The sequence below is a fragment of the Hemitrygon akajei genome, chromosome 6 (assembly GCF_048418815.1).
Source record: "Hemitrygon akajei chromosome 6, sHemAka1.3, whole genome shotgun sequence".
Classification (NCBI taxonomy): domain Eukaryota; kingdom Metazoa; phylum Chordata; class Chondrichthyes; order Myliobatiformes; family Dasyatidae; genus Hemitrygon; species Hemitrygon akajei.
The window spans coordinates 178492793-178781150 of NC_133129.1; the positions used below are offsets into that span (position 1 = coordinate 178492793).

The 288358-nt window shown below is 43.5% G+C and overlaps 1 protein-coding gene across 4 annotated transcripts; it reads left to right on the forward strand.

Moving 5' to 3' along the window:
• The first annotated feature begins 93399 nt into the window (after window positions 1-93399).
• On the forward strand, window positions 93400-238817 carry LOC140729722 (Wilms tumor protein homolog). Of its 4 annotated transcripts, none has more exons than XM_073049833.1 (8): window positions 93400-94056; window positions 123857-123979; window positions 139133-139235; window positions 182208-182310; window positions 192852-193002; window positions 220746-220835; window positions 230028-230120; window positions 237630-238817. In XM_073049833.1, the coding sequence occupies exons 1-8, from the start codon at window positions 93660-93662 to the stop codon at window positions 237749-237751; spliced, it is 1182 nt and encodes a 393-aa protein (XP_072905934.1). In that variant the 5' UTR covers window positions 93400-93659; the 3' UTR covers window positions 237752-238817. The 4 variants fall into 4 exon arrangements, with proteins under 4 accessions (XP_072905934.1, XP_072905935.1, XP_072905936.1 ...); XM_073049834.1 differs by having other exon boundaries at window positions 230028-230111; XM_073049835.1 differs by lacking the exon at window positions 237630-238817 and adding an exon at window positions 230345-237621.
• Window positions 238818-288358: the final 49541 nt, after the last annotated feature.

The following is a 288358-nucleotide window of genomic DNA, read 5'->3' on the forward strand; positions in this document are numbered from 1 at the left end:
TGGAGCACCCGGAGGAAACCCACACACTCACGGGGAGAACGTACAAACATACCACAGGCAGCAGCAGGAATTGAACCTGGGCCACCTGAGCTGCAAAGTGTTATGCTAGCCACTACACCACCGTGACACCCCTGATACTGTGCTTGATATCAGGTAAAGCCTCAGTCACAGGTGGAATCAGCTTGTATTTTGCCTTGCTCTGTGCAGTTCAAAAGTCAGGAGATCACTGAAGTTCACCTGAGAAATAGCCCTCAGCCAGATCATCACTGCTCACAGAGCACCTTCCATCTCAGCAACCCCATACACATTCTCTATTATTTTGGTAATGGAGCATTTGGTGTAGTTTTTCATTGATTCTATTGTACTTCTTTGTTCTACTGTGAATGCCTGTGATAAAATGAATCTCAGGGTGATATTCAATATATACACTTTGACAATAAATTTACTTTGACTTTGACATGGATCGAATGCTGAGAAGCAACTATGGTTCTTCATTGATGCCTTTTTTGGGCAGTTTGTATAAAACAAAACAACATTGCATAGTAGAATTCCATCAATGTTGTATAACACAAAGTTTGAGAGGAACTGTGCCTTTACAAGTAATTTAATAGAGGAATGAGAAAAACTAAGCCCGTTCATGCAAAGCAACTTATTACATTAGAATTCACCAAGCTGCCAAACTTTAGGCAAATTGCAACCATTCTTTAAGAGAAAGTGTGATAGTAATTTTCTAAATTTAATGCCATGCTGAGGTAAACAACACATAAATTTAAAAGCATGATAGATTGGAGAGCTGGTACATTGTTTGATAATCCTTTTTTAAAAAAAATGTGTTGTGACCCATCAAAAGCCATAACTGAGATATAAATCATGGATTAGTCTTTAAAAGTAGTGTCTTGTTTCATCTGTCCAAACAGCTTTTATGGATTTTGCACTTAATAGTTGTGTGAGCTCCAAAGAGAATATTAATATTTTAAGCTATTTTGCAAAGACACCTGCATTACTTCACAAATCAAAGCACAGTTGGGCAAGTGCTGCCAAGTCCAATCTAGATAACAGGGATGAGTCCATTATATCAATAGGTGCTTAGTGGCCACTTTATTAGGCACAGGAAGTGCTGAATAAAGTGGCCACTGATTTCTCTGTGTTTGTGGTCTTCTGCTGCTGTCGCCCATCCCTTTCAAAGTTCAATGTGTTGTGTGTTTGGAGATGCTCTTCTGCACACCATAGATGTAATATGTGAATATTTGAGTTACTGTTATCTGTCTTCAGTTTGAACCAGTCCGGTCATTTGCCTCTGACCTCACTTAGCAATAAAGCATTTTTGCCCAAAAGCCTGCTGTTCACCGGATTTTACTTTGATTCTGGCAGCAATGGTCAAAGTCACTTAGATCACATTTCTTCCCCGTTCTAATATTTGTTCTGAATAACAACTGAACGTCTTGACCATGTCTGCATGCTTTTATGCATTGAGTTGCTGCCACATGATTGGCTTATTATATATTTGCATTAATTAGCAGGTGTACAGGGGTAGTAGACCCTCTGCTGATCAGGGACAAAAATGGAAGTTGCGGCCTAGCTGTCTACACAAGCCAGGGCAGTATGATATGGAGAGCCAGCTGTTGCCCATGCATCTGGCTCTCCCTTCCATGAATCCAAAAGACAGGCAAACACTGATACAGTTTGGCAACAGCAGCATCGAAGAAGTTGCCAGTCTGCATTGAACTCAACATAGGACGACCTTAGGGAATCCAACTCTGGATTCTTCCTCAGGGTTTACTCCCTTAGCCTTCCCCATGAGTGGGTATAGCCAGAAGGCAGCGGAAGTTTGAGATCAGAGTTCTCCTAGAGGAGCTGCCAACCACGATAGTGGGAGCTTGTCCCGTGACCACCCCTGGCTATTATAACCTTAAGGAACCTGTACAAGTGTCCCAAAAAAAATGTCCACTCACTATATTCATATTAACAGAGGACCAGGCAGGAAGCCACTCACCCATCAGAGCTGTTACAATACTAGTTTGGTCCAATCATAAAACAGTATCATTGAATTGTAAAAGTACAAATAAAAGTTGCTTAGGGTGACACTGTAGCGTAACACTGTACAGCGCCAGTAACCCGGGCTCGATTCCCGTCACTGTCTCTAAGGCGTTTGAACATGCTCCCCCTGACTGCGTGGGTTTACCCTGGGTGATCTGGTTTCCTCACACATTTCGAAGACGTTCGGGTTAGTTGTGACACTGTGCTGGAGCCAGAATCACAGCAACACTTCCAGGCTGCCCCCTGCATTTCCTCGGACTCTGTTGGTAAATGATGCAAGCAAAGAATTTCACTGCATCTTTTGGTGCTTTGATGTCGATGTGACAAACAAGGCTAATCTTTATCTTATATTTACTCCATCTATTCTGCTCTGACTCCCATTGGAGCGAGCTAGGGCTTCTCTCTTTGGAGCAAAGGAGGATGAGAGGTGACGCGATAGAGGTGTAAAAGATGATCGGAGGCACAGATCGAGTGGATAGCCTGAGACTTCTTCCCAGGGTGGAAACGGCTATTCCATTTGAAATTCCATTCCAAATGAAAGGGCACCATTTTAAGGTGATTGGAGGAAAGTGTGTGTGTGGGGGGTGTGGGGGTATCAGAGGAAAGTTTTTTACACAGAGAATGGTGGGTGTATGGAACGCCCTGCCCAGGGGTGGTGGTAGAGGCAGATACATTAGGTACCTTTAAGTGACTCTTTAATAGGCACATGGATGATCGAAAAATGAAGGGCTATATGGGACGGAAGGGTTAGATTGATCTCAGAATAGCTTAAAAGATGGTCTGTAGGGCTGGAAATTCTTTTCAGTGTTGTAGTCTTCCATGTTCTCCATTCTACATATTTTCTATGTAAGCACAAGGAATGGCAGCTCAGATTCATCGTGGGTATATTGATGCCTTCGGTACAATTTAATTATTTCAGGTAACCACACTGTTTTGTTTTCTCCACAGATGTAGCTGTAGCTCACCGTTGCACTTTATTTATTTTTAAAATTCTTGTCTCAGAATGTTGCTTTTAGAAATAATATGTAAAGTAGTGAATACAGCCCAGTCTATGACAGGCAAAGCCCTCCCCACCATTCAACGCATTTGCAGGGAGTGATGCCACACAAAAGCAGCATTCATCGTCAAGGGCCCCCACCATCCTGGCCATGTTCTCTTCTCACTGCTGCCATCGGGCAGGAGGTACACGAGCCTTCAGTCCCACCACCAGGTTCAGGAACAGTTATTACCCTTCAACCATCAGGCTCCTGAACCAGTGTTGATAACATCACTCACCTCAACTCTGAACTGATTCCGCAACATCACTTTTTTACAACTCATGTGCTCAGTATTATTTATTCTCATCCGCACAATTTGTCATCTTTTGCACATTGGTTGTTTGTCAGTCTTTGTTTATGTATAGTTTTTCATAAATTCTATTGTACTTTGTTATTTTCCTGTAAATGCTTGCAAGAAAATGAAACTCAAGGTAGGTATATAGGTACATATAATAACTTTGATAATAAACTTACTTCGACTTTGACATTGTAATTGTTACTTTGACAACTTCAGTCTGTACTCTAGAATTGATATACCCCCTATTTTTTCCACCCCTCTCCCTCTCTGCAACTTAAAACAATGGTTTTCTCACTTTCTGGTCCCTGATCCGAAACATTGACGTCCACTGATTCGTTTCCCACTGATGGTGCTTGACCTTCTGGGAGCTTTCAGCTCTTCCAGCTTTTCCTTTGAAATTCCAGCACCTGCAGATGTCTGCTCCAATTCCTCTTTGGAAGGTTGTGCACAGATCCAAAAGCTTGAATGATCTCCTGATTCTATGTAAACTCAAGGAACAAAAGTATAATCACAAATAAGAGACATCTGCAGGTGCTGGAAATTCAAGCAAAACACACTAAGTGCTGGAGGAAATTCCTCCAGCATTTTGTGTGTGTGTTGAACAAAAGTACAATGAGATTTTTTGTTTAGAATGTCCAACTATAAACTTTGTGACCACACGACAACATTTTAGGACTTCTTCCTCTGCTGTCCGTGTACCAGATTTAGCATCGGGGAAAGTGAATAACATTGGGGGGGGGGGCTCTGATAGGTTCTCCTTCTGAGATTTGATTGGTAAGAATTTACTTAGTAAGTTTCCCTACTCTGTCTCAATTTTGTGTTTGAACATCTGCTTTCACTAATGGTGGGAAATGCAAACTATGGTCAGTGTTATGTTCAAATCTGGATGATGGGAATCTGAAATAAAATAAAGAAAACTTAGGAAATATTCAGTAGGTCAGGCAGCTTCTGTGGAGAAAGAAGAAGAGCTAAATGACTGGAATGTGTGGACTTTTGCCAGAAGAACTACTGACACCGAAATAAGTTCCAGTGTCCTGTCCGGCAACATCATTGTGTGGCACAGAAGCTGCAAGGCTTCAGACTACAAGACCCTTCAGAGAATAGTAAAAACTGCTGAGATGATCACCGGGGCCTCCCACCCCCTATTTGTGACATTTACTGGGAGAGTTGTATTCAAAGGATCTGAAGCATTATTGAGGATCTCTCAACAACCATTCCATGATCTCCTTGACCCATTACCTTTAGGAAGGAGGTACAGGAGCATCAGGACTAGAACTCCCAGAAAGCTCTTCCCTCAGACCATATATGTCAAACTCAAGGCCCGCGGTGGAATTATCTTTGGCCCGCGAGATAATATTAAATTACTATTAAATCTGGCCCCAGTAATCGAAGCGCCTATGGCGTATGATATGGCTAATGCTGAGTTTATTCAGGTACCAGGTCTTCAGGGTTTTTAGTGTTTATTCGGCAGTCTTGCTCGGCAGTCTTCTTCATAAGAAACGGAATTTGTAAAGTGAAACACTTTGTAGTTATAGCAGAGACTGAGACACATGAGAGCAGGCTGAAAAAACGGAGGCAACGAAAGCTGCGTTCGCACGCGTCCGACTGATCCGGCCCACATGAAGCTGCATTTTGCTCAATCCGGCCCGTGACCTAAAATGAGTTTGACACCCCTGCCTCAGACTGTGAGACTAATGAATACCCTGCCACCACCAAGGTCCCGTCACTAGGACACTAGGTTTGCTGTTTACCTGTGCTGTGCGCTACATGCACTTTGAATTATATTTTATCAACTCATTTGTGGTAAAACTTTGATTTATGTGCTGCGTGTGATAGACCTTTTGTGGGTGCACCGCGGCCTGGAAGAATGTTATTTTGTTTGGTTGTATATATGTACAGTCAGAGGACAATAAACTTAACCTTGAATTTCAATACGTGAACACCAAAGGGTGAGAATCTGGAAATGGCTAACAAATTTGGAAGGCCAAATGGAATATTCCCATTTCTTCCGCAGCTGGAAATGACATGGAGACCAGTAGTCGATTTCTGTATCTGGAATTCCCTGGAATCACAAGACCCAAAGCATTCAATGGGAATTGTAAGACCAAGATGTGTGAGGCAAATAGGAGGGCAAGGTTCTTTAATACAATTTATTTGTTTTAATTTAACATCTTTTAATTATTTTTGACTTTGTGTTATTTTACTTTATATTTCCTCATTTAAAAAGAACTAAAGAATATTTGCTTTAATTCTTTCAGTATTTGAATATGTCAGAATGCAGATTTCAGGACATTGACCAATTGGGCACCTCAGTCTTTCATTGTAGTTCAGGTTGCTGAATCAGCTTTGCAAACCTCAGTTTTAATCCCCTCCTTACACTGCAGCTAAAACATCCACTGTATCACAGCTCTAAATTCTTCATGTTCCCAACCCTACATCTGGCTTCTCTTATCTTATCATGAAGCATTGATTGCATCCCTCTTGCAACTCAGAAATATGTCAGGCTGTAGTCTGAATAAATCTATTTTTTTTCTTCTCTTTCCCTGTACAGTGTGGCTGTTTATTCTATATAATCAACATTCCTCTGTGAGAAGTCTTGGCTGAACTCCTTGATAGCTTGCTTGTTCCAAGCTTTGAGATTGTGGGAAAACAGGTCTTTACTTTGCTGGGATGTTGCAGTAACAATTATTGAGCTGTTCTATATTGCTGCATTGGATGAGTGAGTTAAGGTCCCAGAATCAATTGATTCTGACAGTTCCAGAGGAATGGAAAATTGCAAATGTCACTTCACTCTACAAGAAGGGAGAGAGGCAGGATAAAGAAAATTATAGGCCAGTTAGTCTGACCTCAGTGGTTGGGAAGATATTGGAGTTGGTTGTTAAGGATGTGGTTTCAGGATACTTGGAAGCTCATGATAAAATAGGCTGTAGTCAGCATGGTTTCCTCAAAGGAGAATCTTGTCTGATAAATCAGTTGGAATTCTTTGAAGAAATAGGATAGACACAGGAGAATTGGTGGATGTTGTGCACTTGGATTTTCAGAAAGCCTTTGACAAGGTGCCAAGCATAAGGCTGCTTAACAAGTTAAGAGCCCTTGGTATTACAGGAAAGATTCTCGCATGGATAAAGCAGTGGCTGATTGGCATGAGGCAAAGAGTGGGAATAAAAGGAGTCTTTTCTGGTTGGTTGCTGGTGACTAGTGGAGTTCCACAGGGGGCTATGTTAGGACTGCTTCTTTTTAAGTTATATGTCAATGATTTGGATGACGGAATTGATTGTTTTTGGCCAAGTTTGTGGATGATACGAAGATAGATGGAGGGGCAGGTAGTTCTGAGGAAGTGGAGAGGCTATGGAAGGACTTGGCCAAAGAAGTGGCAGATGGAATACAGTGTCGGGAAATGTATGGTCATGCACTTTGGTAGAAGAAATAAAAGTGCAGACTATTTTTTGAATAGAGAGAAAATTCAAAACTGTGAGGTGCAAAGGGATTTGAAAGTCCTTGTGCAGGATTCCCTAAAGGATAACTTGCAGATTGAGTTGGTGGTGAGGAAGGCAAATACAATGTTCACATCCACTTCCTGAAGACTAGAGTATATAAGCAAGGATTCAATGTTGAGTCTTTATAAAGCACTGGTGAGGCCTCACTTGGAGTACTGTCAGCAGTTTTTGGCCTTTATCTAAAAAAAAGGTTGTGCTGACACTGGAGAGGATTCAAAGGAGGTTTACAAGAATGTTTCCGGGATTGAAAGGCTTGTCATATGAAGAGCTTTGATGGCTCTGGGTCTGTACTCACTGGAATTCAGAAGAATGAGGGGTGACCTCATTGAAACCTATTGAACATTGAAAGGCCTAGATGGAGTGGATATGGAGAGGATGTTTCCTGTGGTGGGAGAGTTTAAGACCAGAGGATACAGACAGACATCCTTTCAGAACAGAGATGAGAAGGAATTTATTTAGCCAGAGAATGGTGAATCTAGTGAATTTATTGCTACAGGTGGCTGTGGAGGCAAAGTTATTAGTATATTTAAGGCAGAGGTAGACAGATTATTGACTAGTCAGGGTATGAAGGGATACGGGGAGAAGGTAGGAAATTGGGGCCGAGAGGAAACATGGACAGCTATTATGGAATGGTGGAGCAGACTTGATGGGCCAAATGGCCTAATTCTCCTCCTATATCTTATGGTCTAATGCTCCCACTACCTATTAAATGCTCCCAGTGGTGTGTGTCTCAAATTGCCTCTGACAACCAAGTCCAGTTCCTGGCCTTCATATGTGGCTTAGCTACTAAGCCCAGCAGAACCGTTTCTACTGACAGGAGAAGGGGCAAAGGTGGGTTACTGGTGCCTTAAAACTCTGGACAGTTGGGGTACATCAGCCATGGATGTCAAGTCATCTAGGAGAAGGAAACCTCTGATCTCAAACCTCGGCTGCCTTGCAGCTATACCTGCTCATGGGGAAGGCTTCAGGAGTAAACCCCAAGGGAAAATCTGGAGCTGAAGTCACTTAGGCAGTCCTAATTGAGTTCAGTGCTGACTGGCAACTCCTGTGACACCGCTGGTGCCAAACTGTATTGGTCCCTGTCATTCCTTTGGATTCATCAGCTGTAAGGAGGGGAGCCGGCAGCGGTTTGCTCTCCATGTCGTACTGTCCTGGCTTGTGTACAGATAGGGTGCAACATCCATGGTCAACTCCAACAATGGAGTCCTTGGAGGATGAGTGAATCATGATCCATGCATTTAATATTCTGTGGATCCTTAAATACACAACTGCCGGACTTTAGTAGTGGATACAGCCTAGCTCATCACAGGAATATCCCTTCCCACCACTGAGCTCATCTGCAAGTAGCACTGCCATTCATCATCAAGGACCCCCACCATCCAGGGCATAGACTCTTCTTGCTGGTGCCATCGGGAAGGAGCCACAGGAGTCTGAGGTCCCACACTGCAAGACTGAGGAACAATTATTACCTTTCAACTATCATGCACCTGAACCAGCGCAGATAACAGCATGCGAGGCCATGGCCTCCTCTATTGCCACCATGAGGCCACTCTCAAGTTGTAGGATTGACACCTCATGTTCTCTATTGGTAGCCTCCAAACTGATGGCATGAAAATCGATTTCCCTAACTTCTGGTAATTTTCCCCCCTCCTCTCTTCTTGAATTCCCCACTCTGTCCCCTCTCCTCTTCTCCTCACCTACCTATCGCCTCCTTCCCTTTCTCCCATTGTCCACTCTCCTCTCCAATCAGCTTCCTTCATCTCCAGCCCTTTACCTTTTCTTACTTCATCCCCCTCCCCCACCCACCTGGCTTCACCTACCACTTTTTAGCTTGTGCTCCTTCCCCTCCCCCATCTTCTTAACCTGGCTTCTTCCCCCTTCCTTTTCATAGATGTTGCTGCGCAGGCCTAATTATTTAATACTATTGTGTAGTGACTTTGCAATGACACCAGTTGTCAACATTATTATTGGGACAATGTGTATCCTGTTCATGTTCCAGTCTTTCAATTTCCTCTTTTAATTCAGCACATTTCTGGTATTTTTCACTTACTGATTTCTGTCTTCTGTGTGTGTTTGTAATGGCTATATCTATTATGTAAGTTGCTCTTGCTTGGTTATCCTATATTTATATAGGATATAAATATAAATATAAATCCTATATCTATCCGGATTATTATGAACTGTCCTATCTGTAATAACTGATCAATCGTAATATAACTTGTGGGCCTCTGACTCTAAAACTGGATCAGGCTTGTACTTATCGTAAGGAATGGTTTCTCTTAGGAGTTTGTATTTTAAAGCAAGATTTTGGTGAATGATGTTTGCCACTTGATTGTGCCTGTGTAAGTAATCAGATTGAGTTAAACTGCCGCAGGATCCTGTAATATGTTGGATTGTTTCTGGTTTCTCTTGGTATTTTCTACATTTATTGTCTTGAATTTGTTATTCTCTTATTATGTATTTTTGATTTTTTTTCTGTGTGTGTGTGTGTGTTAACCACCTGGCCACACAAAACCTTTCTGTCTCTGGGAAGAGGTCTCCAACCCTGAGCTAGATATTTGACGCTTCCTTGTCAACATCTAGTCTGCTCAGATTGTGGTGAAGTCTTCCATGGAGGGTCATGATCTTCTGTTGGTTAACTTTTTCTTCTATAGTGATAATTTCTTCATTTTTCTTGTTTGTACTTTCATTTAAGTTTAGTGGTGTATACTTCTTATCAGAATTGCTTACGCTCACGAGCCCACAGATTAGAAAAGCTGACCTGTAAATTGTACTTCGGGGGAGATTGCTTAAATTTAAGAGACCGGTAGAAGAAGACCTGAGAGCTCGAGCAGGATCATAAAATGAATGCGATTCTGTGATGAATTCCAGTCCTAGACCATTAAGAGCTTTAAAAACAAGGAAGAGAACTTTAAAATCAATTCTAAAGATACAAGAAGCCAATGCAGAGTAGTTAGAATGAGAATGATATGCTCCGTCGTCCTGAATGAAGCAGGAGAGTGGAGTTGAGTTACAAATATAACTGATAGTTTTTAAAGTATCTCTGAATGTCACTGTAGTTTTTTTTAAGGCTCTAATATGCTGTGTGTATATTGTATTCCCCATTCTAAGAAAAATTGGCGGCTCCACTGTGTGTCAGGTTGCTGAGTTAGCATTGAAAGCATCAATTTTAATCCTGCACTCACACCCCCACTGAGAACTGAATAAAAATTGCCTCACCAGGTCACGGAAATGAATTGGAATTGGAATTGGTTTATTAGTACCGAACACGATACAGAAATAAAGCAACTGTAGTTGAGGATTAGTGTAACCTCTTCCTTATCCAAATGAGCTGACTCCGGCACCATAGCCATACATCCAAAGCCTGTCGCTATTCCCCTATATCTTCTATATCCTTCATATCCAGAGCCAAGCTGAGTTGTAATACCAGCTGGATCAAACAGGACCTACGGTCAGCCACCTGGCCCTTCAAACCTACCGGTGTTCAATGTGCTCATGTTTAATCTGTGCTGGCTTCGACTCTCTCCTGTGCGTTTGCACTTGTGTCTTTTAATTCAGTTCTATGCATTTGGTGATCAGAATAAGAATCAGGTTTAATATCACCGGCATATGTTGTAAAATCTGTTAACTTTATGGCAGCAGTCCAATGATAAATAAATATAGGGAAAAAGGCTGAATTACAGGAAGTTTACATATATGTCTATTAAATAGTTAAGTTAAAATAAGTAATGTTTAAAAATAAAAAGGAAAAGGTTGAGAGGTAGTGTTCACAGATTCAATGTCCATTCAGAAATCTGATGGCAGAGGGAAAGAAGTTGTTCCTGAAACACTCACTGTGTGCATTCAGGCTTCTGTACCTCCTTCCTGATGGTAACGATGAGAAGAGGGCATCTGGCTGTGATCTCTCTGCACTGGAGAAACCAATTGCAAAACAAGATACGGCCTTGTGGAAGACCTCCTTTCAGATATCTAGAGTGACCCACGTCTTTCAGTTGCCTGTCACATTCATTCTTCATACCACTCTCGTAACTGAGGAGGAATTTCTTTAGGCAGAGGCTGGTGAATCTGTGGAGTTCATCGCCATAGGCGGCTGTGGTGGCCAAGTCATTGGGTATACAGGTCTCCCCCGCTATCCAAAGGTAGAGTGTTCCTATGAAACCATTTGTAAGCTGAAATATTGTAAAGTGAAGAAGCAATTACTGTTTATTTATATGGGAAAAATTTTTGAGCGTTCCCAGACCCAAAAAATAACCTACCAAATCATACCAAATAATACATAAAACCTAAAATAACACAAACATATAGTAAAAGCAGGAATGATAAGATAAATATACAGCCTATATAAAGTAGAAATATTGTATGTACAGTGTAGTTTTACTTATCAGAATCAGGAGACAGCGAGCCAAAATTGATTTGGGGAAAAAAAATGGGCACGTACACGCATGCACACACAACTGCCTGCACAAGGCTTCACGGTCATGGTAGTCTTTCTCGGGGTAAACACACGTATAAAGCGGGCGTCTTTTATTCGTAAAAGTGAAAATCCTCTTTGGTTACCGAAAACAGGTACTAATGTAGGTCTTTCATAACAGCGAGCCGTCGTAAAGCGAACGTTCGAAAAACGGGGGCCACCTGTATTGAAAGCAGAGTTGATAAGTTCTTGTTTGTGATTGCGAGGCCCTGTTCGATATTAATAGTACAAAATACTGTTAAGTCCGGTTCATTAGCGAGACCAAATGCAAAGGAGCTGTGTAGTCTTGAGTTATTGCATGGACTGGGCCCTCCAGGCCCTTATACCACAGCGTCACTTGTTACAAGCACCCAGTGGAGGAGTGGTGTGATAGAGCATGCTGGAATCCATGCGAGGTTAAAACACTAATCCCCGAAGGCCAGTTCTCCCATCGGTTCCGTTCTCCAATGTTTGTTCCTTGGAAAACAAACTGGATTACCTTCATCTGCAACTAACCCAGCATGAGATGAGGAACTGCTGTATTCCTATTCTTACAGAAACATGGCTGCAGGACTACATCTCATGCACCATCAGTCTTCAGGCCATGCCACTCAGGGACTTGTGCTAATATTATTTTGTGCCTATATTGTGGTCAGTGTTACGATATGTGCTGTGTGTGGCTCTATGCACTGTGTTTTGCACCCTGTCCCAGAGGAATAATGTTTCCTTTCGCTGTATACATGAGTATTATTGAATAACAATAAACTTGAACTTGATCAGTTCAGTTTCAGTTTATTGTCATTTAGAAACCACAAATGCAATGCAGTTAAAAAAATGAGACAACGTTCCTCCAGAATGCTATCACACAAGCACATGACAAAACAGACTACACCAGAAAATCCACATAACATTTGGCAACCCCCAATCCAGAGTCCGGAGAGGCTGCTGTGTATTAATATCGCGCTACCATCTTAGCGCATTTCCCGGAAAGGAGCTCCAAATCCACCAGACAAAACAAGACCAAAAACTAAAGCTACAAAACCTGCACAAAACCACATAGTTACAACAGTGCAAACAATAGCATAATTGATAAAAAAACAGACCATTGACACAGTAAAAATAGTGCAAAGATGTTAAAAGACTATAAGTTCGAAAGAAATCACCACACAGTTTCCACAAGTCCTCAGGGTCCCCGATTGACTCGTCATCCCACGCCGGCGGCAGAAGGGAATACCCCCGCTATGGACTTCCATGTCACTGCCAGACTCAGCCTCGCAGACACAGCACACAGTGAAAGCGCCCCGACCGCAGCGGACTCCGAGTCCGTCGAACCTACAAGCCGACGACCATCCCCTCCGGCACAGCTTCTCTGAGCACCATCCTCTGCCGAGCGTATTAAGACGCCCCCGCCAATGGCCATCGGCAACGCGACCCCGAGGACTTGGGGGCCTGTTCTTCTCAGCAGAGACCCGGACCTCACAGCAGCAGCAGCGATGAAGAGGGCCTTCCTGGAGATTTCCAGATGTTCCTCCGTGCTCCCACGTCTGTTTTTCATCAGATTAGGATTGTGCACGGCACCCTGCTTAACAAATAACAGATATCAGCTCCGGAGTGGCTGCTGCAAGCTGCGTTGCACCGCCATCTTGGCTGAGTGGCCAAGGAAGAACAGTAGGGACGTCAAAGATTATGGGGAGAAGGTAGGAAAATGGGGTTGAGAAGGATAATAAATCAGACATGATGGAATGGTGGAGCAGACTCAATGGGCCGAATGGCCTAATTCTGCTCTTCTGTCTTATGGGCCTTCTCCAACCTTGGAAGGTTTTTTGAGTGTGGAGGCTGGTGAGATGCAAGTCAAGGACAAGTGGAACATTTGCAGTTGTGTAACAGAGAGATGGATGAGTGGGAAATGGAGTGGACATTATCAGGGCTCTGCCAGCTACAGTGGAGGGAGAAGAAGGCAGATATGATGGAGGAATTGGGAAAAATTGAACAGATTTACAACAAACAGGATGGGGGGTGGTAGCATCACAGTAATGTTAGTTCGTGGATTGGTAACCGGTAATTGGGTTATCATTGTCACATGTAATGAGGCAGAGTTGAAAACTTTGGTTTGAATACACCTCATTTCACCACATCAGTACTTTGAAGTCGTACAAGGGAAAAGCAACAGCAGGATGCAGAATATAGTGAGAGTTACAGAGAAAGTATTGTGCAGGTAGACAATAGGATGCAAGGCCTTGACGAGGTAGATTGGGAGGTCAAGAAGTCTTAGAACAGTGAGACAGAAGATGTCCTCGAGCCTGATGACACGTGCTTTCAATCCCTTCTATCTTCTGCCTGATGGGGGGACAAAAGAGAGTATGGGGTGGGGGAGTCTGGTTTCCATGATGTGCTAAGATGTATTCACAGCTCTTGAAGTCACAGGCAGAGTAGTTGCCTTACCAAGGTGTGACATATCTGGAGAGATGGTTTCTGGAGTGTATCTATAACGGTTTGTGATGGTCCATGGAAACATCTCCTTAGCCTCTTGAGGGAGTAGAAGCACTGGTGTACTTACTTGGTCTAGGAGAGCCTACTGGTTCTCCTTCAACCATCAGGCTCCTGAAGCAGAGTGGATAACTTCACAACCTGTGGACTCACTTTCAAAGACTTCATATCTCAAGTTTATTTATTGATTTTTTTTTTCATTTGCTCAGTTTGTCTTCTTTTGCACGTTGGTTGCAGGTCAGGATGCACAGCAGAGAGTATCCTGACTGGTGTCATCACCACCCAGGAATGAAAAAGCCTATGAATACTGATGCATTGAGCCCAGTCCAGGAATTTACAGGAATGAAAGAAATACAATAGACTTTATGAAAAACTATACCAAAGCAAAAACCAATAAACAACCAATGTGTAAAAGAAGACAAACTGTGCAAATAAATAAATAATACTGAGAAAAAGCCTATAAAGATTTGTGGATACAGCCCACTCTATCACAGAAGAAGCCCTCCCCACCACTACAAGGGGCGCTGCACTAAGATAGTATCCATTACCAAAGACCCCCACCATTCAGATCATGCTTCTTCTTGCTGCTGCCTTTGGAAAGAGGCACAGGAGCCTTAAGACCCACACCACCAGGTTCAGAAACAGTTATTACCCTTCAACAATCAGGCTCCTGAACCAATGTGGGTAGCTTCACTCACCTCAACTCTGAACAGATTCTGCAACATCTCGACTCACTTTCAAGGACTCTACAACTCATGTTCTCAGTATTATTCATTTACTATTTAGTCATTACTTTTCTTTCGCAGCTCAAGCTGGTAAAACCTGAGGCACGGGCATCGCCGAGCACACTCATTTCTCAATCGCTAGGAACTTTCAGATTATTCTAATGGTGTTCAGTATTGTGGCTTTCTGAATATTTACATAGATATTTCTGTGTAGGCTTAATTGTTTAATGCTATTGTGTAGTGACTTTGGGATAACACCAGTTGTAGGTATTACAATTGGGACAATGTATACTCTGTTTGTGTTCCATAGTCTTTCAATTTCCTCTTTTAATTCAGCATATTTCTGGTGTTTTTGGCTTATTGGTTTATGCATGGTATGTCTGTTTGGAATGGCTCTATCTATTAAATAAATTCTTCTTGCTTGTTTATCCTGTATTATTATATCTAGACAGTTATTATAGATTGTCCTCTCTCTAATAATTGATCAATCATAATATAATCTGTGGTATTCTGATTCTAAAACTGGATCAGACTTGTATTTATAGTAGAGTGTTATTATTACTACTGTCATTACTTTTTTTCTCAGCTCAAGCTGGTAAAACCTGAGGTACAGGCATAGTCAAACACGCTCATTTGTCAATTACTAGGGACTTTCGGACTATTCTCATGGTGTTTAGTACTGTGGCTTTCTGAAGGTTTACATAGATCTGACTGTTTAGCCCTAATTGTTTAATGTTAGTGACTTTGGGATGACACCAGTTGTAGATATTACCATCGGGGCAATGTATATCCCACTCATGTTCCACAGTCTTTCAATTTTGTTTATCAGTGTTTGTGTGTAGATTTTCATCAAATCTATTTTATATGTTTGTTGGACTGTGAATGCCTGCAAGAAAATGAATCTCAGGGTTGTATACGGTGAGATATACATACTTTGATAATAAATTTACTTTAAATTTTGCTTAGTTGTAAAGAGTCCTTGAAACTGAGCCTCTAGGTCATAGAATCAATTCAGATTTGGTAGTAGCAATGTCTGTGATTCAATTCTTCGTGAACTTACACATCTAAAGGTACATCTGCAGAAATCTGGGAATCACAACTGAACAAAGCTCGGCTGTTTTTGTTTTGGTTCGGGTGGATCTTTAAACTGAATGTCAGCTGGGGGAGCATTCACTGATGTTGGAATAAAAGAGTATGTTAGAATTTTACAATTCCAACCTCTGTTGGTTTTACATTTTAAAATTGGAAATACTTAACAAAATAAAGGAAACTGATTCCTGAAGCCTGGCATTTTTAGTAAAGACGGATGCATCCATTAAACTTTATAGACAAGATGCAATAAGTTAAAGTTCAGAGGTCAAAACATTAGTAACTCCCACTATTTATCTTTTGGAAAAAGTTAGAGAAACAGGGTTGTAGTGAAAAGATACCAAGACTGAGACCTCTGCCTTAAAGCTGCTCAAACCTCTGCTTTAAACCATCCCAGACATTCTGTCTGGGGCCCGGGCCACTTGTGATAATGCATCTCCAGCTTGATAATCTGAGGCTGTTCCAAAGAAAGATGGAAACACAGGAAAGCCTTTTCCGCTGTGGACCTCAGGGGCAAGATAGACCCAATAGTATCTATTTTGAGAACCATTCTCCATCTTCTTTCATTTTTGAAGATAAATTCAATGTACTTCCAAGGGAGCAATTACTTTTGTATGCTATTATGGTTAACGTCTACATGGATAATTAAGAAAAATCTTTCTATCCTTTGGGGACTTTTGTGGGATCACTTTGGGGACTCAGAGCTTTGACGCACATGCCATTCTTGTTTGCTAAAGTTGTCTAAAAGTGGCTTAAATAAATAACCGGTAATAAAACAAAAAAACAATAATTCATGTATTTGTGTTCTTGAGTGAGATATATCAAATATTTTTCTGGGGAAGGTCAGACAGATGGAAGATTGAAAGAGGGAACTTCATCTGCAGGCCGGTACTGCAAAAGGTGAATAAGTTAAAGGAAGAGGAAGAAAAAAGATTTAAAAAAAAATAAGGAAGAAGAACAAATAAATCAAAGATGGGCATATGAAAGGAAGGAAAAAAGAACAAAAGAAAATAGAAAGAAAGTATGGAAGAAAGAAAAGAGAATAAAGGAAAGGAAAAGGAATGAAAGACAGTGAAAAAGAGATGGAAAGAAAGTGAAAAGATGAAAAGAAAAGGATGGAGAAACAGAATAAAAAGAAAAAGGAAATGAAAGTAGAAAATTAGATTAAAAATAGAAAAAAGGAAAAGATAAAGAAGCAGAAAAGATTTGCCAATTATGCTACACTTTTTACTACCTTAGAACATCCTAAAATACTTTACAGTCAACAAAAATCCATTTTAGAATCTAATTACTGTCATAGGAAACAAAACATTGAATTTGCATATAGAGCAGTTCCCCAAAAGTTAATTGATGATACCTATGAACTTGTGTACTTAAAATCCTTGTGTGTGCCAAAGGGGAAGCTATTAAAAAGCGAGAAGGATGTTTCTCCTTATGAGCAGGAAAGATGAAAAATTAGCTTTACTTGTCACATGTACATTGAAACACACAGTGAGTCAACAACCAGCACTGACTGAGGATGTGCTGGGTCAGCCCACAAGTGTCGCCATGCTTCCGGTGCTAACATAGGATGCCCCCAACTTACTAACCCTAGCAATAACCTGAATGCCTTTGGAATGTAGGAGGAAACCAGAGCACCTGGAGGAAACTCACACGGTCATGAGAAAAACATATAAACTTGCCGAATTTGCTACGATTGAACCCGGTCTCTGGCCCTGCAAAATGTTATGCACCGTGATGAATTTTAGAGCAAGGAAATTCTAGCAAACCTTTATAAGGCTCTGAAAAGTATCGGAGAGAAGTGGTGGCTCCATTGAAGACGGACAGAACTTTTTCACGGTAGGCATTCTTGCAAGTGAAGTGGCAAAGAGTATAACACTAATCAAAAAGTGAGAGCTGCATTAACAGAAAATTTGAAACAACAGAAAACGATGGAGCTACACAGCATCTGTGGAGAGAGAACCACTAAGTTTACATTTTATCTTTTCCTCACTCCCCCCCTCCCATGGCTTCTCCTTCCCTTCTTGCTTCTGATAGGGTGTTAGCCACCATCGTGGACATCGTCATAAGGCACCATCCATCTTTAAGGACCCCAACACCGAGGAGATGTCCTCTTCTCATACCGCCATTGGGGAGGAGGTAGAGGGGCCTAGAGGCACACACTCATCATTTTAGGAACAGCTTCTTCCCCTCTGCCATCAGATTTCTGAACAGTACCTCACTATTTTATCCCCCTTTGGCGCCTCTAATTTATTTATTTTCAATATTTCTTATTGTAACTTGCAGATTTTGTATTATGGGCATACTTTTATTATGTACAACACTGTGCTGCTGCCATGAAACAACGAAGTGATAATAAAACTGATTCTGACTGTATCTTGCTTTCTCAGCCATTGATCTTCCCTTGTGAAGTGTGTCCAGCCCACAGTCGCCTGGACAGGTCAAGCAGTCCTCATCACCCTCCCTCAATCAGCATCGACAACACTGGAGTCACCCTGATTCCCTAACCTCCATTCAATCACAAACATTTCTTGTACTTTCAGACATAAACTCATGGAGATATGTAACATGGAAACAGGTTCTTCAGTCCCAGAGTCAGTACTGAGTGCTAATTACAGTAATCCTACATTAATCTCATTTTCCTCACATTCACCTCAGCTCCTCCATTGTGGCCAATTAACCGACCAACCTCCACTTCTTTGGGATGTGAGAGGAAGCTAAAGATGGCTTCGATAAGTGGCCACTATTTCTGATCTCCAAAAGGCAATGCCTCAAAAAGGTGGCATCTGTCATTATGGGTCCCTATCACCCAGGTCATGCCCTCTTCTCATTGCTACCATCAGGGAGGAGGTACAGGAGGCTGAAGACACACACTCCATGTTTCAGGAACAGCTTCTCCCCCTCCACCATCAGATTTCTGAATGGACAATGAACTCATGAACACTAACTCAGTATTTTTTTCTTTCTTTTTCTTTGTTCTCTTTTTGCACTACTTACTTAATGTTCTATGTATATATTTCTTATTGTAATTTATAGTTTTTATTATTATGTATTGCAATGCACTGCTGAAGCAAAACAACATATTTCACAACATATGCCAGTGATGCTAAATCTGATTCTGATTCTGAATGATCTGAATTAGAGGTGACGTTGACTGATGACCAAGTATTGACCTGGTCACTTCGGAGAACACACACACTCTTCTTCAGTATAGTGACAGAGCATCTTTTACATCTGTTTGCAATTGATGCAATAATTCAAGGTAAACTTTATTTTTGACAAAGATATGCCAAAGATAGAGGAATATTACCAGTTTGCTGCCTAGATTAAAGAGCATGTCTTATAAGTATTGTTTGAGTGAGCAAGGGCTCAATATTTGGAAAAACACTACCTCACTATTGTTTTTCTCTTGCTCACTTTTGCACTACTTATTTTAATTATAAATATATATATATATAGTAGAGGTTACTTGAATACTAACCAAAAGTGCTGAGAGACGAAGCCAGGGTAATCAGCACTGTAGGAAATGCTTCCAAATAACGAATTTCCAGATCGAGAAAGGTATGTTTAATCCTTTATTACGAAACCAGCAAAGACAAAAGATCTTGCAGTGATTTAAAAAAAAAGTAAAGAAACTAAATTAGTGATATAACTGTCTAACTTGTGGTCTAATAGTGATATTAGCATTTGGTTAGCATAACTAAGCATTCTAAAAGTGTTCTAATTAGCGATCTAGTTAGCAAAATAACCAAGTTCACATAACTAATTAACGTACTTAAGTGTTCAACAAAAGAATTCAGAATTCAGGATCTGATTAATATCACTGACATATGTTGTGAAATTTGTCAACTGTATGGTGAAAGCACAATGAAATACATGATAAATAAATAGAGAAAAGTGAGTTATATTAAGTATACATATGTCTATTAAATAGTTAAGTTAAAATAAAAATATCATTCCCTGTGGCTCAGCCACTCTCCACTAGACTAAACTAAGCAACTAACTGAGACAAAGCGTGAATACGTAACTACTCGTTTGTTTCTACCACGTGACAAATTACCCATAATAAATGTGCAATACAAAATACAATACAGACAGAAAATAGATATGTGGCTCCTACACACACACACACACACACACACACACACACACGTGTGTATGTGTGTATTTTTTAAAATTATAAATAAATTGAAAAATGTATATATATTTCTTATTGTCATTTATAGCTTTCTTAATTATGTATTGCTATGTACTGCTGCCATAAAGCAACATATTTCAAGACATATGCCAGAGATATTAAACCCGATTCTGAAACTGAAGCAGCCACTTGAAAACCAGACCGTCACAGGGAAAGCATGCAAACTCCTCACAGACAGCAACCAGGATCTCTGACCACAGATTTGATGCCCTGCGGGCTATAAACTCCGGAGGCCCCAGCTCCGGGTCCGGCTCAGACCGGGATCCTATGGCCAGGACCGTCGGTGCTGCCGCGGGGTCCTGCTGCCCATCCTGTTCCCCTGCTACCTCCTATTCTCGTTGTGACTCCCAGCCTTCCCTTCATCCCTTATCCCCTCTCCATCCCTCCGATCCCTCATCCTCCCCTCTGCCCGCTCTCCCTGAACATCCCAACACCCCTCCTCCCCCTGAGACTTCCCACTCCTTACCCTCCCTTAACCCCAGTCCCAACCCTTGCCGTGTCTTCACCATCCCCCCTGACCTTCCCCTATCTGAGGCAGGACAGAGTGTTCTTTTGTCCCCCTCCGCCCCCACCTCAGCGAGTTCCGTGCCCGCCATGATGCTGAACTCTTCTTCTGCCGCCTACGTCTCCGAGCCTACTACTTCAACAAGGATTCCCCCTCCCCCAGTGATGATCCATTCTCCCGTCTTCTACGCTCGTCCTCCTCCTGGACACCCCCATCGGGCCTTCTACCTGCTCTCAACCTTTTCAACTCTAACTGTCACCGAGACATCAACCGTCTCAACTTCACCACCCCTCTCTCCTATTCTAACCTCACTCTCTCTGAACGCACTGCCCTCCACTCTCTCCGCACTAACCCCAACCTCACCATCAAACCTGCAGACAAAGGTGGTGCTGTAGTAGTCTGGTGGATGGACCTCTACCTCACTGAGGCCAAATGGCAGCTCTCCGACACCTCCTCGTACTTACCCCTGCCACAGGACCCCACCAAAAAACATCAATCCACTGTCTCCCGCACCATCTTCACCCTCATCAACTCCGGACACCTTCCTCCCTCAGCCAAAAAACTCATAATTCCCACACCCCGCACAGCTCGGTTTTACCTCCTCCCCAAGATCCACAAGCCTGACTGTCCCGGCAGACCCATAGTTTCAGCCTGCTCCCGCCCCACCAAACTTGTGTCTGCCTACCTGGGCTCCATTTTATCCCCCATAGTTCAGACTCTCCCCACCTACATCCAGGATACATCCCATGCCCTTCACCTCTTTAATAACTTCCAATTCCCCGGCCCTGACCGCTTCATTTTTACCATGGATGTTCAATCCTTATACACCTCCATCCCCCATCAAGAAGGCCTCAAAGCCCTCCGCTACTTTTTGGGTAACAGACCTCACCAGTTCCCCAGCACCACCACACTCCTCCGGTTGGCGGAGCTTGTTCTAACTCTCAATAACTTCTCCTTTGGTTCTTCCCACTTTCTCCAGATCAAGGGTGTAGCCATGGGCACTCGCATGGGCCCCAGCTATGCCTGCCTCTTTGTGGGTTATGTGGAACAGTCTATGCTCCAAATCTATACTGGCACCACTCCCCAACTTTTCCTCCGCTACATCGATGACTACATTGGTGCTGCTTCCTGCACCCATGCTGAGCTCGTCAATTTCATCAACTTTGCTTCTAACTTTCACCCAGCCCTTAAATTCACTTGGTCCATCTCGGACACTTCTCTCCCCTTTCTTGATCTCTCGGTCTCCATCTCCGGAGACAGACTATCCACTGACATCTTCTACAAACCCACTGACTCCCATAACTATCTTGACTATACCTCTTCCCACCCTACCCAATGCAAAAATGCCATTCCCTATTCCCAGTTCCTCCGTCTCTGCCGCATCTGCTCCCAGGATGAGGCTTTCCGTTCCAGGACTTCTTAAATGTCCTCTTTCTTTCAGGATCATGGTTTCCCTTCTGGTGTCATCAAAGATGCCCTCACCCGCATCTCCTCCACCACCCGCACTCCAGCCCTTAACACAACCTCCCGTCACCACAACAGGGACAGGGTTCCCCTTGTCTTCACCTACCACCCCACCAGCCTCCGGATCCAGCACATTATCCTCCGCAACTTCCGCCACCTTCAACAGGACCCCAACACCCAGCACATCTTTCCCTCCCTACCCCTCTCAGCTTTTCGCAGGGATCGTTCCCTCTGCGACTACCTGGTCCACACGTCCCTCCCCACAGAACTCCCACCCGGCACTTAACCCTGTAAGCGCAAATGCTACACCTGTCCCCACACCTCCCCCCTTACCACCATTCCAGGCCCCAGACAGTCCTTCCAGGTGAGGCAACACTTCATCTGCAAGTCTGCTGGAGTTGTCTATTGTATCCGGTGCGGCCTCCTCTACATCGGCGAGACCTGACGCAGATTGGGGGACCGCTTTGTCGAGCACCTCTGCTCCGTCCGTCACAATAGACAGGACCTCCCGGTTGCCACCCACTTCAACTCTGCCTCTCATTCCCATTTGGATATGTACATACGTGGCCTCCTCTACTGCCATGATGAGGCCAAACTCAGGTTGGAGGAGCAACACCTCATATACCGTCTGGGTAGTCTCCAGACTGATGGTATGAACATTGAATTCTCCAATTTCCGGTAATTCCCTCCCCCTCCCCCTTCCCCTATCCTAGGCCCCTCTCTACCTCTCTCCCCTTTCAACTTTTTGCTCCTTTACCTCTACAGTTCTTTCATTCTTATCCCCTCCCCCCTTTATCGTTCCTCTGATTGGTTCTCCACCTGGTGCCTCTAGCCCTTCCCCCTCCCCATCTCTCTTACTGGGCTTCGGCCCTCTCTTCCCCTCCCCCATTCCTGATGAAGGGTCTCGGCCCGAAACGTTGGCTACTCTTTTCTCACGGATGCTGCCTGACCTGCTGAGTTCTTCCAGCGTCGAGTACGTATTCTTTGATCCACAGCATCTGCAGTTGTATTTTTGTGTGAGGAGTGAACCGAGGTCCCTATCTGTGCAAAGCACCTGCTCTACCAGCTGCGTGACTCTACTGCACCATTGGCCCACTTTTGCACATTGTCCGGGGCATAAGAGATTCTGCAAATACTGGGACCGTGAGCTGTTTACTGTTTATCTGTGCTGCACTTTGAATTATATTTTATTAACTTATTCATGGTGATATTTTGTTTTATGTGCTGTGTGTATGTGATATCTGCTTTGTGTGGGCACTGTGATCCAGAGGAATGTGGTTTTATTTGGTTGTGTATGTGTTCAGTCAGACGACAATAAACTTGATCTTGAACTTGATTTGGTTTTCAATTGAGGAATCACAGTGTTTTAATGAATTCTGAGCATCATCGTTGATACTGAGATCGGGGGCTCAGCAAGAATGTGGCAAAGATTTCTAGAGGTTACTGGGAATGGGATTCAGCTGCAGTATGTGGGAAAAGCCAGAGAGGAGATGAGGGGATTGTTTTTTTTTAAAACCATGAGATAAGTGCCACCTGAAAGGACTGTGGAAGCAGATTAGTTTTGATTTTCTAATATCCTGAGTAAACACTTGAAAGGGACGAACGCTCAGATGATTGTGTCGACTGTACCATGAAACTGGTGACATAGCATTAATTAAAAAACACGAAATACTGGCAGAACTCAGCAGGCCAGACAACATCAATGGGAGGAGGTAGTGACGACGTTTCGGGCCAAAACCCTTCATCGGGAGTGAAGTAACATGGGATGGTCGAGGGGGGATAAGAAGTGGGGGGAGGGATAAAGTAGAGAGCAGGGAAGTGATAGGCTGGAGGGAAATGGGCTAGGGGGAAGGTGGAGAATTATGGGAAATAAAAGAGAAAGAAAGGTAGGGCTGGAGGGAGAGATTATAGTGAGGGGGGGAAAAGAGAGAGAAAGAGAACCAGACTAAAATAATAGATAGGGATGGGGGTAAGGGTGGGGGGCAGGGGTATCAACGGAGGTCAGTGAGTTGGATGTTCATTCCTGATGAAGGGTTTCGGCCCAAAACGTCATTATTACCTCCTCCCATAGATGCTGTCTAGCCTGCTGAGTTCTGCCAGCATTTTGTGTTTTTTATTTATTTCTAGCATCTGCAGATTCACTCGTGTTGACATAGCATTAATTATCCATTCTATCTGCAGAGAATGAAGCACAATATTATTAAATTGATTTATTATTGCCACTTGTACCAAAGTACGGTGAAAAACGAATTTGCGTACCATCCATACAGATCATACCGTGGGGGTTACGCCATGGTAACACGCAGCTAGTGCGACACTATTACAGCATGGGGCACTGGAGTTCAGAGTTGAATTCCGATGTAATCTGTACGTCCTCCTCGTGGAGTGCATGGGTTTTCTCCCAAAGACGTGCTGATTAGGAGGTTAATTGGTCATTGTACGTTGTCCCGTGATTAGGTTAGTGATGAATCAGAGGCTGCCGGGCGCTGCGGGTCGAAGGGCCAGGAGAGCTTGTTCCATGCTGTATCTCAATAAAACAAGAACGCAATAAGTCATTTCATTAAATCAGTACGTCGAGGTAGTACAAGGGAAAACAATAGAACAATGTAGAATAAAGTGTTTTGGTTACAGAGAACATGCATTGCTGGCAAACAAGAAGGTGCAGGACAGATTATGAGACAAAACTTCATCCTGTTGTACTAGGGGACCATTCAATAGTCTTATAACAGTGAAATAGAAGCTGTTCTTAATCCTGGTGATACATACTTTCAGGCTTTTCTAGAGAGAAACGGACTATTGAATGGATCCCTAGTACAATAAGATGGACTCTTGACCTCACAGTCTAACTTGTTATGATATTACACCCTACTGTCTACCTGCACTGCACTCTCTCTGTAGCTGTTACACTTTATTCTGCATCCTGTTAGTGTTTTACTTTGTACTAGCTCAGTGCACTGTGTAACGAATTGATCTGCGTGAATAGTGTGCAAGACAAGCTTTTCACTGTATCTTGGTGCATCTGGAGCCCTGCAATACCCATCCCAATCAATGATCTTCTGTCAGCCTGCTGTGGGGTCCAGCAATGAAGCAAATTGCCAGATTCTTCTTGTGCAGAGAAAGCACACGCATGGAAGAATTGTTACCAAGCCTACAGACATGGGTTCAACTCCCGCTGCTTCCTGTGAGGAGTTTGTACTTTCTCCCCTGACCGTGTGGGTTTCCTCCAGGTGCTCTGGTTTCCTCCCACATTCCAAAGCCATACCAGTTGTTAGGTTAATTGGTCATTGCAAATTGTCCTGTGATTAGTCTAGGATTAAACTGAGGGATCGCTGAGTGGCGCAGCTCAACAGGAGGGCCGGAAGGTCCTACTCTATACTGTATCTCAAAAGTAAATAAATTATGTTTAAACACTCCTTCTTTTCACCTGTTTCAGCACTTTTGGCATTTTAATATAATCAATAGGTGAGGTACGATGAGAACATAATACAGCCCATGGCCATATTCCACCTTGAACCTGTTGCATCATTCAAAATGTTCACAGCTCTTCCTCTGCGTCTCACTCAGACAAACTGTTGATGTGGCTTGTGACCCTACAGTATATCCATCACTGGCAGAGCCTTCTCCAGCACTCAGCACATGAACATGCCACAAGAAAGCAGCATCCATCATCAGGGACCCCTACCGATTGGGCTGTGCTCTCTAGGCAGGAGGTACAGAGGGCTTTGGTCCCACACCACCAGGGTGAGGAACAGTGTTTCCCTTTAACCACCAGGCTCCCGAACTACTGTCGATAACTTCACTCACCTCAGCTCTATACTGATTCTACAAACTATGGACTCAGTTTCAAGGACTCTGCAACTCATGTTTTCAGCTTTACTTATTTTATTTATTATTATTATTTGTATTTGCACAGTTTGTCTTGCACGTTGGTTGTTTGCCTATCTCTGTGCGCAGTTTTTCATTGAAACTATTCTATTTCTTTGTTCTACTGTGAATGCCCACAAGAAGATGAATCTCGGGGTAGTATTTGGTGGCATAAACATACTTTGGTAATAAATTTACTTTGAACTTTGAACTCAAGAGGGACAGAAGCACCTGTGAGAATGCCTCTGTTAAATAAAGAGAGGTTTTGAAAGTTAGTTCAATTCCTTGCAGAGAGTTGTAAAAAATCCACTATGTTAATAATGGCCTTGTGAAGAAATGAAGCACGTAGCTATCAGCAGGCACATAGCTTATATTGCCTATCTATGTTTATCCAATTTTATTGCTGGTAACTAAATAAATCATAAGAATTTGGACTACAATCAAGAAATAATAACATTTTTGCATCATGTCACATAATTCTTTGCACAGTACAGTGGGTTAAATCTCTAGCAGATTGATATCAAGTTAAAAAATTATGTTTAATTGATTAAAATAACAGTTTGTATTATTTGTACAGAAATAGAGATCAGGAAGCTAATGGTTTTGGTCAGTAAGACAAATAGTTTTGACGTGAAAATGCTGTGTTTTGTAACTTTGAGACGATTCTCACCACTGTCAGACAGGCAGAAAAAGCACTTATATTTATTTTAATGAATCATACTGACTTTCCAGCTAACCTCCATCTTCCTGATTTTAATGTGAGGGGAGATATATGTCCAATAATCTTTCAACCCCCGAACCTATAAATGGCTCCAGGGAGTTCCAATCTTCCTCGATTGCCCATTTTTGTTTGAAATTATAAGGTTGCATTCTGTCATACAGATACATTCTAACATTAGTAAATCTGTTCTTGTAACATTAAAGTTAAACAGCTAAGGTAAATATCAACAAATAATCTCAATACAGCTAGAAGACACTTCTTGACATATGCCCTAGAACCCTACACACTCCAATCCCAGGATCTTCAATCCCATGGCTTCTAATTTCTGGAGTCTAATCCTATCCCCTCCAACCCCACAGCTTCAATCCCCATGCCTCAGTTTCCCTGTTAGACTATTAGACATTGGAGCAGTATTAATGCCATTCAGCTAGTGAGGCTGCTCTGCCTTTTGATCTTGTCTTATTTACAATTCCTCTCAACCACATTCTCCTTCCTTCTCCCTGTAACCTTTGACACTGTTTGTTCGTTATGTGCCATGTTATCTTTCCAGGACCATGATTGTTCTTGGTAAATTTTTCTACAGAAATGATTTGCCATTGCCTTCTTCCAGGCAGTGTCTTTACAAGATGGGTAACACCGGCCATTATCAATACTCCTCAGAGATTGTCTACCTGGTGTCAGTGATCGTGTAACCAGGATTTATGATTTGCATCAGCTGCTCATTCGACCATCCACCAGCTGCTCCCATGGCTTCACGTGACCCTGAAGGTGGGGGGCTAAGCAGATGCTACACCTTGCCCAGGAGTGACCTACAGGCTAGCGGGCGAGTGGAGGGAAAGAGTTTCTTACACCTCCTTTGGTAGAGACATATCTCCACCCCGCCACTCTTTGACACCATTACTCATCAATAAACTATCAGTCTCCACTTTAAGTATACCCAGTGACTTGAACTCCATTTGCTGTCTGTGGCAAAGATTTGCCACTTCCGTCTAAAGGAATTCCTCCTCATCTTGGTTCTGGATTCTGGTCCTGGAATCTCCCACTATGGGAAACCTCCTCTCCATGTCAATATTTGGTACATTCTCCATTCTTATATTGTCCATCTCCACATGTTCTCCAATTACATTCCCTCTAGTCTCTTGTCCTCCATCCCCATTCCCTTTATTCCCATGCCCTCAGTTCCACTGATTCCCAAGCTTATTCCATCCCATTCCATGGCCTTAGATACTTTTAACCTGTAACATGATGTTTACAGGTCCAGCTGCCGTATAAACTGTGTGACAGATGTCAACAAATAACCGTATAAAATTAAATTATGCTCCCATAATATGTCTTTGCAGTAATCTTTAATAAATCAATTTAAAACAGCCAGAAAGTAAGTGGTTCTCAAACTGCAGACATTTTGACAGTCAGTGTTTGAACTAATAAGTGAATGTATAGGCATGTTTGAGTACAAGAGTATGTAAACGTGTGTTTCCCTGTCACAAGTGCATAAATTAATGCGTAAATATATGGTGTGCACGTTTCCTTTGCTTTGAGTTTTCTGTGTGCTTGGAGACTGTGGCTCTTTGAGCTCTGACTGAACTGTGCATGATGCGTGTGTTTTGAATAATATGCATGGTTTGTCACTCAGTGTGTTCTGTGTAGTCCCTGTGCATTTCCAGGTAAATTTGTTATCAAAGTACGTATATGTCACCATATACAACCTGGGAAATCACAGTAAGTACAAGAATCTGAGCAAATACAAAAACAGAGAAGACAAAGAAGATAATAATAATAATAATAATAATAATAATCAATAAATATTGAGAATCCTTGAAAATGAGTCCATAGTTTGAGGGACCAGATCAGTGATGAGGTGAGTGAGGTTTAGCGAAGTTATCCCCTTTATTTCAAGAAACTGACATTTGAGGGTAACAACTGTTCCTGAACCTGATGATGCAGGTCTTGAGGCTCGTGTACCTCCTTCCTGATGACAGCGTGAGAAGAAAGCATGTCCTGGGTGGTGGGGGTCCCTGATGATGGATGCTGCTTTCTTGTGACTAATCTCCGTGTAGATGTGCTCAATGGTGGGGTGGGCTTTTCCTGCGATGGACTGGGCCATATCCACTATTTGTACAAGGGCATTGCGATTTCCATACCAAGCCATGAGGCAGCCAGTCAATATACTCTCCACCACTCATCTATACAAGTTTGTCAATGTTTCAGACAACATGTCGAATCTTCATAAACATCTAAGAAAGTAGAGGTGCTATCATGCTTTCTTCGTAATGGCACTTACATGCTGGACCCAAGAAATATCCTCTGAAATGGTAACACAGAGCAGTTGAAAGTTGCCGACCCTCTCCCCCTGTGATCTCCAAAGAGGATCGGTTCATGGAGTCTGGTTCTCTCCTTCCGAAGTCAATAATAATCTCCTTGGTCTTGCTGACATTGAGTGAGAGTGTGTATGTTCTTGCAGAATGATTCTAATTTACCCAAGGTGTGTGTGTGTGTGTGTGTGAGAGAGAGAGAGAGAGCTTTTGTGTCCAGTGTATGTTTTAAGAAGTGTATGTCCTGTGTACGACATTAATGCTTTAAGCAGTGTGTGTACATATTTTGTACAGTATGTGTGTTTGTGCATATTGTGTGGTGTGTATGTTTTGTACAATGTATTTTGCTAGTTCTTATGCCACATGTGCATCTGTGTGTTTTAAGCAGTGTGTGTGTTTTTATAACCATGAATGGAGTGTAACATCTAAAGGGGTCTATTGTGTTTGCAAGAGTTGAATCTTGGGTCAAAAGCCCTTGTCTGTAACCTCAGACTGGAACTCCAGATGGGGAAGTCAGGAATAGTGGTAGTTCTCAGTTCATCAATTTCACGTGCTTGCGATCTCCTCACTGGGTACAGGGGCTGCCTCACTAGCCAATGTGGCATTAATGGAGAACAAATTGAGACATATCCTCTATTTAATTGGTTCCAGAATCATGAAGATTTAACGAGAACGAGTGCTCAGTGGACTGTGCAGAACTGTTTCACCGTCCACCAGCTGTAAGTTTCAAAATACTGAACTCCAGTCTACCGAGCTTGATAAAGTGTGGGGCAATAAAGATTTTAATGACACCTCGCAAATGGTGTTTACTGAGTGTGTTTTCAATAGGTCTGAAAGGATTAAGTGTCCCTCACAGGAGAAAGATTAGTTCAATCAAAGTCATATCACGGCATGCTGATGGAGGAATCTGTGGTCACATAGTTTGCTTCTGTCTTTATAATACTCTTATTTTCACTTTATGAAAAGTGTGTTTGTTGGGTATGATTGTAGACTGAAGTTGATTGGAACTACAAATATTTATCAGGTCTCCCACCATCCCCCTCACTAACTTTTAAACTTAGCGAGTTTATGATATGCTGCTCAGGACCGGAACCTGCTGAAAATTGAAGGGCCCAGATAGAGTGGATATGGAGAGGTGGGACGGGAGACTCTAAGGCCAGGTGGCACATCCTCAGAATACAAGGATGCCCTTTAGGGCAGAGGTGAGGAGGAATTTCTTTAGCAAGGAGGTGGTGAATCTGTGGAATTCATTGCCCCAGATGGGTATATTCAAGAAAGAAGTTGATAGGTTCTTGGTAGGTAGGGGTGTCAAAAGTTACAGAGAGAAGGCAGGAGAAGGGGGTTGAGAGGGTTAATAAATCAGCCATGATGGAACGGTGAAGCAGATTCAATGGGCCAAATGGCCTAATCCTGCCCTTATACATTATTGTGTTATGGTCTTACTAAAGGAGTAGGTTGTATTGTAGTTCTGGTAAGATAGCAGCATGCTTGGACGCAGTGGCTCGTACGGGGTCAACCAAAGTTGCTTTCGTCTTTTTTAAATGCATTTTTTTATAATCAAAGACCTAGCTGAACGTTAAGAACTTAAATTACTGCAGATCTACCCCATTTTAGTCTCTTTTCTTGTGATCGCAAGATCCTGTTGGACACCGGTGCAAGTCTAATTCAGCAGGGAGCTGCGTGGCCTCTGTCATGGGAAGGACTAGGCCTCAGGCTGTGGGGTTACCTGGTTACAGCCGCCCAGGGGAGGCATTGGAATTGGGTGCTCTATCAGAGTGCCGGAGGAGGTGTAGCGTGGCAACTGGGCTGGAGTCAGTGCTGCTGCCCCCTAGTGTTCACTTGGCAGAAGACAATCTGTATTGTGTTTGGCTGCAGACGATATATTTTTTGTGTGACTAGACTTTATTGTCATATATATACGTTTGTACTTGCTATTTTATATGTGCTATGTGTGTCTTGTGCTGTGTATGACTGTTGGTACTGTGTTTTAACATAGAAACGTAGAAACATAGAAAACCTACAGCACAATACAGGCCCTTCGGCCCACAAAGTAGTGCCAAACATGTCCCTATCTTATACATCTCTATCAGGTCACCTCTCATCCTCCGTCGCTCCAAGGAGAAAAAGGCGGAGTTCACTCAACCTGTTTTCATAAGGCATGCTCCCCAATCCAAGAAGCATCCTTGTAACTCTCCTCTGCACCCTTTCTATGGTTTCCACATCCTTCCTGTAGTGAGCGATGCACCATCAATAACTCTCTCTGAGACGTGAAGTCGAGATATCGGCTTTTATTGACTGGAAGAAAGAACAAGCAGTAGTTGACCACCATACTACATCCTGGAGAATGAGGGTCGGGCTCAGGCCTCAATCGCCTTTATACCGTGGTCTGTGGGTGGAGCCACAGGAGCAGTCAGCAGGGGGCGTGTCCAGACAGGTATATGTAGTTCACCACATTCACCCCCCCTTGTTTTAAAAGAGAGTCCCCACGGGGTGAAGTTTCTTACAAGTATATTTACAGGTTAAGTCTATCAGGTGGTGGAATCTGTCGCTGCGATCTACGTAGCACTGGCTGTGATTGCACAGGTACCGGTGGTGGTGTCAGCACAGATGCCGGTGGTGGTGATTGCACAGGTGCCGGTGGTGGTGATTGCACAGATGCCGGTGGTGGTGATTGCACAGGTGCTGGTGGTGGTGATTGCACAGGTGCCAGTGGTGGTGATTGCACAGGTGCCAGTGGTGATTGCACAGGTGCCGGTGGTGGTGATTGCACAGATGCCGGTGGTGATTGCACAGGTGCTGGTGGTGGTGATTGCACAGGTGCCAGTGGTGATTGCACAGGTGCCGGTGGTGGTGATTGCACAGATGCCGGTGGTGATTGCACAGGTGCTGGTGGTGGTGATTGCACAGGTGCCGGTGGTGATTGCACAGATGCCGGTGGTGGTGATTGCACAGGTGCCAGTGGTGATTGCACAGGTGCTGGTGGTGGTGATTGCACAGGTGCTGGTGGTGGTGATTGCACAGGTGCCAGTGGTGATTGCACAGGTGCTGGTGGTGGTGATTGCACAGGTGCCGGTGGTGATTGCACAGATGCCGGTGGTGGTGATTGCACAGGTGCCGGTGGTGGTGATTGCACAGGTGCCGGTGGTGGTGATTGCACAGGTGCCGGTGGAGGTGATTGCACAGGTGCCGGAGGAGGTGATTGCACAGGCGCCGGTGGTGGTGATTGCACAGGTGCCGGTGGTGGTGATTGCCCAGGTGCCGGTGGTGGTGATTGCACAGGTGCCGGTGGTGATTGCACAGGTGCCAGTGGTGATTGCACAGGTGCCAGTGGTGATTGCACAGGTGCTGGTGGTGGTGATTGCACAGGTGCCAGTGGTGATTGCACAGGTGCTGGTGGTGGTGATTGCACAGGTGCTGGTGGTGGTGATTGCACAGGTGCCAGTGGTGATTGCACAGGTGCCGGTGGTGGTGATTGCACAGGTGCCGGTGGTGGTGATTGCACAGGTGCTGGTGGTGGTGATTGCACAGGTGCCAGTGGTGATTGCACAGGTGCCGGTGGTGGTGATTGCACAGGTGCCGGTGGTGGTGATTGCACAGGTGCTGGTGGTGATTGCACAGATGCTGGTGGTGGTGATTGCACAGGTGCCAGTGGTGATTGCACAGGTGCTGGTGGTGGTGATTGCACAGGTGCCAGTGGTGATTGCACAGGTGCCGGTGGTGGTGATTGCACAGATGCCGGTGGTGGTGATTGCACAGATGCCGGTGGTGATTGCACAGGTGCCGTTGGTGGTGATTGCACAGGTGCTGGTGGTGATTGCACAGGTGCCGGTGGTGGTGATTGCACAGGTGCTGGTGGTGAATGCACAGATGCCGGTGGTGGTGATTGCACAGGTGCTGGTGGTGATTGCACAGGTGCCGGTGGTGGTGATTGCACAGGTGCCGGTGGTGATTGCACAGATGCCGGTGGTGGTGATTGCACAGGTGCTGGTGGTGGTGATTGCACAGGTGCCGGTGGTGGTGATTGCACAGGTGCCGGAGGAGGTGATTGCACAGGTGCTGGTGGTGGTGATTGCACAGGCGCCGGTGGTGGTGATTGCACAGGTGCCGGTGGTGGTGATTGCACAGGTGCCGGTGGTGGTGATTGCACAGGTGCTGGTGGTGATTGCACAGGTACCGGTGGTGGTGATTGCACAGGTGCTGGTGGTGATTGCACAGATGCCGGTGGTGGTGATTGCACAGGTACCGGTGGTGATTGCACAGATGCCGGTGGTGGTGATTGCACAGATGCCGGTGGTGATTGCACAGGTGCCGGTGGTGATTGCACAGATGCCGGTGGTGATTGCACAGATGCCGGTGGTGGTGATTGCACAGGTACCGGTGGTGGTGATTGCACAGGTGCCAGTGGTGATTGCACAGATGCCGGTGGTGATTGCACAGATGCCGGTCGTGGTGATTGCACAGGTGCCGGTGGTGGTGATTGCACAGGTGCCGGTGGTGGTGATTGCACAGGTGCTGGTGGTGATTGCACAGATGCTGGTGGTGATTGCACAGATGCCGGTGGTGGTGATTGCACAGGTGCCAGTGGTGATTGCACAGATGCCGGTGGTGATTGCACAGATGCCGCTGGTGGTGATTGCACAGGTGCCGGTGGTGATTGCACAGGTGCTGGTGGTGATTGCACAGGTGCCAGTGGTGATTGCACAGGTGCCAGTGGTGGTGATTGCACAGGTGCCAGTGGTGATTGCACAGATGCCGGTGGTGGTGATTGCACAGGTACCGGTGGTGGTGATTGCACAGATGCCGGTGGTGGTGATTGCACAGGTACCGGTGGTGGTGATTGCACAGATGCCGGTGGTGGTGATTGCACAGGTGCCGGTGGTGGTGATTGCACAGGTACCGGTGGTGGTGATTGCACAGGTGCCAGTGGTGATTGCACAGATGCCGGTGGTGATTGCACAGATGCCGGTGGTGGTGATTGCACAGGTACCGGTGGTGGTGATTGCACAGGTGCCGGTGGTGATTGCACAGATGCCGGTGGTGATTGCACAGGTGCCGGTGGTGGTGATTGCACAGGTGCTGGTGGTGGTGATTGCACAGGTGCCGGTGGTGGTGATTGCACAGATGCCGGTGGTGGTGATTGCACAGGTACCGGTGGTGGTGATTGCACAGATGCCGGTGGTGGTGATTGCACAGGTGCCGGTGGTGGTGATTGCACAGATGCCGGTGGTGGTGATTGCACAGGTGCCGGTGGTGGTGATTGCACAGATGCCGGTGGTGGTGATTGCACAGGTGCCAGTGGTGATTGCACAGATGCCGGTGGTGATTGCACAGATGCCGGTGGTGATTGCACAGGTGCCGGTGGTGGTGATTGCACAGGTGCTGGTGGTGGTGATTGCACAGGTGCCGGTGGTGATTGCACAGATGCCGGTGGTGGTGATTGCACAGGTACCGGTGGTGATTGCACAGGTGCTGGTGGTGGTGATTGCACAGGTGCCGGTGGTGATTGCACAGATGCCGGTGGTGATTGCACAGGTGCTGGTGGTGGTGATTGCACAGGTGCTGGTGGTGGTGATTGCACAGGTGCTGGTGGTGGTGATTGCACAGGTGCCGGTGGTGATTGCACAGATGCCGGTGGTGGTGATTGCACAGGTACCGGTGGTGATTGCACAGGTGCTGGTGGTGGTGATTGCACAGGTGCCAGTGGTGATTGCACAGGTGCCGGTGATTGCACAGGTGCTGGCAGTGGTGATGGCACAGGTGCTGGTGGTGGTGATTGCACAGGTGCCGGTGGTGGTGATTGCACAGGTGCTGGTGGTGGTGATGGCACAGGTGCCGGTGGTGGTGATTGCACAGGTGCCGGTGGTGGTGATGGCACAGGTGCTGGTGGTGGTGATTGCACAGGTGCCGGTGGTGGTGATTGCACAGGTGCTGGTGGTGGTGATTGCACAGGTGCTGGTGGTGGTGATTGCACAGGTGCCAGTGGTGATTGCACAGGTGCCGGTGGTGGTGATTGCACAGGTGCCGGTGGTGGTGATTGCACAGGTGCCAGTGGTGATTGCACTGGAGACGGAGGTTGTGCTGGTTCCGGCCTAACTGGAGGTGTCAGCCCACTAGGTGTCAGTGATCCCTCACACGTGTGCGAGGTGCCTGGTATATGCGCGTACGAGACTCCCGGTATATGAGTGTTGTGAGGAGTCTGTGTAGGGCTTGGTGTGCGCGGTGTCACCTCGGGTACAGGGTTCATAGTTACCGTGGAGTGTTCGGGGTAGTGGTCTGTTGCTCCTGCGGGCGCCAGATCGCGGACCGAGACCGTGTCCTCCCGCCCATCAGGTAAGACCACGTAAGCATACTGGGGGTTCGCATGTAGAAGGTGAACCCTCTCGACCAGCGGGGAGTATTTATTGCTCCTCACATGTTTCCGGAGCAGCACTGGCCCTGGGGATGTCAGCCAAGCTGGTAGGGTGGTCCCAGTGGCAGACTTCCTGGGAAAAGAGAATAGGCGCTCGTGAGGGGTGGCATTGGTGGACGTACATAACAGGGAGCGGATAGAGTGGAGTGCCTCGGGGAGGACTTCCTGCCATCGAGAGACCGGTAACCCTTTTGACTTAAGGGCTAAAAGTATGGCCTTCCACACTGTGGCATTCTCCCTCTCCACCCGTCCATTTCCCCGGGGATTATAACTCGTGGTCCGACTAGTAGCAATGCCTCTAGCTAGCAGCTACCGGTGCAGCTCGTCACTCATAAAGGAGGACCCTCTATCACTGTGGATATAGCAGGGATATCCAAACAGAGTGAAGAGCTGGCGCAGGGCTTTTATGACGGACGTGGCAGTGGTGTCAGGGCAAGGGATGGCAAAGGGGAACCGCGAGTACTCGTCGATAATATTGAGAAAGTAGACATTGCGATCGGTGGAGGGAAGGGGGCCCTTAAAGTCAACACTCAGTCGCTCAAAGGGGCGGGTGGCCTTGACAAGCTGTGCCGTGTCAGGACGGTAGAAGTGCGGTTTGCACTCAGCGCAGACTTGGCAGTCCCTGGTCATCGTCCTGATGTCCTCAAGGGAGTAAGGCAGGTTCCGGGCTTTTACGAAATGGTAAAATCGGGTGACCCCCGGGTGGCAAAGATCTGCATGGAGGGCGTATAGCTGGTCGAGCTGCGCGCTAGCACACGCTCCCCGGGATAGGGCATCAGGGGGCTCATTGAGCCTTCCAGGCCAGTACAGGATATCATAGTTGTAGGTGGAGAGTTCTATTCTCCACTGCGAAATTTTATCATTTTTGATTTTGCCCCGCTGTTGGTTGCTGAACATGAATGCAACTGAGCGTTGGTCGGTCAGCAAGGTGAACCTTTTGCCGGCGAGATAGTGCCTCCAGTGCCTAATAGCTTCCACTATGGCCTGGGCTTCTTTCTCCACCGCGGAGTGCCGAATTTCAGACCCTTGAAGGGTATGAGAAAAGAATGCTACCGGCCTTCCTGCCTGATTGAGGGTAGCGGCAAGCGCGAAATCGGAGGCGTCACTCTCTACTTGGAAGGGAATGGTCTCGCCCACCGCATGCATCGTTGCTTTCGCAATGTCCCCTTTAATGCGGCTGAAGGCCGCGCAGGCCTCGGCAGAGAGGGGAAAAGTGGTAGACTTGACCAGGGGGTGGGCCTTGTCTGCGTAATGAGGGACCCATTGGGCGTAATAGGAAAAGAAGCCCAGGCACCGTCTGAGGGCTTTGAGGGTGGTGGAAAGAGGGAGTTCTAACAGGGGGTGCATACGGTCGGGATCAGGGCCAATGACCCTGTTTTCCATGACATACCCAAGGATAGCGAGTTGGGTGGTTCCAAACACACACTTGTCCCTATTATAAGTCAGGTTCAGGGCTTTGGCCACTTGGAAAAATCGTTGGAGGTTGGCGTTGTGATCCGGCCAGTCGTGACCATAGATGGTGATGTTATCCAAATAGGGAAATGAGGCCTTCAGTTGGCACTGGTCCACCATCCGGTCCATTTCCCTCTGGAAGACCGAGACACCATTCGTGACACCAAATGGGATGCGCAGGAAGTGATAGAGCCTGCCGCCCGCCTCGAAGGCGGTGTAGGGGCGGTCCTCTGGGCGGATGGGGAGCTGGTGATAAGCGGATTTCAGATCTATTGTTGAGTACACCTTGTACTGAGCTATTTGGTTGATCATATCCGCGATGCGGGGTAGGGGGTACGCGTCAAGCTGCGTGAATCTATTGATGGTTTGACTATAGTACACGACCATCCTATTTTTCTGCCCGGTCTGAACAACAACCACCTGGGCCCTCCAAGGGCTTGTGCTTGGCTCAATGATCCCCTCCCCGAGCAGCTGCTGCACCTCTGACTGAATGAAGGCCCTGTCCCCCGCACTGTACCTCCTGCTTTTAGTTGCCACAGGTTTACAGTCGGGGGTCAGGTTGGCGAACAGCGGTGGGGGAGGGATCTTGAGGGTGGAGAAGCTGCAAGTGGTGTCAGTAGCGCAGCGGTTGGCATGGTGCTGGGTTGGATGTGCGGGTCGGTGTGTGTGTGTGGTCAGTAGCGGGGTATATGGTGAAGTCCCACAAAACTGAGGATTTCTGACAGTGATTGGTGGGAGGGGCCCATCATACTCCATTGTCACACTTTTCAGGCGGCTCTGGAAGTCCAGCCCCAATAGCACAGGCGTGCACAGCCGAGGCATGACCAGTAGCGCAAAGTCCCGATATTCTGTGCCCTGCACCACCAATGTCGCTACACAACCCACCCGGATGTCTGTGGAATGCGACCCAGAAGCCATGGTGACCCTCTGACTTACTGGCTGTGTCACGAGTCCGCAGCGTTGCACTGTGTCCGGGTGAATAAAACTCTCAGTGCTGCCCGTGTCAAACAGGCAGCTAGTCCTGTGCCCTTCCACCAGGATGTCCATCATTGACCTTGCAAGCTGGTGTGGGGCGCTTTGGTCGAGGGTTACGGTGGCCAGAGTTGAACTGCCGTCTTGGTGCCCGGTAAGCACCGGTGGGTCGGGGGCGGGGCATGTTGGCGCTGACAAAGATGGCCGCCCCCATCCGGGCATGCAAGATGGCGGCCCCCATGCCTCGCACGAGGCGGGCAGGCAAGATGGCGGCCCCCATGCCTCACACGCAGTGCTGCCCGACCCCGCTCGTGGTTTAGACTTACAGACCTTGCGAAATGGCCCTTCTTCCCGCAGCTGGAGCAGGTCGCTTCTCGGGCCTGGCAGCGTTTTCGGGGGTGCTTTTCGAGTCCGCAGAAGTAACACTGCGCGGGCTTGCGACTGGCAGCAGCTGTGGTTGGGTTCGGGAAGTTCGTGGAATCACGACTGGCAGTGGTGTTGGCGAATTCGCTCGCGAGAACCGGCGGCAGCGGGGTCTGAGGTGTCCACGGAACCGGCGGGGAATCGCGCGGCTGGACAGCGTCAGCGTTGTGCAGAGCAGCCTCCAGCATGTCGGCCGTCTCGATCGCCGAGCGTAAGGTAAGTTCGGCATTTTCCAGCAGCTACTGGTGCACATACACTGACCTGATCCCCGTAACGAAGGCGTCTCGTACCAAGAGTTCCGCATGCTGTTCCGCCGTGAGTGTTTTGCAGTCGCGAGTGTCTGTAGGGCTCGAAGAAACTGGGCGCTCGATTCTCCAGGCCGCTGTCGTCGCGTAGCTAAGCGATGTCTTGCGTAGACGGTGTTCACCGGCCGCAGGTACTGTCTTTTGAGGGCGTCCAGTGTCCCTTCGTAGGTCGGCAGGCCTCTGATAAGTGAGTAAACTTTCGGGGTGACCCTCGAGAGGAGAATTCGGTGCATAACAGCGGGGTCAGTTGCACGAACATCCTCCAAGTATGATTGGAAGCATGCAAGCCAGAGTTCAAAGGCAAGAGCTGCTTCAGGGTCTTGGGGGTCCAAATCCAATCTTTCCGGATGTAAAACGCTTTCCATGTTTTAAAACTTCCAGTCAATAAAATTGATGCACCATCAATAACTCTCACTGAGACGTGAAGTCGAGATATCGGCTTTTATTGACTGGAAGAAAGAACAAGCAGTAGTTGACCACCATACTACATCCTGGAGAATGAGGGCCGGGCTCAGGCCTCAATTGCCTTTATACCGGGGGTCTGTGGGAGGAGCCACAGGAGCAGTCATCAGGGGCGTGTCCAGACAGGTATATGTAGTTCACCACAGTGAGGCAACCAGAACTGAGCACAGTACTCCAAGTGGGGTCTGACCAGGGTCCTATATAGCTCCAACATTACCTCTCGGCTCCTAAACTCAATCCCATGATTAATGAAGGCCAATACACTATATGCCTTCTTAACCACAGAGTCAACCTGCGCAGCAGCTTTGAGTGTCCTATGGACTCAGACCCCAAGATCCCTCTGATCCTCCACACTGCCAAGAGTCTTATCATTAATACTATTTCCTGCCATCATATTTTGCACCAGAGTAACACTGTTTCATTTTATTTATTTATTGAGATTCAACATGGGATAGGCCCTTCTGGTTGTTCGAGCTGTACCACTCAGCAGTCCCCCGATTTAACCCTAGCCTAATCGTGGGGCAATTTACAATGACCAGTTAACTTGCCAACCGGTACGTCTTTGGACTGTGGGAGGAAACTGGAGCACCCGGAGGAAACCCACGCAGTCACAGTGAGAGCATACAAACTCCACTCAGGCATCGGTGGGTCTGGCTGTATCCATGTGTATTCAGGTATTGGTTGAATGACAATTAAACTTGAACTTTCTCCCAAAATATAGATACCTAAGAATAATGCTCCAATAACCCATTTGTGGTTATAGTCCGATTAGCCTGAACCACAACTGCATCCACTACTCTTTGAAGAATTCCAAAGACTCATAACTTTCTGAGAGAAGTAAACACACTTTAAAAGAAAAGCACTTATTAATGGTATTTCAAAGTCTAAAGTACATTTATTATCAAAGTATGTATACTATATACAACCTTGAGATTTGTCTCCTTACAGGCAGCCACCAAACAAAGAAATCCGAAAGACCCCATATAAAAAAAGACCATCGAACACCCAATGTGCAGAGAGAAAAAAACATAAATCATGCAAAACAATAACCACAAACAAATAGTGTTCTGAACTGGAGTCCGCAAACAGTTCCATAGTTCAGCACAGAACCGAGTAAAGTCGCTGAGTAGCGAGCTGAACCTCAAGCCCCAAAACCCTGACCTTTTCAATCTGGCCTGTCACCTAAATCAATGTCCAAGCATCAGGTTCAATTAGTTTGATACATTCTGGGACGAGGATTCCACCATCTTGAATGGGCCCTCTGCTTGCGTCTCGGTCTAGACATCAAGTTCAGTCGCTTCAGTACGTTCTGGAACCCAGACCTCGCTGCCACGCTTTGGCCGGTAACATGACGCTTAATTTGATCAAACCTTGGGTCTTCCTCACTCCCAGTAACAGGCCTGCTGCCTCGCCTCGCCTCGGTTCTGCCACGTCAAATTGCCCTCAGGTCCAAAGGGAAGCTACAGACTATTTCTCGCGATGATTGTTTGCCTGGAAAAGTGTGATTACCAAAGTATTTAGTTGTTTCCCTTGTTTCATTAGCCACCAGCCCAAAGTCATTGAGATTCACCAGCATCATCTTAAATCAGAAGTTAACAATGGTATTTATTATTTATTCATAGGGTCTACAAAGCAGAATGAAACAACACAGCAGAAACTGAGCAGAATTATTGGAAGCTATGTCAGCTTGGGGATTTTGGATATATTTGGGGTATTCAAATTAGTGATCTTTATCTGAACAGTTGAAGGCTGGTTTCTTTTGTTGTCTAGGAAGCAAGGCAGGCAATTCGTGTACAGCAAAACCTTTGTGACTTCGATCAGATAACAATTTTTTCATGATGGTCATTGATGAAATAATCATCATTACTTTTTTTCCTCCTCCATAAAAAAGTTGGGAAAAAGAGATAAGGGGGTGGAGAGGTCAAGACCAGGGGAGAACTCCAGCATGAGTGCCTGGGTAGGTCAGATTAGAGTGGTACAGTAATGTCGAGAGTGGCACACTAGAGTAGGGTGCTGGGGTTTCCTCCCACAGTCCAAAGACACACGAGTTAGGGTTAGTGAGTTGTGGGCATCCTAGGTTGGCTCTGGAAGCATGGCAACACTTGCGGGCTGCCCCCAACTCGTCTCGAACTGCGTTGGTTGTTGATGCAAGCAATGTATTAAATGCATGACAAATAAAGCTAACACTTATTTTAACCTTTAGGTTGGTAGGTATGGCTGTTAAAGATGGAGCAAAGGAAATTAGAGACTGCAAGATGGGCAAGAGAATGGAAAAGAACTTGGGATGTAGAGGGGTGGGTGAAATTACCGAGACAAGAAGAGATAAGATGATGGAGAAATTTGAAAAGAGTGATAAGAATCCTGTCCTGTCTCCCTTTCTCTTCACCATCTACACCTCAGACTTCAACTACTGTACAGAGTCTTGTCATCTTCAGAAGTTTTCTGATGACTCTGTCATAGTTGGATGCATCAGCAAGGGAGATGAGGCTGAGTACAGGGCTACGGTGGGAAACTTTGTCACATGGTGTGAGCAGAATCATCTGCAGCTTAATGTGAAAAAGACTAAGGAGCTGGTGGTGGACCTGTGGAGGGCTAAGGCACCGGTGTTCCCTGTTTCCATCCAAAGGGTCAATGTGGACATGGTAGAGGATTACAAGTACCTGGGGATACAAATTGACAATAAACTGGACTGGTCAAAGAACACTGAGGCTGTCTACAAGAAGGGTCAGAGCTGTTTCTATTTCCTGAGGAGACTGAGGTCCTTTAACGTCTGCCGGACAATGCTGAGGATGTTCTATGAGTCTGTGGTGGCCAGTCCTATCATGTTTGCTGTTGTGTGCTGGGGCAGCAGGCTGAGGGTAGCAGACACCAACAGAATCAACAAACTCATTCACAAGGCCAGTGATGTTGTGGGGGCGGAACTGGACTCTCTGATGGTGGTGTCTGAAAAGAGGATGCTGTCCAAGTTGTATGCCATCTTGGACAATGTCTCCCATCTACTCCATAATGTACTGGTTAGGCACAGGAGTACATTCAGCCAGAGACTCATTCCACCGAGATGCAACACTGAGCGTCATAGAAAGTCATTCCTGCCTGTGGCCATCAAACTTTACAACTCCTCCCTCAGAGTGTCAGACACCCTGAGCCAATAGGCTAGTCCTGGACTTATTTCCACTTGGCATAATTTACTTATCATCATTTAATTATTTCTGGTTTTATTTTACTATATTTCTACTCTATTCTTGGTTGGTGCAACTGTAACAAAACCCAATTTCCCTTGGGATCAATGAAATATGTCTGTCTGTCTGTCTGAATGAGAACAATTGTTACAGCTGGCTAAGTAACAGAGGAGCAGGCCACCTCTGAGAGCCATAATACACGTTACTCACGTAGAGTCGTAATGTTATACAGCATAGAAACAGGCCTTTGGGCCCAATCCAGTTGCTCATGCGGACCAAGTTGTCCATTTGACTGTTTTTTTACTTTACGCAGTTGTTGCTACAACTTGAGGACCAGAGTAATGGGGAGAGGCTGAATGCATTAGGACTTTATTACCTGGAGTGTGGGAGAATGAGGGGATATTTGATAGAGGTATACAACATTATGAGGGGTATAGATAGGGTAAATGCAAGCAGGCTTTTTCCAGTGAGGCTGAGTGAAGCTAGAATTATAGGTTAAGGGTGAAATCTGAAATGTTTATAGGGAACCTGAGGGGGAACTTCTTCACTTGGAGAATGTTGAAAGTGTGGAACGAGCTGCCAGTGGAAGTGGTTGATGCCAGTTCAATTGTAATATTTAAGAGATATTTGTGTAAGTACGTGGATGGAAGGGTTATGGAGGAGTATGGTCCAGTTGTGGATAGGACTAGACAGAATAACAGTTTGGCACAGACTAGATGGGCCAAAGGACCTGTTCTTGTGCTGCAGTGCTCTATGACTTTATAACTCTACGGTTCACAGCTCAGCAACTGTTCTGAGTAGAAGATTTACTTACTGACCATTATGCTGCTGGCATTTAGGACAGCAATGAGGGTCCTCCATCCCAGGCAGCGTTCAGGGCTTCCTTCATCATATCCAGAGCTTCATCCTGGTCTTCACTGCTGTCAGTCATGCAAGTCCCAGCTGGAGACTCGGGAATACCACAACACTTGGATGTAGAAGGATTCTTCATTGCCATTTCCGTAACAATTTTGTTTTAGCAGTCAGGGTTGTTAGCACAGAGCTGAACCCCCGTGTGATGTGTTTGGCACGGGTGGCCCTACAAAGAGGCAAAGCATGAAGCCCTGACTCCAGCCAACATAGCTCTCTGGATCTCTGAGGCACGCAAGCCTCCAAACCCTACAGCAAGATCTGGTCCTCATGGAGGTTTGGGTAGAAGAATACTGAGCTAATTCCTATGTTTATCTTACTACACAATACTGTACAGTGTAATAGCAACTGTGGACTCTTCACTGCAAACTTCAGTGATACGTGAAAGAACAGGAGGCTGTAGAATCTGAGCCACCATTCATCCCTCAACAAATAAAAAGTTAACATAATAATCTGCCTGGCTTGTTTGATCACTTTATGACCATCAGCATCGTCATCATTAAGGGCCGTTACTGAATGACATGGGTGATCATGGTCTACATGACCATGATTATTCAACGTTCTGTAAAGAGGTGGTTTGCCATTGCCTTCTTCAGGGCAGTGTCTTTCCAATACTGGTGGCCCCAATCATTATCGATACTCTTCAGAGATTGTCTGCCTGGTGTCAGTGATCGCATAACCAGGACTTGTGATTTGCACCAGCTGCTCATACGACCATCCACCACCCGCTCCCATGGTTTCACTTGACCCTGATCGAGGGGCGAAGCAGGTGCTACACCGTGCCCGAGGGTGACTTGCAGACTAGCGGAGGGAAGGAGCACCTTACACACCGCTTTTGGTAGAGCCGTACCTCCACCCTGCCACCCACTTATGACTATACCTCAAGAGAAACTCATCAATATATGATTATCTTCCCCCATTACCTCCTCAATACCCAAGTGAAATTAAGAGGAGTCACATCAATCACCCGGTTAGAGGAAGGTGAGAATGTTGATAAATTTTATTTGCTTGCAATCTCTAGCTGGTGTCGAAATTTCCCCGTAACATTAACAAAACAGCTTCACAGAGGTGAGGAGGAAGCGTATTATCATTAATAGTCAGAAACTGAGTACTTCAGGTGCAAGAGGAGTCCCTACAAGAATAAGTCCTTCTCAACTTGCTTTGTTCTCAAAAGGGATTCCTCATGGAGTAATGTTTTATGATCCTGGGAACGTAAAGCCTTTTAACCCAGGTTTCTTGCACATAATCTTGCATGTATGGCAGCACAGTAGTGTAGTGGTTATTGCAATGCTATTACAATACTAGGGACTCAACTTCAACTCTGCTGCTACCTGTTTGTACATGGATTTCTCCAGGTGCTCCGGTTTCCTTCCACATCCCAAAGACGTAGGAGTTAGCAGGTTATTTTGCCTCATGGGTATAATTGGGTATCATGAGCTCGTTGGGCCAGAAGGATTGATAAACTGCTGTTTCTCTAAGTAGAAAATAAATAATTTCACAGTTTTTATTCAAACCAGGGCAAGGTGACATAAGTAGCAAGTTTAAAGCCCGTGTTAGGAATTTCGATGAGGAATTGGCTAGCCTTCCCAGCATCGAGGATATCTTCAAAATGTAATACCTCAGAAAGGTAGCATCCAACATTAAGGACCCCCATGACTGAGGACACACCTTCTTCTCATTGCTGCTCTCAGGGAGGAGGTACAGGAGCCTGAAGAAACACGCTCACCATTTTAGCTTCTTTCCTTGATTTCTGAATGGACAATGAACCCATCCATGTGACACTACCTCACTATCTTTGTTTGTTTCGCTTTCTTTTCGCAGTACTTGTTTAATTTATTTTTAATATATATATATTTCTTACTGTAATTTTTTTATTATTATTATGTATGCTACAACAAGTGTATGGGACATTGGAAAAAAATGTTGAATTTCCCCATGGGGATGAATAAAGTATCTATCTATCTATCTATCTATCTATTGCAATGTACTGCTCCTGCAAAACAACAAATTTCACAGCATGTGCCAGTGATATTAAACTGAACTTTCATTCTGACTCTGAGAGGAGGAAACATCGAACTTCTGGTTCTGCTAGAAGCCTAGAGTAGGGGGTCCACGGACCCCAGGTTAACGGTAGGAGTTCATGTCACAAGAAAGGTTGGGAACCTCTAGACTAGAGGGAAGCCAGGAAACTAGAACTACGTCTACAGTGGCAATTAGCTTCATCACCTTGTCTTCCCTCGCCACCCTCCATCCTTCTATAGTCAAGGGACCCTGCTCTCTAGATAGATGGATCAAAGTTCTCTTCAGAGGGCAGATCGCTTCTGGAATCCACAGACAGGAGTAACTTTCCTCAACTTCTTGCCATTCCTGAGCCACTGTCTTCAGGAATTTAAATAATTTTCTGTCCTTATTGGATCTTATGGGGAAGTTAAGCTGTCCAGCCAGTTTATTTGTCTTATTCATGGAACTGGGATTAGAATCTTGCGTGTGAATCAGAATCAGAATTAAGTTTATTATCACTGACAAATGTTTTGTGGCAGAAGTACTGTGCAATACATAAAACTACTGTAAGTTACAATAAGAATATATAAAAAAACTAAGTCGCTCAAAAAAGCGTAAAATAGTGAGCTCAAAAGCTTCTGCAGATCCTGCAAGTCCAGAATAACACACACAAAGTAACACACTCAGGACGCTGGAGGAACTCAGCAGGCCAACCAGCATCTATGGAAAAGGGCAAATAGTCGATGTTTCAACCCGAAATACTTCATCAGAATTTTGTGTATTACTTTGATTTCCAGCATCTACAGATTTTCTGTTGTTTGTAATACACACAAAATGTTGAAGGAACTCGGCAGATCAGGCAGCATCTATGGAGAGGAATAAAGAGTCGACAGTTGGAGTCGAGACCTTTCATCAGTGAGGTAGTGTTCATGGGTTCATGGACCATTCAGAAATCTGATGGTGGGGGGAAAGAAGCTGTTCCTAAAATGTGTTTTCTTCTGCTAAACCTCTGCAGGAGTATTCATTGTACAACAGCTCTTGATGCTTGGCTCTGTTGACCATGGTGTAATGCAAGAATTTCAAAGGATGGGAGAGGAGAGTGAGGATGTGAGGGGAGAGTGAGGATGGGGGTAAAGCAGATCAAGATACAAGTGTCCATTTAGTCACTTGGATTATTAAAGCAGAACAGGAAGCCATTCAGCCTCTCAATTCAATACTAGCCTGTCTGCCCTCTAAGTCCACAGTCTTGTGCTTTATAGGTCTTAATGTGCACTGCTTATCTTCTCCGAGGATCATCACCTTGTTGTGATGGAGAAGCTTGTGAGTTCCTGAGATTGCTAGATCAATGCCATCTGGCATTTAACTTCTGGTGGAGACACTCATGCAGCTGGGACAAAGGGGGAAGTTCCAGACGAAGAACGGTCCAACCAAGAACTCAACGGTGGAGCTGGCGGAAGATAATGATACATCACAGCGGCAGTGAAGATGGAGGAAGGCTGCAGCAGTCATCTTGCTCTCCGTGCCACTGGACCCTGTCCCTGATCTGTCAAGGATCGTGTGGGGGTTGCCTGTGCATCAGCCTCCCCACATTAATCAAAGTCCCACACAGGCATTCTCCATGACGAAAATCCACCCTAATATCCCAGTTTCAGTTTGGTGGCGACCAGCGAGTGGTGAAGGGGGCAGGACTGTGAATCTGGAAGCTCCTAGTCATGAGCTGGCACCAGTATATGTGGATCCTCGATCGGTGTCTACAGCCATCCGAGGACCCACCAACAGACAACTCCTTAGGAGAACATCATAGTTTGCTTGAGTGATCGTGCTACTATCAGAATCAGGTTGATAATCACTGGCATATGTCGTGAAATTTGTTGTTATACAGCAGAGTACAATGCGAAGGTTGAACTGTATTGTACATTGAACAACGTGGAGGAACCAAAGAAAGCCCCTACACTTAGATTAAAGGGCCTAAGGACACACAGTCTCTTACGCAACATAGTAACCCCCTGCAAAGCAAGCAAGCAAGATGTTTGATTAAATTGGTAGTAGCTGAGATATCTAGATTTTATAAAAGGAACCACTCAAAAGATGAAAGCCTTTCTGAATACTTTGCAGAACTGCGCAAACTTTCCCAGTACTGTGACTTTAGAGATGGACCTTCTGATGCAGTAAGAAACAGGTTTGTATGTGGCATGCATAGTTAAAGCACTCAAAATAGGCTACTGTCAGACAGAGACCTAACCTTAGAATGGGCATTGACCACTTCAATACCGATACAGCAGAACTACAGAAAAGGAGGTTAGAATGTTCCTGAAGGGTGCAAAAAGCCAAAGATGTTATCAATGTGGCAAATCCTCCCATGATGCAAATGACTTTTGGTTCAAAGATAAAGTCTGCCGAAAGTGTCAGACAAGGTCACACAGAGAGAGTGTGCAAGGCAGATAAAAAACACAACCAAGTGACAAGTCTAAAACACAGAACTAAGCAAATGCATAAAGTTACCAAATGTAAAACAGGATCAGACAACATCGAGTCTGACAAAGGTGAACTGTCATGCCTAGAACTGCATAGTGTAACTGAAGCAGATCACAATAGACGTGTCTGGTGTAAAACTGAAAATGAAGCTGGATACAGCTGAATTCCAAATGTTCATGAAGAAAAATGGCATCAGACATTTCAAGTCAGCCCAGCCCAAACCGTCAATAAGTCCATTAAAGTGATGGACAAGGAGGCCATTTTGCTACAGCACATGGTACAGCCTCCCTTTTGGGTATCGGAACTCAGTTCATACACTAACAAATCAAACACTTGCAAGGCTGTTCATGAACAGGAATCTGAGATCTCGCATAGACCTGCTGAACCCAGATCTACAGAGTGAAGTGCAGAATAAGCACAGAATAAGTGAAGCAGCAAAGAGATTGGATAGGACGTCCTAGGGCATGATTACTGAGAAGACAAGAGGACACCCGGTAGGACAGCTACAAGAACTGGACCACTGGTGTACACAGAGGATGTTGGAGATCAGACGTGGAGATGTCATGTGGACCAGGTACCAGAAGCTCAACCGAAGAACACATCTGAGTCGTCTGCATCCAACAAGACAGACCCATTACAGTCGCTGGACTTACCTCTTGTGATGATGATTACTGACAGCAGCATGACACCGGAAACCGAGAACGCTGTCTTAGACAAGGCACCTACCAAACCCAATGCCGCTCCACAGGTCCAGAGGCGCGACAAGAATGTTATCATTGACAAGACACTTGCCAAACCTGATGCCATTCCACAGTTCCAGAGGTGCTATCCTGAAAGGAACAGAGCACCACCCAAAAGACTAACTGTGAAGTTAGTTATGCACTGTTACTGTGAAAGAATGCTTATTTGGAATACGGATTTGTGAAGGGAAAGTTAAATGTTTTGTACATATACAGTTTATGTTGCATTAATCTAAAGGGGAGGAAGTGTAATGTATGGAGTTATTTCTTTTAGATCAATGACCCACCCCCCATCCCCGGTACTATATCTTGATCTGTTGTCTGCGCATGCACGTTGTTCTGTCTCTCTGTCTCTCTGTCTGTCTGTCTGTCTCTCTCTCTCTCTCTCTCCACCTCTCTCTCACTGCAACGTGAATACACCAGTTAATGCCATCACCCGTGTGTGTGCTGTTTAAATGTGATGAGAGTTTTTACCTGTACCTGCCCTTCAGGCACATTTCCAGAGGAAAACTGAGTGAAAATGCTCTTTCTTATCTCTTCGCTAATTCTTCTACCAATTACAGTATTGAAATTACAACCTTCTTGAAATCCCAGCCCGGGTATGTGGCAAATTAGTTTAAACCTGTGTCCTCAGTCTCTCAGCCCGCCTGTCGCTGCCGAAGGGAGATCAGAGCAAACGCAGAGAACCAGGGGCAGCAAGCGAGCTGTTGAAGTAACTGGTAACTGAGGGTCAAGCAGTGTCTGTGGGGAAAAGGGACTGTTAGAACTCGATGCAGGGGTTCCACCCAAAACGTCAGCAGTTCCTCTTCTTGACTCAGAGTTCCTCCCGCAGTGAGATTGTCAAAACCCTTGATGATTTTGAACCCCTCAGTTAAACCACCCTTTGACTTGAAAAGAATCTCATTTTCAATTACCTGCGAGTCCGTTGGGACTGTCTACAATATCCGGTGCTCCCAGTGCGGGATCCTCTACATCGGTGAAACCCAATGTAGATTTGGGGACTGCTTTGTCGAGCAGTTTGCTCTCTCTGCTACAAAAGTGGGGTTTTCACAGATGCCTCCAACCTGATGGCATGAACATCAATTTCTCCAACTTCCAATAGTCTCTGTCCTCTCGACCTTCTTTTGTTTTCCATCCTCCCATCTTCTTATTCTAGTTTCCACTTTTACAAGCAAGAGAAAAACTGCAGATGCTGGAAATCTAAAGCAACACACTTAAAATGCTGGAGGAACTCAGCAGGCCAGGCAGCATTTACGGAAAAGAGTAAACAGTCAACATTTCAGGCTGATCAGGACTGGAAAAAAAGATGGGAAGTTAGAGCAGAAAGGGTGTGGGGGGGGGGGGAGCAACAAGCTTCTACCCTGTTCTATTTCAGTCCTGATGAAGGGTCATAGGTCAAACGATCAACTGTTTATTCCCCTCCATAGATGCTGCCTGGCTTGCCGTGTTCCTCCAGCATTTTGTGTGTGATGCTCTTTGGCTGTCTGTTAATGAATGATGCCCATTTTTTGAACTAGGCGTTTGGAAGATTATCTTGGCTCAGAGGGAAATGCACTGTCTTTGTACCAGCCTTTCTGTTGCCTGAACGCAGTGAGAGAATCAGTCAAGTCTTGCATGAAAGCAACATAAAAGATAGTCCTTGTTAAATCAATTTCAGCAAATATTCGAGCCACTCTCTCCTGTCTAAATAAAGGAATGGCAACTTGACATAGCTCCCATGTATACATCTATAGGACGAGTTACTGGCAGCTGTTATTCCGACTTGGGCCAAAAGAGGGTCATGTTCACTATCCATCTGCTGTTTGTGGTGGCTCTGCTCTCTGAGGCTGTTGGTTATATGTTTTGACAGATATCTGGTTGGTTGCTTGTTTTTACAGTTGGACTCTGAACTTACAAAGGAAATAGTAAAGGGGCTGTCTAGAAATACTTGTGATTCCCTTCAGAGATTGACTACCTTGGATGCTTGAAAGAAGAGGCCAGAGTTCAAAGGAAGAGTCAAGGGACCAGGAGAATTCCCTTTTTCATTGAGCTCATCGCTATTGATCGCAGGAGTGAAAATAGTGTTCTCTCTCCACCTCAGTTCTGTTTGCCTCCCAAACAACTCTGTTCAATATTTGGGAAATGTCTGGACCCTCTGTTAGTCAGGGTTGAGCGTGGGTATTCCTAGCTGTCTACATGGTATGCAAGCCAGGGCAGTACGATATGTTGCCGATGCAGCAGGCTCTCCCTCTTCACAGCGCTGGTGAATGCAAAGGAAAGGCAGAGGCTGAGTTGTCAGTCAACGTTGAACTCAACGTAGGGCTGCCTTAAGGACTCCAGCTCCGGATTTTTTCTACAGTGGGTATAGCCAGAAGGCAGCGGAGGTTTGAGATCAGAGTTTTCCTTCTCCTGGGTGAGTTGCCAACCATGGCCGATGTATCCCATCAGTCCAGAGTTTTAAGGAACCAGTATCCTCCTGTCAGCAGAAACAGGCTTAGTAGCATGAAGGCCAGCGGTTGGACTTGGTTGTCAGAGGTTATTTGAGACACATGCTATTGGGAGTGGTTAATAGATAGTGGGAGCTCATTCCCACTATTTTCCAGCCCCATTGTTTACTGGCTCCATCCTACTCAGATTATCTACTGAACATACTTCGACAATAAATTTACTTTGAATTTGGAACCCATGTCAATGATCATTAGTTATTGTTGGTCCCTAGACTAAACTAAATTTGAGAGCTAAAGGAGTGGAGTATTGAAGATGCGATGAATTGTGCCTGAAGAAAATTATACTGCAGCCAAGAAACAGAATTCCATCTTACACTCTTACAAACAAGAGAAAATCTGCAGACGCTGGAGATCAAAGTAACAGATGCAAAATGCTGGAGGAACTCAGCAGGCCAGGCAGCATCTCTTGAAATGAATAAACAGTCAATGTTTCAAGCCCAGAAGAAGGGTTTTGGCCTGAAACATTGACTGTTTACTCTTTCCCATAGATGATGCCTGGCCTGCTGAGTTCCTGCAGCATTTTGTATGTGTTACCTCCATCCTACACTCTCACACTAGACCCATTGGCGGTCAAAACTAGACACCAGGATCATTTGAATTTAAGTTTATTTATTCTTATTGGTAGAGTTGGCATAGTAGCGTAGCGATTAGCACAATCACCCTACAGCGCTAGTGATCACCAAATGGGATTCGATTCCTGATGCTTCCTGTAAGGAGTTTGCATGCTCTCCCCATGACTGAGTGGGTTCCTCCGGGCACTCCAGTTTCCTCTCGCATCCCAAAGGCATACGAGCTAGGGGTAGTGGGTTGTGGGCATGCTATACTGGTGGCGACACTTACAGGCTGCCCCCAGCACACCCTCATTGATCTGATTTGACGCAACTGACACACTCCACTGTATGTTTTAATGTTTTGATGTACATGTGACAATCAAAGTTCATCTTCAGTTATTTTTCAGGCGTTACCTATGTGTCAGAAGATTACACTCTTGCCTTTGAAGCAGAAGGTCGTGCATTAGAGTGTTAGCTCTGTACAAAATCTACAAATGTTTGTACATTGCTACTCAATTGCATTTTGAGGGAATGTCGCACTATCAGGAGGGATACGTTTGGGATGAGACACCGAAATCTAAGTTCATCTTGCCTTATGAACAAATTAAAACATCTTATTCCACTGTTCCGAAAAATGTAAGCATTCTGATGTCCTGAGAAGTAATAATATTTCAACCAGCGTCAAGAGTCCAGATTTTCTGGCCAGTTTCACAAAGTTGTTTGAGAGAGGTTTCTGCATCAACACTGGGTTCAACAGTGACTTTACTTCAAAATTATTATTCATATATTATTAACATTCAATATTTTATCGGTTTTTCTGTTTCCTGTAGTTGACAACATCTGGGCCTTTTGCTGTATTCTCAGTGCTTTTTGATTTTTGTGCAGATTTTCCACACCCTTTAGTAACTTGTTCCAGATTCTAAAGACTCAGAAACAGAAATGCATCAAACTTATCATTTTCCCATGATACAGTCATGTCCCTAATTTATTGTCTCTTTGTGATGAACCCAGCCCATTGCTTGGAATTACCTCTTCCTGCTCAGTTGATTTCATTGACCCTCCACACCCTTACATCCAGTTCTAAGCTCTCACTGGCTTTTGCCTCCACCAGGTGGTGTGATTTACAGACCCCGTCCCAAAATGCTGCCGATGGGATTTGACAGCTGGCAAAACTGGGTGGTGATGGTTTGCCTTCTGTCAAAGCTGTCATTGAACTTGACATAATTTAAATGTCTCTGACATACAGAGAGATTTAAAAACTATTGAAAGTGAAAAATATTACATTTTTCTTGTACTAACAAACATAGCTTTAATTCACTTATACTAGGAACATTAAGAAAAGAAACTCAGCTAAACTTGAAACATGGTCAGTATAATATAGTGTGTATCACTGTTCGGTAAAGTAGTAAGAAAATAAGACCATAAGACATAGAAGCAGAATTAGACCATTCAGCCCATCGAGTCTGCTCTCCCTTTCCATCATGGCTGATTTGTTTTTCCCCTCAATCTCATTCTCCTGCCTTCTCCCTGGAACCTTTGACAACTTTAAAACTTTACAAACTTGAACATATCAAAGTTTAAAGTACTTTTATTATATCAGATGCATATATACAAAAGCCACACACCACTGTACCTTTACCACAAATAGTAAATAAAGAAATAAAAAATATTAATCTAATTTATAAAAGTAAAAATCTTATTTTAAAAATTCAATGAATTAAAAACTTAAAGCTAAATGATTAAAATGTAATTGATCTCTTCTCTTGCCTCTAAATCTTCAGGCCTCAAGCCCCCATTGAAATCTATGAAGTCTGAGATCCTGCCCCAGATCTGAGCTGGAGCAAGATTGTATTGTGAACTGACAGCATAATGCAGTAGAATCCCAGTAAAGCTACACACCCCTACTGGTCTTCACCTGAAGCCCAGCAGAAGAACACAATGACAGACTGGGCTCCTCTAAATCACTATACTGTAGAAATCTGTCACTGGCCTGACATACTGTGTGTATATAAGTTAATCTTATGTATATACAGCCACACTCGAACAGTTACTTGTACATTGTGTATTATAGGATTGCTCTCATGTTTATATTTATTGTCTTTTATAATTGCGTTTTAATGCTGTATCGTAATCAGAGTAACAAACATTTTGTTCTCCTTTACATTAATGCACTGAAGATTACAATAAACAATCTGGAATTTTGAATTGACCATCGAGCTCTTTGCACATCCTGTGGAAATATAAATCTTATTAATTTTTATCTATATAGTGTCACCATTATACACTTTACAGCCAACAATATCATTTTGAAACCTGTTCACTGCTGTAATGCTAGAAAATGAATCAGCCAATTTAAATGCTGCAAAGTCACACAGAAATACGATTAGCAATGTAATAACAATCAAATAAATTCCTTAATATTGAGGATTGAAGGGTAAGTATTGGTTAGGTCAGCAGGTATAACTGCCCTTCGCTTCTTTGCCACGGGGATTTGCAGGTCCACTTAATGGATCAATAGGTTCTTGGGATAATTTTTCATCGCATAGACTAGAGCTAGAGGTCATGGGTTAAGGGTTAAAGGTGAAAGGTGACTTTTTAAGGAGAACATGAGAGGGGGAGGTTCTTCATTCAGTGGGTGGTGAGAGTGTGGAACGAGCTCCCAGTGGAATTGGTGGACGTGGGTTCAATTTCAACACTTAAGAGCAATTTGAATAGGTACATGGATGGGTGGGGTATGGAGGGTAGTGGTCCGGATGCAGGTCAATGGGACTAGGCAGAATTATAGCTCATCATCGACTACATGGGCCAAATATATTTGTTTTTTTGTGTGTGAATACGTTTTTTTTGCTCTCTTTTTTGAAGGTGCTGTGTATGTTTTGCATCTTGGCCCCAGGAGAATGCTGCTTCATTTGGCTGAATTCATGTATGGTCCAATGATAATTAAACTTGAATTTGACTTGAATTTGAAGGGCCTGTTTCTGTGATTTAGTGTTCTATGACTCACGTCACACTGCACTAGATTATAGATTCACAGCACTAAAAATAAGAGCATCCTCAACAGACCCATGTCTGACACATCTTTAAGACAAATAAAAGAACAGTTAGTTATGTCACAGAGGCTCAGGAAATAACCTATTAATTGGCGATGGAAACAACAGTACGGGTCCTTGACATAAACGATTTGAAATGTTCTTATGTTATGATTAAGATAAAGCTTCCTTTGGAAGCTAATGTGGGGAATGCGGATCAAGGTTATACAAATGTACAGTATTATTGGAACTATTTGAACAGGATACTCTATAAATGCATGTTTGTTATCCTGAATCCCAGTCAGGATAACTGACAGACAAACAGATAACATACATTAAGGTAACACGGCACCATACACAAAGCAAAGTCACACTGCACACATTGTTCTAACAACCAGCATCACTGAGGTGCCCCCACACATTTGGCTAACAGCCATTCTTTAGAACACATTTTGGACAGAAACCTTCCAGATATTAATTAGAAGCATGTGGTATGAAAAATTTAGAAGCATGAATTCATACAGTAAAGAGGAAGGTCATTTTGGCATATTATCATAGACCATAGAACAGGACAGCACAGGAGTAGGCGTTTCAGCCCATCGTGTTTGTGCCAACAATTTAAACTATTTCCATCTACCTGCACATGGTACATATCCCTCCATTCCCCACCTGTTCATGTGCTTGTCTAAAGTCCTCTTTCATATTGTTATTGTATGTTTCCACTGCCTCCCCTTCAAAGGGCTACCACGGTGATAAAAGAGATTTGCAAAGCAAGTTTTTTATGTAGCAATTGGCAGTGCTTTCGATACCCTCTGTCCTCCAAGAGGAGCACAACCTTACAATAGTTTAGAGGCTTGTGTGCCTCAATGACCCAGAGAGCTACGTTGGCTGCAGTCAAGACATTATGTTTTGGGTCTTGGTAGGGTAGAGGCCAGACTAAGAGTGGTCCACCGGTCCTCCAGGTTTGGTGGTCCAGCTCAGGGCTAACAACCCTGCCTAATAAAACAAAACTGTTACAGAAACAGCAATGAAGAATCCTTCTACATCTGAGTGCAACGACATTCCTGAGTCTCCACCTGGGACTTGTATGACTGACAGTAATGAAAACTGAGAGGAAGATATTGGCATGATGAAAGAAGCCCTGAACGCCACCAGAGATGGGGGACCTTCATTGATGTCTTAAACACCAGTGGTGTAAAGGGCAGTAACATAACGACAACTCTCTGTGTAAAAAACTTGCTTTTCAACTCTCCTTTATTCCTGTAGTAGCCCTTTGAAGGACCTTTCCTCAATAACCTCAACTCCCTTTGAGCAGAGGAGGCTGGCTGGTTTTATTTGGTAGTATTCATGTTGACAATAAACTGAACTTAAACTTGAGAGATGACTTGATCGACGCGTATGAGATGAAAAGAGGCATTGATTGAATGCACAGAGGCTTTTTCCCAGGGCAGAATTGGCTAACATGAGGGGCATAACTTTAAGGAGATTGGAGAAAAGTTTAGGGATGATTTCAGAAGTGTTTTTTTATACAGAGAGCATGGTTGTCCTGCCAGAGATGGGGTAGAGGCAGATATATTAGAAGCATTTAAGAAAATCTTAGATAAGCACATGATGAAAGAAAAATGGAGGGGAATAAACAGTCAGCACTTCGGGCAGAGACCCTTCTTCAGGACTGAGAAGAGAGGAGAAAATGGTGATGTTCATGTCTTCATGGTCCATTCAGAAATCTGTCCTTTCAGCAGTTCGTACAGTCCTTAGTTCAGAGATTTTCAGAGTATTATGAACGTTTTGGGAACAATGGGAGAGAGCCTGACTTTTTGGGCTGTTCCAGCCCCTAGTCTCCAAATATTTATTTATTTGTTTGTTTGTTTGTAAACCTGTGGAGGCCACATTGCCAGAAAGTTCATGTTCCAGTGGCCATGTAAGATGAAGGGCATCTTATGTAATGGATCTTGGGTCAGATGATGAGTTGGGGAAAGTGACGCCAGTTCCACTAAACCTACTGGCAGATTTTAAGGACGTCTACCTTAAATGTCTTTAATACTTAAGAGAACAAGTATTACTCTCTTCTTCTTAAGCTGCCAGCTAACAGCTGTGCTACCATGCTGCCCTTTTAATGAGACCAATTCTTTTTACATTATATATGAATGATAGAGTTGATGGCTTTGTTGCAAGGTTTTCAGATGATGTGAAGATAGGTGGAGGGGCGTTTAGTTTTGAGGAAGTAGAGAGGCTACAGAAGGACTAAGACAGTTTAGGAGAATGTGCAAATAAATGATGGACTACAGTATCAGGAAATGTATGATTATGCACTTTGATAGAAGAAGTGAAAGGGATGACTATTTTCTAAATGGGGAGAAAATACAAAAAACTGAGGTGCAAAGGGACTTGGGAGTCCCTGTGCAGAATTAGAATATAAAAGCAAGGATGGTAACGTTGAGACTTTATAAAGCACAAGTGAGGCCTCACTTGGAGTACTGTGAGCAGTTTTGGGCCCCCTATCTTACAAAGGATGTGCTGAAACTGCAGATAATTCAAAGGAGGTTCACAAAAATGATTCCAGGATTGGAAGGCTTGTCACATAAAGAATGTTTGCTGGCTCTGGGTCTGTATTCACTAGAATTCAGAAGATTGAGGGGTGGCCTCATTGAAACCTATCGCATGGTGGAAGGCCTTCATAATGTGGATGTAGAGAGGATGTTTCCTGTGGCGGGAGAGTCTAAGAACCCAGGGGACACAGCCTCAGAATAGAGGGGTGTCCTTTTAGAATGGAGACCAGGCCAAGTCCTTATGTATATTTAAAGCAGAAGTTAATAGATTCTTGATTGGTCAGGGTATGGAAGGATGTGGGGAGAAGGCAGGAGACTGGGGCTGAGAGGAAAAATGCATCAGCCATGATGAAATGGCGGAGCAGACTCGATGGGCCGAATTACCTATTTCTGCACCTATGTCTTATGGTCTTAATGGCATTCATCTTGGTGGCATCTTTCCTATAGCAGGGTGACAAAACTAAACACAATATTTCAAATGCATCCTCACCAACGGCCTGTAGAATTGCAACATAACATCCTGAATTCTATATATTCTTAAAATTTTTATTTAGAGATACAGCACGGTGACAAGGGCTTCTGGCCCAACGAGTCTGCACTGCCCAATTACGCCCATGTGAACTATCAACCTACTAATCTCTGTGTTTTTGGACTGTGGGAGGAAACTGGAGCACCCAGATGAATCCCACTCGGTCACAGCGAGAACGTACAAACTCCTCACGGACAGTGGCGTGGGAATTGAACCTGGGTCGCTGTTACGTTACCGTGCTGACCGGTTCTCTGATGAAAGCCAGCATGTCCTCAGTGACACAAATTTCCATATCTATGATTCTGTGATTAAATGGCTGAAGAGGTGAGCTAATGAGCAAATTAGATGTAACCAGCCAAGTAAAGAAACAAAATATGGGTTGACAGGAGGGTGTAAATGACAGTTGCAGAAATCCCACTCATTTTATTGGAGAGGCTGATGTATATCTGGTCTCTGGGACTGCTCACAAGTCCACTTCAAAAATGTTGACCTAAATAGGTTTTCAAGCTCCCGATAAAGGATGTATCTTTCAACACCCTGCACTGCACGAGGGAATTAAGCTAGATTACATTTCCTGAACTCTGAAGCACGGCTTGTCGTTGTTCATAGACGAGAGTGCTGTCAGCTGAATCAAGTGTAATGCCCATAGCTAATAAGGGTGGGCACAGTGGCATCGTGGCAGGGTAGTACTATTACAAAGCCAGCTGTAAGATCAGGGTACAACTCCTGCTGCTCTCTGTGGGGAGCTTGTACATTCTCCCCATGACTGCATCGTTTCCCCTGGGTGCGCTGTTCCCTCCCACATTCCAAAGACGTACAGTTAGACTTGGAGAGTCGCGGGCATGCTGACACTTGGGGGCTGCCCCCAGTACATTCTCACTGATTTGATTTAGAGCCATAGAGAAGTACAGCACAGAAATAGGCCATTCGGCCCATCTAGTCCATGCTGAAACCATTTCAACTGCCTGCCCTGGGATCATAGCCCTCCATACCCCTACTATCCATGTACCTATCCAAACTTCTCTTAAGCATTGAAATTGAGCTTGCAGTCACCACTTTATGCTGGCAGTTCGATCCACACTCTCACGACCCTCTGAGTGAAGAAGTTTCCCCTCATGTTCCCCTTAGCCTATCACCTTTCACCCTTAACACATGACCTCTGGTTGAGGTCTCACCCAAATTCAGTGGAAAAAGTCTGCTTGCATTTACCCTGTCTAAACCTCTCATAATTTTGTATACCTCTATCTAACCTCCTCTTAATCGTCTATGTTCTAAAGAATGCAGTCCTAAACTATTTGATGTAAACAATGCATTGTACTGCATGTTTCACTGTATATGTGACAAATAATAAAACTACTCCTTAGTCTTTTATGTACAATGGAAGATCATTTGAATATTGTTCTGATTTTCCCCATGACCAAAGTTATGGAAAGCAACATCCATCATCAAGGAGCCCCACCACCCGTGCCATGCTCTCTTCTCACCGCTGCCATCAGGCAGGAGGCATAGGACCCTTAGGTTCCATGCCACCAGGTTCAGGAACTGTTATTACTCTTTAACCATCAGGCTTCTGAAACAGTGTGGAAAACTTCACTCATCTCAATGCTGGGCAGCCTATGAACTCACTTTCATGGACCCTACAACTCATGTTCTCAGTATTATTTATTTATTATTATTATTATTGTTGTTGGCATTTATTTGTACTTGCACATGTTCTGCATAGCCTACAATATAATAAGGGACTACTTTATGTTTTAGTAACACGTCATTGAATGCGCTATTAGGCGTATATTGATCTGTACGTGTGTGCCAAGTTTGGTTTCTGCTGTTATGCCCGCAGCCCCCTCCTTTGTGAGAATCGCAAGAGCACTGGGGGGGGGGGGGGGGTGGGTCAGTGGACTCAGGAAATGGGAGAGAGATGTGCCGGATGCCTCGTTCCCCGGCGATGCAAAATAACGCGACATTGGCCATTGTCTCTTGGAGACACATTTGTGGATTGGGGACTAGGATACGTGCAAGCCCTCGGGCAAAGTGGGCTGGTTGAGAGAGAGATTGCATCACCCCCAACCTGATTGACATCTACTACCCTGCGAGTCAAGATAAAAGAGGGGCTGTAGAGACGGCCCCTCAGACGCACCAGAAGACACGCTAGCGATCCCGTAATAGCGGGCAGCCATTTGAAGGAAGCCACGTGCGTTCGGTTCCCTTGCCTGGGAGCCAGTGGCGGGTACCACAGAAACGATTTTCTTGAACTAACAACGGGGAACCAACTCCCCTGACTCAACGGTTTGGCCTCATCAAAAGACCCGGGCAAGTTTCTTTTCTCATAAATCTCTCTCTCTCCAACAAGTGAAAACCCAGCGGTCCCCAAAGGCTGAAGCCTGCAGGAACTGAGTGACTTTTATATTTCCATCGGACAATATACTATCCCCTAGACAAACGATAGAGCTATTTCTTATTGATGATAAGAAATAGAAATAATAAGAAATAAGTGACATTGCTGTGCTTTGCTCAAGTCTCGAAAAGTGCTACAATGAAAAGAAAGGAGTTAAATGTTGTCATAATAAAACAGTGATTAGCTGACAATTCACGAGCACAATTGCCAAATCTGTTGCGCAGTCCGCCTGTGTGGACTATACCCGCGCTTTTAGATTGAGTATTGACGACGTATATTATCTGAATGTTTGTATTAACCTTATTTTTTGCCCCTTTATAAATAAAGACTTTTAAAAATAGTACCATCAGACTTCAACGGACCCCTCTATCTTTGCTGGAAAGTGACCTAGTTACGGGGTACGTAACACTGCCAATAAAGAACCATGAACCTTAGCTCCCGTCTCCTATTAATAGCATTGTTGTGTAACCAGGCCACATACACAACAAATTGGCGATGAGGGTAACGAACGTACATCGTATTGGAATGCCGTGTTTTAATTGATAACGGCGCTCGGAAGATGAGCACAAGGAATGAGCCAAGGAGCGGGAGAAGGAGGCAGAGCAAGGCCGCGAGTCTGAAAGGAAGCAGGAGTACAGCTGAGGTCGGGAACGTCGGGAGACCAAGAGACACGGTCGGAGCCGCAGCACGTCCAGGCGAGACCACAGCCAGCGCTGACCCCCAGGGTCTGAGGGTCTGCCTGCCCCTGAAGGGAGATAAAAAAGAGCGACACACGCACCTAGATGGAGTGCACTGATGGAGCTAGCAAGAAGGACATGTGAGTCAAAAAGGAAAATAAGGGGAGAACGGGGCTAAATTAACATAACAAAGATGGTGATGATTGGAACCATTACAGCATTTGATAATGGCATTGAAGACTGGGCAACTTACATTGAGAGAGTGGAGTTATATTGTGAGGCTAACGGTGTTAAGGATGAAACGAAAGCCAGCGTCTTAGTTACTCAGTATTATGGGAGCAAAAACATACAGGTTGCTACGGAGCTTGTTAACCCCTGAAAAGCCAGCTGACAAAACGTTCAAGCATATAGTAGACACTCTCCAACAGCATTTAAACCCCAAACCTCTGGTCATTGCTGAAAGATTTAAATTTCACAATCAGAATCAGAGCAAAAATGAAAGCACTTCTGAATATTGTGCTGAATTGAGCAAGTTATCTGAACGTTGTTAATTTGGAGCTGGTCTATCGGACGCATTGAGGGACAGGTTAGTGTGTGGGATGCACTGTGAAACCACACAGAAGAAGCTCCTGGGTGAAAAAGACCTTACATTGGAGAAGGCGCTGAACATTGCAACATCAACGGAAACATCAGCACGGGCTGCTTCAGAGATACAACAAAAACCTCTGGAATATGCTACGAATAAAATGTCGCTGAGTAGAAATAAAGGAAATGATGCCTGTTGGTTTAAAGACAAAGAATGCAGAAATTGTGGCAAACAGGGCCACACTGGCAGAGTATGCAAAGCTAGCAAACAACAGAAAAAAGGACAACATGCAGAGAAACAAGAAACCCCAGAAAGGAAAATACAACAAGGTACACAAAATGGAAGAAAGCAGTTCTGAAGAAAACGATGCAGATGAAAGTGAAGTGTCTAGTCAGCAACTTCACAGCGTGAAAGAGACAGATGATCAAAGAGTAATATGGATCACTCCACAAGTGATGGGTGTGAGACTGAAAATGGAGTTGGACACAGGCTCAGCTTTAACAGTGATCTCTGTACATGACTACAAACGACTGTTTTCGCACATACCTCTGAAACGAACTAAACTTCTACTAAAGACTTAAACAGGACAGAAAGTGCGTCCCAGAGGTAAAATTAAAGTGACAGCGACCTACAGAGACAAAACACAGCAGCTGAACCTCTATGTACTGAAAAATGGAGGACCACCGTTGCTGGGATGTAAATGGCTCAGGAAAATCCAGTTGGATTGGCGCACCATCAAGGCACTAGATGTGTCAACACAGGAGGACAGCTCGGCGGGGAAGATGTTTGCAGCTCTCCTCTCACCCATTGTTGACTTTTACAATGATGAGGAGGAGCTAGACCGCGTTGATGATGAGGATGAACACAGTATCCGTGGCCATGACTCGGATGAAGATACAGAGGATGCAAGTGAGACAGATATTGCCAATAAGCAGGATGATGAAGACTACCTGGAAGTTAAAGAGCAGATGCACCAGGAGAAATTGACATCTCTCAAGAAACAGCTACAGCAGTTACAGGAAGGCACCTTGCAGGAGTATCAGAAAAAGATGAAGAAACTAGATCAACTATACAATTAAGGAATATGAAACACAGAGCTTTTTCTGCAACTGGAGATAGAACAAGTGGAAAGGAATTATATTAAAGAGAAGGAAGCAGCAGTGAAGGAATTTGAAGATAAAAAAGATTGAGTTAGAAGAAAAAGAAGATGATTGAGAATGAGAGGCTAACAATGGAACTCACAGGAGATTCTATGGAGGAAAAGCCATTACTGATGAGGAAACTAAGGAGGAGACCTAATGACCCTGTTCCAATTACAGACAAAAGACGAAAACCTGCACCTGAGCAGTTTAAATTACTTGTTAACAGATGAACAGATAATGGAAGATTTGCGAACTCTCAATAAGCTTAAATCTGAGAAAATACCAGCATCTCCGTCTTCTCCTGAGCATCTTCCCAGCACTCCTGCTGAATCACCAGCACAAAGATATGAAGCACGAATAGAAGATGGAAAGTTATATAACAATAAGAGATGGTATCGTAAAGCTCAGGCTATCTATTTGGAATCTAAGGAGAATACGAAGATTGGCTGTGTAATTAGCTCAGCTGGAACAAATAAGATATGGGTAAGGAAGGTGAGTGATAGCACAAAGATGTGTATAGATCTAGGACAGCTGCACAGAGGAGTCTTCATTATATGGAGGTGATCTGCTGCCTAGAACTTTTAGCAAGTTGGAGGCACACATCTTCTTAACTCCCTATGCTCAGAGGTCAACTTTTCATGACTTTTATATGGAAATCTGTATTAAAACAAACAAGTTTATTGACAGACATTACCCGGAGAGGAGACCTCCCCAGAGACTTGAGTTATAAATGAGTCATAGACCAAAAGTAACAAAAAATTTAAAAAGGCTTCTTATAATTTGATATTATTACGTTACTTTGTTATAATATGATATTATTAAGCTACTAAGTAAACAAATGGTAGGCATTTGTATGTTAAGGGTAAGCATTTTTGTTTAGCATAGTGCCCCAGTTAAAAAAACAGTTGATGCATGATTAAAATAAAAGGGGAGGGGTGTACCGTATAGCGTACAGTATAATAAGGGACTACTTTATGTTTTAGTAACACGTCATTGAATGCCCTATTAGACATATATTGGGCATGCACAATTAGGCGCATATTGATCTGTACGTGTGTGCTGAGTTCAGTTTCTGCCAGTAAAGAACCATGAACCTTAGCTCCAGTCTCCAGCGATTTTATTAATAGTGTTGTTGTGTAGCCAGGCCACATACACAACAGCACAGTTTGTCCTTTGCACATTGGTCACTTGTCAGTCTTTGTTTATGTGCAGTTTTTCATCAATTCTATTGTATTTCTTTGTTTTACTATGAATGCCTGCAAGAAAATAAAATTCAGGGACATATATGGTGACATATACTGTACACACTTTAATAATAAATTTACTTTGAGGTTTTGAAATTCAGGGCTATCAACATTAATTCAATGGAAATATAATAATGTTTTGGGATAAGACCAACACAAGTGCTGTATGTTTGTTCTGTTATGTGCATCTTTCACAAAAGTCACATAAAAGTTATTGAATAAAAACTATAATGTGTTTGGAAAACAAACCTCAGGATGTACTCCCTAAGTCTATCAAGGTACTTTTACAGTTGCCAATTGTGCTTTGATGTAGTATCATTCCACTCACTGGAAATGTTTCATAAATGGTTAAGTCATGTAAAACGGCCAAGCGGAGGTGGCTCTCTCTTATCACTAGTTTTTTACCACTCTGTGACTAAATATTACAGAAGTCCTTTTATAGCTATCCAGTATGAGGTACAATCCTTCCTAATAAATAACCTGTCTAATTCACAAGGCAAGGAACAGTATACCAAAATCTCTGTAGGTAAGTGCAGTAGATGTTTTCATTTATAAATGTTTTGTTTGGAAAGTGTGTAAGATTGTGTCTGAACAATTAATCCACAAACTGCTCAGGGAGGTTTGCGTCTCAGCTTGACACTGCTATCATACCAGCACTCACAGGTTGTGATTCATGGTCCAGTGAGTCTTCACTCAATCTGGAGACAGATATCCTTTGGCTTTGATGTTCAAACCAAAGTCCTATCTGGAGATGCTTGAAAATCTCTTCAGCAGGAAGTTCTCCTCACAACCTGGCCATCATCCTTCCATTAATCAAAACACAGAACAGTTTAACCTGCCACTTGTTTCATTGCTGGTAGTGCGATCTTGCAGTGTGGAAGACAGCTGCCACATTTGGCTACAACAGAGGACTGCGTGATGGAATTACTGATTCATGTGAAGGACTTTAATCCTCCTCAGAGATATAATCAGGTGCTATAAAAAATACAAATCTTCACCAAATCATTTGACAGCCATTAAGTTTATTTTGATACAATTTATTGGGCCTTGGAGTTTATAACTGTGAAAGTGTATTTAGTTTCCTGTAAACATGAGTTTAATACATTATTTCAACAGTTTTGTTTATTGAGAATAAATTAAGCATTTAAGAAACTCTTGGATGGGCACATGGGCAAAAGGAGGGAAGGGTTACATTGAGTAGGTTAAAACGTTGGCACAACATTGTGGGCTGAAGGGCCTGTCCCATGCTGTAATGTTCTGTGTTCTATAAGGTGAGAGGGGGATGTGAGGGGTAAGGATTTTACTCAGAGAGTTGTGAATGCCAGGAATGTGCTGCCTGGTAGAGGCAAATACATTAGAGGCTTTTAAAAGACGTTTGGATAGGCACATAGATATAAGAAGGATGGAAGGAGATGGATGTGGTGTTATTAGGAGAGATTAGTGTTTGGGTGTTTTTGATTTGTTTTTTTAGCATAGTTTGGTACGACATTGTGGGCTGAATGGCCTGTTCCTCAGCTGTACTGTTCTATGTTTTATGTTTTTTTCTCATTTTAATGTTGAGCATTGTAGTGGAGGAACTATCAGATATTACGTTTAATACTCATTATTATTGAGCAGTTGACTCCCAATTACTGAAAGACTTCAGACTCTGAGCCTTTCTCCCCAGGCCTATCATCCCTGTGAAAAGGCCGTCCAATTGGTCCCGTTCCTCTCCCCTTTCTCCAAAGCTCTGCAATTTTTTCCTTTCCAATATCTTTCTCGTTCCTTTGGGAAGACACCGCTGAGCCGGCTTTCATCAGCCTTTTAGGCAGGCTTCATTCCAGATCCCGGCAACACACTGCACATTAAACTTTCGCCTCTTCACTACTGCTTCTGCCAATTCCCTTAAATCTAAGTCTGCGTCGTCTGGTTACAGAACCTGCTGGCAGGGAAAGCAGTTTAACTTAATCTACTCTATCAAGTATTATGAACCCTTCCATTAAGTGTCCTCTTAGCTGTGTTTATTCTAAGGGGAGCAATCTCATATCCTCCAGAAACCTCCTTTCCTCTGAATCTTTCCAGTAAATCTCCCAAAGCCCTTCATATCTTTGCAGAACTGAGCTCAGGGGTTCCAGGCAAAGCCTGACAAGTGATTTATGAAACTGCTGCATCAGTTCTTCCCATGTAACCTGTAGGGGATTATTACTCACATAATACTTAAAAAAAACCTAGATGAACACAAAAACAGAGCGGAGAATTTTATAAAGCTGAGGCTTTATAAGGAATTGGTCAGATTGCACTTGGAATATCGTGAGCAGTTTTGGGCCCCTTATCTATGAAAGGATATGCTGAAACTGGAGAGAGTTCAAGAGAATGATTCCAGGAATGAAAGGGTTAATGATGAGCGTATTTGATGGCTCTGGGCCTGAACTCACTGGAATTCAGAAGAATGATAGGCTGAGGATTTCATTGAAACCTATCAAATATTGAAAGGCCTAGATAGAGTGGATGTGGAGAGGATGTTCCTTATAGTGAGGAAGTCTATCGCCAGACAACATGGCCTCAGAATATAAAGATGTCCCTTTATAACAGAGATGAGGAGAAATTTCTTTAGCCAGAAGGCGGGGAATGTGTGGAATTCCTTGCCACAGATGGCAATGGCGACCAAATCACTGGGTATATTCATTATGGAGGATGATAGTTTCTTGATTAGTAAGGGTGTGGAAGGTTACAGGGAGAAGGCAGCAGAATGGGGTTGAGGAGATAATAATTCGATTGGCTGAATGGTCTAATTCTGACCTCGGTTTAACTTAAAGGCTGTATGTCCTCCTTGGCCCTATAAATTTGTATAATCCCAAATTCAGTTCCGAGTCCTTTGCTACTCAGATGCTTAAGACACAACTAGAAAATAGCCCACACCTAGAAAATAACAGTGTTACTGATACTCCATCTTCCTGTGAGATATTGGTGCTTGATGAAAAGTTCTGGTGTTGAAGCATTTTCCCAAATGATTTTCACAGTCATCACCCCTCCCTCACCAACGTTCAGGGCCCAAACAGTCCATCCAGGTGAGGCAGCTCTTCACCTGGGGTCATCTATTGCATCCCATGCTCCCAGGGCAGCCCCCTTCACATTGGCGAGACCTGATGTAGACTGGGGGCCTGCTTGCTCGAGCATCTTCGCTCTGTCCACAAAAAAGGTGAGGTTTCCCAGTGGTCATCCGTTTCAATTTGACTTCCCATTCCCATTTAACATGTCAGTCCATGGCCTCCTCTACTGTTGTGATGAGGCCACACTCGGGTTGGAGGAGCAACACCTCATATTCCGTCTGAGTAGCCCCCAACCTGAACATCGATTTCTCTAGCTTCTGGTAAATCCTGGCAATTATGAGGTAAAAGCAAAGCAGACTTTTTCAACTGAGAGTGGGTGAAACTAGAATTAGAGGTTATAGGTTGAAGATGAAAGGTAAAATATTTAAGGGGAACCTGAGTGTTCACCATCTTCACTCAAGTGGTGGTGAGAGTGTGAAATGAGCTGCCAGTGGAAGTAGTGAACGTGGGTTTGGTTTCAATACTTAAGAGAAATTTGAATCGGTACATTACATGGATTGGAAGTGTATGGTGGGCAATGGTCCCGATATGGGTAAAGGGGACTAGGCAGAATAACAACTCAGTATGGACTAGATGGATCGAATGGCCTGTGCTGCAGTGCTCTATGACCCTCTGACTAAATGGAATGTATGAGGCAAAGTGGTGAGACCTGTCTTCACAACACTTAGGAGAGACACAACTCCAGTGTGTAGCAGCTCTTGGTGATCATTCAGTGGTCATTAAGTGTTAATATGGTTTTATCTACTGTGCTGGAATGAGGAGGTGGCTGTGTGGGGGACGATGCTTATTGGTGACTTCCTACATGAGGATGGAGGATGAAAGCACTTAGCCTGAAGTGTTTGTACACTTGCCTTTATTGCAGTCTATATTCAAAGTTATTATTAAAGTACTCATATGTCACCATATGCTATCCTAAGATTCATTTTCTTGTGGGCATTTACATGATCATACAGAAATACAATAGAATTAATGAAAAACCATACACAAAGACTGGCAAACCACCAATGTGAATAAGAAGACAAACTGTACAAATACAACAATAATAATAATGATAAATAAATACCAAAAACATGAGTTGTAGATCTTACATTTTATATCAAAGTTGCAAAGTAAACTTACTATCAAAGTACATATATGTCACCATATACAACCCTGAGATTCATTTTCTGGTGGGGGATTCACAGGAAATAAAGAAATACAGCAGAATTTACAAAGAAGACAAACAAGACTGATGATCATCTAACTTGTAAAAGAAGAAAAAAAAACGCAAATGAAATAAATAATATTGAGTTGTAGAGGCCTCGAAAGTTGAAAGTTTGTGGAATCCGTTCAGTGCTGAGGTGAGTGAAGTTGCCCACACTGGTTGAGAAGCCTAGTGTTTGAAGACTAGTAACTATTCCTGAGCCTAGTGCTGTGGGACCAAAGTCTCCTGTTCCTCCTTCCCAATGGCAGTAGTGTGAGGAAAACATGACCTGGGTGGTGGGGACCCTTGATGATACTACTTTCCAGAACTTCTTTCATGGGGAGAATGGAAAGAATATGCAAATGACCTTCCATTGTACATAAATGATTAAAGATTTTCTTTATTTTGTCACATGTACATTGAAATATGAAGTGAAATGCATAATACATGTCACGTCAAATTAAATCAGCCAGGTTGTTCTGGGGGAGGGGGGCAGCCCGCAAGTGTTGCCCGTGCAAGTTGAGTCTTGTTGATCAACCGCAAGGTGTTTGCCTTTCCAGGTGAAGTGGATTGTCAGCATTTGGAGGAAGGTGCCAGATAGTCAGGATTACATTGACATACTGTTACTAACTGTTCGAAAATCCCTTCCCCTGCTGCAAGGAGAGCTAGATGCTAGCTAGAGGATCAACATCAATCATTTCCTCCACCATCCCGCCTCACATCTCATCAAACTGCCTCCAAAACCTGGAGAGAATTGTGTAAATTGGTTCGAGATGTCCAGTTAAAGGCAAGTGCAGAGATAATGGTTTTTTTTCTAAGAGAAGAAAAGGCAGAATTGCAGAATATTGGTTGCCAGAGGTAAATTATATCAGGCTGTAATTCATTTGAGATCCTGATGATAGTGTAGACTGTGAGAGCATCATTCAAGTGCTTCACAAATGTCACAAGAGCCTTCTGAATGATAAACTGAAGGTAAAATTAACTACATTTCATTTCATTATTCATTCCTGTCTATCTGTTTGTGCAGCATGTGCTATGGCATCTCTGCCTTCGCCCGGCATCATGTTCCAGCATCATCTGTGGAGAGGCCATTGGCTAGTTTGCAGACAAGAAATAAGGGTGGTCTTGAATTTTGGTGTTTTGACAGGTAAATCTGCCTCTGGTTTTATTCACTTGCATGGAGGCATTACGGAGGAGATGGCCCAGTAGGTGTATTTGTACTCACTAAAACCCAGCGTATTTCTGACCTTTTAAGTCTTCTTGTAGTTGGTTACTGTTTCCAGTGCAGGCACAGTTGTATATTGGGCATCTGGCTCATGCACAGCATGATCCCAGAGGGGCTGAATAAACCCTTTTGTCGGTGTATCAATTGTAATATATGATACTGTAACATGTTCATTCGTTCGTTCATTATTGGCCATACTGTATGACGTGGGTGATCACGGTCTTCCATTATTGTTCTTGTCAACTTTTTCTACAGAAGTAGTATGCCATTGCCTTCTTCTGGGCAGTGTCTTTCTTCTGAAGATCCCAGCCATTGTCAATACTCTTCATTATGTGCTGTGTCCGGATGACATGGGCGATCATGTTCACGTGGCCATGATTATTCAAATTTTTCTGCAGAAGTGGTTTGTCTTTGCCTTCTCCCAGGCAGTGTCTTTACAAGCCATTATAAATACTCTTCAGAGGTTGTCTGCCTGGCGTCAGTGGTTGCATAATCTGGACTTGTGATATGCACCAGCTGCTCATACGACCATCCACCACCTGCCCCCATGGCTTCACGTGCACTGGTCAGGGGGCTAAGCAGTTTCTACGCCTTGTCCAAGGGTGACCTTCAGGCTAGTGGAGGAGAACCACCCCACCATCCAATTACAATTATAATATGAGGGTCAAAATTTCATGGTGATTGCATGGAGGAAATTATAGGGGCCATGTCAGAAGTCAGTTTTGTTACCTTGGACTGGTGAGTGTGCCAGGCGTGGTGGTAGTGTCAAATACATTAGGGGCATTTAGATAGGCACATGGATGAGAGAAAGAAATGAAAGTTTATGTAGGAGGGAAGGGTTAGATTGATTTTAGAGTAGGTTAAAAGGATGGCACAAAATTGTGGGCTGAAGAGCTTGTACTGTGTTGTAAATTCTATGTTCTTTGTTCTATAATAAACAATCACTTAAGCTTTTTGGACTGGGGGCCAAGTGTAAGTCAGGATACTGCTTGTTAATAAGTACCACTTGATCTTTTGTTCCTATCATATAAATAATATGGTGAATATTTAATATCATCTCTGTGATGTGATATTAATGGTAAAATACTGGGTTAGTATTCATTAAATCAGAGCCATTATTTAAGTTCCACTATGGCAGACAGTAAACTTAAAGTTCTCTCTCCTTCTCTCTCTTGTGCATACACCTTCTCTCCCTCCTAACTTGCTCACTCTCACTTTCTCTCTCCCACCTGTTCACTCCTCACCTGTGTCTCTATCTCCCTCAAAAATGTCATCAATCCCTTACGTGTCTCGATTTCTTTTTCCTTTCTCCCTCTTTTCTCTCTCTTTTTTATTTCACTCAACTCCTGTTTCTTTCTCTCTCTCTTCTCTCTCTCTCACTCTCTTGCTCCCCTCATCTTTCCCTCTCTCTCTCTCTCTGTCTCCCTCTCTCTATCATCATGGCTTTACATGTCTCGTCTTTTTTCTTTCTCATTCTTTTCTCTCTCCCTCTCACTCTTTCTTTCTTTATTTCCCTCTCCCCCTCAAGCTCTCTCTTTTCCTCTCTCCTCTCTGTCTCCCATGTTCACTACACTCTGCCTCTCCCTCTCTTTGTCATTATTTTATCATTGTCTTACATGTCTCTTGCATTATTTTTTCTCACTCTTTTCTCTCTCTCTCCCTCTTCCTTTATCTTTCCCTTCCCCCTCATATTGGTTCATCGTCCCAAAAATCCCCTGTCCATTCAGCACACCTCACAAAGGTGAGAGCCTTGTTCAGATTCCACCCATTTCTCTGGAATTGCTGCCATTTCCTTGCTCGTTTTAATGTCAGCTGTCACTTGTGATCAACTCAAACTACAAAACCTAATTGTAAATGTGCACTGTGCACATTCACAATTACTGGTGAGCTCTTCTGTGTTTTAAGTCTATAGGCTGAGAAGATGCACATAAATGTAAACAAATATATATAGAGTGAATCTGATGGGCTCAAGTTTGTGTATTGATAGTGAAAAGAGTGGAGGGAATATTTACGAGGATGCTGCCAGAACCTGAGGAATTGAGATACGGGAAGAGGTTGGACTCTATTCCTTGGAACATAAGAGATTGTAAAGGTGTGTAAAATCATAAGGAGTGTAGTGAGGTTACGTGCATAATCTTTTTATCCCGGGTAGGGGAAATAAAAAATTAGGGGCCATAGGTTTAAGGTAGGAGGTGAAAGATTGTAAAGGGACCTGAGAGATAAGATCAAAACATGGTGGATGACAGATATGAAATTGTGCTGCCAGTGGAGGGGGTTGAAGTAGATAGAATAATAAAATTTAAGAAACATTTGAATAAACTCTCGGTATGTATGAATGCATTTTTTTTTGTATTTTCACAGATTGTCTTCTTTTCCATATTGGACTCTTGTTAGTCTTCAGTTGTGTGTAGTTTTGCAATGATCCTATTGCACTTCTATGTATCTACTGTGAATGCCCACAAGAAAATGAATCTTAGGGTAGTATACAGTGAGATATACAAACTTTGACAATAGATTTACTTTGGACGATTAAACTTTGAAGCACATGGTGAGGAGGGGTTCAGAAGGATATGAACAAAACACGGACAAGTGGGACGAGTATGGTGGGCACACGGTTGGCGTGGACGTGTTGAGCTGAGGAGCCTGTTTTCATGCCGTATTATTCTATGACTCTATGCCTCAAGTACTTAAATAAAGAAAGAATTCAGAAGCCAGCATCAAAAATGTCTTAGAAACCATCTATTTATTGGGGAAGGAAGTGTACCATTGTTAGCTGTAAGGGTTATACATCACCTGGTCTACTGTTGGGATTGAATATTAACTGCTCAAAGGATGATCAATGGACAGTCAATTCTATCTTAGCCCCTGGTCACCATCCATGACTAAATAAATCTGAAAAACAGTACCTTAATATTTATATCCTTCTGAGCTGGTTAGCACAACGTTTTACAGTACAGGTATCTCAGGTTCAATTTTCATTGCTGTCTGTAAGGAGTTTGAACGTTCTCCCTGTGACCATGTGGGTTTCCCCCAGGTGCTCCAGTTTCCTCCCACAATCTAAAGATGTACTGGTTGGTAGGTTAGTTGGTCATTGTAAATTGTCCAGTGATTCGGTTAAAGTCGAGGGATTTCTGGGTGTCGCAGCTCAAAGGCCTGGAAGGGTTAAATTGGGGGATTGATGGTGGCGCAGCTCAAAGGCCTGGAAGGGTTAAATTGGGGGATTGATGGTGGCACAGCTCAAAGGCCTGGAAGGGTTAAATTGGGGGATTGATGGTGGCGCAGCTCAAAGGCCTGGAAGGGTTAAATTGGGGGATTGATGGTGGCACAGCTCAAAGGCCTGGAAGGGTTAAATTGGGGGATTGATGGTGGCACAGCTCAAAGGCCTGGAAGGGTTAAATTGGGGGATTGATGGTGGCGCAGCTCAAAGGCCTGGAAGGGTTAAATTGGGGGATTGATGGTGGCACAGCTCAAAGGCCTGGAAGGGCCTATTCCATGCTGTATCACAATAAGAAGTAAAAATAATAGGACTTCAGCACCAGAGTTAAAATTAAACCTTTAATCCCTGTAACTCAGATCTGAGAGTCATAGAACACTACAGCACTGAATCTGTCCCTTTGGCCCATCTAGTCTGTGCTGAACGGTTACTCAGCCTGGTCCTGTTGACCCGCAACCTGGACTATACCCCTTCATACCCCTCCATCCACATACTTATCCAAACTTCTCTTAAATGTTGCAATCCACCACTTCTGCTGGCAGCTCGTTCCACACTTTCACCACAATCGGACTGAAGAAGATCCCAACCCCAGGTTCCCCATAAATATTTCACCTTTCACCCTTAACCTGTGACCTCTGGTTCCTGTCTCACCCAACCTCGCTGGGGGGGGGGAAGCATACTTGCGTTTATCCTATCGGTACCCCTCATAATTTGTTTACCCTTGGAATAGACTAAACCCCTGCTAGAGCAAAATGCCCAACTAGAGGCTGCAAAAAGACTAAAGTTTTGACACTAATTAATTGGAGAAAACCTTTGAAAGGACAATCTTTTTTTCCTTACTGCAACTGACCTCCATCTTCAAGATGAGACACTAACCATGAATATTAAACTCATATACGGGGTGCTCTGCAGAAGGTGATACAGTGAAACAAGGAGCAGGTTGGCACAGCTGGGTCTGCTCCTGCTGAAAGCAGAACTCTATGCAAGCCTAATGGGGAATGGAAGCAATCTGTTTTACTGTAGTCAACAGATTTATTATGCTGTTAAAATATCACATATCTGGTACTCGGAGATCTGACTAAACTGAGAGGTGCAAGTTTTTGGCTTCTTTGCCGTTTCTTAAATCTGGCATAAAATGCTTTTTCAAATCCATGATCCAGAACTTTCAAGATAATCTGCCCCTGAATGTTAAAAGGAGAATTAATTCCTCATTGTCATTTAGCCGTCATTTCAAAGGGAAAACCAGTCAGTAGGTAAGGGGCTGAATGTCACGGAACATTTGACATATATCTATGATTTTCTATGTATATATACTGAAAGATGCTGGAAAAAGGCCAGCAATATCGTAAAGGATCCTACTCTCCCTGCTTATGGACCATTTGTCTCCCTCACTCCAGGGAAAAGACTACAAAGCATCCATGCTAGGACCACTTACGCTCAAAAACAGTTACTTCTCCTCAAACTGTTAGGCTCCTCAACACCTCTATCCGCTCCCCACCACCACTACACACACATCAATCACTCCTTCCCACAGCCCCTCTGCACCCTTCATCCCCCCAGGCACTGCTGTTTTAAGCTTACACTCTACACCTGATACCCACACTGACACAGTCACTGACCTGTTATCCTAACCTTCATAAGTTATCATGTTATGTGTTTTTTGTGTACTATTGTGCTTTTATTGTTCGAAGAAACATTGTCTCGTTTCTGAATACATTATATGCTTATATATGTTATATACATGTATATAATGAAATTGACAATAAACTTGACTATTGCGTTTTCAGAAGCCCAGCTGCTACCTAGAAGAGTTCCTCTTGCCAAGACTCACTTTGTCACTTAACCATTTCCTGTCTGAGTCACCTCGTGTTCAGGTACTCCTGCACCTGGTGTCACCGTATGTACGTGATGCACCATCAACAACTCACTCTGAGACGTAAGAAGCGAGATATCGGCTTTTATTGACTGGAAGAATGAACAACACTACATCCTGGAGAATGAGGCCGGGCTCAGGCCTCAATCGCCTTTATACAGGGGTCTGTGGGAGGAGCCACAGGAGCAGTCCAGACAGGTATATGTAGTTCACCACAGTATGTACAATCAGTCTATGTCTATGCTACCTATGGCCACACTCAGTTAATTATATATGGTGTTTTATAGGATTGCTTCAATATTGATTGTGTTTTCTTTGCATTTTCTTTATTGTGCTCTTTATGCTTATTGCGTTTTTGATCAGATCTGGAGTAACAAACATTCTCCTTGCACTTGTGTACTGAAGAATGACAATCAACGATCTTGAGTCTTGAAAGCCTGGACAGAACCTAATGAAATCTTAGTTTAGTAACATTTCTTCATTTTAATGTAGGACTCATTGCATTTCTTCGCATTCTTATTTCGTTCCTAGGATCGTTCATGCTTCTCCAGCTTTCCCTTCTCCTTATCATGAAAGGTCTTGTATCTCCATTGTAATATGAGTAATATAATGGCAAATTTGCACACAGCAAGATCCCACAGGTGCCAATGGGTTAACGGCCAAATGGTGTAACAGTGGTAAATACTGTCCACAGTAGCATAGATGATATTAGATTCATTTATTAGTCACACGTACAGTGAAATGTGCAATTTCTGTTAACAACCAGCACAATCTGAGGATGTGCTGGGGGCAGCCTGCTGCTGGGAATTGTGGGGAAAAATTGTGGGGCTACTGCACAGGATTGACATAAGCTGCAGAGAGTGTAAATTTAGTCAGTTCCATCATGGGCACTAGCCTCCATAGGATCCCACAGAAAGGCAGAGTCCATCATTAAGGACCCCCATCACCCAGGCCAAGCCCTCTTCTCATTGTTTGCATTGGGAAAGAGGTACAGGAGCCTAATGGGACACACTCAGTGATTCAGGAACAACTTTTACCTCTCTGCCATCCGATTTCTGAATGGACATTGAACCCACGAACACTACCTCACTACTTTTTTATTTTTTTTTTGCACTACTTATTTAATTTAACTATTTTATATATATATATATGTATATATATTTGCTGGGATTCAGTTTTTTTCTCTATTAATATGTATTGCATTGGACTGCTACCACAAATTTAACAACTTTCCACGACATATGCCACTGATATTAAACCTGATTCTGGTTCTGAATTCTACCATAATTCTTCAAAATAGGGCCATGGGATATTTTATATCCAGCTGGGGGAGTGGCTGGATATTAATTTAAAATTCTAGAATTTGAGATCTCTGACAAGGCATTTCTCCCACAGTACTCTTCTGAAATATCAACGTGAGTATGGTGCTCAAACTTATGGAGAGATACTCTCTGGGGTTTCGATAGTGTCCAGCACTTTAAGATCTGGAAGTTTCTCATTGACATGTAGGGGAACAGTTTACAGAAGTGGTTTGCCATTGCCTTGTCTGGCCAGTGTGTTTACAATACAGGTGACCCCAGCCATTATCGATACTCTTCAGAGATTCACAAACATCAGATGGAAAAGAATAAAGAGTTAACTTGGGGGCTGAGCTGAGACCCTTCATGATTGAGAAAGAAGGGGGGAAATGCCAGAATAAAAAGGTGAGGGAGGGGAAAGAGGTCAGCTGGAAGGTGATAGGTGAAGCCAGATGGGTGGGAAAGGTCAAGAGAAGAAAGAATCTCTACCAAAGGAGATGTAAGGCGCTCCTTCCCTCTGCTAGACCACTGAGGACAGTGGGCCATAGGGGAGAGGGAAGGGTGAGGGGACTCAGGGGGAAGTAGCAGGAATAGAGGAAGGTGTGGGGTTGGGGGGGGAGGAATCGCTTCAGAGATTGTCAGCCAGGACTTGATATATGGACCAGCTGCTCATAAGACCATCCATCTCCTGCTTGCATGGCTTCACGTTACCTTGATCAGGGGGCTAAGCAGGTGCTACACCATTCCCAAGGGCGGCCAGCAGGCTCGCGGAGGGAAGGACTAGCTTACACTTCCTTTGGTAGAGACCCTGCCACCCTATAGGGATGTAGAATTCCATTTTTCTTTAACTATTCCCTTTCATTCGAAAGAGACATGACCAGAACTTAAAACAGCATCTTCATTCGGTTTCACTCTGTTAATGTATCCCAGCAGGACTGTTGATAAGGGTGTATGCAGCTCACTTCTAGATATTTTTATCCTTTAGTGAATAAGTTCCCACATTAGAATATGGGTGAAAACAAAATTCTTTTGTTGCTCATAGGATTGATAGCTGGCTTGCTGAAGAAGGACGATGCGAGGGTGACTGCAGTGTAGGACAAGGTACTACACACTCAGAGGCCTCTCCATTCACTGCAGGAGTGCACTTAATCAAGTTGGATGGTGGAATGGAGATACCGATCAGGGACACGCGAGACTGTGAGAGCAGGTGGTGGATGGTCGTATGAGCAGCTGATGCTTACCACAAGTCCTGGTCACGCGACCACCGCCACTAGGCAGAACACCTCTGAAGAGTATTGATAATGGCTGGGATCGCCCGTCTTGCAGACACTGCTCAGCAACGGCAAACTACTTCTGTAGAAAAAATTTGCCAGGAACAAGCATAGTCATTGGAAAGACCATGATCGCCCATGTCATACGAACATAACGAATGAGCAAGCTTGATAAAGTGACCACTGGAATAGAACCTGGTGAGGACTTCTGCTACCGTAGACCATCCTCGTCATGGGTCCACGTGCTGTGCATTCAGAAGCGTTCTTCTGCACACTATTGTTGTAACATGTGGTCATTGAAGTTAATATCGCCTTCCTGGTAGCTTGAACCAGTCGGGCCATTCTCCTCTAACCTCTCTCACGGGCATTTTCTCCCACAGAACTGCCGCTTTTTCTCGCACCATTCTCTGTAAACGATTGTTGTGCATGAAAATCCCAGGAGATCAGCTCTTTCTGAGATACTCAAACCATCATGTCAGGCACCAGCAATTATTCCACGGTTAATGTTGCTGAGATCACATTTCTTCCCTGAACGATATCTGAACCTCTTGGCCATGTCTGCATGCTTTCATGCATTGAGTTGCTGCTCCATGATTGGCTGATTAGATATTTGCATTAGCAACCTTGTGTACCTAATAAAGTGGCCACAGAGTGTCTGTGGCAAGCAAGAATCAGCTCCCAATAATGTTAGATCACAAGCACTGATTCTAAACCGAAAGCTAGAGGGCATGAGTGTGCTTTTGTCAGAAGAGTCAATGTTTAAAAAAGAACTCAAGAAGACCATCATTCAGAGTATTGCAGGATATATGCAGAAACAACCGGAAGTTGCTGGAGGTTTTATAAAGTTATGTATTCGATTAACACAACTGCAGACATTTCTGATATCAACTGAATCCTTGGATTGCCCATCTGTCCTCTGACTCACATAGCCACTCATTGTTGCATATATTCAAATTAGACTCATTTGTAAACTTATGTTGCATATGTCAGTTTAATTCAGCAAGCAGCCCAGAAACGGTGCCTTTGTTCACTGCAGAGGTATACTCCCTTCGATTTTGTCTGCCAGTGGCTTTAAGCAAATAAAGCTGCAGTTCAACGACAAAGGAGTCAAGTGTCAAAGGTTCAACAGCCCTCTCCCTTGAGCCAGAGGATTCAAACCTCCATCTAGTGATTTAAGCACATCATTGGATTTCTCTGAAAAAGAGCTGCAGTGTAGGAGGTTCTGTGGTCGTCAAGATTTGGGTTCAGGCTTTCTTGCAAAGACATATTGCCACATCTCCAACCGCTCTTTAGGTTTACCTCAGCTGAATCAAAAGGTCGAAGCTTTCAGCCCAAAGCATCCCAGAGTTCCAGACACAAGGCTCCAAATAACAGGACAGTAAACTGTGATTGCAAATCTCTTCTGGAAGTCTTTGATAGACTACAAAACCATGCTCCTGCTTTGCACTTTGACAAAGTGACCCATAACTTAAATGTTTCTGAATGCCCATTGTATCTCATTTAAAACATGAGACCGGAAAACATAGGAGCAGAATTAGGCCATTCGGCCCATTGAGTCTGCTCCACCATTCCATCACTTATTATCCCTCTCAAACCGATTCTCCTGCTTTCTCACCTTAACTTTTGATGCCCTTACTAGTCAAGAATCTTTCAACCTCCACTTTAAATATACCCAAAAACATGGCCTCCACAGGCACCTATGGCAGTGAATTCCACAGATTCACCACCCTCTGGCTGAAGAAATTCCTCCTCATCTCCATTTTAAAGGGGCATCCTTGTATTCTGAGGCTGTGCCCTCTTGTCTTAGACTCCTCCACTATAGAAAACATCCTCTCCACATCCACTCTATCTACGCCTTTCAATATTCAGTAGGTTTCAACAAGCTCACCCTCATTCTTCTCAACTCCATTGAGTACAAACCCAGTGCCGTCAAACATCTCCAACAATGTCCATATAAGTCACTGGATAAACCTGGGACAGGATCTGAGAGCCTATCCCCAGCTGACAAATGCCATTGGCATAAAGCCACACCACCCCACTGCATTCTCTCCAGGTGAGTGGACCATGGCCTTGTCTGCCTACTCACGCAGAATAAATTAATTTAAACCAATTAACTGATCATCTTCTTTGTTTGTGGGATCTCAAAGTGTACAAATTTCCTGCCTTTTTTACAGTAGTGAGTATGATTCAGAGGTTATTAGTTGGTGCTTTGAGACGCCCTGAGGTTGTAGCAGGTGCTAGGTAAATGTTATGATCCCCTGGCAGGTGGAGTACCATTGTTAAAAAGTTGTCTACTGTCAACAGATTTGGTGGGATAGCTATTCTGAATCTAATAAACATTTTCTAGGCAAAATTTAAGTGATCTTTTCCCTGTGTTTCTCTTACCCCTCCTCCCACCTTTTAAATCTACTCCTCAGCTTTTGTTCTCCAGACCTGCCGAAGGGTTTTGGCCTGATACGTCGACTGTACTTTTTTCCATAGATACTACCTGGCCTGCTGAGTTCCTCCAGCATTTTCTGTGTGTTACTCATTTTCTCCGTATTGTTAGTTTTTAAAATTTCAACTAAAGATTAAAGAGATCTTTATAACATTGGCTTCATTTGTCACATGTGCTGTACATCAAAACACACAGAGAAATACATCGTTCTGTGTCAACAGCCAACACCGTCCGAGGATGCGCAGGGGGCAGCCCGCAAATATCGCCTTGCTTCTGGCGCCGACAGATCATGCCCACACGCTACCAACCCTGGCCATACATGCTGGAATGCGGGAGGGAGAAACCCACAGTGGTCAGAATCAAACCCCAATCTGTGATCGTGAGGCGAATGCACTAACCATCACACTACCATGCCCCTTTATCAAACTGCCAGCTTCAGAACAAATGGGCATGTACTACACAATATTCAAAATAAAACAGGTTTATGAGATCACCTTTTCCATGAACTCCTGAGCAAGTGACCCCCGTTGCACTATTCATTTATTTTTGTGACTTAGAGCAATTTTTATGTCTTGTACTGTACCTCTGCAGCCAAACAACACATTTCATTACACACTGTATGTCAGTGATAATAAACCTGATTCCGATTCTCCTGCAATGGGTCACGCTGACGTGGACCTTCACCATTGGTAGTCAGAGTTTGTTGTTCAGGTGGGCTGAGGCAGGGAAAGCTTCATTCTCCTAAAGTCACAAAGCCCATTACAGGTGATTTAGTCCCTCAATCTGGAGCTGCTTCAACTGGTGTGAACACAGAGCTTTGTATTGGCAATGGCTAATACGAGAAAACATACATTTAAGGAGATAGGAGGAAAGTGTTGGATAGTGTCAGAGGGAGGTTTTTTTGACACAGAGTAGGAAGTACATGGTGTGGTAAAGGCAGATACATTTTGAAAGAACAATGAACCAGCCCATGAACACTACCTCGCTATTACTGCTCTCTATCTGTACACTGATTTAATTTTTCAAAATATATATAATATGCACTAAACAAACAATAAATTACAATAAGAAATATCTTGTATTTGAGGTACAGGAGCCTGAAGACACACGCTCTATATTTTAGGAACAACGTCTTTCCCTCCTCCTTTGGATTTATGAATGGACAATAAACCCATGTACACTACTGTGATATTTTTTTTCTTTTTTCTCTCTATGTTTGCACTATCTGTTTAATTTAATTTTGAAATATATTTCTTATTGTAATTTATAGTTTGATTTTTATTATGTATTGCAATGCACTGCTGCTGCAAAACAACGAATGTCACGACATATGCCAGAGATATTGAACCTGGTTCTGATTCGGACATGTACTGCAGTACAGAGCAATCAGGATCAGAATCAGGCTCAGTATCATTGGCATAGCTCATGAAATGTGTAGTTCTGTGACAGCAATACATAATAATTTAAAAACTGTACATTATAATAAGAAAATTAAACTCAATAAGTAGTGTAAAAAAAGAGCAAAAAAAAAAGTGAGGTAGTGTTCTTGGGTTCATTGTCCATTCAGAAATCTGACAGCAGAAGTGAGGAAGCTTCTCCTGAAATGTTGAGTGTTTATCTTCAGGCTCCTGTACCTCCTCCTTGATGGTAGCAATGAGAAGAGGACATGTTCTGGGTGATGGGGGTCCTTAATGATGGATGCCACGTTTTTTGCGGCATCGCCTTTTGAAGGTGTCCTTGATACTGGGGAGACAAGTGCTCATGACGAGGAGTTGTCTGAACATTCATTGATACGTTCATTTGAAACGAAGAAAAAATTACCAGTGATCTAATAGACATGTTTAGGATGATTTGAGGATTTGATAAGATTGATAACGTGAAAGCATTTCGTTAAGTTGCAGAGTTCAGAATTAGGAAGCATAACCTTAAAATTAGCTCTAAACTTTTCAACTTTTAAGCTCACCTAGCACCTAGACTCCTTCCCCTCCCCACCTTCTTATTCTGACTTCTTCCCTCCTCCTTTCCAGTCCTGATGAAGACTCAAAATATCAATGATTTCTTCCTCTCCGTAGATGCTGCTTGACCTGCTGAGTTCCTCCAGCATTTTGTGTGTGTTACTTCTTTGTACTAAGGGTAGTGGAAGTGTAGGGCTCTCTTCCCAAAAAGCTGCCAAGGCTGTTTTTTTTCCCATGCTTTTTTTGAGAGTGAGGAGGAATCAAAGGGCCACACAGTTCTGAAACAGGCAGCACAGATCACCAAGCACCTGCTTCTACTAATCCTTTACAAAAGCCAAGCCCATTTAGTAGGTGGAATGTTCATTTAAACGTTTCAGAACAGGTGGATGTTTTTTTTTTGTTAAGTAGAATAAACATTTGTGAAGTAAATACATGGAGTTAAGATACAGACCATAGTAGTCTTATTGAATGATGGAATGGGTTTGACAACCTGAATGGCCTACTTCTGTTTCATTATTCCTAAGAAACTTAACAAGTCCAGTACATTGTTTTGCAATTGTATAGTATGAAATCGCCATCCATCACGAAAAACTGGCAGAACACCAAATACGCATTCCACTTTGTTTGTTAAAAAGGCCTGTGTAACTAAATCACTACTTAAATGTTTAATAAAATAGCTGTATTTTTAACTGCCATCCTGCAGAAACAGAGGAACCATCTTATCTACTCTTCCTTAGTTTATAGAACATACAAGAAGGTTAAATACACTCAGTGGTCACTTTATTAGATACACCAGTACACCTGCTTGTTAATGAAAATATCTAATCAGCCAATCATGTGGCAGCAACTCAATGCATAAAAGCATGCAGACATGGTCAAGAGATTCAGACCAAACATCAGAATGGGAAACGAGTGTGATCTAAGTGACTTTGATCGTGGAATGATTGTTGGAGCCAGATGGGATGGCTTGAGTATCCCAGAAACTGCTGATCTCTTGGGATTTTCACGCACAACAGTCTCTAGAATTTACAGAGAATGATGGAAAAAACAAAAAACATCCAGTGAGTATCAACTCTGTGGATGAAAACACCTTGTTAATGAGGAAGGTCAGAGGAGAATGGCCAGACCGGTTCAAACTGACAGGAAGGCAATAGTGCAGAGCCAACAACTTGTCTCTGAATGTGAACAAAACAAAAGAGATGGTTGTTGACTTCAGGAGGGCACAGAGCGACCACTCCCCGCTGAACATCGACGGCTCCTTGGTAGAGATCGTTAAGAGCACCAAATTTCTTGGTGTTCACCTGGCGGAGAGTCTCACCTGGTCCCTCAACACAAGCTCTATAGCAAAGAAAGCCCAGCAGCGTCTCTACTTTTTGTGAAGGCTGAGGAAAGTCCATCTCCCACCCCCCATCCTCATCACATTCTACAGGGGTTGTATTGAGAGCATCCTGAGCAGCTGCATCACTGTCTGGTTCAGAAATTGCACCATCTCTGATCGCAAGACCCTGCAACGAATAGTGAGGTCAGCTGAGAAGATCATCGGGGTCTCTCTTCCCGCTATCATGGACATTTACACTACACGCTGCGTCCGCAAAGGAAACAGCATTATGAAGGACCCCACACACCTCTCATACAATCTCTTCTCCCTCCTGCCATCTGGGAAAAGGCTCCGAAGCATTCGGGCTCTCATGACCAGACTATGTAACAGTTTCTTCCCCCAAGCTATCAGACTCCTCAATACCCGAAGCCTGGACTGAGACCTTGCCCTACTGTCCTGTTTATTATTTATTGTAATGCCTGCACTGTTTTGTGCACTTTATGCAGTCTAGTGTAGGTCTGTGGTCTAATGTAGCTTTCTCTGTGTTTTTTTTTATTACGTAGTTCGGTCTAGTTTTTTCTACTGTGTCATGTAACACCATGGTCCTGAAAAACTTTGTCTCATTTTTACTATGCACTGTACCAGCAGTTATGGTCAAAATGACAATAAAAGTTGACTTGACTTGACTTGACTAGTAACTCAGATAACCAGACATTACAACAGCAGTGTACAGAAGAGCATATCTGAATGCATGACTCATCGAACCTTGAAGTGGATGGGTTTCAGCAACAGAAGACCACACTAATTTCCACTCTTGTACCTAATAAAGTGGCCAGTGAGTGTATTTAATTTCAGTTAGTTTCCAAATAGGACACGGTAAATTGTAACTGTGACTTTCACTGGCAAGTACACTGAGCTGGAATCAGCTGGCAAACATTTGAAATTCAGTTCACCAGGCTGTTTGACTAGCATAAAGGTAAAGTGATTTAACTTGCATTTTTCAAAGTAGAATGTAGACCACATCACTTTTATGTCAAGTAAAAACAAAATACTGGAAATCCACAGCTGTTCATTTGGCATTGGTTGAAAGAAAAATATTTTAATGTATTAGCTTTATTCAGGAATCAAGATTCAAGTTGATCTGCCACGTAGACATCGAAGCGCCCTGTGAAATGCACACAACCCAAGGATGAGCTGAGGAGCAGCCCACAAATGCCACCACACATTCCAGCACCAACATAGTATGCCCACAATGCTCAGCAAAACAACACCAATCTTGTCAAAAAAGAACTCTGTTTGTATCCATCCTTGTAAGAACATTATCAGTCTGTGGAATCTTGCTGTGATTGAATTGGTCTCCATGTTTTCTAGCTCACCACAAGTTTCAAAAATTCAGTTGTGCTGTCTTTTGTGAATTCTTAATGTTGTTGAAGGCCATATGCAAATGCAAGTTTTATATTATTTAATGGTCAAGGCAGAGATGTTTATATTTGCTCACTGTTTTGACACTTACATGGAAAAGACTCCATTGTGATAAAAATACCTTTTGATAAAAGGTGCCTGGACAGAGTGGTGGCTTATGGGATTTTATTCTGTCCTCCCTAGCACCTGAGTTTGATTCTTTTGCAGAATGAGGCTTTGTGCTTCTTGCAGTGACTCCCTTTCTCTCTTGACTTCCTTCTTAATTTATTGCACTTATCTTAGTGAAACTTGGTCTTATTTCACTGAGTATCTCCATAAACACCTTTCTCTGTGATGCACCATCAATAACTCTCTCTGAGACGTGAAGTCGAGATATCGGCTTTTATTGACTGGAAGAAAGAACAAGCAGTAGTTGACCACCATACTACATCCTGGAGACTGAGGACCGGGCTCAGGCCTCAATCGTCTTTATACCGGGGTCTGTGGGAGTAGCCACAGGAGCAGTCAGCAGAGGGGCGTGTCCAGACAGGTATATGTAGTTCACCACACTCTGGAAGGAATCCACCTACAGGAAACATTTTGACCAGACCAGACCTGAGGCAACAGTAGGATGATGTGATAGCACGTGCTAGAACTGTGGAAGTGATGGTGCAGGAAGCTAGCACAGACATTTTCAAACTCACTGAATTTTTAAGCAAAATAAACTTTATTCATATTTAAATATTATTAACTTGAATAAACCGTTCAATGCCTTTTCATTCTTTACATTCATAGTCAATGCATTTTGTACTGTTCTCTTTCATTCCTATACATTGTGGATATGGAGAAGATGTATCCTATAGTGGGGGTAGTCTAGGATCAGAGGGCACAGTCTCAGAATAGAGGGATATCCATTTAGAACAGAGATGAGGAGAAAGTTCTTTAGCTAGAGTATAGTGAATCTGTGGAATTCATTGCCACAGATGGCTATGCAGGCCAAGTCATTAGGTATATTGTTACGTACTCATAGTTTGAACAGGGGACAGTGGGATGATGTAATGGTCTTGTGAGTGGGATGATGTAATTGTCTCATGACTGTGGGGTGATGTTATGTCACGTGATGGCATGTTCCAAACGGTATTAAAACCAAGCCCGCGATCTGTGATGCAGTTCTCATTTTTATTTTTGTGCAAATTTATTGTTGCCGGTCGGAGGTGTGGAGGCTCCACCGGTTTTGTTTGTTGCACATTTATTTTTTCCTTACAGTCCAGTATCAGAGAGTGATGGCATTACCGGAGTTATCCAAGTTCAAAGGATTGGGTAAAGTTAATGTTGTTCAGTATTTTGGGGAATGATAGACCTTTGTGACTTTGTTCAGGAATTGTGGCATGCACATTTGAGTTAAACCCCTGCAAGATCAGGAAGGTTTGTGCAATGACCACCCTCCAGTCAAAAAGTCAGTTCCTTTTATTTCCTCATGATTTCTGCGAACAAGGCATCTCCTGGCTGTGGGATCGGCAGATTCGTTGTTACTTTGAAGGAATCATTGTTTCAGGGAAGTCTCTCCTTAATGACTGTATAAATCACATGGGCTTCTGAATTTATCACTTTAAGTCTGTGCTTGGATGAGAACTTGTTGAGAACAGTTTCTAAGTTTGACTGTTTGTTAGATATTGCCACCTAACTGTTAACTTTTGGTTAAGTTAGTCGTTGGTTTATTTTTCTAAGTTTTGAGCAAAGGTTAATAAATCTCAGGATTTGTTTTAAACCCTGTCTCAGTTTCATATTCATTGCTGCTGCACATACGTAACAGTATTTAAAATGGACATAATAGATCCTTTATTAGTAAGGATGTCAAAGGTTATGGGGAGAAGCAGGATAAATGGGGTTGGGAGAGATAATGAATCAGCCATTCAGGAATGATGGAACAGACTCAAAGGGCAGAATGGCCTCATGCTGCCCCTATACCTTATGGTCTGATAGTCTGCCACTCATATGGCCCCGTCAGGTGGTACACCACTATAATTGAGGGGCTTCCTCAATCAACCGTGCCCCTCCCTCTCCAGTAGCAGTAAAACTCTGCACTGTGGTGCTTCCCCACCAAGCCCTTGCAATGGCTGCAAGAAGCTTCAGTGTGTCCCTCAGCCCGTACTCGTGCAGCCTGGAATGTGCCAGTCGGCAGCATGTTCAAAGTCATTGTATGTGAGCAGAGATTACAGAATGATGTATTAATACTGAGAACTTTTCATTTTAGAGTAAACTGCAATCTATCAGGCCACTTTTTAACTTTTGGCTGCTTCTGTCTCCCTTATTAGGTCTTAGAATTATATTCCTTTAGCTAAGTTTACACTCAGTCCATCCCTTCCTTAACATTCCTGGCTTTATCTGTTCCAGAAATGAATAAAGGAGTTACAACGAGTTGGTCTAGTAATCAAGTGAGACCATGAGAAAAGCAAATTAATGATTTCAAACCTTCCTTGGATTAAATACAGGAGATTCTGCAGATGCTAGAAATCCAGAGCAACGGGGTCTCATCCATGGAAATGAATAAACAGTTGATGTTGTGGGCTGAGGCCCTTCATCGGGATCAGAAAGGAAGGGGGAAGAAGCTGGAATAAGAAAGTGGGGGGGGGGGAGGGAAAGGAATACAAGCTGGCAAGTGATAGGTGAGGGGGAAGATGAGTGGGTGGGTGAGGATGGTTGAAGAAGTTGGGTGGGGATTGGTGGAAGAGGTAAAGGACTGAAAAAAGAAGAATCTGATAAGAGAGTGGATTACATTTTTGATATGAAATCAATTAATTTTTAGGTCAGAGTTTTTGATATCACAGCTGCCTTGCAACAGGATTACAGAATATGAAAGCATATCAATTTGGGTTAAAGATATTCAAACAAGCCGTAATTTTAAATGGTTTGTTCTATGTGGATTAGCACAGTAGCAGAGTGGTTAGTGTAATGCTATTACAGCACCAGAAGCCCAGGTTCAATTCCCACCACTTTCTGCGAGCAGTTTCTACCTTCTCCCTGTCTCTGTGTGAGCTTCTTCCGGGTGCTCCGGTTTCCTCCCACATACATTTCAAAGACGTACAGGTTAGCAAGTTGTGGGCTTGCTATGTTGGTACCGGGAACACGGCGACACTTGTGGGCCAGCCACAACACGTCGGAATGTGCTGGCCATTCACACAAACAACACATCTCACAGTATGTTTTGATGGACATGTGACAAATAAAGCCAATCTTTAGTCCTCAAAACAATCTTTAAAGCAAGCAGACAACAATAAGCTAATTGAAATTTGAAGAACTTTGGTAAGTTTGCATGGTTCATCTGTAAGTGAACAATAAGCATTTCATAAGCAATGCAATTCCAACTTTTACTTATGCATTTGTATACAAATTATTCCTGTGCAATGGAGAGACAATAGTCAGTTACTGCAAGGTTTTTAATGTATTGCACTGTACTGCTGCTGCAAAACAACAAATTTCATGACATATGTCAGTGATAATAAACATGACTCTCATTGCACGTTATCCCATCTCTGATACAGTATGTTATCAAAGATTTTGTCTTTCCAGGTAAAAAAATTAAACTGCCCACGGTTGCAAGTAAACATTAAAGTGGCCTCTCTGCTAACACCCCTGAAATTAGATTATCGAAATATTACTATTTTGCTTTTGGGTGACCATACCATGCGACAAATCAACAATTATATTCCTATAGTGTCCAACAGTGGGCCATTCGACCCATTTGGTATGGGCTGTACGGAAGTCTCCTCCCACTCTTAGTACTCCAACGCACAGTGGTGATGTCACCAAGCAAAAGTAACTCATTTGGAATACACACAGTGAGACATAATAGCCCTGATCTCAAATAAAATCTTTCTTTTTAAGAAGATGGAGTTATTTTCCACATTTGTCAATTGTCTAAACAAATGAGGAATAAATGAAAACAGATAGTGTTGCAGACACTCTGTGGTTCAGGCAGCATCAGTGATTGTTACACATCGGATGTACTGTATCAGCTGTAACACAGTTTGGAATATCCTTAAGTTGTGAAAACAAATAAAATATTATATGTAGTAAATACTGAATATTTACTTACAAAGCAAGTAATACTACCTGCAGTATCAAGGCAGCAATGGAATTTACCCATGAAGCCATCCCTGTGAAGATGAGGTCAACTACCTGCTTTAGACGGACCCATTATCAACATTAGATGCACAATTTCCCAGTTGTTGGAGTTAGACCAAGACTAACAAGTCCTAGGGTTTGGCATCAGCCACACTATATATCCAAGCTCAAGCTTCTCCTGCTAGTAGTTAGACCAAAGAGATGCCTCCATCAACACCAGCTTTGATGTCAATTAAAAATACTGCATTTGTTGGAAACCTGAAATTTAAAATAGAGGGAAATGGAAAGACACAGCATGTTAGGTGGCAATTGTGCAGAGTCACACACACACAAAAATGCTGGAGGAACTCAGCAGATCTGGCAGCATCTCAGCATCTAATGAGGGGAATCAACGGCCGACATTTCGGCTGAAATCCATCATGTCTTTATCAGGAGTTCCAGCGTCTGCAGAGTCTCAAATACGAGGAAGTCGGCAGATTCTGGAAATCTAAAGCAACATGCGCAAAATGCTGAAGGAACTCAGTAGGTCGGGTAACATTTATGGAAAAGGGTAAACAGTCGACGTTTCGGGCCGAGCCCATTCTTCAGGACTCTATTTTCTTTAATATTTGTGCAGTTGACTTTCCAGGTTCAAGATTTTTTGCATTAACTTTTTGCTCTTCTCCACTGATGTCCCTGACCAACTGAGTATTTTCTCGTTTTATCCCAGTTTCCAAGTGCAAGGTGCAGTTGAACTATAACGTAGAAACACAGGAATCCAACAGCACAATACAGGCCCTTCGGCCCACAAAGTTGTGCCGAGCATGTCCCTACCTTAGAAATTACTAGGCTTACCGATAGCCCTCTATTTTACTAAGCTCCATGTACCTATCTAAAAGCCTCTTAAAAGACCCTATCGTATCCGCCTTCACCACCGTTGCCGGCGGCCCATTCCACGCACTCACCACTCTCTGAGTAAAAAACTTACCCCTGACATCTCCTCTGTACCTACTCCCCAGCAACTTAAACCTGTGTCCTCTTGTGGCAACCATTTCAGCCCTGGGGGAAAAAGAAATGAAATTGACAAGAGGAGATGTCAGATATCCTGGGAAAGGTCTCCCGCTGCTACAAACGTTGCAGATAACTTTCCTTCACCACCTGAGGTATAGAACCAGTGGATGATTTTCTACCACCGTCTCTTAGTGATAAGAACGGGACGTTCTCGGAAAGAAACCCACGCGGGTGTACCATCCACGCATTCTGGACGTTTGAAGTTTAGCCACTGGGCTCCGCACATTCCCAAGACACTCGAGCTGGGAATTCGGAATTCTAACCAATTCCAAAATGTGGCTGCGACCAGTGCTCGCCGTTTCTTGGCGGTGGCGGGCGGGGTAAATTCCTGCAACCCCTCCCCATCATTTGTTTTATCCAAGTTTTGTTTCATTCAGTTTTGAAGGAACCGTGAGCTTGCGCTAACGCTCCGATCACATCGTGAATTGGCGCAACGTCGCTCTTTAGAGAACTGCAATTTTTCCCTGGAACGTCGCAAACAAATCTGCAATTTTCCGACAGAGCAAAGTGCAAAGTTTGGTCCAAGCATCTAAGCGTCTGTTCTTTGACATTGCACGGGGGGACCCTGCTTGACAATTCCCCCATCCAGACTAAGACTTCGCTTTACAACTTTAATGCTATGTAAAATGTACACAGCTCCACAATCTCACTCACACACCCCCTTAGCATCAGAGGAATTTCGCCTGAGAAGAGTTAAGAGATTTCTCTTGATGCTCCCATGAGCTCCACAAATGGCCAGATACTGGATCCTAGCCCATTCGTCGACTCGCTTCATCTTTTGCTCATCCCGACAGACCCTTAAATGAAAGGCCCGGAACGGTGGCGTGACACAGTTGTCGATTTCCTTTGGTTCTGAACATTGTAGAAATGAATAGGTGATGAGTAGTGTGTTCAAATTTCAAAGTAAATTGATTATCAACGTACGTATGTGTCACGATATATAATCCCGAGATTCATTTTGTTGCATGCATTTACATTCGAACAAAGAAATACAATCGAATCAATGAAAACTACACACAAAGACGGACTGTGTGTAGAAAAGAAGACAAACTGTGCAGATACTAAATATTACTAATTTATAAATAGATAGATAAATAATACTGAGAACATGAGTCGTAGAGTCCTTGAAATTGTGTTCATAGGTTGTGTTCACTGATAGTGTAGGAATTGATTTAACCATGCGGATTGGCTCCGTCGTTAAAAACATGCTTAATTCTGTTAAAATTTGAGATTTTATAAAGTCACTCGTAGTGAATTATTTACAAAAAAGACTCGGGTTTTGTGCAATAACTTGAAAGGTGAGCTGATTGCCTTCTGGAGAACATAGAAACACGGCGCAGTGTCCCGCCGCCTAAGGAGAAGGGCGAGCATCATCTCGGGCGCGCAGCCGTGCGCTCGAAGGTTACTTCGATCGGGGAGATGGAATATGATTTAAAGAGATGGGGCGAAGGGGTCCTTAACGCTCTTTGCAATGAGTTCAGAACCGGGGCGGGGTGGGGTGGGGGAACTGAACAAAAAGAGGTTCGCTGAACGAAGAGTTTCAGTCGCAAACTTCGATTTGTGCCGTAGAGTTACGAGTTCTGAAAATCGACTAGCGGCAATGAAAACAAAATGTCAAATTGCGCTAAGGATGTGGGTTACAGGCGGGGGAGGAGGTCCCGAGAAGACGATGCAAGTTGCAAATGCCTCTCCGAATAACATATTGAGACAGCAGCGTGTTTAGCGATTCTGGGATAAGCTAGGTGCTACCCAATTCCCCCTTCCCGCACTGGGCGCCTCAGACAGTACGTATATACAGGTTTTAGTGTTCCCAATGCACGCGAAAATGAATTTGCTTTCGGACAGTGCCCCAGCTCTCTGCCACTCTCGCTCTACCAACAACACTGCCATTTTAAGGTGTTTATTTTTGTGTGATTAATTCTGAACTTGCAAACATATCAACTCAGCTTTCTACACACTCTCTCTAGCCAAAGGATCATTTCGAATTCATCACCCCGCCATTCCTCAACCTGCAAGATTCGTTCTTAATCTAGCTTGTATTCGCTTTAAACGAAGAAACAAAACTCAAATCATTCGAAGTTTTAAGTTGCAATCTTATGCTTCACTATTGAATCTGGATTTTTGATTACATTAATACTTCCCTTTTCCAATTTTCTCTTCGTATTTTTTTCTTAACTAGTCATTTAAAAAACAATCAACCGCTTAAAATGTTTTAAAATAATTTTGAAGTGTTTTACTTTCTTTGGGGAATTATACCTACCCCCCCCCTCCCCCGGCCCCCAGATAATCCGACGCGTTCACATTTGGTTAGGTTTGTGAGTTACAAAATCCGTCGTACACCTGGCAGGTCCGTCTTCCCATTCAAACCCCTCTTCCAGCTGCGATGCCAGTCACAAGTCGGGGCAATTTATCGAAGGATCGTGTGGTTTAATTAGCTGTAAGCAAAATAGTAGTAGTAATAGTAATAATAATTAAAGTGAATTTATTATCAAAGTACGAATATGTCACCACATACTACCCCCAGATTCCTTGCAGGCATTCACAATAGAACAAAGAAATACAATAGAATCAATGGAAAATGACAGACAAACTCTGACCGTCAATGCGTATTATAGTTTATTACAGCAATTACAATAATAATTTCAATAAAACACGCAATTATCTGCCATATTATGCCTAAAGTTTAACTCGATTTAAAGATATAACAGAAATCAGCAGGTAGTGACAGAAAGAATCTCATTTTTCTTCCTCTTAATCGTATATCAAAATTAAAAATGACGCCCATTTTAAAATAAAACGCCAACACTTAATAGACCCAAGCAACACACACTTAATACAACCTCCTGCTCTTAATGTGAGGCGCCGTAGCACTTTGAAAGGCAAAGAAATGATTGTGGTCTTTCGGTAGCTTCTTCTCGTGGATATTGATTAATGCGTCCTTCCCCAAACCTTCAGAAAACTATTTTGAACTTTTGATGCGATTATTGTTTTTAGGCCGTAGCAATAAAACCACGGTGCCATTTTGTAACTTCACCGGCACAAGCCCTCATCAGTGTGTCTAAGTTCTAGCACTGCGTTTGTATGTGGGTGCTCCAGGGAATATTATTTAAAAACGGAACATTCTTCTATCAGCTATTACTGTAAAAATTCATAAATATGTATTCTAACGGGTAAAGTTGAACATCGCCTTTGCCCGACGATTCGAAAATATTATTTTATATCTTGGTTATAGGTTATAACTTACGAAGGGGGGAAATGTCTGATTTTTACAAATTGATCTGAAGTAACCTGTGCACAGCAACGTCGCTTTGCTCTTCAAACATTGTGGCCGTGAAGTTTATGAATGCATGCAGTAAGATATGAATGAATATAATTTCCAGCTTAGTGTATTTCATTTGTGCGTAATACACATTAACGGAATGCAGGTTCATTTACTGAATTACTCTGTACAATCTTACACTGCTCCGTTAAACATGCTCCACTACAGTTTTGGTTATATGTTAGCAAATTAACGCCGCATTAATAAAAAACATAGAAGTGTTTGACATATCTACGCATCTCACGCGTTTCCCTCAACCCCTGGCACTAGCTGTCCGCTGGTGTGGATTTCGCGTGTCTACTGACTCCAATCCCTATTAACCTGAACCACTTTTTTTTTTTGAAAAGACAACAAATTTAACGAGCTCTGTTTAACTGACCGTCGGATTCCTGGACCGTGTGAAAATTAAAAGGAAAACACGTCAGGCAACAAGTAATCGCCTGCCAGTGGAGACTTCATTAACGTTTTAAATGCCGTTTATACACTGCCCGCTTCTTTAATGGATTGAGGTCTGTCACTTGGAACTGATGCCTCTCTCCTGTTCCATAGATCTCTCTCTCTCTCTCTCCTCACCCCCCCCCCCCCCCCGCTCTCTCTCTCTCTCTCTCTCTCTCTCTCTCTCTCTCTCTCTCTCTCTCTCTCTCTCTCTCTCACACACACACACATACACACACTATAAAGCTAATGATTCATTCATTTTTACATCAGCCCCTCGTTCCAAATTTCCAGCACGCCGGTCAATAACCCCGTCGTGTGCAGACTAAGATTAGACAATGTTCTAGTCAAGTTTTAGCTCCATGTGTCACGATTTGCAATTAACTCAGTTTACAGCAAATTGTAACACACTGCTTCATAACTGACAGGGACACCAGAACCCATCTCCGAGGTGTTACTGGGATTGTGAATTAAGTGATAAAGGACTTTTTCTTTTAAAATAAATTATTCTTTGGAATATCATCCACAGGGTTTAAACCTCCAACAAATACCCTGATGCGAAGACATAACTTCTTGCAGAGATTATAAACTGCCCGGTTTCGATTTGATACATCTCGCTTCCAGTTCAAAAAGAAATGTTTAAGTAGGTTTTGCGGCCGAACGGGCAAGCCCACTTACTCGTCTGATGCGCGGGTTCCGTTTCTGGAAGAAGCTCTTCAGAAATCAAGGGGCAACTTTGATAGAATTCGACTTGGCGTTTCTGACGTGAATGGCCGACTCATTCAATGTTAGGGCTAAATCCCACCCACCCACCCCACCACCGCCGCTCCTACAACCCCCACCCTTCCTCCTTTTCTCCCCCTCTCCGTTTACATGTATCCTCTTCGCCCAAACCAGCTCAGGAAGGGAGGGGGAGTTGGTGGGGGGTGTTCTACCACTCAACTAGGGAGGAGGTCTCTAGTCAGAAGTTGCAGACTCCACCTCCTCCAGTATTTCAGGCCGGGAGTCTCCAATCCGATCCGACACATGTGGCCGTAGAGTGGCTGGTGTTCCAACACCCATACCTCGCCATCCCATCAGTGACGCCGCTGTATGCCTCAAAACAATAACCCTTCCATTGTTGAGGAGTGTGGAATTTCTGGACACCGAGCAGCTGGTGCTGGGATTGTTGGAGGGAGGGGGGACAGAAATTTGGCTCATTTAAAGAAAGAGGGAGAAAAATAAATAAACGATTGATTCGACTTGGTTTAAAGAGGCGGTGGATACCATGGGCTCCGACGTGCGAGACCTGAACTCTTTGCTACCCGCGGTCTCCACGCTGACTCCGGGTAACGGCAGTTGCGCGATGCCGGGGAGCGGCGCGCCTCAGTGGACCCCCGTGCTGGACTTCCACCCGGGCGCTTCTTATAGCGCTCCGATCGGACACCCTTCCTTCATCAAGCAGGAGCCGAGCTGGAGCTCCACGGAACCGCACGATGACCACTGCCTTAGCGCATTTACCGTGCACTTCTCCGGCCAGTTCACCGGCACGGCCGGGGCTTGTCGCTACGGAGCGTTCGGGGCCCCCGCTCCGAGTCAAGCGCCACCCAGCCAGGCGAGGATGTTCACCAACGGTGGCTACCTTAACCATTGCGTTGACACGCAGACAGCAAGCAGGAATCAAGGTAAGGGGGTATAATAAACAGAAACAATTTTTTAAAAGTTTTGATTATTAGCCAAGCAGCACACTCACAATAAAAGGACGCCAGTCAACAAGAAAGGGTTCCTATTCTGCATTGTTAGGACGATTTTAATTGTAGAAATAGGTTTTGTCTTCACGTGAATGTCACAAAACTGACGTGAAACCAGTCTCCAAGAGCGTTTACTCCGGCGGCGGGCTGTGCCGCGTCAGAGCAGCTTCAGTTTGCAGTAAGTCAGCTCGCGAAGAATCGAAAAGGAGCAAGTTGGGTGGGCGTCTGTTGAGGAGAGGAGGGGGTTCAGAGCGAAACAAAGTGAGAGCGCGAATCCGACTTTCCCGACAGCGTTTTCCCAGGTCGGCATTGGGCTGAGCTCTTCCCCACTGAAGTCGGGCGAAGTTTGCCGGAAGATGTCGGGCAAAGTTCGAAAACAAAATCTGAACGCTTTTATTTAAAGAATAACAAAGTTTCTCATCTGATATCTAATGGTGTGCCTGCTTTGTCCCGGAATATTTCCGGACATAAACTTCACAATCCGGTTAAAGAACCAATTAAACTAAAAATAATACCGGAGACAGTCGGATGCCGCCTGATCTGCGGAGTGCTCCTAACCTTTTCCATTCTTCTTTTCCCGATTTCCAACCCGTTTTAATTCACAATTTAAATGGTTCTCCGATTGTCAGGCGCAGCTCAAGTTACTTGAACGCGCACGGAAAATTTGACAGAACTCTTATTGCAAACTCCCTGCTGTCGCTCACCTGGATATAGATGCGTTTGTTCCAAAGAGCGAAAACTAGGTCCAGGGTTCATGAATGACCCCTTTAGAGACCTGGCAATATGCGGTACAAAATCAAATGCATAGTGAAGGAAACATAACGTGTTGCAGATTAATTTTCCTCGTCTCGTTCCCACTGTGCCAGTTTTGTACAAATTATCTTGTGTTTGTTTTGATTTCATTCTCGTGATATTTTGGGTTTCCAAATAACGGAGGGAGAAAGAGGGTGGTGGGAGTGGAACTTGTTTCTTGTTTCTTTAACTGACTGTACCGAGGTTGAGCTGAAATACTAAGCGCTTTTCGATATTTATAAGACACACAAATCTCTAACATTACCGCCAATGGGTCGTAGTTCATTTTGTTTTAAACGAGTCATATAACCTGGCTTTAAAAGAGTAATTTACGGGGTCAGTGCGTGACATGAACCCAAGTGATTGGAATCTGCGGCCAAATAAAGGTGAAATGGCGCGCGATCTTAAAACGTCCATAACCCCCGTCCCCTCCACAAAAGAAGACAGTAGTTTTACCACGCGGGGTCCACTCAGGTTTTGTACAGAGAGGACATTGGTGAAAGTTGCGGCGCCATAACCAGAGTTTATTTAAGAGATGCAAGTTATATCGCGGTTGTGAAAGTTGTGATGTGGGAAGGGAGCTGAGCGAGTTAAATTTAAACTTATAATTCTCATCTCGAAGCTTATAAACACAAAAGGGATTCTGCAGACGCTAGAAATCCAGAGTCAGACGCACAAAATGCTGGAGGAATTCACCAGGTCAGGCAGCATCTATGGAGGTAAATAAAGAGACGACATTTCGGGCCGAGACCTTTCATTGAGTCCGGATGGAGTATCTTGATCCGAAACGTTGGCTTTTTATTCCTCTCCACGGGAGTTTATAAAATGCGTTGCATTGACATTTACTTTAGCGGACCTCTAGCGAATGGTTTGATTATTTCGTTTATTATATTTCACTTTTCCTTGGAAAAGTTTCATTTTTAAAAAAAACCTAGGCGATCATATTGTTCCACTCGTGGTTTTAAAAATAACAATGTTGTGTTAAATTCCTCCTCACTATTCCGAGATAAATAGGATTTTCAATAGCATCTGACATTTAACAACAGGCATGAAGTGAACGGGCAACCAGAATGTCTGATCAAGGAAACACTGTTACTGCAGAGTAAAGTGTTGGCAATTGAATCATTTATGTATGAACTTTAGTCTGCAATTGCGGACACTGGTAATCTGAAATACAAATAGAAAAATATTGAAAACACTCGCAGGTGCCGCCTCACCTGTGAAATATCCCCGGTATTTTCTGCTTTTATTTACTCTGAAACCGTTTGAATTGGCCAATTGGGAAAAGCTTTAGAAAGAAACATTTTGTTTGAGGTGAAGGCTGTTGTGACTAGCGGTGAGCCCTCCGAGTTGCTGATGAGGTCGCCGCTGAACGCTGTACTGCTAAGGGCGGGAGGAAGTTCCCGCCCAGACTGTACCAGGTGGGCTGAGCGGCCTTCGTATTCTGCCACGGACGTAGATCTGACGGAAAGCATCTCAAGGTTCATTGTCTGGCTGGAAAGCTGGCCGTGGGAAAGACGTTACCTTGGTGTGAAGATTATACCTTCTGCCAAGTCTGGCCAACGAGTGGTGTTGAAACGGGACGCCTCCCTCTCTCAGGACCCAGCTGCGCTCCCTTCCTGAATAACAAGGGTCTCAAAAATCTGGGGAAGATCAGCGGTTTTTCAGCACATTCTAATCAATTCCCTTCTTGACATCTCCGATAAGACCTTTTAATTAAAAAGGGACCTGGTTATCAAGCAATTTGTTCGGGACTAAAGGTGGGGGCGGGGAAGTATTGAGGGCAACCCCCCAAAATTGAGAGACCAACGAAAACCGGAAGGACAAAGAATCTAATCTTGTTGCTCGGAGCAACTTTGAAGGTCAATGCTTGGGTTGCTTTGCTTTTCAAAAAAAGACGGGCTTCATTGTAACCTCTGTGGTATTTCCCAATGTGCTGGTCTGTCAAAGGCTGCCGTTATTCCTCCGAAATACCGACAAGATAAAGAAATTCGTGAAATAAAATACAGCCACTAAACAGACGTGTGTTGTCTATGTAAATTTCTATTTACTGGCAGACTGGGGAATAAAAATGTAAAAACACCAAAGATTCACTCAGCTGAATTCCATAAGGCTTCATTTTATGGAATCTGAAAACTACAACAGGAGCGACAATAACGTTGCGGGTTCACGTGTTACACTGGGTTGTAGAATGACTGATTTATCTTAAGGGTTAATTGGGAACAGACTTCCAAGCTCCGGATCTGTGTTACGTTTTGTTTACCTGTGTTAATTTTCGAATTCTCGTTTCTCATTGAAGTTGAAGCCCGCCTCGTTTAGGCCCATTAGTTGCTTGATGGGGATGTTTTAAACTACGATAAAGTGACTTTATTTGTATTAACGCCCCCGTTTCGGATCGAAACAAAACAACCTATCGATTATTATCGCCAACGTAATGTGATAAATGAACAATATGATGTAGCCCGTAATTCCGAAGGATTCTCCCATTAAGATTTTACAATGCCAACACAAACTACTGGCTATGAAGGATTGTGTTTGACAACCGAATTCAACTCTGTCATCATTTGGTGCTATTCCGCCGATATTGTCAACTGTTAGTCGGTGGGTTCGCCGTAGTTTTACCTCCTTAAATTTGAGGTATATTTAGTTTCGTAATATACCGAACCCCAGAAACAGTGACACAGACTACCAGCTGCGGAGAATTGAAGATCCGCTATTCATTTCAAAATATTTCACATTTTAGATATTTGTTCTATATTTCGTCCCAATGCAATTGGGCCTGGGAGGATTGTATCCGAAACAACTATATCCCATAGTAACGAATCGTTCACGACATTTAAAAGCAGGATCCTCTTAAATCAACTTCGGCATAAATTTAAATTTTTGACACGTGTGCATATTTCGGGAATCGGAATAATTTCCCTACTACTTTATATATATTTTTTGTTCCGTTGCCACATTTACGAGAAAAAATGAGGGACGGTGTGGGGAGCTGGTTGCTCAGTGGATATCAGTGAATCACTGGATCGAGGACAGGTAAAACGGCCCGAAACTGTGCTCAGGAATATTAACGGGTGCGCTTATCTGTTGTTGGCCTGTGGACTTAACCCCGAAACTAGAGGCGCGCAGCAAGTCCGAATAACCACTCCGTGCGTAGACGTGCTTGTTGGGTGTTACAGGGAAACCCGAATATTGCTTTCGATTCTGTTGTTGACCCGGGTAGAAAAAAAATTATAACCTGTGTGATTGCACGAATGGGACGTGTTTGTGATAACTCACAGAAAAATGAAGCGCACAATTTTCATCCTTATTGAATCATGAGTCAAATGGCCCTGAAAGAAGCTTTGCCCGCAGTTCCGGACGAGTTTATGAACGAAAAGGACTCTTTAAAAACACATACACCACTCGCATACACATGCTGCGCACAATTTTAATTAGATCGGGAATCTGGCGCTATCTTAAAAAAACAGACGAGATAATTGAAAGTCTGTGTTAATTGGGGGCGAGGGGTCATACTCAACTTTCTCCGCCACTTCCGCTTTGGAAAGTGAAGGTTTTTTTTGGACCGTGAGCCAGTGTGGTTGAGCTGGCCGCAGGCAGTTCATTTCTTCTATACAAAACGGTGGAGCGGCGGAGGCTTCTCTTTGCCACTCGGTAAAAGGTGGTGTCCGGCGTAAACTTGGGCACGATCTGGAGCACGTCCCCATGTCCTGAAGCCCGCACCGCGCCTTGCACATTGTCGGCGCGGAGATGAAGACTGCGGGAATAACAAACGCGAAGACAACCACTCTCGAGAGAAGCCCCCTTGTTATCAATTTATTTAGAATCATCGTTCCTTTTATATTTGAATTCGGACACCAAAAAAAAGGCTCGGTCTACATTATATTGAACGCAGTTCGACGGTTTTCCGAGAAGGAACTTGTACCAATACAACAGCGTTCTGTGCATTCGCATTACAAGTAATACTGCGCACATTTACAAATTAAACCCTGCAAACGCCATCAAACCAAGTCATTGTAAAGAATGATCCTAAATGCTAAACTCCCTTTTTGCACTAATTTAATTATTTTATATATTTGTTTATTGTAACTTATGGTATATTTTATGTCTTACTGCTACCGCAAAACCCGATTCTGATTTTCTTGATCTCCCAATGTACCTGGACATGAACCTCCCTCTTTATTTGTCTACCTGCCTTGCGCTTCGGCGGTAACTGTAACACTTCATTTTGCATTCTGTTATTATTCTTCCTCCAGTATGGAGTGGACTGTCTGGATGACAGGCGAACAAAAAACGACCCGCAGTATCTCGGTACATGTGGCAAATTAATACACCAATTACGAATAATCAAGACGTTGCAACTTTAAGGCGCAGGTGTTATTTCCGCGGCCACAGCACTGGCTCAGAGCGAAGATTTCACAGATAATAGACATCGGTAGTTACACCTGAAGAGACAAGCGTTGAATAAATGTTGTTGGAACAGAAGATCCAACAGCTTTCACTAATTAAGGATATTGGCTTTAAAACTATTCTTGCAGTGGAACCTGTTTTGCTCTGAAATTTGGGGGCATTGTCCTTTTCTAGTTGCAATTATTTAAAGTCTTAGCTTTAATGATTCCGACTTATGATTGACAATAAACAAGATTCCGATATTCGTTCTCTTTCCGCAGTTTCACAAATAAACCCGCCCCAGAATATTCAGCTTTGACATTCAGTTTCCGCCTCGCTTTAAGGATGTTTCCAAATGCACTATTTACTAGAAGAGTAATCTCGCCATTTTAAATGCCTTTTCGTTTTATTTTAAACCGAGTTCCTCTAAAGAAACACTCTACGTCTTTATTTTAGGATAACTCGTCCTTACATGGCGCAGAATGAAAATTCGCATCCTGTTTTCACCTCAGCACGGACTCGAATAGACGCGGGACTCTGAAATAGCTTCACCGATATTTTATTACTTATTAGAAATAAACCGTAACGACTTAAAGAATTTTGGTAGTTAATAAAGTAATCGCAATTGGCGAACTATTCAAAACTGCGAGAAGAGAACAAGTACCAATCCAAGACCGCCATCTTGTTTGTCACGATTAGAAGTCGGAATAATTGAAGTTGAGGCTTTTTAAAATAATTGCAAATTAACTGCAAAATTGTCCCAGCTGCGACACTTAATTCATCGACCTGCACACAATTGTGACACTGTTTTTGCATGCCTCAATTGCCCACCGATGTTAGTTGGGTAGCAATGGATTTTGGATATTCGATAGGAACCAATGCATTAATTCAGTGGAGAGATTGTATTGAATAGCCCGCGGAATTTAACCAACTGCGACGAAACATCACGATTTGTTTTTTTTTTACTAAAACCATTGCAACGGCGTGATTATGGTCAAAACTTTGTAAAAAATCTGCATTTTTGTGTGTATGTGTATGTGTGTGTGTGTGTGCGTGCGCGCGCGCCCTTTATTTGAGGGTTCGTTTTGATTCCAAAACCGCTCTTTTTATTAAAGCCTAACAAATTTCAGAGCCGTGCAGTAAGAAGGTGCAAAATTAGAGAGTAGTATTTCCACAGTGTTTCTTACCCTTAATTTCAACAGTGCAAGAACGAATTCTGTAGAAAGATACGAATATATGGACTGAGGGATCATAAACATTTAAAAGTTCGCGATTTACCCGAACGGATCTGTTTGATCTACCGGCTACCGTTGTGAAAAACATGGACCCTAAAACTCCATTGTTCTACAGGGAAGTCATTCTGTGATTAAAATAATACCGCGCAGAACAAAATCATTGGTGAATAAAGAGACGCTGAAGAAAAGATAGCTGGTGGTGTTTTCCCCTCGGTTTAAAACCCCTATTGTAACTCCTACGTGATTATTTACTCAAAGAATTTTGAAAGCCGTGTAATTGAAAATCAAAGGATATTAATGGGGCAGCATGAACTCCCTGGTTGTAAGGTCAAGGGACTTACTGGCGGATCAGGTTTATTGTTGAAATGAGATTTCTAACTTTGATAAGTTAGGCCCTTACGCATTGACGCTGCAAAGGTATCCGAGATTGGTCAAAGACTGCTTTAAAGAGCCAGTTGTTTCCACAATTTTCGAGAACATTTTGTGAATGGCTGGAGTAACAGATACAATATTATCTTGTCTTCGCTTATCCCGAGCTCTCCAAAGAATTTCTTCCAATATGGGGTTATCTCCTGACTTGTCGCTGAACGCCAAACCACGATATTATTCCCGCCATTTTCTTGCGGGAAGAATGTACAAGTTTGCGGAATCTAATTTTATTTTGATCTTATTAAGCGCGGTGAGAATTTACCCGAAGTTGAGACATAGCCTGAAGGCACTTTGCCTTGGCGCGCTTTGCGAGCTCCTCATTTTCTCTCCAAATTTGGAGATCTTCGTTGGGTTCCTACACAACTGCTGGACGGTCTTACCAGCTTCAAGATTGTCACCATCACCCGCAAGTGCTTGCATTATGTCTCATTTCAAATAAAAAGAAAAATGTCGCTGACAACTTGCTTTCATAACACCGGGGTTCAGGACAAACAACCATTATAAGACCGTAAGACAGAGGAGCCATTCGATCCATCGAATCTGCTCCGCCATTCCGTCATGACTGATTTATCCCCCTCAAGCTCATTCTCCGGCCGTTTCCTGGTAACCTTTAACGCCTTATAATTACATTCCCCAGCACCTCTTTGAGGCGTTTTTCTTTCCAAAACAGTAATCTAATGACAATACTTTGGAATATTAACCAGTGTTTCTAACCAAGCACTGCATCATTAAGTTTCTATTATTAATTGCCCTACTATAATGTCTTCTCCTTCTTCTTAAGCCTATCGCCCCTGTTGGAGTATACACTGCCAACAGCAGCTGGCCAAACTCCTCTGTCCCGAGCCAGTCTTTAAAGTCGTCCCCAGGTGTAGCCCATCCTCGAAGATCCTTCCTCTCCCTCTTTGGAGCTTCTCATGGCTCTGGGTTTTTACGGAATGGGGTTGCAAGCCCCATGCCCAAACCTCCTTTCGAGGCGGGGCTTGGCGGAGTCCTGCTGTAATGCGGGGAAGGTTTAAGTGAGCGAGTCACCCACCATTCCTAAATTATTTTCCTTCAATGTGGCTTTTGCAAAGATTTGCCTCGTGCAAGGCAATGCCTGTCAGAATGGAGCAAAATGACATTCCGGCTTAACCCCATGTATGATTTTATCAGTTTGCTCCCTTCTCGCCCAATGCTTGGAGATGAAACTGGATTTTGTCGTGCAAAGGAAAGTGATGTATATGCTGCCTAATGAGCCAGTGGGGTCTGACTGCGTAAGGGAGAGGAACAGAGAACTGTCTCATAACTGAATGCTTCTGACTACACCCGTGAAGGCTAGAGTTCACTGTAACCAACAATGGATTATAAAGTCATCAAAATCAAAGATTTGATTCCATTCTGTAGCCTGGTCCCATTGTCTGATGCACTTACTGGTAGTAGAAGTACTGATCTCCTGGAAAGCAGTCTTTGTAGAACTGGAACATGAGGTCACGGGCGGGAGGTTCTTCAGACACAAGGACAATCTGAGCAGAACTGCTCATGTAGACAATGCACAAACTAAATGGCGCTTTGATTTACAATACACATACTATAAATTAGTGTAGGATTAGTGAGTTTCAAATATTATTCCCATTATGTGATCCTGTCACCTCTAGATAGCAGTTCTCCAGAATTAATTTTATGCAGTATTAATAGGTAACTCATAATCTGGAATAAAGCCACTTTATTCACCCTTCCTCAATTTGGAAGTTATTTTTATTTTATTTTAGGCCCTTCTGGCCCTTCAAGCCACGCCGCCCCAGCAACCCCCGATAAATCCGGTTAACCCTAACCTAATCACGGGACAATATACAATGACCGATTAACCTATCCGATACATATTTGGACTGCGGGAAGAAACCGGAGCGCCTGAGGGAGAACCACACGTTTCACAGTGAGGACGTACAGAGATTTCTTACAGAAATTGAACCCTGAACTCCGGAACGCCCCGAGCACCATAGTGTCGCACTAACCGCTACCATAACCGCGTTATTCGTCTTTATACAATTCTGACTTCGAAAGTCAATATAAATTTATTAACGAGGTACATATATGTCACCAATAGAAATCAGCACCCATCATCAAGGACCCTCACCATCCGAGCCATTCTTTCTCCTCGCTGCTGCCATCGGGAAGGAGGTGCCACCCCACCAGGTTCAGGAACAGTTATTACCCCTCAACCATCAGGCTCCTGAACCAGTGTGGATAACTTCACTCACCCCATCACTGAAATGGTCACTGAACGCAGTTTTGGACTGAACTTCAAGGATTCTACTACTCATGTTCTCAGTATTACTAATTTATTATTATTAATTACTTTTTTATATTTTCACAGTTTGCCTTCTTTTGCACATTGGTTATTTGTCAGTCTTCGTCTGTAGTTTTCCCCTGGTTCTATTGTAGTTTTTTATTCTCCTGTGAATGCATTTCAAGGTAGTATAACAAAGTTCAAAGTAAATTTATTATTAAAGTACATATATGTCACCATATACAACCCTGGGATTCATTTTCTTGCAAACATTTAAGGGAAGACAAGGACATACAATAACATTTATGAAAAGCTATAAATAATAAAGACTGACTTTTAACCAAGGAGCAAAAGAAGACAAACTGCGCTAATAATTAAAATAAATAATTTTACTGAGAACTAAATAATACTGCAGAGTCGTTGAAAGTGAGTTCAGAGGTTGTGGAATCGGTTCAGTATTGAGGTGAGTGAAGTTATCCACGCCGGTTCAGGAGCCTGATGGTTGAAGGGTTATAACCGTTACTGAACAGTTATTGTCATTTAAAGTAAAATTGGATAGGTATATGGACAGGAAAGGAATGGAGGGTTATGGGCTGAGTGCAGGTCGGTGGGACCAGGTGAGAGTAAGCGTTCGGCACGGACTAGAAGGGCCGAGATGGCCTGTTTCCGTGCTGTAATTGTTATGTGGTTATATATGAACCTGATGGTCTGGCAGTCTTCCTTGTGAAGGGGCTCAATGGTGGGGAGGGCTTTTCCTGTGATGAATTGGGCTGTATCCAACACTTTTTGTAGGTTTTTCTGTGCTTGGGCGTTGGTGCTTCCATGCCAGGCTGTGATGCAAGCAGTCAGGATCCGTCCCGCTGCGCATCTATAGAAGTTTGTCAAAGGTCTTTACGACATGGCAAGTCTGCCGTGCTGTCTTAGCAATGGCCCTGACTTACTCAGAGTTGAAGTGAGTGAAGTTATCCAGGCCGGTTCTTGATTAATATATTCTATTTCTCCCACTGAACACTCTCATACAGCTTCTCCTTAGTCTCCGACACTGCCACCGTCATATCATATGTGTTCTTGGCAAAGCTGAGACCAAGTTTGCTGATGGAGTTCTTATTTCTACTTTTATTGCCACTTGATGTATTCTTGTGTTCTGCTTCCAAGGCCAAGTTATTTTTAACAGGATGAAAAATTGAAACAAGAACTGCGACACGGATTATCAAAGGGGTTGGAGAATGCAGTATAAAAACGAACATGGTTTATTTGGGAGGGGAATGCCGAGGGGATGCTGCACTATCAGTAACTGAGTTTCACTGTTCCCTCCAAGCTGCTTTCCCGCGCAGTATTAAAATGCTCCGACGCACGTCGCCTGTGTTGCCCGCGCAGCTGGAATTGTCTTTTATATAATATTTTATTAAAGTGTTGCGCAGTTTTCAGGCTGTGTAAAAAGTTTCTTCTCGGAGCAATGGTTGGTCCGCGCAGCTGTGAAAGCTGGCAAGTGGACATATTCAAAGAAACAGAGATCTATATATGGGGTGGTGGCAGAGACAGATACATTAGGGACTGTTCAGAGATGTTTAGATAGGTAATGAATGTTAGGAACATAGAAGGATATGGACATTGTGTAGGCATAAGAGATTAGTTTAGTTGGCTGGTTAATTGCTAATTTACCATTGTGGGACAAAGGGCCTGTTCCTGTGATAGTCTATTCCATGCTCTAAGTACTATACAGCACAGTACAGAAAGAGGTCATTTGTTCTGTCATCGCTTGTTTGTCTGTATTTTGAAATAATAAGCATCATGTTCCTTTTACTTATCCCAACAGTAATGCATTTATTTACCCCTTTTCAAACACATATTCAGATCCCCTTTATCAAAACACTTTCTATTGCACATTCAGTTGGTTTATTCCAGACTATAGCATCTCTGTCGGTTAAAAGCAACCCCATTCCCCACAACCCCCCCCCCCCTCCACAACACTTTCCCTCTGGTTCTTCCACCGTAAACATCTTGCAATAAATTGCTTGGATTTTTGCAATCTCATTGACATGGATATTTGTGCTCCAAATGTTCGTCACATACACTCACTGGCTGCTTTGTTAGCTACCTGATAAAATGGCCACTGAGTGCACGTCCGCTGCCTTTTGCCCCTGTAGCCCATCCACTTCAAAGTTTGTTGTGTTGTTCATTCAGAAATGCTCTTCTGCATACCACTGTTGTAATGCATGTTTATTTGAGTTACTGTCACCTTCCTGTCAACTTGAACCAGCCTGGCCATTCTCCCCTGACCTCTCATTAACAAGGCATTATTGCCCTCAAAACTGCCACTCACTGGATGTTTTTTTGGTTTTTTTTTTGCACTATTCTAGTGACTCTAGTCATGTGTGAAAACCCCAAGAAATCAGCAATTTTTGAGATTCTCAATCCATCCGGTATGGCAGTAACAATCATTCCATGGTCAACATCACTTAGATCTCATTTCTTCCCCGTTCTGATGTTTGGTCTGAACAATAACAGAACCTCCTGAACATGGACGCATGCTTTTATGCATTGAATTACTACAACAGGATTGGCTAATTAGATATTTGCATTAGTGAGCAGGTGCACCTAATAAAGTGGCCACAGAGTCTACATGCAGAAGGTGGCACTGTGAATAAAAGATTATTTGGCACTCATTAAAGTGCTATGATTTTCTATATATCCTGTGTAATGTTATCCTTTATAAATGCAAAACATAAAATGGCTGGGAATATATTTGTTTGAAGAATGACAATTTGCAAATTATGAAGTCTATTTTGTTGATTAAGACCAAGGAGCAATATATAGATGATTGTTTGAAGAGTTCCATTAATTAAGTTTGTGGTGTGAAATCCTGTAGTTCTATGTTCTGAAAATGTAAAGACAAACGGGAAATTTTAAGCACATATCTCACAAACATTATATATGCATATTCTCTTCTCATTTTCCACAAGTAACCATCTTCTCTATGTCTCCATGTTGAGTGCAAGCAACCAATCACAGTACCTTCAGTTAGCAGACTGCAATTAACTCCTAAACCTTGTGCAGAGTTCAAGCATGAGGGAATTCTGTTCATGGACGTTAGACAGACGCATAAAGCCTCTTTCCCCAGGTGGTGCTTTCTTTTAATGATACAAGGGAATGAGGAGAAGCCTCTCATTTGTCATAACATTGGCAAAAGTCAAGGCTACACTTATAAAATTCCCAAGAGGTCCAATAGATTGACTAGAACCATTCAAAATAAAGCTTAACATGAAGTCTCCTGTGAGGGACCTCACCAGGTATGTTATGAGAGTAATAATAATGGGATACATAATATTCCCCATGTTGTCTTTCTCTAGTGATGCTTTTATGGTCACAGAACAATATGTTTTTTTTCAAAGTTCAAAGTAAATTTATTATCGAAGTACATATATGTCACCATATCCTACCCTGAGATTCATTTTCCTTGCAGGCATTCACAGTATAACAAAGAAATACAACAGAATCAAAGAAAAACTACACACAAAGATTGATAAATAATGTGCAAAGGACAAACTGCAAATACAAAATCAATAAATAAATAAATAAATACTGAGAACATGAGCTATAGAGTCCGTAGATTGTGGAATCAGTTCAGAGTTGAGGTGAGTGAAGTTATCCATGCCGGTTCAGGAGCGTGATGGTTGAACGGTAATAACTGTTCCTGAACTTTGTGGTGTGGGACCTAATGCTTCAGTACCTCCTTCCTGACGGCAGTAGTGAGAAGAGAGCATTCACTGGGTGATGGGGGTCCTTGATTGACAGATGCTGCTTTCTTCTGTTAGTGCTCCTTGTAGATGTGCTCAATGGTGGGGAAGACTTTTCATTGGATGGACTGGGCTGCAGCCACCACTTTTTTAGGCTTTTCTATTCTTGGTCATTAGTGTTTTTGAGCCATGGATTATTTCTTGGAAATCCACACTGGCACATTCACTGTCAATGTTGTGAGGCTCAGACATTTATTGCCGCAGTCTGCTTACTTCTTGACTTTCCTCTTCTGAAAGTAGTGACTCACCCTGAAATAATCTTGAATTCTCTCTGACTTTAATCAAGTGAAGTTTTTCATTTCTGCGCCCTGAGTCTCTGCCATGAAACAACAGAGCATAGCTCATTCCAAGTTTAAATCAATATCACAAACGTATTCTAATAGCCAAAAGACAGAGATCAGGAGAATTGCTTATATCAGTCTTTCCTTTCCGTTCTTTATTAAGATACTTGGTTGGATTTTCAAAAGGCAATGCCTCAGAAAGGCTGTATCCTCATTATCCAGGACATGCCCTCTTCTCATTGCCACCATCAGGCACACACTCAACGATTCAGGAACAGTGTCTTCCCCTCTACCATCAGATTTCTGAATGGACATTGAACCCGTGTACACTACTTCACTATAGTTTGCTTCTTTTTGGTATCTTTTTTCAATACTTTTTTTTATATTCAGTGGATTCCAGTTAATTGGGTCATCAGTTAATTGCAGTAGCTGCTTTTTTGGGACAACTCATAAAGAACAAAACTGATCAAGAAAATATCTGGGCTTCCCTTCATTTATCTGGGACACTACACTACTTAATTGGGACAGGAGAGTGTTGCTGACCAGTTTCTGACTAGCGGAAGTTACGTAAAATTGTGTGTGGCTGTTAGGCACCGCACTGTGCTTAGGACAGTTTTTAAATCACATCAGTTGTGTGTGTTTGTGCTCAAAACACAGTGATTTTTGTCACTGATAGTTGCAGAGAAATAAGCAGTAAGACAATTCAGAACTGTTTTTCTCACTGTGGCTTCAAGTATTCAGGCTTTGAGATGCCAGAAACGGCTGGGAGTGAAAATGAAACGATTTCACTATTTCAACAAGTTAGGAACTATAAAGAATTTGAAGGTATTGACAATTGTCTTGAACGTTACAATGAAAATGAAGATTTGGAGGATGCAATTATCGATAGCATTGTATGAAGGCAGTCCATTATCTGCACTAGGTGTCTGCACTGATTTTGTTCATTTGCAGTCAATCAAAAGAACGCGATATCCTCTGTCGAGAACTATTAAGAACTAATACACAGTTTTATAGTACTGTGGTTGTATTAATAATGTTCTAAGTTGTTCTGTATTTCATTTAAATACATGCTTTGTTACTCAGTTACACAGTAGTTTGTCTTTTTTATACTTTTTTAACTATTTCTTTGAAATTTTGGCTAATGGGGCAATGCTTAATTGGGACAAAATGAACTGGTCTTGATGTCTCCTAATTAACTGGAATCCACTGAATATACATTTCTTAATGTAATTTATAATTTTTACATTATATTTTGCAATGTACTACTGCCACAACAAAACGTATGCCGGTGATATTAAACTTGCTTCTGATTCTGGTTCTGATAGTGTCCCAGATAAGACCAGCTAATATACTGGTCCAAAAGTTAAGCATACATGTCTCCTGACTGTTGAGGAATTGTAATTTACTCATAGACCGCCGAAGAAGCTATATGATAAATTTTCATACATTGCTTCCCATAGTGGGTGAGTCTAGGACCAGAGATCACAGCCTCAAAATAAAAGCATGTCCCTGTAGAACAGAGATGAGCAGGAATTTCTTTAGCTAGAGGGTGGTGAATCTGTGGAATTCATTGCCACAGATGACTATGGAGGCCAAGTCATTATGTATTTTCAAAGCGGAGGTTGATAACTTCTTGATTGGTAAGGATGTCAGTTGTTACGGTGAGATGGCGGGAGAATGGGGTAGAGAGAGAAAGTAACTCAGACATGATGGAATGGCAGGTAAGATTTGATGGGCAGAATGGCCTAATTCTGCTCCTATGTCTTATAATAAATGCAGAAAATGCTGCAAATATCCAACCAAAAAGAATTGAGGCTTCAGATATACTGGATTGACGCAATTAGTTCGACTAGGGTTCACAGCCTGGGCTGCTTTCATCTGGGTCACTTTCCAATTCTCTGATATTTTTCCTGTTTGTAATGATATAGACAGGAGCTTTACCAAAGTTCCATTCATTCCCCATCTTTCAGGAAAGTGGTGTTAGGTAAATTGAAGGGATTAAAGGCAGATAAATCCCCAGGGCCAGATGATCTGCATCCCAGAGTGCTTAAAGAAGTAGCCCAAGAAATAGTGGATGTATTAGTGATAATTTTTCAAAACTCCTTAGATTCTGGATTAGTTCCTGAGGATTGAAGGGTGGCTAATGTAACCCCACTTTTTAAAAAGGAGGGAGAGAGAAACCGGGGAATTATAGACCGGTTAGTCTGACATTGGTGGTGGGGAAAATGCTAGAGTCGGTTATCAAAGATGTGATAACAGCACATTTGGAAAGAGGTGAAATCATCGGACAAAGTCAGCATGGATTTGTGAAAGGAAAATCATGTCTGACGAATCTTATAGAATTTTTTGAAGATGTAACTAGTAGAGTGGATGGGGGAGAGCCAGTGGATGTGGTATATTTAGATTTTCAAAAGGCTTTTGACAAGGTCCCACACAGGAGATTAGTGTGCAAACTTAAAGCACATGGTATTGGGGGTATGGTATTGATGTGGATAGAGAATTGGTTGGCAGACAGGAAGCAAAGAGTGGGAGTAAACGGGACCTTTTCAAAATGGCAGGTAGTGACTAGTGGGGTACCGCAAGGCTCAGTGCTGGGACCCCAGTTGTTTACAATATATATTAATGATTTAGACGAGGGAATTAAATGCAGCATCTCCAAGTTTGCGGATGACACAAAGCTGGGCGGCGGTGTTAGCTGTGAGGAGGGTGCTAAGAGGATGCAGGGTGACTTAGATAGGTTAAGTGAGTGGGCAAATTCATGGCAGATGCAATTTAATGTGGATAGATGTGAGGTTATCCACTTTGGTTGCAAGAACAGGAAAACAGATTATTATCTGAACGATGGCCGATTAGGAAAAGGGGAGATGCAATGAGACCTGGGTGTCATTGTACACCAGTCATTGAAGGTGGGCATGCAGGTACAGCAGGCGGTGAAAAAGGCAAATAGTATGTTGGCATTCATAGCAAAAGGATTCGAGTACAGGAGCAGGGAGGTTCTACTGCAGTTGTACAAGGCCTTGGTGAGACCGCACCTAGAATATTGTGTGCAATTTTGGTCCCCTAATCTGAGGAAAGACATTCTTGCCATAGAGGGAGTACAGAAAAGGTTCACCAGATTGATTCCTGGGATGGCAGGACTTTCATATGAAGAAAGACTGGATCGACTAGGCTTATACTCACTGGAATTTAGAAGATTGAGGGGGGATCTTATTGAAACGTATAAAATTCTAAAGGGATTGGACAGACTAGATGCAGGAAGATTGTTTCCGATGTTGGGGAAGTCCAGAATGAGGGGTCACAGTTTAAGGATAAAGGGGAAGCCTTTTAGGACCGAGATGAGAAAAATTTCTTCACACAGAGAGTGGTGAATCTGTGGAATTCTCTGCCACAGGAAACAGTTGAGGCCGATTCATTGGCTATATTTAAGAGGAAGTTAGATATGGCCCTTGTGGCTAAAGGGATCAGGGGGTATGGAGAGAAAGCAGGTACAGGGTTCTGAGTTGGATGATCAGCCATGATCATACTGAATGGCGGTGCAGGCTCGAAGGGCCAAATGGCCTACTCCTGCACCTATTTTCTATGTTTCTATGTTTCATTTTTGTGCAATGTCCTTGACAACTGTTCCAGGCTTAATACTATGGATATCTGGAAACATTTTTAAAGCACATTTCTACTTCCAACAAACAATGCCCCTGAGATGCTGATGGTAGAAGTGGAATTACAGTTAAAAATGTTCTGTCTAAACAGTCAGAGAATAGGAATCTACTAGGAGCTTGGCCTGCCCATCATAGAGCACAATCGTTTTAAAGATTAGCTTTATTTGTCACATGTACGTTGAAACATACAGTGAAGTGAGTCATTTGTCAATAACTCATATTAAAGATGTACCCAGAGGAAATCCACACAGTCACTGGGAGAGCGTACAAACTCTTTACAGACAGTGGTGGGGATTGAACCCCAATCTTCTGATTACTGGCGGCGTAAAGCATTACACTAACCACTATGCTACAGTTACCTCACTAAGTGATAATACCACATTGGGAAGATCCAGTTGCTAGAGAGAACAATTGCATTAATGTACTACTGAACTTCCTGAATGAGCATGCAATTAATAAATATATCTAACTTTAATAAATTAACGTGCAGGATTGTACAAATAGGATGATTAAGATGATCATTCTGGTTGGTATTAGAATGGAGTTTGGTTTATTATTGCAATATAAAGCTTTTGTTTTACATGCCATCATGACAGATCGTGCCATACATAATCATATCAAGCTACTAAAAAAGAAAAGAGAGTGTTGATTAAAGTGATACAGTTACAGAGGAAAATGCAGAGACGGCAGACAATAAGGGGCAAGGACCTTGACAAAGTAGATAGGGAGATTGAGGGCTTGGTTCTTCCTTTGCTGTAAGACTTGCTAGAACATAGAACGCATTGCAGTACCTGCCCTTCAGCCCTTGATTTTGTGCTGACCTTTTAACCCACTCTACAATCAATATAACCATTCCCTCCCACATAGTCCTTCATTTTTCCTTCATCCATGTGCCTGTCTAAGAGCCTCTTAAATGTCCCTAATGCATCTGCCTGTTCCCACCACCCCCAGGAGCATGTTCCATGCACCCACCAACCTCTGTGTAAATAACTTTAGTCTGGCCTCTCTCCTATACTTTTCTCCAATCACTTTAAAATTATATCCCCTTGTTTTAGCCATTTCTGCTCTGGGGAAAAGTTTCTGACTGTCCGCTTGGTCTATGCCTTTTATCATCTTTTACCCCACTTCTATTGTCTCCTCTCATCCTCCTTTGCTCCAGGAAGAAAAGTCGTAGCTTGTTCAACCTTTCCTAGTAAGACATGCTCTCTAATCCAGGCAGCATCCTGGTAAATCTCCTCTCTACCCTCTCTAAAGCTTCCACAACCTTTCTGTAATGAGGCAACCAAAACTGAACACAATATTCCATGTGTGGTCTGACCAGAGTTTCGCAGAGCTGCAACATGACCTCACAGCTCTCGAACTCAATCCCCCACTAATGAAGGCCATACACCTTCTTAACAACCCAATCAATTTGTGTGTTAGCTTTGAGGATCTATGGACTTGGACTCCAAGATAACCTCTGATCTTCCTCACTGCTAAGAGTCCTGCCATTAACCCCATATTATTCTATGGTTGATTAATAAGGACTGTAACTTTTTGTTAGCTTAGTCATATCTTTGGGTTTTTTTCTCTCTAGTTGTACCTTTGTATTGCAACAGAGAGGATGACAAAGGTACTCTTTTAGTTGTGAAGTACCTTGATACGTTCTGAAGTCATGAAAGGCTCTATATAAATGCACATTTGTTAATTCATCTGATCCAATTCCAGTCTTTCTCCCTCCCTTCTTGTCGACAAAATATTTAATCACTCTCAATTCATCATTGTAAACCATTTCTTTGGGTGATGTCAGCTCTACTCCAAAGCCAAAAGGGAAACCTCGCCAATTATTTGTGTGTTTTGTCTTCCTATTGTAGCTGTGACTTCCACTCCTCCGTCCTTCATTAACAAGCCTCTACAGGGCTGTGTATGACAGTTGGTCCCAGCAATTGTTTCTTATCTGATGAGATAGTCAGCCATTCAGCCTGATCTGCTGTTTGCCTCATTTGGGAGAGCAGTTTCTTCACAGCTAGGGAACTTTGGTGATGTCAGCCGCAAAGGACTGACCTGAACTGAGTTCTGTGAGGAAAGGGAAATGTTGCGTCATTTAAATTATAATAGAAATGAGAAAGATAATTATCTGTACTGTGCACTAATCTTTAACTACTGCTTTGAGCACTTGCACACAGATCTTGGCTTTATTTTCTGGTCAAATTACATCTATCCTCTCCTAAGTAAAGCTAAATCCATTTTTTTTGTTTTATTTCTAAAGTTATGAATTCTGATGTTATGCGTTATTTTATTTTATGTGGGGATACTACACGGAACAGACCTTCCCGGCTCAACAAGCCACATCATCCAGCAACCCACCTATTTAACCCTAGACTAATCATGCAACAATTTACAATGACCAATTAACCTTCCAACTGCTCCTTGGACTGTGGGAGGAAACCGGAGCACCTGGAGGAAACGCATGTGGTTTAGCGGGAGAACGTGCAAACTTCTTACAGACAGTGCTGGAATTGAACTCTGAACCTGGGCTGTAATAGCGTTGAGCTAGTGATTCCGCAATTGTGGCACCCAATATTAGGACCATGACCATTGTATAACTAACAATGCACAATCAATTATAGAGTAAACTACCCGTGTTATCATCTAAGACATCATCCCAACCGAATGCATGATTTAACAGATATATTAACTATTTTTCCTGTACATTATTACCTTCATTATTACATTTTTTCTCATAAATTTCACAAAACCTTCCCTTTTTTCTTAATATGTTATACTGTGCAAAAGTCTTAGGCACATATATGTAGCTAAGGTGCCTAAGATTTTTGCACTCTGCTCTAGTAATTTTATGTATTGCACTGTACTGCTGCCGCAAGGAAACAAACCCAGATTTCATGACATATGTGAATGCTGATATGGGTCTCTATTGTGGACTGAAAATGGGAAGGGAGCAGGGGGAGGGGAATCATAGTTGGGAAAAGGGGAAGGAAGAGGAGAGGGAGCGAGAAGCACCAGAGAGACATTCTGTAATGATTAATATAACCATATATAACTATATAACAATTACAGCATGGAAACAGGCCATCTCGGCCCTTCTAGTCCGTGCTGAACGCTTACTCTTACCTAGTCCCACCGACCTGCACTCAGCCCATAACCCTCCATTCCTTTCCTGTCCATATACCTATCCATTTTTTTTAAATGACAAAATCGAACCTGCCTCTACCACTTCTACTGGAAGCTCATTCCACACAGCTACCACTCTCTGAGTAAAGAAGTTCCCCCTCGTGTTACCCCTAACCTTTTGCCCCTTAACTCTCAACTCATGTCCTCTTGTTTGAATCTTCCCTACTCTCAATGGAAAAAGCCTATCCACGTCAACTCTATCTATCTCCCTCATAATTTTAAATACCTCGATCAAGTCCCCCCCCCCAACCTTCTATGCTCCAAAGAATAAAGACCTAACTTGTTCAACCTTTCTCTGTAACTTAGGTGCTGAAACCCAGGTAACATTCTAGTAAATCTCCTCTGTAATGAACCAATTGTTTGGGATCAAATGACCTTGCCTGTTATCTCAGGACTGGGAGTATTTGTACCCACGTCACCCTCACGTCCGGGCCACTCCTTCTCTGGCACCTCTCCCATACCCATCCTGTGGCACTCCATCCTTGGCATTCCCAGCATCCTTTGCTCCTGCCAGATTTACCAACTTGTTCTCCACTCCATATTGACAAATACAGTACTGTGCAAAAGTCTTAGGCTCCTGGCTATATTCATATATGTCTCCAAGACTTTTGCACAGTACTGTATATACCTGGTTAACTTTGCATAACAACTATCACCAGTGTAAACAATTGCTTTTATCATATTGTTAATCAGAAGTAATTTTGTCCATTAACTTCAAAGTTCAAAGTAAATATGTCAGCATATGCTACCTTAAGATTCATTTTCTTGTGGGCATATAGAAGAAAATAAAGAAATACAATAGAATTTATGAAAAACTATAAACAACAAAGACTGACAAACAACAAATATGCAAAAGAATTAAAACTGTGCAAATATTAAATAAAAATAAATAAATAATATTGAGTTGTAGAGTCCTTGGAAGTTGTGGAATCAGGTCAGTATTGAGGTGAGTGAAGTTATTCACACTGGTTTAGGAGTCTGATGGTTTCTGAACCTGTGGTGTAGGACTGAAGGCTCCTTATCTCCTTCCTGATAATGATAGCAAGTAGAGAGCATGGCCTGGACGGTGGGCTCCTTGATGAGGGGACTAAGAAGATGTTCAATTTTTAAACTTAGTGATGGTTCTCCTGCAAGCCACATATTCTACTGACCAGGGAATACATCCCTCTTCTTTCATCATCATTGGGTTTAAAACCTGTAACTCTATTCCCCAGAAAGAGTGTGGTAGGGACACCAGCAAAAATTCTGCAATGATTCAGTTAGATCACTCACCAGCACTATCTTGGAGACAGCTGGCATTTAACGTCCTGCCGGTAATGTTAAACTAAATCTTTAAATTCTACATTAACCTGTGTCCCATTCCCCATTCTTGTTTGGATATATCAAACTTGGAAGCAAAGCAACGTTAGCATTAATTTTGAGAGGACAAGAACATTCATTATCAAAGTGCCTATATGTCACCATATACTACCCTGAGATTCATTTTCTTGTGGGCATTTACAGTAAATATAAAGAAACACAAGAGAATCAATGAAAAACTGCGCACAACAAGAACTAACAATCAATATGCAAAAGACAACAAATTATGCAAATACAAAAAAGAGAAAATAAATAAATACATTATATATAATTTATTTATTCCCTGGGATATATATATATATATATTGGGAACATGATTTGTAAAGCTCTTGAAATTGAGTCCATAGGTTGTGGAATCAGTATTGTGTTGGGGGGAGTGAAGTTATCCACTCTGACTCAATAGCCTATAAGTCTGAGGCCTGATCCTCCTGTACCTCCTGGCTACAACATGACCTGGATGGTGAGGGTCCTTAATGATAGATGCTGTTTTCCTGTGAAAGTGCTCTCAATACAGGAGCCCTTTAGGGCTGTGTACTGAGTCCCCTCCTTTACTCCCCGTACACCCATGACTGTATCGCTACCCACAGCTCCAATCTGCTGATTAAATTTGCCGACAACACTACATTGATTGGCCTTATCTCAAACAATAACGAGCTGGCCTACAGGAAGAAGTCATCACCCTGACACAGTGGTGTCAAGAAAACAACCTCTCCCTCAATGCTGCAAAAGCAAAGGAGCTGGTTGTGGATTACGGGAGGAATGGAGAAGGGCTAACCCCTATTGACATCAATGGGTCTGGAGTGAGAGGGTAAACAGCTTCAAGTTCCTTGGCATCCACATCACTGAGGACCTCACGTGGTCTGTACACACCAGCCGTGTGGTGAAAAAGGACGACAGTGCCTCTTTCACCTCAGACGATTGAGGAAGTTTGGTATTAACTTTCTACAGGGACACAATTGAAAGCATCCTGACCGGCTGCATCACTGTCTGGTACGGGAACTGTACCTCCCTTAATCGCAGGACTCTGCAGAGAGTGGTGCGGACAGCCCGGCGCATCTGTAGTCGTGAACTTCCCGTGATTCAGGACATTTACAAGGACAGGTGTGTGAAAAGGGCCCGTAGGCTCATTGGGGACCCAAGCCACACCATCCACAATCTATTCCAGCTGCTACCATCCAGGAAATGGTACTGCAGCATAAAAGCCAGGACCAACAGGCTCCAGGACAGCTTCTTCCACCAGGCCATCAGAGTGATGAACTCACGCTGATTTGGGTGTACTCTATATTACATTGAGTGTTCTATTTATTATAAATTACTATGACTGCACATTGCACATTTAGATGGAGACGTAATGTAAAGCTTATTACTCCTCATGTATGTGAAGGATGTAAGAAATAAAGTCAGTTCAATAGCTGTGCTCAATATGGAGAGGGCTTTACCTGTGATAATGGGCTACATCCACTACTTTTTTAGGCTTTTCTATTCAAGGGCATTGGTTTATCCATACCAAGCTATAATGCAACCAGTAATTATCTGTCCACTGCACATCTACAGAAGTTTGTCAAAGTTTTGGGTGACATGCTGAATCTTTGCACTGGTCAGATTGTGTTTGGAGCATCGTCAGCAGTTTTGGGCTCCTTATCTAAGAAAGCTTTGAAGAGGGTCCAGAGAAGGTTCATGAGAATGATTCTGGGAATGCAAGTGTTAATGTATGATGTACATGTCTTGGCTTTGGGTCTGTACTCGCTGGAGTTTATAAGAATGCAGAGGGAATCTTAATGAAACCTATCAAATATTGGAAAGCCTGGATAGAGTGGATGTAGAGAGGATGTTTACAGTAGTGGAGGGGGTCTGCAACAAAACAGCACAGCCTCAGAATTCAAGGCCATCCCTTTAGAACAGAGATGAGTGGGAATTTCTTTAGCCAAAGGGTGGTGATGCTGTGGAATTCATTGCTACGCATCTGTGAAGGTCAAGCCATTGGGTGTATATAAAGCAGAGGTTGGCAGGGTCTTGATTAGTAAGGACATCAAAGGTTATGGAGAGAAGGCAGGAAAATGGGGTTGAGAGGGTTAATAAATTATCCTTGATGGAACGGTAGCGCAGTCTTAATGGGCCGAATGGTCTAGTTCTGTTTCACAGCTTTTGGTCGTATGGTCTGTAACTTTATTTAACTTGACTCACAATGCATGTATCTTTTATGGGCACTTTCTACATTTTTAAGCTTATTTTGGAGCACAAATGGTGTAACCGGACAGCATTTCTATTCCTTAGGAACTTTATCCACTATTTTCTTTCCTTGTACCTCATTGCTATTCTGTTTTGTTTCCGTTTCCTTCCCCCTTTTATCTTTGCTTTTACTGCTTGAGGTTTCCTCTCAATGACTCACATGTTCCATATTTAGCAGCGTCCCACCGTTGGTCCTAGGCCCAGAGTCAGACCATGTTGACCATTGCTCCCCGCACCTTCCTCGACTTCCTCTTTCAAAATCTCCATTGTTTTCCTTTGGATGGCGGAATGGGTCAGTGATTTTTCGTTACAATGCAGTGTGGAGTATTGACCAGCAACACGCCAGCAAGCTATATGGAACAACCCTCTTTCCTCACCGCAGTGGGGAATCTCTTGACGTAGGTGATGGTGAAATGCGAAATTGCCACGGTACGCCTTATGTAATAAAGTCATATGATTTTGGAATACAAAACCAGAGATGGTTTTGTTCAACCGTAAACAAACACAGAGTGGTCGCAGATGCAGAACTTGTGATATACACCGGCTGTTCATATGACCATCCACCAACTGCTCCCATGGCTTCATATGACCCTGAATGGGAGCCAGGAACTTTTTCCCAGGGAAGAAATTGCTTAACAAGGGAGTATAATCTTAATAATAAATGTGAGGTTATCCACTTTGGTGGCAAGAACAGGAAGGCAGTTTACTATCTAAATGGAGTCAAGTTAGGAAAAGGGGAAGTACCACAAGATCTAGGTGTTCTTGTACATCAGTCAGTGAAAGCAAGCATGCAGGTACAGCAGGCAGTGAAGAAAGCTAATGGCATGCTGGCTTTTATAACAAGAGGAACTGAGTATAGGAGTAAAGAGGTCCTTCTGCAGCTGTACAGGGTCCTGGTGAGACCCCACCTGGAGTATTGTGTGCAGTTTTGGTCTCCAAATTTGAGGAAGGACATTCTTGCTATTGAGGGAGTGCAGCGTAGGTTCACAAGGTTAATTCCCGGAATGGCGGGACTGTCATATGTTGAAAGATTGGAGCGACTGGGCTTGTATACACTGGAATTTAGAAGGATGAGAGGGGATCTGATTGAAACATATAAGATTATTAAGGGATTGGACACACTGGAGGCAGGAAGCATGTTCCCGCTGATGGGTGAGTCCAGAACTAGAGGCCACAGTTTAAGAATAAGGGGTAGGCCATTTAGAACAGAGATGCAGAAAAACTTTTTCACCCAGAAAGTGGTGGATATGTGGAATGCTCTGCCCCAGAAGGCAGTGGAGGCCAAGTCTCTGGATGCATTCAAGAGAGAGTTAGATAGAGCTCTTATAGATAGCAGGGTCAAGGGATATGGGGAGAGGGCAGGAATGGGGTACTGATTGTGTATGATCAGCCATGATCACAGTGAATGGCGGTGCTAGCTAGAAGGGCCGAATGGCCTACTCCTGCACCTGCTGTCTATTGTCTATTAAGGTGATGGGAGGAAAGTATAGTGGGGGGATACATCAGAGGTAGTTTCTTTACACAGGGATGTAGAGACAGAATCAGTACATCAGGGGCATTTAAAAACACCTGGATAGGCACAGGGATAAAAGAAAAATAGACAGCTATGTAGGAGGGAAGTGTTAGATTGATTGTGATGTAGGTTGAAATATTGTGGGCCAAAGGGCCTGTCCTATGTTCTTACAACAATAGAGTGACTGCTTGAAGTCATTGAGGGCTCAGACAAAGTCAGCAATAGGAAAATGTTTCCTTTGAATCAGGAACCCAGGAATCCAGATTTCTGCTGAAGGAAGGCGAGCCAATTGTGATAAGAGGAAAGTGTTTGGCACTCAGCGAGGAACTGTGATCAGAAATTCAGTGAGAGGGCTGTGGAAATGGATTCAGTCAGAGCTTTTAAAGGGGAATTGGTGAAATATACTCAGTGGTCGCTTTAATAGACACCTCCCGTGCCTAATAAAGTGTTCACTGAGGGTATCACGAGTGAATCTGCAGATGCTGGAAATGAATAAAAACACAAAATGTCGGCAGAATTCAGCAGGCCGGACAGCATCTATGGGAGGAGGTAGTGACGACGTTTCGGGCCGAAACCCTTCATCAGGACTGAGGGTATGTTTGTGGTCTTCTGCTGCTATAGCCCATTCACTTCAAAGTTCGAGGTGTTTCAAAGATGACCTTCTGCACACTATTAATAATAATAATAATTAGTACTTTATTGATCCAGAGTGGGAAATTATTTCATTACGTTTAAAAACACACTTAGCAGTGTGCAGACTTAATTAATAATGACGTACAGAATAATAATGTACACAATGATAAACTACTGTGTTGTAATGCGTGGTTACTTGAGTTACTATCGCCTTCCTGTCAGCTTGAAGCAGTCTGGCTGTTCTCTGCTGACGTCTCTCATTTTCACCCACAGAACTGCCGCTCACTGGATGTTTTCCATTCTCACACCATTCTCTGTAAACTCCAGAGACTGCTGTGTGTGAAAATCCCAGGTGATCAGCAGTGTCTGAGATACTCAAACCACCCTGTCTGGCACCAACAATCATTCCATGATCAAAGTCACTTATATCACATTTCTTCCCCATTCTGATGTTTGGTCTGAACAACAACTGAACTTCTTGACCATGTCTGCATGCTTTTATGCATTGAGTTGCTGCCACCTGATTGGCTGATTACTTACTTTCATTAAAAAGAAGTTGTACAAGTGTACCTAATAAAATGGCCACTTGAGTGCATGTACAGATTCAAGATTCAAAGTGCATTTATTATCAATGAATGTATAAACATACAACCTTGAGAGTTGTTTGCTTAACAGGCAGTTGCAAAGCAGGGAACCTGAAAGAACCCAATTAAATAAAAAAGATCAATCCCGGTGCTCACAGAGGAAGAGGAAAAAACACAAACCATGCAAACAACAGAAGCAAGTAACAGAAACAGCATTTTGAACCAAATTATGTCCTTAGATCCGAATCTCCGGAGTAGGCCCAAAGCCTCAGTATTGTGTTAGTCATATTAGCGGGGCTAGTCGCTGCAAAATTGGCAGAAACCAAGCCCAGCAGCTGGAGGCAGTCTCATAGCCTTAGCATCGTGGAGAGAGGAGCCCCCAGACTATCAGGGCCAGCGTTTACATTGCTCGAACAGTGGATCGTACTTTGCACTAGGAACTGGTCCCAGCCACTACGAATCACTCCCGGCCTAGATTCTGCTCTCCAAGTCGGCTCAGCGCTTACAGGACGAAGGAATTGCAGGATGGTGGGGGATCGGCAGTGAGAGGACTGATAACAATGAGAACTCTTGCTGACTCAACGGGCCAATGGCCTTCTATGTGTCTATGTGACTCCTTTCCACATCTTTCAGAAACAATCCACGGCCTTCTGGGAACAACCTGCTGTGAAATGCAATGGCAATTATTTTATAGGCAAGAATTTAATCTTTAAATTAATTCTGTGTGGAGTGTAAACGTAAAGAGGCATGCACTGCCTAATTCTGCTTACACTCCACACCTCCGACCTACACGGACAGAGTCACTGTCCTATTGTGTTTCCAGAAGACCTGTTGCTGCCTTGAAGAGTTCCTCTTTTCAAGAGTCACTTCGTCACTTTATCACCTCCTGTCTGAGTCACCTTATGTTCAGATACTCCTGCCCCTCGTGCTACTCTATGTATATGCAGTCAGTCTTTATATTTAAACTAATCTGATGTAAATACAGCCATAGCCAAATAGTTACCTAAACATTGTATTAATAAGTAAAAGAGATATCCTAATAGCACAATGTTTAAGTAGCTATGTTTATTGCATTCTTTATACTGAATGTGTTTTAATTGTGCATCAGATCCAGAGTAATAATAATCACTTTGTCCTACTTTACTGAAGAATGACAATAAACTATCTTGAATCTTGAATCTTAAGTTTAGCACATAGGTTGAATAGTTGTTTTATCTAAGTGAGGTGTTGATTTCTGTGTAATAATGAAGACCACTGCATAGGTGGAGGAGTCCTGTTTTGGGGATAGATCTGACACAATGTGTAGCAACTGATAAGGAGTCTCAATGATTTTTAGTTCTCCCATCTCTAATAGGAACAATGTAAGTCAGGTTTCTGATTCGTTGTCCCCCACTTTACACTGCTGCACTTTCACGTTCCAGCCCACGGGATCTGCGATCCTCTCCACCACAACAAGGTGATGATTCTTCTCTGAGGCTCATCACCTTGTCGTGGTGGAGAGGCTTATGAGTTTCTGAGATCCCAAAAGCAATGCTGTCTGGAATTTAGTTCCCAGTAGGGTCACCCATGGTGGTAAGGTCAAGTGGGAAGTTCCTGGCAAAGAGTGAACCAACCAAAATTTCAACAGTGGATCTGGTGGAAGGTGATGACACATTACATTAGCAGTGAAGACAGAGGAAGGCTGCAGCAGTGAAGAGTTCCCAGTCATCTTGCTCTCCATGCCACCGGACCCTGACCCCGATCTGCCAATGACCATGTGGTGGCTGCCCGTGTAATGGCTCCTCATGTTAAACAAAGTCACGCAAGATGGCACCATTAACCAACTTGACTAACGGTGATGTCCTGCAGACAGTTCACAAAACTACTTCTTTTAAATGTACTTGTGATTGGAGCCTGTAATTTACATTTTGATATTGTGTTTCTGGCCAGCTGAGCAATCCGGTGCTTTTGCTCTCTTCGAGGCAAGTCAACATGGTTGAGAGTGAGGTTGAGAATGGAGTGTGACTAATGGCAGAACGCAAACCCATGATTGGCTCCAATTCTCGAGCAGAAGGCAAGCAGGTGTTTTGTGCGATATTGATCCGGGCAGACTGGCTCTGTGGCCTGCAGTCAACAAATGACACAGCGTTAGATTGAACTGACCTGAACTAAACTGAACATCCCTAGACTGTTTCAAGGACTCTGTGGTTTGATGTTTAATATTCCATGTGCTATTCACTCGCTTTTTGCCATTTGCATGATTTGTTCTTTTTTTCACATGTTGGGTGTTTGATGTTTTCTTTGAATGTGTTCAATGGTGTTTCTTTGTTTCATGGCTGTCTGGGGAAAGATGAATCTCAGAGTTATATACTGCACGCGTACTTTGATAATAAATGGACTTTGACTCTTTGAATGTTGAGTTCTCTGTTAAGGGAATAACCCCTTAGGAGAACATTATATTCAATGTGAGTGATCGTTATACTTTTACAGTGTGTAGCCACCATCTATTACCAACTTCTTGGTACTTATAGGGTTAATTTTTAAAATCTTTCTCTTATTGGCAGATTAGTTGGACGCATTCCTGGTTCCGATAAAGGAAAGATTTGGATTCCGATTCATTTGTTTATTAATCGCATGTCCATTGAATTATTTTTAAGATTTACAGATTAACTTTACTTGTCACATTCATACCAAAACATAATTGAGACACATTGTTTTGCGTCAATGACCAACACAGTCTGATGTTTGTGCTGGGCGTAGCTCGCAAGTGTTGCCTTGCTTCTGGTGCTGACATAGCATGCTCACAGCTTACCAACGTGAACGTGGTAAACAGCTTTGGAACGTGGGAGGAAACCAGAGCTCCTGGGCAAACCCACGCAGTCTAGAGGAGAATGGCGATGTTTAGATATACATGTGATTAATAAATTAATCTGAAGTGTGGAGCCAATGTCTCCCACTCAACCAAAATCCTTAAGATCACACACATTTCATGAGCTAGAGGGTGGTGAATCTATGGAATTCATTGCCATAAACAGCCGTGGAGGCCAAGTCATTAGGTAAGTTTAAACCAGAGGTTAATAGGTTCTTGATTAGTGATGGCGTCAAAGGTTACAGGGAGAAGGCAGGTGAATGGGTTGAGAGTTAATGGGGTTGAGAATGGGGTTGGGGTTGATAAATCAGCTGTGATGGAATGGTGGAACAAACTTGATGAGCCAAATGGCCTAATTCTACTCCAAAGTCCTATGATCTTATTTCATTAATTAGTTGTGGGATCTTGTAGGGTGAAAATCAGTTATTGCTTTCACCAAATGCATGGACCACGTATTTTAAATGTACTTGGATGCTAAACGTTTGGAAAACAGCAGAATTCCATTTAAGACCATCATCAATTACTCACTGTATGTCTCTGTGTTTGTTTCAGGTTATAGTGCTGTGACTTTCGACACGACTCCAGGTTACGGTCACACTCCCAACCACCACACTCCTCAGTTCTCGAATCACGCCTTCAAGCACGAGGACCCCATCACCCAGCAGAACAGTATAGGTAAAACTTCTGTACTCCACACATCAAGGTTAAATAATCTTTGTTAAATGTCAAACCTCTTCTATCAATCCTAACAGTTGAATGAATATCAGCTTTGTGCAAAACTAGCTAGAAACCCTTTTACAATGTCCTGGTCTACTCTGGACTGTGAGATAGTTCTTCATGATTTAAATGTCCCTTAACACTATTTTTGTAGAGTCTAGAATATGTTTGTATCTCTGTAATTCATGAAAGTTAATAGATTGATTAAATCAGAATCAGAGTCAGACTCAGGTTTATTATCAATGTGGTGAAATTTGTTGTCTTATGGCAGCAGCACAGTGCAATACATTAAAAAAAACTATTGAATAAGAAATACAGATAAAAAGAGCAAAAATAGTGAGGTAGTGTTCATGGGTTCACGATCCGTTCAGAAATCTGATGGCGGAGGGGAAGAAGCTGTTCCTAAAGTGTTGAGTGTGTGTCTTCAGTCTCCTGTACTTCCTTCCTGATGGTAGCAATGAGAAGAGGACATGTCCTGGGTGCTGAAGCCTGAATGATGGATGCTGTCTTTTTGAGGCACCGCCCTTTCAAAATGTCCTTCATGGTGAGGAAGCTGGTGGATAATGCAGCTGGCTGAGGTTACAACCCTCTGCAGCTTTCTCCGATCCTGTGCAGTTGCCCCTCCATAGCGGACAGTGATGCAACCAGTCGTACTGTTCTCCACAGAAAATCTGCAGGAATTTGCTACAGCTTTTGGTGATCCACATTCAGTCTTTAAGAGCTGAAAGTGTCTATACTGTAAATACAGTGTTGTAAGGAAACAAGTAAGCCCTGTGTTTTTATTTAATTAAATAAGTTGACATTCATTATTAAGGACCATCTTCACCCAGGACATGTCCTCCTTTCACTGCTACCATCAGGGAGGAGGTACAGGAGCCTGAAGACCCACACACACACACACAAACTCATATACTGTACCTATACAGAATGGATTCCAGTTAATTGGGGCAGTCAATTATTTGGAACAACTCTTAAAGAGCAAATACTAATCGAGAAAATAGCCGGGATTGTGTTAGTTTATTTGGGACATCTTGCCTCTTTATTGGGGCAGGAGAGTGTTGCCAAACAGTACCTAACTAGCATTTGTGAGACCACTAGACACTACACCATGCCTAGAGTGAATAGTTTTAAAATAACAGTTTTTAAATAACAATAGTTTTTTAAATAAATAGAGTGAATAGTTTTTAAATAACAGTTTAAAAACTATTTTAAAAATAGTTTTAAATAATAGTTTTTAATTAATTTAAATAAATTTAAAAACAATTTTAAAAAAAATAACTTTTAAAAATAAGTTTTTAAATATATATTTTAATAATAAGTAGCGTCTGCTTGTGTGTTCAAAAGCAGTGATTTTTGTCACTGATGGTGAAAAAAACATACCCAGTGAGCCAATTCAGAAATGTTTCTGCTCACTGGGGTTTCAAGCTGACAGGAAGATGACAGTAACTCGAATAACCACGTGTTACAACAGCGGTGTGGAGACGAGCAGCTCTGAATGAACAACACATCGAACCTTGAAGTGGATGGGCTCCAGCAGCAGAAGACCATGAATATACACTGAGTGGCCACTTTATTAGGTTATAGGTTAAATAATAAGCTTATAAGAAATATACAGTATATATATAGGAACCTGATTCTGATGCTGATCCTGGAATTTGTGATTCTCATGGACTCCAGGAGAAACTTGTAGGCCGTAGTTCAATGAATTTGTCTGAATTTCTGCTTTAGTGGAAGTGTAAGTTAAACAGGTTAAAAGCCTGGTTGGTGGAGCAAAGGGAGGGGTTTCAAGTGAATTTGCTGCCCAACATAGCCTGATATAGGATGACAGAATTTTGTATTATGTACTTAGATACTAATTACATTACTGGACATGTTATACTCAATTTAACTCAATTTTGGAATTACCACCCCTGGCTAAAGGATTTCCTCCTTATCTCTGTTCTAAAGTGATGTCCTTGTATTCTGAGGCTGTGCCCTCTGGTCCTAGAGTCTCCCAATATATGTGATGTGATGCTAAGGGTCTATAAGACACTGGTGAGGGTTCACCTTGAGTATTGTGAGCAGTTTTTGGGCTCCTCATCTAAGAAAAGATGTGCTGGTATTGGAGAGGGTCCAGAGGCGGTTCACAAAGATGATTCCGGGAATGAAAGGGTTATCATACAAGGAATGCTTGGTGGCTCAGGGTCTGTACCCGCTGGAATTTAGAAGGATGAGGGGGTCCTCATTGAAACCTTTTGAATGTTGAAAGGCCTAGACAGAGTAGATGTGGAAAGGATATTTCCCATGGTGTGGGCACACCCTCAGGTTAGAGGGGTATCCATTAAAAACAGAGGTGTGGGAAAACTCCTTTAGCCAGAGGGTGGTGAATTTGTAGAATTTGGTACCACAGACAGGTGTGGAGGCTAGGTCATTGGGTATATTTAAGGCAGAGTGTGATAGGGTCTTGATTGGACACAGCATCAAAGGTTACGGGGAGAAGGCCAGAGAATAGGGTTGAGGAGGGGAAGAAAGGATCAGCCATGATGGAATGGTGGAGCAGACTTGATGGGCCAAATGGCCTAATTCTGCTGCTATGTTTTATGGTCTTATGGTCTAATAGGAAACATCCTCTCCACATCTACTCTATGCCTTTCAATAGTTGAGATTTTCCCCTTCCCCATTCTTCCAAAATCCTGCCAGTACAGGCGTAGAGCCATCACATGCTCCGCATGTGTTAACCCTTTAATTCCCAGGATCATTCTCGTGAGCCTCCTCTGGATCCTCTCCAATGCTAGCATATCCTTTCTTAGACAAGGGGTCTAAAACAGTTCATAATACTCCAAGTGTGGTCTTAGCCTGGTTTACAAAGCAAGTGTGATGCTGTTTGCCTGCCAGCACATTAAACAACCTTCACCTGAAGATGTACAATAGTAGGAGAAGTAATTTTAACTATAAACAGTGTTACTCTGGTTAGAATTTACAATTTTGGTAAGGTGTAAATCAGGTGGTCACATTAAACTCCCCACTCCATTACTCCAGCCACCACATCCCACGCAGTTTAACATTAAGTGAGGTCAATAGAAAGAAGAATAAGATAGGGAGATACAGCACTGTAAGTGGCTCCCCTGGCCAAACCAGCCCACCCCACCCAATTAAACCAAATGACCCTTTAACCTCCTAACCCATAAGTCTTTGGAATGTGGGAGGAAACCGGAGTACCTGGAGGAAACTCACATGGTCATGGGGAGAATGTATAAACTCTTTATGAACACTGACCCTCCTCCCTCCCTGTCTGTCCCCCCCTCTCTCTCTCGCCATACAGTATGGTAACAGGCTCTTTTGGCCAAATGAGACCATGCTGCCCAATTAACCTACTAACCGGAAACCGGAACCCCGGAGGAAACCCGCAGGGAGAACGTCCAAATTCCTTACTGACAGCAGTGGAAGTTGAACCCAGATTGCTGGGGCTGCAGTAGCGTTATGCTACTTGTGCCAACCAGTGGAGAGGTTTACGGCCAGTTTTACACCCAGCAGCCAATGGAGGTCTGAGCGTTCCACATGGTGCCCCGATAAGGGCAAAGCTGCTCCAGCTCGGGGTGTCAGAGTTCTGAGTTCAGTTCTGGCACTGCCTGTAAGGAGTTTGTTCTCCCCGTGACTGCATGAGCTTCCTTCAGCTGCTCCAGTTTCCTCCCACAGTCCAGAGGATTACCGGTTAGTACGTTAATTGGTCATTGTAAATTGTCCTGTGATGAGGTTCGTGGTGGTTGGGCAGTGTGACTCTATGGTTTGGAAGGGCCTGTTCCATGCTGTATCTATAAATTAAAATTACTATTGCACTCCGGTACCATTTGCGCTAAACCAGACTCTGACTTCACTGCGGCTGCCATCCGTTTATTCATTCACATGAAAAGGTTTACACTTGTCCTCCGCCAGAAAGGACTGAAACAACATTGCCTTTTATAAATACGCTGTTCTGAATCCGTGCCTAGTGCACGTTCAGCTGACAATTGTTACAGCACTCCAGCACATTATGTACATAACTTCAGATTTCTGCACTACATCATAGATATAGTCACAGAGACATTGAGTGCTGCAGCGCAGAAACAGACCCTTTGGCCAGTTTATGTCTATGTCTAGTTATGTTATGTCTAGTCTATGCCAACCTAGTGATCTAGTTCATCCCATCGACCTGCACCCGGACCATACCCTCTCCGATTCATGTACCTGACCGAATTTCTCTTAAGTGTTGAAATCAAAATCACATCCAACACTTCCTCAGACACCTTGTACCCCACTCTCACCTGAGTCCATGACTTCTTGTAGTTTCACCCAACCTCCGAGGAAAAAGCCGGCTTACATTTACCCTATCTATGCCCCTCATAATTTTGTATACATCTATCAAGTTTCCCCTCATTCTCCTATGCTCTAGGGAATAATGTCCTAACCTATACAAACTTCTCCTATAACTCGGGTCCTCAAGTGCGGCAACATCCTTGTAAATTTGCTCTGCAGACTTTCAATCTTACTGATATAACTAGGCAAATACTTCTGTATAAATTTGAATAGATTGCAGTGATATAACATGATGTAATTGTAGATTATGTGTCATGAATTTTGAAACATTCATTGGTTAAGATCTTCTACTTGCTTTTTAATAGTTTAGAAACTTAAAGAGATCTTTCTTTTTATTGCTTTATTCCTGCCATTGATTGACCTGGGACAGTGATTTCCTCAGTTATTATGATGAAAACTTCACACTGAGGCCACTATTAATAAAAGATTATCAATGTTCGAAGTAAATTTTATTATCAACATACATATATGACAGCATATACAATCCTGAGATTCATTTTCTTGAGGGCATATTCAATAAATCTATAGATTAATAACCATATCAGAATCAATGAAAGACCACCCAACTAGGGCGTTCAACCCGAGTGCAGAGAACACCAAACTGTGCAAATACAAAAAGAGGAAATAATAATAAATAAGTAAGTAAACGATAAATATTCAGAACACAAGATGAAGAGTTCTTACAAGTGAGTCCATTGGTTGTGGGAACAGTTCAGAGATGGGGCAAGTGAAGTTGAGTGCAGTTATCCCTTTTGGTTCAAGAGCCTGATGGGTGAGGGGTAATAACTATTCCTGAACTTGGTGGTTTGAGTCCTGAGGCTCCTGAACCTTCTTCCCAACAGCAGCAATGAGAAAAGAGCATGACCTGGGTGGTGGGAGTCCCTGATGATGGATGCTACTTCCTTGCAACAGCATTTCATGTAGATATGCTCAGCGGTGGGGAATGCTTTATCTGTGATGGACCGAGGCACAGATCGAGTGAGCAGCCATAGACTTTTTCCCAGGTGGAAATGGCTCATATTAGGGGACATCATTTTAAGGTGATTGGAGGAAAGTATTTTTAAGTTGATTGGAGGTGGGATATCAGAAGTAAGCTCTTTATATGTAAAGTGTTGAGTGCATGGAACTTTCTGTTAGGGGCGGTGGTAGAGGCATTTAGAAACTCTTAGAAAAGACCATAAGATGATAAGACATAGGAGCAGATTTGGCACTGCCATTCCATCATGGCTAATTTATTAAGCCTCTCAACCCCATTCTCCTGCCTTCTCCCCGTATCCTTTGATCCTCTACTATTCAAGACCTATCAAGTCCTGCTTTGAATATACTTAGTGACTTGGCCTCCACAGCCATCTGTGGCAATGAATTTCACAGATTTACCACCCTCTGGCTAAAAATGTTACTCCTCATCTCTGTTTTGAAGTGACATCCTTGTATTCTGAGGCTGAGCTCTCTGGTCCTAAACTCCCCTCTATAGAAAACATCCTCTCCACATCCATTCTGTCTAGGCCTTTCACCATGCGGTAGCAGGCACATGGATGATTGAAAAGTAGAGGGCTATGTAGGAGGGAAGGGCTAAATTGATCCCTGATAACATTAGAAGGTTGGCACAACATTGTTGGCCAAAAGTCTATACTGTGCTGTGGTGTTCTATGTAAAAAACTAAAATATGCTGCAGTCTGTCCGAAGAGTAATTGAGAAAGACTTTTCATTGTAAAGTCATGTCAAACATGCAACAATATACCAAAAGTTACAATTCATTTCATTGTAAGAACAGAAAGTTTTCCAGATCGTCAATAAGTTACGACAGCTGATCGAATATTTTTAAATGTTTGTATCAGGTTTTTGGTGACTTTAACAATAAGTTAGCAGCCATTCTGCCCAATCAGTCTCCCTGGTGCTGAGAGGAATCAGATATAAAAGCAAGAATGTAATGCTGAGGTTTTTAAGGCATTGACCAGACCACACTTGAGTATTATAAGCAGTTTTGGGACCTTTATCTAAGAAAGGATGTGTTGCTTTGAAGAGGGTCCAGAGGAAGTTCACACAATAATTCTGAGAATGGAAGGATTGACATTTGAGAAACGTTTGAATGCTCTGGGCCTGTACCCATTGAAGTTTAGAAGAATCAAATGGGATCTCATTGAAACCTATTGAATATTGAAAGGCCTAGATAGAGTGATGTGGAGAGGATGTTTATTATAGTGAGAGAGTCTAGGTGGATAACTTCACTCACCTCAACACTATGGGCTCACTTTCAAGGACTCTAGAATTCATGTTTGTGGTATTATTCATTTATTTGTTTGTTTGTTTGTTTATTTATTTTGTATTTACACAGCTTCTCTTCTTTTGCACTTTGATTGCTTGTCAGTCTTTGTGTGTAGTTTTTCATTGATTCTATTGTATTTGTTCTATTGTGAATACCCGCAAGAAATTGAATCTCAGGGTAGCATACAGTGATGTATACATATTTTCATAATAAATTTACTTTGAACTTTGAACCTGGAGACACAAGAGACTGCAGATGCTGGAATCTGGGGCAACAAACAATCTGCTGGAAGAACTCAGTGGGCCGAGCAGCATCTATGGGAGAAATATCGACATTTCAGGCCAAAACCATGCACCTCCCACAGTTGCTGCTCGACCCAATAAGTTCTTCCTGCAGATTTTTCATTGTCAGAGTCAATGACTGGGTTGATAGCAGCACCCACCCCCTTGCTCTTTACCCCACTGCCCTAAAAGGGTGAGCGTCCATACTGTGGCAGCCGAGAATCAGTCACCACAAGGACCTTTTTGCTGGACCCAAAACCAAGTGAGATCAGTGCTACATCAAGCGGGTGAGGCTAGTGTGGGGCGACCATTTTAACTGGCACTGAAGGACTGGGATCTGACACATTGCACTCCTAACTTCACACCTACAAGGCCCACCTACAATCTTTAGAGGTTGACACCCCCCCCCCCCCCCACTATACTAATTTATACCCTATGGTGAGGGGCAGGCTTGTGTACGGTAAAAGACATTGGAGCAGAATTAGGCCATTAGGCTCATCGAGTCTGCTCCAACATTTTATCATGGCTGATTTATTATCCCTCTCAACCCCATTCTTCGGCTTTCTCCATGTAACCTTTGATGCCTTTACTAATCAAGAACCTATCAACCCCTATTTTAAATGTACCCAATGACTTGGCCTCCACAGCCACATGTGGCAATTAATTCCATAGAATGACCCTCCTCTGGCTAAAATAATTCCTCATCTCTTTTCTAAAGGAAGACCTTGTATTCTGAGGCTGTGTTATCTGGTCCTAGACCAGTCTCCATTGACTTCGCCTTGACTTTGACTTTGAGTATCTTTAACTTTCAGCAACAATTAAAATCCATTAAAATTGAAGTAAAGAATAATAAAAGCGATATAAACCAAAAAGTTAATTAAAAACAATAAAACACATGGAAGTAATTAAAAGCTTGATTTGTGCCCAACAAATAACATTGAAATCATTCAGGTCTCAAATCATGCATCAGATCTGACCTGCAGCCGATCTGGGCCATGATCTCTCATGTAATGAGGAGTTTGGTGGTATTAGGGAACAGATTTTGTTCAGGCTTCTGTCAGTAATTGCCGACTCCTCTGTTCACAGTGCACACGCCCGTAACTGGTGTTTCTTTCAATGCCACGTGTCCACAAGACCATAAGACATAGGAGTAGATTTAGGCCATTCGGCCCATTGAGTCGGCTCTGTCATTCCATCATGGCTAATTTATTATCCCGCTCAACCCCATTCTAGTGCCTTCTCTCCATATGCTTTGATGTCCAGACTAATCAAGAGCCTACCAAAGTACACTTTAAGTATACCTAATGACCTGGCTTCCATAGCTGTCTGTGGCAATGAATTTCACAGATTTACCAACCTCTGTCTAAAGAAATTCCCCCTCATCTCTGTTCTAAATGCACTTCCCTGTACTCTGAGGCTGTACCCTCTGGTCCTATACTCCCCTACTATAGGAAACTTCCTCTCTACATTCACTCTGTCTGGGCCTTTCAATATTCAATAGGTTTCAATGAATCCTCCCTCATTCTTCTAAACTCCTGTGAGTACAGGCCCAGAGCCATCAAACACTACTCATACATTAACCCTTTCATTCTTGGAATCAACCTCTTGAATCTGTCAGTGAATTTGTCTGAAGTTCAGCTTTAGCAGAAGTGTAAATTGTGTAGGTTGAAAGCCTGGCTGATGGAGCTGAGAGAATAATTTGAGGTGAATTCAATGAATGTCAACAGGAACCCACAGACATTGCTAGCAGGACTTGAGTCTTGAAATGCAGATGGTGGTAGACGCTTATAACTCAACATTGATACCATTTGGTGTTGAGTCAATTGTTAATTTAAATCTGAGGTTGATAGGATTCGTCAGCTACATAGGGATATGGGAAAAAGAGTAAGGTCATTCTAAGTCAAAGTAATTTATTACCAAGGTACTTATATGTCACCATATACTACCCTGAGATTCATTTTCTGGCAGGCATTTACAGGAAAATAAAGGAGTGCAGTAGAATTTGTGAAAAAATATACATAATGACTGACAAACAACCAATTTGGAAAACAGGACAATTTATGCAAATAATAAAAATTAATACTGAGAGCATGAGTTGTAGAGTCCTTGAACATGAGTCTGTCACTCACAGCGGAACAAGCTTTGGGGTCCAAATAGCCCCATCCTGTTCCCTTCGCCAACCTTCCATCATCCAACCTGACCAGAGTATGCTTCTAGGTAAAAAGTTAACTTCAAATTACACTTCATTATGGACAAGTAATTTGCTTGCATTCAAAGGGCTGCTATAGAACCAACACAGATACATATCTCAAATATTCTTCACTTTTTCTTCAGAGTTGCATGAGCAATATATTCCAAAGACATGAAATAGTTATTGTAATTGGTAAGGCTGATTTTCTAAGCAATGGATCAGAAACAGATTTGGGCTTAATATTGCTGATATTTGTCATGAAATCTGTTGTTTTGTGGCAGCAGTACACTGCAATACATAAAATATACATTACAATAAGATATGCAGAGCCTATAAAAAGTATTCACCCTCCTTGGAAGTTTTCAGGTTTTATTGCTTTACAACATTGAATCACAGTGGATTTAATTTAGCTTTTTTGAGAATGAACAACAGAAAAAGATTCTTCCGTGTCAAAGTGAAAACAGATCTCGACAAAATGATCTAAATTACTTACAAATATAAAACTCAAGATAATTGATTGCATAAGTATTCAGCCTTTTCAAGTTGGTAGTTACTAGATGCAATTGTGGGTAGCTCTTACAGGCTTGAGTCTGTGTGGATAGGTCTCAATCAGCTTTGCACGTCTGGACACTGCAATTTTTCCCCATTCTTCTTTACAAAACTGCTCAAGCTCAGTCAGATTGCATGGGGATTGTGAAGGAACAGACCTTTTCAAGTCCGGCCACAAATTCTCAATTGGATTGAGGTCTGAACTCTGACTTCGCCACTCCAGAACATTAGCTTTGTTGTTTTTAAGCCATTCTTGTGTAGCTTTGGCTCTATGCTTGGGGTCACTGTCTTGCTGGAAAACAAATCTTTTCCCAAGTCACAGTTCTCTTACAGACGGCATCAGGTTTTCCTCCAGGGGTTCCCTATACTTTGCTGCATTCATTTTACCCTCTACCTTCACAAAATTTCCAGGACCTGCTTCAGTGAAACATCCCGCAGCATCTTGCATGATTTGTGGTACAGATGGTGTGTTTTTGATGATGTGTGGTGTTTGGCTTATGCCAAACATAGTGCTTAGTCTGATGGCCAAAAGGCTCAATTTTGGCTTCATCAGACCATAGAAACTTTTCCAGCTGACTTCAGAATCTCCCACATGCCTTCAGGCAAACTCAAGCTGAGATTTCATGTTAGTTTTTTTTCAACAGTGGCTTTCTCTTTGCCACTGTCCCATAAAGCTGCGACTGGTGAAACACCCGGGCAACAGTTGTTGTATATGTAGTCTTTCCTATTTCAGCCACTGAAGCTTGTAACTCCTCCAGAGTTGTCACAGGTCTCTTGGTGGCCTCCCTCACTGGTCCCCTTCTGGCACAGTCACTCAGTCTTTTAGGACAACCTGCTCGAGGCAGATTTACATCTGTGCCACATTCTTTGCATTTCTTTTTTTAAAAAAATTTTTAATTGAATTTTCAAATAGGTTACAGAAAGAAAAAAAAATTATCAACCCTTCCCCCTCCCCTTAACCCCTCCCCCTAACATATCCCTATAGAAAAAAAAGAGAAGAAAAAAGAAAGAAAGAAAGAAAAAAGAAAGAAGAAGAAAAAAAAAGAATGCCTGGATATTGGAAGATCCCCACATGCTCCATGGAGTTCATAATAGCTTTAATATATATATTTATTTCTTTCCCCAGATGACCAATAATTTTATCTTTGGAGCATCTATATATTTAAGAGCGCCAAATTTTCAGAAGTATTTCATATTTATCTCTTAAATTATAAGTAATTTTTTCAAGTGGAATGCAGCTAAAAATTTCATTCTTCCAACGATCTGTACTTAAGTATGAATCCGATTTCCAAGTGACTGCAATAGCCTTTTTGGCTACTGCCAATGCAATTTTTATGAATTCTTTCTGATATTTATTCAATTTGGATTTCGATTTTATCCCTTCAATATCGCCTAGTAAAAATAATGTTGGATTATGTGGAAGTTGTATTCCAATAATTTGTTCCAGGTTCTTTCCATTTCTTGATGATTGACTTAACTGTACTCCAAGGGATATTCAGTGACTTGGAAATTTTCTTGTATCCACCTCCTGCTAGTCTATAACCTTTTCATGGAGTTGTTTGCAGTGTTCTTTTGTCTTATGGTGTAGTTTTTGCCAGGATACTGACTCACCAGCAGTTGGACCTTCCAGATGCAGATGCATGTTTACTATAATCAATCGAAACAGCCTGTGTGCACACAGGTCTCCGAAAGCAGATCTCCATTTAGCTAATTGTGTGACTTCTAAAACCAATTGTGTGCATCAGTGATGATTTGGTGTGTCATTTTAAAGGGGGTGAATACTTACGCAATCAATTAATTTGTGCTTTATATTTGTAATTAATTTAGATCACTTTGTAGAGATCTGTTTTCACTTTGCCACGAAAGTTGTTTTTTGTTGATCAGTGTCAAAAAAAAGCAAATTAAATCTCTGTTAATCAATATTGTAAAACAATAAAACATGAGAACTTCCGGTGGGGGGGGGGGGGGGTGAATACTTTTTATAGGTGCTGTATATATATTTATTTATATATATATTAAATAAGTAGTGCAAATAGAGTACAAACATAGTGAGATAGAAACATAGAAAACCTACAGCACAATAAAGGCCCTTCAGCCCACAAAGTTGTGCTGAAGATGTCCCTACCTTAGAAATTACTAGGCTTACCCAAAGCCCTCTATTTTACTAAGCTCCATGTACCTATCCAGGAGTCTCTTAAAAGACCCTATCGTATCCGTCTCCACCACCATTGCCGACAGCCCATTCCATGCACTCACCACTCTCTGTGTAAAAAACTTATCCTTGACATCTCCTCTGTACCTGCTCCCCAGCACCTTAAACCTGTGTCCTCTTGTGGCAACCATTTCAGCCCTGGGAAAAAGCCTCTGACTATCCACATGATCAATGCCTCTCATCATCTTCTACATCTCTATCATGTCACCTCTCATCCTCTGTCGCTCCAAGGAGAAAAGGCCGAGTTCACTCAACCTGTTTTCATAAGGCATGCTCCCCAATCCAGGCAACATCCTTGTAAATCTCCTCTGCACCTTTTCTATGGCTTCCACATCCTTCCTGTAGTGAGGCGATCAGAACTGAGCACAGTACTCCAAGCGTTCATGGGTTCATTGTCCATTCAGAAATCTGATGGTGGAGAGGAGAAAGCTGTTACTAGAATGTTGTGTGCCTTTGGACTCCTGGACCTCCTCTCTGATGGTGTTAAAGAGAAAAGAACATGTCCTGGATGGTGAGAGTCCTTCATGATAGATACCAGCTTTTAGAGGCAATTCCTGTTGAAGGTGCCCTGGATGCTGGGCAGGTGCATGCCCATGATAGAGCTGGCTAAGTTTACAATCCTCTGCAGTGTCCCATCCATACCAGATGGTGATGCAAGAGTTAGAATGATCTCCACTGTTCATCTGTAGAGTCTTGCTCTAGAGAAACTTGTTATACTGTTATAACAAGGAAAGAAGTCTTAGTGGAGGAGATTGACTTGGTCATATCTTAACACTCAATTTGAGAAGGTCACCATAACCCATCAAAATGATATTTAATGTGTCGATATCTAATTTTTAGCTTGGCATTATTCGATTCTGTAGTGCATTCATCAATGTAGAATAGAGATGGAGAGGGTTTAGCAACTTTAAATTCCTGGATGTTATTATTACAGAGGTCCTGTACTGGACCCAGCATGTAAGTGCAATTGTGAAGAAAGCGCGACAGCACCTTTACTTCTTTAGGAGCCCTTGCGGAGATTCAACAAAATATCTAAATCTTTGACAAGCTTCTATAGATGTGTAGTGGACACTGCATTGACTGCCTGCATTACAGCCTGGTATGGAAACACCGATGCCTTTAAACAGAAAATCCTACAAAATGTAGTGGATTCGGCCCAGTACATCACGGGTAAAGCCCTCCCAACCATCAAACACACATGGATGAAATGCTGTCAGAGGAAAGCAGCACCCATCAGAGATCCCCACCACCCAGGCCCTGCCCTTTTCTCGCTGCTGCCATTGGGTAGAAGGAACAGCAGCCTCAGGACTCTCACCACCAGGTTCAAGACCAGTTTCTACCCCTCAACCATCAGGCTGTTGAATAAAAAGGGATAATTACACTCACTTGCCCATCCATTGAGATGTTCCCACAACCAATGATCTCACTTTAAGGACTCCTTATCTCATTATCTCATATTCTTGCTAATTTATTGCTATTTATTTATATTTGCATTTTCACAGTTTGTTGTCTTCTGCACTCTGGTTGATCTTTCATTGATCCTGTTATAGTTACTATTCTATAGATTTGCTAAGTATGTCCACAGGAAAATATGTTGACATTTATGTACTTTGATAATAAAATTTACTTTAAACTTTGAATTTCCAGTTGACCATCATTCAATTAACAGTTGGTTGTTTGTGATCAATATTTTTGTTAATTAATTTGATTTAAATAAAGGCAGAATTTGGAAAAATTAAAGACAATTACTTTTTTCCCATGTGGATGGTTGGGCATGCAGAAAGATAAAGTTTAAACAAGGTTTCACAAGATAAAATTGACAGTGGGCTGGGACATTTTCTGATTCCAACTACCAATCAGAATTCAGAATCAGGTGTAGATGCAAACCTGAAGTTCATTTTCTTGCAGGCATACAAAGCAACAGAATAGAATTAATGAAAAACAACATGCAAACAAAGACCGACAAACAATCCACCTGCAGAAGGAAGGACAAACTGTGCAAATACAAAAAACAAGTAATAGCAATAAATAATAATATGGAGAATTGTAATATGTTGTAGAGTCTTTGAAAGTGAGTCCAAAGGTTGTGGAATCTTTTCAGTGTTACAGTGAGTGAAGTTATCCACGCTGGCTCAGGAGCCTGATAGTTGAAGGGTAATAACTGTTCCTGAACCTGGTGGTGTGGCACCTAGGGCTTACTGAGATATTTTGTAAACTGTGTTGTTTAATGGCAGTAGCATAGGACAAAACATGAAAATACAAAATTATATTCTGAAAGAAGTAAGTTACAATAGGAAGCTTGAAAAAATAAGTAAGTAGTTCAAAAAGGAACAAAGAGTGAGTTAGTGTTCATGGGTTTGTGATCTGTCTGACCTGTTGTCTGTACAGTTGTATATTTAGAGATGTTCTGAATATTGTGAATATTTTTGGAGCAATTGGAGAGAATCTGAGTGCTTGGGTTATTTGAGCCCCTCGTCGACAAACATTTATTTATTTGTTCATTGAGACATAGTGTGGAATAAGCTCCTCCGGCCCTTTGAGCTAGGCCGCCCAGCAATCCCCCTATTTAATCCTAGCTTAACCACAGGACAATTTACAATGACCAACTAACCTAGCAATCGGTACGTCTTTGGATTCTGGAGGGAAACTGGAGCACCCGGAGCAAATCCACAGGGAGAACTCATTCCAGGGAGCGGCGGGAATTGAACCCGGTGTGCTGGTACTGTCAAGTGTTGTACTAACCCACCATGCTACTGTGCCGTCCCTTATCAAAGGAAAAAAGAAAATTCATACCGAAAAAGATTTGGAAAAGCAACCCATTAATCTAATCCATCCAAACACAAGAAAAAAAAAACACTTTGGTTTCTCAGCACATTGGTCCTCCTCATCTCAAAATGTAGAAACATGAATCTTTCTTGGGATTGTCATTAATCTTGTTTTAATTCATCTTGATAGTTAGAGACTGCTTTAGTTCATATTCTCTGTCAGAGTATGTGCAGGTACTTCATACCCTGTTGACTGAAACTTTAAATGGGATACATCGCTCAGACAGGCTGAATTGAGCTTGTCATACAATCCTGGGTACTGGCAATTAGGACAAAAATGTTATGCATTTGCTAAATCCCACTTGTGCCCACTGGAGTCAAGCACAGTGTCATGTACGATCTGGATCACATCTACGCTACTTTAACGCTGTCTTTAAGTCATTCCACAGCAGCTCATACTTTACAATTGCCTGACAAGGCTACAAATAAACTTGCCTCTGTCACTTATTTCACAGGAGAGCAACAGTATCCAGTGGCTCCGCCGGTGTACGGCTGCCACAACTCAACAGACAGTTGTGCTGGAAGCCAGGCCCTGCTGTTAAGGTCCCCGTACAACAGGTAACGTCTTTACACCACTTCTAAGCTGGATGAGAAAGGTTTGAGGATGTATGTTGTGTCGCTGCTTTTGATCTTTGTAAGACACAGATTTGGCTACTCCGTGTAATAGGGGTTCCCAACCTTTTTTATGCCACAGACTCCTACCACTAACTGAGGGGTCTGTGGACCCCTGTTTGGGAAGCCCTGCTCTATAAGGACTACATTTGCAGACATGTGCACTCCGTCTGGAACTAAACAAGTACATAACTGAAAGGGCAAATCTCACCCTTCACCTTTCTGTATGTCAACAAAGAAAAACAAATCTTTAGAGTCACCTTTCATCTTTAACCCATGACCTCTACCTCTAGTCTCAGCCAAACTCAGTGGAAGACGCCTGCTTGCATTTACTTTGTGTTCTGTGTTGTTCTGCTGGGCATTGTGGGCATGCTATGTTGGCACTGGATTGTGTGGTGACTCTTGCAGGCTGCCCCCAGCATGTCATTAAGTCATAGAGTCACAGAACATTACAGCACAGAAATAGGCACTTTGGCCCATCTAGTCCATGCTGAACCATTAATCTGCCTAATGTCATCGACCTGCACCCACACCATTGGTCCTCCATATCCCTCCCATCCATGTATCTATCCAATTTTTTCTTAAATGTTGAGATCAACCCGACATCCACCACTTCAGCTAGCATCTTATTCCACTCTCTCACCACCCTTTAGGTGAAGAAGATCCCCTTCATGTTCCCCTTAAACATTTCACCTTTAACCTTTAACTCGTGACCTCTAGTTCTAGTCTCATCCAACCTCAGTGGAAAAAGCCAGCTTGCATTTACCCTATCTATACCCCTCAAAATTTTGGATGCGCCTGTCAAATCTCCTGTCATTCTCCTAACCTATTCAACCTTTCCCTATAACTCAGGTCCTCAAGACCTAGCAACATCCTTGTAAATTTTCTTTGCACTCTTTCAATTTTATTGATATCTTTCCTGTAAGTAGGTGACCGAAACTGCACACAATACTCCAAATGAGGCCTCACCGGGGTCAGGATTCGGCAATAGTTTCTAGTGACAACAAATTCTGGAAAATGAATAAATATTATTCCACAGAAATCACAATTCCAGTAAAATTCCTTTTTGCTCATTTACTTATTTCATCTTAGGTTTCATCCTCTTTCTAATTATAGGTAAGGATGCTCTGCAGGACCCTGAAGGGAGTGCTTGTTTCAAGCATAGAACAGTAGGAACAAGACCTTTGACCCACAATGTAGTGGAAAACTAATTAACCTGAGAAGAACCTAGTCCAATCTGCCCGCACATGGTCCACATCCCTCCATTCTCCGCATAGTCACGTGCCTGTAGAGTAATGTAATGGGTGACGGATGACACATATTGTTTGTAATAGAAACTGATCTACGTAATTCACAAGCACCGTCATTGAGTTGTTATGCTCACTTTAAGAGACAATGTCTCACGTAATGGGGTCAGCGTAAGGCAACTGCTTTTGGCTTGTTCGTAATGGAAGTAAAGGGCTGCAGTTTTTGCATGTAAAATCCTACATGCCTATCCAAGAGTCTCTGGATAGCCTCTATCACGGAGGTTGATAGGTTTTTAATTAGTAAAGGCACCAAAGGTTATGGGGAGAAGGCAGGAAGAGAGGTAAGTAATTGTTATGTATTACTGTGCATTATCAGGTATCACAGCATTTCCTCATCAGGTCTGCACCTCATAAGTCCTCTGAGTTTGAGATGGTTCGCTCAGAAAGGGGCTCACCGTTTCCAGTTGTTAGCTGAGTGCCAAGACGAGGTAGCAGATTCTGCCCTGGGAATTAGCTGCACTGGGTCTCTTTGTCCAATGTGCTCGAGATCTCTAGTTGACAGTGGCTCACAGAGCAGCAATGCTTGATATTAAAATCCTAACATCCGTTTTTGCAAAAAAATCTCTGTGATCTGCTCCAGCACTACAACGTCTCTGAGCTCCTGCATATTCTGCCCTCTTGATCAGGGCCCATTCCCCATCAGATGAATGGCCTCATTTCACTCTGTGAGATTTACTGATGCAACAAGATCATTTTACCACTGGCAAGGATGCATCAGCTGTCACCGTCTGGAATTCCCTGCCCAAACCTATCCAGCTTATCATCTACTTCCTCTTTTAGGATGCACCTTAAAACTAACCTCTTTGAGAGTACTGTCCTAGTTTATAGAACATGGATCAGTACAGTACAGGAACAGGCCCTTCAGCCCACATATTTCCTCCTCACAAGTCTCAGAGTCTCTTCATTTGCTTGATCACACTCTTGTCAAGGGTTTTGGGTTGTCTCATTCGGCGATCTTAGCCAAGTACCAGTCGAGACAATATGTCAGGAGGTTGCTGTGATCAGTACAGAAGGGTCAAATCAATGACTTTAGTGAACAGAAAGCAATCTCTGGCAAACATTTACCTTCACACACTGTCAAAGTTCAAATTAAGTTTATTAACAAAGTCATTTTCTTGTGGACATCTCCCCTTGGGTCAAGAGCCTGATGTTTGAGGGGTAATAACTGTTCGTGAACCTGGTGGTGTAAGTCCTGAGGCTGCTGTACCTTCTTCCTGATGACAGCAGCCCAAAGAAGGCACGATCTGGATGGTGGAGATCCCTGATGATGGATGCTGCCTTCCTGTGACAATGCTCCGCGTAGATGTGTTCAATGGTGGGGAGGGCTTTGCCCGTGATGGACTGGGCTGTATCCATTGGTTTTGGTTGGATTTTCCATTCAAGGGCATCGCTGCATCCATACTAGGCTGTGATGCAGTGGTTCAGTTTACACCCCACCACACATCTATAGAAGTTTGTCCATGTTTTAGATGTCATGCTGAATCTTTGCAAACTCCCAAGGAAGTAGAGGTGCTGATGTGCTTTCTTCATAATTGCACTTATGTGCTAAGCCCAGGACAAGTCCTCGAGGAATTTAAAGTTGCCAATCCTCTCCACCTCTGACCCTCCAATGAAGACTGGCTAATTGACCTCCGGTTTTCTCCTCCCGAAGTTAATAATCAGCTCCTTGGTCTTGCTGATAATGAGTAAGAGATGCTGTTGTGTTGTTGCTGTCAAAGCCTTCTGAGCAATGATTGTTGTTATTTCAGCCCCAAACTCCATGAAGGGTGTAAAATGGTTATCTCTTTTACACCCAATTCCATTAGGTCAAAACCATTGATAACTTATTACTTCTCTACATCTCCTGCAACAATATACTACCTTCTTTCCATGCTCTTCACTCAAGACTGTTTGTCCAGCCCCAGAGTCTATTCCAATGTCAGCATGGTATCAGAGGGATCTTGGGGTCCGATTCCATAGGACACTCAAAGCAGCTGTGCAGGTTGACTCTGTGGTTAAGAAGGTATACGGTGTATTGGCCGTCATCAATCAGGGAATTGAATTTAGGAGCCGAGATGTAATGTTGCAGCTATATAGGACCCTGGTTAGACCCCACTCGGAGTACTGTGCTCAGTTCTGGTCGCCTCTCTACAGGAAGGATGTGGAAGCCATAGAAAGGGTGCAGAGGAGATTTACAAGGATGTTGCCTGGATTGGGGAGCATGCTTTATGAGAATAGGTTGAGTGAACTCAGCCTTTTCTCCTTGGAGCGGCGGAGGATGAGAGGTGACCTGATAGAGGTGTACAAGATGATGAGAGTTATTGATCGTGTGGATAGTCAGAGGCTTTTTCCCAGGGCTAAAATAGTTGCCACAAGAGGACACAGGTTTAAGTTGCTGGGGAGTAGGTACAGAGGAGATGTCAAGGGTAAGTTTTTTACTCAGAGAGTGGTGAGTGCGTGGAATGGGCTGCTGGCAACGGTGGTGGAGGCAGATACGATAGGGTCTTTTAAGAGGCTTCTAGATAGGTACATGGAGCTTAGTAAAATAGAGGACTATAGGTAAGCCTAGTAATTTCTAAGGTAGGGACATGTTCGGCACAACTTTGTGGGCGGAAGGGCCTGTATTGTGTTGTAGGTTTTCTATGTTTCTGTGTATCAATGGGGTCAGTGGAAACAATACAAGGATTTTCCTTAATTAAGGAAAATATTCCCTTATCAGCTAGTGCAAATTTTGTTTTAGTGCTCACTAATGTTTGTATTTAACTTCTGACCCTCTGAACCCTCTGAACTAATAGCATTCTGCTATCATTTATTGGGATACAGTGTAGAATTGACCCTTCCAGCCCTTCGAGCCATGCCGTCCAGCAATCCCCCGATTTAATTTGAGCCTAATCACAGGACAATTTACAAGGAATAATGGACCTACCAACTGGTAAGTCTCTAGACCATGGGAAGAAACCGGAGCACCCGGAGGAAATCCACTGGGGAGAACGTACAAACTCCTTACAGGCACCGGCAGGAATTGAACCTGGGCCAACTGTACCAAAAAGCATGGCGCTCAGCGCTACTGTGCCGTCCCACTAGAATCTTGTTGTAACAGCTATTAATAAAATCAGAACCCAGTAAGTTGCAGAAATATACTGGAATGCAGCACGAATTGACAGGAACGTGCGGTTATGGCCCAAATATAGAGGGAGAGACACTGAAGTGGATGAATAGTACACTGACATTTAATAAGAACTGTGCAGAATTAAAGGAAGGAAAACCAATAAACACTAGGCCGGTAGAGCCATTAACTAAAACTCTCAAAGTGAAAGCTGACACCAACAATGCAGCTTGTAAGCAGTAACAATAGTAACTAAATATCACTCTTTTACAGCGTCAATCTAAATGGTAGTCTTCCATCCCAGAAAAAGGGCAAAAGTAAATAAGGAGGTTTGACTTTTGGTCAACACTCAACAAGACTGAAAAGAGAGGAGGGGGGTTAAATACCACCACAACGGCTGGTATGTGCATCCTCACGAGTGTGATTGCTGACCCCATTCTGCGTCCCGCCTGCAGAGGCGTCCAGACCCCACGGTAGAGTCTGTGGTTGTGGCAGGAATACAGTTAACAGCAAAGCAGGCACAATTTTATCTCTAGTCTTGGTGATCAACGCGGTCAAAGATGACTCATTAACAAAGATATCCATGGGCTCCTCAACTGCCATGATGAGGCCACTCTCAGGTTGGAGGAGCAACACCTCATATTCTGTCTGGGTAGACTCCAACCTGCTGGCATGAATATCAACCTCTAACTTCTGGTAATTTTTCCCTTCTTCACCTCTCTTTTTCCATTCCTAATTCTGGTTCTCCCCTTATTCCTTGCCTACCTATCACTTCTCTCTAGTGCCCCTCCTCCTTTCCTTCCTCCCATGGTCCACTCTACTCTCCTCTCAGATTCCTTCTTCTTCAGCCCTTTCCCTCTTCACCTATCACCTTCCAGTTACTTACTTCATTCCTCCCTGCCTCGGGCTTCCAACTTCCTGCTCACCTAATTTCACCTATCACCACTCCTTTCCCTCCCCCACCTCTTTTTCTGGCTTCTTCCCCCTTCCTATCCAGTCCTGATGAAGGGTTTTCGCCCATACATCAACTGTTTATTCCTCTCCAGAACTTTTGCATCGTTGCTCTGGTTTTCCAGCATCTGCAGTGTCTCTTATGTTTAGAATTTTTTTTTTTAAATTCAGCATCCCGAGGACAAGGTGACATTGCCTGTTTATTCACTTCTGTAGATGCTGCCTGACCTGCTGAGTTCCTCCAGTATTCTGCGTGTGTTGCTTTGGATTTCCAGCATCTGCAGAATTTCTCGTGTGTATGACTAATTTATTTTTATTCTTTACCATTCGTAGTCATTCAATTCAAGGGTTGATGTAAAAGTCTAGATCGATACTTGAAGGTGTGCCCGGCTTCCTTATACCTCTCGTATATGTACAATCCAGAAAATGACAGGAGAAGGAATTTCATTTCTGTAGCACCTTTCCAATCCCCAATAGTAGAGCGAACTGTCCAGTTGAATATGACGTTCTCCTAAGGGGTTTCCATTAGTGGGTCTTCAGATGGCTGCAGAGGCTGATCCGAGATCCATAAATTCTGAGGGAATTCCAGACCTTGCAATCATGCTGCCTTCAGCACCTGCTGATCGCCGTGTGACTTAACCCGGATGTTAGGGTAGATTCCCTAAACGGAGAATGCCTGTGTGTGACTTTGTTAAATGTTGGGAGGCTGATGCATGAATAGCCCTTGATAGATCAGGGCCAGGGGCCAGTGGCACGGAGTGCAAGACAACTGGGGACCCTGCACTGCTGCAGCCTTCACCACTGTTCTGATGTGGCATCATCTTCTGCCAGCTCCACCACTGAGCTCTTAGATCACTCTTTGTCTGGAACCTCCCCCCTGACCTTGTTGCCATAGGTGACCCTACCATGAGCTAAGCACCGGATGGCTGAACTCCAGACGGCATCATTCTCGAGCTCTCAGGAACTCACAAGTCTCTCCGTCGTGGCAGGCGATGATCCTCAGAGAAGCCAAATCCCAATACTTGAGAGCTGAAGCACTACTTTAGAAACACAGCCGCTCCTGCATTGAAGAAACGTGGAGGACACTTTGAACACGGCAAGTTCTCACAAGCAAACAAGTGATAATAGTCAAATTCCCTGTATTGGTGACGTTGATGTAAGGTAAATCGTAACCAAGTTAGTAGGCGAATGTCCCATGCTTGTCTTCACCATACTCCCATGAAAGGAATGAACAAGGACTTGTATAACACATCTCCGACAGTACAGAGCCCTCATAGTCCCCACTGAACAGCAGCAGGCATCCAAGTTTCTGTGCTCCACTTCCCCAGGATAAGGGTAGCTGCCATTGTCCCCTTAAGATTCAGTCTACCAGTTATTGCCTGCCGCATTCCCTCATTGGAAGTCTGTCCTTAAAGGCCTTGTGCTGAGCACTCAATGCTCAATCATAAGAGTTCCATGTCTAGTATTGCTGCTTGTGGTTTAGCCTTTGGATTTTGTTTATGTTGTCTTGTTCATTTTGAGTCTGAGTTTATTGGCATTACTGTGATACATTTATTATCAAAGTACGTATATGTCACCATATACGATCCTGCGATTTATTTTCTCGCAGACATTCATGGTAGAACAAAGAAATACAATAGAATCAATTAAAAAAACACTACACACAAATAAAGACTGACAAGCAACAAATGTGCAAAAGAAAACAAATTGTGAAAGTACAGAAAAAACAACTAATAATAATAAATAAATAAAACCGTGAACATGAGTTGTAGAGGCCTTGAAAGTGGGTCCATAGGTTATGAAATCAGTTCAGTGTTGAGGTGAGTGAAGTTATTCACTCTGGTTCAGGAGCCTGATGTTTGTAGGGTAATAAATGTGTTAGTTCTAAGGCTTCTGTCCCTCCTTCCCAATAGCAGTAGTGAGAAGAGAGAATGGCTTGGATAACTGAGGTCCTTGATGATGGATGCTGTATCTCTTGCGGCAGTGCTCCTCGTAAATGTACTCAGTGGTGGGGAGGGCTTTTCCTGTGATGGGCTGGGCTGTTTCCGACATTTTGTGTAGAATTTTCCGTTCCTGGGCATTGGTGTTTCCATACCAGGCCATGATGCAACCAGTCAGGGTACTCTATCATCTTGTGCCTAAGAATCTGTGAAATGGGAATCGTCATGCTCAGGAATAGGAGGAGGAACAACCTCGTTTGTGAAGATTGAACAAATGGTCTAATTGCTGTGAGTTGTCACATCACATTCATTGGATATATCTAACAAATAGAAACACGAACAACCCCGTTTGATGTTCGACCTTAATCCACTAGTCATTAAAATCACGCCTGGTATTTTACCAGTGCAATCCCCATTACAACCTATCTCCTTAATATCCTGACCTGTGTTTCCAATCAGCATGTCTCTCCAGGGTAAAGAACTCCAGAAGTTCACTTCCCCCTGATGAACAAACATATCCTCATCTTGGTCCTATAGGACCTTGCCCCCACCACACCATTCTGAAACCGCGCTTCCTGGAATGAGTGTTGTACCACTAGGGAATCCCCTCCCATGCTCATCAGTCGAACCCTTTAGGAATTTTTGAATGTTTCAGCGCAACAAAGCCCAGTGAAATGAACATGTCCAAAAATACTTCGAGTGCATGTGCCGTCGACGTCAAGGGAAGGAGATAATGATGTAATAGAGGAAGGAAAGAAGCTTATCAAGATGGATGGTGTGTAGTAGGTTGATGACAGGGAAGCTTTTGAAGCTGGTCCTGGTGAAAAGTGGACATAGTCTCCCACAGAATCTATAAATATGACTTACAGAGTAATCTCAAATGTAACAACTCATCCAAGCAGCGACTCGGGTGACCTTCGCGACAGGATACAGTACCTGGGTAGAAAGGGAAAACATTTTGTTTTAAATGCAAGCCATGGATCCTAGCCAAGGGTGAAACAGTTCTGGAAATCACAATGGAAATTAAATTAAGAAAATTGTCTCACCGCTTTTGTTTTCTCTGCAGAAAAGAAACAGCTAAAGCGTGTTGTGGGGTTAGTGGAAAATCTGGCACCTAGGAAAAACATTGAGTGTGTTTGCTTTAGTAGTGAATTTTAGAATATAATAACTCCCTGCATTAATCAACTTTCAACTGGATAACAGAAACTATTGTTCTTAGTTGGAAAGAGGTTTTCCCCAATCCCCCTTCTGCCTCTAAAGTTGAGCTGTGTGTTTTTGTTTTAATAAGCTGTTGCAGGATTAGGATCAGGGTTTGGGATATATTGTTGAAAGGTAGTACTGTTATTAGAGCTTGGGTTACATTTGAGGATTAGGAATTCATTTTACAATTGGACCTAATTTTAGGGATGGGATATTTTATTGCCTCTCTGTTTAATGTACTTCTCACGATTGCTGTTATTACTGGAATAGCAGCGTAAGTGGCTTCTGTAGAGCACAGGCTTAACATGGAGGCAGGGTGGGTCACAATTAAGTATAGAAGTGAAAATGAATTAACGGAGCTTGTGAAGTGTTTGAACTCATGGCTTCCTTCAAAAATTAAATACACCCCAAATTATTTTTGCTATTTTGTTTTATATGATTTGCATTAACCCAAGCATGAAGGGAGGGCATAGACAGGGTGAATGCACTCTCTCTTTCTTTTCCTAGGGCTGGTTTGGTGCAGCATTTTCTCACAATATACGAAAACTCCAGCGAACTGTCAGGTCAGCAGGGAAGTTCACTGGCTGCAGTCTACCATCACTGCAGGACTTGCATATGTCCAGGACAAAAAAACAGTTATTGCAGACGCAACCTACCCTGCAACCTGCCGTTTCCAAAAACTCCCTTCTGGAAGTGCTTTAGGGCTATTAAAACAAAAACTTCACACCATCTTAAAATTTCATCCTCCAGGTAGTTAATCTGATTAACCATGCTAATTAGGCCCCACCCCCACCTCCTCTATTTACCCCATCACCACACTGCAGTGTAAACACTTTAAGCCACTTTTTGTAATACTGTTTACATTGTAAATGCACGCTTGCCTTTGTGTTTAAGCACATTTTATTCCTTTTCTGTAATATTGTTTCACTGTACACATTAAGCAAATTTATTTAATGTGTACAGTGTAACAATATTACAAAAAGATAAGAGACATCTTGGGAATCAAAGTTGGTGGTGAAAAGATCAATAATTTCAGATATGCGGATGACTCTGTGTTAATTGCAAGTACGGAGGAAGAACTACAAAACTTAATTGATATAGTTATTGAAGAAAGTGTTGGCGCGTGGCCTAGTGGGCAAGGCATCAGACTAGTAACCTGAAGGTCACTGGTTCGAGCCTCAGCTGAGGCAGCGTGTTTGTGTCCTTGAGCAAGGCACTTAACCACACATTGCTCTGCGACGTCACCGGTGCCAAGCTGCATGGGTCCTAGTGCCCTTCCCTTGGACAACATCGGTGGCGTGGAGAGGGGAAGGCCTGCAGCTTGGGCAACTGTCGGACTCCCATACAACCCTGCCCAGGCCTGCGCCCTGGAAACTCCAGGCGCAGATCCATGGTCTCTCGAGACTGACGGATGCCACCACCATTGAAGAAAGTGCAAAAATGGGGCTATCTATCAACTGCAAAAAGACAGAATGTACGGTGATATCCAAAAAGAAGGAGAATCCTATCTGCAGGCTGAGAATAAACAGGGAAGACATAAAGCAAGTACAGAACTTTTGCTACTTAGAAAGCTGGGTGACATCAGATGGCAGTACAACCATCAAAAGAAGAATAGGGATGGCCAAAGACACCTTATATGAGAATGAAGAGCATATTGACCAACACTAAACTAGGCATGACAACCCGCCTCAGAGTACTGAAATGTTACGTTTATCCAGTTATGTTATATGGCTCAGAATGCTGGACAATATCTAGTAACATGAGGAAATGAAATGAAGCAGCAGAGATGTGGTTTTTGAGGAGGATGCAAAGAATATCATGGATGAAACGAATATCTGATGGGGATGTCATGAATAGAGCAAACACAAAAAGAGAAATAGTGTATGAGATCATGAAAAGGCAATGTAACTTCATTGGACATGTGATTAGGAAAGAGGAATTGGAACGCACGGTAATTATGGGAAAGATTGAAGGCAAGAAAGCAAGAGGAAGGCAAAGACAAATGATGATGGAGACAGCAGCCAGAGAATTGGAAATGAATACCAATGAATTGATCCACTTGACCCGAAACAGGAGTGTGTGGGCCATGGCAATCAAAGCTCTAACTGGGCACAGCACCTGATGATGATGATGATGATTCCTTTTCTGTCCTTTAATCCCTAACTTTATTAGCTTTTTTATTTATACATAATTCTCGATTCTTCATAATTGTTGAATGTGTTGTGTTTTGTTGCATATCATGCCCTGACTGACACACCACAGCAAATTCCCAATACATGCACAGGTATGTGGCAAGATTGATCCTTGAAGGACCAAAGGGCATAGGTTTAAGGTGAGAGGAGAAAGATTTACTAGGAACTCGTGTGACTATTTACACAGTTCACATATGGAACGAGCTGCCAGAGGAAGAGGCTGAGGCAGCTATAATAACTTTTAAAAGATAGTCGGACAGGTACATGGATAGCAGAACAGTCGGGTTTTGCTGTTACAGAATCTGTAAACCAAATGTTTGCTCCCATATTCCAAATACAAAGGGGTTAGCAGGTTAATTGGTCATGGAGGTATAATTGGATGACATGGAGTCATTGGACTGGGAGGATCTGTTACTATGCTGTATCTCTAAATAAGTAAAAGCGAAGGGTTTAGAAGGTTATTAGCCAAGTACAGACAAATAGGACTACCTTAGATGGATCAGCATAGACCAGTTGAGCCAAAGGGCCCATTTCCAGGCTGTATGAATCCATGAGTCTATGTCTTTTTAGGGTCTGGGCAGGGCTGATTGACTACAGCAGATTAAATGCTAATTGGAGACAACGTGAAAAAATTTCCAGAGCTGTTAAAAGAGAATAGGAATAAGATTGATTGGACTGCGTCCCTCAAGGTGCTAGCATTGGGCTGAAAGCTCAATAACTTGTTATTCTAATTAACTTCCCTGCTGGACATTATGGCAGTTTTGGGCCTCTTACAAGAAAGGATGTACTGACATTGGAGAGGATCCAGAAGAGGTTCATGAGAATGATCCCAGGATTGAAAGGGTTAATGTATGAGGCGTATTTGATGGCCCTGGGCCTATATCACGGGAGTTTCCTATAGTGGAGGACATGGAGAAGATGTTTCCTATAGTGGAGGAGTTTAGGACCATTGGCTATAACCACAGAAAAGGAGAATGCCCCTTCAGAACAGAGAAGAGAAATTTCTTTAGCCTGAGGGTGGAGAATCTATGGAATTCATTGCCATAGACAGCTGTGGAGGCCAAGGCATTGGGCATATTCAAAGCAGAGGTTGATAGGTTCTTGATTAGTAAGGGCATCAAAATTATGAGAAAGAGGAATGGTAGCAGAATGAGGTTGAGAGGGATAATAAATCAGCCATGATAGAATGATGGAGCAGACTCAAGGGGCCGAACAACTTAATTCTACTCATGTCTTATGGGCTTATGTACTCTCATGGGGGTATTTGATGGACATTTAGACAGGTTTCTCCATGATGTAAACTTTTGCATGTTTAAATCCAGGCCAGAATGAAAAATAAAGTGATTCCCTCATGAGGAATATAGAGAGGAAAATCCTGGAAACACTCAACAGATCAGGGAGCATTTAAGGAAAGAGAGACAAAATTGATGCGACGAGAGGTTGGACAAACTTGGGTTGTTTTCTCTGGAGCAATGGAAGCTGATATAGGATTATGAGAGGTATAGAAAGAGTAGATAGACAGTGTATTTCTCCTAGGGTTGCAATTCCTAATAACAGAGGCCATCCATTTAATGTGAGGGGGCTAAATTCAAAGAGGATGTGGTGGGTAAATTTTTGCACGGCAAGTGGTGGCTGCCCGGAGTGGTGGTAGAGGCAGATACATTAGGGACTTTTAAGAAATGTTTGGATAAGCACCTGACTGCTATCCCGCAAGAAAAAATAGCCCAGACCCAAGCTATGAAAGCCACAGTCGACTACAACGCAGCTTGTCTTCTGCTGAGCGAACACTAGGGGACAGTAGCAACTCCAGCCTGGATGCCATGGTGCACTGCCCCCAGTGGAATGCACCGGCTCCAACACTCCTGTCCTGGCAGCTGAAATCAGGCGACACCACGGCTTGAGGCCTAGTCTTCGCATATACAAAATAGCAAACACATATAAGATATCAGAAAAATCCAACCACGCAAAGAAAAATATACATTTGAGTGAACTAGGCAGTAAATGTTACATTATGTAGTGTGTTAAGTTTCTATAAGCTCCTAATGACAACAGACGTCCAAAATGTCTCGCACCATGGAAGAAAATCAGTTGAATCAGATTTATTAAAGCTGACTTATATGAAATGAAACTTGTTGATTTGTGACAGCAGCACAGTGCAAAGACATAAAATTACTATAAATTACAAAATAAATAATTAGTGCAAAATAAAAGGAATAATGAGGTAGTGTTCATGGGTTCATGGACCATTCAGCAATCTGATAGTAGAGGGTAAGAATCCGTTCTTGAATCATTCAGAATCGGAATCAGGATCAGATTTATTATCTCAGATGTACTGAATGTTGTGAAATTTGTTGTTTTGCAGCAGTAATAGGCCTCTGTTTGTCAGGGTTGACCATGGATGTTGTGTCCTGGCTGTCTAGATACACAAGTCTGGGCAGTACGATATGGAGAGCAAGCTGTTGCCCATGAAGCAAGTGTCTGATGAAGCCAAAGGAATGGCAGAGACCGATACAGTTTGGCACCAGCAGCATCGCAGGAGTTGCCAGTCGGCGCTGAATTCAACATAGGGCTGCTTGAGGGACTTCAGTTTCAGATGTTCCCTTGGGGGTTTATGCTCAAAGCCCTCCCTATGAGTGGGTATAGCCGCAAGACAGCAGAGGTTTGAGACCAAAGTTTTCCTTCTCCTTGAGCAGCTGACGAGCCTCATTTGCCCTAAGCGACTGGTTTTAAGGCACCGTTAACCCGCCTTTGTCCTTTCTCTTGTCAGTAGAAATGGTTCCACCGGGCTTGGTAGCTAAGCCACACGTGAAGGCCAGGAGCTGGACTTGGTTGTCAGAGGCTTTTGAGAAGCACGTCATTGGGATCTTATCCCCATTACCATCTCCGGCTATAACAACCTCAAGGATCTGTTTGTCAGCAGCAGTACATAAAATATGTATACTATAAAAATTAAATAAATAGTGTAAAAAGAGAGTAAAAATAGTGAGGTAATGCTCATGGGATCATTGTCCTTTGAGAAATCTGCCAGCAAAGGGGAAGATGCTGTTCCTGAAATGCTGAGTATGTCTTGAGGCTCTTGTACCTCCTTCTTGATGGTAGCAATGAGAAGAGGGCACACTGTCATGAGTGTAGAGGGAGTAGAACAGCGGTCTAAGCATGCGACCTTGAGGTGCGCCAGTGTTGATGGTCAGCGAGGAGGAGAGAAGGGGGAGAAGCTATTCCTGAATCATTGAATGTTCCTCTCCAGGCTCCTGGATCTCCTCTCTGATAGTAGTGATGAGAAGAGGGACGTTTAACCAGGTTTGCCATGTTGTTAAAGTTTTTCAGTGATCAGTGTGGAGTCCACGAAAGCACTGAGGTTTGAGTAACTGTAAAAACAAGAGGGTAAAGATCTGATGAGTATGTGTACTGGGTAAATGAAAACAAAAAACCTAACCCCTATCAGGATTGTGGGTGAGACAGTTATAAATGAAATGTCAGAACGAGAGAAGGTGATGGAAAATCTCCTGCAGCAACTGTGTCGGCCTGGTACCTCCCAATAAAGCACCAAATCGGGTTCCTGAAGGAATTAATTACAGGAGCATTAGAAGAAGAATTTGTGGAATGGCAGAGTTTGTGGCACGGACCAGCACGGGGAGGCAGCTGCTGATGGGGAGAAACTCCAGGAGAGTTTAATAATTTGCGAGCCTGATATGGAGGAATCGCTGTGGCAGAATAAAAGAAAGGCAGACACGATAATGGATAACACTGTCGAAAGATGCTGATGTATGCGAGGCGGAGTTTGTCTGAGCACTACATTATTAAAGGTAAACGGCAGTGGAGGGGTCCCCTGCATTCCAGCTGATCTCCTGTGCCCTGCTGGCTCAAACTGAAACTTTCTCTTTAACTGATGATAGAAGGGGTAGAGTCCTTGGCTATGAAAATAGCAGGTACCGCTTCCATTCATCACATCTCTGTCGCATTTCTCTTGCTTTTGTCAGACCAGGCGGGGCTTGGCCATCCATCAGCGGCCACCTTGGAGTTTGCGGTTCAGGAGTTTACAACTATCAGCACTTTTTTTCTTCCCTGCTCAGGCATCACTCATGTTCCTCAGGGTTACCTCATTTGTCAGACCTCTTCTGCATTCCACCATTTTTATGTTTTAAACCCCCTCCCTCTCTGCCTCTTCTTTTGCTGCATACACACACAAACTCTTACATACACTGATGCAAAGACACTCATATATGTTCTAAACAGATTCACACACACACACACACACATACACACACACACATGCACACACACGCATGCACACAGGAGCATAAGCATACACACACATACACATGCACACATACGCGCGTAAACAAGAGAAAAACTGCAGATGCTGGAAATCCAAGCAACACACACACAGAGAATGCTGGAGGAACTCAGCAGGCCAGGCAGCATCTATGGAAAAGAGTACGGTTGATGTGTTTCGGGCTGAGACCCTTCATCAGGACTTCATCAAGACTCACACACAAACTCACTCACGCACTTCCTAACAGTGATTCCCCAGACAGGTCACATTTGCCTTTGTTAACACATCAATCTTCAATTCTCTGCAGAAGTATTGACTTAACGTTGAAACTGGCCTGCCTTCGAAGCATTGGACTGTAGTATTATAGCAAGTGCCTGGTTTTAAGCTAAGTTGAGCTGGGTTCTGAATGCTAGTTACCCTTACAGAATCTCAGAACTGTTATAATGAAGATGGATGCTATTTGGCCTATCAAGCCAGACGCTAGAGGCACAATCGATCACTGCAAAGCTGAACTCTGTGAGAAAGGGACGGAAGTTTGTTAAAGGTGATAGGGACATAGTCAGCAGATTTGGGGATAAACTCTTTATGTTAGCATCCACCCCCGGTTATTCAATGTTTTCTACTGTGGCAATGCCCATACATAAGGCTTGAATGAATGAGCCTATGTAACAAAGGGAAATTATTGCAAAGATGCACACGTGGAGGGGTGTTGGTAAAAAAATGAAGACAAGAAATGACACTTCAGCTTCATTATACCCAACAATTTATGCAAAATAGCTTGCAGAATGTTGGTGGTTGTTAGTCATTTCCGCCAATGACAGGAATCCTGTGTGGGAGAGTTTTTAAAGTGGAAGGGCCATTGCACTGGGACAGTTCCACTCTCTTGACCTCAGAAGTCTGGGTCCAGTCATCACAACTGGGGTCTTCCTGGGTACCATGACATCTTCTGAACCTCATGTCCTTTGCTCTCCATCGAGGTTACTGCCTTCCTGGCCATTGGATCTCACTGTAGACCTCATCTGCCCAGTCCACCAGAGATGACTTCTCCATACTAGGATAGTATGTCCCTATCTCACCAGGTTATGAGGCCCACTGACTACCTCCACCTGGTTTATCCCGCCTGTCGAAGGATCGTACTTGAGTGAGTGAATATACAGCGGGGCTTTTGTGCTTCTCCAAAGCAAATCCAAACAACCTATAGCTTCCTAATTTAAGTACAGGACATTCTCATCAAGATGTCCTCATCCACGGGATGGATATTGACCAGATCCCAAAGCAGCAGCTCCTGAACATGGTGTGCCCACCTTTCCGAAATCTCTGTCCCATCATTCCCTCTGGCTCTGTTTGGAAAAGTTGACAGTTCAGGAAGGTGAGCTTTGTGCCACAGGATCCAGCTCTGACGAACTGGGGAGAGGCAACCAAAGCCTGATCACAGCTCCGAGCAAGTGGCAGATGGAATCGGATCCTGAGGAGTACGAGGTGATACGCTTTGGGGTGACTCAGACACTCAATGAATAGAAATGCCCTTGTGAATTTTGAGCAATAGTGTACAAGTCCAAGTATTTCTGAGGTTACAGAGAAAGAAAATAATTTGGTGAACACAGCATTTTTGTCTTCATCAAGGATCAACTTTGTTCACCATATACAGTATATTTACACGTGTTACGAATTTGCTGCGGTGTGTTGGTCAGGGTACAACATGCAACAAAGAAACAACATTCAACAATTATGAAGAATCAAGAAGTACATAAAGTTAGAGAGTAAAGTAAGGATAATGAATAAAATGTGCATAAATACATAAGTACCAGCATATACTGTATTTACTATGTCAACAGCATTATAAAAAGTGGGTAATAGTGTTAACAGTGCAGTGATGGGGTTACTAGATAGAGGGGGTGGGACTAACTGGGATCAGATTATCTGCTGAAGGGATGAAATTTTTAAGCTGGCATGAAGTTTTCAGAAGGGAGCTTCTGGAAAAGGAAGTTTTTTTGCAGGGTGGGTAGTGTTCGTAATGATTTTCCTGCCCACATTTTTGCCCTTAACCCCTCCCTTTGCCAGAGCTCGTAATATCAGAGCAGGGAAGTTATGGTACAACTTTATAAAGCCTTGGTTCAGGCACAGCTGGAGTACGGTGTGCAGTTCTTGCTGCTACGCTATAAGAAGGGTGTGACTGAGAAGACTCACTAGGATTTTCAGTGGGAATGGAGCCTCCCTTTTCTGAGGAGAGTCTGGAGTGATAGAGTCCATTTTCAGAAGAGGCTGAGGGGGAACTGTTAGTGGCATAAAAATTATGAGGAGCATAAATGTCAGGAAACAGTTCTCCCTCATAGTAGAGGAGTTGGTATAGATTTAGGGTAAAGTTTAGAGGGGTTCTAAGGTGGAATTTAATTTTTTTCAGAGGGGGATTTTGGAATGCTCCATCTGAGGAGGTGGTGAAGTACTCTCACAACATTTAAGTATCTGGATGAGCTCTTGAAACACCAAAGCTTTGAAAGCTAAGAACAAAAAGCTGTAAATGGCGTTAATATCAATGGGGGGTGGGGGTGTTGATGGTTAGAATACACATGGTGGGCAGAAGGGCCTGTTTTTCTTTCAGTGTTTCTAGGGTAGTGCAGAGGGTGGTATGGAAGGATGGCAGTTAGCGTGGCATTTTACAGTGCCAGTGATCCTTCCACTGACTGTAAGGAGATACTCTCTGTGACCCCATGGGTTTCCTCTGGGTGCTGCAGAGTCCTTCCACATTCCAAAGACATAAGGGTTAGGGTTAGTAAGTTGTGGGCATGCTATGTTGGCACTGGAAGTGTGCCAACAATTGTGGGCTGCCCCCAGCACTTCCTCGGATTGTGTTGGTCATTGATACAAAACAACAGGTTTCATCATGTGTCTTGATGCTTCAATTTTCATGTAATTAATAAATCTAATCTTTAATCTTAAATTTATTATCAAAGTACATTGACGTTACCATATACTACTCAGATTCATTTTCTTGAAAGCTTTCACAGGAAATTAAAAGAAATACAATATAATTTATGTGTATGACATGATGGCAGTGTCGGGTAGAAGTTATTCTGTTGGTCTGGGTGATTTCAGAAGTCTGGCATTGGAGATGAAGCTACAACACAGTTTCCTTCTATAGCATCTTTTCACTGAGTGTAATGCAATGGTCAATATAAACCTGATAAACTAGCTATTGGCTTCTCTCCATATTCTTCGCTCTAGTAAACAGGTGATGTTACAACCTTCTATGCATTCCTACTACCTGTTCTGTTCACATCAATGGGCTTTTCTTTTGTCAGGACCATTTTACTTTAAACCACAGAACACAGAGCAGAACAGCACAGCGCAGGTCTTTTGGCCCATGATGATATGCTGATCTTTTAACCTACTCGATGATGAGGGATCTATAGATGTGGATTGCAAGATCCCTCTGATCCTCCATACTGCTAAGAATCCCACTATTAAGATTGTATTCTGTCTTCTAAGGTTTTACATTCTAAAGTGAGTCATTTCACACTTTTTCAAGATTGAATTCCACCTGCCAGTTCTCAGTCCAGCTCTCATCCGATCAATGTATAAACTAGGACATGTTCTGCCTTGCTCTTCTCCATAGTTACCTGTGATGTTTTACACCCAGCTGAGAGATTAGATATTAAATCTATCTGTCTGTCAGCTAGGTGCAAAAACATCGAGGCAGTTCACATCCAGATAGCTCTCCATTTATCTTTCATCCATACGCCTGGCCAAGGGTGTCTTGAATGTCCTTAATGTATCTGTCCAACACCATCCCTAGCAGCGTCTTCCATGCATCCACCACTCTCTGTGCATAAAAACTACATCTGAATATTATTATTCAGTATTCAGTAGTGCCAGTGTCCATTGGTAGCATTCTTACTCTGAATCAGATGTTTTGGGGGTTCAAGATCTACTCCAGGTATCCTGTACTGTGAGTGGTGTTGTTGCAAAGTTGCTATGCATATTAATGGCGTGGTTAAGAGGGCATGCGGTGGATTAGTCAGTGGACTGAGCTCAAGAGCAATGTTGCAGCTCAATGAAACTACGCTGGGAATACTGGGTTCAGTTCTGGTCCCCTCATTATAGGAAGGATGTGGAAGCTTTAGAGAGGAGATTTACCAGGATGCCACCTGGACTGGAGACCAAGTTTTATGAGGATAGGTTAAGCGAACTGGGGCTTTTCTCATTGGAGTGAAGTAGGGTGAGAGGTGACTTGATAGAGGTGTACAAGATGATAAGGTCAAGTGGACAGCCAGAGACTTATTCCCAGAGTAATTCAAAAAGGCATAATTTTAAGGTGATTGAAGGGAAGTGTAAGGGGGATATCTAAGGTAGGGTTTTTTTACATAGAGAGTGGTGGGTGCATGTAATGGTGGTAGAGACGGATACATTAGGGACATTTAAGAGACTCTTTGTTAGGCACATGGATGATGGAAAATTGAGAGCTATGTGGGAGGGAAGGGTTAGATTGATTTTAAAATTGGTTAAACAGTTAACGGAACATTGTGGGCAAAAGGACCTGTACTGTGCTGTACTGTTCTATGTTCTGAGTTCATCTCCAAACTAAAATAATGAATAACAAATTATTTGGTTATTATTACATTGCAGTTTGTGATAGTTCCTGTGTGCAGGCTGGCTGCTGTGTTTTACATTATAATATTTAATTCATTTCATAAGCAGTAAAATACTTTATTATGACAAGGTTATGGAGGGTGCTTTAGAAATGCAATGGTAAAAGCCTTGGTGGTTGTGAATTAATATTGTAAGGTTGCCTGATCTGTTTTTCTTAACACTTTATCCATAAATTTAAAATTTAGGGATTAAATTTTACAGCAAAAACTGAGGGGGCCCAGAGGAGGTTTATGAGAATGAGTCTAGGAATGAAAGGGTTAACATATGAGGAGTGTTTGATGGCTCTGGGCCTGTACTCGCTGGGATTTAGAAGAATGGGGGGGGGGGTGGAATCTCATTGAAATCTATTGTATATTAAAAGGCCCAATAGAGTGACCTTAGAGAGGATGTTTCTTATAGTGGAAGTGTCTAGGTCCAGAGGGCATGGGCTCAGAAAGACAACCCTTTAGAACTGAGATGTGAAAACATTTCTTCAGTCAAAGGGTGGTGAATCTGTGGAATTAATTGCCACATGCAGCTGTGGAGGTCAAGTTATTGTGTATATTTAAACTGAAGGTTGATTGGTTTATGATTAGTAAGAACGTCAAAGGTTACATCAGGGGTTCAAAAGATTTTTTATGCCATGGACCTCTACCGAAGGGTCCACAGACCTCAGGTTGGGAACTCCTGGGTTATAGAGAAGGCGGAGAATGGGTTGAGAGGGACAATAAATCAGCTATGATGGAATGGTGGAGCAGACTTGATGGGCCAAATAGCCTAATTCTGTTCCTATATCGTATGGTATTAAGATGCACGTCCAACAGAGTGATCAGTGTTTAGCTTGGGAGAGCTTCTATCTTCCACACTGAAATTCTTCCCCCAGATACATCTCCTTCACCAGCAGGAAAAGGAGCAGACAGATGTCACACGCGCACAGGCGCACACATTGACAGTGTGACTGCATTGACTCCAGCTGCCTTTCAGGCACATGTCAGCTAAATTTAAAAAAATTATTTTTCAAAGCTACTGGGTTCTTACCCAAGAGTTGTTCATGTAATGGTAGACGCTGTTATGTCTGTTCTGTGAAAAAGAAGCACATCAACCTTGACAGAGTTCCAAGTTATAAAATAAAGGAAGAGGTCAGCCCTGGGGAATTCTGAGAAAATCGGACATGATATTATATTAATGTATTGCAACACCAAGTTAAATGCCTCCAAGAATCTTCAAACATACACAATTAGCTATTTTCTGTCCACTCCCTTTAAAGAATTTAATCTTTTGCAAGTTATACTTTGACAGAAAAGTTTGAAAATTAATCCAAGCAATGGCTTCTTCAGAACAGTAATGAGGATTTGATTCTAGACAGAGCCTCATCACTAACAAGTGAAGCCAAGGTATTTAGCTGGCTTATTGAACTGATGGTTAAAATGTCCAGTACATCATCATCGCCATGGTTACCAGAGACATTTTATCTGGAGGAGTGATGCCTATTAACATTTTTCCCAGTTGTGCATTAATCAAGAAAGCATCGCCAAAGACAAACTTGTCATTTAGTAGCCAATGTTGGAAAAAAGTACTTCAAACACACTTTGATTGCAATTGCAATTCACGAGCATAGCATCATACTATTTTTGGCTGGCCCATGGGATAAAACAGTTCCTGTCTTGTGGAGAGTAGGAGCATGGCCCAAAGATGTCAACAAGTTTTTGCAGTGTGATTCATCTGGTGAGAATCGCCCTCTGCTGACAGAAGACATTGGACGTCTAATGGTGGTTCTGCATCCTCAACGTGGGAGGGAGCCGTGTATGGGAATAGTCATTACAGCGTGAGCCTGAAGACCATTGCATGATCTTTGGGTTCAACCGCATGAGAACATGGGAGCAGTACAGGCCATTCAGCCTTTTGAGCATCTGTGAACAGACACTCAGTGGCCAAAATCTAATCAGCCAATCATATGGCAGCAACTCAGAAAAGCATGCAGACCTGGTCAAGAGATACAGTCGTTGTTCAGACCAAATATCAGAAATGGGAAGAAATGTTTTCTAAGTGACTTTGGCTGTGGACTGATTGAAGGTGCCAGATGGGGTGGTTTGAGTATCTCATAAACTACTGGCCTCCTGGGATTTTCACACACGACAGTCTCTAGAGTTTACAGAGAATGGTGCGAGAAACAAAAAACATCCAGAGAGCAGCAGTTTTGTGGATGACAGCGCTTTGTTAATGAGAGAGGTCAGAGGAGAATGGCCAGACTGGTTCAAGCTGACAGGAAGGTGGCAGTATCTCAAACAACCATGCATTACAAAAGCAGTGTGCAGAAAAGCATCTCAGAGTGTACAATACATCAAACCCACAGCAGCAGAAAACCATGAACATGCACTTGGTGTCCACTTTATTAGGTACAGGAGGCACTTACTGAAGTGACTACTGGGTACATTTCTGGTTTATTTTAGTCTACATGTGCTCGCCTGATTCCCTTCACCCTCAGGTTTTCTGTTTCCTAAAAAAAGAAGTTCCTCAGCCTTGAATAAACCCGAAAGGTAAGTCTCCACGGTTCTCTGGTAGAGAAGTACAAAGATTTATGACCCTCAGAGAAAAAAAATCCTCATCTCAGTCTTAATTAGTCAATCACTTATCTTGATACTATACCTCTTAATTCTATCTGTCTTCATCAGTGGGAGTATGCTCTCAGTAATAGCCCTGTCAACATAGAACATAGAACAGTACAGCACAGTTTGGCCCCTCAGTTTGTCTCAACCTTTAAATCTATTCCAAGATCAATCTAGCCGTTCCCTCCCACACAATCCTCCACTTTTCATTCATCCACATGCCTGTTTCTTAAATGCCCCTCATGTATCTGCCTCTACAGTGCGAGGTTTTGCACTTTGGTAGGGCCAACCAGAGTAGATCTTACACAGTGAACAGTGGGGCGCTGGGGAGTGTGTTAGAACAAAGGATCTGGGATTACAGGTACATAATTCATTGAAAGTGGCGTCACAGTTAGATAGGGTTGTAAGGAATGCTTTTGGCACATTGGGCTTCATAGATCAATGTACTGAGCTCGGAAGATGGGATGTTATGTTGAGGTTGCCTAAGACATTGGTGAGATCTAATTTGAGGTATTGTGAGCAGTTTTGGTCACCTACCTACAGGAAAGATGTAAATAAGGTTGAAAGAGTGCAGAGAATATTTACAAGGATGTTGCCGGATTTGGAAGACCTGAGCTATAAGGAAAGATTGAATAGGTTAGGACTGTATTCCTTAGAGGAGATTTTACAGGATATACAAAGTTATGAGGAGTATAGGTAGGGTAAATGGTTTTGGCATGGACCAGATGGGCTAAAGGGCCTGTTTCTCTAAGACTCTATGACCCTGCTGCCACCCACGGTAGTGCATTCCAAGCACACACCACTCTATGTAAAAAACCTACCAGTGACTTTCTTCCAATCAGCTTAAAATTATATCCTCTTGTATTATCCATTGCTGCCTTGGGAAAAGGGCTCTGGCTATCCAGTCTATCGATGCCACTTATCATCTAACACACCTCTCTCAGAATGCGGAATAGAGCGATACAGTTACAGAGAGGGTGCAGTGCAGGTAGACAGTAAAGTGTAGGTCATGATGAATGTAAGCTCAAGTGTCCATTTTGATGTACAAGAGCTCTGTTCAGTCATCATGTAATTGTGGTATAGAAGTCATTCTTGAGCATAACGGTATGTGCTTTCATGTTTTTGCACCTTCTGATGGTGGGGGGAGAAGAGAAGATGCTTGGAGTGGGAGGGGTGTCTGATCACGCTGGCTGCTTTACTGAGGCATTGAGACAGAGTCCATGGAGGAGCAGCTGGTTTTCATGATATTATACATGGCAAGGATAAATATAACAATAGATACAGTGATGGACAGGCACTGCAGTCTGTCCTGTTACAGCCGCCCAGGGGAGAAGGCGCCAGAAGTGGTGTGGCAGAGTGGACGTCCATGCTGGGTTGGGGGCTGGCGCCTCCTGTTGGTGCTGCCCTCTAGTGTTCGCTTGGTGTAATACAAGATTGATCGTGTTTGTCTGCGGCTGCACCAGTGTGTGATGAGGACTGCTATATATCAGTCCTTGCAGAAACGGGGCTCCAGGACAATATCCCAAGCACCATCAATCCACAGGTGTTCATGTGTGTGACTGTACATTTAAACTTGAACTTGGATCAAAAATAGTGGAATGGTGCAGAGAATAGTGGTCAAAAGGAAATGCTAAAGTGACAATGGAGGAATTGGTAGAATTAAGGGATCGGGAATGTGGCAGGACCACCAGGAACGGATGTGAAAGCACAGCCCCTCTCCAGAGGCTGAAGTGGATGGGACTGTAGCATGGCAGTTCGCACGATTGCTTCATAACACCAGCGATCACTGATCAAGGGTTCAAATCCTGCCGCTGTCTGTAAGAAGTTTGTAAGTCCTTTCCATAACTGCGTGAGTTTGTATCTTAGTAATACTTGAGTAATCTTGTATACATATTGTTTGATTAAGCATTCTGGTTCATTTAAATAATTCATTCTGGGTTATGGGTAAAAATACATTAATTGCTTACATCATCACGCTACCACGTGATACGTGCGCCCCTCGCTTAAAGTAAGGAACGAACTAGACCCGTATTCCTGTACTCGCGTGCTTTATTAATTTAATGTTTTGAAGTTACAAAACAGAAAAAAATAGAACGGTTTCCTTCGGCTGCACTGGTTTCCTGCCACATTCCAAAGGCACACAGTTAGGTTTAGAGAGTTGTGGGTGTGCTTTGTGGGCTGCCTCCAGCAAATCCTTGGACTTAGTTGGTCGTTGATGCAAAATAACGCATTTCACTGTAGCGTAGTTGTGCATATGACAAATAAAGCTGATCTGTAAGTACTGAAGGGGAATACTGAGAACGTGTTGCAACTCTGAGGATGCTATTCTCAGGAAATATAAAACCAAGAACTCGACTCACTGACCATAAAAATCCCACAGCATTGCTTCAAGGAACAGGCAGATGTTCTCCCTGCTGGTCTGGAGACATTTATCCCTCAGCTGACTTTCTTTTAAAAAATAATCTGGTCATTATCACGTGGTCTTAGTGGGAGACTGTGATGGACAAATGTGCACGTATTTTGGCTTCTCCATGGAGAGAGTTAAGTGCACCAAGTTCCTGGGAGTTCACATCATGGATGACCTCACCTGGTCTCTTAATTTCACCTCCCTGAACAAGAAGGGAGAGCAGCACCTCCACTTCCTAAGAAGATTGAGGCAAGCAAGGCTCCCCTCCCCCATCTTAACTGTGTTTTATAGGAGCACCATTGAGAACATCCTGACAAGTTGTATCTCCATCTGGTATGGGAGCAGTTGAACATCGGACCTGAAGTCCCTACAAAGTACTGTGAGAACAGCTGAGTGGATCATTGGGGTCTCCCTCCCATCCATCAGAGACATTTATCAGTATGCAGGGCCCTTAGTAATCCTACCCATCCATCCAGCATCCTCTTTGACTTTCTACTATCAGGTAGGAGCACTGGCTGTAACATTGGGGTTCAATTCCCACCACTGTCTGTAACATGTTTGTATGTTCTCCCTGTAGTTTTCCTTTGGGTGCTCCTGTTACCTCCCATACAAAGGATTATTCACAATGGAGACCATAAGACATAGGAGCAGAATTATGCCATTTGGTTCTTTGAGTCTGCTCTGCCATTCCATCACAGCTGATATATTATCCCTCTCAACCCCATTCTCCTGCCTTCTCCTCGTAACCTTTGACACCCTGACTAATTAAGAACCTATCAACCTCCGCTTTAAATATACCCAATGACATGGCCCCCACAGCCGTTTGGCAACGAATTCCACAAATTCACAACCCTCTGGTTAAAGAAATTCCTCTTCATCTCTGTTTTAAATGGACGTCCCTCTGGCCCTAGACTACCCAACTGTAGGAAACATCCTCCCCACATCCACTCTATTGAGGCCTTTCAACATTCGATAGGTTTCAATGAGATCCTCCCTCATTCTTCTGAGGTTCAGAACCATCAAACATTTCTTGTATTTAATTCCTTTAATTCCTGGGATCATTTTTGTGAACTTCCTTTAAACCTTCTCCAATGCCAGCACATCCTAAAGAAAAACTCCAAAGCTGCTCACAATACTCCTAATGTGGTCTGACCAATGTCTTATAACGCCTCAGCATACTTCCTTGCTCTTATATGCCAGTCCTCTCAAAATGAATGCTAACATTGCATTTTCCTTCCTAACCACTGGCTCAACCGACAGGTTAAGCTTTAAGACCATAAGACTATAAATTATAGGAGTAGAATTAGGCCATTTGGCCCATCGAGTCTGCTCCGCCATTTCATCATGGCTGATCCAATTTTCCTCTCAGCCCCAATCTTCTGCCTTCTCCCTTCATGCCCTGACCAATCTAGAATCTATCAACCTCTGCCATAAATATACATAAAGACTTGCCTTCCATAGCTGCCCTTGGCAAAAGGTTCCACAGATTTGCCACCCAATGGCTTAAGAAATTCCTGCTGTAGGGTCTCAGCCCAAAATGTTGATTGTACTTTTTACCATAGGTGCTGCCTGGCCTGCTGAGATCCTCCAGCATTTTGTGTGTCCTCCACATATCTGTTCTAAAACAGCTCTCCTCTATTCTGAGGCTGTGTCCTCTGGTCTTAGATTCTCCCACCATTGGAAACAACCTCTCCACATCCACCCTATCAAAGCCTTCCACCATTTGATAGGTTTCAATGAGGTCACCCCTCATTCTTCTGAATTCCTGTGAGTACAGGCCTGGAGCCATCAGATGCTCTTCATATGACAAGCCATTCAATCCCGGAGTCATTTTCATGAACCTCCTTTGAAACATCTCCAGTTTCAGCACATCCTTACAAAGATAAGGGGCCCAAACCTGTTCACAATTCTCCAAGTGAGGCCTCACCAGTGCTTTATAAAGCCTCAGCATTACATCTTTGCTTTTATATTCTAGTCCACTTGAAATGAATGCTAACATTGCATTTGCCTTCCTCACCACAGACTCAACCTGCAAACTAACCTTTAGAAACATAGAAACATCGAAATCTACAGCACATTACAGGCCCTTTGGCCCACAATGTTGTGCCAACCACGTAACCTACTCTATGTAACCTACCTACCTTTAGGAATCCCGTCTAATGACTCGCAAGTCCCTTTGCGTCTCAGTTTTGTGTATTTTCTCTCCATTTTGAAAATAGTCAATCCTTCCATTTCTTCTACCAAAGTGCATGACCATACATTTCCCGACACTATATTCCATCTGCCATTTCTTTCCACATTCTGTCTCAGTCCTTCTGTGGCCTCTCTACTTCCTCAAAACTACCTGCCCCTCCACCTATCTTGTTACAGACGTTGCATCAAAGCTATCAATTCCATCATCTAAATCATTGACATATAACGTAAAAAGAATCGGTCCCAACACAAACCCCTGTGGAACTCCACTAGTCAATGAAGAAAGTAAGAAAAAGCTCCCTTTATTCCCACTCTTTGCCTGCTGCCAATCAAACGCTGCTTTATTTAGAAAAAAACATAGAAAACATAGAAAACCTACAGCACAATACAGGCCCTTCGGCCCACAAAGTTGTGCCGAACATGTCCCTACCTTAGAAATTACTAGGCTTACCTATAGCCCTCTATTTTACTAAGCTCCATGTATCTATCTAAAAGCCTCTTAAAAGATCCTATCATATCCGCCTCTACCACCGTTGCTGGCAGCCCATTCCACGCACTCACCACTCTCTGAGTGAAAACTTATCCCTGACATCTCCTCTGTACCTACTCCCCAGCACCTTAAACCTGTGTCCTCTTGTGGTAACCATTTCAGCCCTGGGAAAAAGCCTCTGACTATCCACACGATCAATAACTCTCATCATCTTGTACACCTCTATCAGGTCACCTCTCATCCTTCGTTGCTCCAAGGAGAAAAGGCTGAGTTCACTCAACCTATTCTCATAAGGCATGCTCCCCAATCCAGGCAGCATCCTTGTAAATCTCCTCTGCACCCTTTCTATGGCTTCCACATCCTTCCTGTAGTGAGGCGACCAGAACTGAGCACAGTACTCCAAGTGGGGTCTGACCAGGTTCCTATATAGCTGTAACATTACCTCTTGGCTCCTAAATTCAATTCCACAATTGATGAAGGCCAATATACCATACGCTTTCTTAACCACAGAGTCAACCTGCGCAGCTGCTTTGAGCGTCTTATGGACTCGGACCCCAAGATCCCTCTGATCCTCCACACTGCCATGAGTCTTGCCATTAATACTATTTTCTGCCATCATATTTCACCTACCAAAATGAACCACCTCACACTTACCTGGGTTGAACTCCATCAGCCACTTCTCAGCCCAGTTTTGCATCCTATCAATGTTCCGCTGTAACGTCTGACAGCCCTCCACACTATCCACAACACTTCCAACCTTTGTGTCATCAGCAAACGTACTAACCCATCCCTCCACTTCCTCATCCAGGTCATTTATAAAGATCATGAAGAGCACGGGTCCCAGAACAGATCCCTGAGGCACTCCACTGGTCACCGGCCTCCATGCAGAATATGACCAGTCTACAACCACTCTTTGCGTTCTGTGGGCAAGCCAGTTCTGGATCCACAAAGCAATATACCCTTGGATCCCATGCCTTCTTACTTTCTCAATAAGCCTTGCATGGGGTACCTTATCAAATGCCTTGCTGAAATCCATATACACTACATCTACTGCTCTTTCTTCATCAATGTGTTTAGTCACATCCTCAAAAAATTCAATCAGGCTTGTAAGGCACGACCTGCCCTTTACAAAGCCATGCTGACTATTCCTGATTATGTTATACCTCTCCAAATGTACATAAATCCTGCCTCTCAGGATCTTCTCCATCAACTTACCAACCACTGAGGTAAGACTCACTGGTCTATAATTTCCTGGGCTATCTCTACTCCCTTTCTTGGATAAAGGAACAACTCCTGCAACCCTATAATCCTCCGGAACCTCTCCTGTCCCCATTGATGATGCAAAGGTCATCGCCAGAGGCTCAGCAATCTCCTCCCTCACCTCCCACAGTTGCCTGGGGTAAATTTCATATGGTCCCGGCGACTTATCCAACTCGATGCTTTCCAAAAGGTTCAGCACATCCTCTTTCTTAATATCTACATGCTCAAGCTTTTCAGTCCACTGCAAGTCATCACGACAATCATTAAGATCCTTTTCCATAGTGAATACTGAAGTAAAGTATTCATTAAGTACCTCTGCTATTTCCACTGGTTCCATACACACTTTCCCACTGTTACACTTGATAGGTCCTATTCTTTCATGTCTTATCTTCTTGCTCTTCACATACTTGTAGAATGTCTTGGGGTTTTCCTTAATTCTGCCCGCCACTGCCTTTTCATGGCCCCTTCTGGCTCCCCTAATTTCCTTCTTAAGCTCCTTCCTAGTAGCCTTATAATCTTCTAGATCTCTAACATTACCTAGCTCTCTGAACCTTTTGTAAGCTTTTCTTTTCTTCTTGACTAGATTTATCACAGCCTTTGTACACTACGGTTCCTGTACCCTACCATAACTTCCCTGTCTCATTGGAACGTACCTATACAGAACTCTACACATATATCCCCTGAATATTTGCCAAATTTCTTCCGTACTTTTCCCTGAGAACATCTGTTTCCAATTTAAGCCTCCAATTTCCTGCCTGATAGCCTCATTATTCCCCTTACTCCAATTAAACGCTTTTCTAACTTGTCTGTTTCTATCTCTCTCCAATGCTATTGTAAAGGAGATAAAATTATGATCACTTTCTCCAAAATGCTCTCCCACTGAGAGATCTGACACCTGACCGGGTTCATTTCCCAATACCAGATCAAGTACAGCCTCTCCTCTTGTAGGCTTATCTACATACTGTGTCAAGAAACCTTCCTGAACACACCTAACAAACTCCACCCCATCTAAACCCCTCACTCTAGGGAGATGCCAATCGATATTTGGGAAATTAAGATCTCTCATCACGACAACTCTGTTATTATTACACCTTTCCAGGATCTGTTTCCTAATCCGCTCCTCGATATCCCTGTTACTATTAGGTGGCCCATAAAAAACACCCAGTAAGGTTATTGACCCCTTCCTGTTCCTAACCTCCACCCACAGAGACTCCGTAGACAATCCCTCCATGGTGTCCACCTTATAATATCAATCATAACATTGCCCTTTTTAAATGCCTTTTCTATCTCCCATTGTAATTTATATCCTAAATCCTAGCTACTGTTTGGAGGCTTGTATATAATTCCTATCAGGGTCTTTTTATCCTTGCAGTTTCTTAATTCTACCCATAAGGTTTCTATGTCTTCTGATCCAATGTCACCTCTTTCTAAGAATTTCATTTCATTTTTACCAACAGAGTAACGCCATACAGAGGAATAAGGGAATATATCAGAAATCTTTAATATATACTAATATTTCATACATTTGGGTAGGTGAGGCTTGTCAGCCCACCTAGGAGAAGGGAAACTCTGATTTTAAACCTCTGCTGCCTTGCGGTCATATCCACCGATGGGAAAAGCTTCAGGAGTATACCCCGAGGAAGAAATCCAGAGCCGGGGTCCCTAAGGCAGTTTGATCTTGTTTACAACTTCACTCTGGCAACCTCTGCGATGACACTGGTGCCAAGCTGTATCGGCGCTTGCCCTTCTCCCCCTCGGTGACGTGGAGAGAGGCAACACTCAGTTCCTCAAATCTTCCCACCCAGGCTTGCACCCTGGAGAGGACACAGTCCACCAGAGGGGCAAACCCATGATCCCCTGGGATCGGCGGCTGCCTACTAATTTATAACGCAACACTCTGCTGTCTGTATCCTTGCCTGCTCTGTAAATTTGACCAGTTATTTCTGTGCAAGCTCTTCTGCATTAACAATGCCTTGTTTTTCAAATGTCCCCTCCTTTATTTCATCTCCCACCCTGGTCTCACCCCTCTCCATCCTTGAATCTTTCTCCTGATCCACATCTCTCCTGGATCCCGGCACTCCAGTACTGGCCTCGTCTGCATCCCTGCATATAACTGCTCCATGATCACCTACTGTGCCTTCTGCCGGATAGCCCCAACTTCCAAATTCCAGCTCCTTCTTCCTCAACCCTGAATCTTTGCCTCTGCTTTTGATGCTCGGTGCAATTTTTTGTTACGTTACTTTGGTGCAGATTTTGTTAGGTCACTATCCCATGGAGTAATCATTACTTCAATCAAGGAGACATTTGAATCCCAAGTTGTTGCTTGTGGAATCACTTGGTGCCACAGACTTGATTAAGTCATTCCGGTAGAAATTGTGCATTTGCTCCTCCAGTATGGATATCCCATTGCTATTGGGAACGATGCCAGGAGACAGAACAAAGTTCCCATTTTCTAAATCAGCGATCCAAATGACCTTGAACAGCTGCTTGAATCAGTATAAACACAAGAGATTCTGTAGATGCTGGAAATCCAGAGAAACACACACAAAATGCTGGGAGAACTCAGCAGGTCAGGCAGCATCTGTGGAGAGGAATAAGCAATCAATGTTTGGTTCAACACCCTTCATCAGAACTGGAAAGGAAGGGAGAAGAAGCCAGAATAGGAAGGTGGGGGAGGGGAAGGAGTACTTCTACTCCTCAAGGGGAAGACTCCTCAAGAATTCAACTTTATCATACAAAAGGTCTATTCAAAAGGCTTGTGACAATGAGATAGAAGTTATCCTTGAGTCTGGCCGTATGCATTTTAAAGCTTTTATATCTTCTGCCCAATGGAAGGAGAAGAAGTGAGCAAGTCTTGGGTGGGAGGGGTTTTTGGTTATGCTGGCTGCTTTCTTGAGGCCGTGGGAAGTGCAGACAGAGTCGAGATAAGAGAGGCTGCTTTCCATGATGAGCTAATAATGGGATTAGTGCTTGTAAAGGAAAAAAAAATCCATCTTTCGGGAAACAGCAGAGAACACAGACCGGTATAGTTCAGTAAATGCCCTTCATCCACGATGTTGTGCCGACCTTCTAACCTTCTCTAGCATCAGTCTGACCCTTCCCTCTTAAATGCCCCTCTATTTTTCTGTCTTCCATGGGCTTATCTAAGATTTTCTAAGGTGCTGGGGAGTAGGTACAGAGGAGATGTCAGGGGTAAGTTTTTTTTACTCAGAGTGGTAAGTGCGTGGAATGGGCTTCCGGCAAAGGTGGTGGAGGCGGATAAGATAAGGTCTTTTAAGAGACTTTTGGATAGGTACATGGAGTTTAGAAAAATAGAGGGCTATAGGTAAGCCTAGTAATTTCTAGGGTAGGGACATGCTTGGCACAACCTTGTGGGCCGAAGGGCCTGTATTGTGCTGTGGGTTTTCTTTGTTTCTATGTTACCTCAGTTTTAAATGACTTTCTCTTTATCTTGCAACTATTTCTCTGCGTTCTCGTCTTTCTCATGGGTGAAGCCATCTCAGTATCAACACTGTCATGGCCTGTTAGGATCATGCACACTCAGTAGTCACTTTATTAGGTACCTTGCCCGTTAATGTAAATATCTAATCAGCCAATCATGTGGCAGCAACTCAATGCATGAAAGCATGCAGACATGGTCAAGAAGTTCAGTTGTTGTTCAGACCAAACATCAGAGTGGGGAAGAAATGTGATCTAAGTGACTTTAACCATGGAATGGTTGTTGGTACGAGACGGAGTGGTTTGAGTATCTCAGAAACTCCCGATTTCCTGGGATTTTCTTGCAGAACAGCTACTAGAGTTTACAGAGAATGGTGTGAAAAACAAAAAAAAATCCAGTGAGTGGCATTTCAGTGGGAAGAAATACTTTGTTAATGAGAGGTCAGAGGAGAATGGCCAGGCTGGTTCAAGCTGACAGGAAGGTGACAGTAACTCAAATAACCATGCATTACAACAGTGGTGTGCAGAAGAGCATCTCTGAATTCACAACACGTCAAACCTTGAAGTGGATGGGCTGCAACGGCAGAAGACCACAAACATTTACACAGAGGCCACTTTATTAGGTACAGGATGATCCTAAGAAGTTAGCCACTGAGTGTGTCTCCCAATCTTCTAAACCCCAAAGAAAACATTTCTGATTTCTGCACTGATGGCTGAAGTCTTTTCCTGGGCTGTCCATTCTTACGATTCAGTGATTCGATGCTGTATCGTTCTCCAATTCTGTTTATTGAGTAAATCTTCACGCTGATTCTACACATTCATGCAGTCAAAAAAAGTGAGCAATAAACTCGTGTCATGGTCAGGTTACTGCTTTCAAAGAAAGAAAATTAGTCCAGACAGATTATATTACATGCATAAATAGATGGCTGAATCTCTTTGGCAGCCCATCACTTAAGTCATATTTAAAAATCCCCAGGGATTAGAATCAATAGCTGAGTATAACTCAAGTTCAATTTTCAAGGGTTATAGTGAAGCTTGGAATGATTTTGACAGCAGTGGATTTAGAGGGTGATGTGAGCTACCTGCCCTGTGAACGGTACTGCTGAAAGGGGAGTCCGCACAGTGATTACAAACTGCTGGCTCGGGAATAGCTGCTTTTTATGTGTCAGCTTCATGCCTTCTCACTGTGAAATAAAATGCTTTTTTCCTCATTTCTTTTAAATTTTCTCCTCTAATTGGCCATGCAAACACTTTCCTTAAAAATGTCAAAGATCAAAGTTCAAAGTAAATTTATCATTTTGGTATGTATATGATCAAACTTCAAAATAAATTTATTATCCAAGTACATATACTGTATGCCATCATATACATTTATTATCAAAGTACGTACAGTATATTTTCAAAGTAAATTTATTATCAATGTACATATTCATCATCATATACTATCCTGAGATTCATTTTCTTGCAGCCGTTCAAAGTAGAATAAAGAATTACAACAGAATCAATGAGAAACTACACACAAAGATAGACAAATAATGTGAAAAATAGACAAAATGCGCAGAAAGCAAACAATAGCAATAAGAAATTAATAGTTAATAAAGTAATATATCTTACCATAAAGTAGTCTATATCACCACGTACTACCTTGAGATCCATTTTCTTCTTGGCATTTACAGGAAATAGAGTAGAGTTTATGAAAAAGTACACATAACAAAGACTGACAAACATCCAATGTGCAAGACAGGACGAATTGTGCCAATGATATATAAAAAAGTAAATAAATAAATAAAGAACATAAATTGTAGGGTCCTTGAAAGTGAATCTTTAGGTTGTGGAGTCAGTTTAGCGTTAGAACCATGAATGTAGAACTGTACAGTACAGGAACATGCCCTTTGGCTCACAATGTTGTGCCAAGCCAATTAAATTAGTAATTAAAATAGCTAATTAATCTCTTTTGCCTGCACAATGCCCATATCCTTACATTTTTTCTCACATTCATGAGCCAATCTAAACGTGCCTTAAAATTCCCTAATATTTCAGCCTCTACCACCACCCCAGACAATGCATTCCAAGCACCCACCACTCTCCTGTGAAATTACCCTCTCTCATCTCTATTGCACGTTCTCTGGTATTAGACCTTTCACCTCTTGGAAAGAGATATTGTATGTCTACTCTTTCTTATAAACCTCTACCAGATCTCCTTCAGCCTCCACTGCTCCAGAAAAAAACACCTAAGTGTGTTCAACTTCTTGTTCTAGCACGTTCTCTAATCCAGTTAGCATTCTGTAAACCTCTTCTGAACCCTCTCCAAAGCCTCGACATCCTTCCAATAATGGGCAACCAGAATACTCAGATGCGACCTAACTAGAGTCTTATAAAGCTGCAGCATAACTTCCCGTCTTTTGAACTCAGTGCCTAGACTAACAAAGCAAACATACCATAAGACTTCTTAACCAGCCTATCAACTTTCAGGGAGCTATGATCTTGGACCTCAAGTTACCTCTGCTTGTCAACACTGCTAAGGATCTTGCTTATAACAGTCTCTTTATATTTGACTTACTAAGGTGAAACACTTCACATTTGGCCATGTTAACCTCCATCTGCCATTTCTCTGCCCATCTCTGCAACTGATCTCTATCCTGCTGTATTCTTTGCCAGTCTTTTACACTATCCACAACACCACCGACCTTTGTATCATCTGTGAATTTAACATCCATCTATATTTTCATCCAAGTATATTATACATCACAAACATGTGATACTGATACATCACATGCATCAGGATCGCAATGGAATTACAGAGGCATGAGGGAGGAGCTTGCCCAGATGGACTGGAGGAGGATACTGGCAGGGTTGATAGCAGAGCAGAGGTGGCTGAAGTTTCTGAGAACAGTTCACGAATTGCAGGATAGATATATCACACAGAGGAAGAAGTTCTCAAATGACAGGGGTAGGCAACCGTGGCCGACAAAGGAAGCTAAGGACTGTATAAAAGTCAAGGGCAGGGCACATAAGCTAGCAAAAGTGAGTGGGAAGTTGGATGATTGGAAAGCTTTTAAAATCCGACAAAAGGCAACTAAAAAAGCTATAAGAAGGGAAAAGATGAAATATGGGGGCAGACTAGCCAATAATATAAAACAGGATACTGAAAATTTTTTCAGTTATATTAAGAGTAAAAGGGAGGTGAGAGCTGATATTAGAACACTGGAAAATGATGCTGGTGAAGTAGTAATGGGGGACAAAGAAATAGCGAATTAACTTAAAAGGTACTTTGCATCAGTCTTCACTGTGGAAGACATTAGCATGTGCCAGAAGTCCATGAGTGTCAGGGAGCAGGAGTGAGTGCCATTGTTATTACAAAGGAAAAGGTTCTAGGCTAACTAAAAAGTCTTAAGGTGGATAAGTCACCTGGACCAGATGGACTACATCACAGAGTCCTGAAAGAGGTTGCAGAAGAGATAACGAATGCATTGGTCATGATCTCTCAAAAGCCATTGATTCTGGCATTGTCCCAGAGGACTGTAAGATTGCAAATGTCACTCCACTCTTCAAGGAGGGAAAAAGGGAAAAGAAAGGGAATTATAGGCCAGTTAGCCGAACCTCTGTGGTTGGGAAAGTGTTGAAGTCTATTACTAAGGATGAGGTTTTGGGGTACTTGGAGACTAATGATAAAATAAGTCAAAGTCAGCATGGTTTCTGTGACGGGAAATCTTGCCTGACAAATCTGTTACAGTCCTTCGAGGAAGTAACAAGCAGGAAGGACAAAGGAGAGACAGTGGATGTCATTTACTTGGATTTTCAGAAGGCATTTGAAAAGGTGCCACACATGAGGCTGCTTAACAAGATAAAATCCTACAGCGTTACAGGAAAAATACTGGCATGGACAGAGGAATGGCTGACAGGCGAGAGGCAGTGAGTGGGAATAAAGGGGACCTTTTCTGGTTGGCTGCTGGTGTCTAGTGGTGTTCCTCGGGGGTCAGTATTAAGATCGCTACTTTTCACGTTGTTTGTCAATGATTTAGATAATGGAATTACCAAAGGTTATGGGGAGAAGGCTGGGAAATGAGGTTGAGGAGGAGAGAAAAAGGATCAGCAATGATTGAATGGTGGAGCAGACTCAATGAGCCAGATGGCCTAATTCTGCTCCTATGTCTTATGGTCTTATGGAATTGATGGTTTTGTGGCAAAGTTTGCAGATGATATGAAGATGGATTGAGGTGTAGGTAGTGCTGAGGAAGAGGTGCGATTGTAGCAGGACTTAGACAAATTAGAAGAATGGGCAAAAGAGTGGCAGATGGAATACAGTGTTGGGAAACGTATGATATGCATTTTGGTAAAAGGAACAATAATGCAGACTATTATCTAAATGGGAAGAAGGTTCAAACATTAGAGGTGCAGAGGGAGTCCTCGTGCAAGACTCCCAGAAAGTTAATTTACAGGTGAGTCTGTGGTAAAGAAGGCAAATGCAATGTTGACATTTATGTCAAGGGCAATAGAATATAAAAGCAAGGAGATAATACTGAGATTTTATAAGACACTAGTCAGGCCACACTTGGTGTGTTGTCAACAATTTTAGGCCCCATATCTCAGAAAAGATGTGTTGTCATTGGAGAGAGTCCAGAGGAGGGTCATTCAAAGATTCAAATGTCTAATTTAATGTGAGAGAAATGTATACAATATACATCCTGAAATGCTTTTTCTTCGCAAAACATCCACGAAAACAGAGAAGTGCCCCCAAAGAATGAATGACAATTAAACGTGAGAACCCCAAAGTTCCCCCCAACTCCCCCCTCCCGTGCGTAAGTGACAGCAAGGCAACAATAGCCCCTCCCCGCCCCCTGGCAAAAAAAGCACACTCGCTACCGAGCACAAGCGTGAGCTAAGTGACAGTAAAGACTCAAAGACTATTGCATTTCATCCGGCATTCGACAAACCACAGGTTCTCTCTCTCCCTAATAAGGACGAGGGAGGTGTCCCCCATTTTCACAGTGAGCGGGAGACATAACAACAACTCTATGATGTTAAAAAGCTTGTTTCGTCGCTTTTAACAAGCTCTGTGCCTGAAGATCGCAAAGATCTCAGGTCTTCGGGCCCACAGCGAAAGATTTTCCAGCCTCCTTGACGACACGTGAGTCTCCTGCCGTGACACCGACCCTCGATCTGCCCATCTCCAGAGCCCCGAGATCCTAGGCTTTCAAACACGAGGCCAACTCTCAGGCCGAACCCTTGGTGTGCTGAACAACGGCCGGTCCTGAAACCCCGAGAACGGGCTCCACTCCCGCAAAGAGCTGAAGTCAGCGTGTAACTCCAGGTCAGGGTCCTCAAAAGAACCTTGAAAGGGAAAAATAAAGATATTAAAGATCCAAGTAGAGCTGTTTCCGAAGATGCAAGCAAAGGAGTCACCACCATCCTAAGAAGTTTAGCGCCATCTTAACTCTGCCTCCGTGAGGATGATTCCAGGAATGAAGGGGTTAACATAAGAGGCGGGTTACTCACTGGAATTTAGAAGAATGCAGGGAGATCTCATTGAAATCTATCGAATGTTGAAAGGACTAAACAGAGTGGATCTAGAGAGGATGTTTCCTCTGGCTGGGGTATCTAGAACTAGAGGGCACAGCCTCAATGTTGTGGGGTGACCTTTTAGAATGGAGGTAAGGAGGAATATTTATAGCTCGAGAGTGGTGAATCTGTGGAATGCTCTGCCACACACTGAGGTGGACACCAAATCCATGGGTATATTTAAGGCAGAAGTTGACAGTTTCCTGATTGGTCAGGGCATCAAAGGGTATGGTGAGAAGGCAGGTGTACGGGGTTGAGTGGGATCCAGGATCAGCCATGATGGAATGGTGGAGCAGACTTGATGGGCTGAGTGGCCTAATTCTGCACCTATGTCTTATGGTCTAAACAGCAATGGTTCCAATACACCACCAATCACAAACTTCCAGCTAGAATAAGTCCCTTCGACCACCTCCCCGTCTTCTATGAGCAAGCCAGTTTTTAATCCAAACGGCCAATTCACCATGCATCTTAATCTTCTTGATGAGCTTCTCACAAGGGTCCTTATCAAATGCCTGACTAAAATCCATGTAGACACCATCAGCAGCTGTACCTTCACCAACCACCCTCGTTACTGGTGAGGGAACTCAATCAAGTTAGTAAGACACAACTTGCCCCACACAAAGCCATGCTGGCTTGCCCTAATTAGGCCATGGCTTTCTAAATGCATAGAAATCCTACACCTAAGAATTCTCTGCAGTAACTTACCTACCATTGATGTGAAGCTCCCCGGTCTATAGTCTCAAAGATTATTGGAACAACATCGGCCATTCGCCAGTCCTCTGGGGCCTTGCCTTGTGGCTAGAGAGGAAACAAAGATATTAGTGAAGGTCCCAGAAATCTCTTCTCTTGTCTCTCTCAATAACCTGGGACATATTCCATCTGGCCCTGGGGATTTATCCACCTTAATGCTCGTTAAGAGACACAACACGATCTTCTCCTTTATATGCTGTAGCATATTAATATTCTTGGCACTGATCTCCCTATCCACCATGGTAAACACTGATGTAAAATACACATTAAGGACCTCACCCCATCCTCCATATCCAAAAACATGTCCTCCCCCCCCCCATCCTTGAGTGGTCCCACCCTCTCCCCGGTTATCCTCCTGCTCTTGATGAATGTATACAATGCCTTTGTATTCTCTTTAATCCTACTTGCCAAGGACTTGTCATGGCCCCTCCTGGCTTTTCTAATTCCCTTCCTGACTTCTCTATAATCCTCAAGGATTCTATTTGATTCTGGCTTCCTAAACGTTACATACTTTTCCATTTTCTTCTTGACTAAATTCATCACCTCTTGCCACATCCAAGGTTCTCTTACCTTGCCATCCCTGTCCTTCCTTCTGATGTGAACATCCCTGTCCTGTACTCTGTGCAGTCGGTCTTTAAACATCCTCCACATGTCAGATGTGGGCTTTCCCAAAAGCATCTTTTCCCAATTAACTTTCTCTAGTTCCTGCCTAGTGCTTTCATAAATTGCCCTACTTCAACTTAATTCTCTCCTGCAAGGTCCATACTTATAGCTATCTTAAAACTTAAGGTCACTGTTCCCTAATCACTCAGCCACTGAAAGGTCGGTCACCTGGCCAGGCTCATTACCCAACACCAGGTCTAGTACGGCCCCTCCTCTTGATGGACTACCTACATATCGATTTACATATCCTACCACATCTAAACCTCTTGCTTTCAGAAGGTCCCAGTTTATATTAGGGAAGTTGATAGCAACCCTTTTGCTTTTACACCTTTCCTGAACCTGCCTGCATATCTCTTCCTCAATATCCCGGTGCCTACTGGGGCATCTGTAGTACAATCCCATGAGAGTGATTATACCCTTCTTATTTTTATGTTCTACCCATATAGACTCAGTGGACATGCCCTCTAATATGTCCCCTCTGTGATATTGTCCCTGACTGGTAACGGAAATCTCCTCCCTCCCACCTCCTCTTTTACCTCTCTCTTTGTCTTTTCTAAAGCATTGAAACCCTGGGACATTAAGCACACATTCCTAACCCTCTCTCAACCAAGTCTCTATAATGGCCACAACATCATAGATCCATGTACTAATCTGTGCTCTGAGTTCATCACCTTTACCCGTTATACTCCTTGCATTAAAGTAGACACACTTCACCATAGATTCCCAGAGTCGCTTTCTGCACAGTGTAACAGTATCGTATTCAGCTGCTTTGGCCTCTGCTGTGACCCGTTGGATATAACATGACAATCCAACCTGAATTACAAGTCATTCCCAAATAAAGGATTCTCGCCCCACTGAGTCCATACCAACATAGGATATAGAATTGTACGGCACAGGAACAGGGTCTTCAGCCCACACTGTTGCGCCGGATTAATGAAATTAGTAATCAAGTATCCAACAGAGGTAGTCATAGCCGAAGGGTGGTGGTGGGGACGAGCTCCCACTGCTAAACAAATGCTCTTCATGGCGTGCGTCTCAAACAGCCTCTGACAACCAAGTCCAACTCCTGGCCTTCACGTGTGGCATAGTTCTTATGCCCGGCGGAGCTGTTCTCACTGACAGGAGAAGGGGCAAAGGCAGACCACTGGCGCCTTAAAACCAGTTGCTGTGGGCAGATGGGGCTTGTTAACAATGGATGGTAGCTCATCTAGGAGAGGGAAAATTCTGATCTCAAACCTCCGCTGTCTTGTGGCTATACCCACTCACGGGAAAGGCTTCAGGAGTAAGCCCCGAGGAAAAGTCCGGAGTCGGAGTCCCGACGGCGGCTGACTGCTGTACCCAGCATCGGCACGGCAACTCCTGCGATGCTGCTGGCACCAAACTGCATCGACTCTCGTCGTTCCTTTGGACCTGTCATCAGCACGGGGGGGTGGGGGGGTCCCACTGCACGGGCAACAGACGGATCTCCTTATCAACTCTGCCCTGGCTTGCGCCCTGGAGAGGCCACTGCAGCTCAGTGACTATCAGAGGCACAGTACCCATGGTTGACCATGACCAACAGAGACCACACACACACCTACCCAACAAATATTTTAATTCCGATTCCATTCCTGTTCCGACCTGTCGGTCTATGGCTTCATCTTGTGCTAAGATGAGGCCATCCTCAGGGTGGAGGAGCAACACCTTGTATTCCTTCAGGATAACCTCCAATCTGATGGCATGAGCATCAATTTATCTTTCCAGTAAACAATTTTTTCCCAAACATCCTCCCTTCTTCTTCTATTCCCACTCTGGCCTCCTACCTCTCCTCACCAGTCTATCACCTCCCTCTGGGTCCCCTCCTCCTTTCCTTCCTCCTTTGGTCCGCTCTCCTCTCCTATTGGATTCCTTTCTCTTCAGCCCTTTACCTTTCCCACCCACCTGGCTTCACTTATCACCCTCTAGCGATCCTCCTTTCCCTCACCCCCCACCTTTTTATTCTGACATCTTCCCCTTCCTTTCCAGTCTTGATCAAGGGTCTCGGCCCGAGATATCAACTGTTTACTCATTTCCATAGATGCTGCCTGACCTGCTGAGTTCCTCCAGCATTTTCTGTGTGTTAATTTGGATTTCCAGCACCTGCAGATTTTCTTGTGTTTGTAAACTAACTTCTGCCTACACAATGTTAGTATCCTTGCATTTCCTGCTCATTCATGCATTCATCTGCCTGTCTAAGAGCCTCTAGAATGCCTCTGTCATATTTGCTTCTGCCACTACCCCAGGCAGCACACTGAAGGCACCCACTCTTCACTGTTTTAAACAAAATTGCTCCACTTATCTCCTATGAACTTACCCCCTCTCACCTTAAGTGCATGGTTGCCCAATTCAGCTCCTAAGTCTTATGGTCTTACAGAACTTTGGTTAGGCCAGATTTGGAATAACGTTTGCAGTCCTGGTTGCTGCATTACAGGAAGGATGTGGAGAGGGTGCAGAAGAGCTCAGAATTTGCCCGGATTAGTGAGTATTAGGTATAAGGAGAGGTTGGCAAACTTGGATAGTTATCTCTGAGTAACACAAACAAAATGATGGAGTAAGTCAGCGACATCCACAGAGGGAAACAAACAGGCGATTCTCCGGGCCGAGACCCTTCGTTATTTAAAATGGCATCATGGTTTGCATAGACAGTGGGCCACCGGCCCTGCTCCTCTGCTGGAACTGTTCCCTGTTCTGCAGGACCAAGAGAAGCTTCGAGGATTCTAGTGAAAGCTAGAGTGAATTCATTAATGCAAAATATTCCATGATGCCTTTTGTAGAAGAGGATGGAAGTTCGCCCTGGTGTCCTAGCTAATGTTTGCCCTTCAAACAACTTCACTAAAACAGGTGGCCAGGTAGATGATAATTGTGGAACGCAGCAGGCCAGGCAGCTGACAAAGGGTCTCGGCCCGAAATGTCGACAGCGCTTCTCCCTATAGATGCTGCCTGGCCTACTGCATTCCACCGGCATTTTGTGTGTGTTGCTTGAATTTCCAGCATCTGCAGATTTCCTTGTGTTAGATGATAATTGTGCTGCTTTTGGGGCAATCCCTCTCCACAGCCCCTCAGCACTGTTCACCTCTCCCCCATGAAGTTACACTTACTCCCCACACCTCATACTTACACTGACATTCACTGCTTTACCCTGTTTTCATATACCCTGTTGCTGCCTCGAAGAGTTCCTTTAGCCATGAGTCACTTTGTCATTTCCTGTCAGAGTCACCTCATGTCCTGCACCTAGCTTCACTTTATGTACATACAATCTGTCTATGTATATGATAATCATATGTATAGTTACTGTACATTGTGTGTTACAGATTTTATTTTATTTTTACATATATTGTATTTTTTATGCTACATCGGATCCGGAATAACAACCATCTTGTTCTCCTTTACACTCATATACCGAAGAATGACAATAGACAATCTTGAATCTTGATCCAAGGGTCAAAGGTCACGATGAAGGGTCTTGGCCTGAAACATTAACTCTGTATTCCTTTCCAGAGATCTGCCTGATCTGCTGAATTCTTCCAGCATTTTATGTGGGTTCAGCGTGAATCCTGAATCTTGAATCTTTTGGACCTTTGCAGTGGGTACTTTGGTACAACCGTAACTGACCTGTGTTTTTAAAAAAATACCGTTCTCTGTGAAAGACTGAAACATCCTGAAATGGTGAAAAGAACTGCATAAATTTCTAATGTGACTTGCCCTACATTTTGTTGTTATAGGAATAATTGTCACCATGTTTTTAAAAGCGAAATGTTGGCACTGGAAGCATGATAATACTTGTGGGTTGCCCTCTGCACATCCTTGAACTGTGTTGGTCAATCATGCAAATGAAATTTCGCTGCATATGCGACAAATAAAGATCATCTTTAAAGTCTTTAGGATTTAGTAAATGGAGGGGGAAATGTGATCATAGTTCTGCCATCCTATCCTGACTGACCAATCATTTGTTTTCAGCCACACAGCAGGATACGAGACTGACAATCACAACGCTCCAATGTTGTATAGCTGTAGCACGCAGTACAGAATACACACGCACGGTGTCTTCCGAGGGCTTCAGGTGAGTAGTACTGGCTTATGTTCCGCCATATGTTTCTCTGTTGTTTTCTGAGAAACCCAACCCAACTCTTTTGCGTTTGACCCCTTGAGAAAGCCGACTGCAGGCAGTGTGAAAAGTAGATGGAACTACAAGACCACTTGTGTATGCAGATGGTTCTAATTTGAGGTATTCCCAGTGCCGAGGGAGCAGCAGACAAGAGATCCTGTTTTGTATCAGCAGATTGAAAAAAATATGTGGATTTGACACTCATTCTATCATCGGCTTGCAAACCAGTCAAGTTGGCAGCTGTCTGAAGATTTACAACTATCACCCCAGTCTGCTGGAGATAGTTGAGAAATTGGCAGAATAGTTTCAATCAGTACTGATTTTATCTGCACTTGTTGTACTTCATTCTGAATATTAATCATTACATTATCTTCTCAGTGAAACCTTTCTCTCTGATATATCACAACCACTGATAGAGCAGGTTATTTATGACTTCCTCTCTGACGGGGAGACCATGATTCACACCCTGACTTTACAACACACTTCTATCTGTGCCATGGTTTTTGTCCATGGAAAATGAAAATGTGAACACTTTGACCCCACTGACACTATAGAGTTGCTTTCTGCACTCTTCCAAACAGATGGTGCTTCAGGCTCCAAGGATAAGGCAATTGCATAATAAAGAGAAGAGAGGTTATAATCCATTGCATTTTTCTAGACACTACTCACCCAGCAAACTGTCTTTTCCATAAACTCCCTTCTGGAAAGTGCTATAGGGCTAATTAACCAAAAACTTCAAGCCATCTTAAAAGATTCTTCCTATAAGACCATTAGACATAGGAACAAATTAGGCCATTTGGCCCATCATGTCTGTTCTGCCATTCCATCATGACTAATTTATTATTCCTCTCAAACCCATTTCCCCAGGTAGTTAATCTGATTCACCATTCTAGTTAGCCCCCCACTCCCCTCCATCTATTACCCCCTCCATCCCTGCACTATAGATACTTTAAACCACTTTTTATAATGCTGTTTACATTATAAATAATTGCTGGTACTAATATATTTATTTACATGTAATTCCATATCCGTACTTTAACCTCTAAGTTTATTTTCAAAGTTTCGGAGGTTCATTTATTCTCAAAGTATGTATGCTGTATACAACTGCAACATACATCTTCTCCAGATAGCCAAGGATCAAAGAAAACCGTGGAAGTCAGTTTAAAGAGAACCAGCAAGCCCACCCTCCCCCCCACACAAAAAAAGAGCGAAGAACAATCAACAGCTCCCCAATCCCCCTCCGCCACAAAATGCAACAAGATCATCGACACCCAAAGCCCACCGCTCGCACAAAGAAAAACAACGAGGAAGAACAGGCAAAAAACACAGAATATAAAAAACATTAGACTGAAAAAGTCCATAATCCATAGTCTAAATCTATAAACGCAGAACCTTGGTAACACCGTCCAACATCATCGAAAGAATTTATATGATTCTTTATTCTTTATTATTATTGAATATTGTGTAATTGTTGAATGTTGCTGTTTTTATGCTATGCCCTGACTTACACACCATAGCAATCTCCTAATGAATTTAAATATACAGTGGATTCCAGTTAATCAGGAAACATTGGGATCAGTACTTCTTGGCCCAATTAAGTGGCTGTCCCAATTAGCCCAAAGTTTCATGGAAATAGTCAAAAAAGTATTAAAAAAAGCAAACTAATGTTTAACTGATTAACAAATTATATATTTAAATCAAAATATAGAACAAATTAGAACACTACTAATACTTCTACGGTACTATAAAACTGTGTATTAGTTCCTAATAGTTATTGTTGGTGGAAATCATCTAGTGTTCACTGCTGTACTGTTTGGATTGACTGCAAATAAACAAAATCAGCGCAGACACCCAGAGCAGATAATGGACTGCCTTCATACAATGCTTTCAATTATTGCATCTTCCAAATCTTCATTTTCATTGTAACATTCAAGAAGATTGTTGATGCCTTTGAATTCTTTGTAGTTCCTAACTTGTTGAAGTAGTGGAATTGTTTCATTTTCTCTCTTGGCCTTTTCTGGCATCTCCAAGCCTGAATGCTTGAAACTGCAGGAAGCAGAACAGTTTTGAACTGTCTTACTGCTTATTTCTCACCAACTATCAGTGACAAAAATCACTGCTTTTTCATCACTAACACATGCAACTGATGTTATTTTAAAAAGCTGTTCAATCCAAAGATGGTATAGTGTCCAACAGCCGAGAAGATGCACATGACTGACGCTGGTTAGAAGCTTCGGCAACAGTCACCTGTCCCAATTAAACGGCATAGTGTCCCAAATAAATGAAGGGAATCCTGGCTACTTTCTCAATTAGAGTTTTTTCTTTAAGATTTGTCCCAAAGAAGCAGCAGCCCCAATTAACAAATGACCCAATTAATCAGAATCCATTGTGTGTGTATGTAGGACTGCAAATGGAAAGACGAAGACTTCTACCCACATTTATTATTTTAATTAATTCTCTACCATTTCATGGGCTCTTGTGAAATGCACATTAATCCACAAAGTGCCCGAGGAACTGAGCAGGTCAGGCAGTGCCTGTGGAAGGGAATGAATAGTCAACGTTAAGCTGGTCCTAAACAAGGGCCTTGGCCTGAAATGATGACAGTTTATCCCTCGCCATAGCTGCTGCCCGACTTACTGAGTTCCTCCAACATTTTGCACATGAGTGTGTTACTCTGAATTTCCAGCATCTGCAGAATCTCCTATGTTTAATCTTAAAAGGAGGAGAATGATCCACAGGACTCTGAAAATTAACATGCTTTCTAGATTACGGGCATAAGAAGGAGGAGCAGAATACAGCATTGCCCATCTTCTCTGCCATCCAATAAGATCAGAGTTGATCTGATCACAGGTCTTAACTTTACTTTCCTCCATGACCTCCATAGTAAAGCAATTTAATAGTTGATCCATCTCATTGTTGAATAGTTCTCTGGATAGTGAATGGCAAAGGTTCATGGCTGCCCAAGAGAAGAAATTCTTCCTCATCTACATCTTATTCCCTTATTCTGAAGCTGTGTACCCTAATGCTAGATATCCCTCAAGGGGAAACGGCCTCACAGTTTGTCCTATGACATCCCATTCAAAACCTATGCATATCATGGAGTCACAGAGAGCTACAGGCTGCCAAGGGACATCTTGAAAGATTGGCCCACCAAGTCTGTGCCAACCATCAAGCCCCCATTTACACTATTCCTATTTTTGATTGAAGTTGGAATCATCATTGGGAGAATTTCTTAGTCTTCTTAACACTTGAGGATTATGGAAAAAGCAGGGCTGTGCGTTTACTTCCTTCGAAGTTTGCAAAGATTCGGCATGATAACTAAAACTTCGGCTAACTTATATAGTTGTGTGGTGGAGAGTTTATTGACTGGTTGCATCACAGCCTGGTATGGAAACACAAATACCCTTGAACAGAAAATCTTACCAAAAGTAGCGGATACGGTCCAGTCTATCATGGGAAAAGCCCTCCCTGCCATTGAACACATCTACATAGAGAGTTGTCACAGGAAAGCAGAATCCATCATCAGGGACCCCACCACCCAGGACATGCTCTCTTCTCATTGCTGCCATCAGGGAGAAGGTACAGGAGCCTCAGGACCCACACCACCCAGTTCAGGAACAGTTCTTGAACCAGAAGGTATAACTTCACTCAACTTCACTTGCCCCATCACTGAACTGTTCCCACAACCTATAGACTCACAATCAAGGATTCTTCATTTCATTTATTGTTTATTTATTACTATTTTTTCTCTTTTGTATTTGCACAGTTTGTTCTTTGCATGTTGGTTGTTCAGCTGTCCTCGTGGGTGCGATCTTCCATTGATACTCTTGTGCCTTTTGGATTTACCATATATGCCCACAAGGAAACAAATCACAGGGTTGTATATGGTGGTAAATTTGTACTTTGCTAAGAAATTTACTTTGAACTTTCATTGAGATTAAATCTATTCAGGTTTTCCTCTTTTGACAGGCCCATCATACAAGTTATCAATTATAGTCATAGAGCACAGATACATCAGCCCATCTGAACTATTATTCTGCCTGTTCTTATTGATCCACACCTGGACCATAGCCCTCCATACCTCTCCCCTTCATGTACTTACCCAAACTTCTCAACGTTTCAATCAGGCCCTCATCCACTACTGCTGGCAGCTCGTTCCACACAATCACCAGCCTTTGAGTGGAGGAGTTAACACTCAGGTTCCTCTTAAATATTTCAACTTCCATCCTTAGCTTATGACCTCTGTCTCATCCAACCTCAATGTAAAAGACTGCTTGCGCTCACCCCATCTATACCCCTCATAATTTTGTATACGTCCATTAATTTCCCATTATTCTCCTACGCTCCAGGGAATAAAGTCCTAAACTATTTTACATTTCTCTGCATCTCAGGTCCTCGAGTCCTGGAAACTTCCCTGTAAGTTTTCTCTGAACTCTTTCAATTATATTGATATGAAGGAATCTCTCCAGTATTCCTCCTCCCTTGCTTCATTTTAGGAGTTCTGGTGTAGAGAACTCTGCTTTGAACCCATTGGTTCACACCTGGCAACGTTAGAGGCAGGAAGGATGTGGAAGCTTTAGAGAGGGTGCAGAGGAGATTTACCAGGATGTTGTCTGGATTAGAGAGCGTGTCTTATAAGGATAGGCTTAGCCAGCCAGGACTTTTCTCTTTGGAGCAAAGGAGGATGAGAAGTTACTTGACAGAGGTGCACAAGATGATATGAGACATAGATTGTGTGGACAGCCGGAGACTTTTTCTCGAGAGGAAATGGCTATATATTCATATATCTAACTATCTGTGTCTGTGTGTATATATATTTCTTACTGTAATTTACAATAATAATTATTATGTATTGTCATATACTCTTGATGCCTTACAACAAATTTCATGACATACAGTGCCAGTGTTAATAAACATGATTCTGATTCTGATTCTGAAAGTATTTCCATCTTAGCAGAGAGTAATGTTCCCAAACACCTGTTGCGCTTGTCCTCTGTGGTAGTAGGGGTGTCTGGTAGAGCTTAATCTTTGCTTACTGTGGCACAGAATAAGGCCATTTAACCTGTTGGGTTTGAGGCTTCAAATCTTATTCCCCTACATTTCACAACCTCAGGCCATTACATCACGGGGTTATCCCTCCAAACCATTACATCACAGGGATATCCCTCCAAACCATTACATCACGGGGATATCCCTCCAAACCATTACATCACAGGGATATCCCTCCAAACCATTACATCACGGGGATATCCCTCCCCACCATTACATCACGAGGATATCCCTCCCCACCATTACATCACGGGGATACCCCTCCCCACCATTACATCACGAGGATATCCCTCCCCACCATTACATCACGAGGATATCCCTCCCCACCATTACATCACGGGGATACCCCTCCCCACCATTACATCACGAGGATATCCCTCCCCACCATTACATCACGGGGTTATCCCTCCAAACCATTACATCACGGGGATATCCCTCCCCACCATTACATCACGAGGATATCCCTCCCCACCATTACATCACGGGGATACCCCTCCCCACCATTACATCACGAGGATATCCCTCCCCACCATTACATCACGGGGTTATCCCTCCCCACCATTACATCACGAGGATATCCCTCCCCACCATTACATCACGGGGTTATCCCTCCCCACCATTACATCGGATATTCCTCTCCACCATTACATCACAGGGATATCTCTCCCCACCATTACATCACGGGGTTATCCCTCCCCACTGTTACATCACGAGGATATTCCTCCCCACCATTACATCACAGGGATATCCCTCCCCACCATTACATCACGAGGATATCCCTCCCCACTGTTACATCACGAGGATATTCCTCCCCACCATTACATCACAGGGATATCCCTCCCCACCATTACATCACGGGGTTATCCCTCCACACCATTACATCACGAGGATACCCCTCCCCACCATTACATCACGAGAATACCCCTCCCCACCATTACATCACGGGGATACCCCTCCCCACCATTACATCACGAGGATATTCCTCCCCTCCATTACATCACGAGGATATCCCTCCCCACCATTACATCACGAGGATATCCCTCCCCACCATTACATCACAGGGATGTTCCTCCCCACCATTACATCACAGGGATATCCCTCCCCACCATTACATCACGGGGTTATCCCTCCACACCATTACATCACGGGGATACCCCTCCCCACCATTACATCACGAGGATATCCCTCCCCACCATTACATCACGGGGTTATCCGTCCACACCATTACATCACGGGGATACCCCTCCCCACCATTACATCACGGGGATACCCCTCCCCACCATTACATCACGGGGTTATCCCTCCCCACCATTACATCACAGGGATGTTCCTCCCCACCATTACATTACGGGGTTATCCCTCCCCACCATTACATCACAGGGATATCCCTCCCCACCATTACATCACGGGGATACCCCTCCCCACCATTACATCATGGGGATATCCCTCCCCATCATCACATCACGGGGATATCCCTCCCCACCATTAAAAAATATGTACATGAGGTGTTGGCTCAAGAAAACTACATCAATCATAAAGATTCACATATGCTGGTCATGACCATTGTCTCTCGGTACATTTGGGCAGGAGGTACAGAAGCCTGAAGTCCCAAACCACTGGGTTCAGAAATAGAACAGATGGAACATAGAAATTAGAGAAGTACAGCACAACACAGGCCCATTGGCCCACGATGTTGTGCTGACCTTTTAACCTATTCTAAAATTAACCCAACTCTTACCTCTCACAAACCCCTCCAATTGTTCTTCATCCATGTGCTTATCCAAGAGTCTCTTAACGTATCTGCCTCTTCCACCATCCCTGGCAGTGCAGGGAAAGCACCTGTTCCCTTGGAACAACCTGCACAACCATAATCACTACCTCAGTATGGCAACAAATTGACCACTTTGCATTACTGACTTACTTCAGCCCACCAACCCAACTGGGGCATGGGCTGCCCCCAACAGCTCTCCAGAGTCCCCTGTCCTGGGGTAGTCTTTCAAGTCGTCCCCAGGTGTAGCTCACCTTCGCAGATCCTTCTTCCAGGGATGAGGTCTTTGGAACTTGGGCTGGTGCTTTTACAGCACTGAGCTCTGATGAGACGGCACGGCTAGCCTCCTGCCAACCCTCCTCCCTTTGCAGCCTGGCTTGCCACCGTCCATGGCACAGTTGCTTCTCTCCACAGTCGACTTTTTTTTTACTGTAGTTGTGTTGTTTCTTGGAAAAAATTGTACGTAACTTATGTTTAATTTTGTGAGCGTTGTGCCTCTAATGCCAATTGCTTGTGATGCTGATGCATGGAAGTTCCCCGTTGCACCCATGCATACATATACAGGAACTCAAACTTGACTTTGAATAGGGTAACTTGTAGTAACTAAATAACCTACCAGTTTGCCCTCTGGATGAGGGAGAGGGCACAGGAAGAGCATGAAAGCTCTACCTGCACAGCACCGAAGGTTCGGTTCAGACCTTGGTCCCTGGTGTTCTAAGCTAGCAGCACTACCTGCTGCACTCCTCCATTTCTGTTTTATTTTATTGAGAGGTCAAGCGTGGAACAGGCCCTGCCAGCCCAGTAAGGCACATTGTTCAGCAACCCACTGACCGGGGCAACACAGTAGACCAACGCTTTACAGTACCAGCAGCCTGGGTTCTATTCCCACCGCTGTCTGAAAGGAGTTGGTGCGTTCTCCCCGTGACCACATGGACTTCCTCTGGGTGCTCTGGTCTCCTCCCACAGTCCAAAGACGTACCAGCTGATAGGTTAATTGGTCATTGTAAATTGTCCTGTGATTAGGTTGCCGGGTGGCGAGGCTCGAAGAGCTCGAAGGGCCTACTCCATACTTACCTCAATAAATAAATAAAATTAACCTTAGCCTAATCACAGGATAATTTACAATGACTAATTAACCTGTCTTTGGAATGTGAGAGGAAACCAGTGCACCTGGAGAATAAACAAACCCCATACAGACAGCACCAGAATTGAACTCTGAACTCTGATGCCCCGAGCTGTAATAGTGCCACGCTGACCTATTTTATATTTAGAATTTCAGCATGGTAACAGGCCCCTCTAGCCCAATGGCCTTGTGCCATGCAACTACACCCACATGACCGGATTTTGGACTGTGGGAAGAAACTGCAGTTTCCAGAAGAAGCCCGCGTAATCATATAGAGATTGTACAAGCTCTTTACAGAGAACGGCAGAACTGAACCTGGATCACCGGCACTGTAATAGCGTTACACTAACCACTACACCACCATGTCATCTGTGTCCAATCCTGACGTCGATGCTGTCAGTGTGGAGTTTTCATGTCCTCCCTGTGAACACATGGGTTACTTCTGAGTGCTCTAGCCTCCTCCCCCATCCCGGAGCCTTGCAGGTTGTCAAGTTGCCTTTAGTATGTAGGTCAGTGGTTGAATCTGGAATGAGATTTTGGGGATGTGGGAGGCATAAAATGTAGGATTAATATAAATGGGAGAGTGATAGTCAGACTCAGTGGGCCGAATGGCCTGTTTCCATGCTGTATGACTCCATGAATCTATGGTATGTGATGAATATCTCTACAATGGAGCAGCAAACTCTGTAGTTCAGGACTTTCACAGAGGAAAGGGCTTTACTTTTATTTGTTTTCACAGGAACATAGGGCTAGGTTGATCATTGAGTAGGTTTCTATAGGTCTGTACAACATTGTGAACTGGAGGACACGTACTGTTCTATATTCTATGCTCTGAGCCTGAGTAAGGGGAAGATTTGGCCAAACTTCAACACGGGACTGAAGGGAATGAACCCCTGGTCTCAGCAAATTAAATAATTGAAATTCTTGTTACACCTCAGTTTTCTCTCAAGGCTTTGTGATTTCAAATAATTACAGATCGTAATTAAAATAGCAAGGGAAGTCGAATTTAAGCTTATTCAAGTATACACTGCCAGAGAAATGAGTTGAAAATGTGTAGAGAGACTGGGATTGTTCTGCTGAGAGCAAAGAATGTTAGGGGGAGATTTCAAATTCTGATTGATTTTGATGGAATATGTAAAGAGAAAATGTTTCCTTTGGGAGTAACACACACAAAATGCTGGAGGAACTCAGCAGGTCAGGCAGCATCTATGGAGAGGAATAACCTGTCCTGGCCCGAAATGGGGACTGTTTATTCCTCTCCATAGAGCAAGGGTTCCCAAGCTAGGGTCCACGTACCCCTTGCTTAATGGCATTGGTCCATGACATGAAGAAGGTTGGAAGCCCCTGCCACGGATGCTGCTCAGCCTGCTGAGTTTCTCCAGCATTTTGTGGCTGCTGCTCTGGATTTCCAGCATCTCTTGTGTTAATTGATCGCCTTGGGAGTCAGGTCAGCTGGAACAGCTGGTTTTACTCCCAGAACTGTCGAGCAAAGAAGTTCAAGTTCACCTGACTGTACACATCCTCAACCAAATGAAACAACTTTCCTCCGGACCACAGTATATCCACAGAGCATATATCTCACACAGCACCCAAAACCAGCATATTACCATATATAAGTTAATAAAGTGATTTTCAAAATGCATGCGAAGTGCGCCGCGCAGGTAAACAATAAACAGTAAACAGTTCACTGTCCTGGTGACGAGACCTCGGTGGTGGCAGTGTACTCATTAGTCTCACAGACTGAGGGAAGCCTGGTGGTCCCAGTTTTGCTGCTCCTGTACCTCCTTCCTGATGGTGGAGGGTCAAAGTGATTACTTGTGGTTGGGATACTGAAAAGTGCTTCGGGCCCTTTGTCTAGAATGCTTCTGGTGGGGGGGGGAGGGAGACCCCAGTGATCCTCTCGGCAGTCTTCATTGTCCTCTGTAGGGTCTTGCAGTCCGATGCCTTGCAGCTTCTGTACCACACAATGATGCAGCCGGGCAGGACGCACTCGATGTTGCTCCTGTAGAAAGTTGCGAAAATGGGGGCGGGGAGCCTTGCACGCCTCAATCTCCTCAGAAAGTGTAGATGCTGCTGTGCCTCCTTGACTAGTGAAGAGGTTTCGTGGGTCCAGGTTTGATCGTCGGATCTATCATTGGAGGCTTCAATGAGCAAAAGTGTTATAGTTTATTGTGCAGAATCCAGAAGGACGGTGGAGATATTTTCCAAAACAACTTCTGAAAGGAAATTCTGAATACACAAATATATGCCAGGTTGAATATTTTTCTCTACTCTTAGCTGTAAGAAAGGATTAGACAAACCTACGGTCAGTTTATACCATGACAGAATGGGAAACTGCTCAGTATTTTGGAAGTGCATCATAATAATGCCTATGCAACATTCTAGATGGGATTAGGTCAAATAATAGTTCAGCATGAACTAGATGGGCCAAAGGGCCTGTTTCAGCTGTAGAGCTCTATGTCTCTATTGTATCATTATTGCTTTTGAGTCTAAGAATGGACTAAGTACAAAGGTTATTCAGTACCAATGTAATTCGGTGCATTTTCACTGTTTCAGGATGTTCGGAGAGTCCCAGGCGTGGCTCCAACCATTGTCCGAGCCAACACAGAAGCCAATGAAAAGCGCCCCTTCATGTGTCCATACCCTGGGTGTAACAAGCGTTACTTCAAGCTCTCCCACCTGCAGATGCACAGCAGGAAGCACACAGGTAAACACTGCGTGGTCTTGGCTCCTCGGGGCTCCTCTCGTAACTAAACAACAGTGAAAGCAGATTGAATGAATATCTAGTCACGTGTATCAAGTTTACCAAAAGTCGGGACCAGGCTCAGCACCATCTAGAAAACATGAGCTCTAGCTGGATGGGGCTGAGCTGGGGCAGTACCATCCAAACTGGTATTAAAACTGCGTTAGGGATTGCATATGTGTTCCATATGTTCCACCTGTGACCACATGGATTTCCTCTGGGTGCTCCGGTTTCCTCCCACTTTCCAAAGATGTACAGGTTGGTAGGTTGGTGAGTTGTGGCATGCTATGTCGGTGCTGGTAGTGTGGTGACTCTTGCAGTCTGCCCCAGCACATCACAAAAAAACATATTTCAATATATATTAAAGCCAGCCTTTAATCTTTAATGGGACAGTTCAATTTCTCTGAGATTGAATAATAAGCCCATTCCCATCCTGCCAACCACCACTTGCTGCCTGGAAAATAACTTCCTGACCTCAGGGTAGGTGACTCAGGGGGATCTCTTGGTACCCACCCAATTTAATTCCACTCCCCATTCCCATTCTGACATGTCAGTCTGTGGCCTCTTCTACTACCATGGTGAGGCCACTCTAGGTTGGAGGAGCAACACTTTATATTCTGTTTGGATGGCCTCCAATCTTACAGCATGGACAGCAATTTCTCCAACTTCTGGTAATGTCTCCCTCCTCCCCCTTTGCTGCTTTTTCATTTCCTACTCTGGCTCCCCCCGTTACCCTTCTCTTCTCCCCAACTGCCTATCACCTCTCTCTGGTTCAAAGGTTCAATTTAATGTTCAGGGAAATGAAAACAATATACATCCTGGAATGGTTTTTCTTCACAAACATCCACGAAAACAGAGAAGTGCCCCGAAGAATAAACGACAGTTAAATGTGAGAACCCCAAAGTCCCCCCCAACTCCTCTCCCTCCCATGCGTAAGCGGCAGCAAGCAACAATCCCACCCCCCCACCGGCAAAAAAAAACAAGCATTGGCACCCGCCACTGAGCACTCAAGTGTGAGCAAAGCAACAGCAAAGACACAGACTTGCAGTTACCCCAAAGACTTCGCATTTCACCCGGCATTCGACATACCACAGGTTCTCTCTCTCCCCTAATAAGGGAGAGGGAAGTGTCTCCATTTTCCCAGCGAGAGGGGAGACATAACAAACAACTCATTGGTTTACGATGTTAAAAGTCCGTTACGTTGCTTTTTTTGAGCTCTGCGCCTGAAGATCTCAAAGATCCTGGGTCTTTGGGCACACAGCAGATATTTTGACTCCCCCATCGACACACAGGTCTCCTGACGTGACACCAACCCTCGATCTCCAGAGTTCTCCAGAGTTCTGATATCTTAGACTTCCAAATCCGAGCCGGACTCTCAGGCCGAACCCTTGGCGTGGCGAACAATGGCCAGTCCTGAAAGCCCGAGAAGGGGTCCCATTCCTGCAAAGAACTGAAGTCAGCATCTAACTCCAAGTCCGGGTCTTCAAAGGAGCCCTGAAAGGGAAAAATAAAGATATTAAAGAGGGAAATAGAGCTGTTTCAGATGATGCAAGCAAAGGAGTAATCGTTTAGCACCTTCTTAACTTCGCCCCACCTCCTTCTCTTTCTCCTACAGTCCATTCTCCTCTATTGTCAGATTCCTTCTTTACTGCCCTTTCCCTTTTCTACAAATCACCTCACAGCTTCACGCTTCATCCCCCCTCCCCTCACCTTCCCACTTGCCTGGCTTCACCTATAATCTTCTAGTGTGTACTGCTTCCCCTCCCTCCACCTTCATATTCTGGCTTCTTCCCCCTTCCTTTCCAGTCCCGATGAAGGGTTTTGGCTCAAAATGTCATCTGTTTATTCCTTTCCTCTTCTGCCTGACTTGTTGGCTTTCTACGACACTTTTGTGTGTTGCTCTGGATTTCCAGCATCTGCAGAATCTCATCTGTTTAGATTTTATTTTGAATTCAGCATCCTGAGGACAAGGTAACACCAAAAACAACTTCATCTTCTATTCCTGGGCCATTATCCCATTTAGAACTCAATCCTTTCCAGGGAGAATCTATTAGGGATTGTGCAATAAATATCTGAACGTGTGACAACGATGAGAGTGAGTTATAGTTGCCTCCTGAATGAAGGTATTTATCCAGGATAGCTTCCACCATATGGGGGATTTGGGACATATTACCTTGAAATCCAAATTTCCTACTTGAAACTTAGCCAAATGTTATGGCCATTAATGGTTTAAATGCCTGCCAATTATAAAATCCCTAACTTCTAAACCCCAAAGGAAGTCGAATTTATTACATGATAAGGCTGGCCAAGATTTGTCCCGTATGTACTCAGTTCAAGACTGTAGACCAATATAATAGATTTTTTTTGAATGGTTGAGCACTTTCTTGACTTGAGCTACAAATTAAATCTAATATCATAATCATAAAAAATGTGAAAGGTTGACTTGTCAAGTTGAGAAATGTTGTCCCAATGAGAAATCTGATAATAAATATTGGCAGGAATAGGGGAAGGTTGTCAGTAACAGGAATAGAGAATTCCACTGGGAAACTCGAGCGGAATAAGCTTGCTGATAAGCTGTAGACACTACATATATCGATTAGAACATACCTCTAGGCTAGTTGCCTCAGTGCTCTGAGCTACTATAAAGGGGTTATTTTTCTGTGCACTCTGCATAATACAATCATAAACACGTTTATAAAGAACATATTTATAATTTGGTCATTCACAATCCAGGTTAAAAACATTACGTGGTTTATGATGTAAATGGCTCAAGTGTGCTCTAGCTTTGAAAAAACTCTTAGAGCGCAGCTTTCCTTAGTATGTTATATATATCATTCTAATGGTGCCATTCACCCATTGTGTCCGCTCCACCATTCCATCCTCAGCTTCACCACCCTCTGGCTAGAGAACTGCTATCGTCAGCTAGCGTGATGCTTTACAGCCCGGGGCATCAGAGTTCAGAGCTGAATTCCGATGCTGTCCGTAAGGAGTTGGTACATCCCTTCCTGTAAGTGCATGGGTTTCCTCTAGGTCTCTGCCTCCCTCCCACATTCCAAAGATGTACTGCTCAGCAGGTTAGTCGGTCATTGTAAATTGCTCTGTGGTTGGGCTGGGGTTAAGTAGGTGGGTTGCTGGGTGGTGTGGCTTCTTGGTTTGAAAGGGCCTGTTCCACGCTCCACCTCTACATACAAAATGAAGAAGTAAACCAAGAATGCACCAATTAGGCTGCACAAAAATCCAGTTTTAATATTCCAGTCCACTTGGATTGGATGTGAAAACTGCTCGCTGCTGACCCCTCCATGAGGACTGGTAGGTGAGTGTGACCTCTTCTATTTCAGGTGCAGAGGTCTTGTTTTGCTGAATGCTCTTTCAGATCGAACAAACTAAGCATCACTTTCTCACACTAAAGCACTTCATTCATGTGTTCCTGCACTTCACTCCCCAACCTTCTGGAGAGCCTACCTACCTTTATTGGGAGATAATACTGATTTTCTTTTTATTTGATTGTTTCCTCTGCCCTTTATTTATTGAGATACAGCACAGAAAGGCCCTTCTGGCCCTTTGAGTCACACCGCCCAGCAACCTCCGATTGAACCCCAGCCTGATCACAGGACAGTTTACAATGACCAACTAACCTCCCAATCTGTACGCCTTTGGACTGTTGGAGGAAACCAGAGCACCCAGAGGAAATCCACGTAGTCACGGGGAGAACGTACAAACTCTTGGGTCACCGGTACTAAACAGGGCCGTGCTAACCACTATGTTACCAGGCTGCCCAAGTGGACTGTTTCCTGAGTAAATTGAGCCTGTCAATTCAAGTCAACACCCAGTCGTATTCCCTGCCTCATATCCATAAGACCAGGCAGATTTAGGCCATTCAGCCCATTGTGTCTGTTCCATCGTGGCTGATTTATTATCCCTTTCAGCCCCATTCTTCTGCCTTCTCCCTGTAACCTTTGATGCCCACATTACTCACAAACCTATTAACCTCTAACTTAAAAATATCCAATGACATGGCCTCCACCCCCATCTGTGGCAATGAATTCCAAGAATTCATCTCCCTCTGGCTAAAGAAATTCCTCCTCATTTCTGTCTAAGGGATGTCCTTGTATTTTGAGGCTGTGTTCTTTGGTTCTAGACACCCCCTACTATAGGAAACACCTTCTCAAAGTTTCAAAGTACATTTACTAACGAAGTAGGTACACAGAACACAGCTCTGAGATTCGCCCTCCCGCAGGCAGCCACAAAACAAAGAAACACCATGGAACCCGTTCAAGAAAACATCAAACACCCAAAGTGCGAAATAAAGAACAAATTGCACAAACGGCTAAAAGTGAGCGACGGACACATAGAATAACAACATTAAACCAGGAGCGCAGGAGTACTCAGTGTAGTTGTGCTCAGTGCTGCTAGTTGACTGCAGTCCACAGAGCCAGTCTTTGCCAAAGTGCCTCAGTTTGCAATGATCAAACCGCTCAGAAACGGCGAAGAAGAGTAACCAGATCCAGAAGCACAAGCAACGTGTGCTGCATCTTCCCAAAGAGAATTCACGGGCATGAGCCCCTCCGCTTCCACTCTACTTAGGCCTTTCGATATTTGATAAGTACCCAACTCCTCTGTTGACACCATGTTGTCAGAAAACATTCTCACTTGAATAAAAGGAGATCTGACTAAATAGTTCAATGTTAAAAACAAATTTAATAAATCCCTGTGGGAAATTAAGATCATAAGACCACAAGATATAGGAACAGAATTAGGCCATTTGGCCCATCGAGTCTGCTCCACCATTTCATCATGGCTCATCCAGTTTCTCTCTTAGCCCCAATCTCCCAGCTTCTCCCTGTATCCCTTCACACCCTGACTAATCAAGAATCAATCAACCTATGACTTAAATATATCCAATGATTTGGCCTTCACGGCTGCTTGTGACAACAAATTCCACAGATTTCCCACTCTCTGGCTAAATAAAATCCTCATTATCCCCATTCTAAAAGGCTGTGTCCTCTGGTCTTAGACTCTCCCACCATAGGAAACAACTTCTCCACTCTATCCACATCTTTCAACATTCTTTTGAATTCCAGTGAGTAGAGGCCCATAGATGGTCCTCATATGACAAGCCTTTCAATCCCAGAATAATTTCATGAACCTCATTTGAACTCTGTCCAATATCAGCATATCCTTTCTTAAATAAGGGGCCCAAAACTGCTCACAATACTCCAAGTGAGGCCTCACCAATGCTTTACAAAGCCTCAGCATTACATCCTGGCACAATACGCAATCCAGAATAGCTGATCCCCTAATGGTCTCAAATATTGAGGCAAAATTTGAGGCGGAGCTTCTACTGCTCCGGGATTGTTTCCATGGCAACTCTTGGCTCAATTTTCCATGAGGAATTTAGCTCCCAGCACTTGAGCAAGCTGGAAGGCCCTTTCTCTGCACACTGTGGCTGCTCTCACAGAATGGTTTTGATAGCCAGTGTGGCCAGACTCCCAGGCTTGTAAGTTGAAGATAAAGATTAAAGACTGGCTTTATTTGTCATATGTACACGGACAATACAGTGAGATATGCTGTTTTGCATCAGATCAAATCGATGAGAATTGTTCCGGGCAGCAAGTGTCGCCATGCATCTGGCCCCATCACAGCATGCCTAAAACTCGCAAACACTAATCGGCAAGTCTTTGGAATGAGGGAGGAAACCAAAGCACCCAGAGGAAACTGCTGGGGTTACAGGGAGAATGTACAAACTCGTCAGTAGGCAGCAGCAGCAGCGGGAATCGAACCCTGACCTTAAGCCAATGCTGTAAAGTGCTGCGGGAATCGCTTCAGTGCCATGCTGCCCCAGTTATCAGAACAATTGCTTTTATCAGGGTCACTATTCTCATTACAAAGCTGGTGTTTAGGGCAGCAATGAAGGTTCCCCCATCTTTAGTGGTGTTCAGGGCTCCCTTCATCACGTCAGTAACTCGGCTTCCACAGTTGGCAATCATGCAAGTTCCAGCTGGAAACTCAGGAATACCATCGCACTCAGATGTAGAAAAATTCTTCAGTGCTGTTTCCGTAAAAAAATTTGTTTTACCAGTCAGTGTAGTTAACCCTCAGCTGAACCCCTGAAGCTGGAGGACAGGTCTGGCTTCTACCCTTTGACCTGTTAGGCACAGAGGGTCACACCATAAAACCCTGATTCCAGCCAATTTAGCTCTCCAGGTCATTGAGGCATGCAAACTTCCAAACCTTACGTCAAGGTTGTGGTCTATAGCATCACTATTCAGTAGCAGGAAAATTTATATGTTAAACTGCCTAAAAATATTACACCTTCCAAACATTTAACAAGTTATTCATCTGTAACACTAATATACAATTTAGACCACAAGACCGTAAGATATAGGAACAGAAGTGTGCCATTCGGCCCATCAAGTTTGCTCCACCATTCAATCATGGGCTGATCCAATTCTTCCATCATCCCCACTCCCTTGCCTTCTCCCCATACCCTTTGACGCCCTGGCAATTTAAAGAAAGTCCAGTTACTTCTCCCCCAGCAGCCGCCTTCTTCCATCTATTCTTATGGAGACTGTGATACTTGTGCCGTGAGAAATGTTCAGGTCTGTGAGCTGAACTGGTTGCAGAAGTTCATGATGGCTTATTGAATTCACATGGATGCAAGAAATTGACGCAGGAGGAGTCTACCTGGCCCTTAAGCCTGCTCCACCTTTCAGTTGCATTGCGGGTGATTACATGGAACACAGAAAAGTACAGCTCAGAACATTCGGCCCACAATATTATGCTGTCCTTACAACCTCTTCCTTGATCAATCTAACCCTTCATTCCTACAATAGCCCATAGCCCCCCATTTTCTTTCATCTGTGTGCCTGTCTTAAATGTCCCTAATGTATCAGCTCCTGTGGGTGCACTGTAGGTTCCTACCATGTCCTGTGTAAAAGACTTACCTCTGGCATCTCCCCTAAACTTTCTTCCAATCCTTCAAAGGATCTCACCTGGTATTAGCTACTGCTGCCCTGGTAAAAGGTCTCTGCTGTTCATTTTATCTATCATTAACCACCTTAAGTGTCTCAACAAGATCAGACATTAAAGAATACCAGCCTCATATGTTTACCAAAGCAAGACACAATAAAATGCTGGAGGAACACAACACGCCAGGCGGCATCAATGGAAATGAACAAACAGCTGACATTTTGGGCAGAGACCCTTCATCAGGACTGGAAAGGAAGGGGGATGACCCCAGAATACAAAGGTGGGGGGAGGAGAAGGAGGATAGCTAGAAGGTGATTGGTGAAGCCAGGAAGGTGGGAAAGGTAAAGAGAGGAAGGAATCTGATAGGAGAGGAGAGTGGACCATAGGAGAAAGGGAAGGAGGAAGGACACCAGGTGGAAGGTGATAGGTAGGTGAGAAGGGGTAAGAGGGGATAGAAGAAGAAGGGAGGGGGAGGGAATGGTTTTTTACCAGAAGGAAAAATTGATGTTCATGCCATTAGTTTGGAGGCTACCCTGAAGGAATACAAGGTGTTGCTCCTCCACCCTGAGGGTGGCCTCATCTTGGCACAAAAGGAAGCCCTGGACCGACTGATCGGAATGGGAATGGGAATCAGAATGAGAATGTTTGTAGGGTATTTGATTACTAATTTCATTAATCCGGCGCAACAGTGTGGGTTGAAGACCCTGTTCCTGTGCTGTACAATTCTATATCCTATGTTGGTATGGACTCAGTGGGGCGAGAATCCTTTATTTGGGAATGACTTGTAATGCAGGTTGGATTGTCATGTTATATCCAACGGGTCACAGCAGAGGCCAAAGCAGCTGAATACGATACTGTTACACTGTGCAGAAAGCGACTCTGGGAATCTATGGTGAAGTGTGTCTACTTTAATGCAAGGAGTATCATGGGTAAAGGTGATGAACTCAGAGCACAGATTAGTACATGGATCTATGATGTTGTGGCCATTATAGAGACTTGGTTGAGCGTGGGTTAGGAATTTGTGCTTAATGTCCCAGGGTTTCAATGCTTTAGAAAAGACAGAGATTGGGTAAAAGAGGAGGTGGGGGGTGCGGGAGTTGTGTTACTAATCAGAAACGATATCACAGCTGCACTCAGAGGGGACTGAATCTATTGCTTCAGCAAGATAACTCCTTGAAACTTCAAAGTACATACTTCTGATAAGTTTAGCTGTAGTGAAGGAACTTTGGAATTAGCCTAGTAAATCTCTTCTTGACTGACTCCAATTCTTAAATACAGACCAAAACCATACACAGTATTTCAAGTGTGGTACTCACTTCTAGCACTTCCTTCAATATATCCACATCACTCCCTATGTGAAGAACCCGCCCCTTAAATTTAAAGAGAGTACCCCTTAAATCTTTTTCCTCTCACCTTAGCCCTCTAGTTTCAGACATCAGAGCTGTTTTTAAGCAGAGTTCTTTCTATTGGATATATACTTAGTGGTCACTGAGTGAACAGGTATCCTGTTCAGCTGATCATTAATGCAAATATCTAATCAGTTAATCATGTGGTAGCAACTCAATGCATAAAAGCACACAGACATGGTCAAGAGGTTCAGTTGCTGTTCAGACCAACCACACGATGGGGAAGAAATGTGATCTAAGTGATTTTGACCATGGAATGACTTGCTTCCAAATGGGGTGGTTCCAGTATCTCAGAAACTGCTGTTCTCCTGGGTTTTTCATGCGCAACTGTCTCTGGAGATTACAAAAACATCCAGTGAGTGGCTGATCTGTGGGCAAAAATACCTTGTTAATGAGAGGGGTCAGAGGAGAATGGCCAGAATGGTTCAAGCTGATAGGAAGGCGATACAACAGTGGCGTGCAGAAGAACATCTCTGAATGCACATGTTGAACTTTGAAATGGATGGACTATAGCAACAGAAGGGCAGGAACATAGGCTTAGAAGCCACTTTATTAGTTACAGGAGGTAACATTTTTAAGATAATTGATAGTGTATTTAAATAAGAAGTGCTTTCAGGACAGATTGATTTGTGAAGTTTTACACTTTTGGGGCAGTGTGATCTTCCAACATCATTGGTCCCTCCCTCCTGTCTACCCATTATTATGTAATCAACAAAATGTTTCACCATCCTCTCAGAAGGTTTGGACCCAACCCGTTCCAGAAAGTGATGATTTTATGGGAATGTTTTTCCACACTTTGCTGGCATTTCCTCTTGAAGCTGTCACAGAGTTGCATTCCACTCCTGAGTTATTGTTGACTTTTGACCATTCTCCAGCCAATGTTTATTTTTAATTTTAACAGTGAAGGACGATTAGTCCTCATTCTTTGCAAAAGAAATATTTAGATTTTTCTCTTTTTTAAAAACAGAAAGTAATCATGCAAATACTATAGTTGGCATGATGTGGTGAACTGCATGCTCCATGGTTAACATTCTTGTGGGTTACGAAGATTCTGTGGCTGTTAGCATTATTCCCCAGTTATCTCAAAAAAAGAATATATCTCATTAAGACTGATGTGATGGGTACTGTTGAAATATTAAAACGATTACATAGTGTTTTATCTGTAGACATTGGCTTTTGAAATATCTAATGAGAAACCTTTGACAAAAGCTTCCACTGAGAGAGTGGAATGATCTGCCAGTACAAGTGGTGCATGCGAACTCGCTTTTAACGATTAACAGAAATTTGGATGGCAGGGGTATGGAGGGTTATGGCAGGTTGATGGGAGTAGGCAGTTTAAATGGCTTGGCATGGACTAGATGGGCTGAAGGGCCTGCTCTGTACTGTACTTCTCTATGATTTTCTGACTCTAAACCAAATAGAGGTAATAATATTGGTCAGGGAGACGACTAGAACACATCAACTTAAGACAAAAGAGAGAGATTAGGGATTGTTATAAAAGAAATGTTTTAGATTGTGACATGTATTTCAAGAAACAAAGAAAACAAATCAAAATGTGTCTTTTCTTTAGAAAGCAGCTTAGTACTGGAAAAAGAATATATTAGAAATGAGCTGGAAAAAAACAAACAAGTGATCTCCGATTATTTTAATTTCATGGTGCTACAACAGGCACGAGGGGGAAATGTCCCTCTATTTGTGCTGAATGATTCAAAATATTGAGTCTAAATTCTGGCACCACTATTTGCTTTCAGGAAATCCATTGGAATTTTACTGCTAGATGGAAGTTCATGCTGAAAAATTAGGATAAATATGCATCTTAAGCAATTCCAAAGGAAATTTGATATCCTTCCACTGGCATTAGCTATGGAACAGAATATTATTTCTATATTAATCACATGAGTGGGACAAATGTCACACAGAGATTGACAATTGTTCTTCCTTTTTTTTAACTTCAAGGCCTTGGCCCTCATTCTATAGCCATGCTCAAGCCTTGCTTCAAGGTCACTGCAGAGGAGATGGGTGTAAACTGAGTTTAATGTGATTGCAAAACTGATCAAAATTAAAACGTATCCAGAAAATGATGAAAGTGTGTTGTGGGATAAGGTTACAGCCATAAATGATAACACAGAACTTGATAAAAATTACCCCATAGATCAACTTCAGGAATGGTGGAAAGAGTCCATATCTGATCCTTTGAGATCATCTTCAGATTACCACACCTCCCAACGCAAGGTGACTGGCATCTAACTCTCACTTTTTTAGGTCCGAGTCTTGTGCGTGTTGCTCTGGATTTCCAGCATCTGCAGAACCCCAAACAAGAGAAAATCTGCAGATGCTGGAAATCTAAAGCAACACACACAAAATGCTGGAGGTACTCAGCAGGCCAGTTCTATGGAAAAGAGTAAACAGTCGACGTTTCGGGCCAAAACCCTTCAGCAGGATGACAAAATCCCTTGTGTTTATCCTTTCTTCTTGGACAGACCCAAGGGATTGAGATGACCTGGCCTGGTGGGTTCTGGGATGGCTGATGGTGGAACTGCGACTTTTTCACAGGTGGTGCAGGAGAAGCTGTCAATAGGGATGGGGGTGGGCTTTGTGGGGCAGTGCACTCCCTTTTTCCATTTAATGTAGACCTTTAGTGTACTCACAATGCACAGTCTTGAGGTTTACCTGTACAATCCTGAAGGCTCCCAACCCACTTTGAAGTTGCAAGAACCAGGTATTCCCAGAGATGTTACATTTCCCTATGGAAGCTACTTTGAGCATCCTTTACCTACTGATGGGGATATTTATAAAAGGGCTAACACCTATTTAATTTACCCCTTTTCCACGTTATTTTGCCCCAAGTCACTCAATGCCATGACTGCCACAGAAAATCCAAGTCAGACCATAAGGTATAGTAGCAGGTTTAGGCTGCTCAGTCATCGAGTGTGCTCCACCATTCAATTATGACTGAATGTTTTTCTTCAACCCCATTCTCCTGCTTTCGCCCGTAGTCTTTAACACCCTTACCAATCAAGAGCCTATCAAAAACACAGGAGTTTCTGCAGATGCTGGAAATCAAGAGTAACACACACAAAATGCTGGAAGAACTCAGCAGGTCAGGCAGCATCTATGAAGAAGGATAAGCAGCTGATGTTTTGGGGTCTCCTGACTCTTCTCCTGATGAAGGGTCTCAGCTTGAAACTTCTCACCATAGATACTGCTTAACCTGCTGAGTTCCACCTGCATTTTGTATGTGTCACTCAAGAGCTTACCAATCTCTGCCTTAAACGTGCCAAATGATTTGGCCTCCAAAGCCATATGTGGCAACAAATTCCACAGTTTCTCCACCTTCTGGCTGAAGAAATCCCTCCTCTTCACTGTTTTAAAGTGGCCTCCCTTCTCTGCGTCTGTGCTCTCATCTTAGAATCTCCTACTAATGGAAACATCCTCTCCATGTCCACTCTATCAAGGGCTTTCATTATTTGATAGGTTTTAATGAGATTCCCCCCCATTGTTCTAAATGCTAGTGAGCACAAGCCAGAGACATCAATCACTCCTCATGTGTTAACTCTTTCATTCCTGGGATCACTCTTATGAACCTTCTCTGGATGATCGGCAGTCCCACATATTCTTCCTTAGATACAGTAGCTCAAAATTGATCACAAGTACAAAGTGCAAAGTAAATTTAATTTCAGAGTACATTTATGTATCCATGTAGTACCCTGGGATGTATATTCTTGTGGGCATTCTCAGTAAATACAAAGAAACACAATAGAATCAACGAAAGACGACACAACCAATGTGCAGAAAACCAGCAAATTGTGCCATTGCAAAAAGAAAAACAAACAAAATAACTATAATAAATAAGCAACAAATATCGAGAACATGAGATGAAGAGTCCTTAAAGGCGAGTCCATAGGTTGTGGGAACTGTTCAGTGATGGGGTGAGTGAAATTATCCCCTCTGGTTCAGCAGCCTGATGGTTGTCAGGTCGTAACTTTTCCTGAAGCTGGTGGTGTGAGTCCTGAGTCTCCTGTAGCTTCTTCCTGATGGCAGCAGTGAAAAGAGAGCCTGAGCTGGATTGTGGGTGTTCTTGCCTATCCTGTGTCAGCCTTCCATGTAGATTGTTCAGTGGTGGTGAGGTCTTTACCAGTGACTGAGTGGGCTGTACCCATTACTTTTTGTAGGCTTTTCCATTCAATGATATGACAGTGGAATAAAGGCCTTCATTGCAAAGGTGATGGAAAACAAAGGCCATTTTTCACTACAATTGTTCAGTACTCTGGTGGGATGTCTGGAATACTGGGTACAGTTTGTCTCCTTATTTCAGGAAGGATGTATTTACCTTGGAAGAACGTTTATTAGATTGATTCCAGCCATGAGGGAATGAATTTACAAGGAAAGATTAAGCAGATTGGGCTCAGGCTCCTGAGAGTTTAGAAGAATGAGCGATGAGCTTATGGCAACGTATCACATCCACAGGAGAGTTTATTTATTTAGAGGTACAGCATGGAATTTGCCCTTCCAGCCTTTTGAGTTGTGTCACCCAGCATCCCACTGATTTAACCCTAGCCCAATCACGGGACAATTTACAATGACCAATTAATTGACCAATCAGTATGTCTTTGGACTGTGGGAGGAAACCGGAGCACCCGGAGGAAACTCATGCATTCCGTGGGGAGGGTATGCAGTCTCAGAGGACATTGGTATTGAACTCCCAACGCTCTGATCTGTAATACTGTCATGCTAAATGCTACGCTACTGTGACGGAGAGAAAGATTCTATATGCATGGGGGAAATCTACATCTCGAGGGGACATAGTTTCAGGTTAGGGGGATGGTCATTTAATTCTGAAAAGAGCAGTAAGATTTTCCCTCAGCAGGCTCTTTCTCCTGAGGTTACATTAGAGGTCATATGTTAAGGGTGAAAGGTAAAAGGAGAACCTGAGAGGGAGCTGCTTCTCCAAGAGGGTGTGTGTGTGGAACGAGCTGTCAGCAGAGGTGGTGGATGTGGGTTCCATTTCAACATTTAAGAGAAGTTCAGTTAAGTACTTGAATGGGAGGTGTATGGAGGGCTATGGTCTAACTGTGGATCAACAGGACTTGGCAAAATAACGGTTCGACATGGACTAGATGGGCCAAAGGGCCTGTTGCTGTGCCACTGCACTCAATGACTCTGAGGTTATAAATGTCTAAGCCAGGCTGCGGTGGAAGTTGAATCACTACATACAATTAAGGCTGATAGATAAGAGAATCAATGGACAAAGTGAGGCCAAAATCAGATCCCATTTCTATGCTCCCAGGTTCACGAGGAACCCAATATAGTCATTAAGATTAATGGTTGAAGGCTGTAAGATTAACTAGTTTCCTAATGGTTGAAGGCCGAATGTTTCAATTTAAGGTTCTCTCCCAACAACAAAGGCCTCCATCTCCTCCCTGGAGTCCACCTTCCTCAATAGCCCTGCCCGTATTTTTGCAACTCTCAGTAGCAGGTCCTCTAAATCTCACCCCAACCAGCTCTCCACCCTCCTCCTGAAGGCAGAAAAACTCATACTGAACGAACCCAGGGACGATTGCGAGTGACAGCTAAGGGCTGTCGAAAAGGAAGAGTAATTTGTCATCTGAAGCAAAAAAATCCTTCTGCCGGATTGTAGACACAGATGGGACTGCAGTTTCAGTTAAAATTCCACAGGATTGTCAGATGATGTTTTCAGAGATGCATTGGGACCAAACAAAATAGAAATAAATCTTCCAGAAAGATCCCATAGACATTTTCTTTGAAGCAGCTATTGTGAATTGGAGATGATGGCAGCATTTTGGAAGAGCTTACTTCCCCTCTTTATGGATGAGGCCAACACACATCTGTTTCTTAAGATTTTGTCATCCCATTTTATACCCCTTTATGTACTGGGTCGATATCAAAAAATAAATCAGAACCAAGGTGCCAATAGGAAAATGAAAACTTTATGAACTTGACACCAGGTCAATAAGCCACTCAACTTGATCACGGCCAATCTCTACTCAGCCCCGTCTGCTCTTCATAGCTCCGTATCTCTTGATCCGTCTCGTCCAATAGGAATCTTGCAGTTAATTTATTTGTACTGAAGGAGTACAGCTGATCTCCACTCAAAAGCCATCCCACCTGGGTAAGTGGAAAGTTTTCTTTCTGGATTTTGCTCAAGTGAAATTGACCTCCAATTGACATTTAGTTGCTGTGAAAACATGTCAGAAAACCTGAACCCTGAAGACAGCAGTGGGTAAATGTCAGTTCATCTTGAGATATTGCCTACGATAGCCAAGCATAACATCTGACACAGCCCAAGCCATATGTTTTAAAACATGAACACTTAAATATTGCTTTAAAAAAGAGCATGCATTATCTTCCAAGTTTTAATTCAATCCATAGCCTTTTACTTCATTCTAATATCTAAAACATATGACTTAATAAAAATGCTGGAGAATCAAAGATGTGTAGAAAAATTCAAACTGTTTTAATTGCAGGAGCAACTAAAATGCTTTTCTCGTCATTGCACTGTGCTACCAGAATTTGTTTTAATATGTCAAGGACTAACTCTCAAAGAGCCGCAGTGCCTGGAGGAGGTTCTGTGGTCAGAGTGTAATTGACCACTTTCAGCACCTCTGACAGTTTCTGTAGATGACACAAAATCAATTAAGCTGCAACGACTCTGAAATGTTGCACGAGCAAACCCCCCCAGCCCCCACCCCCCACCACCACCAAGCCCTGGCCATTTTCTCTTGGCCGTATGATCTTCCATGTTTTTACAATTAAGCAAATACAGCCACTTAACTTTTGTCATGCCAACAAGCGGACACAAGAAACAGGCGAGGTGACCAGCAGCGGCTGCCTGAAGGAGCAGGCAGATCAGAGCGAGACGGGGAGCGAAATGATAGCAATAGCATGCGGCGGGCATTGGGGGGGGGGGCGGACAAACCTGCAGAGATCACTTCAGTTCAATTTTATGGGCTGTAAATTACCTAAATTACAGATGAAAAAAATGGGAAATAAGCAAGGCAAAGCAGCTCAGAGTATACTTTGTGCTTTATTTATTACCATTTGTGACTTCAGGAAGTCTTATAACATTTTACTAATACTGAGGTACTTTTGAAGTGCAGCATCTGTGGTAATACGTGAACTTTAGCAGCCAATGGTCAGGCCACATCTGTATTGCATTCAGTTCCGAACGCTCCATTAAAGAAACAATGTGGAGGCTTTGGAGAGGGTGCAGAAGAGGTTTACCAAGATGCTGCCTGGATTAGAGGGTATGAGCTATAAGGAGAAGTTTGACAAACTTTTGTTTTCCCTGGAGCAGCAGAAGCTGAGAGGAGACCTAATAGAAGGTTTTAAATTATGAAAGTCATAGGTAGACTGCTAAGCATTTAAATAGTGAGTGGGAAAGTTCAAAGGAGGTGAGTAGGCAAGGTTTTGTTTACAGAGAGGGGTGGGTGTCTGGGATGCTCTACAAGGGGTGATGAGGAGATATAAGAGGGTTTTAGGAAGATAGATAGATAGATACTTTATTCATCCCCATGGGGAAATTCAACTTTTTTTCCAATGTCCCATACACTTGTTGTAGCAAAACTAATTACATACAATACTTAACTCAGTAAAAAAATATGATATGCATGTAAATCACCGTCTCAAAAAGCATTAATAATAGCTTTTAAAAAGGAAGGCAAGTGAGCTTGCAGAGAATGGAGGGATAGGGATCATGCGCAGGTAAAGGGAGTTAGGTGTCTTTGGCTTAATTAGATCAGCACAACATTGTGGGCCAAAGGGCCTGTTCTTCTGCTGTGCTGTTCTAGGCTCGACGTTCAACATAGCACAGTGAGAACCCACTTGTAGCTGGATTTATATCGACGATCAGGCCTTCAATACTAATGGTGCCTGAGCATTGGTTTGGCTGCGATAATGGGAGTCATAGAGTGATAGGGCACCACCGCACAGAAACAGGCCCTTTGGCACAGCTAGTCCATGTTGAACTGTCACTCTGCCAAGTCCCATTGGACCATAGCCCTCCATACCCTTCCCATCCATTTACTCATCCAAGCTTCTCTTAAGTGCTGCAATCAAACCCACCTCCACCACTTCCTCTGGCAGCTCATTCCACACTCACACCCCCCCACCCCAAGTGAAGAGGTTCTCCCTCAGGTTCTCTTTAAGTATTTCACCTTTTACCCTTAACCTATGACCTCTAGTTCTAGTCTCACTCAACATCAGTGGAAAAAGCCAGCTTGAATTTACCCTATCTATACCCCTCATGATTTTGTATACCTCTATCAAATCTCCCTTCATTCTCCAACACTTCCAGGAATAAAGTCCTCCCTCAAGGTCCAATGATCCGAATCTGAATTTTCAGGTTGCACACTGCACTAGTGCCCTGGACACCTGGCACTAATACAGAATGCTGTTGGGGGTACAGAGTACAGTGGGCTGTGAAACTTAACAAAATGCTGGGGATCTCAGGGGAACAGGCATCATTCATGGAGAGAAATGGACAGTCGATGTTTTAGGTCAAGAGCTTACATCCAGACTGCAAAGTGGACCTGGGTCTGACTGAGTAACGAGGGGTGGCTAGAACTGGGATTGGAGATAGGAATACTCCCGTCCCTGTATTCCAAATTGGAGTATCCCAGACTCCAATTCCAGTACAGAATCAGATTCCCAACTGGGACTGAAGTCCCAAGTGCTTATATATTTCCCACTGCCTTCAAACTCACTAGTTGACTGGAAAATTTGTTATATCAAATTGAATTTGAAGGCAGAATACAGGGTTAACTGTGGGATTCTTAGCTGTGTGGGGGCGCAAAGGGATCTTGGAGTCAATGTCCATTCATCCCTTAATGTTGCCATGCAAGTTGATCGAATGGTTAAGAAGGTGTATAGTGTGTTGGCCTTCATAAGTTGGTGAACTGGGTTCAAGAGCTGTGAGGTAATGTTGCAGCTCTGGTTAGACCACACCTGAAGTATTGTGTTCAGTTCTGGTTGCTTCAGTATAGAAAGGATGTAGAAGTTACAGAGAGGGTGCAGAGGAGGGTCCAGGATGCTGCCTGGATTGGAGATTATGTCTTCTGAGGATAGTTTGAGTGAGTGAAGGAGGATGAGCAATGACTTGATGGAGGTGTACAAGAAGGCAAGAGGCATAGATTGAGTGGACAGCCAGAGACTTTGTCCCAGGGTGGAGATGTCTAACATGATGCAGTGATTTGAAGAAAGTATAGGGGGGATGTCAGAGGTAAGTTTTTGTTTAGACAGAGTGGTGAATGCTTGGAACACCCTGCCAGGGGTGATGGTAGAGGCCTATAGATTAAGGACACTCTTAGACAGTCACATGACTGGTAGAAAAAGGAGGGCTACATAGGAGGGAAGAGTTAGATGGATCCTAGAGTGGGTTAAAATGTTGGCACTACATCATGGGCCAAAGGTCCTGTATTGTGCTGTAGTGTTCCATGTCCTGTGTATCACTGTGTAACCCATAAAACAAAAGTGAAGTAACAGTGCGTTTGGATATTAAGTGGAGTAACATCCAAAAGTCACCAAAGACACCCAAGATGTCAGATTATTGTGGTTATATTGTAATTGTTAATTGTCCAAAGCCAAGTGAAAACTGCATTCACAATATCTTGGCCTCTTGCTCATCGTTCGTTCTTCACCCAGTTCACTGTCCGTGCCATCAGTTGCCAGACAGAATCCAGGAACATCCTCCCATGATTTCCTCTTCTCACTATAACCTTTAAAACCCTGTTTAAAACCACTTGCTTTACTCTTCTCATCTGGCATCCCTTTCCGTGTGGCTCAAAGCTCACATAGTAAATTGGTAACATGATTTATTATTGTCGCCTGTACTGAGGTACAGTGGAAAACTGGAGTATCTCTTAGCAGGTCAGGCAGCATCTATGGAGGGAGATAAACAGTCGATGTTTTGGGCCAAGAACCTTCATCAACACTGGAAAGGAAGAGGGCAGAAGCCAGAATAAGAAGGTGTGGGAGGGGCAGAGAAGCAGTACAAGCTGGCAGGTGATTGGTGAAGCCAGTTGAAGGGGATGAAGTAAGAAGCTGGGAGATAATAGGTGGAAAAGGTCAAAGGCTGAAGACGAAGGAATCTCTTAGGAGAGGACAGTGGACTATCGAAGAAAAGAGAGGAGGAATGGAATCACGGAGGTGATGGGCAGGTGAGAAAAAGAGAAGAGGTGAGAGGAGATCCAGAATGTTGAAATGGAAAAGCTTTTCTTGCATTCTATCCATATTGATCAATACATTACAACAGTGCATTAAGGTCACTGAAGTTAAACAAGAACAGAGTGCACAATAAAGTGTAACAACTACAGAGAAAGTTCTGGTTCAGTCTCTTCCCATTCCAGAATGTTCCGCACCCTCTGGATGACAACCTTTACTCCAGCACCAGAGAAGCACCTCTCCATACAGGAGCTTACAGAGTTATTTGTATGCTCCCAAACCCCTATAACACTTGCTCATCCTATTTGTGTAGACTCTTGGACTAAGCCCCTTCAACAGGTTTCAGTGTGCAGAGTCAAGTCGGGAGCCGCCTATCCTCTGAAAACTCCTGAAATTACTCGCAAAACATCCACTCCTCCGCTGACTCCGTCTACGCTTCACCCTGCCTCGGGAAAGCGGCCAACATAATCAAAGACCCCACCCTCCCCGGTCATTCTCTCTTCTTCCTCCTCCCATTGGCAGAAGACAAAAGCCCGAGAGCACATCTAACCAGGCTCAAGGACAGCTTCTACCCCCTTGTTATCAGATTCGTAAACTGACCTCTTGTACGCTAAAAAGATGAACTCTTGATCTCCCAGTCTACCTTGTTGTAGCACATGAAGTTTATTTACTTACTTGCATTGTTCATAACAACATACTCTGTGGAGCACACACAAAATAAGTGTGTTGTAGAGTAGCATAATAGTTAGCACAACGTTTTATGGTACCAGCAACCCGCGTTTAATTCTCGCCGCTGTCTGTTAGGAGTCTGTACAGCCTTTCTGTGTCCACATGGGTTTCCTCCAGGCGCTCCGGTTTCCTCCCTGATGCACCATCAGTAACTCTCTCTGAGACGTAAAGGCGAGATATCGGCTTTTATTGACTGGAAGAATGAACAACACTACATCCTGGAGAATGAGGCTGGGCTCAGGCTTCAATCGCCTTTATACAGGGGCCTGTGGGAGGAGCTACAGGAGCAGTCAGCAGAGGGCGTGTCCAGACAGGTATATGTAGTTCACCACACTCCCACAGTCCAAAGACATACCGGTTAGTAGGTTAAATGGTCATTGTAAATTGTCCTGTGATTAGGCTCGGGGTAAATTGGGGATTGCTGCCCAGTGCAACTCGAAGGACTGGAAGGGCCCGTTCTGTTCTAAATTAAGATGCTGGAGGAACTCAGCATCAATGGAGGGGAATAAACAGTTGACCTTTTGGGCTGGGACCCTTCATCAGGATTGGAATGGAAGGGGGCAGAAACCAGAATAAGAAGGTAGGGTTAGTGGAAAGGTGTACAAGCTGGCAGAATATGGTGCCTATGACGCTATGTTCATATTTTCCATTTTATGTCCTCAATGTACTTATGAATTGAATGATCTGACTGCATGGCATGCAAGCAGAAGCTTTTCACTGTATCTGGGGTTTTTTAATGGTTGTCCATTGCGTCTGATGATGACAGGAGACCTGTGCAGGAAAGTTTTCAAAGTTTTTAAAGCAGGGAAAGCTGTTGCTCTGGGGCAGTTCCGTTCTCTTGAGCTCAGAGTTCCGGGTCCAGTGGCACAAGCAAGCGGCACAAACTGGGGAATTCCTTGGTTTCAGTGGATGGCCACGATGTCCTCTGCGCCGTTTCACGTCCTTTCCTCTCAACAGAGCTTTGCAGAAGTGCCTTCCTGGCCATTGGATCTCACTGTAGATCTCATCTGCCCAGTCCGCCAGAGCTGAATTCACTTGCTAGGACAGATGTGTCCCTATCTCACCGGGGTATGAGGTTGCCGTAGCGGTGTTCCAGGCTGTGGCCGTAGTCGTATGCAAACAGCTACTTGGAGCAGCAAGTGAGGGCTGAGTGTCCGGTAAGGACCAACGGTGAATGAGCTGCCCTGAAATGGACACAACAAGCCCCTTCTCCAGAGGTGCTTCCCCTCCCCTGGACACCCCATACACCCCTCTGTGTCTGGGTGCATGTGGCAATAATAAGCCAATTCTAATTCTGCCGACTTTTCTGGAATGCCACCTGTTTGTTCTGTGTCAATGTGGTGGCCACCTCTTGGGAACCCTCAGCCATCCAGATGTTCTAACGTGACTCCAGCTGCCCTTTTAGCTCAGAAACTCTGGGCTTGAAGTTAAGTTGGAGACACTTTATACAGTCATTGTCCCCCCCCCCCCTCACCCCCAGACCAATTCCTGAACACAGGGTGCATTAACTCCAGGCTTCAAATGTCCATCCACAAACTACAAAAGGTTTGGTTGTTCAGATTTACAGTCAAATGACAGTGAACTTGATCTTGAATCAGAATCAGATTTATTATCACTGACATATGTTATGAAATTTGTTGCCTTGTGGTAGCAATACATTTCTCCTTCATTCATATGACATAGGCAATCATGGTCTCTCCTTGGCCAGGATTGTTCTTGGCAAAATTTTCTACACCAGTGGTTTGCCATTGCCTTCTTCTGGGCAGTGTCTTTACCAAATGGGTGACTCCAGCCATTATCAATACTCTTCAGAGATTGTCTGCCTGGCGTCAGTGATCGCGTAACCAGAACTTGTGATGTGCACCAGCTGCTCATACGACCATTCACCACCTGCTCCCATGGCTTCATGTGAACCTGAGTAGGTGACTAAGCAGGTGCTACACCTTGCCCAAGGGTAGCCTGCAGGGTAGTGGAAGGAGGAGAGAATTATCTCCACCCCGTCACACGAGCAGTACCTAAATGATAGAAAAATGGAGGGCTATGTGGGAGGGAAGGGTTAGAAGGGTTAGATAAACCCACATCATACTACAGATGTGCAGTAGAGAGCATTGGAGCAAGCTACATTACTGCATGATACAGAAACTGAACTGCAGCAGTTTTTAAGACTCTACAACAGGTAGTCAAAACTTCCCAACGCATCACTGGTACCAGCCACCCATCATAAAGGACATATATACAGAAAGGTGCTGGAAAAGGGCCAGTAACATCATGAAGGATCCACCTCTCCCCACTCAAGGACTGTTTGTCCCATTCCCATCTGGAAAGAGACCACCAGACTAAGCAGTAAGGCTGATCAACACCTCCACCCACAAGCCCACCTGTCCACACCAACCATCACTACTTTATCATTTCCTATTTGTTATCTTATCTACAAACACTCCTGTGCCTAGCACCATTTTATGGACCTACAATCAACCTTTGTATGTAAGCTATCATGGATTTACGTTTATTGTGTTTTTATTATTATTTTGTTCTTTATCTTATTGTGTTTTTTGTGTTGTACTAGATTCAAGGTGCAATTATTTCATTCTCCTTTACACTTGTGTGCTGGAAATGACACTGCACAATTTTGAATCTTGAATAAAGCTGGCATAATGCTATAGGCCGAAGGGCCTGTGTTACGCTGTAGTGTTCAGTTCTATTCTATCGTACTGTACAAGACATAAAAACTGCTATAAGTTACAAAAATAAGTCCGCAGTAAATACAAAGTGCAAAAGAATCATATTGAGGGAATATTGATTGGGTCATGGACCATTCAGAAATCTGACAGTGGAGGGAGAAGACGCTGTTCTTGAACCATTGAATGTTTGTCATCAGGCTCCTGTACCTCCTCCTTTATGTTAGTATCGAGAAGAGGATATGTCTGGATGGAGAGCATCCTTATTGATGGAAGCTGCTTTCTTGATGCATCACCTTTTGCAGATGTCATCGATGGTGGGGAGGGTTGTCCTTGTGAGTCTACAACTCTCTGCATCCACTAAAGGTCCTACACATTAGAGCCTCCATACCAGTCATACGTGTGATACAACCAGTCAGAATACTCTCCATCGTATATCTGTAGCAATTTGCTTGAGTCTTTAGTGACATTAAAAATCTCCTCAAACTCCAATATGCAGTGTGCCTTCTTTGTGTATTAATGTTTAGGGCCCAGGATACATCCTCCAAGATGATGACGCTCAGGAACTTGAAGGTGCTCACCTTTTCCACCACTGACCTCTCAATGAAGTCTACAAATAATTCCTAGATCTTTCTGGCGTTGAGTGTAAGGATGTTGTTGCAACATCACTTAACCTGCTTATCTATCTCACTCCTTTATGCCTCCATTTCAATATCTGCGATTCTGCGACTTTATTCATTGGTGGATTTAGAAATAGCATTTGAGCTGTGCCTAACCACACAGCCGTGAGCGTAGAGAGACTAGATCAGTGGGCTAAGCATGCATCTTTGAGATGCACCTGTGTTGACTGATAGATAGATAGATAGATAGATACTTTATTCATCCCCATGGGGAAATTCAACATTTTTTCCAATGTCCCATACACTTGTTGTAGCAAAAACTCATTACATACAATACTTAACTCAGTAATAATATGATATGCATCTAAATCACTAACTCAAAAAGCATTAATAATAGCTTTAAAAAAAAAGTTCTTAGGTCCTGGCAGTTGAATTGTAAAGCCTAATGGCATTGGGGAGTATTGACCTCTTCATCCTGTCTGAGGAGCATTGCATCGACAGTAACCTGTCGCTGAAACTGCTTCTCTGTCTCTGGATGGTGCTATGTAGAGGATGTTCAGGGTTTTCCATAATTGACCGTAGCCTACTCAGCGTGGTGGAGATGTTATCCCTTTATTAAATCAGTACAATAATTCCACACTAACTCAGAAGGAGAAACCCATTGTTCATCTGCCTTGCTCTCTGTGTTCTTAAGGCACAGTCAAACTCTTGGCTTCTGCTCTACAATCGTCTACTCCCACTCTATCTCCATCGTGATGACACAACCATGGCAAACAAGAGAAGTCAAAGCCAACATAAATCCAAAGAGAGGGCATATAACAGAGCAAAAATTAGTGGGAAGCTTTTAAAAACTAACAAAAGGCAATAAAAAAGTCATTAAGAAGGTAAAGCTGGAATACAAAAGAAAGCTAGCCAGTAATATTTAAGAGGATAGATGCCAGTAGTTTCTTCAGATATATTAAGTGTACAAGAGAGGCAAGAGTGGATATTGGACTGCTGGAAAATGATGCTGAAGAGGTAGTAATGGGGGACAACAAAATAGTGGACAAACTGAATAAGTCTTTTGCATCAGTCTTCACTGTGCAAGACACTACTAGTATAGTGGAAGTTCCAGGTGTCAGGAGTCATGAAGTGTGTGAAGTTACCATAACTAGACAGAAGGCTGTTGGGAAACTGAAATGCAGATAACATCTAGACCAGACGGTGTACACTCCAGAGTTCTGAAAGAGGTGGCTGAAGAGATTATGGAGGCATTAGTACTGATCTTTCAAGAATCACTTGAATCTGGAATGGTTCTGGAAGACTGGAAAATTGCAAATGTCACTCCACTATTCAAGAAGGTAGAGAAGCAGAAGAAAGGAAGCTATAGACCAGTTAGTCTGACTTCAGTGGAGGGAAGATGTTGCAGTCAATTATTAAGGATGAGGTCCCAGGGTACTTGGAGGCACATAGTGAAATAGGCCGTAGTCAGCTTGGTTTTCTTAAGGGAAAATCTTGTCTGACAAATCTGTTGGAATTCTTTGAAGAAGTAACAAGCAGGATAGACAAAGGAAAATCGGCTGATGCTATGTACTTGGATTTTCAGAAAGTGTTTGACAAGGTGCCACACATGAGTCTGCTTACCAAGCTATGAACCCATGGTATTACAGGAAAATTTCTAGCAAGGATAAAGCAGTGGCTGACTGGCAGGAGACAAAGAGTGGGACTAAAGGGAGCTTCTTCTGACTGGCTGCCATTGTCTGGTGGTGTTCTACAGGGGTCTGCGTTGGGACCAATTCTTTTGACATTAAATGTCAATGATTTGGATGATCGAATTGATGGCTTTGTTGCAACGTTTATAGATGATATGAAGATAGGTGGAGGGGCAGGTCGTTTTGAGGAAGTAGAAAAGCTATAGAAGGACATAGACAGATTAGGAGAATGAGCAAAGAAATGGCTGATGGAATATAGTGTTGGGAAGTGTATGATCATGCACTTTGGTAGAAGAAATGAAAGGGATGACTATTTTCTCAATGGAGAGAAAATACAAAAAACTGAGATGCAAGGGGACTTGGGAGTCCTTGTGCAGGATTCCTTAAAGGTTAATTTACAGGTTGAGTCTGTGGTGAGTGATGCACCATCAATAACTCTTGGAGACATGAGGCGAGAGATAGGCTTTTTTTAGCTGGAAGAAAGCACTGTCAGCAGCAAGAGACCATCACACAACATCCTGGAGACTGAGGGAGGAGCAGTGCCTCCAATCGCCTTTATACAGGGGTCTGTGGGCGGAGCCACAGGAGCAGTCAGCAGGGGGCGTGTCCAGACAGGTATATGTAGTTCACCACAGTGAGGAAGGCAAATGCAATGTTCTCAGTTCAAGAAGACTAGATTATAAAAGCAAGGATGTAATGTTGAAACTTTATAAGGCACTGGTAAGGCCTCATTTGGAGTATTGTGAGCAGATTTGGGCTCCTTATCTTAGAAAGGATGTGCTGAAACTGGAGAGGGCTCAAAGGAAGCTCACGAAAATGATTCCAGGATTGAATGGCTTGTCATATGAAGTGTGTTTGATGGCTGTGGGCCTGTATTCAGCAGGATTCAGAAGAATGAGGAGTGGCCTTATTGAAACCTGTCAAATGGTGAAAGGCTTTGACAGAGCGGATGTGGAGAGGATATTTCCTAAGGTGGAGAGTCTAAGACCAGAGGACCCAGCCTCAGAAAAGGGAGTTATACTTTTAGAACGGAGATGAGAAGGAATTTCTTTAGCCAGAGAGTGGTGAATCTGTGGAATTATTTGCTACAGACATCTGGGGAGATCAAGTCTTTATGTACATTTAAGACAGAGGTTGATAGATTCTTGATTGATCAGGCATGAAGGGATACAGGGAGAAGGCAGGAGAAAAATTGGATCAGCCATGATGAAATGGTGGAACAGAGAAATGGGCCAAGTGGCCTAATTCTGCTCCTATATCTTATGGTCTTCTGGTCTTATCTCTCTGTATACCTGCCTGTTATACTCTTCATCTCATTTTATGTTTATGTAGTGATCAATTAGTCACTAATTGTCTATTCAATTAATCAGATAACCTTAAAATGATTTATCTTAGCTATTGGTTTTAATCACAAGAAGGCAAAATTTCTAACTACAGAGAGAGTGTAAATGTTGCAACACTTGGCAGCCAATCATTAGGCTGTGTTTCACTCTCTCTCTCTCTCTTTCTCTCAAATTTCCTTCTCAACTCTCTCCCAGCTCTCTACCATCTCTCTCTCAACTCTCTTTCAACTCACTTTCTCTTTCTCTCATTTCTCTCTTTCTCACTCGACTCTCGCTTAACCTCTCCCCCTTTATATTTTTCTCTCACTTAACTCTTTCTCTCAACCCCTTCTTTCTCCCAACTCTCTCTCTCTCACTCAACTCTCTCTACTCTGTCTCTCTCCAACTCTTTCTCTCAATCAACTCTCAACTCTCTCTCTGTCTCAACTTTCTTTCTCTCATCCCTACACCCCACCATCTCTCCCTCTCCATTCCCCCCCCCCCCCTTTCTGCTCTGGCACATTGACATAGAGCTTTTGGGCACATCAAATACTGTGCAATCAACAGCCAGAACCTCAGGAGAGTTGATGTCCAGAGGGACCTTGGCACACAGGCTGATAGCTCTCTGAAAGTGGTGACGCAGGTGGATAGGGTAGTGAGGTGGTTTGCCCTCAATAGGCTGAGGCATTTTGAAAGTCGTGATACTTTGTTGCAGCTGTACAAAGTATTCTTCAGTCTGCATTTGGAGAATTGCATACTGTTCTGGTCAGCACAGTACAGGAAGGATATGGTAACATTGGAAATAGTGCAGAAGAGATTTGGCACGATGTTGACTGGAATAGAGAGCTGTAGTTGTAAGGAGAGATTGGATAGTCTGGGTTGATTCTCACTGGAACACAGGAGGCTGATGGGTGACCTTATTAAGGCTCTTCATTGGTCAGGGTCAACCATGGATATTGCGTCCTTGTTGTCTACGTGATAAGCAAGCCAGGGCAGTAGGATATGAAGAGCAAGCTGTTTCTCACGCAGCAGGCTCCCCCTCTCCACGTAGCTGATGAATCCAGAGGAATGGCAGAGTTGCACCAGAGACATAGCTGGAGTTACCAGTCAGCATTGAACTCAACATTGCACTGCCTTAGGGACTCCTGCTCCGGATTTTGCCTTAGAGTTTACTCCCAAATCCTTTCCATGAATGGGTATATCTGCAAGGCACTGGAGGTTTGAGATCAGAGTTTTCTTTCTCCTAGCTGAGCTGCCAACCATGGCTGACAGTCCCCATCCGAGGTGACTGGTTTTAAAGTACCTGAAACCTGCCTTTGCCCTTCTCCTGTCAGAAAAAATGGATCCACTGACTTCAGTGGCTATGTCACACTTGAAGGCCAGGAGCTTAATTAGTTGTCAGAACTATTTGAAACGCACACCACTGGGAGTATTTAATAGGTAGTGGGACATATCTCCACCTCCTCCCCCAGGTATAACATCTTTAAGTAACCAATCTGAAGGGTGACCTTATATAGGTTTGTAAAATTATGAGGGGCATGCATAGGGTAGATAATTTTCCTTGATTTGGGGAGTCTACAACCAGAGGGAATAGTTTTTGTGTGAGGGAGAGGAGTTTTGAGGAGATCTGAGGAGCAGGTTTTTCACACAGAAGGTCGTGTGTATATGAAAGGAGCTGCCAGAGTAAGTGTCTACAATGTTTAAAAATCATTTATACAGGCACTTGGATGGGAAAGAACTAGAGGAATACAGGACAAATGCAGACAAATAGGATTAGAGTCACAGTCAGCATGGACAAGATGGGCCGAAGGGCCTGCTTCTTCTCTGTACAACCCTATGTCACTGATTTGTTTAAAACCCTACAGTTTTTCTCTCCCCTGTGTGGCTTTAAATCTTTGTTGTGCTAATTTTTAATGCTTTTTACTGTAACACTTACTCTGTTAATTGACAGATGCAAATTCGAATCAGAGTCAGGTTTATTATCACTGACATGCAGTATGACCTGAAATACAGCTTTTGTGGGGAGAAGCAGAGTTTACCATTCAGTCATGCTTAAACACATCACTCAGATAACAACATGAAGTGTAACCACTCTTTGTTTATCTCTGATTAGGTGAGAAACCTTACCAGTGTGATTTCAAGGACTGTGGACGAAGATTCTCCCGTTCGGATCAGCTGAAACGACACCAGCGAAGACACACTGGTAAGAACATAGAACATAGAACAGCACAGCACCGTACAGGCCCTTCAGCCCACAATGTTGTGCTGGACTTTTAACCCACTCTAAGATCAATCGATCCATTCCCTCCATTTTTCTTTCATTCATTTGCCCATCTAAGGGGCTTTTAAATCTCCCCAATGTATCTGCCTCCCTACCACCTCTGGCAGCACATTCCATGCTCCTCCCCCTGTGTAAAGAAAAACCTACCTCTGATATCCACCCCCCCCCCGTACTTTCTTCTAATCACCTTAAAATTATGGCCTTTTATATTAGCCATTTCTGCCCTGGGAAAAGGTCTCTGGTTGTCTATTCTGTCTATGCTTCTTATCAAATTATACATCCTATCAAGTCACCTCTCATCCAAAGAGAAAAGCCCTAGATCTCTCATCCTATTCTCATGTGACATGCTCTCTAATCCAGGCAGCATCCTGGTAAATCTCCTCTGCACCCTCCCTAAATTTTCCACATTTACTTGGCATTGAAATCTTCATGTACACTGAACTAAGGGCTACCAGGGTGGAGGGATGGAGATATGTCTCTGCCAAAGGAGGTGTAAGACGCTCCCTCCCTCTGCTAGTCTGCAGGTCACCCTTGGGCAAGGTGTAGCACCTGCTTAGTCCCCTGATCAGGATCATGTGAAGCCATGGGAGCAGGTGGTGGATGGTCGTATGAGCAGCTGGTGCATATTACAAGTCCTGGTTACACGAGCACTGAGGTCAGGCAGACAATCTCTGAAGAGTATTGATAATGGTTGGGCTCACCCATCTTGAAAAGAAGCTGTTCAGAAGAAGACAATGACTTGCATGTTCTCCCTATGATCACTTGGTCATAATAAAGGGTCTTGGCCCGAAACATCACCTCTTTTTTCCTCTCTATAGATGCTGCCTGACCTGCTGAGTTCCTCCAGCATTTTGCGTGCGTTGCTCTGGATTTCTAGCATTGGCAGAAACTCTTGTGTTTATTGCTTGGCTTTCCTCTGCATTTTATCACACTTGCCAAAGACACGTTGATAGGTGAACATGTGTAGATGCGTGTCTGGAGAATCGGGAAGCGGCAACATGCATGCGAGAGAGAACAAGGTTCAGAGAAATCAGCAGCTGGATGTGATTAATGGGGTCACTCTGAGGGCTGACACAGACTAGCCCCTTTTGATGTTGTACGGGGTAATGACTCGTTCTCCCTTACGTCGACACGCAGAAGAGATGACAGGGAGAGAGTTAAATGCCGCAGTATTAGGAGAGGGAAGAAAACATTCTATGGAAATGATGTTAATAAGGAAACAAAATATTCTGGAAAACTGAGGCTGCAGATGGAGAAATCTGGAGGAACAGACAGTGATCTGGACTCAGTGGGCAAGGAACGATTGACGTTTTGTCTGTACCAGGACTTTACACCTGAAACGTCTACAATTCCTTCACCCTTTCACAGATGCTGCTTGACTCACAGAGTTCCTTCAGGAGACAGCTTTTTACTCTGTAAGATGCCTCTTTAGCCTATCAGACCATTGAAACCAGTTCTTGTCACACAAACCCATAAGGGCACTTGCAGCTGCAATATATACTCAAAGGCCATTTTATTAGGTTCACCTGAATACCTGCTTGTTAATACAAATCTCTAATCAGCCAATCATGTGACAGTAACTGAATGCATAAAAGCACGCAGGCATGGTCAAAAGGTTCAGTTGTTGTTCAGATCAAACATCAGATCGGGGAGGATATGGGATCTAAGTGACTTTGACTGTGGAATGATTGTTGGTGCCAGACAGGGTGGTTTGAGTATGTCAGAACAACTGATCTTCTTGGATTTTCATGCAAAACAGTGTCAAGAATTTACAGAGAATGATGTGAAAAAAATCCAGTGAGCAGCAGTTCTGTGGGTGAAACATCTTGTTAATGAGAAAGGTCAGAGGAGAATGGTTCAAGCTGGAAGGCGATAGTAACTCAGATAGCGATGTGTTACAACAGCAAAATGCAGAAGGCCATCTGTGAACGCACAACACGTTGAGCCTTGAAGTGGATGGGCCACAGCAGAAGCCCACGAGCATAAACTCAAAAGTCATTTTATAATATACAGGAGAAACTTAATAAAATGGTCACTGAGTTTGTTACAGATGCTGCAAATCTGAAATAAAAATTTACCAGCAGCATCACTGGCAAGAGAATTAACGTTGAGAGAGACATGATTTGGAGAGAGGAGAGGAAAGGAAGGAGACTTGGAGAGGAACACGGGGGCAAATAACTAGAAGAAGAGGTTTGCATTAAAAGTTACACCAGGTTTGTGGAGATACGTTTGCTGTTTAATGATAGAACTACATTGTGCTCCGCATTGCATAATGTGGTGGTGATAGTCAATTTTGCAGTGCGGAGATTAAGTTACTGAGTTGTGGGTTAAAATCTCTCCATTTAAATTAAATTTCAGCAGACACATTACAGTACTATTGCAATCACTCAAGTCGAGTACAATGGTTTCCTAAGTGATTGTCTACAGGTGAGTCCTCAGGTGGCTGTAAAGGACGATCGGGACCCACGTATTCTGGTTCAGTGTGGACAAGGTTAAGTGGTGTCTGTGGTTGGTGGTTGGGTCTTTAGATTGTTCAGCCTCTCCTTTCACACCTGCCGTGTGTTCTCGGCGTCACACAGGAAGTTGTTCTCATGTAGAACAGATTTCCTCCAGGTGTGTCTATGTGCTTATACACATGATGGGCTGAATGGCCTTCCTTAGAAATTATTTTGTGGCTTCAGTGGAGCTGAACCTCGAAGCAGTGCGATGCTGACGTTATATGTGACATGTTAGAACAACAAAACAGGAGGCATCAGGATGGTACAATAGCGTACTGGTTTGCACAATGTTTTACAGTACCAGTGGCCTGGGCTCATTTCCCGCTGCTGTCTGTAAGTCCTCTCCATGACTGCATGGGGGTTTCCCCTGGGTGCTCCTGTTTCCTCCCAAAGTCCTAAGATGTACACCGGATGGTCAGTTAATTGGTCACTGTAAATTACCCCGCCATTAGGCTCGGGTTAAATCAGGAGATTGTTGGCTGGCATTGCTTGAAGGTTCAGAAGGTCCTATTCCGTGCTGTGTCTCCATAAATAAAATAAATTTGGCCCGTCATGTTGACTCCCAGGAAATGATCCAATTAGTCCCATTTCCCCTTTTCCTTGCTCTCTTTCACCCTGAGACTTCACACGTACACATCAACACAAAAGATTCTGCAAATGCTGGAAATCCGCACAAAATGCTGGAGGAACTCAGCAGGTCAGGCAGCATCTATGGAGAGAGATAGAGTCAACGTTACAGGCTTACACCCTTCTTCAGGACACTTCTCTGTCATTCGATTTGCCGCTAAGCTACACTGAGTGCCTTTGGGATGTGGGAGGAAACCGGTCATGCAAACTCCACACAGGAAGCACCTGATCCCAGGAGCTGTGAGGAACCAGCATTTACAGTATAGATGAACTGAGGAAGCAAGCCTAGGAACTTCGGTTGGAATTAGTTTAACTTGGACAAGTATGCGGTGTTGCATCTTAGGTGCAGGGGCAGGAGTTACGTAGTAAATGGTAGGTCCCTGGAGACTGTTGTAGGACAGAGAGACCTAGGGGAGCAGGAACATAATTCTTGAAAGTGGCGAGACAGGCAGATGGTAGTGAACGCCAGAGTATCCTTGCTGTTCCTACTAGTGCACCCATCTGGACCAAGATCGCAGATGTTTCCAGGATTTGTTGGAGCCATTCTCTCAGTCCAGGTGTCACAACTCCAAATGTTCCTATCACTGCTGGGATTACTCTGGTTTTAACCTTCCACGTCCTTTCTACCTGCTCTTTCAAACCCTGGCATTTCTCCAGCTTCTCATATTCTTTGTTCCTGATGTTAATGTCATTCAGGATTGCCACGTCTATTACTATTCCATTCTTCTGTTCCTTGTCTGATTGGTCGACTGGTCCTGCTTATCAGTCTGTATTTGGAAGTCCCAGAGGATCTTAGCTATGTCATTCTCCACTACCTTCTCAGGTGTTTCCCATTTAGACTTGGGAGTGTCCATCTACCTATTTATCTATATATTTATATGAAATAAGGAATCAAAAGTAGTGAGATAGTGTTGATGGGTTCATTATCTGTTCATAAATCTGATGGTGGTGGGGGAAAAGTTTTTCCTAAAATGTTGAGTGTGTTTCTTCAGGCTCTTGTACCTCCTCCCTGATGGTAGCTATGAGAAGAGGATATGCCCTGGGTGATGAGGGTCCCTATTGATGGATGCCTTCTTGACACATTGCCTTTTGAAGACGTCATAGTTGCTGGGGAGACTAGTGTCTATGAAGGAGCTGACTGAGTTTGTAACTTTGTGCAACAACAATTACAAGTATAATTAGATAGTGAGAACACACTTAGAGTATTGTGCACAGTGCTGGTCTCCACACTTGTATCATGCACAGTGCTGGTCTCCCAGCTGTGGGACAGGTGTCATTAAGCTGGAAAGGGTGCAGGAAAAATTTTCGAGGAAGTTACCAGGACTGGAGGGTTCGAGTTAAAATGAGAGGCTGGATAGGCTGGAACTGATTTCCCTGGACTGTTGGAGGCTGAGGAGTGGTTGTGCCGAGGTTTATAAAATTATGAGGGGCATAGATGAGGTGGATAGTCACAGTCTTTTTCCTGCGTAGAGGAGTCTAAAGCTGGAGAACATGTATCTAAGGGGAAGAGGGGAAAGATTTAAGAGGAATCTGAGAGACAAGTGTTTGACACAGAGGGTGATGGGTACACGGAACGAGACGCCAGTGGACACTGTACAGATAGGCACAATTACAGCATTTGAAAAACATTTAGACAGGCAGGGGAATGGGGAAGGTGTGGTGGGATATGGTTAAATACAAGCAAATCTGATTAGCTGGGATAGATATTGTGGTGCACTGGGGAGTGGCACGTTAGTGTAGCGGTTAGCATAATTCTATTACAGCGGCAGTGATCTGAGTTCAATTCTAGCCACTGACTGTATGGAGTTCGTATGCTCTCTGCATGACTATGTAGATTTTCTCTGAGTGCTCCGGGTTTCTACCACATTCCAAAGATATTGGTCAGTAGGTTAATTGGTCACCCGTGTGGAAATGGCAGCGTGGACTCGTTGGGGCGGAACAGCCTATTACAGTACCGTATCTCTAAATAAATAGATATCATATTTGGCATGAATGGGTTGGGCTGAAAGTACTGTTTCTGTTCTGAATAACTGTGACTCCCTTTCTGCTGTCCTTTTAGTAGTACACACCAGCTGTCAATAACAGGGAAACCAAACTTCTAAATGAAATAAGAAAAGAGAAAGCCAGAAAATCTCAGCAAATCAGTCAATATACACTCAGTGGCCATTTTATTTTGTACTTCTGTCATGGTCCCGGCTGGCAATCCCCCATCTTGCTATTATCTCCTTGATTGGGCCTTAATTCCCTTGGCTGATTTCCAATTGTTCCCAGTTGAATTAATTACAGTAGACCTGCTTTCTATCAGGGAATGCAGGATAAGAACCCTGGAGTCACAGCAATGAGCTGCCAGTTTGTTGGTCAATTCTAGTGTGTGTAAAACTAATTTCCTGATTCCTTAGGACTGTCAGCTCTAAGCTCCGCACCATTCCCTGGATAATCTACGTAAACCTTGTGTCTGTGTAAAGACTACCCTGGATACCTATTCCACGCTCACGACCGTGCTGGCACCTCACGACCCTGTCTCCATGCCTGTGTCTTGCACTTGGGTTCGTCCCCAGCCATGTCCTTGCAATAACTTTCTGTACCTAATAAAGTGGTCACTTCATGGTCTTCTGCTACTGTAGCCTATCCAATTAATTTTCCATGTATTATGCGTTCAGAGATGCTCTTCTGCACACCGGTGTTGTAACATATGGTTATTTGAGTTACTATTACCTTCCTGTCAGCTTGAACAAGTGTGGCCATTCTCATTTGACCTCTCTCATTAACAAAGCATTTTCACCCACAGAACAGCCACCCACTTGTTTTTTCTTTGTTTTCAGCCCCATTCTCTTTAAGCTTTAGAGACAGTGTATGAAAATCCCAGGAAATTAACAGTTTCTGAGATATTCCAACTGCCCTGTCTGGCACCAATAATTATTCCCTGGTCAAAGTTACTTTGATCACATTTCTTCCCCTTTCTGATGATTGGTCTGAACAACAGCTGAACCTCTTGGCCACGTCTGCTTGTTTTTATACATTGAGTTGCTGCCACATGATTGGCCGATTAAATGTCTGCATTAACGAGCCTGTGTAGACGTGTACTTTATGAAGTGGCCACTGAGTGCTTGCGAGGAGAGGAACAGTATTAATGTTTCAGGCTCCTGACATTATATCAGAGCTGGCCAATTCTGATAATTGGGCTTCTGTGGAACAGTGTAAGAAGCCATGGTCAGAGAGGTTAGAGCAGCGAGATGGAGAAGAGTCTTAAAATAATGTCACCCTGCATCTGCTCTGCCCACTGTCTGGACAAGTTCTCGGAGAAGCATCAGATGACTAATCGGTTGTAGCCTCCAGTACTTACTGGATGTTAAGCTCTGGGGACAGAAACCTAACTAGTCAGATAACCAGCTTTTCTAGTTGGCCAGTTCTGAAGAAAGGTTACAACTGGGAACATTAATTTTTTCTCTTTTATGAATATTCCCTGACCTACTGAGTGTTTCCTACACTTGCTGTTTTAGAACATAGAACAGTACAACACAGGAAATGACCCTTCAGCCCACAATGTTGGTGTTGAAACAATGAAAGTAGTAATCAAATGGCCAACTAAACTAACCTCTTCTGCCTACGTAATCCTGCCATAGGGCCCAAGAGGTGCTGCAGAAGCTAGAAATCTAGAGCGATAGTGAGTCCTGATGAAGAGTCTCAGCCCAAAACGTTGACTGTTTCCATCTATAGATGCTGCCTGACCTGCTGAACTCCTTCAGCACATTGTGTGTGTCAGTCTGTATCCTTCCGTTTTCCTCGCATTCTTGTACCTCTCTAAACGTCTCTTAAAAGCCTCCAATGTTTCTGCCTCTATCTCCACCCCAGGTAGTGTAATCCAGACACCCACCACTCTCTGTGTAAAAAAAAACTTGCCCCTCACATCTCATTTGAAATTACTCGCTCTCAGCTTAAATGAATGCGTTCTGGTATTAGACCTTTTGACCCTGGGGAAAAGACACTGTCTGTTTACTCTGTCTACACCTCGCATAGTCTTATAACCCTCAGTCAGATCATTCCTCAGCCTCTGCTGCTCCAGAGAAAACAACCCAAGTTTGTCCAATATCTTGTTATAGCACGTGCCCTCTAATCCAGACAGCTTCCTGGTAATCTTCATCTGAACCCTCTCCAAAGCCTCAACATCCTTCCTATAATGGGGCAACCAGAACTGAATGTAATGCTCCAGAATTCATTTCCTATTTCAAAGGTTCAGAGGTCAATTTAATATCAGAGAATGTATACAGGATACAACCTGAAATTCGTACTCTTCACAGCCACACATGAAACAAGAAACTCCACAGAATGAATGACGGAAACATTGAAGCCCCAAAACCCCCTTCCCCCACCCTTCACACAAGCAGCAGCAAAAGCATCAGCCCCCCTCCCCTCCCTCCCATGCCAGCAGAAGTGCCAACCCTCCCACCATGTAAGCAACAGCAAAAGCCCCCCAAAGAGACTTTGATCCATATTCCCTCAACTTTGAGAGTCACTGAGTAAATATTACATGGAAACATGTCCTCCTGCCTAAGTAGCTCATGCCAGCCAATGTGCTCATCTAAAGTAATTCCCCTTTGTCCACATCCCTATCTGTGCAGCTATCCAGCTACTCTCTCTCCTGGCACAGGCCGACACTGCAATTGATAACGTGCTCAGGAAGATGCTGACACAGACTGAGCGAGCTACAGCTTTTCTGTTTGGCATGAAGGGGTATGGGAGGTGACGACTGAGATGTACAAGACGATGAGAGGTATAAATCGAGCCGATAGCCAGGGGTTTTTTTTTGCAGGGCAGAGATGGCTATTCCAATGGGGCATAATTTTAATGTGGTTCGAGAAAAATATAGGGGGAATGTCAGAGATAAGTCTTCTACATGAGAGTGCTTGGAATGCCTGCTGTGTTGGGGGTTGAGGCAGATATACTAGGGACACAAGAAACTGTTGATAGGCACATGGATGATAGGAAAATGGAGGATTTATGGTGGAGGGAAGGGTCTGATTGATCTTAGTGTATGTTAAAAGTCTGGCACAACATCGTGAGCCGAAGGGCCCATACTGTCCTGTAGTGCCCTATAGATTATTCACTATTCATTTCCTTCTGTAAGCTCTGACCGAGTCAGGAACTGGCAGAAATCCCTCCGAGTCATGCAGAGAGTCAACACTCACCACACCACACTTCTGCCCCACTGTTATAAAATTATTGAACAGTCCCATAGTATGATAAAAAGGATTCCTGACTTCACAATCTACCATGTTATGGCCTTGCACCTTATTGTCTGACTAGACTGCACTTCCTCTGTAACTGTAACACTTTATTCTGCATTCTGTTACTGTTTTCCCTTCTACTAACGCAATGTACCATTGTAATGAAATGATCTCTATGCATGGTGTGCAAAACAAAAATTCTCAGTGTACCTCGGTACGTGTAACAACAATAAACCAATTTACCAGTGAACAACGTCATCCTGGGTTCTTCCCAGGAGGTGCATGATAACATACCATGAGCACACGTTACCAATGGCAGTGTATGTGTCCAGGCTCTTGTGCAGGAACTCTATCCTAAACATGAGATTCTGCAGATGCTGGAAATCTTGAGCAACACACACAAAATGCTAGAGGAACAGCAGGCCAGGCAGCATCTATGGAGGGGAATAACCAATCAACATTTCGGGCCGAGAACCTTCATTAGGACTGGAATAAAAGGTGGGCGAGGGGAAGAAGTACTTCCTCTTCCTTTCCAGTCCTAATAAAAGGACTTGGCCCAAAACGTCAACTGTTTATTCCCCTCTTCCGTAGATACTGTCTGACTTGCTGAATTCCTTCAAGAACATTATCGTGTCTTTTCTCTGATAGAGGACGTGCCTGTTACTGGCATTGACTCTACATTCAGCAAACCCTCTTGTACTGTGTGTCTTGTGAGTGATTGTGATGACCTGATTCAAATCATTTTGCTCTTTGTTCTCCCGTAGGGGTAAAGCCATTCCAGTGTAAAACTTGTCAGCGTAAATTCTCTCGCTCTGACCACTTAAAGACTCACACTCGAACTCATACAGGTAAAACAAGTGCGTAAACAATTTTTTTTGACTTTTACTTTCTTAATTGCAGACTTTAATGTTTTAACAGCTAATATTTGTCTGCCGCTTTTGTAATACTGGAACCCTTTGAGCACTATGTGTTGTTCATTTTGGACCTAAAATGTTTAACCTTATTAAATTTTTAAAAAAAGGTTTTAGTGAGGTTTCTTTCGAGTTTTACCACCAATTGATTCCCTCTATTTTCCCCGCAGGAGCTGCTGGTCGAAACGCAGCCTCCTTGAACTGGGAGGGCAGGATGGTTGGGGCTGCACCTTCTCCATGACCACCATCAATGCCTCTCCATGAAGGGCCATCATGGAAGGCCGAATGTAGCAGGGGTTGAAACAGACGCGCTAGTTTTGGTTTTCTTCAACACCTCTTCCTGACTGCCCCCCTCCCACTTCACCCCCGTTTAGCCCCTCTCACATCTCCCTCAACTGTGCACTCAGTAAAAAACCCTTTGGAAACCAAACCAAATTCTAAGACTAGAACATGGCCTCGAACAGAGGTCAGTTACAGGATTCTGGTCCTAAATACTGCACTTGGCAATCTGTTCCCTAACCAATTTAAAAACTATATATAATAATAATGCTTGACCTCATCTGTTGATCAGACCCACCACCACCTTGATGAATGTTGGGACTGATTTTCTAAGTAATAGAAGCTCTCCCTGTCAATATGGAGTGGTATCTCTGTCTGTCAGGGCACATTCTATCTACCACAGATCAAGGAACTAAATGCTTGATGTGTTGAAAGACTCGGGATCCCTTTAAGTCTGTAGAAAGGAGGTGCTGGTTAAGACACCTGAATACACTGCCCCTTCCTACTCACAGGGGTAAACCTCCTCCCAGTGCCCAGTGGGAGTTCTCCACCTTTACCCATCTGTAGTTCTTGGCATTTTTATAGAAATGGCATTAAATGACCACATGACTACATGACATAGGAACACAATTAGACCATTCATTCCATCGAGTCTGCTCTGCCATTCCATTGTGGCTGATTTATTATCGCTCAACCCCATTCTCCTGCCTTCTCCCCGTAACGTTTGTGCCCTTGTTAATCAAGAACCTATCAACCTCCACTCTAAATATATCCAATGATTTAGCCTCCACAGCCACCTGTGGCAATGGATTCCACAGATTCACCACCCTCTGGCTAAAGAAATTCCTCCTCATCTCTCATGTAAAAGGACTTCAATGTATTCTGAGGCTGTACCCTCTGGCTGATTCCCCACATCCTCTCCATCCACTCTATCAAGGCCTTTCAATATACGATAGGTTTCTGAGCTCCAAATGGTAGGACTGCATTCCATTAAGAAGCCCACTAGCAGTGTCCTAGAGTACAACTGACCACCCTAATCCAGGTTACTGGATCTCTGGATCTCCAAGTGACCATGGGAGGTAGGTTTTGTACTTCTAGGGCCTCTTGGAAACACCCATGATTACTGAGAAATCTTACTCACCACTGCACCCTTCCAAGAATTCATCTAAGGAATCAAAAGTTATTTTTAATTTGTTTCCTAATTCATTTGGGAAATTCAACATTGTTTCGAGTAAATTGTGCTTCTGACTATTTTACTCTAAAGTAACATAGTTCTCAAAGGGTTAAATTCTGCTCTAGCCTCTTGCATCATTAATTAATGCAAAATATTAAATGTGTTTAATATGGTAAATTTGACTTGCTATTTTCTTGACAGCGATTTAATGTAAGCATGTATAACTTATTTAGCTTTTGTTTAATATGTAAAACCTGAAGTGAATACACAGCAAGACTTTTGAAGTTACATGGTTTATGGGCAGCCTGACTATGATCTTCTGACACAAAGTAATATAACAGTTGCCCTAAGACACAGGGAGCAGGGTCCTTGGGGTGTAATACTCAATGCTGGGAAAAGATGCAACAACTATTTTACACTCAGACCAACTTTAATCTCCATTGAACTCAGTACTAGTACCAATATTGCGCCATCTCTCCCCAAACTTTCTGTAACACACAGTTAAAAAGAAAATCAATGGACATTACTTGTAATCATGTCTTAGAGTCATAGAATACTACAGCACAGAAATAGGCCCTTTGGCCCATCTAGTCTGAACTATTAATCTGCCTAGTCCCATTGACCTGCACCCAGAACATAGCCCTCCATCCCACTCCCACCTACATACCTCCAAATATCTCTTAAATGTTGAAATTGAACTCAAATTTACTACTTCCACTGGCAGCTCGTACCACATTCTCATCATCCCTCAGTGAAGAAGGTCCTCCTCAAGTTCCCCTTAAACAGTTCACCTTTTACCCCTAACATATGACCTCTGGTTCTGATGGAAAAAGCCTGCTTCAATTTTACCCTATCTATACCCGTCATAAGTTTGTATACCTCTATTAAATCTCCCCTCATTCTCCTACGCTCAAGGGAGTAAAGTCCTAACCTATTCAATCTTTTCCTATAACTCAGGTTCTCAAGACATGGCAACATCCTTGTCTTTGTAAGAAAGCTTGAGATATATATTAATTTCCCTCACTCCATTTTAATAGAGGTCCAATCCATTTAAAAATAGTACCTAGGCAAGCAGGCAGTGAAATTATAGTGTAATGGTGTCATAGAGTCATAGTGTCTGACGCCCAGAAACAGGCCTTTCAGTCCAATTGGTCCACATTGAACAAGATTCCCATTTACGCTAACCCCACATGCATGTGTCTGGCCCCTAGCCCAACTGTAGCTTTCCCATTCATGACCCTGTCCACGTTCATTTTAATTGATCTTAATAGAGCCGCAGAGTAGCACAGCAATAGCATAACACTATTACAGCACCAGTGACCCAGGTTCAATTCCATCACTGTTCGTGAGGAGTTTCTATGTTCACCCCACATTCCAAAGACCTAAGGGTTCACGGGTTAATTGGTCACATGGGTGTAATTGTGCAGGGTCTTTTACCGTGTTGTATCTTAAAGTAACATAAATATTGCTGCCTTCCCCAATCACTTCCTCTGGCAACTCTTTCCGTATTCTGGGGTGGAAATGTCGCCTCTGAGATTCCTATTAAATCTGTTCATCTTTTCTTCTTTATGCTTTGAATATGGTTCAATGTTCAAAGTTCTTCTTTGTTTTGGGGTTGTCTGTGGGGAAGACAAATCTCAGGGTTGTGTACTGCATACATTGATAATAAATATACTTTGAATCTCACCCTAAACCTAACTCCCCCTAGTTCTTGATTCCCTGGGGAAAAGACAGTTTAAACACTTTCATAAGATCCTCCTCCCCACCTCATTCTTCCATGCTCCAGTGAATAAAGTTCCAACTTTATGTTGCCTACAGTAATTTCCTCGCCTGAAGATGTTGCACAATAGACCGTCCAGGAAATACTAAACTTATACAGGGACATGACCCATCCAGTTAAATTTTTCCCACGTCTTAACATGACTCAACACTCATTCCATGAGTGTCTGTATCTCTCTGAAATTGAATAACTCTCTTTCTAATGCAAGAGGAAGTGATATTCTTGGAGAAGTGGTGCCTTTCTTTGATCTTACGTTCTTTTGCCTCAACACCACAGTGAGACAAGACCCTAGTGTAGAGGAGAAGGAGATTGATGTTGTTCCTGACTTATTAGAATCTGACAACTGTCTCTTAATGTGGTTAATGCTCCATTCCCCAACACTTACAGATTAGATTAGTTTTATTTGTCATGTATATGTTGAATTATATCGTGAAATGCATCATTTGTGTTGATGACCAACACGGTCCAGCGTGGCCAATTAGCAAGCCCACAACCTTCCAGCATGACTCATACACCTTTTCTCGAATGTGAGAGGAAACCAGAACAGCCAGAGGAACTCCTCATGGCCAAGCAGAGGACATCAAAACAACGGCGGGCATTGAACCTTGATCTTCCAATTACTGGTGTTGTAAAGCATAACACTAACCACTATGTTACTGTGCATCCCTCTTCAGTACAAAGTTCAAAGTAAATTTATTATCAAAGTACATATATGTCCCCATATAAGACCATAAGATATAGGAGGAGAATTAGGGCAAGCTTTTGTTAAGTTGAAGTGGCTGCCTTCCTGTAAAACTTTTCGATTGTAGATTTGATTTTTTTTCAGATATAAAGAAATGACCTTAATACATAGGAGCAGAATTAGGTCATTTTGCCCATTGAATCTTCCCCACCATGGGTAATTTATTGTCTCTCTCTTTCAATAAGATCACATCTTTCTGCTGTGTTGTAGTGAACATAGCTCACGTGCCATACATAGCACCTTAAGAGATAGGAGCAGAATTAAGTTATTTGGCCCATTGAGTCTGGTCCGCCATTTGATCGTGGCTGATTTATTATCCTTTTCAACTCCATTCTCCTGCCTGCTCCCCACAACCTTTGACACTCTCACTAATCAAGAACCTATCAACCTCCACTTTAAATATACCCAATGACTTGGCCGCCACAGGAGTCTGTGGCAAGGAATTCCACAGATTCACCATCATCATCTCCGTTATGTGCCGTGTCAATGGGACTAGCTCAAGGTGGCACTTTGGTTAGCATGGAGAGGTTGGGCCGAATGGCTGTTTCCCTACTGTGTGGCTCTATGGCTCTAGGACATTGTGCCTTAAACAGAGCAGCAAACAGTTTAATGGAGGAGCTCTGCAGATTGAGGAGCATCCGTGGGAGAGAAAGGAATTGTTGAAGTTCTGGGTTGAAGCCTAACATGCAACATGAAATGGTAAAAATTCCTATCCCTGCACAGATACTACTCGACCCACTGAGTTCCTCCAGCAGATTGTACATTGCTCCAGGTTCCACATCTGCAGTCTCTTGTATCTCAGTATGTTATATTGAATTCCCTTAAGTGGACTACCTCAGATAATCAGCCTCTTGACTCAGTTTCTCCTTTCTCAATGTGTCAAAACTTTTTGCTATTTGAGCACCTCTACCCAATCTGCCTTTATCACCTCTGCTCTGATAACAGTCTCCCCCTGCTCGTCCACGTGAAGTCCCCATTGCTGGTCCCACCCCAAAAGATTTCTCCAACCTCCTCCCTGAGACCTTGACACTGTTTCAGTGAACCGAATCAAACTTTCTACATATTCCATCTGGGTAGCCTCCAACTTAATATCATGAATGTTGATTTCTCTAACTTCCAGTAATTTCTTCCCCACCCCCTCTCTCTTTTTTTCCATTCTGGGCTACCTCTTACCCCTTCCTTTCTCCTCAACAGCCCATCACCTCCCACTGGTGCCCCTCCTCCTTCCCTTTCTCTCATAGTCCACTCTCCTATCAAATTACACCTTCTTCAGCCTTTTTCCTTCCCACCTATCACCTCCTAGCTTTTTGCATCATCCCACCCTCCTTTCTCCTTACCTGATTTCACCTACCACCTACCACCTTCTTATTCTGGCTTTGTCCCCCTTCTTTTTACTGTCCTGATGAAGGGTCTCGCCCTGAAACATCAGCAATTAATTCCTCTCCATAGATGCTGCCTGATCTGCTGAATTCTTCTAGCATTTTGGGTGTCTTCTTCTGTTTCTTGGACCCTCAGCTCCCCGTGGAGCATAAGCCACTGATTACTTCCCGTCTCCATTGTCCAAGGTCGATGGCATGTTTGGTGTTCATCAACAGTTTTGTCATCCATTGCATCCACTGTACAGGGGAGTGGCCTATACAATTTCACTAGAGTCCTCTTGGCTGACTTTACCCGTTTCCACCTCTCACAATGGGGACTTGAGTTTGCACTTTGAGAGGCGCATTTTGTGTGTGTTTCTCTGGATTTCTAGCGTTTGTAGAATCTATACCAGCCTTGTTTCGATTGTTAGGGTGCTGAATGTACATTGCTTACCCAGTTCCAGGAGTTTATCTTGAAAAACAGCATTGAATGTAGTTTAGAGAAAGGGGAAGCGTGATACATGCATCTAGAATTCTGAGTTACAAGAACAGGTTCTCTTAGATGAATATGCTTTGATTGGAAAGCAGAGTGAGTAGGCGAGATAATGCAAGAATTTAAAATTCTGTGTGTAGGTGTAATTAGTGGGCCATTATCTGTTTAAAACACCTTATTTGTTCCTCTCCTACTTCTAAACCTAATCCCTGCCTTGACTCCCACATTCTCTACTCCATAATTGGCATCTCGTCCGACTCTCTTCTCTCCCGATCCTAGTTCGTGAAGTTTGCTCTCCGACCCTCTGCTTCCCAATCCCCTATGGATTATGGTAATCAGACTGTAATTGCCCACAAGAACATGAATCTCAGGGTAGTATAAGGTAACACATACATACTTTGATAATAAATTTACTTCGAATTTTGATTTTACAATTCCTGTTTCATTATCCCACCCCACCCAGGTTCTTATCACATCCCTATACAGTATATCTCTGTGATCTTAGACCATAAGACTATAAAACATGGAACAGAAGCAGGCCATTTGGCCCATCAAGTCTGCTCTGCCATTCTATCGAGGCTGATTTATATTCTCTCTCAACTCCATTCTCCAACCTGGTTCCCATAACTGTTGACATCTTCACTAATCAGGAACCTATCAACCTCTGCTTTAAATATACCCAATGACTTGGCCTCCATGGCTGTCTGTGGCAATGAATTCCATAGATTCACCATCCTCTGGCTAAAGGAATTCCTCCTCATTTTTGTTCTAAAGGGATATCCTTCTATTCTGAGGATATGCACTCTTCCTTGACTCTCCCACTATCGGAACCATCTTCTCTGTGTCCATTCTATCTAGGTCTTTCAATATTTGGTAAGTTTCAATGAGATCCTGCTGTTCCATTCTTCTAAATTTCAGTGAGTGTAGGTCCAGAGCCATCAAATGCTCCTCATACGCTAATCCTTTCATTTCTGGGATCATTGTCATGAACCTCCTCTGGACCATCTCCAATGTCATCACATCCCTTCTTAGATAAGGATCCCAAATCTGCTCACAATACTCCAGATGCAGTTGTGACCTTGAGCACCAGGTTGTTAGTGAGGCATCACTCAATCAGATGTTCTATCTCACTCCTTTACGCTGACTATCACCACCCATCTACCTCTCCCCGTCACCTGTCTTTGCCTAATACCTGTCATCTGGTACTCCTCCTCCCATCCCACCTAATCCTGGCTTCTTCCCCCTTTCTTTCCAGTCCTGATGAAGGGCCTCCGCCTGAAATGTCGACTGTTTATTCCTCTCCATAAATGCTACCTGACATGCTGAGTTCCTACACCATTTTGCCTGTGTTACTCTAGATTTCCAACATCTGCAGAATCTCTTTCTTCCTTTCCTTGTAAAATGTTACAGATCTAGAGGGGGGTGGGGACAACCTCCCAAGAGGCAGCCCGTAAATTAACTAACTTCAAAAAGTCCTGCCTTTCTGAATCAGAGAAAGATATTCTAGAATGGAGCTACACTCTAATAAATCTAATCCTTAATAAATTAAGCTTTGGCGTAATCAATGACTGTAGATTTTCTTTGTTGGCAACAATATTCAAAGTTCATTGGAGCTGCTGTTTTTAACAGGTGAAAAGCCCTTTAGCTGTAGGTGGCCGAACTGTCAGAAGAAGTTTGCGAGATCCGACGAGCTGGTTCGCCACCATAACATGCACCAGAGAAACCTGACCAAGCTGCAGCTTGCCCTCTGAGTGGTGGCCGGGACTCCACCGCGCAGAAAGGTGACGGCGCGCTGCTGACCTCTCCTCTCCGACCCTCCCACCCCACAACACCATTCTCGAATGTTCAGCAGCTAACGCGACAGAACCGACACCCAAATCCCAGTGGGCGCCTTTGAGCTGGCGCCTCTTGCTCCCATTTGCCGCGTCGAATCGGGGCCGCCATTTCTGCTATTGGAGGTTGTGTGGTCTGACAATCTGGCCTCCCGAGCGCCCAACCCCGCGACTTTCCCTCCCTTCTCCATTACCCCTGACACTCGTAAGCCAACACCTTCAGAGGACGTACAGAAAGCACGCACTTTCTGGAATACCTTGTAGAATGTAACTTCTAGTTGTACTCGGGAGATTTTGGAGGACTCCATGTCAACGAAAGCGTTAGAAGAAGCACGTGACCGTCGTTTGCAGAAACCAGTAGCAAGACACTGTACATACAGCTTTCGTGGTGCAATGCCGCACCACTCTGCTTCTCTGTAAATATTGTAAATATAGGTAGCGGTTACAATTGAATACTACTGTATTTTGTTTCTCTTTTTAACTCTGAAACCCAAACCCATCCCATGTAACATGTAGCCACTGGACGTAAGTTAAAACTAGCGGGCATTGCTGATGGACGTTTGATCTATTGTGTAGATTCATTTTAGCTGGGATAATCACATTTGAGATGAGTTTTGACTAGATCCAATAAGAGAGGTTGACGAGCGGTGTTCTATAAGGACTCTGCTTTGAAATTATACACTATATAATGAGAAGCCATGCTGGCAATGTGGCTGTTGTGTTACCAAACAAAAAAAGAAGCAGGCTGTGCCACAAACTATCATTAACCTCTTAAAAAAAAGTAACTTAATAAATTTCAGAATCTTCAAGTATATATGAAGAGAAATGTTGTAGTGTAATGATTGTACTGTATCCAAATTTCTTTGTTCATTTATTTACTATTACCGGTTCGAAATTATTATGTATATATCTGATAATGTATTGCTGTGCCTAAAATGGGAGAGTTATTAAAAGTAGAGAATAAACAGGAGAATTAGGTACGTCACAGGTTTCGCTTGTTTGCTTTTACTTTGCACGAGACTGAAAATCTGTCAACAGTGTCTCAACACACTCTTCACCCAATACCCTCTCCGTGCTCTCCAGGGAAGGCTTCATACGAATCAGAATCAGGTTTAATATCAATGCCATATATCGTGAAATTTGTTGTTTTGTGGTAGCAGTACATAATAATTTTTAAAACCTATCAATAAGAAATATATTTTTTAAATTAAATAAATAGTGCTAAAAGAACAAGATAAATATTGAATGGTGTTCATTGTCCATTCAGAAATCTGATGGCGGAGGAAAGAAACTGCTCCTGAAACACTGTGTGTCTTCAGGCTCTGTGCTTCCTCCTTGATGGTAGCAATGAGAAGAGGGCATGTTCTGGGTGATGTAGGTCCTTAATGATACATACGGGGGTAGGCAAAGACCAGCTAACAGTGATTATAGTTGTCTGCCAGTCTTTAAACCGAATGATATTCCGCTTAACTAACTAACACAAACACGGATTGTTGCTGAACTCCATTGCCACCATCTCCTGTGTTCAGCTTGCTGCCCCTAGGCTGAATCTGCAACAGAACGGAACTGCCTGCTCTTTCAGGAAGGTTGGACGATGGACGTTGCACATCAGGAACTCTCTGGCTTACGTAACGTATGTCACTTCATAATGGTGGCCAAAGGTAAGTAAGGAAATGGGACATGGACAATATTTAAGAAATAGACTTGCATTTATATATAACCATTCACAACCACAGAATCCACCAGAATGCTTTTCCACTAAAGATATATTTCTGAAATAATAAAAGGAAGAAGGCAGAGTCAAAGGACAAACTTGGGTTGAATTCTCTGGAGCTGTGAAGACTAAGGGGAGATCTGATAGAGGTTTAAAAGGTTATGAGAGGCATAGGCTGAGTAGACAGACAATATCTTTTTCCGAGAGTTGAAATGTTTTTAAGGTGAGAGGGGATAATTTCAAAAGAGATATGAGGGGCAAATGTTTTACACGGAAAGTGGTGGGTGTTATGTTTTGTAACTCCAAAAACATTAAAACTAATTGTAAGAAAAACAAGGCAGTCCAGAATGCGAGTCTAACTTCATTTTTACTTTAAGCGAGGCACATATATATGACATAATGGAGTAATGACATATGCCATTTACATACTTTTACATATAACCTACAATGTATGGTGTAAACAACAAATAATGCTTAATAAAACAATATATTTACATTACTCAAATATTACCGAAATATTAAATACACAACTCTCTTCCCTGATTAACTGTAAACTCCAACCCAATAGAGAATGCATCTCAACTATATGCACAGCATACTATATAATTCAATTACTATACAGACATCTACAGCATAGTAAATTGTAAATTGCCCCATTCAGACCGAAAGAGTTAATCACTGTGATGGATTTGTTACTCTTGTGGGATAACGTCTTTCCTGACCAGAGAGGTAACCCTGCTTGGCAGTTGAGTCTTGGGGCAGTGAAGCAACCTCAGGTTCGGAGCCTCTGTGGTGGTTTTAGGGGTTGACTCTGGAACGACAGGAAGTGGTTCTGACAGCTCCGGAGTTGACTCTGGACATGTTAGCATCCCAAACAGTGCCTGGCAAACTTTACAAGATGATGTGGATTATAATGTGTGAGTACAGTGCCCGACATCACCATTTTCTTTATCTTTTTGAAAGCCACCTTACACTGCTTTTTCCATTGCCATTTCTTCCCAAACTGTTGCAATTAATTCAAGGGGGTTTGACAGGAACCCGTTATAGTAATTGACAAATCCTAAAAAAGGACCGTGACTGTGACACATACTTTGGCTTTCAGGCATCCACCACAGCTTGAATTTTCTCAGCACACTTGTGGAAGACCTGCGCTTCAATGGTGTGACCACAGTAAGTGATGCTTGGTTTAAAGAATTCGCATTTGTTGCATTGTGCTTTGAGCCCATCATCTTCTAATCTTTTCAACACTGTCTTGAGAGTTTGGAGATGTTCCTTGTCATCCTCACCAGCAACAATGATGCCGTCCAAGTGCCTGGACAGCCTTGCAACACCTCATCCCATAACTTTCTATCAAAACATGGCCGTAGATGCTATTCTAAAAATAAGCCTATAATACTGATAAAGCCCTTTATGGTGAGAAACACTTTGGACTCCTTTTCCATCTCCATCTGTACGTAGGCCTCAGCTAAGTCCACTTTGCTGAAGTGTTTGCCCCCAGAAAGGTTTGCAAAGGTATCCTCTATCCTGGACAAAGGGCACTGATCTACTTTCAGTACTGGGTTGATGGTGATTTTAAAATTCTTCTTCTTCAGCTGTCCATCAATTTTTGATGAAGATTGAGGCCTGGGCAAGGTTGTATAGAAGATCAGCAGTTACCAATGCTGCAAGTCTCCCCTCTCCACGTCACCGATGTTGTCCAAAGGAAGGGCAAGGGCTGATGTCCCTTGCCACGGGTGTCGTCGCAGAGCAAAGTGTGGTTAAGTGCCTTGCTCAAGGACACAACACGCTGCCACAACAGCTGAGGATCAAACTAGTGACCTTCAGATCACTAGGGCGATGCCTTAACCACTTGGCCATGCGCCACACACTTTAGAATTACCACAAATCCTGACAGAGTTTTGGCTACTAGGACTGCTGGCATTGCTTATGGGTTCCACTCAACCCTGGAAAGAATTCCTTCAGCCTCCATGCGATCTAGCTCACTGGCTACTTTACATCAGATGGTGTAAATAACCGGACAAACTTTGTAAAACTTCAGTGTGATGTTTTCATTTTAAACTATTTTACCCTTGATACAGTATGTTTGAGTTTTCCATTACCATCCTTGAACACTACTGTGACATCATCCAGTACCTTTCTTAATTTACTTTCAGTTGACTCTATTGCAGGGAATGTGGCATGCAATGGTGGATGGATCTCCAATCTAGTTGTAAATGTCTCAGCCAATCATGGCCCCTCAGTGCTATTTTTACCACTATGTGGCTTGTTGGTCGTTGTATTTTACTGTTATTAATGTCATTTCCACAGGAGTTATCTTTTCTCCAGTGTAAATTCTTAGCTAGATGTCAATGTCTTTGAACTCATTTTGTGTGATTGGAGCCTGTAATTTACATTTTGTTGATGTGTTTTTGGGCTGACTGAACAATCTAGCGCTTTTACTGTTGCCAAAGGAATTTGGCGTGGTTGAGAATGAAGTGTATAGCCAAATGGTGGAGTGTGAACCCAAGGTCAGTTCCAATACTCGACCAACTCACTGATTAAAGCATTTAGCAAGATTGAAATCAACAAGGATAAGAGCGGAAGGTGTGAGCGGGTGTTCAGCATCACCTGCCTGCTTTTGACTGGTCTCGCTCACTGCTGCCAAAGGAAGGTGCAGAGATGTCAGAGGTAAGTTTTTTACACAGAGAGTGGTGAGTGTGTGGAATGGGCTGTCAGCAACGGTGTTGGAGGTGGATACAATAAGGTCTTTTAAGAGACTCCTGGACAGGTACATGAAGCTTAGAAAAATAGAGGGTTATGGGTAACCCTGGGTAATTTCTAAGGTAAGGAAATGTTTGGCACCATTTTGTGGGCTGAAGGGCCTGTATTGTGCTGTAGGTTTTCTATGTTTTTAAGTCTTAGATCTTCGGCAAGGTTTGATCAGTGTTATTTGTGGATTGGACTTGTTTTTAGAGGACTCTACAGTTCACGGTATATGTTTCAGGATACTTCTTTTTTGTTACTATTTTGTGCGTTTTTGATTGGGGCAGACTGGCTCTGTGGCCAGCAGTCAATTAATGACACTGCGCTAAATTGAACAGAACTGAAATTATCTTAACATTCCTAGACTGTTACAAGGATTCTGAGGTTTGATGTTTAATATTCTGTGCTATTCACTCATTTATTGTAGTTTACACAATTTGTTCTTTATTGGGTGTTTGATGTTTTCTTTGAACAGATTCCATGGTGTTTCTTTGTTTCATGGCTGTCTGCAGGAAGATTAATCTCATATTTTGATAATAAATATACTTTGAATCTTTGAAGTTTCACCGATAAACCTGCATTGGTCTGGTGTATGTGAGTCGTTGCCACAACGATAACACAATTTGTTTCTGATTAGACATTACTATTTTATTCACATTCACTTTCTTCATTAATGAAACTCAATTGTATCCCTGTCTGCTGTTTCCATTGATACAGCTACTTCAACTGCTCTATTAAGTGTAAATTATGATTCAGTTGGGAGCCATTTTTGAATGCTTTCTTGTGAGATTCCACAACTAAATTAGGCTAGGATTAAATTGGAAGAATTGCTGGGTGGTGTGGCTCAAGAGGCTGGAAGGACCTATTTTGTGCTGTATCTCAATAAATTAAAAAAATAAACAATCTCTCAGTTCATCATTAAGCCCATTACTGAACTGACAATGCTCAGACTATCTCTTCAACTCAGCCATGTACATTGAAATGGACTCCCCTTCCTTTCAATTCCACTTATGAAACCTAAAGCATTCTGCAATCAACAATGATTTCAGTTCAAAGTGTTTCTGCATTACTTTCACCATTTCAGCAAAGCTCCTTTTGGTTGGTTTGGTTGGAGCAGCCAAACTGGTAAGCAAACTGCATGCTTTTAAACTCACGGTGCTCAGCAAAACTGGTACTCGATTTTCACTGGCTTCTTCATTTGCTTTAAGCTACTGCTCAGTAGAAAAAATCCAGTTATCACTTGAATGAGTCAATCTTCCACTGTAGCCAGCCATTTCTGTTTTTTTAATTATAATTATTATCACTCAGTACTCACTGTTTATGTACTTGTTCATCTTCTGCCTTTCTTTTAACTTGACCATGTTTTCTCTTCTGAAGAATATAATTTGTTTTTAACTCAAAGGTCTCACTGCAGTTTTTAAGTTTTAACACCTTGCTACACTTCAACAGGTAGGTAGGCATTTTGGGTTAGTTTCAAAACTTCCTTGTCACCACTGTTACGTTTTTTAATAACAAAAACATAATAACTAATTCAAAGAAAAACAAGGGAGTCCAGAATGTGAGTCTAACTTCATTTTTACTGAAAGTGAGCTGTACAGTATAACACAGTGGCTTAATGATGTATGCTATTAACGTATTTTTACATTTAACCCACATTGCATTAGGTAAACAACAAAGACTGCTTAATCAAACAATATATTTACAATATTCCTCAAATGTTACCAAAATATTAAATGCACAACAGTGGGTGCTTGGAATGCACTGCCATAGGTAGTGGTAGGGGCAGATACATGAGGGATTTTTGAGACACTTAGATGGGCTCATGAATGTGAGGGAAATAGGAAAATATGGACATTGTGTAGGCCAGGGTTCTCAGCTGGGGGTCCATGGCATAAAAAAGATAGGGGACCCTGGTGTAGGCAGAAGTCATTAATTTAGTTGGCTATTTGATTATTAATTAACTGGTTCAGCACAACATTGTGGGCTAAAAGGCCTGTTCCTGTATTTCACTGTTCTACCTTCTAAGTAGGGGTGACACAGTAGTGTTGTGGTTAGTGTAACACTTTGACAACATCCGTGACCTGGGTTCAATACTGCCGCCGAGTGTGAGGAGTTGGTACGTTCTCCCCATTACTGCGTGGGTGTCCTCTGGGTGCTCTGTTTTCCCCCCACATTCTGAAAACGCAAGGGTTAGTTAGCTGGCTGGTCACTTGGGAGTAATTGGGAGGCATGAGATCGTTGGGTCTAATTCAATACTGCCCAGAGGTGCGGAAAAGAAAGGCTTGGAAATCTGACAGCGTTGTCTGCACCCTTGGGTGCACGCCAGCAAGGAACAGTGACTCCATTTATTTGGATGGGGGTGATCAACCTCCGGAATAAGGTATGTACTTCACTGACTTTCTTTTAATGCTTTAAATTTTTTTGCCAATAGTTTAATTTATTTTTTTAAATAAAAAGTTAACCAGTACACACCATGCCTTCTGCCTCTCTTTACTTTATCAGACTTTTTAACCACCTGAAGTGTCTCAAATAGACCTTAAGGAAAACCAACACACATATTTTAAAATGTTGTCAGTCTTTTAACTTACTTCTTAAATAAAAACATTATAGAGAATATGACAGTGATCAGGTTAGTGCTTATGGCCTGGGTCCAATTCCTGCAGCTGTCTGTAAGGAGTTTGTACATTCTCCGTGGGATTTCTCCAGTTTCCTCCCACTGTCAAAAGATATTGGGTAAACACAAAGTACACTGCAGATGCTGTGGTCAAATCAACACGTACAAACAAGCTGGAGGAACTCAGCAGGTTGGGTAGCATCTGTGGAAATGAGCAGTCAATGTTTTGGGCCGAGACCCTTCGTCAGGTTAGTTGGTTACATGGGTGTAATCGTCGGGCCAGAAATGCCTCTTACCGTGCTGTGTCTCTAAGTAAGAAAATCCTTTGCTAATTGCATGGTGCCCTGGGCAATCTATTCTTCAGTCAGCGTTTGATTCCGATGTTGGGCAATACCTGTGAGGGATATAAATGTTCTCCCTTGCCGTGCTTCTGTTTCCTCCCAGGTCCCAGCCGAAGATATACGGGCAGGTTAATTGCCAAGTTTATATTGCTTCTAGAGTAGGTAGATGACCAAAGATTGAAAGGGCATGAGGCAGAAAATAAGATGCAAGTTTCAATGAAATAAGCGCAAGGTCGGTATTGGTGGGGTTACCCGCTGGGAGCTAGCATTGACTTGATGGATCAAATGGTCTCTTTCTGTATACGAATAAGCATGTAAATTAGCAGCAAGGTTAAGTTATTCATCTGTTCCACCATTCAGTTTGATCTTGTATGTTTAGTACCCAAACACAGGGCAGCGTGGTACCGTAGGGGTTAGCGGAATGCTTTATAGCATCAGTGAGCGATACAGTTCCCGCCACTGTCTGTAAGGAGCTTGTACACCCTCTTCATGACTGTGTAGATTCCTTCGAGTGCTCCGGTTTCCTCTCGCATTCCAAACACACGTGGGTTAGTAAGTCGTGAGCACACTATTTTGGCACCAGAAGCGTGGTGACACTTGTGGACTGCCACCAGCACATCCTCAGACTGTGTCGGTCACTTCATTGTACGTTTCAATGTTTCGATGTACATTTGACAAATAAAGCTCAGATTGAACAACAAATCTACTTTGCTTAATTATCTAAACCTTAACACTCTTTACCAACAAAAATCTCTCTGCATTTCGCTGTCAGGTTCCAGGTTTTCTCATGTGAAGGATTTGTTCTCCCTGTGACCATATGGGTTTCCTCCTGGTGCTCCAGTTTCCTCCCACAGTAGAATAAAACACTGGTTGGTAGATTAATTGATCAGTGTAAATTGCCCCATGATTAGGCTAGGGTTAAATCGGGGTTTGCTGGGTGGTGTGGCTCGAAGGGCTGAAAGGACCTATTCTGCACTGTATCTCAATAAATACATTAAAAAATAAAACTTGAATACTGTAGCTGAGTTTCAATTTTACTCTTTCTTGTTCAGATCTCTCACACCAGAGCAGAAAGTTTAAAGAAGATAAAGAGGTTAGTTTTATTTGTCACATGTACTTTGAAACATCGAAACATACAGAGAAATGTTTTGCTTCTGTCAACAACTAACACAGTCCGAGGATGTGCTGGGGGCAGCCCACAAGAGTTGCTATGCTCCCTGCGCCAACATAGCATGCCCACAGTTTACTAACCCTCACTGTACATCTTTGGAATATGGGAGGAAACCAGAGGACACAGAGGACACCCATGGGTTCATGGGAAGAACGTACAAACTCCTTACAGACAATGGCAGAAGTGAACTAATGGTGCTATGCTAACCGGTATGTAACCATGCCTGTCACTTTTCTCTACCTTATCAAATTCATTAAACACCTTAAGTGTCTCAATGAGATCAGACATTAAGGAATACCAACCTCATGTATTTACCAAAGCAACATCCACAAGATGCTGGAGAAACTCAGCAGGTCAGGGAGCGTCTATGGAAATGAATAAACAGTCAACATTTTGGGCTGAGACCCTTCTTCAGGACTGGAAAGGGAGGGGAAGACCCCAGAATAAAAAGGTGGAGGGAGGAGAAGGAGGATAGCTAGAAGGTGATTGGTGAAGCCTGGTAAGTGGGAAAGGTAAAGGGCTGGAGAGGAAGGAATCTGTTAGGAGCGGAGAGTAGACCATAGGAGAAAGGGAAGGAGGAGAGGTGCTGGGGGAGGTGATAGGTAAGTGAGAAGAGGTAAGAGGAGAGTAGAAGAGGAAGGAGAAATTGATATTCATGCCATGAGGGTGGAGGGTACCCAGAAGGAATATAACCATATAACCATATAACAATTACAGCACTGAAACAGGCCATCTTTGCCCTTCTAGTCCATGCCGAATGCTTACTCTCACCTAGTCCCACCAACCTGCACTCAGCCCATAACTCTCCATTCCTTTCCTGTCCATATACCTACTCAATTTTGTTTTAAATGACAAAATCAAACCTGCCTCTACCACTTCTACTGGAAGTTCGTTCCACACAGCTACCACTCTCTGAGTAAAGAAGTTCCCCCTCGTGTTACCCCTAAATTTTTGCCCCTTAACTCTCAACTCATGTCCTCTTGTTTGAATCTCCCCTACTCTAAATGGAAAAAGCCTATCCACGTCAACTCTATCTATCCCCCTCATAATTTTAAATACTTCTATCAAGTACCCCCCTCAACCTTTGATACTCCAAAGAATAAAGACCTAACTTGTTCAACCTTTCTCTGTAACTTAGGTGCTGAAACCCAGGTAACATTCTAGTAAATCTCCTCTGTACACTCTCTATTTTGTTGACATCTTTCCTATAATTCGGTGACCAGAACTGTACACAATACTCCAAATTTGGCCTCACTAATGCCTTGTACAATTTTAACATTACATCCCAACTCCTATATTCAATGGAGTTCAAAGGCCAGCATACAAAAAGCTTTCTTCACCACCCTATCCACATGAGATTCCACCTTCAGGGAACTATGCACCATTATTCCTAGATCACTCTGTTCTACTGCATTCCTCAATGCCCTACCATTTAACATATATATCCTATTTTGATTAGTCCTACCAAAATGTAGCACCTCACACTTATCAGCATTAAACTCCATCTGCCATCTTTCAGCCCACTCTTCTAACTGGCCTAAATCTCTCTGCAAGCTTTGAAAACCTACTTCATTATCCACAACGCCACCTATCTTAGTATCATCTGCATACTTACTAATCTAATTTACCACCCCATCATCCAGATCATTAATGTATATGACAAACAACATTGGACCCAGTACAGATCCCTGAGGCACACCACTAGTCACTGGCCTCCAATCTGACAAACAGTTATCCACCACTACTCTCTGGCATCTCTCATCCAGCCACTGTTGAATCCATTTTACTACTTCGATATTAATACCTAACGACTGAACCTTCCTAACTAACCTTCCGTGTGGAACCTTATAAGGTGTTGCTCCTCCACCTTGAGGACGCCATTGAATGACATGTCGCAATGGGAATGGGAATCAGAATTAAAATGTTTGACCATCAAGAAGTTCTGCTTTTGGTGGGTGGAGCAGAGGAGGTTGACAAAGCAGTCCCCTAGTCATTTCATATATTTACTATTTTAGTTTACATTTGCACTACATCCAAAGATCTTCTCTGAGACAGGTCTACAACTGAATACAATGCTCAAACTGCCCTGCAGGTGTGTATCTGCAGCACAGATTACCTCCACAGAGGAACCCACAGGGTTATGACTATATGATCTCAAGATATTGAAGCAGAATTAGAACATTCAGCCCATCAAGACCTCTCGGCTATTCAGTCATGGATGATTTTCAAAGTTGAAAATTCAAAATAAGTTTATTATCAAAGTTCAGATACAGTATGTCACCATATACAACCTGGAGATCCATTTCCATGCTGGCGTTCACAGTAGATACAAAGAAACACAACAGAATCAATAAGATAAACAAACACAATGACAGATAGACAACCAATGTGCAAAAGGCGACAAATTGTACAAAATGGGCAAATGGCCTTCTGACAGTCTTATCTCAGTTTCTTATGTTCACTGACTGAGCTCATAGACTCATTGAGTTCAACTGCATAGGCTCTGTCAACACACACAAAATGCTGCAGGAACTCAGCAGGCCAGTCTGAAGGGTCTCGGCCCGAAACATCGACTGTACTTTTTTCCATAGATGCTGCCTGCCCTGCTGTGTTCCTCCAGCATTTTGTGCATGTGTTGCTTGGATTTCCAGCACCTGCAGATTTTCTTTTGTTAGTGATTGGACTCTGCTAACCCCAGTTTAAACTCCAAGCACTTTAAGATGGGACTGGTGCACTTCCACTGTCATCTAGCACAAATATGCCCAATGATTTTTTCCAACATGCCTCTGGATCTTGACTTTAGCAGGCAACTCTTACAATTGGTTATAGTGATTATTCTAGAGGCTGAGAGCTGATTATTGACTTCAGGTGGAAGAAACTAGGGATCCATGAGCGAGTCCTCATTAGTGGATTGGAGGTGGAGAACTTAAAATTCCTTGGCGTTATCATTTCAGAAGATCTGTCCTGGGCCAGGGCATAGAGGAATGCAGTAGAACAGAGTGATCTAGGAATAATGGTGCATAGTTCCCTGAAGGTGGAATCTCATGTGGATAGGGTGGTGAAGAAAGCTTTTGGTATGCTGGCCTTTATAAATCAGAGCATTGAGTATAGGAGTTGGGATGTAATGTTAAAATTGTACAAGGCATTGGTGAGGCTAAATTTGGAGTATTGTGTACAGTTCTGGTCACTGAATTATAGGAAAGATCTTAACAAAATGGAGAGAGTACAGAGAAGATTTACTAGAATGTTACCTGGGTTTCAGCACCTAAATTACAGAGAAAGGTTGAACAAGTTAGGTCTTTATTCTTTGGAGTGTAGAAGGTTGAGGGGGGGACTTGATTGAGGTATTTAAAATTATGAGGGGGATAGATAGAGTTGATGTGGATAGGCTTTTTCCATTGAGAGTAGGGTAGATTCAAACAAGTTTAAGGGTAACACGAGGGGGAATTTCTTTACTCAGAGAGTGGTAGCTGTGTGGAACGAGTTTCCAGTAGAAGTGGTAGAGGCAGGTTCGGTATTGTCATTTAAAAAAATTGGATAGGTATATGGACAGGAAAGGAATGGAGGGTTATGAGCTGAGTGCAGGTCGGTGGGACTAGGTGAGAGTAAGCGTTCGGCACAGACTAGTAGGGCCGAGATGGCCTGTTTCTGTGCTGTAATTGTTATATGGTTATAAATGGTTATAATGAAAGCACAGCAGCACCCCTATTTCCTTAGAGGCTTGTGCAGATTTAGTATGTATCTAAAACTTCTATAGCTGCACTGTGGAGAGTACCCTGACTGACTGAATCACAGCCTAGTGTGGAAACACCAATGCTCAGGGAAGAAAAAGTTACATCAAGTGGTGGATACATCCCAGTCCATCACAGGCAAAGTCCTCCCCACCACTGAACACTGCCACAAGAAAGCAACATCCACCATCCAGGACCCCACCATCCAGGACTTCTCTTCTTGCTGCTGCCACCGGGAATGGAGGTTTGGGTTTTTCACACCACCAGGTTCAGGAACAGTTTTCACCCTACAACCATCAGGCTCCTGGATAACTTCACTCACCTCAACACCGAACTTGTTTTCAAGGAGAATAGACATGCTCTCAGTATCACTTATTTTTTGTATTTACACAGCATTCCTTCTCTTACACATTGATTGTCAGACTTTGTGTGTACTTTTTTATTGCTTTCTTTGTTCTTCTGGGGATGCCCACAAGAAAATTAATCTCAAGGCTGTACATGGTGACATGCGTACTTTGATAATAAAATTACTTTGTATTTTCTTCAAGCACTAACATGCTCAGTGATGTTCTCCAAGATGACTCCAGTGGTTGGCTTTGGGAGGAAATTCTTGCAATGCATTGGTGATAATTCCAGGGCCATTTCTACACCTGCACTATTCAAAACAATGAACTTTTGTTTGAGTCATAAGAGCTTAAGACACAGAAGCAGAATTAGCCCGTTCATCCCTTTGAGTCTGCTCCGCCATTCTATCATGGCTGATTTATTACCCCTTTCAACCCCATTCTCCTGTCTTCTCCCCATAGCCTTTGATGCTCTTATTAATCAAGAACCTATCAACCTCTGCTTTAGCCACACACACAAAATGCTGGTGGAATGCAGCAGGCCAGGCAGCATCTATAGGGAGAAGCGCTGTCGACGTTTTGGGCTGAGACCCTTCGTCAGGATGGAGTGCTGACCTATAGATGCTGCCTGGCCTGCTGCGTTCCACCAGCATTTTGTGTGTGTTGTTTGAATTTCCAGCATCTGCAAATTTCCTCGTGTAACCTCTGCTTTAAGTATATCCAACGACTTGGTCTGCATAGCCACCTTTGGCAATGAATTCCACAGATTCCCCACTCTCTGATTAAAGATATTCCTTCTCATCTCTGTTCTAAAGGGCTGTCCTTCTATTCTGAGGCTGTTCCCTCTAAACCTAGACTCTCCCACTACTAGAAACATCCTCTTGACATCCACTCCATCTAGGCCTTTCAATATTCGATAGATTTCAATAAGTTACCCCTCATTTTTCTAATTTCCTGTGAGTACAGGCTCAAAGCCATCGAACGGTCTTCATACATTAACGCATTCACTCCTGGGATAATCCTTGTGAACCTTCCCTGGACCCTCGCCAATGCTAGCGCAAACCTTTTTAAGGGCCTAAAACTGCTCACAATACCCCAAGTGAGGTCTGATCAATGCCTGAAAAAGCCTCAGCATTATGCCCTTTATTTCTAGTCCTCACATAATGAATGCTAACGTTGCATTTGTTTCCCATTCCAAACTTTTCAACAGGAAAGTGTTAAGGTACTTGACTCCTGTAGTTGTGAGAAAACTGGAAAGCAGTCATTATGTCAGGTGATTGATTATAATTCAGTTAGCACGGAATTGCTAGTGATTTATTATTTGCTGGTCAACAGGCAGTGAGCAAAGATTGGCGCCTTGCAAGGAAATCTACTTGGCAGCAAAGCAGAAATAAGGTCCCAGTGGTGATGTTCTTCCACTTCCTGCAGACAAGGGGAAGCTGGTGGTGGGAGGGAATGGAGATTTTCTGCTCATCATAACAGGCGTTCATTCAACAAACTTTGATATACATTCAGTGGCCAATTTGTTAGGCACCTCCTGTCCTAATAAAGTGGCCACTGTGTCTATGTTCGTTGTCTTCTGCTGCTGTAGTCCATCCACTTGATGGTTCAATGTGTTGTGCGTTCAGAGATGCTCTTCTGTTGTAAAACATGGTTATATGAGTTACTGTTTCAAGTTCTTGGGTATCAGTATCTCTGAGGACCTAACCTAGACCCAACATATCAATGCAATTGTGAAGAAGGCAAGACAGTGGCTATATTTCATTAAGAGTTCGATGAGATTTGGTATTTCACCAAAAACACTCAGAAATTTCTACCGATGTACTATGGAGAGCATTCTAACTGGCTGCATCACCATCTGGTAAGGTGGTGGGGGGTGCTATTACAGGATTGAAGTAAGCTGCAGAGCTGTAAAATTTAAAATTAGTCAGCTCCATCATGGGCACTAGCCTCCGTAGTATCTAGGTCATCTTCAAGAAGCAGTGCCTCAAAAAGGTGGCTTCCATCAAAAAGGACTGCCCCCACCCAGGACGTGTCTTCTTCTCATTGTTACCATCATGAAGGAGGTACAGAAGTCTGAAGCCAACAGCTTCTTCCCCTCTGCCATCTGATTCTGGTTCTGTTGCCTTCCTGTCAGCTTGAACCAGTCTGGCCATTCTCCTCTGACCTCTCTCATTAACAAGGCATTTTCACACACAGAACTGCCGCTCCCTGTATGGTTCTTATTTTTCACACCAGTCTGTAAACTTTAGAGACTGTTGTGTGTGAAAATCCCAGGAGGCCAGTAGTTTCTGAGATACTCAAGCCACCCTGTCTGGCACCAACATCCATTCCACAGCCAAAGTCACTTCGATCACATTTCTTTTTAATTCCGATATTTAATTTAATATTAAAATGGCGCCACTGAAGACATGTGACAGCTTATTGGTAGTTCAAAAGCAAAGGAATTTGATTAAAAACACTATTGATAACACTTTCTCTGAAGTAAATTGTGACAAACTATCACTGCTAGCAATGAAGAAGTGACTGAAGGGAAAACAAACTCGCGGGATGTGCACTGCTGGAGTTGGAGATGTGCTGGTTGGAGTGAATGATTCGGAGGAGAGAAGACAAGACAGAGGATTAACTAACCTGGGTACGAGGGTGGATCACTCTAAACACCAAGCTGAATTGGAGAGGTTGAAAACGGCTTCTTTGGCAGTGAAATCCAGGTCTGAAGTGAATTGATGAAGCGTTCAAGGCTCAGAGCAACTTGCCCTGGTGGGACCTGGATCTTAACGCGAGGTACAATCCGCTGTTTGGACAATCTAAAATGCCGGCCCATATAAACTGGAAAGGCAGGGTGTCAGGAGTTGGATGAGGTTGGAACACTCTGGCCGTTGAGCTAATTTGGAGAGGTCGAGCACCACTCCTTCGGCAGCGAAATCTAGGCCTGGAGCAATTTGCCGGCAGGAGGGCTCGGGTGCTAGTGCAAGTTTCAGACAATTTAAATGCCAGCCCAGATAGTCTGGGGGCTAAGGCTAAGGCTGTGAGAATGCTCCTGGCTGCTGTGCTTCCTGTCTGCAAACTTTGTGGCAATTTACCCCACTAATATGATGAACTGAATACTGAGGCTTTGGGCCTATGTCAGGCAGCTCTGAAGATTTGGATCTAAGGACCCTGGTCAGATCCCACTTGGAGTACTGTGCTCATTTCTGGTCACCTCACTACAGGAAGAATGTGGAAACTATAGAAAGTGTGCAGAGGAGATTTATAAGGATGTTCACCTAGATTGGGAGCATGCCGTATGAGAATAGGTTGAATAAACTCGGCCTTTTCTCCTTGGAGCCGCAGTGAATGAGAGGTGACCTGATAGAGGTGTATAAGATGATGAGGGGCATTGATCATGTGGATAGTCAGAAGCTTTTTTTCCAGGGCTGAAATGCAGACATCCCACTTCTCCTGGAAGTTCCGGGAGTCTCCCGCATGTTGATAGTGGCTCCCTGACAGCCGCTAATTATATACAATATCCCGGAAATCGATTTTTTTGAGAGAGAGAGTGTAGTAAACTATGTATACCTGTCTGGACACGCCCCTCTGCTGACTGCTCCTGTGGCTCCTCCCACAGGCCCCTGTATAAAGGCAATTGGAGGCACTGCTCCTCCCTCAGTCTCCAAGATGTTGTGGTCTCTTTTGCTGCTAATAAAAGCCTATCGTTCACTTCCTGTCTCCGAGAGTTATTAATGGTGCATCAATTTTATTAGCAGCAATTTTAAAACATGGAGAGCATTTTACGACCAGACCAATTGAATCTCGACCCTGAATCCCAGGAAGCCGGTGACGCTTTCGAACTCTGGCTAGCATGTTTCGAATCGTACCTGGAGGAGATTCATGTGACTGACCCTGCCACGATGCGTAGGGTTCTCCTCTCCAGAGTCAGTCCAAGGGTCTACTCCATGATCAGAGACCAAACGGACTACCGGGGCGCGCTGGATGCCCTCAAAAGACAATACCGGCGGCCGGTGAACACCGTCTACACAAGACATTGCTTAGCGACATGGCGGCAGCGGGCCGGAGAGTCAAGCGCTGAGTTTGTCCGGGCCCTACAGATACTCGTGTGGGCCTGCGACTGCAGGGGACTGATGGCGGAACAGCTTGCGGAGCTGCTAGTAAGAGACGCCTTCGTCATGGGGATCAGGTCAGTGTACGTGCGCCTGCGGCTGCTGGAACACGCCGATCTTACCTTACGCTCGGCGATCGAGCTGGCCGACACGCTGGAGGCCGCTCTGTACAATGCTGATGCTCTCCAGGCGCGTGATCTCCTGCCGGCCCCGTGGACTCTGCAGACCCCGCAACCCGCCGGCGAATTGACCTCGGCTGCTACCAGTCACAAGTCCGTGAAGTCCCCGCAACCCGCCGGCAAGTCGACCTCGGCTGCTGCCAGTCGCAAGTCCGCGCAGTGTTACTTCTGCGGACTCGAACAGCACCCCCGAAAACGCTGCCCGGCCCGAGAAGCTACCTGCTCCAGCTGTGGCAAGAAGGGCCACTTCTTCAAGGCCTGTAAGTCCAAACCACGAGCGGGGTCGAGCAGTGCCTCGTGCGAGGCATGGGGGCAGCCATCTTTGTCGGCGCCACCTCACCCCGCCTCCAACTCACGGGTGCTTACCGGGCACCAAGACGGTGATTCAACTCTGGCCTCCATGAGCCTCAACCAGAGCGCTCCACACCAGCTCGCCAGGTCAATGATGGACATCCTGGTGGAAGGGCACAGGACTAGCTGCCTGTTTGACACGGGCTGCACTGAGAGTTTTATTCACCCGGACACAGTGCAACGCTGCGGACTCGTGACACGGCCGGTAAGCCAGAAGGTCACCATGGCTTCTGGATCGCACTCCATAGACATCCGGGGGGTTTGTGTAGTGACGCTGGTGGTGCAGGGCACAGAATATCGGAACTTTGTGCTACTGGTCATGCCTCAACTGTGTGCCCCTGTGCTATTGGGGCTGGACTTCCAGAGCCACCTGAAAAGAGTGACAATGGAGTATGACGGGCCCCTCCCACCACTCACTGTCAGGAATCCTCAGTTTTGTGGGACTTCGTCATATACCCCGCTACTGACCACACACACACACCGACCCACACATCCCACCCAGCACCATGCCGACAGCTGCGCTACTGACACCACTTGCAGCCTCTCCACCCTCAAGATCCCTCCCCCACCGCTGTTCGCCAACCTGACCCCCGACTGTAAACCTGTGGCAACTAAAAGCAGGAGGTACAGTGCGGGGGACAGGGCCTTCATTCAGTCGGAGGTGCAGCGGCTGCTCAGGGAGGGGATCATTGAGCCAAGCACAAGTCCTTGGAGGGCTCAGGTGGTTGTTGTTCGGACCGGGCAGAAAAATAGGATGGTCGTGGACTATAGCCAGACCATCAATAGGTTCACGCAGCTTGACGCGTACCCCCTACCCCGCATCGCGGATATGGTCAATCAGATAGCTCAGTACAAGGTGTACTCGACCATAGACCTGAAATCAGCTTACCATCAGCTCCCCATCCGCTCGGAGGACCACCCCTACACCACCTTCGAGGTGGGCAGCAGGTTCTATCACTTCCTGCGCGTCCCCTTCGGTGTCATGAATGGTGTCTCTGTCATCCAGAGGGAAATGGACCGGATGGTGGACCAGTGCCAACTGAAAGCCACGTTCCCATACCTGGATAACATCACCATCTGCGGTCACGACTGGCAGGATCACAACACCAACCTCCAACGATTTTTCCAAGCGGCCAAAGCTCTTAACCTTACCTACAACAGGGACAAGTGTGTGTTCGGAACCACCCGACTTGCTATCCTTGGGTATGTCGTGGAGAACGGGGTCATTGGCCCTGACCCCGACCCTATGCGCCCTCTGTTGGAACTCCCTCTTCCCACCACCCTCAGAGCCCTCAAACGGTTCCTGGGCTTCTTGTCCTATTACGCCCAATGGATCCCTCACTACGCAGACAAGGCCCGCCCCCTGGTCGTCTACCACTTTTCCCCTCTCAGCCGAGGCCCACGCAGCCTTCAGCCGCATTAAAGGGGACATAGCCAAAGCAACAATGCATGCGGTGGACGAGACCATTCCCTTCCAAGTAGAGAGTGATGCCTCCGATTTCGCGCTTGCTGCTACCCTCAATCAGGCAGGAAGGCCGGTAGCATTCTTCTCTCGTACCCTTCAAGGCTCTGAAATTCGGCACTCCGCGGTGGAGAAAGAAGCCCAGGCCATAGTGGAAGCTATTAGGCACTGGAGGTACTATCTCGCCAGCAAAAGGTTCACCTTGCTGACCAACCAGCACTTCAGCTGCGTTTATGTTTAGCAACCAACAGTGCGGCAAAATCAAAAATGATAAAATTTTGAGGTGGAGAATAGAACTCTTCATCTACAACTATGATATCCTGTACCGGCCTGGAAGGCTCAATGAGCCCCCTAATGCCCTATCCCGGGGAGCATGTGCCAGCGCACAGCTCGACCGGCTATACGTCCTCCATGCAGATCTTTGCCACCCGGGGGTCACCCGGCTTTTCCATTTCGTGAAAGCCCAGAACCTGCCTTACTCCCTTGAGGACATCAGGACGATGACCAGGGACTGTCAAGTCTGCGCTGAGTGCAAACCGCACTTCTGCCATCCTGAAAAGGCGCAACTTATCAAGGCCACCCGCCCCTTTGAGCGACTGAGTGTCGACTTTAAGGGCCCCCTTCCCTCCACCGACCGCAATGTCTACTTTCTCAACATAATCGACGAGTACTCGCGGTTCCCCTTTGCCATCCCCTGCCCCGATACCACTGCCACGTATGTCATAAAAGCCCTGCGCCAGCTCTTCACTCTGTTCAGATATCCCTGCTATATCCACAGTGATAGAGGGTCCTCCTTTATTAGTGATGAGCTGCACCAGTACCTGCTGGCTAGGGGCATTTCTACTAGTAGGACCACGAGTTATAATCCCCGGGGAAATGGACAGGTGGAGAGGGAGAATGCCACAGTGTAGAAGGCCACACTTTTAGCCCTTAAGTCAAAAGGGATTGCCAGTCTCTCGCTGGCAGGATGTCCTCCCCGAGGCGCTCCACTCCATCCGCTCTCTGTTATGTACATCCACCAATGCCACCCCTCATGAGCGACTCTTTTCTTTTCCAGGAAGTCTGCCACTGGGATCACCCTACCGGCTTGGCTGACGTCCCCAGGGCCAGTGCTGCTCTGGAAACATGCACGGAGCAATAAATACTCCCCGCTGGTAGAGAGGTTTCACCTACTACATGCGAACCCCCAGTATGCCTACGTGGTCTTACCTGATGGGCGGGAGGACACGGTCTCCGTCCGCGACCTGGCACCCGCAGGAGCACCAGACCCCTACCCCAAACACTCCACGGTAACTATGAACCCCGTACCCACCGATGTATATACCCATGAGACACCGCGCACACCAAGCCCTACACAGACTCCTCACAACACTCCCATACCGGGCATGAGGGATTACTGGCGCCTAACGGGCTGGCACCTCAAGTCAGGCCGGAGCCAGCACAACCACCGTCACCAGTGCAATCACCACCGGTGCTACGTAGATCACAGCGACAGACTCGACCGCCTGATAAACTTAACCTGTAAATATACTTGTAAGAAACTTTGCCCCGTGGGGACTCCCTTTTAAAACAAAAGAAGGGTGAATGTGGTAAACTATGTATACCTGTCTGGACACGCCCCTCTGCTGACTGCTCCTGTGGCTCCTCCCACAGACCCCTGTATAAAGGCGATTGGAGGCACGGCTCCTCCCTCAGTCTCCAAGATGTCGTGGTCTCGTTTGCTGATAATAAAAGCCTATCTTTTGCCTCCCGTCTCTGAGAGTTATTGATGGTGCATCAGAGAGAGAGAGAGAGAGCGAGAGAGAGAGAGAGAGAGAGCGCGAGAGAGAAAGAGAGAGACAAAGAGAGCGAGTGACAGACGTAGCGAGAGAATGACAGAGAGAGCATCCTGATTGGTCTCTCTTTGTGCTAAGTAGACCTATCAGTTTTCTCTGTGGGCGGGCTTTACAGTCGACCTCTCTCTCTCTCTCATTGTCCATCAGTTCAGTTTAGTGTTCTGCACCGCCATGGCAGAGTGTTCCAAAAAAAGAAAATATAAAACGTACTTCACCCCAGACTACACTAAAGTGTACCCCTGCCTAATAGGGGTCAAAAATAATGACAGTGTTGCTCGCTGCACTGTTTGCAACAGTGACTTTCCTATTGCCCATGGTGGGTTAAATGACTGTAAAAGACATGTGGAGTTGAGTTTAACAGGTATTATTTGTTCATTAGCATAGCCAACGCTATTTAAACTAGCTGGCTAGCTGCCAAGGAGCCACTCTATTGATGTCCCAAACTCACTGTAGAATTGCTTAAAGTTGTAATAGAATAAAAAAAACAACTCCATGATAATATAAGTACATATTTTAATGTCACATTTTCTGCATATGACAATATAATAAGGATACACCTTATGCTTTTATTTGTTTTAGGAACCACAGCATATTAGGGAGGGTAAGCGTGCTCAAGTATTTCACAGTTCTTTTCAGCAGAAAACCAAAGTCTGACAGAGAAGGTCACTAGAGCTGAGGTGTACTTTACATCCTTCATCGTTGAGCATAACCTGCCATTCCGGTGTGTAAGCACACAGGCTAGCTGTTCAGGAAAATGGATCCTGATTCAGATATAGCAAACAACTATGCCTGCTCATCAACCAAGACAGCAGCTATTGTGAACATGGCACTGGAACCTGAATGTTCAGAGGATCTGTACAAGGAAAGTTTGCCAAAGAAATAGAAAATCTATTTGCATTAGCATTTAGCTATTAGCATTGAGACTGCCAACAAAATACTCAACAAGGAATATATATATGTGTGTGTGTGTGTGTGTGTGTGTGTGTGTGTGTGTGTGTGTGTGTGTGTGTGTGTGTGTGTGTGTGTGTGTGTGTAAATAGTTTCAATATGTGATCAAATAAATTGTTGTGTTCTTTCATAATCAAATATCCTGTATACATACACCCTTGGAGGTCAACTGGGGGGAGGGGGATATGGAGTTGCGGGGGGTGGGGGGGGGGTTGGTGGCACTATCTCCCTGAAATGAGTTTTTGAAGGGTGGGATGTCTGGAAATGGCTAACGTGAGAGGACACCGTTTTAAGGTGCTGGGGAGTAGGTACAGAGGAGATGTCAGGGGTAAGTTTTTTACACAGAGAGTGGTGAGTGAGTGGAATGGGCTGCTGGTGATGGTGGTGGAGGTGGATGTGATAGGGACTTTTAAGAGGTTCCTGGACAGGTACATGGAGCCTAGAAAAATAGAGGGCTATGGGTAATGCTAGGCAATTTCTAAAGTAAGGACGTGTTCGGCACAGCATTGTGGGCTGAAGGGCCTGTGTTGTGCTGTAGGTTTCCTATGTTTCTCTGACTCCATTTGATTCAGAATGTTGTTGTTGTTGTTGTTGCTCGTTTCTATTGTTTGTATGATTTGTTTGGTGTGTTTTTGCTCTTTCTCTGTGGCCACTGGCACTTGGTCTTATTTTTAAAAATTGGGATCTTTTCGGCTCCTTGGTTTGCGGCTGCCTGTAAGCAAACAAATCTCAAGGTTGTATAATTTATACATTCTTTGACAATAAATGCACTTTGAAACTTTGATCTGAACTGCTTGACCATGTCTACATTGAGTTGCTGCCACATGATTGGCTGATTAGATGTGCCTGTGTAGCTGATAAAGTGGCCACTGAGAGTAAGAGATGGCTAGCACCATTACATTACAGTACCCGCGTTCACCGATCAGGTACGACTCTACCCGCTGCCTGTAAGGCGTTTGTACATTGTCCCTGTGACCTCACTGGTTTCCTCTGGGTGCTCCAGTTCCCTCACACTTTCCGGGTTAGGGTTAGCAAATTGTGGGCATGCTATGTTGGCACCGGAAGTGTGGTGACTCTTGCTGACTGCCCCCAGCACAATCGCCAGAATGTGTTGGTACCGACATTTCACAATTATTTCAATGTATATGTGACAAATAAAGCTAATCTATATCTCTGTTTATTTGTTATTTGTAAATGCTCTAGGAAATAGAATGTGCAAAGGCTTGAATAGTCAAATACAGAGGGGGAGAAACACAGTATAGAATATCGAAGCTGAAAGACAAATCAGGCCATTGAGCCCAGCATTTATCTACTGTTTCCTGCTAACCATTCTTTCCTAACTACAATTTTAGTCTCCTCCATCAGCAATGGTTCCTTTTCACTTTAATTCCCACATTAATTGTGTGTGGCGCACACAAAATGTTGGAGGAACTCAACGGGTCAGGCAACTTCTATGGAGGGAAATAAACAGTTGATATTCAGGCTGAGACCCTTCATCAAATCAAGTTTATTGTCATTTAACTATATACACGTGTATAACATATATAACCATATAATGCATACAGAATTGAGACATTCCTTCTTCGAACCAGAGTGTAAAGCACAGTAATACACATAACATACATAACGTATGATAACTTTTAAGGATAGTGTAACACGCAGTAATGTTTCCCTGCTAATGTAATGGTTTCTCTGTAGCCACAATGACTAGAGATAACAGGGGCTTTGGAATGTATGCTAGCCAATGAGAGGGACGTTGTTCTTTTTTGTGGGTCTCAGAGCAGGGATTTCACGGTTTTTTGTCGGTGAGAGATGAACAGAGAAGACGTGAATGGAAAGAGTTTGTAGACCAGCGGATGGAGTAGACTCGGAGCGAGGGTCCGATGGTCAGCGACGCTCGGAGGTCGATGGGGAATGGCCGGACGAGTCAGTGAGCTCCAAAGTGCATTTTAGACAGTTTCATTAAAGTGGGCCCTTTTAAAAAATTTTCTTTACTAACCCTGTAGTCAGATTGAGATTTATAAAGTTCAATTGTTTAATTGCATACGGTGTGCTCTCTGATATTTTGTGGCTCGGATTTGTAACCGGGCAACACATCACGCAGCATCTACACAAACGAGATTGCTCAGTTTGGCTGTCCTACCCTCGACAGGCATATGCTGGCCGAACCTCAGGGTTACAATAGTTTCAAAGTAAGGATAAAATCTACAGATGAATCCTGCATAAATAACAAATTAATGTGTATTAATATTAAATATTGTAAGGTATGGAACAGATTAAGCAGTGACACTTCAAATACAATGCAGCCGGGAGTTCAGAAGCCTAATGGCAGTAGTGTGGCCTTAGAACATAGAAATCTACAGCACATTACAGGCCCTTTAGTCCATAATGTTGTGCTGACCATGTAACTACACTAGAAACTGCCTAGAATTTCCCTTGCACACATCCTTCTATTTTCCTAAGCTCCATGTACCTATCTAAGAAGCCCTTAAAAGACCCTATCGTATCCACTTCCACCATCCACTTCCATTGTATCCACTTCTTGTTTTCTTGGCCTTGTACTCTTCTCATTGCTGCTGTTGGAAAGAAGGTACAGGAGCCTCAGATCCCCCACGACTGGGTTCAGGACAGTTTTCACTCTTCAACCATCAGGCTTCTGAACCAATGTAAATAACCTCACTCACCCCAACACTAAACTGATTCCACAACCTATGGATTCATATTTAAGGATTCTACATGTTCTTAGTATCTATTTATTTATTTGTCTATTTATTTATTTATTATTATTTGTTTTGTATTTGCAATTCTTCTTTCGCCCATTTTGTGTGCAGTTTTTCATAGATTGTATTGTATTTCTTTGATCTATTGTGAATGCCTGCAAGAGAATGAATCCCAGGGTAGTACAGCACTGTGCAAAAGTCTGCGGCGCATAATGATGATGATTATGTTTTATTAAAGTGGCATGAAGTTTTCAGGTCCTGTATAAATTTCCTGCTCAGAGTGATGGTTGTTCTGCGCAGCTGTAAAGAAATTAGAGGGAATGTTGGTAGGAAGCAACCTTGTTCATGAGTCAGGAGACAGTGTCTTCATCCCACTCTAAACACTAGTTGGAGGAGAGACACTTCATACGCCATCTGGTTAACCTTCAGCAAATCAGCATGAATATGGATTTCTCTAACATCCAGTAATTTCTCCCCCTTCCCCTTCTCTCTGTTTTCGTTCCCCAGTCTAGCTCCACTCTTACCCATTCTCTTCCCATGATCCAGTCTCCTCTCTTATCAGATTCCTTCTTCTTCAGCTCTTTACCTCATCTACCAATCCCCTCACATCTTCTCACTTCATCCGTCCTCCCTCACCCAGCTTTCTTCCCCCTCGCCTGGTTTCACCAATCACCTGCCAGCTTGTTCTCCTTTCCCCTCCCATGACCTTCTTATTCTGGCTTCAACCCCTTCCTTACCAGCCATGATGAAGGACCTTGGTCCAAAACATCGACTGCCTGTTCCTTCTCCATAGATGCTGCTTGACCTGTTGAGTTCCTCCAGCATTTTGTGTGTTAATTAACCACAAAATCTGAGCTGAAATTCTGGAGCAGTACTGAGGGACTGTTCCACAGATGGAGATGTTGTCTTTCAGATACCAAAGTCCCACCTGCCCTCTCCGTGTTATGGAAGAGATGCCCTATCACCATTATAAAGCAGAGAAGTTGACTAGTCAGAATATATCCCTCAAATAATTTGATCGTTACTGCATTGCTCTTTGTAGGAGCTTTCTGTGCATATATGAGCTGCTGATTTTCCTACATTACCACTGTGAGAACACTTCAAAAAGGAAATTGAAATGGCCCAAAGTGCTGGAGTGTGCAATAGAAATGCAGGACAAACCTTTCCCAATTCATACCAGCTGTAGTTATGTGATCATTCAAGTCGAGTATGATGTTCTCCTAAGGGTTATTCCCTTAAAGGAGGACACCCCTGCATGATTTTGTTCTTTTTTTGTGGGGAGGCTGATATACAGGCCAGGACCACGCGGTCCTTGACCGATTGGGGACAAGGCCCAGTGGCATGGACAGCAAGATGACTGGGAACCCTTTACTGCTGCAGCCTTCCTCTCCCTTAACTGCTGTTGTGAGATGTTATCATCTTCCACCAGATCCACCACTGAGGTCTTGGTTGGATGCTCTTTGCCTGGACCTGCTCCCCCCAGACCTTACACAATGAGTAACCCTACCAAGAGGTGTTCTCCAGACATATGGGCCAAAAACAGGCAAATAGGACCAGCTTAGATGGGAATCTTGGTAGGCATAAGCCAACTGGGCCAAAGGACTTATTTGAGTTGGAGGGAGGGGAGGATCTTGTTGATAGTTTCCAATGGTAGAATAATGGGAGAGGCTAGAGCCAGAGGATACAGCCTCAGAATACAAAGATGTCCCTTTAGGACAGAGATGAGGAGGAATTTTTTTATCAATAGGGTGCCCAATATGTGGAATGTAATTTCACAGATGACCGTGGAAGCCAAGTCATTACGTATATTTAAAGTAGACGTTGATAAGTTCTTGATTACTAAGGTGTCAAAGGTTATGGGGAGAAGTCTGGAGAATGGGGTTGAAAGGGATAATAAATCAGCCACGATAGAATGGTGGAGCAGACAATGGCAGCATGGTATAATTCTGTTCTATGACTTAAGGCATCTTTCTCAGAATCCCAGAAACTCAAAAGCCTCTCCACCATGATAAGGTGTTGATCCTCTGTGAAGCTTTCATACCAGAGAAATAATAGATAGCATCCTGCTCTAAGAGGACACAGCCTCATCATGGCTTGGAGGCTTGTGACCCGGAGAGCTCTGTTAGCTGGAGTCAGGGTCTTGGTAGGTCGCCCATGCCAAACAGGTCAAGGGGTAGAGGCCAGACTAAGAGTGGTCCACCGGTCCTCCAGATTTGGGGTTTCCGCTCAGGGCCAACAACCCTGACTGGTCAGAAAATATGGTTACAGAAATAGCAGTGAAGAATCCTTTTATATCTGCGTGAGACAGTATTCTTGAGTCTCCAACTGGACTGACAATAGTGAAAACTGAGACAAAACTACTGGCACACTGAAGGAAGCCCTGGACACCATCAAGACCAAGACAACCACACCTGGGGCACAATAGAGAAGATGACCAAGGATACACAGAGTTCGAGGACCTTCTTTGCTGCCCTAAACAGGCAGATGGTGATGATGATCCTGCTATGTTTCATGCCATGATATTCTCCCCTTGTCTTGGCCTACATGACTGCTCAAAGCTTCCAAAGCTTCTGCCTGCATTCTTGATCACTTAAGCCTACTTTATCCTTGATCGTTACTTTACCATCAAGGCAGATAAATGCAAGTTGATTGAAATAATGCGTCAGCTTCTGGCATCACAACTCCACTGGGCCACAGCCAAAGCCGTAACTTTTTTTTTGAATCCTCTTTTCCACTTCTTCTTCCAATAAGGCTTCCTGGAGAGGAATCTGACCGTCTTGGCCCTCACTTCTCTCAACCTCTAATCTAATGATCTCCATTTTAAAAAAGAAAGATATCTCAATGTTCCCCTCTCTGGTGATTTTGACTGCCATTGTCTAATATCAGCCAACTGGAGTCCAAAAGGATTTATTACTGCGGTGTATAATCCTCATTACATCTTTGAAATTAACCTTGTTCAGTCTGGGCTGCCTCCAGCACAATTCTTACTGATTTGATTTGATGCAAATGATGAGATTCTGCAGATGCTGGAAATCCAAGCAACACACACAAAATGCTGGAGGAACTCAGCAGGCCAGGAAGCATCTGTGGAAATGAGCAATCAGTCTACCTTTCAGGCCAAGCCCCTTCTTCAGGACTGGAAAGGAAGGGGAAAGATGCCAGAATTAATAAGGTAGTGGGGGAGAGAAGGATAGAATGTGATAGATTAACACTTGGATGTACATAGGATAAATAAAGCTAAGAACCAGACCAGTCAGGCTGGGTAACAGTTTCTTGCCCCAGGCTGTTAACATGCTGCTGCCACCAAACACACATATACACCCCGTCGGAATGCCCTGCTGCCCCTCCACCACCTCCACTCCTCAACTCACAGACACACTCTCATCCTGCACTGGACATATTTCATCTATTATTGCTACTGCTCAAAGTTCAGAGTAAACTTTATTATCAAAGTACATCCTGTATATGTTACCATAACGACCCTGAGATTCATTTTCTTGTGGACATACTCATGAAATCTAAAGAATAATAACTACAATCAGTGAAAGACCACCCAACTTGGGCTTTCAACCAGAGTGCTGAAGACAACAAACTGTGCAAGTACAAAAAGAAGAAAAGATAATAAAAAATAAATAAGCAATAAACACTGAGAACATGAGATGAAGAGTCCACAGATTGCAGAAACAGTTCCGTGATATGACAAGTGAAGACGAGTGAAGTCACCCCCTTTGGTTCAAAAGTCTGGTTGTTGAGTAACTGTTCTTGAACCTGGTGTTGTGAGTCTTGAGGCTCCTTCTTGATGGCAGCAGTGAGAAGAGAGTGTGACCTGGGTGGTGGGGGTCCCTAATGACGGATGCTGCTTTCCTGTGGCGTTTCATGCTGTTTTACATATTTATACGACTGTTTTATTATAATAGTGCCAGTAACATTATACTCTTTTACAAAAAACATGCACCTCACACTTCATGTCACCCTGTCAATTTTCAGGCCTCAAATCCCAGCTGTATACAGCTAAACAAAACATTGTTCCTCTAGGGGCCAAAGAGCAAAGCACGGAACATATGGCCACTGTGGTGAACTACATATACCTGTCTGGACACGCCCCCCCAGCTGACTGCTCCTGTGGCTCCTCCCACAGACCCCTGTATAAAGGCGATTGGAGGCACAGACCCTTCCTCAGTCTCCAGGATGTTGTGTGGTGGTCGCTTTATTGGTGGAGACTCAAGACAAAGGAGGCCATGTTGGAAGCAGCAGTATTCATTGGAACAGACACAGCAGGCATATGGGGGTGGGGGTGTGGTGGGGTGGGTTTGGCACCTGTACAAGATGCAGGGAAGGAATAATAATAACTGTGGGAATCTATCAGATATGTTTCATAAACCTATCCCTTTCCAGCATTACAGAATCACTTGTTACTTCATCACCCCCTCCCACCCACACAGCTTCCCCTTAACCTGCTCTCACCTATCACTGTCACCTGTACTCTTTCCCTTCCCCCCACCTCCCTATTCGGGCTTCTCCTCCCTTCCTTTCCAGTCCCGTGGAAGGGTCTTGATTCGAAATGTCGACTGGTCATTCCTCTCCATTGATGCTGTCTGACCCGCTGCATTCTCAGCATTTTTTGTGTGTGTTGCTCTTGATTTCGAGTATGTGCAGAATTTGTGTTCACATAACCTCATTATTAGTTGGCTCTGCTGTCTCCTCCACTCTCACAGTACCTTCCCAAGTCACAGCGGGGATGGTAGCACCTATCCGTGTGCCTCTTCCTGCTCCTCTATCAGTAACCCTGGTATGATTCCAAGTTAGCAACCGTTCGCGTGTTCTTGTTATTTAATGGTTTCTGGCCAAGATGGCACCAGCAAACAACTTTACCTCAGGTGATAAGTCCACAAATCTGTTTCTTCCACTTCTTTTATGTCTTCTTTTTATTTTAACTGTGTTTCTGGTACATTTGGAGCCTGTGATCTACAGTTTGAAGATCAATTGAGCGACCTGGTGCTTGTCTGTCTTTGAGAAGAGTCCGGGAGTCGAGTGGCCTCGAGACCTAGGAGTTTAGTGATGGGTTGCAAGCCCACGATCGACTCCACTTCTCGCTGATTAAAGTGTCGAGGAAGATTGAGGCATCAAGGCGAGTGTGGAACGTGAGCAAATGTTCAGCACCATCTACCAGCCTCCTGCTCATTGCTGCCAGAAGAAGGTGTCTGTGCATGATGGTGTCTTGCTCACTGCTCCCGAGGGAAAGCCCCTGTGTTCGATCGATCTCTCTCCCTCAGTGCTGTCGGCAGATGGCATCGAGGTTCTGGATCTGTGATCTACGTATTGGACTGCAGGTCACTTGGATTCTTTCCTTTCTGTGTTTTATATTCTGTGTTTTCACCCATTCTTTCTGGCTGCCGTTTGCAAGATCTGGTTTTTTTGGCGCATGGGGGGCGGGGAGGGTAGATGTTCCTGTTGCCGTTTGCACGATTTGTTTTTTGTGAGTGGTGGGGGTTGATGTTCATTGCCATTTGCACAAACTTGAACCTTGAACTTTGATTTAATGTTCATATTATGGTCTCTATACAGAGAACCCAAATGCAGGTTGGGGAACTTCTTTGGAGAACACTTCCATTCAGTCTGCAAGGTTGGCCTTGAGTTTTTGGTTGTCCTTCACCTTAATTCTTCCCCCACCACCACCCACTGCTGCTTTGGACTTTCTGTATGTGGCTTGCTGCACTATTCTGATGAAACACATTGTAAGATCAAGGAACAGTGATTCACCTTTCCGTAAGACATGTTATAACTCTCAGGATTTAAAAATTCAGATAACTGGCCATTCCAGTTTTGATTCAGGATAGGCTGGCTCTGTTAAAAAAATCACCATCTGAAAGTTAACTTAGTTCTTCTCTCCCCCTCTGTCGCTGCCTGGCCTGTTAGGTATTTTGAGTATTTCCTTCTTTTTCAGGTTAACGTATCTTACAGTTCAGGCACTGTTTCTTCTCCCACTTTAATTTCTCTTCTTTTTTCCTCTGCACCTCCTTCAGAGTTCAGTTGCCATAACAAGCCTCCTCCTCTTTCTCTCAGCTGCCACCACCTCGCTCTGTGTCATTACTCCCCGAGTCACTCTCCCCATTTCTTTACTCCCCCCAGTCACTCTCCCCCTCTGTCGTTACTCCCCTAGTCACTCTCCCTGTGTTGTTACTCCCCTAGTCACTGTCCCTTTTTGTTGTTAAATAAATAAATAAACAATTAAATTATACTGAGACATGAATTGCAGACTCGTTGAAAGGGAGTCGATAGGTTGTGAGATCAGTTCAGAGTTGAGGAGAGTGAAGTTATCCATGCTGGTTCAGGAGCCTGATAGTTGAAGGGTAGACAATAGACAGTAGGTGCAGGAGTAGGCCATTTGGCCCTTCTAGCCAGCACCACCATTCACTGTGATCATGGCTGATCATACACAATCAGTACCCAGTTCCTGCCCTCTCCCCATATCCCTTGACCCTGCTATCTATAAGAGCTCTATCTAACTCTCTCTTGAATGCATCCAGAGACTTGGCCTCCACTGCCTTCTGGGGCAGAGCATTCCACATATCCACCACTTTCTGGGTGAAAAAGTTTTTCCGCATCTCTGTTCTAAATGGCCTACCCCTTATTCTTAAACTGTGGCCTCTAGTTCTGGACCCATCAGCGGGAACATGCTTCCTGCCTCCAGTGTGTCCAATCCCTTAATAATCTTATATGTTTCAATCAGATCCCCTCTCATCCTTCTAAATTCCAGTGTATACAAGCCCAGTCGCTCCAATCTTTCAACATATGACAGTCCCGCCATTCCGGGAATTAACCTTGTGAACCTACGCTGCACTCCCTCAATAGCAAGAATGTCCTTCCTCAAATTTGGAGACCAAAACTGCACACAATACTCCAGGTGGGGTCTCACCAGGGCCCTATACAGCTGCAGAAGGACCTCTTTACTCCTATACTCAATTCCTCTTGTTATAAAAGCCAGCATGCCATTAGCTTTCTTCACTGCCTGCTGTACCTGCATGCTTGGTTTCATTGACTGATGTACAAGAACACCTAGATATCGTTGTACTTCCCCTTTTCCTAACTTGACTCCATTTAGATAGTAATCTGCCTTCTTGTTCTTGCCATCAAAGTGGATAACCTCACATTTATCCACATTAAACTGCATCTGCCATACATTTGCCCACTCACCCAACCTGTCCAAGTCACCCTGCATTCTCATAACATCCTCCTGACATTTCACACTGCCACCCAGCTTTGTGTCATCAGCAAATTTGCTAATGTTACTTTTAATCCCTTCATCTAAATCATTAATGTATATTGTAAACAGCTGCAGTCCCAGCACCGAACCTTGTGGCACCCCACTGGTCACAGCCTGCCATTCCGAAAGGGACCCGTTAATCACTACTCTTTGTTTCCTGTCAGCCAGCCAATTTTCAATCCATGTCAGCACTCTGCCCCCAATACCATATGCCCTAATTTTGCCCACTAATCTCCTATGTGGGACTTTATCAAAAGCTTTCTGGAAATCCAGGTACACTACATCCACTGGCTCTCTCTTGTCCATTTTCATAGTTACATCCTCAAAAAACTCCAGAAGATTAGTCAAGCATGATTTTCCCTTCATAAATCCATGCTGACTCGGACTGATCCTTCTACTGCTATCCAAATGTGTCGTAATTTCCTCTTTTATAATTGACTCCAGCATCTTTCCCACCACTGACATCAGGCTAACCGGTCTATAATTCCCTGTTTTCTCTCTCCCTCCTTTTTTGAAAAGTGGGACAACATTAGCCACCCTCCAATCAGCAGGAACTGTTCGTGCTGGTAATAACTGTTGGCTTCAGACATGTATGTTGGCTTCCGCATGGAGCAAGTGTTCTCCTTCACTTGAACTCCATCGCATAGTAGGTTCCCATTGAACCACAGATAATCATTGATTCTGCTTGAGGTCCTTTTGTCCTCACTCTGTCCCACATGAACCTCCATATCACCCTTTCACTCAATCTGTCCATATTCTGTTGCAGACTGACAATTTCCTCATCACAACATGCTCTTCCGATTACTTTTGAGTCATCAGTAAACTTGGACACTTTATTTTCTTCCCCCTGCCTCCCCCCACATCTTCAAATCATTAAAATAAAAATTGTAAAACTATAGATGTAGGAACAGAATTAGGCCATTTGGCCCATTGAATCTGCTCTGACATTTACTATCCCTCTCAACTCTTTTCTCCTGCCTTCTCTCTGCAACCTCTGATCCCCTTACTAATCAAGAACCTACCAACCTTCACTTTGAATATACCCAGTGACTTGGCTTCCACAGCCACCTGTGGCAATGAATTCCACAGATTCACCAACGCCCGGCTAAAGAAATTCTTCATCATCTCTGTTCTAAAGGGGCATCCTTCTATTCTGAGGCTGTGCCCTCTGGTCCTGGACACCCTCAGTATGAGAGACACCCTCTTCATGTCCACTCTATCTAGGTCTTTCAATATTCAATAAGTTTCAAAGATTTAAAGGTTCAAAGGTTCATTTTATTGTCAACGTGTGCATGCACATTACAACTCTGATTTTCATCTTCTCCAGATAGCCATGAAATTTAGAAAAAACATGGGAGTTATTGAAAGAACCCCCCCCCATAAATAAAGGAAAAGAGAAAGAAACAAAACTCGCAAACTGTAAACCCCCACCCCCTCCCTTGCACAAAAAACCAACAGATTGCCCACACAGAAAATGGCAGCTAGAACATCAAGCCCTAAACACACAACTCCCTATCTGACATGAAAACTAACAGTTTGCCCATCTGGAAAATGGCAGCTACGACATCAGAATCCCCAAACCCCCAATCCCTTCCCTCGCAAGATAAAGAACAAACCCAACTCCTCTGTCACACACAGAAACTAAGGGATCGCCCACACAGAGATCCCAGATCCCCTGCCCCTCCCCAGCACAAACAGTAGCATATCGCCCATGGGATCAATGGGGTCCAGCCCCCCCCCCCCCAGCGGGTTCAGGCCCACAAACACCAAACACTCCGCATACTTTAACCCTTTCATTCCTGGAATCACTCTCGTGAACCTCCTCCGCACCCTCTCCAATGCCAACACACCCTTTCATAGATAAGGAGTCTAGAACTGCTCACCGCAGCCCAAGTGCAGTCTTGACCGAGATCTTATAAAGCCGAGGCATTACATTGTCACAAATAATTGAATGGAAAATGAGTAACAAGTAGCACACGCAAGATGCTGGAGGAACTCAGCAAGCCGGGCAGCATCTATGGAAGAGTACAGTCAACATTTTGGGCTGAGACCTGCTGAAGGGTCTGGGGCTGAAATATCGACTGTACTCTGCTCCACAGAGGCTGCCCGGCCTGCTGAGCTCCTCCACCATCTTGTGTGTGTTGCTCTGGATCTCCAGCATTTACAGATTTTCTCTTGTTTGTGACGAGTAACAAGTAATTGAAGGAAGGCTCTGAGAGCCAGTATGGACTTGATGGGCAGAATAGTCACTATGCCATAAGGAAATATGAGAAACATTCTCATTCTCAGCTCCTCCCTGTCTGAAAGATTTTTCAATCCTCATGTTAGAGGGGAAATAGAAATAATAATTCTGGAAATGCTTGATCATGGTCACAATTGCCTCAAAATTCCACTGGAAATAATATCCCACAGGCTGGAACACATTCCTGCTACAACTATTCATTGCTATAACAGTCATGCTTCTGGGGAAACCATTGCTCACTGTGGAAGAGTCTTTTTGCTCAAGTAGTATATGATAACTTACTGTAACATTGGTGGGGAGGGGGAAGGGAACATGTCTTACTTACAGAAACACAGGGCTTCTGCTGGCTAATGTCGACTACTTTCCATTCCTGCCTCTGAGTCAGAGGCTATGGGATCAAATCTCACTCTTGAGATCTGAACAAGTGGTTTGCTTGTCGGAAGGAGGGTTGTACGCTGGCGGTGTCAGCAGTGGGATTAGTGAGAGTATTGTCTGACCTCCCTTCTGAAATACTTTCAAGAACTTTACATCTCAATATTACTAGTATACACTTTTATATTAATTGTACAATTTGTCTTCTTCTGCTCATTGGCTGATAGTCCGTCTTTGTTACTTATAGTTTTTCATTGTATTTCTTTATTTTTCTGTAGATGCCTGCAAGAAAATGAATCTTAAGGTGGTATGTGGTGTCATATACATACTTTGACAATAAAATTACTTTGAACTTTGTTACTCTGCTTCTGTTGTTGAAGAAGAACAAGAAATCTTGGCCAGTATTTCCTCTGTAATCAGCATTCCCAGAATTGATTTTCAAAGTCAAAGTAAATTTATTCAGCAAGTACATATTCAGTATGTCACCATATACTACTTTGGGATTCATTTTCTTGCAGGCAATCACAGGAAAGTGATGAAATACAATAGGATTTCTGAAAAACTAGACAGAAACAAAGACCGACAAACAACTGATTTGCAAAAGAAGACAAACTGTGCATTAACAAAAACTATAATAATAATAATAATAATAATAATAATAATAAAAAGTAAATAACACCAAAAACGTGATTTGTGGATCTTATATTTTATATCAAAGTTCAAAGCAAATTTATTATCAAAGTTCATTATTGTCACCATATATTGACTACCTTCTGATATGTTTTCTTGTGGGCATTCACAGGAAAATAAAGAAATTTATTAGAATTTATGAAGATGAAAAATTCTGCAGATGCTGGAAATGTTGGAGGAACTCAGCAGGTCAGGCAGCATCTATGGAGGGGAATAAACAGTTGACATTTTGGGCCGAGAACCTTCCTCGGGGCTCATAGAATTTATGAAGACCATAAACAAAGACTGACAAACAACCGATAGCAAAAGAAGACAAATTGTGCAAATAATTTAAAAAAACTTACTGAGAACATGAATTGTAGAGAACTTAAAAGTGAGTCTGTAGATTATGGAGTCAGTTCAGAGCTGTGGTATGTGAAATCTTCCATGCCGTTGTAGGGTCGTAGGGTAATAACTGTTGTTGTTCTGCTAAATGCCCTAGTTGTGGGAGCCTGTTGTACTCTTTCATCACTTCTTGCTCCTTGTGTCTCTATCAATGGCTATTACATCAATTCCACAACACTCTCAGCTATAAAGAATATGCTCTATTTATTATATGTATGTCAAAACATCAAAACGTAATAGTGAGATGCCTCGTTTGCATCAAGTAAAATCAGTGAGGATTATGCTGGGCAGCCCGCAAGTGTCGCCACGCTTCCTGCACCAATATTGCACTCCCACAACTTACTAACCTGTACATCTTTGGACTGTGATTGCATGGCATGGAGAATATACAAACCCCTTACAGGCAGCAGTGGGAATTGAACCCTGGTCGGTGATTGCTGGCTTTGTAAAGCACTGCTCTAACCACTATGCTACCCTGCTGTCCCACCTTGTTACAAATGCTGTGTGTGTTCAGATAGAAAGTCTTCACTTTTGTCTTCTATGTCCTCCTCCGTGGCTCTAATTGGTGATTGACTTATTATTGTCACATGTCCTGAGAGGCAGTGTAAAACTTTGTTTTGTATGCCATCCATATAGATAATTTTAAAGCATAAATACATTGGGTAATATAAAGGGGGAAACAATAACAGAAAGCAGAATGAACCATTATACTTACAGTTATAGAGAAAATGCAGTGCAGGCAGAGAGCAAGGTGCAAAGGTCATGACAAGGTAGATTATGAGTTCAAGAATTCATCTTCATCATAAAAGAAGTGTGGTCAAGAGTCTTATAATAGCAGGATAGAAGCTGTCCTTGAGCCTGATTTCAAAGGTAGTTGTAGGTCATCGCCACATCCACGTCCTCACCATCAAAAGTAACAGAGAGTAGTGCAGGCTTAGTCTTCCCAATGTCCATCACCTTCTCCTTTGTCTTACTGGTGTTGAACTGCAGATGATTCAGCTTGCACCATTTGACAAAGTCCTTCACCAGGGCCCTCATCCTCCCGCCCTCAGTGACATGATTCAGTGTTGTATCTAAAGCCCAATGTATACAGGGTAAACAGGAAGGGAGACAGTGCTGCTTAAAGCCATGTTTGACACACAACTCCGAAGCCGCACAAACTGTGGTCTGCCAGTCAGGTCGCCCATTATCCAGGATACAAAGGAAGTGTCAACCTGCATTGAACGGAGCTTTTCCCCCAACATTGAGGCACTTGAGAAATCAAAAACCATGCTCATCCAAATGGGAGTAGGCTCTGCTCAGCAGGTAGATGACAGCATCGTCGACTCCAGTGTGCTCCTGGTAGGCAAACTGCAGAGGATCGAGATCTGATCTGACCAGGGGTCAGAGGAGAGCCAGGTGAGCCTCTCTAGGGTCCTCATGATGTGTGAGGTCAGGGCCACCGGACGGTAGTCATTCAAGACCTTCAATTGGCCCTTTTCATCAATTTCATCAATTACAAAATCAGTTATACGAATTCTGCAATGGCAGGCCAAGTGATGGAGACAGGTGCTTGATAAGAAAGGGGTCGAAATATTAGCATGGAACACGAGAACACGAAGTTTACCATCAACCACAATCTTATTAGTAAGTTGGTTTCTTACTGTCACGTGTACTTAGATAGATTGAAGAAGAGTGATAGAGTGAAGAACTTTTGATCCATGCAGATCATTTCACCACATCAGTACATTGAGGAGATACAAGGGAAAACAATAGCAGGATGCAGAATAGAGTGTTACAGTTACAGAGAAAGTGCAACGCAGGTAAGCAATAGGTGCTTACCATGACAAGTTATATTGTGAGGTCAGGAGGTCTGTTCAATAGTTTTGTAACAGCAGAGCCGAAGCTGTCCTTGACCCTAGTGGTATGTGCTCTGAGGTGTTTGTGCCTTCTGGTGGTGGGGGGGGGGGGGGGGTGGCAGAGAGGAGAAGAGAAGGGAAAACGTCTGGAGTGGGAGGAGTCTTTGCTACTTTACCGAGGCAAAATGTATGGTCAGCCTCAATGCCGGGGAGGCTGGTTTTCACCTCTCTACAGGAAGGATGTGGATACTATAGAGAGAGTGCAGAGGATTTACAAGGATGTTGCCTGGATTGGAGGGTGTCCCTTATGACAATAGGTTGAGTGAACTTGGCTTTTTCTCCTTGGAGCGACGGAGGATGAGAGGTGTCCTGATAGAGGTGTATAAGTTGATGAGGGGCATTTATCATGTGGGTAGCCAGAGGCATTTTCCCAGGGCTGAAATGGCTAACATGAGGGGGCATAGTTTTAGGGTGCTGGCAAATAGGTACCGAGGGGATGTCAGGGGTAAGTTTTTTCCACAGAGTGGTGAGTGTGTGGGATGCACTGCTGGAGATGGTTGTGGAGGCAGATACAATAGGGTCTTTTAAGAGCCTCTTAGATAGGTACCTGGAGCTTAGAAACATAGAGGGCTATGTGCTAGGGAAGTTCTAGGCAGTTTCTAGAGTAGGTTACATGGTCGGCACAACATTGTGGGCCGAAGGGCCTGTAATGTGCTGTAATGTTCTCTCATTGACGGGTGGAAGAGGGTTGGGAGGCCAGGTAGCTACTTCCTGCCCTACTGTGGCTAAGGAGGAAGCTCTGCTGAGGATATTTCTGAGCAGCTGGGGCCCAGATTTAGAGTCGAAGGGTCATAAGATTGATAGTTTCTTGATTAGTCAGCGTGTCAAAGGTTACGGGAAGAAGGCAGGAGAATGGGGTTGAGAGGGAAAATAAGTCAGCCATGATGGGATGTGGAGTCAGCTCAGTGGGCTGAATGGCCTAATTATGCTCCTAAGTCTTATGGTCTTGTGGTCATTGGATATATTCAAGACACAGGTTGATCAAGACAAAGGAATTACGAAATATTCTGGAAAGTGGACCTGAGTTAACATATGAGCTATAATCCTATTGAATGTTGGAATGGGTTTTAGGTGTTAAATGGCTTTTCTTTCCTTTATTCTTAAATTTAGTTTTATTTGTGCCATCCTGAAAATCATAAAGAGTGCATGTCGAATCTTGAATCTTTCAAAATTCCGGTGTTGTATCAGAATACCATTCTTATTTTGATCATGGCCATTTTGTCAGAATTATGGGGTGTGAATAAGTGTTTTTAAATTTAAATTGTTTCTGACTTTACTTGCCCAAGTAGCAGAGTGCAGGATTAAGACGCACATTTCCTTGTGCTTCAAGCAGCCCTGTGGATTTAGTTTAACTTGTCTGTAAACCCCGTACCATGCTCAGACCTGGCAGCTGCACTGATAAACTGTAATATGTATCTGGCCTGTAATGTTGTTAAAAATTCATTAGTGCATTATGTGAAATGCTGTTGAAACAGGAGACTTTCTCTTTGTGGAAGAATGATATAGGATTTAGCCACTTGTGAACTCTGGGCCCGATACAAGTGGTGCCTGTGGTTGATGTTCATTTTTCACCAGGCCATCTGCATTCATTCAAGAGGAGCCGTGCCTTTTGTGAGAGCTCGTTAATCAGCGAGAGGCTGATCGGACTTCCCCTTGATGAGCTCAGAAAGACAAAAGAACCAAGATCTTAATAAACCTCATTGGAGGTCAAATGCTAGGCTTGGTGTAAACAAAATGAAGCAGTAAGCAGCAAACAGAAGCATTGAGAACACATGTATGTTTAACACTGTCCAATTTATTACAGAAGAGTCATAGAGCACTACAGTGCAGAAACAGGTCCTTTGGCCCATTTAGTCCATGCTGTGCTACTAATCTGCCTTGTCCCATCGACCTGCACTTGCACCATATCCCTCCATACCCCTCTCATCAATGTACCTTTCCAAATTTCTCTTAGATGTTAAAATTGAACCTGCATCCACCACTTCTGCTAGCAGTTCATTCCACACTCTCACCACCCTCTGAGTGCAGAACATCCCCCTTGTGTTCTCCTTAAACATTTCACCTTTCACCCTTAATACATGACCTCTAATTCTAGTCTCAAGCAACCTCAGTGGAAAAAGCCTACTTACAGTTAACCTATCTTTACCCTCAAAGTCTTGTATACCTCTATCAAATCTCCCCTAAATCTCCTCTTCTCTCTGCCTCAGTAAAGCAGCCAACTTAATCAAACCCACCCTGGATATTCTCTCTTCTCCCAGCAGATAGAAGATACAAAAGCCTGAAAGCGTGTACCAGCAGGCTCAAGGACAGCTTCCACCTCACTGTTCTGTGGTTACATCCACACTAGACTGGATAATTTTGAAAACGCTGGTTTCGTGTAAAAACGATAGGCGTCCACACTATGTGTTTTTAAAAATATCTCTATCCACATTGAAACGTAGTCTATTGAATGGTTCCCTATTGAATGGGCTCATGATCTCACAATCTACCTCATTATGCTCTTGCATCTTATTGTTTACTTGTGCTGAACTTTCTCTGTAGCTGTTGCATTTTATTTGTTTATTGAGATTCAGTGCAGAACAGGCGGGGAGAAAATACAAACTCCTACAGACAGTGGAGGGAATTGAACCCGGATCGCTGGTACTGTAAAGTGTTGGGCAGCCCCTTCTGTGTGCTGTTATCATTTTACCTCGTTCTACCTCAATGCATTGTGTAATGGTTTGATCTGTAAGGCAAGCTTTTCACTGTATCTTAGTACATGTGACAATCATAAACCAATTCCAATACTCTAGTGTAGGTAAGCTGGTGGGGAATCAACGGTGGAGTATAAACAGGCATTTGAGAGAGAAGAAGAAAGAAGGTAAAAACGTAGGTTTGAGGGAATTGTTCTGTTTGCCAATTTAGGCCTGAGGGGTCCAGTGTCTCCCTTGAATGTCATAAAGAAATATGGGCTCAGAGCCTTTGAGCTGCCTATAGACTCACTTTCAAAGAGTCTACAACTCAGTATTCTTTACTTACTTTTTTGGTTATTGTTTGCACAATTTGTTTTTTTGAACATTGTTTGTCAGTCCATATGATTTATAATTTGTCATAAATTCTATCGCAATTTTTTATTTTTCTGTAAATCTCAAGGAAGTAAATGATGAGGAATACATACTCTGATATTTCGATAGTGAAAATTTACTTTGGGCTGTAGACACAGCAGGTGAGGCTGAAGTTTGAAATCGGTGATGATGCTCCAGAAGTTGGAGTTGTGATCTCAGAGTGTTGTTAGCCAGAAGTTACTCATGGGAAGGGATGAAGCAAATGAGGGATGTAAAAATCATGAGGGATGAGATCTTTCTGGACTCCAGGTGTTGCCGAACCAGAAGGTCAGTTGGTTCAGGGCTCCTATAAATCCAGACAGGTGTAACCTAATGAACTGGCCGTACAAATGCAGGCATCCACTAACCAGATAAGCCTGTGGTGGGGATTAATGTCCTAGTGAAAACTCTTCAGCTGGGACAGAGAAATGAAAAGCAATGTGCTGTCCATGTATTGTACATGATTAATTGATCAGTGTCCCTGCTGAGCAGAATGCCTACTAGGTTGAATATTACCGGTAAACATCATTTTTAACTGCATGATACTTAGTGTCGGCTTATTGTTAAAGTAAAGCATAAGTGGACTGAACACTTAGCAATTTACAATAGTGGAATATCTGAAGATGCCTTCTGTGAGTATCAAACACCATTAAAGGATTAGGCTCACCCTGACAGGACTCCTGGTTAAGCAAACAGAAAGTGGTGGTAGGCATTAAATCAAACTCCCGGGGTTGTGTCTGTACTGACATAGCACAGCCCATTCCTGAGCTTGGCCTGAACAGAGTGACTCTTGACTGACAGATGTTGTTAACCTATTCGTTACGGGGTCAAAAAAAAATTGATCCGGACTTAATTAGAGAGAGGAAAAAAAAGTCACCATTCTCGCAGCAATTGTGTGGAAGATCTGATAAAGATTAGCAATTTTTGTGTCACGTACATCAAAGCAGGCGGCGAAATGTGTCATTTGAATCAACGACCAACAGTCCGGGGATGTGTTGGGAACAGCCCACAAGTGCCAACACACCAAGCTCACTCCTCGCTAAACCTTACTAAGCTGTACGCCTTTGGAATGTGAGGGGAGAACGAGAGGAAACCACATTGTGACGCGAAGAACGAACAAACTCCTTACAGGCAGCGGCAGGAGTTGAACCCTGACCACTGTAAATCATTGCGCGCCAGACCCCAGCTCCCGCAGTCTCTCGGGCCTGCCAGTTACCTGTACCTGAGATCAGATACTCAAACTGCAGGGATTTCACCTCACCTCACTGTTCAGAAACAAATGTTATCTTCAAAAAGTTAGGTTGTCACACTTTAACCTCAGACAACCTTGAGAACCTGAGGTGGGAGTTATAGGGAAAGGCTAGATAGGTTGGAGAACAGGAGAATGAAGGGAGATCTTACAGAGGTGAACAAAATTATGAGGGGTACAGGTAGGGTGAATGCATGCAGGCTTTTCCCCATCAGATTGGGTGAGATTTGCACTAAAGGTAAGCACAAAAGAATTCTGCATATGCTGGAAAACCTGAGCAACACACATAAAGTGATGGAGGAACTCAGCATCTATGAAGAGAAATAAACACTTGACATTTTGGGCTGACACTCTTCATCAAGACTGTAAGGTCACTGGTTTAGGGTGAAAGGTGAAATATCTAAAGGTCATCTGAAGGGGAGGCTGGTGTGAGTGTAGAATGAGCTACCAGCGGAAGCAATACAGGTAGGTTCAATTGCAACACAAGGTAAGTACATGGGTGAGAGGGGTATAGTGGTCTATGTTCCAGGTGCAGGTTGATGGGGCTAGGCAGGTGATTTGGTTAGCATGGACTTGATGGGCCCAAGGGCCTGCTTCTTGCTAGAGTACTCTATGATTCTTGTGTAGAGGGAACTGGACAGTTGGCGTTTCGGGTTGAGACAATTCATCTGGACTGAAAGATGCTTTTGTGACTCTTTGACAAATAATTCTTGCTTCCTGTAAGGTAAGAGCTGTACACGTTTCCTCTCCACCCATCCAAGTGGCCTACGGTGCTTCACAAAACCAGTTTTATATGCTGAAGCTTTTTAAGGCATTGGTCAGGCCCCACTTGGATTATTGTGAGAAGTTTTAGGGCCCTTCTCTGAGAAAAGACTTGACTTTTGTAGTTGTTGAGCCTTAATCACTCCCTCCCTCTAGCTGCAGGTTACCATGGTAACAACAACATACATTCCAGTTACTCACCAAATTTTCTTCAACTGCACTTTCCAACCAACAAAAGAGGACAGTGAACACATGGGACTACCTCCAGTAGGTTCTCCTTATGTCCATACTGACTTGGAAAGATATTGCTGCTGTTGAAATTCTGAAACTTCCAATGTTTTAGGATTACCTTTACTGGAGGGGCTATAACACTTATAAAGGGTAGTAGGTAAATGTAGTGAATGAAGATATTGAATACAAAAAGAAATGGGTTGTGTTCCACGTAAGTCTGGACAGCACAAGGAGGGAAGACTTCCTTCCATGAAGGACAGCAAAACAATTACAGTGAGAAGGCAGGAGAATGGGATTGAGAGGGGTAATAAATCAGCCATGATGGAATGGCAGAGCAGACTCAACCGGCCAAATGGCCTCATTCTGCTCCTATATCTTTTGGTTTTATGGACATTGGTGAACGTTATCAAGGACCTCCTGTACCTGATAAAGTGGCACTGAGTATATATTTGTCGTCTTCTGCTGCTGTAGCCCGTCCACTTCAAGGTTTCACATGCTGTGCATTCAGAGATGCTTTTGTAACATTACTCTTATTTGAGTTACTGCCAACTTCTTGACAGCTTTGTTAAACAAAACTATAAAAAGTTTAGTTACACAACAAATACACAAAGTACAACCATTCAGTATTTACAAGACAGTGACTAAATTCAAATTAAAATATGATTATTACTGTCTATAAAACAGTCCATTCCCTGGGTGGCCCACCACTCCCGGAAATCTCCCACTGCACCCATTGTGACCACGTGCTCCCTCTCCAAGAACAGCCAGGCACGAACATATCCTCGGAGAGGGGCAGGCAGTTGGCCCTGGCAGAACCCTTGACTTTCTGCTGCCTAGACCTCTGAATGACAATCTTGGCCAGGCCCAGGTGCAAGCCCACCAGTAGATCCTTCCATACTGGGTGTCCATATGTGAGGAGTGCAGGGCTGAAGTGTAACCAGAACCTGAGCAGCAGCCCCTTCAGACACTCAAACAGGGGCTGCAGCCTCTCACACGCCATATAAATGTGCTACACTGACTCCTCTAACCATTCTCTTCTGACCTCTTGCCTTTACAAGCTGCTTCCACTCACTGGATGATTTTTTTTCACACCATTTTCTGTAAACTCCTGATATTGTGCACCTGAAAATTCCAGGAGATCAGCATTTTCTGAGATACTCAAACCACCCCATCTGGCACCAGCAATCATTTTATGGTCAAAGTCACTTAGATCGCATTTCTTCCCCAATATGGTGTCTGATCTAAACAACAACTGAACCTCTTGACCACATCTGCGGGCTTTTATGCATTAAGCTGCTGCCTCATGATGAGATATGATGATTAACGAGCCGGTCTATATATGTATCTAATAATGTGGCCACTGAGTAAATGAGTTTTCCCTGCAATCTTAAACACAAGAGATTTGTCAGATGCTGAAAATTTGATTGTTTCAAGAAATATTTTCTTCCTTTTATTGCTGAAGTTGTCACACAGTCAGTCGTAAGAGGTCACAGCATAGGAACAGGCCCTTCAGCCCATTGAGTCTGAACTGACCATCAGCCACCCACTTACACTAGTCCTGCGCTAATCCCATTTCTTTATCTCCCCATATGCTCATCGTTTTCTCCCCAGTCTCTACACTTTCTTTCCAGTTTCTACCGTTCACCTGTACATTAGGAGCAGTTTACAGTGGCCAATTAACCTGTCAGTAAGGATGCCTGTGAGATGTGGAAGGAAACGGCATTATTGATTGGCACAGTAGCATAACACTATTACAATCCCAGCAACCTGGGTTCAATCCCTGGCACTCTCTGTAAAGAGTTTGTACATTCTCCCCGTGACCACACCTGTTTCTTCTGGGTGCTTCAGTTTGCTCCCACGTTCCAAAGATACAAATACAGATACTGTCAGGATTCTGTTTAGTTACTGTAGCTTAGTATTTAACACCATCGTTCCTACAGTCCTGATCGATAAGCTACAGAACATGGGCCCCTGTACCTTCCTCTGCAACTGGATCCTTGACTCCTTAACTAGGAGACCACAATCTGTGCGAAATAGAAATAAATCTCCGACAGTCAACAGCGGCACACCTCAGGGATGTGTGCTTAGCCCACTGTTCTACCCTCTCCACACCCATCTAATGCCATGCTCAAATGCAATCTATAAATTTGCTGATGGTATAACCATTATTGGCAGAGTTTCAGATCATGACAAGAGTGTGTACAGGAGTGTGATACACCAGCTAACTGAGTGGTGTCGCAACAACAACCTTGCACTCAACATCAGTAAGACCAAAGAGCCAACTGGAAGGTTAAGGCAAGGGAACACACACCAATCCTCATAGAGGGATCAGAAGTGGAGAGAGTGAGCAGTTTCAAGACTTGGGTGTTAATATCTCTGAGGACCTAACCTAGTCCCGACATATTGATACAGCTATAAAGAAGGCAAGATAGCGGTTATAATTCATTCGGAGTTTGAGGAGATTTGGTATGTCACCTAAAACACTCAAAATTTCTGCAGACGTGCTTTGGAGACCATTCTAATTGGCTGTATTACTGCCTGGGTAAGCAAGGGGGGTGGGGCTACAGCACAGGACTGAAGAAAGCTGCAGAAAGTTGTAAAATTAGTCATCTCCATCTCGGGTACTAGCCTCCATAGTAACCAAGACATCTTCAAAGAGCGGTGACTCGGAAAGGTGGCGCCTAACATTAAAGGCCCCCACCACCCAGGACATGCCCCTCTCTCATTGTTACCATCAGGAAGGAGGTACAGAAACCTGAAGACACACACTCAATGATTCAGGAACAGCTTCTTTCCCTCAGCCATCCAATTTCTGAATGGACATTGAACCCATGAACACTACCTCACTACTTTTTAATTTCTGTTTTTGCACTACTTAGTTAATTTTTTAAAAATAAAAAAATATATATATACTGTAATTCAGTTTTTCCCTATATTATCATGTATTGCATTGTGTTGCTGACGCAAAGTTAACAAATTCCATGACATATGCCAGTGATATTAAATCTGATTCTGATTCTGAAGATGTGCAAGTTAGTAGGTTATCTGGTCACATGGGTGTAATTGCAACATGGTATGGTTGGTAGAGCCTGTTATTGTGCTGTATATTTAAATAAATTTTTTAAAAAACCAGAGCACCTAGAGAAAATCTGCTTTGTCACAGGGTGAACGTGAGAACTCCACACAGACAGCAGGCAAGGTAAGGAGTGAGACCAAGTCTCTGATACTGTGAGTTAGCTGCACTACAGTTCCAATGTTAATAAAGACATATTTAGTTCCTTCTCACTGTTGGATTCTCTCCTGAAAATGTAGTTGCCAGGAGTGCTTTATTCCCAGTCTAAAGCCAAGTTTCTGTCAAGGGGATACCGCCATCTTCTTGCACACAATTAAGTCTATCTAGATACTGGCTGTCTTATTTAATGACTTCCACAGTTTCAGGACTGCAATCCTGCCACATCTGTCTTCGCAATACCATTTTTCCTCATCAGAATTGAATCAGTTTATTATCACTGACATATCTTGTGAAATTTCTTGTTTTGCAGCAGCAATACGGTGTAATACTTAAAAGAATTCCAATACGTTACAAAATGAAATATAAAAAGTAAATAAGTATTGCAGAAAGAAAGCCAAATAGTGAGGTAGTGTTCATGGGCCATTCAGGGATCTAATGGTGGAGGGAAAGAAGATGTTCCTAAAATGTTGAGTGTATGTTTTCAAAGTTCAAAGTAAATGTACTATCAAAGTACATATATATCACCATCTACAACCCTGAGATTCATTTTTCTCAGCGGTCAGCAAAGCCCCCAGAGCAGCCTTTGAGGAGTGGTGGAACTGCTCGAATAGGTCATTGGACTGCGGGTGATTCACTATGGTGTGATGTAGCGTAATGCTGAGGTTCTGGGCCATCGCAGCCCAGAGGTCTGAAATGAATTAGAGACTGTGGTCAGAGGAAATATCAAATGGGGTGCCAAACTGAGTAACCCAGGTGCTGATGAACGCCCCAGCCATATCTGCGGCCATCATCAATGCTAGATGGATGATCTCTGGCAACCTGGTGGCGCAGTCCACCATGGTAAGAAGGTACGTGAAACTGTGGGAAGTGGGGGGGAAGAGGACCAACGAGATCCACATTGACATGGTCAAACAGTCACTCAGGGACCTCAAAAGGTGCCAATGGCACCTGAACGTGACGGTTAATTTTTGCCTGCCAGCACTCCACACAGGCTGCGGTCCAATCACGCATGTCCTTTCTGAGGGAGTGCCAAACAAACTCCCAAAACAACTCGATTGTCGATTGTGTGCATGAGGGATTTGTGGCCAATGAACGCTGTGAAATGGCAACCCTCTAGAAGAAAACGAAAATGGCGGACAGCCAGATAGAGACCGAGAAGCTCAGGGTCAAACGTGCTGTGTTTCCTTTCGGAGGGACAGAACTAACAGCTGAAGAAAGTGAGCAGCTGCCACACACCTCTGACCAGATGTTTGTGCACAGCACCCACAGTGTAGTCTGAGGCGTCGGTGGTTATGGTTACGGGTGTGTTAGGGAGTGGGTGCACCAATAGGATCACATTAGAAAGAGCTCGTTTGGTATCTTGAGATGCCTGGCCATGTCCACTGACCAGTCAAGCATGTGATTCGTGGTGTTGCCTTTCAGCACACCATACAAGAGGAGCATAAGTTCTGCAGCTCACAGAACGAAGCAGTGATAAAACTTCACCATATCTAAAAACTCGTGTACATTTATTTTAGTGGGGGCTAGTGGGAACTACGTAATAGCGGCTACTTTTGATGGGAGGGGTTTCGCACCTTCTGCGGAGATGTGATGGTCAAGGACGTCAATGGTTGACAACCCAAACTGGCATTTAGCAGGGTTAATAATCAACCTGCGTTGAAAAGTGTGCGGAGATGAGGGGTTCAGATTTGGACGTACTGGTGACATGTATGTCATCCAGGTAAACAGAGAAGAAAGTCCAAGTCTTATAATGCAGAGTCCACCAGCCGTTGGAAAATCTTTGCTGCATTTTCCAGCCCATGCACACAAACTCAAAAAGGCCAAACAGGATTATCACCACTGTTTTATGAATGTTCTCTGGGCAGATAGGTACCTGATGATAGCCCCTAACTAGATCGACTTTGGAAATAATTAACTTTCTGGCTAAGCGTGCCGAAAAGTCTTGGATGTGTGGGATTGGGAAATAGCAGGAGGCGGTGGCCTTGTTAAGGCATCGGTAACCCCCACATGAGCAGCAATCACCATCGGACGTAGAAACCATATGGAAGGCTGAATCCCAGGGGCTATTGCATTGGCATAGCCAAGTCTTTCCATGTTGGCAAACTCAGCCATTACAGTTGCCAGCTTTTGGACTGGTGGGCCATTTGTGGGGAATTTAGTGCTCGACCCCACGTTTTGTGACTGTCGTGGAGAACGTGGGCTTGGTGAGGTTTGGGAATTTGCCCAGCAGTCGAGTAAACTCTCATGCGGTGGTGCATGCACTTGACAGAGTTGTGGGGAACTTACTGGGAGAGCAGGGTTTTCGACCCTAAGTCCTTGACATCCACAAGCCAGCAGTTCTTAAGATTGACTAACAGTCCTTGGGCACACAGGAAATCTGCACCAAGCAGAGCTTGAACCTCTTGAGCCAGGACAAAGTCCCATATGTAACACTGGCCACTGAAGCAGAACGTCACCCATTGTATTCTGCAAGTCTAGATCCTGCTGCCGTTGGCAGCCTCCAGTGAGGTTGTCTCGCTCTTTGCCTTCTCATCACTAGGCGATACTGCCAGCACACTCACTTGAGTACCTGTGTCACACAGGAAGCACCACCCTAAAAGGGTGTCTGTAATGAACAGCAGACGACCCTGGCAGCTGGAACCCACGGTGTTCATAGATTTGTGACATCCCCATGCACTGGCACTGTCAAAGCTGCAAGGCAGTCAGCACTTCCTAGCATTCATACTAAAGTATGCGTGATAAAAAACACAGGCCTGGCATCATCTATTGTGCAGCCGCAGGTGTCCTTATGTTGAGGGCCTTGCTAATTGGGCTTACTGAGGTAGAGAAAGGAGGAGGAGTGATGCACCACTGTCTAGCTGAGTGTAGACTATCAGACATTTTAGCAAGCCCCTTACAGTCCTTCACAGGTGCATTAGTGAAGGCTATGCTAACTTGATCAGACATTTGCTGCATGAAGAGCTCTTTAAAAATAAAATAAAGAGGGTGATTTTCCAGGAGAGACAGCATGTGGTCCGTTAGCTCCAAAGGCCTAGCATTGCCGAGACCGGGTAAGGAGAGTAACTTTGGTGCACTCGGGCTCCGATAGTCCAGAAGTCTGCAAGAGGTGAGTATTTATCGTGTTCAGGCATGTGTTCAAGCAGACTCATGACTCTCACAGCTGTGGAATTGCTGAGCAATGCTACCACATGGTAGAATTTGGTGTTGTCAGCAGAGATTTCTCAAACTGCGAATTGAACTTCAGCTCATATGAACCAAGAGAAAGAATTTTAAGACCATAAGGCCATAAGATATAGGAGCAGAATTAGGCCTTTTGGCCCATCGAGTCTGCTCTGCCATTTCATCATGGCTAATCCAATTTTCCTCTCAGCCCCAACCTCCTACCTGTTCCCCGTAACACTTCTTGCCCTGACCAATCAAGAATCTATCTGTCTTAAATATACATAAAGACTTGACCTCCACAGCTGCCTGTGGCAAAAAAATTTCACAGATTCTCCACTCTCCAGCTAAAGAAGTTCTTCCTTATCTCCATTCTAAAAGGACACTCCTCTATTCTGAGGCTGTGTCCTCTGGTCTTGGAATCTCCCACCATAGGAAATATCTTCTCCACATCCACTCTATCAAAGTCTTTCACCATTCAATAGGCTTTAATGTGATCACCGCTCATTCTTCTGAATTCTAGTGAAGCAACACACACAAAATGCTGGTGGAACACAGCAGGCCAGGCAGCATCAATAGGGAGAAGCACTGTCGATGTTTCGTGGGTCTCGGCCCGAAATGTCGACTGTGCTTCTCCCTATAGATGCCGCCTGGCCTGCTGTGTTCCACCAGCATTTTGTGTGTGTTGCTTGAATTTCCAGCATCTGCAGATTTCCTCGTGTTTGAATTCTAGTGAAAACAGGTTCAGAGACATCAGGCATTCTTCAAATGTCAAGCTTTTCAATCATGAAATCATTTTCGTGAACCCTCTCCAGTTCCAACACATCCTTTCTAAGGGCCCATACATGCTCACAATACTCCAGGTGAGGCCCCACTAGTGCTTTATGAAGTTTCAACATTATATCCTTGCTTTTATATTCCAGTCCTCTTCAAATGAATGTTAAAATTGCACTTACATTCCTCACCACAACAAACTGCAAATTAACCTTTAGGGAATCCTGCACAAGGACTCCCAAGTCCCTTTGCACCTCAGTGTTTGTATTTTCTCTCCATTTAGAAAATAGTCAACCCTTTCATTTCTTCTACCAAAGTGCATGACCATACACTTCCCAACACTGTATTCCATCTGCCATTTCTTTGCCCATTCTTTTAATCTGTTTAAATCCCTCTGTAGCCTCTCTACTTTCTCAAAACTATCTGCCCCTCCAGCTATCTTCATATCACCTGCAATCTTTGCAACAAAGCCATCAATTTCATTATCGAAATCATTGACATATAATGTAAAAAGAATTGGTTCCAACACAGATTCCTGTGGAACACCAACTTGTTACTGGCAGCCAACCAGAAAAGTCTCCCTTTATTCCCACTCTTTGCCTCCTGCCAATCAGTCTCTGCTTTGTCCATGCTAGAATATTTCCTGTAATACCATTGACTCATAGCTTGTTAAGCAGTCTCATGTGTGACGCTTTGTCAAAGGCCTTTTGAAAATCCAACATCAACGGATTCTCCTTTGTCTATCCTGCTTGATATTTCTTCGAAGAATTCCAACAGATTTATTAGGCAAGGTATTCCTTTGAGAAACCATGGTTGACTACGGCTTATTTTATCATGTGCCTCCAAGTACCCTGAGACCTAATCCTTAATAATTGACTCCACCATCTTCCCAACCGCTGAGGTCAGACTAATTGGCCTATAGTTTCCTTTTATA

Coding starts and splice junctions, on each gene's coding strand:
- LOC140729722 (XM_073049833.1), top strand. CDS start 93,660: ATGGGCTCCGACGTGCGAGACCTGAACTCTTTGCTACCCGCGGTCTCC. Junction 123,980..139,132: donor CACCCAGCAGAACAGTATAG/GTAAAACTTCTG, acceptor CTTATTTCACAG/GAGAGCAACAGTATCCAGTG. Junction 230,121..237,629: donor AACTCATACAGGTAAAACAA/GTGCGTAAACAA, acceptor TGTTTTTAACAG/GTGAAAAGCCCTTTAGCTGT.